The following is a 211,520-nucleotide window of genomic DNA, read 5'->3' as shown; positions in this document are numbered from 1 at the left end:
TTGGCTTACAAAAACCTGATTTGTTTTGTACTGTGAAACATTTTGCAAGTTCAAAGATTTTACCTGAATATATTTTATTACCTATACAATTTTTTTATTCTTTCTGTGAAGTCAAAACTGGGCAGAATATGTTATGTCTATTTCAGTATTTTGGGTGTTCCTCTGTTCTCTGCAGATTGCAGTACACTGTGAAAACTATACTAGTTTCAAATGGTGCTTTTTATGAAATTTTCTAATTTGAAATATTGCCTTGTTTTAAAAATACTGTTTAGATACTTGCCTCAGTTAATACTATATTGTAATATGTTTTAAGAGAACTTTACTGAAATAAATAAAATGATAAAGCTTCATGAGTGTTTTTGTTCTGTTCTGAGGAAAATTAATTGCAGCTATCATGATTTCTTACCACTGACTGTTTTGGAGTAATTATTTCACAGATGTTATCTGAATTAGTCACCTGAAGTGCTTCCTGAAGTGACACTGAACAGGAATAGTAGTAGTAGAGGATCATCTTGTCTGCCTGCCTTGTGTTCCCATGGTTGTAACTGTAACTGTAGATCTGAGGAGATAAATACTGTCAAAAGAGCAACACAGTTTATCCTGGTCATGGCTAACACCCTAGTAATACAAAGAAAGAAATTTGTCCTGCCTGGGTGCTTCATAGGCTCTCTGTCATATGTGTTGTGGGGGGTCCAGATCAGAGTGTTGTAGTAGCACAGCTATGCTTCTGTCAGGGTCTGGGCAAGTTAAAGCTCATGTGTCCTCAGCAGAAACTTTACAATTTCTTTAAATTGTACATCTGTTTCTTCTTTTTGGAGATGTTTTTGTTTATTAGATATGAATGAAAGAGAGGTACTGTCAAATGACCTCCATTTAGAAATAATTTTGAAAGATAGTTCACCAAAAATTTATTTCAGCCTTTTCCATTAAAAAGGCAAAAAATGAGATATTTTATGTGATCATTTCACCAATTGCATTTGTACTGATTTGAAGGACTGAAAGGAATAATTGCTATAACCAGGAGATTACAGACATTGCTAACATAGCCTAAATTAGCCAAGGATAAAATTAAGAGGAAGGAGAAAAGATGTAATTGTGAAATGCTGTTGAAAATAGAACCACCCTCCTCCAGGCTGGATCAAAACTGCCCCTTCTCTTCTGGCCTTCAGCAGCCAATACTGTTTATGCCCTTTCCCTAACAGCCCAAACCATCTTGATGTTTGTCCATTTTGCCCAATGACTCTCTCGATGCACCTTACATTTCTCTTCAGGGGCACAACGTTCGCTTGTACAGCATTGTAGTGGTTTGAGACCCTCAAAAATCCAATTTCCAAGTCCAAGCCCACCTCCCAGAATTCACTTCAGTGTGAGAGGGGTTTTCCAGACATAACACAAGACTCAATATGGGGGGAAGGGAATTATATTACAATTATTACACAAATAAATACTATAATACATTATATACACAATTCTAACTATCTCTCATATGGTAAAGCAATACTTACATTAGATCAAGTCCCTCTTTTCCCTCCAATAAAAGTTCAGAAGGGAAGGAGGAAAGATCCTTTCCACTTTCAGGGCAGCAGTGTCTCTCTTCAAAGCAGCAGTCATAGCTGGAGTTGTAGCTGGAATCTCTCTATTACACACCAGGGGGTCTCCTCTCACCCCTCTCGGCCCTTCGACTCCAACCGAAGGTCTCGCCCATGGACTGCCAGCAGGGACAAAATTCGCTTCACCACAGTCATATCACGGAATGCAAGACATCCCATGAAAGTCCCTTCCTCGAGGGGTCGAGTTCCCTCGAGTCAGAATGTTTAGGGTAGCTCTCAGTTCAGTCTTTGCCCCAAGCATCCTACCAGAGCTCCTTTGCTCTGTCTCAAACTGCCAGTGTGGCAGCAGGTGGGGGGGCAAGGCCACTTGCCCCGCATTCCGTCCGGCCGTCCCTGTCCAGCTTCCAGTACGTCTCTGAGCTTCTCAGCTCCTCTCTCCAGTGCTGCTGCATTTCAGGACGCCCTTCAAATGGAAGGCCACCCCCTCCTTTTAAGAGGGGTCTCCAAGAGTTTTTTGGAAAGTAATTCAGTCTTACCCCAAAAAACAGTCTCTGCTGAGTTTTCTCTGCTCTGTTGCCAGTTCTCCCTCCTGCAGGACATCTCTGTGTCTCTCAGCTGGCTACGTGCCATCTCTGCTGCTTGTTATCTTTTTTGGCTCTTGGCCACAGTTCTCTGTTCAGTGCTGCTCCACCACCACTTTCAGTGTCTTCTGCTGCCCACTCACAGCGGAGAAACTCCCCCAGCCTTTGACTATGGCACTCGATCCAGTTTTAACACTGTTCCAGGCTTCCGCAGCCGCAGCCAGGGGCTGGGGGGGCCTAGCCCCCAGCAGGGCTCCCTGGCCCCTCAGCTCCTCATGGTTTCACAACATGGCTACTTCTCTTCCAACTACCTCATCTTCTTCTTTTCCGGTCTGGTGTGATATGTTTTAATTTTGCAGGGGTGCTGATTGGGTCAACACCAAGAAACACCACCCCCCTGGAGTTAACCACTTTCCAGCTCCAGGGGAAAACCCTTTTTAACCCAGGACAAACATCCTTATGCACATAGCACACTGTGCGACCAAGCCTGGTGCCCCTTCTTCTGCTTGGAGGGTTTGCCTTAAAATAAGGCTCAGAAGATGTTAGCTGTATTAGTGGCAGTGCCTGTGCTGTGTGGCAGAAATAGGTAGCGAGTGGGCCTCAAAACACCTGAGTTCCCATATGCTGGACTTCATCATCTCTGTATCTTCATGTCTTTCACTTCTGGGTCTGGACACATAAAAGTCAAATGACCGCAAAAGAGGGATCCAAGAAACTCTTATTTGTGTTAAATAATTGACTTGTTATTACTAAACCAGAGTTTCTTGGCCAGCTGCAGTTTGTGTAGCTTCCTTCAGTCCTTCCTTGGAGCTCTACAGGCACATTGTGACCTGCAGGATTGCATCTTTTGTTCATAGGCTCTTCAAAGGGAAACTAACTGCTCTCCAGAGAGTCTAGTGCAATCCAGTTAAATGGCATCTCTTGAAAGTAGCCTCAAAAGGCTGGATGTAATTTCCTTGCTAGAAGGGTGTTAATGCCTGTTTTTAGCAGAACCTCGAAGTAAAAGCCTGTCATGTTTATATATATATATGTGTGTTTGTGTGTGTGTATAATCTCCTCGGTTAAATAGCATTTTCTCTAAAAGAAGAACTATAGAAAAAGGATTTAAAGAAGTTCCTGCATCTTTTCATAAAATCAATGTCTCCAACTTTCCCCTTTGCATTTTTCCACTGGAAAGGTAGAAGAAAGAAAGGGAAATAAGAGAGTGAAGGTAGGGGGAATGGAGAGAAGGGGAGAAAAGTGGGAGAAGGGAAAAGCAATCTCCAGTCTTTAGGTAATTTCATGTATAAGAATTTAAACTAGTTTTCATCAGAATTTTGTGAAAGAAATTCCTGGGTTTTTCAACCAGTTGTAACTGAAAATTTGTTCAGCTGAAAATTATGTTGATCACATTTGGCCTCATTTCTGTCTCTTCATTAAAGCACTTTCCATCCACCAACTTTTGTAAACTTCGGTAACATTAGAGTATCCTAAATATCCTCAAGTATTCTGCTCAGCTGGAACATTAAGTTGGGTAATTGGGTTAATTAAATGCCAACTTATACTGGGAAACCTCTGGATATACTTGTGAGTTTTGGCATGCAAACCTTAGTTTTCATCATTACCTCTTAACTATGTTTATATTGGGAACTGCTTCTCATTAGATAAATGAGCCTTTTCTGAGCTCCACGTTATCGTCACTTGACTGCTAATGGTACCTTTAATTCTCCTTTGAGTATTTTTCTGTTATATTGCAGTCAATAATGTAGACAAGTACTAAGTGTCTTCGGGACCTCTGTGCGTATGGAATGTCAACAGAGTGTTCTGGTCACAGTTGTCTTTCTCCTGATTTGCTTCATTGTTTTAAATCAGAAGTTGAATTCAGTTCAGGAGTCCATATGATAGATACGGGCTTTCAAAGCAAGTTTGGCCTGGTGAGTGATTTAGACTGGTAATCACATCTGAGTTGCATGATTGCGGCCTTCTCTTGCAGAGTATAAAAAACTTCTGAGAATATTCATAGATTAAATGCAGGTGTCTCGAGTAAAGAGCTGGAGATGCTTTGCATCAAACTCAAATAAAAGCCTCATACTTTACTCAGAAGGTCAAAAATGTAAAAGAGATTTAGTATACACTGTAAAATACACTGTTTGTTGAAGGAGAAGTACATTTGTTGGTTTTATTAGGAGAGGAGAATGAAAAAGTGTGCTTTATACCAAGTAAATAAGAAAAATTGCCTAAGATGCCTTAATGCCCGAAAATGCTCTGTATTTAATGTCTTCTTGAGCATGTACCTAGATTTGTTTAAACCTTTGCTTCAAACTACTGCCATATCAGTGTAATGGTTTGAGAGCCCCAAAAATCCAATTCTTGAGTCCAAGCCCCCCTCCCTCATCTCAACCCACTGTGAGATGGGTTTTCCAGACACCACATGAGACTCAAAATGGGGGGAAGGGATTATATTACAATGACTGTACAAATAAATATTATAATACATTACACACACAATCTCAACTATCTCTACCATAATAAAGCAGTATTTACAATGGATCAAATCTCTTCTTCCTCCAAATAAAAGTCCAGGAGGGAAGAAGGAAGAGATCCTTTCCACTCTCAGAGCACCAGTCTCTCTAGGGCAGTAGTCTCTCTCTCTCTCTCTTCCACGTAGCAGCTGTAGCTGGATCACTTTTCATTACACACGAGGGGGAATCTCCAAGCCCCTCTCGGCCCTTCAGCTCCAGGCAAGGGTCTTTCTCTTCTGTGGGCTGTGTTCACCAGGACAAAGGTCGCTTCACCACGTCATATCAACGAAGTGCAGAAGCCTTCGTGATGGTCCTTATCCTCAGGGGATCCAAACTCCCTTGTAGATCTTCTGTACTCTGCTTAACAGCTCTGCTAGTTTAGCAGCAGCAGGGGGGCGAAGCCCTCCTCCGCATTCATTTGGCCGTCCCTGTCCAGCTCCGGGAAGCCTGAGCTTCTCAGCTCCTCTCTTTTCGGTGCTGTAGCACTCCAAGACTCTTCTCAAGTAAGAGTCCAACTCCTCCTCCTTCCTAGGAGGTCTCAGAGGGGTCTGGGGAGTTTGTTTTCAGTTCTTACTCCAACTCTCTCTCTCGTTCAGACAACTCTGTGTCTCTCCTCCTTGGCTGCAATGCTGGCTTTGCTGCTTCTTCAGTTATCTTTTCTGGCTCTCTGCCACTTCTCTGGCCAGTGCTGTTCTGCCGCTGCTCCGTCTGCTGCTCACAGTAGAGAAAAAAACTCCCAGCTTCTCAGCTACAGATACTTAGCCCAGTCTAACACTGTTCCAAGTCCCTGTAGCCCCCCAGCCTGGGGCTGGGGGGGGGCCCAGCCCCCAGTGGTGCTCCTGCCCCTTCTCCTCGTGGCTTTCACATGGCCACTCTCTCCAACAACAACTACAACTACTACCTTCTTTTCTGGTCTGGTTGTTGATATGTTTATATTTTGCAGGAGTGCTCATTGGTTCAATCCTAAAGATCACCGCCCCCTGGGGTTTACCATTTCATAACTAGGGAGAAAATTTTTTTTTCCCCCACCACAATCAGTAACTTTAATACAGGCTTCATTCGTGCTAAAACCTTCAGGGATGATTTTCCCACCATATGCCAGACAAACATAATACATTTCAAACACATCTGATCAATCCTTGGAAAATAGTGTCCAATACCGCAAGACACCCAAGAGGTGAGAGCCCTGTGATTCTGTCTGAGGTAGCAGTTGTTATCCTCAGCTGCTTCGGTCTCCTGAAACCCTTGTATCGGGGTGGTCAAGCTTTCCCCTACCTTTTGGCCTTGCTAAAGGTGTGCAGTGACAGCTGTCTTGGCTGGGAATCTGCAAATACTTGGTTTTAATCAGCCATGAATGTTTTATTTCTTCTGATTTTGGCCATTCTGCCTTTCACCCTCCTTTCATGGTTAGGCATGAGGCCAAAAATCCACTGTTCCCACATCTCCACCCTTGATGTGCACCTTTACTTCTGCTCTCTCATGGATGTGATTGGGGTTTCACTTGGTTTGCTGGCGGTAAGCTTCCCACTCATACTTATCTGTGAAGCACCACATAAACATCACATACCTCTGAAAGCTTAGATATGTGCATAACCAAAGGTGGTTTGTCCTTTTTGGATCTGCCTACAGCCTTAGGAGACCAGGATAGTGGCATTTTCATACCCAAAGATGACTTGTTTCCATGACAGTACTCCTGCAGCATTTCACACCTCTTGGTACCACTCCTTGCTCTTGAAATGCTGATGTTCTTGAAAACTTCTTTCAGATTGTGTGTATGCACATGCACTTGGGAATTCACTTATTTCCTGGGAGAAGAGGTAATACCTCTCTTTTCTTAAATTTTCAATTGTTCCCAAAGTCAATTATATAGGGAAGATCTGTTTTCATCCAGTCTTCCTGGCACTCAGTTTCCAGGGGCCAGAACACAAAACTATGTTTCCTACCCTGCATATAAGATGATAGATACCTACAGTATTATTGGTGTGCTACTAATAAAATATATTTCAGAATTGATAATCTCTGAATTTGGTCAGCTCTGCAGGTATATTTAAATCACAATGTAGGTATCAAAGTCTTTGGACTTTTGTTTCTGTCCAAGCTGGGCACAATATTCTTTGATAAGGAACAGGTTAGAGAGCACGTGGGAACACTGATGGAACAGGCCAGGCTGGCCCTGTGAGAGGGACCCTTGCTGGAGCTCAGGAGTTGACATGACTGACAGTCCTGCCGCAGCCTGGCCCTTGCAGAAGCAGGAGTTTGTGGGATCTAACCAGTCCCCAGGACATGCTTAGCTTTAGGAATGGCTGGTGTGTGTTGAGGCTATTTTGCTGTTGTAGACTTTTTCTTGCTCATTGCTGTACTCCTAAGGGTGAGCAATGCTTTGCTTGGAAGGTTGCCTGTATTCTGTGTTGTATCTAACAGCAACTTAAGGGAAATTTGCTTCAGGAGCCCAACCTAGTTTGCATATTTGAACAAAATGCCTAGAAATTGCAGATTCTGTAGCATGGAGATTTTCCTGAAGTGGGATGAGTTTTCACAAGTCAGTAGAGGCACAGGACATGTCATTTGACAGCAGAGAGACATAGGCTGGAACTGTTACATACACCCTTAATTTTTGACTGTAAAAACACCACTCTGGTGTTTTCAACGTGGCATGCTAAAGCCAACGTAAGCATCCAGGCTAAGGTCTGTATTAGGGATGGAGGTATTCTTGTGTGTAGTCCTCGGCTGATAAATAAAAACTGTTTCCTACTGTGAGGAACTGAACTTTTCTAATTGCCTTAAAACATTGCTACTCTAGTGAACTGTGCAAGGAAGCCAGGAGAGTGAAGATATAGGCTAAGGGGAGGAGGCCATAGCCTACAACTGTGAACTTTGTGGAGGCCTGGGGGTGAGTCTCTATGTGCGTGATGCTAATCTAAAGGAGAACAGTGGCAACTCTCTGAGTGTGTGATGCTTATCTCCTATGAGCCAGCCACACTCACTACTACCCCGAGAAGGCCTCATTTGTAGCAGGGGTGCCTCCGAAGCACTCCTGTCTCCAAGCCTACATGGCTATACAAAAGCCATCACCTCCAGCCTCTGAAAAACAGGATGACTGTGCAAAAAACAGCACCTCCCCCCACACACGGGGGAGGCACCAGGAGGGTTTCTGAAAATATATAAACCCACTGGACTTCATGCTTCATGGGCTTCTTTTCCCCGCCGCTCTCCAATGGACCAAGACACCAGCAACGACAGCGACAACAACCAAGCACATTAGAGACCTCTGGGTGGTGACTATAAAATCTTACTTTTTCTCTCTCTTTCCTTCTGTCTTTTTTCTTACACATTTTAACTCTTATTCTTTTCTTTCTTTCTCTCTTTTCTCTTACACATTTTTTTGGGTGATATCTCTACGTATTACTATAGATAATAACACCCAAACTGCTACATACTTGTTTTCCTTTGCAACCAAATTGTTCTAAAATAAACCCTATATATGTATATCTGTAAACACTGATCATCTAAGTTTTGATTTGCTTTAATTCACCCCAAAGGATTTATTAGCAAAAAACAAAAGTTAGTTCTGCCTTGAAGGGCAGGTTGTAACACTGACATAAGTCAAAGAAGACTTCATTTTGTCTGTGCTGTAGTTCACCTCATCTGTAGCACGTGCAGCATACCACAGTGCCTCTCAAGAAACCAGCAGATACAAATTCACTGGACTTGACACTGATGGCAAAGTGTTGAGGGCTCTTAGCCACGTGCACTTAGATTTATGGAGTGAAATGTGAAATCTCTTCTGCAGTCATTCTTTCCAGCTATCTAAAAGATCCACATGGATCTGCTCTCTTCTAATAAATAACCACTTTGAAACGAATACAAAATATTTGTATCTGAATTACAATATTTTTGGTAAATTGAAACTCCTTACTGCAGTAGTGCTACTGTTATTGACAAGCCACATCACTGAGGTCTGGATCCTTGTTTCAAGGGACAGATACTCAATCTGTATTCAAGCTCTCAGTCCAGCTTTCAAAACTAAGATACTCTTACCCATCAACAAAGCAGCACTTTAGCCCTGCAAGCAGCAGTGTCTTCTGAGTTGGGCAGTGTCAGTGACTGTCTCTACATCAGGAGGATGGGTGTGGGATCCCATAAAAATTAACTCTCCCCCAGTCCCTGCGCCGAAACACCTGGTGCTCCCATTCAAAGGCAGAAACTCTCACCCGGCACTGATGTTTCCTCTGCCTCAGCAGCCCCAGCTCATGTACAGGAACATCTCCCCCAGACTTCTCATCCTTGCATCCTGCCAGGGGAGAGAAAAGTCAAGCCAGGCACTTGACACAGCGTGTGGCCAGGTAGTGGGGTTCCCTATAGTCAGGGAAGGCTGTGGATGTGGGGCTGCAGCAGCCTGTTGAGAAATAGAGCCAGGAAAAAGCTTTTCTGTTTTCAGAGCCACTAAATGCTGATGGTGTTCATGTTACTGCAGAGGTGTTTCTGCAACCATCAAGGCTCCCAGTAGCAGGTTTGTCTGCTAGAGAGGGCTTTTTTTTTTTTTCAGGGAAAAACTCTGAGCAGGGTAAGGTCTTATTTATCACTGCCTCGGCTGAGCAGTCGTAAAAGTGGCAATAATAGGTAGTTGATAAGGGCAGGAAAAAGGTAGGTCTCCAGCCCTGGGGAAAGTTTTGACAAATGGCTGCTCACCAGATTGGAGGTGTTGTTGGCTTGGAGATAGATGGGCTCATCAGTTGTATGCAGGTCATGCCATAGGTAAATGAGAGAAATTACTGTAGGCATAGTTGAGGTAGGTACAACAATCTCTTTATCTACTGTTGTCATCTTTTACCTTCATAGTTAACTCATTTTTCTTTGGAAAAAAAACAGGGAGGGAGGGGTGAGTGAGCTCTTTGGGCACAAAGAAAAGGATGTCTTTTGATTTTGGTGCTATGCATTAAACAGCTGTGTTTGTGACAAATCTTTGCCACAAATTGTTTTGTTACAAGTTACATGGGCTTCTGATTTGCAATCAGTTAATGATAGATTTTCATTTCAGTCCTTACTTTTACAAATTTTTGTCATTTCTATTCCTAAAGTGTATTACAATATCTATCAGCTGATATTCACTGTAACCTTTTGTTAGAAATTTCTGTCCAGATTTAGATAAGTGGTAACTGAATGTTAAACCCCCATACACTGCTTTTCAAAAGGAGAGAAACACACAGTCTGCAACTTGCCCTGTAAAATATTTTGAGCAATACAGATTTTTTGTATTTCTCCAGTCATATTTCTGAATAAGCAAATTATTGTAAACATGAATGTTATGTTTCAGATACATTTTTGGGGGGCTTCAGTCTACTTCATCCGTGTTGATATGCCTTATGTGCCCTGAGGTCGACACTGAAGTCTTCAAAGACTGAATTAATCTGACAAAAGAAAATACTCAGAGCAGAGGATGTAAGAACAAAACCAGAGAAGGTCACAGTCACTCCCTTCCCTCATTTTCTGCAGATTCCAGCTAAACCCTCAATTTTATTTTATACAACGGGATGTGCTGGTTGCTTCATTAGAAAGAAAAAGTGTGTGTGGGAAGAAATCTGGAAATTCCTACATCGTAGACCTCAAAAATGTTTTTGGGCTTCAACTTTATTGGCAGAAATATTTAAGAGTTTTTCTAAGGGCAAATTGGATAGGATTCTGTACTCTTGACACTTACTTATTTTGATTTGTCTTTTTGCAGCTTGTTTGTATTTTAAATTTGAGAAAAAAATGAGAAAAATATTTCTCATGAGCATATGAAGAAGTTCCTTAAACAAAAGCAGGCAGCAGAGATCTTTGGAATTTCCCTTTTTGAGGACTATTGAAGCCAGGTCTGTATTAATAATGACAGAAGTGTCATCTTCAACCATCTAGGTGAATCAATGCTCAGTTACCTGTTTTCCCAGACCAGACAGTCTAAAAGGAAGCAGTACCTTGCATAAACCAGCTACAGACCAGCAGGACAGCACACACCATTCCTCCTTGCCACAGCTCACCTTGTGCAATTGAGCCACAGCTTAGAGAACAACCCTGTTTTGAAGGAAAGCTGTTACCAAGCTTTTGGAGCGGGTTTTCAGAACAGGCTCTGACACTCAAAGCTCAGAACGAGCCATTGTACAGCCTGAAACCACTGTGGACTACTCTATCCACTGTGGATGATTATTTAGCTTTTTCTGGTGCTCTTTCTACTTATTTCCAGATTTCTTAAAAAGCCTATTACCATGGCATGTGTTTTCAGTGCATTTCCTATCATCCACAGAGTACCGTGAGAGCCCTGTGCTCTTTCCTCTTCACTAAGAATCTAAAAATTCATGTCTCAGCATAGCAATTTCTACTATAAGACTAATGAGAATTAATGATTGTTCTAATTCTTTCTTTGTTCTAAAGAGAACAAAGTTTGCTGGTCATGTGATAGACTAGAAAACAAAATTGAAATACAGAGCAAGGAAAATACCGCCTGAGCAATGGGTGACATATCAGATGGCCTGTTTCCCTATAATTGAGCCATTCCTTCATCTTTTCTAAATTGAGAAGACTATCCCCCTTTCTTCTCTTCTAAGCTTACAAGGACCTGTGCTGGTTTGAAGGCAGAAGTGAACAGAGCTTGATAAAATGTTGGATTATTATGGATTACGTACAGAGTCTCAGACTACATCAATGTTTCTGTGCTACATTCAGGGAAGAAAGTATCTCATATCCTTGGAAATGAACTTGGAACCATTCCCTGGCAATGGTCTGGTGGTCAGTATCAGAAGCTGGAGTTTTGTTATATTTACATGGCTCCCTAGTAGTTTATTGTTGACCCATATCAAAGTCACGGCACTGGCTGGATGATGGGTACAGATGCTGTGTTCTTGTTTAGATTTCAGGGTCTGACCGTGGAGTGCTGGTATGACTGGGCAGGTGGCTCAATCTATAAAGGGTCACTACGCTACAGGGGTGTTATGAGGGTAAAATTCATTACTAATGACTGTGAGGTATTCAGATGCAGTGGTAATGAGGCTATACGGATGTCTGGAGTATGTGCTTCACTGCGCATCTGAAGCAAAACACGTCTGTTTCCTTGACAACCCCTTTGCATCTGTACCATTGTGGCTGCTCTCCACCGGACGTGGAACCATCCAGCATCATTACTGAATCTTGCTCACATTTTACTCCATTCATATTCTGCTATTAAAAGAATTCTCTTTGTTACATTGAGAGTGTACTACTCTGAATGGTGCAGGACTGTTCCTCTCTCTTCCTCCCTGTCTCCCCAGAGGTGCAGTCCCTCTTTTTCTCAGCTTAGCCCTCTTCTCGCCTTACAGTAGAAGCCTCGAGGTCACTCCACCTTTGGTAGGAAGCAGCAACACTTCCCTAAGCAGTGCACAAATGTGGTAATATAGAAACACATCATGTCCATGCCCATGCACTGCCCTTGAGGAAATTAAAATGACGTGAACTTTCTGAACAACAATTAGTGCTGCCATCTGTTACTGTCAGCAGATGCATGTGATAACCTTGTGTTTACTTCCTTGGAAAGAGCTGTGTGTATTTCACTTCTGTTATCCATAAAATCTTTTCCTTTTAGCAATGTAGAGATATGTGATGCTATCTAACAGCTTTATCCTGACATGTGTCATGGTTGTATGAGTGCTTTTACATAAAACAAATATCAGAGATCTCCAGCTCTGAGCCATATGAGGTCGCTGTTTCTAGACTAGTAAGTTTATATCCCATGGAAGCCCAAGGACTGCTCATGTGACAAAGTGCTCACCACAGCCTGGAAACTTTGTGCAGCCTTGTCTTCCTAATGCAGCCAGTGTCTGTGCCTTCCTTTGAACTCCCATGTATTAAGAGGATTGATGGTTGCCAAAGATCCAATCCTACATATGGAGAAAGTAAATATGTCTTGTTTAAATAGTTGTCACCAATTCAAAATAAAAACTTCAGTTTTCAAGAGGTTAGTTCTTCTCATTGTCAGTCTAGCCCAACAACCGTTTAAAAATATAAGAGAAACACAGGCAAAAAAGAAGTGTTGTAAATGCACCTAAGTTCAAATGCTGATGCTCTCCTTATTTCCAGCACCTCTGTCTCTTCAGCTTGATTTCTCTGGTGTTTGTTGTACTGAGCACTACTTCATTTCTTACACCTCTGTTAATGAGGTTTGCAGCTCTGTGCATTTCCACTGGGTGATGTCCCAGGAAAAAGTGCCAAACAGAAGGGTTAAGGTATTGTAAAACAGAACATGAAAATCGATTTCTGGGTTAAGAAATGTTTTAAGATTAAAAGGAAAATGAAGCATGGAATGTGGGCCACATAGTCTGTTCTGTATATCTACCCAGTCGTTCAGTGCTTATCCGAGCATGATATTACCACAATTATATCTTTAGTGTGAGTGAGACCTTCATCTATTATCTAAAAGCTGGAATGTGAATAGATATAAAAGAAAGGAGAGCCTTGCTTATTTTCAGCAAGCAGGCAGGTCAAAGAGACTTCTCTGTGAGATCTAGGAAGATTATCCTAACAGTGCCTCCTTACACGATATGTTCTACCTCTTTCATGTTTATACATCTCCTTTTACCTGAAATAAGATGGTCCCTTCTAAAATCTGTTTCTTGGAGAAATATCTGTTACAAATTAAGACATAAAGAATTGTTCTACAGTATCCTGGGAGACCATTTTCCATTTTAAAATCAATGCTAATTAAATGTACTTACTTTAATGTTAACATAAATCAGTTCCAAATTTACAGGCTGCCAATACCTCACAAAACATCATTTGCTTGATTCTAATGAGATCTTCCCCCAGTGTATTTTGTGCAAGTTAATTAATTAAGTGCCTTGGTTTTTATATAAACATAAACATCCCCCACACCTCCCCTATAGTATTTACACATGAAGAAGGGGTAAAAAACAATGGGGATTTAGCTTTTTTGGCCAGATGTGGGTTGAAATTCCCCTTAGGTATAGAACCCCTCTGAAACCAAATCTTCTAAAACATTCTAAGTAGGCTGTTGGGAAAAAAAGAAGTGTGTTTGTGAGAAAGCACTGACACAGATGTCTAATTATAGCACAATAGTCACTTTCTGCAGCTTTCACGTTGGACTTAAAACTCCTGGAAGAAATGGAACTTCTCTTTGCTTCTTAATGACTATTTCATGCAATCAGGTGTACTGATTTTTGTTAGGATGTTCAATTTATCTGAAAATTGTTAAGGGACATGAGCATTTTCCCAGCAGATATTTTAAACAGCTGAGCGTGGACACAGCAGCAGAGCTGCACTATAGGAAGTGTTCAGAGAACAGCAGAATGTTCTTTGCATTTGACATAGGTACCGAGAAAGCTTTGGCTATGTGACAAAGAGAATTTATGGTACACATGTTTACTTTATGAGGGGCAGGGTAAGAGAACATATATATTTATATATCTACAGACAAAAATACACTCCAGAAATATGGGAGCCATATGGGGAAACACAGCTATTCCCTGTACTGGGAAAAGACTAAAGTGTGACGGAGACCTCAGTGAAAATAAACTTCTGGATTCAGTAGGCACTTCTGCAAGGGATTAACAAAGCAAATGTAGACTTGCCTCTAACAAGAAACAGAGCCCTACACACAGTACAAAGCAGTTCCTCCATTATATTTAGGTCATAGCAAAACTGCGAGAAGCAAAGACGCACACTCTTTCATATTATGGTTTGCTGTAGCTGTGCACCACATTTCACATTGACTGGACTTCTAGATTGCTTCCAATCAATAAAAAGCCCAGGACTCTCCATTGTAGAGTGCCTAATGGACTGCATTTCTGTAGGGAATCAAGTCAAGCCTATGTGCTGGCTTCAGTGGGAAAGCCGGTTTAAGGAGCTCCTTTCTTCATAACAGAGTTGCAATGAACAAGAGTTGCAATGCTAAAGTTTATCATCTCCAAGTTGTGAAGTTATGGCTGGCTTTGAGGCTGTTCTGTAAACCAGGTCACTGATACGTTTAAAATAGTCACCAGGGGCTCTGTGGCAGATACTTCTGAAAACAGCTTTGCCACCACTGCATAAGTGCACGGTAGATGTCATAGCTGAGTGCAAGTCCATGGAAACATGGAAATCCATGAAAGAACATGAAGAATGAAGACTCAAGAACGAAGAATGCGGTCTACCCTTGCCTTCCAGCTATATGGTAAACAGCTCCTGACCACAGCTGCAAAGAGGAAATGGAGCAGCATTCAGATCTTAGATTTAGGTTTAGATATATACAGCACATCTGTTCACGCCACGTTACTGTCAGCTACAGATTTGCTAACAACCTGCTGTTGTTTCAGAATTTCATCTTGACTTTTAGAGCTGTTGGTGGGGAAAAACCCTTATGTGATTATCCTCAGGATGTTCTTTCCTGGCTATTCCTGAATGAAATGATTACTTTTTATTAAATTGGCTTCTTTCAATTTATTTAAAATTGAGAAGAACCAGAAACCTTAAAATGCCCTTACATCTAAAGAGGTGTTTCATTTCATCCCAGCTCATCCTCACCCTATTGCTGATAGACTTTGGCAACTGTTTGGAGAAGGATGGGCATAAAAACAGATCTATAATCTTGTATGGAAACCAACGATCCTTCTTTCAGGAAACACCCTTCTTGCAAATCCAGCAGGGGTCTTTGATACATTGACTTATACTTCTGACCTATGATTTCAGCATCTTCTGAAATAGTCTGAAATAGCAACCTTTTTGTTGGCAGCCCTCAAATGCTTCTGTAGAATTAAGGAATGTAGTCATAGTGCCTAGACCTCTGATTTTGCAGGCAACTCTGCCGAGCTCCTAGAAATGTACACTGAAATCAGCTTTGGAACACTCTCACTTGAGTTTTTTCCCATACAAGCAGATCTGGAGCACAAAAGTAAAATATCTCTATCCTTCTTCAAAACAAAAATCACTTAGTACAAACCCAGTGGGTATATGCCATCAGACATGAGGTTGGATCTCTGTATATGGACATTACCTTGGACCAGAATGGGCTGCTTGATATGAAGAACACAGGAACTCTGTGCTGCTCACGAGCAGTCCACAGCACTCTACACCTCAGAGGACTCTTGGTCTGCTGTAATTTAAACAAACTATACAGTCCATGACAACTTTGTGTTAGAAGGCTGCAAAGGCGACTTGGATCTCACATCTATTGTGTTTCACAGTATTTTCCCCTTTCTTGCCTGCTGGGCTTGGTGGTTAATGATTATAATTACTTTTAATAGACGCAATCATGCAATGATAACACAAGTCATTTGCTGCTGGTGGGGCTGCAAATCACTTCATGTCTCAAAGAGATTTCAGTGGGTGTGATGGAGGCAAGATATGGGCTGTTTGGGTCTGTACTCTGTGAGTGTGCCCAATTACAATGTTGGGTCATCACAGGCAGATTGTGAATGGAAAATTAATGATGTACCATGAGGTATTGCCTTCATACTATGTTTTCCAGAAGTTTGTATTCTTTTTAAGTGACTGTCAAGAGTTATAGTCCATCAATTTGAAAAATATTACTCCTCTGAGTCTATCCTTAAAGAGGATTCATCCATTCCAGCGGGTTGAAAGAGCTTAAAATCATCAGCTGCTCTATTACTGGATCACTATGTGTGTGTAATTGCCTGGAATCCCAGGCTTTCTCATCTGCTTTCACTAAAGGACAGTTCTTTTCTGCCTTTAAAGATATTAAAAACAGACACTTTAGTTTTTTGAGCTGTGACCACCAGGCATCAGAGAGGACAGTAAAATTTTGTTTGAAACAAACTAAGTGTAACAGGAACTTTCTTGGGCAGAATTGCAGTGTCTGAATGTGTTTAACACATAAATGATGCTTTATGCTTCACCGGAGCCAAAACCCAAAAATATTCATAGTATTTGCACTGTTTGAAACTGTCTCTGAAGGGGTACCGTAAAAACTCAATGGGGACGGGCATAAATCTTCATTTCCTTACTTTAAAACTCAAGACTGAGCTTTCCTGTGGACAAGTCTAAAAATATACAGTTACGAAGAATTTCAGTTAGGGTATTTCTTCAATTAATTTGTCTAAATTTGGCATAGAGTGGTAAGGAGGGTAAATTTCCAGTCAGGTAGACTCCCTGCCAATACAGGACACAACATTTCACAGGTAAATACACAGAGCCCTTGAGTGGTAACAGGGGAGAAAGGAAAACATGCACAACAAATATTAGCTGTATCACTCAGTGCACCACTGGAAGATGTTCAGATTCTGTGGTATTACAGGAATACACAGAAAACAGAATACTATTGTAACTTTTTATTTACTTATTTATTTATTAATCAATCACAGAAGTTACTTTTTTTTTTTTTTGTTTTATGGATTTGTGCTTATGCTCTGTAATCTAATTCTTCTTGAATTCATATAGCAACAACAGTCTTCACTCGCCTAAAAAGCAACTGCTTTAGGGCACAGATGATACAAAAATGAACTATTGAATCTTTGAGTCTGAAGACTTGTATTGTGGACTAGTCTTGTGTTTCCATCTATCTTTGTTTCCAACTGATCCTTTTCAGTCAACCCTCCAGGAGATACACACATCTCAGAGACACAGCTGTGTGTTTACCTGCCATTCTCTTCACTCTTGCATTTTCTGCTTCCCAAAGCTTTCTCAGGGGATCTTTATAAAGTACTGATGATATTCAGGATGGTGATAGTTTCATAGACTTTTAAAATATCGTGATGAAAGATTTGTTTTCATAAAAAAAGATTTTAATTGTCTTCAATAAGCTTTGAAAGAGGTGCAAAAGCAAATTGATAATTAGTCATTAACGAACAAGGTAGAGCAACACATAAAAGTTTAATTCTGCTTCCAACTAAACCAATGGCAAAGTTCCCACTAACCCAACTGGAGTAGAATCTAGCATTGGATACTTGATCTTCTGTCTTCTAAAGGCAAGAAGTTTTGCAGTGAATATGATGAATGCACAAATAGCCGCTAAAATAGCTGTACAACATTCAGGAACTCAGAAACTCAATACTCCTTGTACTTAGATAAGAACCAACAAGAAAAAATTACATGTCATTTGCTCTCTCAAAATGGAATCAGATTTAATTGCATTTTCTCAAAGTTTTTTTGAAATAATGATTTAAATATTCAATGAAATTTTAAACATTAATGATCTGTATTTAATGCAAAACTTTTTTTTTTAATTAATTTTTAAATTTTTTTAATTTAATGCCTCCCCTTGGAGCACATCAACCCTGGAACAGCTTTGGAATTTGGCAGGAAGGCTTCTGATATCATGGTGTAGCAGCTGCCTCTCAGGTAACACTGTTCACACATAACATGTTTATATTGGTTAGAATCAAGTGTGTAGTACTGCTCTATAATCAATACTGCTACTATTTCTATTTGTTGTACTCCAAAGGTGACATGGGTACATGGGTATGCAAATGTGAGGAGGCTGTCAATACATGTGTATATTCATTACAGTGCAAGCTGTACATATGTAACAAGTGGTGTATGTGTGTATATACATATACATTAAAATAACATGTGAACGAAAAGACAAAGCCTTAGATTTATAAGCATTTGCTAATTATTTTTAGGAAATGTGCACAGTCATAGCAGTCACTTTGTGCTAGAAGAAAGCATATCTCCTTCTAGGATAAATATACTTTTCTGAAGTGAGCTCCACTAACCACCTTTTACTCAAAACCCCCCATATTTTTTTCAGGGAAAAAAAAAATAAAAGAAGCAGGATCCAACAACAAGCACCTAAAAATATTATAGTGCAAGGTGTTTTCCCTTGAGGTATGAGGTTAAATCCATTGAAGCAGAGGAGAGAATGAAGTGTCATTGCCCCATCTCTGCCTGTGAATGCCTGAATAGAAGACAGAGCAGTGTTTCCATGAGTATGTGCTGAATCCTGTCTGACTTTTGTATGTAAAGGAAATCTGTGGGAGGACTCTATGGAATGAGACAGTAAGAAATCCAGTTTGTTGTCCAGAAAGGACTACACTGAGCTAAAGACTCACCTGATTAGCAAAACCAATATGTGGGTCTTTCAAGGCATGCCCAGAACATCACCTAGTAGGCTCCTACAGACTGGCCATAGTGAGGACATGTGCCTCAAAATCTCTGGCATTTCAAGGTGGGGCTGCAGATTTTGCGGCTTTATTGGTGATTAGATCTAGTTGTTTCTGTCCCATGCTTCAGTCTAAAACAAGCCCCTAGCTTGCAATGCTGCACTGGCCACAGTAGTATTTCTGTTTCCCTATTGACACATCGAGAGTCATATCGGCATTTTGAGATACACAGATTTCAAATGCTAATTGTTTTTACAACCTTTAAGTGTACAAATATAACTGTCACTTTTTCACAAAAAACACTACTTAAGCTTCCTACCATGTCATAAATATCTGGATATGAGAGGTTTTTACATTATAAACCATAAGAACAATATAGTTTTGCAATGATTACCCAAGATATCTCCCTGAAGGAAAACATAGTTCAAGCAGCTGTTGCTGGCAGGCTTGTACCTACCTTGTGGACACACAGAGTCTCTGAAATAAGTTTAATACACTTTCTGGTGAGAAAGTGGAGTGTTTTATATTGCCCTTTGTCATAATTTCATGCCCTACATTCTTTTCACTGGTGAGAATTTCTTGGTGTCCCTCTGACTCCATCCTGCTGTTGAGGTAGCACAGGAACACAAGCAGTAATGTCCTTCTTACAGGCACAAATAACAACTTAGAGGAGGATAAATCTCAGCCCAAACATTTTCATAATAGTGTGATTAGGAAGGATTCACAGTGAATAATCACCTTGACTTTTTTTGCGTAGTTTTGGATTGACTTTTTTTAAGGAAACAATTACTTGCAAAATTTTCCAAAACAAAACCCATCAGTTTTTTCTCACGTAATTCTTTTTGTTGGTAGAAATGTATCATTACCTTTGGCAGAGTCTGTGTGTTCACACTTGCCTTTGCACAGCTACTTGAGCTTTCTGCAGCAGTAGCAGGTAGGATGAGGGTCAGTAACCAGAAATTGGGGTCAGTTTTCCAGATATGACGTTACATAGCTCAATCACTAGCTCTTTCTAGAATGTTTCATCTAAAGACATTAATAAGTTTAGCTACCTTTTAAAGCTAGGTCACTCAGTTTCTCCAGATTCAATCTCCATCCTGTGACATTTTACACAAAGACCCAAAAAAGATTTGCTCACAGCAGTTTCTTAGCACATGAGTGGGCTTAGTTTGTTGGGATGAAATTTGAATATCAACAGAAAGTGGAAACAATGCCAAATTAGTGCTCCAGTCCAGTGTCTTCTTAATTTCAAGAAGAGGGTATTGAACCTGAAAAAAAGCTACAATATCACAGGGCTATTTTTACCGTGGAAATTTTGCATATACGTTACAATAAATGTGTGTAATTCAGAAAGCATATTTTCCTGCTCTCAGGTGAGAGATTAATGCACAAAGTAATCCAATTACGAATAGAGCAATAGCAAAGAAACAGTTGTTTACAGTGTGTGAAGCTACCGGGAAAACAGAACCTTCCGTGCTGTACTGTAATGTTTGATTTTTCCCTTGGGGAAATCCCAAGCCCTGGGCTCTGGTCCTCGTGGAGGATCACAGAAGGCTGCATAGGGAGCTGCTGCACAGGGAGCTGCTGCAGCCAGTCAGGGTTGAAGGGCACAGGCAAAGACAGGGCTGAAATATCTGTGTGACGTGACTCAGAGGAAACCCTTGTAGCCAGCTCCTAACCTTCAAACTAGTCTGTATTTTTCACAAAAATTATTTAATGACAAAACCTTGAAATATAGTCATTTGGTGACATCACAGCAGTGAGATACAGCTGCTTGCCATTGCTGTCCAGATGATTTGTGCTTTTCATTACAGCAATATGATAATAAAATCAGAGTCCGGAGAAGGAAAATGACAGACAATAGCAGACACTTGCCAGTAGTGTGTTATCACAAAGTCTCTTTCTCTGTCTGGGAATACAAGCCTTTTACATCAGTAGAAAGATATTGAGTCCATTCTCATTAAATTTATTGGTAGGGTGACTTTATATAAGTCTGACAGAATGATTCGGTAAAGCTGGCCACTGCATTTTTCTAAGTGTCTTTTTTTCAAACACTGAAATGGCCCATCAGGCAGTAAATCTGGCTTTAGTGGTCAGCTTCAGCAATTAGTGGGAGAAAATAGCCTGAAGATGCTGAAGTCTGCAAAGCAATTCCTTTGTCGATTTTTAATCACACCTTTCTGGAAAGACACTGAAAATCTGAGAATGTGCTACTATGGGATTCAAGCTCCAGCACTTTTAAGGATCTATACAAGGGAAAAAAGAAACACAAGAAACAAATGTTGTATGGTTTGGGTAGAAAGTAGAGATTTGACCATTGTTTAAAACAGAATAATAAAATATTGAAACTAAAAAAGTGCAAATTTTTTTCAGTGGAAAAAAGCTGATGTCCAGTCACAGCAATTTGTCACATTGATTTGCAGGAAAGATACGTGAGAATCACAGTAGGGGTAAAACTGCAAGGAGGGGTCAGACAGTGCTTGAGAGGGATGTGTAATGAAAGGGGGTATTTCAGAGGCAGAAACAGAAGATAAGCCCCTTAGGTAAATATTTGTAATGAAATAATATAGTAACTCAGGAGCCAGGGGCAGAGTGCCCATGGTTTTATATTGCACATATGATGGAAACATATCTTATAGCTTGCCATGGGTACAAGTGATGGATGGTAGAACTGTCTCACTTTGTGCTGAATCTCTTGTGGCTTCTTAAGTGCACAGTAGCAGTTCATCCCTCCACAAGGCAATCCTCAGGAAATAGGGACCCAAACCTTCAGCATAGAGGATAAAACAAGGCAATGCCCTGCTGCATCATGGCAGGGACAACAGGACTGCTCAAACCCTGCAGCACTTCAGCCTCAGCAGGGTTGTATTCCAGGGAGGAGTGAGATGGTCCAGCCTGGCCTCAGTCCAGCCTTTGGCTGTTCTCACATATTGCTTTTCTTGCTCACTGACCCGCATCTTTGCCCAGACCTCCAGGGACTGAACCTCCAATACATCTCTGAGTGGGACCTGACTTTTCAGAAAGTTGTCAAACTGGTGTTTTGAGCTTCACATGTGTCACTGCACTGTGTTTTAGTTGACATGGCATTTTTCAGACAGATTTCAGTAGCTGCCTAATAGCTTTGAAATTATCAACATTTGTTTCAACAGGAAAGTCTGTTCGTGGGAGGAGAAATAGCTTCTCTGAATGGTATTCTGAAATGGGCAACAGTGCTGGTGACAGTGCCGGCTGAGAGAGGAAATGCACACCTGAGCCCAGACCACAACATCTTCTAGAGCATCCACAGATACTGCAGTACCCAGAATAAGCTCCAGGATACTCAGAAGTAATGAGTGAGCTGAGATAATGCTGGACAATTTCATGCCGCATATTAGAATGTCCCACTTAATTTAATGTTCAGTGTGTTGTCATTTTAGGGCTTGGCAAAGAAAAGCTGAGAAAAGCATCAACAGTGTTTTGCTGTAAGTTGGGGTATGTTACTGATGTCATTTAAACAGCCACTTGTACTGTGAGGAAAGCAGACTGCTTCCCATTTGTAAAAGAATATGAAAGATTACGAAGCACCAGATAGAAAATGAGGATTGGTGAGTGCTCCTAACACACTAAGCATTATCCAGCAAATTGCTATACATAATGTGTCACCATATTTTCTGTGGGTTTCAATTACATGCACAGAGTATTTATTCTCATTAGATAATTGTGGTTAATAAGTGTCCATCTGAATACTCTGATGGCCGCATGATTACTCATGTGTTGAGTTTAGCAAGCAGATTTTGCCTCTGGCACTTTATCCAAATAAGATGGAGGAAGAAAAATACAGTAGAGGATGTTGTAAAACAGGGCATGAATCTGAAAATAAATATTTTTCTTGCACCATTTCACAATAGTTTAGTTTACAAAGCAGATTAAACAAACTGAAATCCATTAAAAAATAACAAGCATATGTCTGAGAAAGTAATTTCCCATACTAGAATCACACTAACAAAATAGTTTCCTTTTACAACTACATATGCAGCCAAATCCTTGTAATTTTCATAGAATTCTGCAAACTAACTCATAACCACTCCACAAATATCCTTGTCTTCACTGGGTTTACAAAAAACTATGAGTTTAAAACCACTGTTTAAAAACTGAACCAGATGTTTTTGGTCTTTTTTCCAGAATTTTAGAACTAGGAGGTTGTTAAAACTACAGGTCTTGGCGTTTTTTCCCCCCCTTTTCATCTCTTTGTAGTAATGCCACTTGCTTACTAAACATTATGACTGAAGACAGCTGTGTTTATTTCAGTTTTTAAACTACAACTCTCACAGTAGCAGCTAGACAAAGAACATATACAATTCTTTCATTAGACAAAAAATCCTTGTTCTCTCTTAATTCACGCTTAGAAAATGTAGTGATTTCGTTGTAGTCTTAGCAGCTCATAAAGAGGAAGAAATCTATTGGATACTTTCAAGTATTTTTCAAGTTACTTCTATAAAGACGTAGAAAAGTAGCAGATCTGTCACTAGCCATGAAATGCAACTGACTTAATGGAGTTTATGTGAACGCTAACAATCATTAATGCCTGTTGAACAATAGGTACTACATGAATAATCCACTTTTTTCTATACAAAAAGGCACATGGACTAAAGTGTACTTCAAGGTTTTCATCATCCTAGATAATCTTATCTTGATCCCTGTCCTTCTGCTTAAAACATCTCAGGCACATTCCACCTAAAGCTCTTCTAAAAGAAAACATCAGCTTAGGATAGTGAATGAAAGACAATGCCTCTTGATCCTGCTAGAGTTACTTGACTTTCATTTACTCTCGACAAACACTTGATTCCATATATTTGTTGTGCATGTATATCTTAGGCTCTGAGCAGAGCCATTACCTAGTCATGGTATATTTTCAAAGCACTTTTGTTATCCTTGCATTATGGAATTTTGCAGGAATTAATTACTTAATTTCCCTGCAGAATTAACAGAGAATGTAATCTCTGTTACAGGGGCCTGTAGGATGCTTCAAAAAATACAGGCAGGACCCCATACTCTCCTTTGAATGCTCCAGTTTCTATTTATTTATATAGTAGTACAGTGCTTCTGTATACTCTATTTACTAAGTTTTCCAAATGTTCTTTAAAACATAATATAGTCATCATTTTATAAGTATTTTAAAGCCATTTAATTCATTCTGCTCATATTCAGAAATACAAGCTCTTTGTTTAATTTTTGGTGAAGAATTATTTTGCCACACTACAGTCCACCCAGAATAAGGGGCAATGGCTTGCTGTGCTGTCCAGGAGCTGGACAAACTTACACAGTTTAATTTCTTTCTCTCTGCCTTCCTTGTGGAGTAAATCAGCATCCATCTTTTTGTAGGGTGACTGGCAGTCCTCTCTTACCCCTAGCCCTAGGGGATGGACCTCCAATCTGTTCATTCCTCCAAGTTTCCCCCCATCACTCTGCCTTGGAGCAGCAGGTAGAAGCAGCTAATTTTACAGCCTCGGGTGATTTCTCTCTTCTGTGTGTGGTCAGGGTGGCTTTATGGTTTAGTTCTAAAGAGACCTAATTGTCAACCTGTGTCAAGCCTGTCCTCTTGAGAAGTCCAGGACCTGTGGAGATACTGTCTTACCCACTGCCAAAATGCAGCCCCCTCTGTCTCTGCGGCTTGTCAGGATGCAAAAACCCACCACCAAACCCAGTCAGCTTTGGTGGCAGCAAGCAGCAGAGATGGCCACTGGGATGTGGGGACTTCTGGAGTTCACAGCACTTTTATCTCTGACTTCGGCATGGTCAGGATTTCAGCCACCAAACGCATTAGACAAGTTGTAGGAACTGGAGTTAGCTTTGAAGCACCTCCAATACTTGTAACTTTTTGTTTTAACATCATCTTCTGACATACACTTACTTGATCTAGAGAATTACCCCAATAGCCAGCTCTCTGGTGTGCCAGGATGCTCAGATGGGCTGCAGCCCAGCCCCACTTCACTTCATGTGCTACTTGCAACAGAAGTCTCAGCTGGAGGTGGTGAGCCTGAAAGCAGACATCATCTTTTCAGCACAGCATCCTCACATCAGCTTGCCTTGACTTCTAAAAAGCCTTTTCACAGGCTTAATTTTTATTGGAGCGGGATTGAGAAATAAAAGCATCAGGAATCCCTCTGCTCTTTGTTGGTGCCCACCAAAATTAACTTTCCTCCTACGCTTCAGCCACTCCTTCTTAGCAGTCAATTAATTCCTGAAATGTGAAAGCTTGACTTCATGCCCTGCCATAATCTCTCTGACTCACTTTTCCCCAAACCAGTCCATGTACCTATGCTTTGAGCTTTTCTTTTTTAAGCTACATTATGTAAAATACCCTCTACAAAAAAGTAAATGTTTCTGGGCAGAAAGTGCAACTAAAGTGTCTTATATTAACAGCTTAGTAGGTTTAATTCCACATTGTTATTCACCTCTGTTGTGTACATCATTGATAAAAACATTATCTTTATAGACATATGGCAGTAAAATTTGGATGAAGATAAAGTATGATATAGGTATAAACATCAGAGGAAAAAATACAAGAAAATGAGGTACTGAGGAGAGACATATTTATGCATTAGAAACAAGAAAACAAGATGAAAGGAACAGTTTTATTTAATGAATATATAAATGTTGGTCATTAAAATGCTTAGATGAAAGTATATGACTAGGAAAAAAATAGGAATTACTGTAATCATATATAAAATGCTGTTTAATTTTATCGACAGCTTTCTCCAGATAGCTAGCAATGAAGGGTAGAGCATATCTCAACTGCTACCAATGTATTATTAGTCTGTTTACAAATGTAACAATTTAATTGCACAGTCCTGCATCAACTTCTCTCTTTTAAAAATGATGATATTGAAGATGAGAATAAAACAAAACATTTCATGTTGCTAAATGAGTCACCAGCACAAAAACTGTAAGGTCTTCCAACTATGACTGAAATACAGAGAAATTACAGGAAAGACTAACAAAGAAATCCATCTTCTAAATGATGGCACGTTAAGTGCCCCTCCTGCATGGGTATACCAATGTGTTAGGTAAATCCTTCAGGTCTTCTACGACAGTGGAGCTCTGTGTTATTGATGTCTGATGCTTATAGTAGCTTTCTGTCCCTTCCCCTGTCAAATTCTGGTTTCTATTAAGCAGTCAAACCTGCCACTTGCTGGAGGTATTCTTGTGAGAAGACGACCTTCTGTGTGATGTAGAAAACACCCACTACCTAGTCCAGAAACATCTTCCTTTTCATGAAGAAAAACCCATCAAGTTCAGAACACTGCAAGGGCATCGGTGAAATCCTGGGATCTGGTAGATGAGAGTTCTACTGCTGACTGCCGCAAGGCTGGGATTTCATCTAGCAGCTGGACTGCGGGATCCTTCCCCATGGCCAGGGAGGCAAATATGTGGGAAAAAAGAAGTACTCTGCTAGAAATGAAGTGAGGTATGGGAGAAGAAATGGGCCATGTGGGCTCCAATTGTAACTTGGGTCAAATGAGCTTTGATCGATCTCCTAACTATGCTGGACAGAAGTGTGGTTACAGTCTAAGCATGTTTGAGATATGTAATTTCTGCATTGCTAAGCTGAAGATGTGACATTAATTTTGGAATTACAGTTTCTTTTGAAAACCTTACCTGTATTAAAAAAAAATCAAGTTTAATAGACTAAGTAATTCCCAAAGAAAGCACAACATTAGTTTTGACATAATTTGGTTGACCAGACATTAAATTGTGGAGTGACACATATATATTTTTTGTTTTGTTGCCGTGGGATTTAGGTGCTGAAAAAAAACCATCTCCAGAGCAGTTAATTAGGGGTGAGATAAGAAAGGGTTTATTTGCCAAGGCTAAGATGTTACAAGATGCCTGCCGGCCCTGCCTGAGACGTTACATTTTATAATACCATCCATCCAAGCCCAGATGTGTCCACCCTGTGGCCTTTACTCTGGTCCGCCCCCTTAAAATGGGTCTGGGGTGTATTTTGGGACCCCCCATTCATCCCATCTTCACCATCATCAGAGCACAAAGGGTGCAGAGTAACCCAGTTTTTGACCGTGTTCTGTGGTTTAGGCCCTGATATGCTGTTCTGTCAACTGTCTAGGCCTTGCCTTGACAAAAGACTAAACATTTCTATTAGATTTGGGGCTATGAGTGATATAGGGAGGATAGAATGGGGTAAGAGGGTTAAGGAATGTATAAACAAGGGTGCTAGAGAGAGGGAAAGGAACAAGGGACAAGGGGGGGGAGGTTGCTGCTTTTAAAACTTACTTATAAAACTTATAAGTCTTACAAATATTAGAAAAATAAAAAAAACCATTAGGGGCTTAAGGCATCAGTTTCCTCAATACAAATTCATTTCAGTTCAACTTGGATAGATTTTTAGAAAAGCTTTCTCTTACCTGTTTCTTGAACTGAAAAAACATTATTCCTATTCAAAGTCTCTTAATTTTTATTTCTTAATTTTTTCCCTCTCATTTTTTAAGGTAAATAGGCTTTCTTATTTGGACTGCTAGAATATAGTAGCTGTTACTCAGTTTATGGTGCATCTTTTAATTCCCTCATGTATACAAACTGAATATTTACCTCAAAAAATATGTGCAGGTCAGGAACCCTTTTTTTCAGTCCTGTAGACATTTGTAATATCTTGGCTGCACCTTCCCTGTCTAGAAAGCAGAAACCCACACTGTCCACTGCCTGCCAAAGGGCATGAGGACCTGACAGGATGACATGAGGATGGGCAATCAGCTGCTTCCACCCACTCCAACTGACTCTAAAGAGACCCCTCTGCTTGGGAAACCACTTGGCTGGAAGGTGAAGAGTGAATACATGAGCACTGCTCCAGGGAAGGGTCCCTGAGAAATGGCCACATCTGAAGAGCTGCTTTGCAGTAGCAGTGACAGCCCAGGTTTCCATCTGGCATTTGCCTGTCAGTCCGTGCCTAGCCCACAGGATCAGCCAATTTTTTAGGTGTTGAAATGGCATTGAAACAGATGGACATTAGTTCAGGCAGCTGAGATATCCTTTAAATTATGTCACTCATAAACTCAGTCCAAGTCCATTTGCAGTCTGTGGGAATTTTACCACAGACTCGGGCAGGGCTTGATCAAACTCAGCTTGTGTGGGTGTAGAGAAGCAACATTACGGGCACCTTCCTTCAACACCTATCTGTCAGTAACTAAGGCTACAGGGATATTTTATCACTTGTTCACCACTGTGTGGGGTTAATTTTCAAGGCAAGTCAGGGTGAGAGATAATACAAAATCACCCAGCTGGAAAGATGACTTAAAGTAAGAGCCATCAAAGCCAGACCTGGCTTCTGTATTTCATCCAAGACTAGACCAGGACTGTCCTGTGATGCAGCATCAGTACCTGTCCCCTTTCTCTGAACCCAAGGGAAGTAGTAACCAGCTGTCCAGCTACCTTGGTCCTGCACCCATTCTTCCCTTCTGCCTCCCCATGCCCTGAGGGCACAGCCAGCACAGGAAGAGTGTCAGCTCTATGACCTGTTTTATCTACCTAAAATCTTGTAACATCTATGTAAAAAAACAATTAATGAGCCAGTGCATAATGTGGTGAGAACATGCAGGCAAAACAAAAGGATAAATTTGAAAGGAATGCAGAAGACTGAGTTTGTTTCCCTAGTCTTTGTTTTAAGGAGTCAAGATGAGCACTTGGGCTGCTCCTTCACCAAAGTCACCCCCTTCTCTCTCTCTTCCTTGTAACCTTCAAAACTCAGACACAAGTGTAATCCAGATTTCTGGTTCTGACCTATCTCATGGTATTTAGATTTAAGATTTTTTTTTTTTTTTTAGGAATTTTCATCTGCATTTTGGAATAGTTAATGATTTAGGAGACAACCAACTGCATGGTTAAGTCAGGGTAGCAACTGGCAGGTCAGAAGGCCTTTGCTGAAGGAGGGAAATCAGTACAGTTTATTAATCTGTTATGACACTGATTGCCTGAGATTTCTACAGCTTTCTTGCTACACTGGATTTCCTACAAATTAACTTCATGCTGATCCACAGCACTGACACGCTCTTGAAAAGAGTCACTGAAAGCAGTTACAGGTAGTCACAGATTAACCCAGAGCTGTTGCCTTGAGGCACAGAAAAATACAGAAAGAGGGACTTAAGGAGGGTTCCTGGTCCATCCCTCTGCTCAAAGTGGGATCAGCTGTTTCTTGCTTAACATTCATCCATTCTGTTCTGAAGATTTCCAGCATCCCATGGTCTTCCAAGGTAATCTATTTTGAGGCTTCATTACCTTTATCACTGGAAACTATTTGTAATATTGAATTGAATCTTTTCTGCTGGAGTTTGAAGACATTATTTCTTGTCTGAGCCTTCATGACCACAGGAAAAAAAATCCCTTTCTCTCTATAGCAAAATTCTAGATATTAGTGGACTTTCATCATAATTTTTTACATGGTTTTACACAGACAGTTCAACTTTTAGTATTTCCTTGAAGATTGTATGTTTTTAGATTGGTAATAATTATTGCTGTCTTCTTAATGTCTTCCTGGAAGTGTGATGCCTAAACCTGAGTATTATGTCCTCATGGAGGCTGCACCAATCATCTCCGGTGACTAGATCTGAAGGATGACTCAGTCTGTAGTGTAAGCCATTTTCCCACTCATATATTCCAAACTGACTACATAATTGTTCTCACTGGTAAAACATTTTTCAGCAGTAATTGAGACCCTTCTTTGAAAGGGTGTTACATAACGCACCTTCAGTCTGTGACTGTGGTTAGTGGCAAGGTTTTGGTAGCAGGGGGCTACAGGGGTGGCTTCTGTGAGAAGATAACCAGAAGCTTCCTCCACGTCTGGCAGAGCCAATATCAGCTGGCTTCAAGATGGACCCACTGCTGTCCAAGGCCAGGTTCGTCAGTGATGGTGGTAGAGCCTCTGGGATAACATATTTACAAAGGGGAAAAACAGCAGTGGAGAGAAGAATGAGAATATGTGAGAGCAAGAACTCTGCCAATACCGAGGTCAGTGCAGAAGGAGGTGGGAGAGGAACTCCAGGCCCCAGATAGAGATTTCCCTGCAGCCCACGGTGAAGACCATGGTGAAGAAGGCTGTGCCTTTGCAGCCCATGGAGGTCCACAGTGGAGCAGAGATCCATCTGCAGCCTCTGAAGAACTCCATTCCAGAGCAGGAGGATGCAACCAAAGGAGGCTCTGACCCTGTGGGAAACCTACACTGGATCAGGCTCCTGGCAGGACCTGTGACTGTGGGGCACCCATGCTGGAGTAGTCTATTCATGAAGGACTGCACCCCATGGAAGGGACCCACGTGGAGCAGTCAATGAAGAAATGTAGTGTGTGGGAAGGACTCATGTTGGAGAAGTTCATGGACAACTGTCTCCTGTGGGTGCAACCCCACACTGGAGCAGTGGAAGAGTGTGAGAAGTTAACCCCCTGAGGAGGAAGGAATGCCAGAGACAATGTGTGATGAACTGACCAAAGTTCCCCATCCTCCTGTGCTACTGCAGGGGCGTAGACAGAGAAAATCTGGAGTGAAGTTAAGCCCAGGAAGAAGGGAAGGGTGAGAGAAGGTGTATTAAGATTTAGATTTATTTTGTCATTATCCAACTATGATTTGATTGGTAATAAATTAAGATAATTTCCCCAAGGTGAGTCTGTTTTGCCCATGAAGGCAACTGGTGAGTGATCTCTCCCCATCTTTATCTAAACCCATGAGCCTTTTGTTATATTTTCTTATCCCTGCACTGCTGAGGAGGGCAGTGATAGGTGGGCACCTAGTGTCCAGCCCAGGTCTACCCACCACAGTCCTGCTTGAAGTAATGCCCTTCACTTGCGTTTACTGAACTTTAACCTATTTTTTCAGACTATTTTTCCAGGTTCTCCAGATTGATTTGAATTCAGCTGTTGCCCTTCCCCTGTTCTTCCCAGACTTCTGCCCCTCCTTGCACCACACCATCTAGGCACTTGATAGGCGTAGTCTGTATTTCACTGTCTGAGTCGTTAGTGAGAAGTTGAACAAAATTAAGTCTGGGACAGACTTATGCAGAGTCATTCTCTGTGCCACCTACAAAAAACTCTCTGGGCACATTTATTAACCAGTTTTGTACCAACCCTGTCACAGCTTCACCCAGACTACATGTCCACAGAAGGGATTTGAGAGCATTTCTTGCCCCTATACACACCAACAATCACTTTATTGCAGTGTGCTGGTGTGGATTCAGGTCTCATCAGACAAAATTAGAGTTTGGACCTGAGACCTCACAGTGTCATTTTTTAATGTCTCAACGACAAAACACTGAATGAGAGAGGAGAGCCTTTCTTGATCTTCAGCCTATTTTGTCTGCTGTTTGTTACTCTTCCTGTGGCAATCCTTCATGAGAGTCAGCTTTGAATTAGTTCATGTTCGATGATTATGTAGTAATACAGCAAAGGATGATGGACAACACAGTCAACAGTGGTGTAAATATGGCACTTAGGGTCGTGGTTTAGTAGTGGCCTTGGCAGTGTTAGGTTAACAGTAGGACTAAGTGATCTTCAGGGTCTTTTTCAACCAAAGCGATTGTATGATTCTATGAGTTCCGAGAGACTCTGCTGCAGTCTGCAGAATGATGTCTCTGTGCATGACACCAGCGTATTTTTTTGTGTACCCGAGAGAGAGCAAGAGTATTTTCTAAATTGCAACGTCCTGTGTGATGCAGAAGTCAACCTTGGTGCAGTCTGTATCTGTGCTGTCTGCTTGGATCAGACTCTGTGGTGACCTATCCTGTCAAATGTGTCCAGTTTCCCCTAGAAGTGGTTTAGTTGGTTCACTCTAAAAACAAGCCTGGGAGCAAGCGGGGCTGCCTACAATGTAAACAAAGAGGAGGCTTTCTGTGCAGAAAATATGAAGGCTAGTGATCAATAGCTACAATTTATTTAAGAGTTACTGCAAGAAAATTGCTTTCAAGCACTGTAATACATGAGTAATTTCAGCTGCATTGCAATTGAGGCATCTGCAATCAGCTCCAATCACTGGAAGGTTTTTTGAGTTCGATTATTTTTATCTCTTTTTTCATAATGACTGTAGCTGAACTAGCTGAAGAAAAGGACAAAAATGATTGCCAATTGTCATCTATGGATGAAAAAGTCTATCACAGCGGTAAATAAAAGGTGGGCTGTTTCAGAACCAATGGCAAAGTGGTGAGGTGATCTGTGCATACCTCTTGGGTTGCCATTGTCATGTCAACAACACATGATGCACTTGTAGATTTTTCTACAACACCAGCTCATAAAACCATGACACTGTGAATTAAGAGAAATGGCAAAGGGAGAAATGAATCAGTGCAAAATGAACTGTAATATGCACAAACAAGGCCCTAAGTAAAGTGAGCATATCAACTGACAATTTTGAGCACAACCATTAATCATTTGTATTTTGTATTTCACTTTAATGTGATTATTTCTTTCAACTACTGACATCTATTGAAATTTTAGTAAATGTGAGATGTAAATAGACGGATCTCTGTTTGTTTAAGCGGGGAAAACACTTTTGTAGTAAGCAGTATCACAGCTCATTTGTGTTGAAGGTAAAAGGACAGAGTGAGATATGGAGGAACTTATACTGCATCATAACCCTACCATTTATCATTTGCCTGTTGGATATGAATTCCTGAGGCAGCTTATTGGGTCTGTAGACTTAAAACAGGAAACAATTCTATTTTTATCCAAAGTTATTACAGAAAATAACACTGATAATCTTGCGGTCTAAAAATTTCATTCGGAACTGTCACGAATCTCACCGAGTAGTAGGGGCTTACCTAAGGAACTTTTCATTTTATTAATATGCTGCTTGCCAACTCTCATTAGTATCACTATTAATACAGCTTAATTCTCAATTTAATATAGACAGACTAATCTGGAGTAGCAGCCCAAACTGCCAGTGCAAGAGCAAATAGCCATAGGATAAGGGATGCAGATTCATAACTCATCAAAATGTGTTCTCCTAGATGGGACCTGGTGTTTGCTGTGGAAGGAAAGTGCACTATCCCATCTCCCTGAGGAAGGACAGCTTTATTGGTCCAATCTCCAGGAATCCTCTCTGCAGGCACTGTGCAGAGCTGTAGTCCTGGTTTCTTTGAGTTTTCTGCAGCCAGGAGGTTTTACCAAACATGCTGGTGGAAGTCATGCATCTGGGAATTCACGAAAGGAAACAGAGCAGCTCTGAACTCCCTGTGTTCCAAAGTCAAGTTCATTGAAAGCTGAATCCAAACAGAGAATTGCCTGGAAGCTTCATATTTTATTTCCACAGTCTCTTCTGATCAGAAGGAAACATTGGTGAAAGAAAAAAATCCCCATACGAGTTGAAGTCCTGTGCACCAAGGCTCTTCAATGCTTTTAGATCTGGAGCTGACAGTATTACAGCTTTTACTGCTACCAGGCTTGGGCTTTCACAGGCTGCCAATGCAATACACACAGCAGTGGTTCATCTGAACCGGGAAGTTAGCTGGTGTAGCTGTTTGGCAAGGACTATTGTGAAGTCACTTCCCATGGTGGGCATTGCCTCTCAGCACAGGAGCACCTGGGAAGCTCTGCTGGGCAGTCCCAGTGTGTGTGCAGTCACCAACCACACTGCCTGATCACTCTTTATAGACAGTCTTTAAAAAGCTGCAGTCTGCAGCTAACTATTTTATGATAAGCCATTTCTTTTTAGTTTCTCAGAGCAACAAAAATATGTTTACATCAAGTCCCAAACATCTGTTCTTTCTTCCAGAACCGCTTTCATTACCAGGACAGAGGAGGATGGGTAGGAAAATAGAAGTCCGTCATGCAGAGAGTGTAGAAGTGGGAGAAAATGGAAATTTACTGATACAAGATTATATAAAATGATAAAAGTTTCTAGGGTAATGGGGCAAATTAAGTATAGGTACTCTTAGGCTCCCTGTCCTGCATGTTAATTTAATGCTTGCTGTGCAGAACATATCTTTCTGCAGCTAAATAGTTAAAATAAATGTTATATGATTGTAGTGCCTAGTGCAGGCAGTAGTAGATGCCAGTCGTATGCTAGACCCTGTTACTTGTAATGCCAAATGAAGTGTTTTGGAAAGAAAGGTTGCCTAGTTGTGCGGTTTTCAAGACTTTTGAGTCATGAGCGTCTAAAATCTTTCTATGGAATATGAGGACTCCTTTAGAAATTTCACATACTGCAGAGCAGTACACTGAAGTTGCCATTCCTGATTATTGGCCACAGACCTCTGTGAAATTATCCATAGGGGATTAGAGGTCACAGACTGAAAGTTACTAAAGGACTGGGATTAAGCAATCTGGGTTCACATCATGGAAGTTAAGTCTCTGAATGCCTTTGGGATTCTCAGCATCAGGCATCAGCTGGAGTGAGAACATGCACAGGGGCAGCTGTTGCAGAGTAGTGGCAGAACTGGAAGTTTCCATCCTTGCTTGGCTTGTGACTTTTCTGTGCCTGGAGAAAACAGCCTTTGCTCTGTTCTTGCAATATGAACTTATAGAGCTTATTTTTTTTCATCTTTCTTTGTGAAGTGAGAATTTCAGCAGCAAGGCTTTTATTCTTATAAAAAAGAGTATTCCTTTTCTTCTGAGTCTAATCTCAGACCCAATGTCTTACTCCAAAGTACAGTGTAAAATCTATACACCTGCATCCTATAGTGCCATAACGAACAGTGCCACAACCTGCAGACCTTCTGTCTTGTCAGTGAAGAGCAAAGTCAGGGCTGTAATTCTTCCAGCTGCAGCACTTGGCTTTCCCTTAATGGCTGAATTACTCCCTTTAGTTGGGTTGGTCGGGTATAAAGTTGATGGTTCAGTCACTGTAAGTCTAAGACATTAACACATTAAAGACAGTGTTCTGTGGCTTTCTGTGGAGCTCACTTTCTATCTAGAATGATTTTCTACTTGGCAGTTAGCCTGGCTGAGTCAGAAAAAAGATACAGGTTTTCTTGAGCTCTGTCTTGCTTTGTTCCTTCCTTAACCATGCTGGAACATGTTCATTACAACTAACTTGATACTTAAACCTGCCTTACTTGGAGCTGTGGTCTTCAGGATAGACGAGGGATTCTCTCTGCGTCCCTCCTAGATGACACTGTCAGAAGAGCAAGCAGCATTCATGAGGTGCTAAAATCATTGAGACCCAATCACCATGTCAGCCATGTCTTTGTGTGGTCCATCTTGTCTTGTCAGACCAGCTGGGCTGAGAACTTCAGCTTCTTATCTCCCCTTCAGCCCCTCTCATGCTCTGACCAACATGGATCCTGGGCTGAGGATTTGCAGAAGCTGCAGGAGAGCCCACCTACACTGTTTTTTCTATATTAACCCCGCACCAGCTGTTAACTACTCAGTGTCAAGCAAATCAATCACTTCTACAGATAGTCTTGCTGTTCTTTACAGGTATGGACTTCAAAATCACGTGCCGATGTTCACACCTCTCTCTCTGCCTGTCTTAAGTGCAGAGAGGATTCTCTGCTAAACAGAGTTGGACAAATCTTTTCCAGCCCACTGTCTCTCAGGGAGGTTCCATATAGCTCTTGGGGGGAACGGGTTTAGAGCAAAGCCCAAGCTCACACACTCCTGTGAGTGTAGTGCTCCAAAAGGCTCCCTCTACCAGTGCCAGATGAAGAGCTTCATCGAGGTAAGGACAGTAACATTCCCACATGTTCTCCCATTCAGGCAAAAGCTTTCTGACTGCTGCTGCTTTGACAGGATAGTTTGGTTTTCTTTCTCTGCTGCTGGCATCACACTGGGCAACACTTCAGAGGGTGGAAGGAAAATACAGCAGACAGGCAACAGATTTTGAAGGAACAAGGCCCTGGGCCAGGGGAGACATCACTATTAAAATCTTAGTTTTTGTATTGGTTGTCTTTTTCACTTCATGGCCCTTTTAAATTGTTGCAATTGTATAGTCTGGGCTGTCCTGGCAAGTGCCCTGACTGCTTTCCCTGCTGTGCTGAAGGCTGATTTGAGTTCATGGTTAATTTAGGGATAAGTACTTGTGTAATGAAAAGACAAAACAAAACATAAAAAAATTGACCCTGAGGATTAAAAAGCAACTAAATCTGTCTTGTAAAGATAAGTTAAGGAATACCAGATGGCAGATTTACCCTGGTATGGTGGTGCTGAGTATTGCCTCAGAAAGAGTCTGGTGATGGAATTGGTATTTTTATGTTACAGTAGTTAACAGAACACATCTCATAATGAAAAAATCCAGCAGGAGACATAGCAAGTTCCAATTAAACATTCTCTTTATTGGGGCCTTGCTCTGTAATGGCACAAGTGATAAACTCTCGAGTGCCCATCAGTGCTGCTAATGAAAAGACCCAGAGTCACATTGTACACTTTTATTTGGATTTAGATCAACACCACAGATAAGATACTTTGGTCAAACACAAGAACAGATTGCTACGCCGCTCTTTCCTGGCTGCAATAAGTACAGTAATGTGTAAAAAAAAAAAATGCTGGTTCTCCTGGAACATCAAATGTAAATCTTGGATTGGCACATACATGTGATAAATACATTGTTTGCACTTAGCACTTTAAAACGGAATTGCACATGCAAGATGTAACCAGGCTACTGATCACCTTCATCATTGTCCCTGTTCTATTTTTACTTCACAAGTTCTTTGCTTGCCTTTTTCCCAGCAAGAAAAAAGAATGTAATTTGCTGCTCTATCCACTATTTCAGTGATTGGTCTGCTGATTTTGACACGTTTAGCAAAGGTCACATTGAAGATCTTCCTGATAGAATTGGTATCTCCTCTATAGCTTGAGTTGCAACATTATGCATCGCAGGTAGCAATGGAAGTCCACTAAAGTGAGGTGAGAGGCCTGCCCAAAAGCTGACAAGGAGAGGTTAACACCAAGCAAAGATATAGTAGAGGGACGGGTGTGAATGCAGTTCTTACAATATCAAGAGTCAATACTACTACCACACAAATAATAACATACCAATAATATATTGTACAAGCTCATACAGCAACACATGTTGATTTGCAACATTGTACAGTTAAATCTAAAGTGCACAGCCTCAATCTGAGGTGACAAAACAGTACTATCAATATAATAAAGGCAACACAATTACAGACACAATTTATTTCCTCTTTATGTCCTCATCATATTACATTGAATCAATACTCCATTTATCTATTTTAGATGAAATTAAAACCACATTGCACTTCTTTTTTTGTTTGTTTCAAGTATTTTAGAGACAGCAAAACAATATTGCTTTACAAACACAAGTTGGCTGTTTAGGCAAAGTTAAAACCAAAACTTTAGTAGGGTTATAAGTAGACAGGCCTAAGCCGCAGAAATCTTACCAACACTTCCAGACATTGGGGGGAAAAAGGATAAATTTCAGTTTCTATGCCAGAGACACCTCTAATTTTAAGGAATGATGCAGCAAATGAATTCTGCAAGAGTTATGCTTCTAAAAAAGTTGTGAGGATCTGTGTGGCTGTTTTTTGGCAGATATAGCCTTATCTCAATTTTTTCTGCAACTTCAAAAGCTGTTGTACACAAGGATGGAGTCCAGCCCTGTGAAAATCCTTCGACAAAACAGTTTGTTACTTAGATCTCATCCCTGTCACTCAGATTACAGTCATATTTAATTTAGGCCTTGTCTTACAAACGTGTACATCTGTAAGAAGTCTTTACCTTCTTAATGTAGCTGTGAGGTTGTATGCTATTTTTTTAGTAAGAATTTCAGAAAATTAAAATTTTCCATGTAGTTTTTGGACTGTGCATAGCAAAAATACTTTTGAGATAAGCATTTATTTAGACGTGACTTTTTTTTTAATAGGCTTTTTAAACACAGAAACAGAAACCATCTAAATACAACCTTATTTCAGTCTTGGTTAGCACTGTATACTGATTGTGCGTCTGCTTAGGCCAAGTGGGAAACATAATTAGGAATAATAGCATCCTATTGTTGTACTGTAATTGATCTTATTAAGTGGTTGTAAGAGCTGCAGTACTCTTGAGGTTTTTCAGTAATCAATCCTGGAGATGTACAATCCATATGACATGGAGAAAGAATTTATTATGTGGGTTTATATTTTAAAATAAGCACTAATAAATATTTGAGGCACCTCCATTAAAAGAAAAAGAATCCTAGTGAATTTTCAGCTTCTGTCCTTGCAGTTTTATAACCCATATAAAATAAAAATATATAGTTTACAAAATAGGATTTTTTATATATATATATATTTCCTTTTGTAAAACTATACCTATTTAAATACATTTGAAATGTTGCTATAGGTAAATTAGAAATTCTGTTCTAATACTACGAAAAAGGCAAAATCCTTTCACTTTCAAACATACAGTATGTATATTCTGCATCTCACCACCCCTGCCGCCTGCTTCTCCCAATTTGATTTTGTCATAATTTTGGGCAACTTTGGCATCATTCAGTCCAATTGCTTTTTAATTTAAAGAAATCACTGTGTTAAAACTTGGGATAATATTTAAGTATCTTCTGTTCTTCCTTATTTGTATCAATGCAGCTTTTTGTTCAGCTAATTATTAAGGAGACATTCTAAAACTCAGGAAAGGACTTTAAAGGAGCCATGTTTCTTGATTTGTACTCTACTCCAACGCCACAATATAGAAATAGATTTACTTTGGAACAAACTACAGATACATTCGCACAGTTTGTGACAACTTAATTGTCTACTTAGAGGTCCAGGAACAGACTTTCACACCCAGTTATTATAAATCTTGTCCCAGGCGTTCTATTTCATCAATCAGGAAATCAATGTCTTGGTGAGTTGCCGCAGGGTTTGAGATGACCATCCGGAAGAAGTTTGCTTTGTCTCCCAGGGGCTGATAACTCACCATGGTTGTGCCATACTCCATCATCCTGGCTTTTATCACTGGTGCCACCTGCAGAGTAACAAAAAGCAGAGGGTGATGATGATTATTATTATTGTAATTATTATAATTATTTTCATTATCATCCTCATCCTCATTATTACTAAAACAGAGTATGCTTTCTTTTTTTAAAAAATATGAAGAGCTACAAGAAGCAGCTGAAATGAAATCACGTTCAGTATCGATAAAAACATTAACTCCCACTAAGGAACAAATATCTCATTGAAAAGACATTGGGTTTACCCTGTTTCTTTGTCCTGCTCATAAAATCACTGGGGAAATTTCCCTCTGCTAACTTTCTCAATATTGCTGGTTTTTGTAGTGTTCTAAACATGGTTACAGTTGTTTACCATCTTCTTTTCATATGCCAAAGTGCTGTAGTATTATTGAACTTCTGCACTTGCTGGGTTTAGTGATTGCAGTTCACAGTAATTTCAGTAAATACACATGGAGGAAATAAATGTTCTAGAGATTAGGCAAACCTAAGGAATACAAACTTGGGGACCAGAGTAAGGTGGTGCCACACTAACCTGCAGTAAAATAATCATGGGGGTGTCATTTGCCAGAACATCATGAGGTGACCATGTCCTGGAGATCATTTTGGGGATTGTCTGCCTGAAAGGGTTTCACTGTTCCCTGTGTGATATCCCGGAGGACATTGCTTACCTTCATCAGGCGGCTCGTTCTTTCTTCGCTGTCTTCCATACCACGCAAGCTGGGAGGTAAGTACCAGAAGCAGACATTTGTGTGCTGAGGCTAAACACAGAATAATAATGGTTTACACCATAAGAAATGCTCGTAATATCTCAACTGCAATTAAGTTCATGCCTTCCTTCCCACTCATACATCATACTGTGACAGCAGTCAATGGTTTTCATTATTGTGGTCCACTGAGACTCATCATCATTATTAATGCAGAAAAGATAATTTTAAGCAATTTATTCTCAGGGTGTCAGATCACATCTGACGCAGAAAAACATCATCCAGCTGGGCAAATATATTTATGCCTTTCTGAGAAGCATCTAGATTTTGCAGATCCTGTCCCCTCCGGGGACTGGAGGGCTCATGTAGCTAAAGCAAGAGTCTATTACAGATAATTTAGAGGTGAAGACCGTGTCATTTACTTTTATTAGATGACAGAATAATATAGAATCTGATTCCATAAACAGGAGCCACAGGTGGTGCTAAGACAGTTTAAGATTTCTTACATTTAATGAAATTTATTACTTCCCAATTTCATTCAGCTAGCTGCTATATTAATATGCATGCACGACAGTGTCTTATCTCATTTAATGACTATGAGAGAAAGGAGAAAGGTATAAAGTAAGAACTAGTTGACATTTTGTGTATTTCTGCAATCTCCCAACAGTTGCCTGCTTTACTATGTTCATCTCTGCTGGATGCTGAATGTGTGAGTTACAGCAACTCCTACTGCTGCAGTTCCTTTACTCATCATCAGACCCAGTGGACCAAATTCAGTGATGATGGTGAGGTGGGGAAAATAGATTCCTAGTGGCATGCGGGTATGAGCTTGTAATCTCTGAAGAAACATAGTGATGTTTAAACCTTGTTCTCTTTACAGGCAAAACAACCACTTAACTTTATAACAAGGGTCCTCTACCAGGCCTGTCCCTGCCATCGCAGCTGGAGAGGGTTGCCACAAAGCGATGGTCAAACACCAGACATTCTGGTGCCGTTCAGAGGTCGGCCACCCAACCCAGGCTGCACTGCCTTGCCCTGGGCGCTGTGCTCCAGCTGAACACCTGACATCCAGGGGTCCCAATCTCAGCTGGACTCCCTCCAAAGAAATAACATGCCTAGAGACATTTTGCACTCTACACAGGTGTAACTTCTGCCCCATGAGCCAGCTGGGCTCCCCAAACAACACTAGACCCTGCCCTGCTGTGCCACACCACATCACAGCAGGATCACAGTGCAGATAACCCCCACGTTATCCCAGGTCCCCTGCACACTGCCCACCTGAGGATGCTGATAAAACCACTTTGCCAAACTGTACTTTTGAAGCTGTGTGGGGCACTGTAACCCCACTCCTAAGAGACCCTGCTATTAGGAAACTGCAACTTGTTTTTATACATAGGAGCTGGTTCTAATTTTGTGTGTGTGTGCTGTGTTAGGATGAGATACCAGTGGTTTAGTTTTCAGCAGGGTTAAACTGAGCAGACTGAACACTCATGTACAGCTGCCTCAACTTCCTTGTCCCTAGATCCCATGAGGAAGAGAGGTATTGGCACAACAACAGGTTTGTTACAAGGGTCCCTGCTTTCTGTCTCATGCTGTTTGATTTGACCTGTTGGTAGCATCCCAATAGGTGACCCAAGGCAAACAGTGTTGACCAACTGAGAAAAGAAGCTGCAATACATACCTTCCATCAAACACCAATTTCATACCTTCTCTGTTCTTTATTTTATTGTATAGGTATTCTGCAAGTTCCAAGCACTTATCAATTTGTGCTTCAAATCCTGTGGTTCCCTTTACAGAGAGATGAAGAAAAGAAGTTACCTAAATATCTGTTCTGTGAATCAAAATAACAGAAGGACCACACAGCACTTGCCCACACATCAGCACAATTCCCCTCTCAGAAGTGTCTGTGAGACCAATTAGGGACCTGATTCTACGTGATGAAGGGCACTTTGTGAAGCAGAGCTCATTTGTCTCTAGCTCTTGCCACTGACCCTCCTGTAGCCACTTCTGCAAAATAAGCATCAGGTACTTGTTGGTTCCCAAGAACATTTTGCTGAGAACCTGAATAACACCTCTGACAAAGGGTGCCCTTGGCAGATTTTCCAGAGAGGCTGAGGATCATTTTGGACAGCTTGGACTGGCACAGAGGAGGGTCCTTAGAAGGTGTTGCAGTTCCAGACATGGGAGTCTCCCATTTTCAGAATAAGGAATTTTTAATCTTCCAGGTGTGATATGCTTGGAGATTTTCCAATAATTTTTTTTCCTTTTTCAGTTAAGCACAGAATGGCAGATACACTTTTAGAGCCTGGTCTGAAGCCTGGAAAATGCACACTCTGTTTAGATACTGCCCTGCCTCTTTACTGTTTTTTTGTCTTCTTTTCTAACAGATACTATATAAACCCAGAAGATGTATTTTAAGAGCTGCAGAAAAACCTGCTTTTTTCTTCTCTGGCAGAAGTCATAATCCTCTCTGTGACATCATAATGGTCTGCAATCACCACTGTGATGCCTCAAACAAAGGATCAGCTTCAAGAGGAAGGAAGGGGAAATAAACAGCTGGAATAGATAAACTCTCTAAGAACACACATCCTATTTTGAAATGGTTAATATTACAGCATGGTGTGAGAAGAGAAAAAGCAGTACAAGGCATATTGAAAAAATGGGCGTTAGAAGAAATGTTTCGAGTAAGGATGCATGTCCCTGCTAAATCTGTTCTGGCGTGCAGAACTGACTTAAAAGCCCATGTCAGTATCCCTCGTGTATAGAGATTTCAAAACAGGATAGAGCTAGCACCGCCCGGAGAAAGCTCGGAGTAAAGAGAGACACGTGGCTAAATCTCCTATCACTCTGCAGTCCCAGTTAGCATAACAGCTATTGTCAACCACAGAAACGTCCATCCTCCCTTACAGACTCCCACAACTCCTAAGAGTTTTAATGAAGCACATGAGGATCTTTAAGGTTTCCTGGAAATGAAAACAGTGATGTCATATCCTCTGAACAAACCTGAGGCAAACTGACATAAAAGACTGGATAAATACACCCAAGAACTTATTTAACAATATTCTACAAATACAGATGAATTAATAATTAGAGCTAGTGTTTTACAGATTTCGCAATGAAGATCTTTTGATGAGTTTTCCTCTACTCCTTCAAAAGATGGAGGGAGTATCTTTGGAGTAGATTCATATCTACTGCATGCAACGAAACTAGGTATTCCAGTCTTGATTTGCCAGGTTTAATTTCTGAATGTCATTTAAACATCCTTTTATTTCCAGAAATCTTTGTAACAACATTCCTAGGTATATGATTTATGCTATTAGACTCCTATAGTTACACAAAGCAAATGCTATGCAAAGCCATAGAGTTCAAGTTTCAAAATCATTTGTGCTGCTTAGAAGCTCAATTGTTAAAAGTATAAAAACCACAGAAAATAACTGTGTTCTTTCTTTCATGTTATATATGTGAAATTCAGGTCAGATACTTTCTAAAATGATGATTACAATAAAAAAAAAGCCAACTGTTTCTGGTGTGCATTACTTTAAGGCAAACAAATCTATAGCAGGCAGTCCTACCTTTGCCCTCCACATCAGCCATAGCTTGAAGACATCCACATGCCGTCCACATTGCAAAGCTTTGTCTCCTGTGTCGTAAGACAGGTCGTAGTGCTTGTCTTGTTGAAAGAGGTAGGAAGCATGCATTTGATTGCAACTCTGCATCAATCCCTTACAGAAATAAAGACACAAACAAAGTGATGTCAGCACAGATATGACTATTGCTTTGAGGGTTGCTTCGGGTGAGAAATTACAAACACCCAAATTCAGTGGAATGTGTGTCCAAGCGCAAAAGGAAGATCAAAAAAAGGACAAAATTAGACTCAGTTCTCCATAGACTAAGTTTTTCACATCCCTTTCAGTGCCCAAGCCACCTTGGTACCTGACACAGCAATGTGTAATATACTCCTAGATCTAAGGCATTTTTTAAAAAAAGCTGGACATTGTGTTTCTTAGCATCATTATGCTTAAGTTCATTTTTGGATCTTGCTTTCTATTCTTTGTTCTGGTTCCTTTTCCTCCTTTCCTTGGAAGGCATCTTTTCTAGTCGAGTCAGACTGAGATAATTTGGTGACTAATCTAAATAATATCACAGAACTTTTCAATTGTTTCGTCTCTAAAATTCTGATTTTTAATGTTTTTTTTTTCTTTGTAGGAACAGTTCTTTTCTGCAAAGTCCTCAGCTGCAGATTGGATGCTTAAGTGGTATAGAAAGCTTTGAACAGACAGAAGAGCATATGGCCTTTAAAAAGTCAGCTAGAGCTATTTCTGGGTTGCAACATCCCATTCTGAGAGGCAGCTTTGTGGGAGGGACAGAAGCCAACAAGGTGAGGAAACCTGGCTCATGAAGGCATGAGGTTTCCTTTTTAGCTTTTAAAGTAAAATGCAGAGAGCCATATTCTGGCTCCAGTTTAGACCTCAACCAAGTTTATGGTATACCTTAGGGCTGTTGCCTAAAACAGCAATTTCCAGTCCAAGAAGAATAAAAACTTGGCTGTTTATCATCAAGTCTAATCTTTATGTGTAACTCAAAACTGAGATAGCAAAATGAGAGGGGGAAAAACCCCTGCCTTTCTCCTAATCTGAGCCATCTGTTCTCACTAGAGGTCAAGGATGGCACTGACTTCAGCCAGGTAGGATTTGTCTCAGAGAACTGACCCAGAGGGCAAATAAAAGCCAGTTTCTCTCTTCCTAAGTGCAATCACTTTGTATTACAATCTGTTGTACAGCTGCTAGCAAAACAGCAACCAGCTTTTTGATAGCTGGTCTATTAAGTGGTGGTTGTATAGCAGCTGTCCCAGTAACTGATGGTTATATGAAAATTACAGGTTTGAAGGGTAATTCTAATTCTACTGCTAAATGAAATGTCTACTGTTTAATACAAGTGAACTTAGTGCACCATTTTTACTTCCAGGTGCCCCAAAGTGGATATACAGATCAGAGCTGGGTAGGAATATCACCATGCCTCAATTCTGGACCAAATGTTGTACTGCATGTATACCATGTCATTCATCCCAAGAGAATGAGAGTTTGCCTAGAGTTACATCTTATGCTACACAGCAATTTATGGGGTTACACAGCTATGCACCCACAACTTAACTATGGACATTTTAAATGGAAAGTCAAAAAACTCTGTGAAGATATTGCCATTGACAGGCTCTATCATTTCTTCTAGACAGCTGCTTTAATTCTTTTCACAGTCACAGCCTGAGCATGTAACTAGAGGTCTATTTCTCAGCTTTTTTTTATAATCCTCATCACATTAGCAAATATTAGCTATGACGCATTTATGAAGACAGTATCCAGGATTTTCAGAAGCAAAACGCCAGAAAGTTGCAGAGAAGCACATATACTGTGACATACCTCTTCTCTTACTAGGAGGGCTGAACACTGCAGCGGGACGCCCATCATCTTGTGAGGGTTCCAGGTCACTGAATTAGCCCTAGGACAGCAAACCACATGAAACTCAAGACATTGTACTATGTGATGAAACCACAGAAGCATTTAGAAATAATTAGAATAATAATGAACATGTAGCAATGTGTACCTTTTTCTGTTTCTGAGCAAGCAAAGCTGAAAGAAATCAGGGTTGATATGAGGAAAACAATGCCTTCACAGGGGACTAATCTATGCTAGTTGGTTTTTGGATGACAATCCTGGCAACATATCACAGGATAATTGCTCTATCCACTAAACTTAATCAGTATTATACTTTCTGGGGAGTCATCTATACTTTATAAACATAGGGAAAACTTTCTAAAAACACCCACTTGACTGATGAACTTTCTAAAATTGCACAGCTGATTAAAGATGCAGATAGAAGCTGGCAAACTAGCAGATTCCCTCCCTCTGACTCCAGTTTCAGCAAGATTTTAGTAAGGAGCTGACAAAGGCATTTTTTTAAAATTCCTTTAAATGCTTCTGGGTATCACTAAGTAACTCTGAGTAACTTGGAAAACCTGGCTCAAAGTAATTTTTCCTGTTGCTGCAATGATGGCAAATTTTCATAGCTCCTCAATTTTAGCTTGGCTATGGCAATTCACATGACCACAGTAATAAGCACAGGATTGATCCATCTTGCCACAGAAGAGTCTGATCCCATCTCCCTTCAGGACACATTAACTGGAAAAATTACTGTCAGTCTAAACTTTGTGAATAAACAGGGTGCTGATACAATACAGCCTAGAGAAGAGGCATTTGGGACTGTGTTGAGGGCTGAATGGAAGATTGTCCAATTGTTTATTACTTTATTTTGTGTTATGCTTGACTGGTTATTTTTTTGATTACTATTATTACATATTATGATTAGCTGATAAATGTATATATTTGCATCCTATTTGGCAGGCTATCAATGATACACAGTATTTCACCTAGTACACTGATTTGCATTTTCATGGTATACATTGACATAAATCAGTCAACTGAGGCATGTGAAAACTTAAAGGACACAGACACATTTGCAGGTAACATTAACATGAACAGAGGCGAGTATGTTAGAATCTGGCAGTGTTCTCCTTTGTAGGACCTGGAGACAGGTTTATGCATGTCCTGCCAAATTGCTTCCACTCCTTCAAAGCAAGCAACTTCAAAATTCACATGGACATCAGGCAGTAGTTCTGTGCTTTCTTCTTTGCAATTTAAATGGAACTGTGCAAGTGCCTGATGCAAAATCTGTAGGGAACAGTCTTCCACAGGCAACATCTGGCCACTTGGCTTGGCTTTTTGAGTATTTGGCAGCTTTTAATCAGCTCAGTCAGTCATCTGATTACAACATCAAAGCTAATGATTCTGAACATGCATTCAGGTCTATGAATTTCCTTTGATATGATACTTTTTAATTTTTATTTGTGCCTATGCAAAATCAAGCAGAAATTCTTTAAGAGATCTCTAGGTAATAATGGTGGTATGGGTTTTCTCAAGGAAAAGGATTATTCACTGACAATAGCCAGATGTAAATTATCTGTCTAAAACATTTAATTTACCCTAAGGTCATTTATTTACTCAATGACATACCAATTGCATACAGAAAAAAATTAATTATGTGAAGTAAATCCACCATTTTTCATTTGTTATCAGTTATTTTGGGCTTTGGTCATCAGCATGTGCTTGTAGAAATTGCTGGCTGAGACAAACAGTGAAGTAAAAAAAGCTACATGAATCTGCAGATATTTTCTAAAAGCATCTCATGTTTGCCCAAATAACCGAGCACCAAGTATCTGTGGGGTTTTTTTGCTGTGGGTCAAAGATACAAAAAAAAAATTTCCTTTGGAGATTTTGAATTGATGACAGGAGAGATTCACAACTGTCAGAACTTGGTCCTCAGCCATCATTAAATAAAGACTGAGGTGCATTCACTGACCAGCCACAGCCCTGGAAAGGATGTCCAGACCCTGTATGGGAGCACTCATTCACTGCAAACATGTTTTTCTTATGTAGCTGTCACTTCCTGAGACTTTGGAGAAGGGAAACCAGGCTGAAACTCCTGATGGTGGCCAGACCTGTCTGCTCCAGACCTATCTGCTCCAGAGGGGCACATGCTTCCTCCAGGGTGCCTTCAAGCAGCTTGAAATCTGCCCTGTGGGGACTGGAGGGTACAGTAAGGATAGTCCTACAACTCCTGCTGTCTGTGATGGATATTTCTGCTGGACTGCCTGTTACCAGAAGGATGTGAATACTCAGAGCACAGTGTGCTCCAGTTAATGCTCCTTCCTTGTACCTTTCTTCCCTATCAAACATGAGTACAAGCTTTAGTTCTCTTCTATCCAGACCTGTAACAACTAAATTATCTACCATGAAACAGGAGTGTCCATAAAAGTTCAGTCTGCTCAAAATGTTCCCACATCTGAGATCTGAACAAACTGAAATGAGCTGCTGTGTCCATCAAGCAGAGGAACAGCACTGGAAAAAACAAGCTTCCTTAATTTACTGCCAAACATATGGAGATGGTGCTTATTAAAGAACTAAATAAAATCCAGTGGAGTTCTGGATCTAAAGCGTATTGTTTGGAAAATTCTCCAAAATAGATTTAACCTCAACTTTTCATTCCAGCATAATTTGGACAGCAATTTGGGAGGCAAATCCTTTGTTTCATACTCTGCCTTCATAGGCAACTAGGTGGATTTTTCTAACTTGCTGGATATTTGGATATATGTCCTTTTAATGCATGATATGTAATTTTGGAGTGCTGCAGGTAGTCTTAACTAAATCAAATTCATAGAATCATTGGCCAGTTTCCAAATTTTGCATGTGAGATGTATGAGAAAGGAACTGAATCATCAAGGTATCCTCCTAATCTCCAGGAACAGGATGAGAAAGTTGTTTGTAATTTTAATTGACAAGGAACAGCAATGTGATTTATCAACACAGAAGGCAGAAGGGAGTAACAATTTGCTCTCAAATACCATAAGCTTCAGGAAATATACTAATGTAAGAGTGACTCCATCTAGCCCAGTATACTGTCTCTAGAAAGTGGACTAAATAGGTGACTGGGAAGAATTCAAAATGGGGCAAACATATATGAACTTTCTCTAAATACCCTCTGAGCTCCCATTCAGTTGTGGCTCATGGAAATTCCAAATGCTTTTTATTTTTCTTTCCTTGAATGCAGGTAAATCTTAACATCCTAGGGAAAGGATTTCCACAGTTTAACTAAAAGGTTCTGAGTAAGCAGTTGTTTTTAAGCTCAGTCTTTTCAGGCTGGACTAGCATCACTTATGTTCATCTGTATGCATCTGCAATGTTCATGAACTCATGACTACGACTATGTGTATATATCCAGGCTCAGATATACTGAGAAGACATCACTAACACAGCCTTGGAGAGGGCTATTCTCTCCAGAAGTGACAGAGAAGGACATCTGCCCAAACTGCAGGTGCATCCACCTTTTATACTTAAGATTTCTGTACACAAGACCTCCAAGATTAATTTCTTAGAAAAATACAATGGTTAAATCCTGCTGGACACTGAATGCTGCAGAAACAACTCTGGACCTGAGAATGCATGGTGGAAGAACAAAAAAACAAATATAAAATGTCTGCTGGATGTAGTACAAAACAACATGCCACGTCACTGTAGCACTGAACAAAGGAAAGACAATTAGCAATGCTACTTCAACTGGAAGGACAGTTTGCATGATTTCTTCCTACTGTATCTTGGAGATAACATGGATCTTTAATTTCATTTATAGGCATTGCTATGGTAATCACAAGTGTGTTAAAATGCATTTAATAAATGACTTTTATTAATACTAATAAATCATACCTTTCAATGCCGTTTAACTTCCATTTGTGTTTTCTTGACATCAGGAGCCCACCACCCCATGCTCCCTGGAAGGCAAGAGACACATTATCTTAATGAGAACTCTGCTTTTCTCCATGATGACATCTATGTGTTCACATCTGTGTTTGGGACCCTTTCTTTTTTCTTGCTGATGTGGCACATTCCAAAATGACCAGGCAGATGGGGCCTGAGGCATTAGCTGAGCTAACAATTTTCTTCCAGTAGCTTGGAAGCAGCAGTTAATAGACCATAAACCAGGCATCCACTCTTATCATCTGCTAACCCCTCACTCGCCCCTCCTCTGACCTCCTCTGACAGGGCACATCGAGTTGCCCCATGCTATAATTAACGACTTGCAGAGCTGCTCCTGGGTAAGCTGCATTTTCTCTTGGTGCTAACAAACCAGGCTGAGATCTCAGCTGCTCTGGGGAGTTTTCATCATATTTTGGACCCACTATTGCTTGCCCTATACTCATTTGCTTTCTTCATGGAAATTTGGGACAAGCAGGCGTTTCATGCAACTGAGAAGTATTTAAGGTAAATACAAATTCTTCCTTTGAATTGGACTGATTTTGGCTGACACAGTAATCCAAAAGCAAGATATTCAGCCCTATGCAAAGTCAATTACCAAGCCTCTTTGGAGAAAAGATTTGCAAAAATGACACAGAAGTCATTCTAGGGCTGAAAGATGATCCTTCAGAAAGATTTCTTGGCAAGAGCCCAGATAAAGCTAAGTAGCCAATCTGATAAAATTCCCTAGCATTTGCATTAACCTGATCAGCAATTTGCAGTACTTTATTCCAGACAAACGTAGACTTTTCCTTATGTATTTATTTTGCAGCTGCTGCAGAAGCTGAGCCAGTGCTCAGTATGGTTCTTATGTATTTCTTTACTAATGGCATTTAGAGATAAAGCTGAAAGCCAAAAGCACTCAAACTAGGTCATCTTTAAATGTCCCAGTTGCTAGAAGTACAACTACAGTCACAGCTCCTAGAACATCCCTCTGACCTGAGTCTTTCAGAAGAGTGGAAAGTCAGTGTTTGGATGTTAGACTTAATTACAGAACCCAAACACAATGGATTTTGTACAAGATGACACTGTTCAAAATTAATGCTAATACACCGTGTAATCCAGCCCTCTATGAAAGATGGTACTTACATCCACATGCATCCAAATTTTGTATTTCTTGCAGATGTCTGCAATAGCTATGAGAGGATCGAATGCCCCGTACACTGTTGTCCCAGCTGTTGCACTCACCAGAAAAGGAACAAATCCCTGCAAGAAAGCAGAGAGGTTTGCATGGTCAGAGTGCTGCAGCCCCCTCAGCCTGCAGCAGCCCCAGCTCCCCTTGTGCTGCCCTCACAGTGAGCCCACAAGAGTCTCCCGGAGGGCATCCCTGCTATGTTAGGACTGGTTTTCTCCAAGTTCAGATGTCAGCGATATTTTAGTTTCTACCTTAAGGTGGCAGCAAACTTCCAAACCAGCATCCTCCATTTAGTAGGATGCATGAGACAGGTAAGGGCTCAACAGAACAATTCTGCTCTACGCCACCTGCCTGAAACAAAAAAGTCTGTGCTGCAGGGCACAGACAAACCTCACCCAGGCACCACAGTGAGAGAAACATTTTTAGTGGACTGTGCCCTGGGCTGCACTGGAATTATCCCAGCAAGTGCCTGGACATATGGTGTCCCAGTTTTGTCAGTGGGAACACTGTGCATGTGGGTGTCTCCTGGGGCAGTGGACAGGGGAGTTGTGGGGCTCACTTCCAGCCCCATCCCTCCTGCAGAGCAGGGAGACAGTATGAGGAAGGCAAAGACAGCAGCCTCCACAGAGGCCAGGGACCATCTCTTGGATTCCCTCTGCTACACGCTGTGCCTCACAGCAGAGCACTCACTGTCCATCACTTTTGCACTATGAGGTCTGGGGTCTGCCAAAATTTATACCAGTGTTTCATTTTAATTTCATCTGTAGTTGTGTTGATTTCATATGGAGTACTCGGAGGTCAAGAGTGGTTACCTTTTTTTTTTTGCATAACTGGAGCTTAAACCATCCAAAAGGTCTAACCTTCCTTCTACAATAGTCCATGGGTTTGGCTGGACATCTATTGTCATTTTTCCTTATTTTTTAATCTACTGTATTGCCTTTCTTGGAAAAAGTGAGCTTTTAATGAAGACCTGTGTTATTGATGAGCTTTGACTGCTGTGTGCCTAATGAGTATTTACATAAATGCTGAAAGCATAGGGCTGAGTTCATTGCATACTTTAATTTGATGTTTTAATTCTAGCTTCTGTTAACAAACACATACAAAAGTAGTGCATATTTAGAGATGTGTGGATTTTAATTTATTTTCAATTCATTTGGTGAGTCCATGAGGAGTATTTTCAATGCATTACAATATAACAAATTCCCCGAAATGATTACTCTGTTTTTGACAATATTCAGCTGAGAAACTACATCATAGGCTGATAATATAAAAAAAGGAGGATGTTAAGTAGAATGACATATAAAAAGAAAGCCAAATGGACATTATGATGTAGCTCTAAACCTATTTTCTCAGCAACTCTTGCCTCATTAATTGGCAGGCTACATTTCTGAGAAATAAATAAAAACTTAGTGGGCAAGCCTGTGTTGTTTTATAAAGGAAAGCAAAGCAACTAGCTGTACCATTCTTGGCTTTTTTTCTTCTTTGGAAGAAGAAAAGCAGGTAAACTTACTTTTTGTTTGGCTTCAACAATTCTTCTTTCAAGGTCTGATGGGATCATTTTCCCTCTGGAGCAAGAGAGAGTTGTATCAGTAATTCGATCTTGAAATCAGCTTCTGCTGTTACTTCTTCACTTAACAGGAAACCCAAAGAAGGAGCAAAGTGACTTTTTTGCCCAAGGGTTATGTAGCAATGAAGAGCACAGAAAGGCTCTGTCCACTAGTCTTAGTTTTTATCCTAATTATTTAGTCAATATATTTGCATAAATATGGTGATGGTAACTGAGAGAAGTTATCTCATGGCCACTGCCATTAAAGACTGATGCTGCTCCATGGAGCCTTCTGTTCCTGTCTGATGTTACAGTCCTGGGAATAAGCTCCAGGCTCCCAGGGACAGGTTCAGCCCAGCATCCCAAGAAGTCTGCCGGGTGCCAAATCCCACAGTCCCCTCTCAGCAGGCACAGAAAACGCCAGCTGAGCTGCATGGCCACGAGCAGTACAACTCAGCTGTGCTGTAAACAGTTGTCTCTGTGTTTCCATCCCAGGGGTGAACTTGTTTCAGGGTGATTATACTATGGTTTAGTGCATCACATGTTTGCATTTGCCTGAAGCAGGGTGTGAGAGAAGCTACCAGCCTAGACTCATTAAATGCACTGTCAGGCTCTTTGCATTGTCTGTATTTGTAACACCTCTAGTATGATCCATCTACCTCAAATTCAGACTCAGTGGTATAAGGCTTGAAGGCTAATTTAGGAAATCCTTCAAATGAATTAGGTATAATAAGACAAAAACAGTGTTGATACTGATATTGAGGTTAAAGTTTTCTTTGCTTTAGACACAAGAAAGACTATCAAAGAAGAGACAGTATGAATAACAGCAATACAAACACAATAGCTTTCCACAGTACAGAAATAGTCTTCACTGGCTTTGAGTGTCATACATTTAGATTAATATCAATTTTTAAAGACTTCTTCAGATTTTTTCTTTCATTAAGCCCTGATTTCCTTTTGCTATAAAAAAGGAACAACCTTTACTAAAGCTCAAAACAGTAGTTACAAGGAAACTAATGAAACCATTACTTTTAGTTTGATTTTGCACAAAAACCCTGAACTGTTTTCATTATATTTGGATGCATGTAAATTTTTTTTAATTATTAATTTATTATGATAAGATGCTGTTGGTTTTCTAAGTTTTCAGCCTTACACAGCCTACAATAAGATGATATTTAAGTAGAAATAGGTTTGTACTGCCGAGTTTTTTGCAAAATCTCTCCTGCTTATTCAAAGCACTAAAACATCGAAAGAATAACTGAAAATAAAAAGCTCTACAAACCTAAAAATTAGCCCTGATTTTTCTTGCAGAAATTCAAAGAAAGGTCTAAAGAGTACTCAACTCACTGTGAGTTCCCCCCAGACATGTGTACATGTTCAGAGAAAAGCAGTAGTTGCCTGGTGCTCAAAAACTGTTTTTGGGATCGTTAGTGGAATAAAGAAAATAAAACTATGCCAAAGGAAGGCAATGAGTTCCTCCTCAAAATATAATTCAGATGTTGTTGGTCTTTAATAGTTTCTAATTTAGTTAGCTTGTGCATAGAAACACACACAGAACTTGGCAGTTGCTTTCGTTACCCAAAATTTTTTTACCAAGACAAGTGATTATCCAGCCCCTGGTCTCACTGAGTACATGCAGGAATTCATAGACAAGACAGTGCAATGCTCAAGTAATGTCAGGCTTTACCAGTAAATCAGGCAAACTTGGCAGGTGTGGGTCGGGATGGGAAAGAGCCACCAGGAAGTATGTTTGTTCATGCTGGAAACATCAAAAAGATCTCATGCTGCTCCTTTGCCTGTCCACAGGTACACATCTTCACAGAGGGTCATCTCAACCACACCAGCCCACATCCTGTGCAAACAATCTGCTCTGTCCCTGTGGTATCTGCTGGGATTTGGTGACACATGCAATAATCCTGCTGTTTACTTCAGTGTGGGCAGGGTAAGTATTGTGGTTTTCACAGAAAACCTTCATGCTGAATTTGCACAAGAAGAAAAGGAAGACACGACTTCATTGATCCACGTTTGTCTTTAGTGAATAGAAATAACTGGAGGTTTATTTTGATGTGTGTTGGTTGTTTTGACGTTGTTATTAAATCCTCTTCAAGGTGTGCTCAGTCTTTTGTTAACAGAGATAACAAGTCCACAAGTCAATATGCAGGCACTGCGATTAGCATTATGAATTGCTTAGTTGGTGCTTTTTTTAATGTGGGAGCAGAGAATTTTGATAGCAGCAAAACCTTATGCTAGAGACATAAGCAATTCAGTACCTTATAACAATGATGGACTCAAATAGCATTTTCTATTGAAAAGACTCTCAGTAGAATCAATATGGATTGTTCTATTAATTTTTGTCCCATAGAAAATTTTTTCCTTAAAACTGAAAATCATCATCAGAAGATGCTGATTTTGTAAAGTGGATTTTCATAGAGAATTGAAACATTTTATTTGGGTGTGTTAAGAATGAAGTTATCTACCCCTGGTTTTTGGGAGCCTATGTGACACCTGTAGATTAGTTTCCTGCTCTGCTACTCCTTTCCAGGGTCCATCATCCTCCTTGGCTTATGCTGCCCACAATGCTCCCAAGACCCTTCTCTTCACATCTCATTGCAAGTGTGTCCCCATCAAGGGCACTGAGGGAAATGCAGTCCAGCTGTGAAAAATGGAGGGGGCATGAAGCAATAGAAATGAAGCATTGGCAAATCCTCCTAAATAATATACTCATAAAAAAGGCCCACTTCTCCTCATTTTAATGGATCAAAATGTGAGAGTCTCTAAATGCCCTGTTTTGACCAAAAAAAAGATTCCTCCTGGTATCTTAGCACAACATGTAAAGAAGGATGTTAGCTTGATATTGTTTCACCTCAGGATGAAATAAAAAGGAGTATCAGAGAGCCCTGAGGAAGGAACTTGTAACATTTTTGATGAACTCCAAAAACTAATTCATGAAGAAGCTACTGACAGAGTCAGTTCCTCCAACGGGAGAAATTAGTGTGAGGTTGCTGAAGATGACAAAGTTATAAAAAATTATACCAACTGCTGAGCACATCCTATATGCTCTCTGAGCTGAGCACCTGACGATCTTCTTCTATGTACTGACAAGAAGTACATAGTACTGACTGTATTTGACATCTTCACTTACCTTTCATCACATCTAATCAAAATCACACTATCTGTACCAATACCCAAGGCTGCAGCTCCTTTCTTCACAGAGAAGTGGCTCTGAAAAATACATTTATTATTTATTAATTTGATTATTATTTATCTAATTTAATATAAACCATGATCCTCTTGCAAGCCCTTCAGCAAGAAGTCCCACACAGGCAATAATTCCATTCATAGCCTTTTTGGAAACTGATCACTTTAATCTGAGGTTTTGTGTCAGCTCACTACTGTCAACTGAGAAACAGCAATCACTCTAATCTGAATTTACTCCTGGAACATTAAATACACAGTTGTGGCCAATGATGGACTCAAATTCTGTCCTTGACGCATAACTGCAGCTTCTACTGCTTGTATGGATTCAGCTGTGATTTTGATTTACTGATACAAAATATTCGTCCCCAGGGAACCCAGTTTGTGATGTCCAGAGTGATGTGTTATTATGTAACTTTATGCCAAACAATATACTGAGAGAAATTAAGATGGTAAGCCTAATTGTGATCTCATGCCAGCGAAAGCTAGTAATAACTCCTACTAATAAACACAGCTTTAAACTTCAGTTTAAAATCAGAACAGGTCTATTAATAAGACTATTAGTTAATCTGTATGTACAGAATACAACGTGGAAGTTACATACCAGAGTGCAAGTTAACCTAATTTTCTCTCACTCACAGGACTTAACTCCTGAGCCAATGTTGGTTTATAATTCTAATTTAAATGATAATGAAATAGTTTTACATCAAATTATACTCCCAAGAATCTGATTTTGTATTAACTCCAACCCAGCTGTTAACGATACTGTCCAAAGTAATTTTAACTACAGATTATTAAACTTTAAAAAATGGAAATTCTTCATGTACACTGCAGTACCATTAGCTTAGGACGTAACACTATAAAAAAGATCAAGAACATAAAAACCTAACAAGGTTTTTTAAGTGTCCACAATGTTAAAGAAGAAAGGAAGACCTAGTTTGTAGAAGACTACAAAGCAGAGAAGTAATCACTAATGCTTTGTCAAGGGAGTATTTGGCTTCAACAGTAATGCAAGTGGCAGAGCTGAAGGGAAAGAGATTAATACAATGGTTACATATGTGTGTTCCACTTAAAGGTCTTGAAGTCAGAGGGATTTCACTGCATACTAAAGGGCTCCATACATAATGAACACTTTGAGAATGAAAATAAATTCTAAGCCAACTTAATGAAAGAAGAAGAAGAGTAGAACCGCAACATGCACATTCAACTTAATAAGGAAAAACCTCTGTGTTTAAAAAATTGCTCAAGGAGCAATTTTGATTGAGTCTTGACTGCTATGGTTAAGGTTGCATAAGAGTTTCCACTCCAAATTCCTTTTTTCAGATTTCTCTTGAGCCAAGATTCACTGATGATGCATGGACAATTTGAAAATACTTTCTCAGGTAAATATTTTTCACACTACATTCATTTTTTAAATGCAGTGTGTTGGTACATGGGACATGGCTGCAGTTTAACCAACAATGTGTACTGAGCAGCCATTGAACGCGTTGCCTAGATGTAAAATCAGCTTTAAGGCCCTAGTACAGCAAACCACCCCAGTCCCTGAACTAAGCACATTCTGAAATGTAACATCCGCAGTTTGGACTGACTTCTGCCTAAATGATGACCGAGTGAAACGCATACTCATCACTCAGATGAGCTACAGGGGATTTAGGCTTGTGCTTAAGTGTTTTGCTGTATTCGACTGGGTTCATTGCAGCTAGCCTAACCAAGTTTACGTCATCAAGTAGGCTTCCTCTGCATTCTGGGGGAAAGAGGTACCTCCAGGTGAGGATTTATCCAGCATAAGGGTGGTTGGTTTCGAGTGGGTGCTGAATGACAACAGGTGAAGAGGTTTCTACCCTTTCTCTATGGACCAAGTCCTGTGCTGTCTGCTGTCTGTGAGAGTAAGAAGTGTACAGCATCTGCAGCCACCAGCACTCTCGACACTACACGTTTGATTTTAACACTATGGTATTGTCCAGCCTATTAAAACCACTGATCAGTGATATGTTCACATCAGAGAAGGAGTTTGCCCTGTTGTTTTTCTAGTTGTGAGTCACAAGATGCTAGGAAGTATTTATGCATTGAATATCACAGCTCAGCCATCACACTGGTATTTTTCATGGGACATTATTTATTTCATAAAATTGAATTTCTGGACAAACATATTTCCATGAGCTTCATCACCTTCACTAAATGCAGTGGACTTTTTCCCAGTACAAATGCACTGTAGACGAAGGCTTGGATTGTGATCAATTCACAAACCTCTAAATGTTGAAGGCTCTTCCCAGCCTTGGGAAGGCTCTTCCGAGCCCTATGGGGCAGCAGTGCAACTCTGTGAGAGCAGGGAGGAGGAGAGGCCATGAGAAGGCTACTGGCAGGAGAAGGCTCATGAAAAATTCCCAATTTTAGGAAGGTATCTTTGAACTTTGCAGAAACAGAAACAGAGCTAGAATATCACCAGTATAATGACAGTTCATAGATGTGCTATATGAAGTGAGAATTGAATTTATACACTTAAAAAAATTTAATCTGTTTTTAATTTATGTATTACACAAACTGATGTGCACATACTGGTTAGTGTAATACAAAAATGCAGGCACAGATTTAGGAGTGAAGAGTCACAGATATATTTCACTGGGTTTTGAGTCAATGACATTACATTAATTAATTTTGCTCCTTATTCCACACTAGTTAAAAAAGATTTACTATTGCAATTTTTTTTCTATTAGAAAACAGAACTATTCAAAGTGCCTTAAAAAGAAAATACAGATTTGAATGGTTTACTATGAGGAAGAAAATTAAGCCCATGCGCTCAAAGGCATCCACTGGAATATGGCCAAGCTCAGCTGCCGCTCTGAGAAGTCTCATGGCACTGCTAAAACAGCACAAGGGACAAAAAAAAAGAATGTAGTGTTGATAGCTCAGTTGCCTGAAGGCTTTTTACAGACTAAAGGGAATTCAGTGGTCAGGAACCAAATTGGTTTAGGGATAAATTGGGAAGAAATACAGAAGTCTGTGCACAGAAGGGCAAATGCAATTACAATTTCTAGACAAATTCTGAATACGAAATTACTTTATCTGTGTATACAGTCAAAGATATATGACTGCTGTTATGTTTTCATGTCTTAGAATAACACCAGAGGAATTACTCCAATTGCTTTAAAAGCTCTGAAAGAGCCAGGATGAAAGTAAAATAGAAAAAATATAGTTGTAAGAGCAAAGAAAACTTTCCTAACCATAGACATTAAACTTTGGTTTAATATTCCTATGATGATGCTGAAAATTTCGTTGCCTGTGTAATTATAATGGTAAACATAGAAAAAGATAAAGGTCAAAGAGAAGAAAAGGTTTGCCAAAATAAACCTGATTAGGCAGAACTACTGAGAGATGATTCAACTGGGCTAACAAGGAAGGACATTAAATGTGACCCCCTTTGAGGATACAGGGACTTCAGACTTTCCAGCCGTGCAAAGAAGTGAGCTTGAACACTATCTTTCACAACAGAGCCGTGTGAGAGTTACACAGGTATGAAGTCTTACAGTGGGAGAACCAGGGTAACAAAGGGCAGACAGGGGCATATGGCCTGACACCAGTCTTGAAGGAAAAATCAGGCTTGGAGAAGCTGGCAGGTCCAGAGTTTCAGCACTGTCCTGTGCCTACCAGAGAGAGGAGGACATGCAGGTGGAAACACGCTGTCACTTTGGTTTCCTGGCTTACTCCCTCCCTCCCCTCATGCACTGCAAAAGGGTGCATGGAAGACTACAAATATGTCCCCCATAGAGAGGAGCTTAACTTCTTTCTGAAAAGAAATGTGGCTGAAATTCAGCAGTGAAGGAGAAGATATAGAATATTAGCCAATATTAGTGACAAAAGCATATTATTCAACAGAAAAAAAAAATTGGTGATTCTCAGCCAGGGTAATTTTCCTTTTTTCTAAAATTTCAAATACTCTTAGGTATAGCCTTGTTTGCCTGATAGCCATTTTTTCATAGTTAGCTGTGAAGGGTAAAAATAGAGTGTAAATGTATTACAGGTGCAAGAATGAATAGACCTTTTGGAAAAAGGAGGAATTAGAATAATTAAAAATATTATGATACTGAAAAGTATGGCACTGTTATCTTAAATGAACAGTGCTTCAATATACAGATGCTTCTGTTTTTATACCTTGCAAAATTACCTTCTCATCATCTGGCATGGTTAAAGCTGTCAGGAAGAACCATCCTAATGCCATGAGCCCCAAAGGGCACAGCTGGTTTTTCAGACTGCTGTTACTCCTTGTTTATACAAATCCAGAGTGGTATGAGCTTTGTGGAGGTATCTTATCAGTTCCCAAATGCTGAGCAAGATGAGCCATCCCGCAGCTGAATCCCCTCCAAAGTCTGCAGGCTTGATTGCTGGCAGGCTGGTGCCCAGAAGACCTGGACCCCCAGCCTCATCCCATCATCTATTCACCAGCAAAGGAGGTGAACACACTTTCCTCTTCACATCTCCTCGGCTTTCAACAACGTGGAATTCCTGGATGTGCAGGCTGGGATACTTCTCTCTTAACTTTAATAATCTAAAAATGTGTGGCTGGTCCAAGCTCCCTCAAGAGTGGGGAAGAAAATGTCCCTCCAGAAGGCATTGCACTTTGGAGGCTTTAGCACCCATTTTAGACTTAGATGAGTTGTCTTCTGCAGATCTTGCTCTTTTTTTATTGGCTATTAAAAGTGTATAGACTAACTCAGATTAAATGTTTACACTTTGGGTGATTAACATTAAGTGACATGAATTCTATCTTTATTATCTAATTTTAAGCTACAGCTTCTCCTTCCATTACCTACAAAAAGGGTATACTGTGTCTTATCCCAATTGTAAACACACTCTAGTGAGACATATATTTGCTATTGTTTCCTTTAGCTACTGCTATTCACTTTTTAAAGTTATTTGTTAATATCAGGAGAGAAATTAGGATAATAATGCTTTTGAACATACTAGTATTTACATCTTTGGCATTTTTGAAATATATAACTTCAAACTGCTTTTCTAATCCAGGAAGACTCACTTGGTTTTTTTCCAGTGTGGACAGTTTTGCAGCATTATGTGTGGTAAGAAACGTTGCACTGAGTTCAGGATGATCCTGTGGCAGTGTAAAAGCCACGAGATGTTGAGCAGATGAAGGATTAGACCCAAATGACAAATTTCCCCTTTGGGATAGACTGCCCTAGAACACTACTTTTCTGGAAAATGGTTTACTTTTATTTGAATGGCGCTACTTGAATTAAGCTGTTCCTCAAATAAGAACAAATTTTCACTGTTTACCCCGGCTTCAAATACCATCAAAAATACTTTTCTAGTTATTATGCAATATGTAATGCAAAGAAAAAATGTGTGGATCTTTCAGTTTGATTTTTAGTTTCCTTAGGTGGAAACAAAACTAATTCCTGTTTACTCTGTATATTCATAAGTATAACTTACAGCTTCATAATCCATCTGCCAAATAGAAAACACGATCTCTAGGCTGCTCAGATCTTTCTCTGGAAGCCACACCACACGCAACACCCCCTGGACTGCTTCTGGCAGGTGGCAGTTCCGCAAACTGTCTCCTAAGTTGTCTGGCCAGAGGGTAACACTACGCACCATGGAAGTGGTAGGATTAGAGATCAAATTTTTGTTCCTTCTACAGAGAAACCAAATCAAAATCTTCCATAGCCTGTGTAAAATGGAGGTCTTCTAAGCTGTATCTTTAGGGACAGAAGTAATTTTTTAATTTCCTTCTGCATCAGCACAAAGAAGCTCCATAATAGTTTTCAGAAAACTGTTAAGGTAAAACCTTTGCCAAAGCCACTCTTCTCCCACAGATGGTGGTGTAGTTTGATGCATTCCCTGCAACTAACAGGGCTTATCCACAAGGGGAAATCAGCACGCAAGAAGCTGAAGAGGTTATTTATTGCGAACTGCCTCCTGTGATCTAGTTGCTGTGCGGATACTCAGTGCACTATTCCCAGGAGGGTGCTCCCCTACCTCCACAGACAAGTCACTTCTCCCAGAGGATGAGGTCCCTCCGAGTGTGTCCAGCTCTCTATGACACTGATACCTGAACAGCCAACAGACCCTCCCTTCAGTTGGTAGATGCCAGAGCTGCACTCCTAGCGAAGCCTCCAGCAGTAGCTAGATGACAAGAGCAATGCAGACGGGGAAATGCCAGAGGCAAGGAGAGCCTCTTCTGTATCCTCTTGGGTCTCTAACTCAGTGAAGAGACTCCTTATTGTCAGATGAGACTCAATTACCTGCCAGTTCTTACTCTGCATTTTCTTTTCCAAACCTATGATAGGAATTATGTTACTATTTCCCGAGCACCTGACAAGATGTTCCTACTTATGGGATTCCTAGAGGAGTGGGAAAGGAAGAAAGCTGATGTGAACTACATGGACATGGTCTTGCTGGGTTGGAGAACAGAGGAGACAAAAAAATTTCCATGTCTTTCCAATTATGCCCAGCCTTTTTTTCATTCTCTGAACTGTGGATTGAGCCCATACAGCCCCTAATTAATCATCAAGTTCACAGAAATGCTATAAGTCTCTTTAAGCTATTTTCCTCCTATCAATTAAAAAGGTCAAAGGCTGTTTTGTAACCTGAACCCACTTAGTTCTCTACAGCTAAACTTTCCCCCTCTGCACCCTTTTCCTCCTCAGGGTAGGGTGATTCTGTCCTTTTGCCCATTAGGTGTAATCCCTGCTCCATGCTGTTCCCAGCTACTGTTGGATACTGTGTAAGACAGTGCTAGTTGGACAGATCAAAATCACAACAGGTAATGGGCTAAAATTCAACAGGCCTTGCCTTTTAGACAAGGTGTCTGCTCCTCTGAACAATTAGAGTAGCCTAGAGCTGATATGCTGGGACACAGGAGGACACTTTCATTTTAGATTTTTCATCGTGTTTGAAATGATGGACTGAAATAGGTTTTTACAACTGGTATCCATCACTTTTTCCCCTCTGAGTCAAGGTCTCTTGTGTCATGTGCAGTCCAGAGCAGCTGCCCTGAAGGACATCACTGCTCCTGCCCCAGTGCAGATGAAAGAAGACTGATGATGCCCTAATGAATGTAGAGGACTGAATTAAATCCTGAGCGCAAGTGCATCTCAGTGAAATTAAACTTGTGCAAGACCGACCCAAGTAGCTGCAGTGTACTTCACCATCACTGGTGAAACAGAAACAAACAGAACTGGAGTGAGAGGCAAGTCACAGCTTGGGGAAGATCTGTTTACTGGGAACAAGCACAGTTGGAATAGTCACGTAACCTATTCTAGGCCTCGAATGTAGGCTGTGTATGTCAGGAGGTTCTTTATGGTCAGTGCATAGAAGTAGGTGAATCCCTCCCAAATGTAATTTAGAACATCTAAATTAAGGAATATTTAGGTTCCTAATTTGGATGCTCTGAGTTTCTCTCCAGAGGTGCTTCTCTTCACTGGTTGTGCAGAGCGTGAGGCTCCTAATTTAGGAACATGATGCACTCTTAAATTAGCAAGGCAATTACTTAAGAACTGCAAATTACTCCTCCCTTCCCTTTTCCCCCACTGGCAGCCGAACATACCATGGTATCAGATCGAGGCCAGATTCTGATTACAGTAGTATTGGTGGCAAATGTGACACAGCTTCATTCATTTATAGTTGTGGAAGCTCTAGACTGGTAGTAATGAAAATAGAGTCCTGTCTGGGATGCTGGAATTCCCGGCTGAAAATTTCTGATATTGAAACCTTTGGCCCTGACTGAAGAATTCAAGATGAAAATTCCCAAGTTTCTAAACATATACAGCACCTTTAAGCCGTGTTTACTATCATGTCACACTTGCAGAGCATGGGGAAACTATGGATCAGTATGGATCTGCTGCTCCAGCTGGATACCTACAAATCTGTGGGCCCTGATGAGATTAATCTGAAAATCCTCAAAGAGCTAGCTGATATCATTGCAAAGCCTCCCTTGATGATTTTTGAGCGGTCTTGGGAGTCCAGAGAGGTCCCAGCTCACTGGAAGCTGGCAAATGTTGTCCCAATTTTCAAGAAGGGCAATAAGGAGGACACTGGAAACTACAGGCCTGTCAGTCTCACTTCAGTGCCCATTAAAATCATGGAAAAGATTATTCTGGAAGTACAGAAAAACGCTTGGAGGAGAACACAGTCATTGGTCACAGCCAACACAGCTTCATGAGGGGAAAGTCATGCTTATCAAACCCACCTAGCTGATCAAGGGGAGCCAGAAGATACAATGTTTTTGGACTGCAGCAAAGCTTATGATACTGTCTCTCACAGGATTCTTCTGGACGAAATGTCCAGCACACAGCTGGATAACTGTGTTATGTGATGAGTGAGCAACTGGCTCACAGGTTGGACGCAAAGAGTTATAGCGAATGGGATAACATCAGGATGGTGTCCAGTCTCTAGTGGGGTTCTGCAGCACTCCACCCTCAGCCTAGTTCTCTTCAATGTCTTCATTAACACCTTGGATACAGAACTCGAAGGAATACTAAGTAAGTTTGTTGATGACACTAAATTGGGAGAGCTGTTGACTCCCTTGAGGGCAGAGAGGCCCTTCAGAGACACCTTGACAAATGAGAGAGGTGGACAAACACCAACCATATGAAGTTTAACGAGGACAATTCTCACAACTCTACATGTGAGGCAGGGCAATCCTGGTTATGTAAACAGACTGGAGAAAGAGAGGCTGGAAAGCAGTGCCACAGAAAGGGACCTGGGGGTCCTGGTTGATGGCAAATTGAATATGAGTCAGCAGTGCCCTGGTAGCCAGAAGGGCCAACCATGTCCTGGGGGGCATCAGGCAAAGCATCACCAGCCAGGCGAGGGAGGGGATTGTCCCGCTCTGCTCTGCACTGGTGCAGCCTCACCTTGAATATTGTGTGTAGTTTTGGGCACCACAATATCAAAAAGACATTAGGCTACCAGAGACTATCCAAAGGAAGGTAATAAAGATGGTAAAGGACCTTGACAGGAAGCTGTACGAGATGCGGCTGAGGTCACTCAGTCTGTTCAGCCCGGAGAAGAGGAGACTGAGGGGAGACCTCATTGCAGTCTACATGAGGGACAGAAGTCCTCTACATGACCTCATTCCCTCATGAGGGGAAGAGGAGGAGCAGGCACTGATCTCTGTGGTGACCAGTGACAGGATTTGAGGAAATGGCCTGAAGCTGAGTCAGGGGAGGTTTAGGTTGGATATTAGGAAAAGGTTTTTCACCCAGAGAGTGGTTGGCCACTGGCACAAGCTCCCCAGGGAAGTGGTCACAGCACCAGGCCTGTCTGAGTTCAAGAAGGGTTTGGACAAGGCTCTCAATCATCTGATGTGATTCTTGGGGTGTCCTGTGCAGGGCCAGGAGTTGGACTTGATGATCCTGATGGGTCCCTTCTAACTCAGCATATTCCATGATTCTTTAATTCTATAGTCTGCTTGTTCCATGGCCATTTTCTTACAAGAGCACCCAACTGTGGCAGAGAGAAACCACAAATAGGCCGAGGAGTCTAAAAGTGAGTAGATGGTCAACATGATGTGATAAATGACAGATGACATCTGCATATCTTAGTATCTGTTCAGGTCCTTCCTATCTTAAAAAGGATTATACTTCCAGGCCTCTGGAATTCCTGTAACAGCTTTGGCTGTTGTGAGGGTTAAACCATGATCCCATATCCTCTGGGAAATTAAGTGTTAAAGGCTCCTGTGTTCACACAGTATGGTTTCTTCACTTCTCTAGAAGATGTGCCATTACATACTTCATAAAAAACTTGACAAACCCTGAAATTTCAAGATACTTCTAAAATGTAATGGATTTCAGATGCTGTCCTATGAATCCTCTAGTATATTTGATTTTTAAATGTTTAATTTGCTAAGGGAACTGCTTCTTCCCTGGCATGAAAACACAATTATTAAAACGCACTTCATTATTTTGAGACTGATATCACACTTTGGGTCATTGTTTAACATTCCATCGCTATGAATACAATGAAATTCTCTAATGATTAATAGGATTTGTTACTTTAAATAATCATGCTGAACCTTATTTGCAAGACTTATTAGGCTTGTAACTTCCACATGAATAATGTATCTCTAGTGGGACAGCCAGCTTTGGAAAGTTGCTACTCATTTGTTGACTACCCTTCTCTTTAACTGCTATGGGGACAATTATTCTGCAATGCGGAGACCACAGTTGTGTATCACATTTCATCCCATCCTATTGCTGAACTTTTCTGATCAATTTTTAGGATATCTTGCTCTTCACACTTGCATAGAATGGAACACTTTCTATGGTAAGTCAAAAAACCTGCTGAGCCTCAGCCACGAATGAGTTCTGGATGAGCCAACACAGCTGGAGAGAAATTTAGAAGGGGACCATGAAGTTTGAAAACAGCTTATAGTCCCTCTAGGGGATAACCTTTCCTCTTCCCCTTCCTCCTGCATCTGTGTTCTCCACTTTAAGCTGCAAGGAGTTTTACATGGTCACAGAGCCAAATTATTCACCCCCACCCCAAAAGAGTCTTTTGTACGGTTGTTCAAACAGCAAAGAACTCTGTGTTTCTCCCACTAGGACCACTCTGGTTTCTCGTGTGCCCACCTCCCCTCATCTCTGGCACTGCCAGATTGTGGTGATGCCTGTGAATGAACTCACGTGTGCTGAAGTGTTTGCCCACAGGCAGAAACCTGCAGCAAAGCCCAACTGCCCACCAAATACCGCAGCTGCTCTGCTGCACACACACAGCATTACCATAGTAATGTCTTCATGTATGTTATCACCCTCCCATTAAATACCAGCAGGAGTGGTTTCAGCTGGAAACATTTTGACTCAAAGGGACTTTCAGTTGCCCCAGAGTGACCTAATAATATGTATTCATGGCAGAAAGTGCTGAAGCCCGATAATGAGTTCTCATCATTTGATGCGGTTCTTGCCACTCTCATCAACATTTATATGGACACAAGTGAGAGCAAAAAATTGGCAGTGGCTTGTAGAGCCTGCTCTCTCTGGATTTCAGCCACAGATAAGTGCCCAGATCATCCCTCTACATATCAAAAAGCTGTCCCCTTCCCACTGTTTTAATCCCAGTGAAAGAATAACAGAAATGAAGACAGTTGGCTACAAATTCCTGTTCATCTATTTTCTTCATCATAAATTCATACAAGCATATGTAACAGACAGGAAAAAACAGAAACACATACATGTTCTGATGTGAAGGCAACCAGTCTGGGAATAGCTGCCATTCCTTTTTCTTTAACTTCTGGAAACATCTTGAAACGTGCAATCAACATAGCATACATGTTAGATATGGCACCACCTGGAGTCCACAGTAATATACTGTTACTTTTTCTATGCATTGTAATACCATTTCAGAAAAAATGACAAGTCTTGCTACAGTTTATCTAACTCTAATGCTAATGTTTCTGCCTCATGGCAGAACCATGGATTCTTATTCCTGATGCTCCTCATAGCTGGGCTGTGTAATAATAGGATCTACTACACCCAAATAACAAATTATACAAAAAGTACTATGGCAAAAAATGACTGAGGCTTCCATTCGACCTCATTCTTGCTACCATCTCTCCTTTAGTTCCCAGTTTTAGCTTTCCATACCCCATCAACACATAACCCCACTCTATTCCACCTCCCACGCAGATGCCCCACAAGGCAACTTGCCCCAACAAGTGCAACCTAATCTGTGCTCTCCCCTCCCAAATCAGGGTGGTGTTTAATGCCCCAGCTTTGAATAAACCCACCCAGTGAGTCCCAACAGACACCATCTGCAGGATAACAGGAGTTGGGGGAAGGAAGAGAAAGGAAAAAGGGTCATTCTAACACTTATTTTTTCATTTTATATGTCCTCAGATAGGAGCAAGGGGAAAAGGTCACATGTCCCTAACACTTGCCTTAAAATCACTGGCATACACTGACTTAAAAACACCCATTTTGAGATGGATATTTTACCCACTTCAAAATGGTATTCTGCAGTGGTCTGTTCCCATATTTCAATTGTCAATGCATAAATTAAAACCAAGCACTTAATTTTTCCTTTTTTGAGATTTTTACTAACTGACTTTCTGTGTCTACAGTGGAACAATGTTTGGTTTTACATTAATGCTGCATGAGCACTATGGGAATATAATGCAGTACCTGAGGCAGAGGCTGAGTAGTTTTACGTATGTATGTACACAAGCACACACACACACAGACGTATGCATGAAATCCATCAGGTTTATCCTGTATATATATGTATATACAGAGATTGATTACATATTGATGTTTATGCATATATATTTATATAAAGCAAAGATTTGAAATGAACAGGTCGAAATGCTGCTAAGTTAGAGTTCAATTAATGTAACATTAATTCATCTAAAAATGGAGTGAAGTATACCTCCAGAGGACGGTTCAGCTCATCCTCTGGTAGCTGTATTGCAGTAGGTGGGATGACTTGCTCTGCAGACACATCCACCCCTCTCCCTTGAATATGTGGGAGCTGCTATAACTAGCCCATGGTAGACACCCAATGCTTGGACAGCCAAAGCGTGAAAAGCTAAAATCCACCCTTTAAGCAGATGAAGGAAGCACTGCCGGGTATCTGTGCTGGCAAATTTAACACTGTTTTGACTTTTGTAAGATTTGTTTTTATCTTACTGGAGATACATTCACTGTTCTACAGCCCACAGAAACTGTGCCCTTCATTTCTAATCAGTATCCTAGCTCTGCTCTTGCAGTGAGGCTGCCCCTACTCTGGGCTTTCCCTGACCTCACTGGCCCTCCTGTGAATCCAAGGGAAAATGCCACCGAAAGACAGCATCGCTGGCAGAGGGCTCAGTATAAATCGGGGGTTTTCCTCCCTTTTCAACTATCTTGAGAGATACGAACGTATTTCTACCCTTCTTTTCAGAAATGACAAAACGAGAAATGGAGAGATTAGGAGGAACTGCTCAGGTATCTGTCTCTAAAAAATGCAGATGTCATGTTGATGACTTACGTGACTGAACTAATGTGTCCAAGTCGAAGTAATTTGGCCTATCTTGTCAAAAGTCATTGGCTCGGTGTCAAAAGAATCAAGACTGAAATGTTAAATTTCTTCACTACCAGGCTTTCCTATTATTATTACTTCGTTGTTTAACCTTAAGCTTATTAATAAGCCTGCATTCTGCCTTTAATTTTGGAGCTATGTTTACATCCAGAGTTAAGTGCAGGCAACAAAACACACCTACGGAATTTGAAGAAAATAATCAGGCCTTTATGCTTTGCATGTATTGATACTGTTTATTTCATTCCAGAGAATGCAGAGAGCAAGAACTTTTTCTTTGCAATGGTAAGGTATTCAGCTGAAGCCATGACAGCTTGAAGCGAGAAGACAGCATAGAGATGATTTCTATTATTGTTTGAAAAAGCAGAACCTGCACACTGAGTATTGCTGCCTTAAGAGAGTGAATTAGAAAGATGCACTTTGCACAAAACAGAAGTTGCAGAGGAAGAAAGGATGAGAGGGGGCAGCCCTGCAAACGGCCAGTGCAGGTACACGCCTGCAGAGAGCTCGACCCCATGCCAGTGTCAGCACAAGGAAGTGAGCTCTGGCACCTGACACACCAGCAACACCCTGGCTCCAGGTCAGGCAGGAATCTGTCGCAGTCCCAGCAGGGCCAGCAGTTCCTCCTGAGGCCCTGGACACCTTTCCTGACTCACACTATCTCTAGCTGAGTTTGCCAGACGCGGGCAGATCTGGGACATGCACTGAGCCTTTCACCTCTGCTGCCATGCCCAGCCTGTGCCCATGAGGTCTGGCTGGGCAGTGTTGCTATTGCTCTTCTCTCCTCTCTCAGGTCCCTGACCAGCCCTGTGGGGTTATGCGTCTCAAGCCTGCAAGGTAAGGAACTAAAACCAGCTGTATCAAGTCAGGGACTGTTCAGTAACCAACCACTGTTCAGTTTCCAAAAGTTTTGACTTAGGTCCTGGGCTCGTGACACATGTTTAGATGCCTGATGCGATGGGGGCCAAGGTTTTCGGGGGGACTTCTAAGCACTACAGTAAAAGCTGCCAGAGCTTTTGCTCTCAGCGCTCTTTAAATAAGAACTCATCAAAAAGCAATGTCAATTCTTCCCATCCGTGGAAAGAGCAAGAACAAAAATCCCACACCACTTCCCACAGGTGCACTCAGATGTGAGAAGCTGAAGATGAGCCTTGCCTGACCTTGATGGCCTCGGAGAGCTGAATGTCCTATGCTGTTATCAGTGAGGCTTTTCCTTTGCTCAGTAGTGCGCTCTTTCCCTCTTCATTAGGTCAATGGACTTTCTTTTCAGAAAGGTTCCTTCCGCAACAGCTATCAGTCTGTTCTCTTTTGACAAGCCAAGACATTACGCCCAATGTAAATTCTTTCAATATTTTGCAATTTTGTGAGGTAGATAGGCCAAAGTTTTTTGCCATCATATTCCAGAGTAAGAGAGGAGGTGATGAAGAGTATAAATCAAAAGATTAAATGGAATGATTAAAAAAATAAAAAAGTCTTAACAATGTAGTGTTTGTCTGAGTCAATGATTACTCGACACTAATTTTTTTGCCTTATTGACTTGCCCTGAAAGAACCAGGTTTCTAAGCCTTTAAGCACTCAGATTAACAAGCCACCCAAATACCCCAGTGAGCAAAACAGGCCAGCTTTACATGGAAAGCTAACAGCATAATCTACTGTTGGCAGGGTCCTACTGACTTCACTAAAATTACTGGAAGGGATGCTACGTCTTTCCCTGTTTCCTTCAATTTCCCCTGTGATGATGGAGAGCTTTGTTGTGTTTCTTCCCTCCGTTATTAATACAATAGTCTTTCTATTTCATGTAAACCATAAGAAGTGGGGGCAAAGCGAAACTGCAAGGCAAATGTCTCTTCTGATTATGTTTCCCATGTGCCATTACAGCTGCTCATCATGCAGTGCAATTTGCTCAAACAGACCCTCATAATCACATCCCTGAAATTCATAAACATGCAATACTTTATCTCAAAGAGGCCACTGGTGGTTACTAGCAAGTGTCCTCTCAAACATACATATTTAATTATATTTACTCTTTAGCTATAGGGGATGTCATATACCGTAGTCTGAAAAATAAAGAAAGCTTGAAATGTTATGTACCAGGTGAAAATATCCCATCGCCACAGCCCCCTGGCCAGCCAACCATCTCTCTCATTTTCCTTAGTGTGACATATTCCAAAAGTACAAACACTGGAGCAATTTCATAGGTGAACCTGAAATGTAGTAATGTCCATATTTAATGCTTTCATCTACAACACTAGTACATCTTTTTGCAATATTACATTACACTGTAGCCACAATATACTCTATTTGGCACTGGGTAGAGTTCTGTTTGACAATACTTTCCACAATCTTCCTTCGGATTGGACATCAAATGTCTAGAAGGAGAAATGCAGAGAGTGCTTGAGAATCCATTTCCACCCGCTTCAGTGAAAAAAATCTTGCCCACCTCTTCCAGGCTCAAGGCTTTGCCCTAAATTCAAGAGATGCTGGGCAGAACCAGCCCTTCGCCTTGCATAAACCTGTGTGCACATCTAAAGCACACATGTCCTCAGTCCTATTCCTAATGACAAGACAGTGCATGAAGCTAACCAAGTACACAAAAATGCTTCCTAGTCCCAAAGTGAAAACTCCACACTTTAAATTCTGCATCTCTTTCTTACAGAAAGCTCTACATGCCCCGAGTATGGATTGTACACAACCCCTCTACATCAATGCAACTGTTCACTTAGCACACCTTTCATTTTACATATTTATGCATGCAAAATGCTAATCTATATATATCTTTCACATATTTTTGGGGGTAGCAAAACCAACATCGTATTAGTATGATGAAATTTTATAGAAGACAGCCTACAAGACAAAGTCGAAAGTCTTTGTGTAAATAACTGTAGCAACCATTTAAAAAGCAGATTAAGTTTTCCCCAGCAGTCTTAACATAAAATTATTCTTTCATTCAGATACAGCAATTAATATTTTAGAGTTTAACCGTTAAATTATATTAAATATTATGGAAAAAAAAATCTGCTACTTACATATTAGTATTTGCTGCTGATGTCAGCCAGTCTGCTGCCAATCCAACCATGTCCAATCCAGTTGAAAGTTGATTAAAATATCTAGGGTGCCCTGCACAAGATGGAAAATGTTATCAAAAGGCTGACGACTCTGAATGAAACTATTCAGTACTGAACATTGTATTTACCTCCGGACTTCTATAGAGAAGGAAGCACATTCAAGGTATGAAACAAAGCAAACAGCAGTAATACATTTCTTGGAAAAGGCAGGATGATTTCTCTTCTTTCTCATTCCAAATCAGTAAAATCAGAGTAATTACACTGAACACAGAATAATGAATTCCAACATTCCCTATTTCCTTTCACTATGCCTTGAAAATTAGCACATTGCTGCCTCACAAAAATTAGCTGCTTTGCTCCCGTTAGTGTGTCACATGTTGTCACCTGGATATGGTTTTGCCTGACTAGGTTGCAAGGCACGCACGAGGACACCATCTGAAGAGCTGCCAGTACATATAACATCAGTGATGAATGGCTAATGATTGTAATAGACAGGGCGAAATGAGAAAATGGAGTATTTTGGTGACTGCTTTGCACATGACTCAATGGCTGATGATTGTACGAAGATGGCAGGGAAGGTGGTGGTCCTTGTCATTTTTTCCCTGTCAAGAGTGCAATTACAAATAGCCTGGCTACCTGCTATTGTGATTTTAAACAAACCCCATGAAAACCAGCACTGCTGCCCCAGCAGACTGATGCACAAGAATATATTCAATGAGCTGATAGTCCACATACTTAGTTAATCTAATTGGCTCCTGATTTTTTTTCTAAAATCCTGCTAGAGATTTTTCTTAAAAATGTGCCCAGAGCCATTAAACTCAGAAACCATTAAAACTCCATTTTTAGTGGTCACTTCCCGCAAGCCCCTGATAAGTGGCATAATTACCGGTACAAATTATAGATGGTTCACAATTACTAAATGCCATCTGACTCAAAGGAAGGAGCCTCTGCTTGGAAAACACTGTCCTGACCTCTAGATCACGAACTGTTATTGCCATCAGAGAAAACAAAAGATAGAGCAAGATGATTGAGGAAATGCAGACCCAGCACTGAGAGAAAACTTATCTTCAGTCTCCTGTGGCCCCTTATCAGGCACAGACACATGGCTGGCAGAACAGCACAGGGGATTGCTCCCCAGCTCCCACGCTGCAGCACACAAAGGCAGAGTAATCAGGCTGAGCTGAGTGGGCAGACCAGAGCTGAGGATATGGGGCAGGGGACACGCACACATGCAAATTCCACTGTGCCCTTAACCTGAGACCAACCCTTTGCCACAGCCATTCAAGCCTGATCATGTTTTGCGCTGAGCTCTCCCCACCAGAGATAGGAACTACCACCTTCCCCTGGTCTGTGCTGCCAACAACAGGCAGCCAAAGTCCCTGAGGCACTGAGGAATGATGCTGAGATCCAGCAGAATGCACAAGATCTGGCCCTTACTCTTAAGTGGGGTTGATGGACCTAAGGCACCCATGCACCCCACCAACGCCACCACAGCCTCGGTGATCCCGTGACAGGGGCTTGGCCTGCAGAGAACCACATCTCCCCTGATGATGGGATTTTTCGAGATTTCTGTATTTATAACTCAAGTTCAGTGCCACAGCTGGCTCCAAGCTGGTTCCCAAATTTCACCAGAAAGCAACAAAAAATTAGAAGCTAAAAGCCTTTACTGGATCCGGGCTACAGGAAGGCTCAAAAAGGCTACAAAAACTCCTGCTTTGGAAATAAATCCACACTGAAAAGCTGGGGAATAGCAGAATTTGTATCTGCATCTGCAGTGTCTCAGCGGCTCTCTGTCAGCCCCATACCCACCCCCAGGCGACAGCCCTGTTGTCACTGCCTGTTTCTTCAAGTGAACCTCACAGCAACCCACCTGCTTTGGGAACCGCCGTAGGGACAGGGCCGGCTGCACGCGGAGGCCGGGCAGCGGTGCCCTGGAGCGAGCGGGGTGGGGGGAGCAGTGCTGTGTTGAGACATCAGTACAGAGAGAGCAGGAGCTGCTGCTGCTGGGCAAGCCCCCAGCACCCACACTTGTGACACAGCTCCCTCCGCTCGACGATGCCCTTCCCTTCTGCAGCACAACTGTAACACATAAGGGCACAGAATGTACTGCCCCAACTGCCCCCAGCCCCAGCTGCAATGGTTTGTCTGTCCATGTGACACCCATATATGTGAGTGAGCTCTCTTCCCTTTGCTTAAAATACAGGCTCCACTGGCAAGGTAAGAAGACTTTGTGAGAGATCCTCAAAAATCACTACCCGGGTGCTGTCTGCCTGAAATGCACATCTTTTGTTGCGGTTGTCACTGAACAAAGAGGTGACTGGGAAAGAGACCGATAGGGTGCGAGGGAGAGAGGTGAAAGTAGGAGATTACTGCTTGCTGTTTGGTTTAGCAGTACACAATGTGTTCACAGATATCCACGGTAAATCGGGACACGATTGCCAAGAACAAGGGCTAAGGCACAGGGACACCCAGGGCCGGTCTTTCCCTACTGAGGGCGGCCTTTGCCCTGCGCACCCTCTCAAACATACACCTGCCTGCACTTCGTCTGAGGCACGGGCATGCCAGCCCAGCACAGCCTCCACAAGGAAGGATGAGAAGGGCAGGCATGGCTGGACAGCACAGATAAGGCACGGCCAGCAGCACTGAGCCTGGCCTTGCTCACAGCCTCACTGCATGTGTGGCCAGCATCAGGGCCTGCCAGGGAGCAAAGCTGGGCCAGCACCAGCTTCTTGCACCCTTCCTGGGGTTTCCAAGCCATTTTTAAATGCTTGTATTTCAATTACTCTGTTCAATTTCAATTGCACTGCACAGTAACCGAATTCTGCATCCATCTTTCCTTGCTTTCGCAGTCATTTTCGTATTCTCTCAGCAAGAATTCTGTCTCTGCTAGTAAAGGGGCAGAAAGTGTGGTTCCCTGAGCACCCCAGCAAACAGTGGCATGCAGACAACACCTGGAGCAAACCGACCACCTGCCCCTTAGATAAAAAATCAGCCATCTGGCTTCTCGAATCCCTGGACCTGAGGATCCAGCTGTGAGGCTAATCTAACCGATACAATTTATTTTACAATCAGCATCCTGGGCCCCTGAAGCCAAACACAGCCCAGGAGGGGCTGTGTCCGAAGGGCTCCTGCGACAGGAGTGGAGACAGACTCTGCTGCCAAAAACTTCACCACACTATCCTTCCTCTGAGGGTAATTCCAGTGTTTTACTCTGAAGCACATGCCGAAGGGCTCCAGGTGTAAATCCCGTGCATTACATGAGGCCCCCCCCGGTTGGGGCTGTCACCCCAGGATGCTGATGAGCAGCAGCAGCCAAATGAGGTGGCTCTGCACCCCTTGGCTGAACTCCATTACGTCGCTGCATTTCACACAACCCCCCCAGCAACCATTCTCAGACCTCAAAAGCATTATCTTCGTTAAAAAAAAAATTAAAATGCCAAGAAGGGAAAGCCTCAGCTATTTAGGGTGAGGAAGAGAAACGGTAACATTGTTTTAAAGGGTATTTTTTGGATGCACAGAATTAAATAGGTCTATTACGTGAAAACAGGGTATGACAAAAAACAATTAACCAAAATCACCTAAGAAACTCTATTTTTTCATTTCCCAGAATCACAGATCCCACGTTTTACACCATTCTGCGCAAACATGTTTCCTAGATCTACCAGACACATAACATGGATCACTGACTGATCGACTTTGTTCCTGTGGACATCATCTATCTGTTTATTTCAACATTTTACAGGCGTTTTGACAGCACCCCAACACATGCATCAAAAAACATGCGGCTGGTCATTTCCACCTCTAAACGAGGATTACACAGATCCTCATAATCTTTACCTGTCTGTTCTGTTCTCAAAAGGTGACAAAACCGGTTTTTTGTCTTCCCCTCAACCTCTAGTCTCAAATCATCTTTTGTCTCTTTCAGTAACTGCTACAAATGTAGTTTAATCAATTTCTCAGTAATTCAAATTCCCACTAAGAGCTCCCCGGACCACATTATTTCCAATGACAGCCGTAATTGCGGCTCCGCTTTCTGCCCTCTCCGCCGCCGTTTATTTAAGGTCGCCCCACGCCGCCTCCCCGCCACGAAGCCCGCAGGGGGGGCACAACAAACCACTACGTGGGGTCCCAGGCAGGCAGAAGTCAACCTATCCCTGCTCTCCCCAGTGGAAAACAACAACAAATGGCTATTAAAACAATTCCGGCTTCGGTTTTATTGCTTGAGCCTAAAGTTGGGACAAACCTCTCAATATTCCTGTGCATGGTTCTGTTAAATTCTCCTATTTTTACGTCCTGCAGGTAAAGGGAGACACAGCAAATGGCTGCTCAGAGCTCCCATTTACAGCATATTTATTGCGATTTTGGCTGTTAAATGGGCTGCTCCCTGTTGCCCCCCATGCAGGGACGACCCCTCCTCGCCCTACTCCCGGCTGCGCCGAGCTCTGCGGCCGCCGCACCCCGGGTCTGCAGGGAACGAGAGGCGACTCCCGGGGCATCACACGTGAAATGGATGAGAAGGAACAGGGGAAAGTGGCGAGGGTGGTGCAAAGGCCGCTCAGCGGCACACTCGGCAACTCCGACGCACAGACACATTAATCTTAAATCGGAAAGGGTGTGCGAGGCTGCACTGACAGCTACAGAGATGGGGCTGCTGGAGTGTTTTATCATTTTGGAAAACGATTTCTGTCGCCGCCAGAAATTGCCTGGAAGTGACAAAATACAGTTGCTGCTTCAATCTTTAACATTTCAAGCTAAAATAAAATGGCGCCTTTAATCAACGGATGAGACCATACAGGGTAGAAAATGAGCGTGGCTATTACCTGTTTTAATTGCATATTTCAGTGTTGTTCTGCAGTTCAATAAAATTTCTTCCAAGGTCTGTGGCTGGTCTGCCAGTTCCCAGTTATATTCCTGGAGCAGCTCATTTGGGTAATGAAAATCAATAACTTTTGTCGATCTATCAAAACTTTTCACCACATACTGAAGTAAAATGTCCACAACGTCTTGTAGGAAAGACATAGTTGTTATTTCTCCGTTGCATGTCGGCAGAAGATCTGGGAATGGAGAAATTTAAAAGTTAACTTCGTTTTACAACCACATACACAGATTTTGGACAAAGGCTTCTCCCATTTATGTTTAGAAAATCTTTTCACTGTGTTGAATAGAAATAGTTTTTGTTTTCATTTAATAAATAAATTGCTAAGGCTGTATTTTAAGGAATGTTCTGAGAGATAACACTTAGGATTTAATAATTTATTTAAAATAACAAATTTTGGCCACAGTGTATAACGGACCAATTTTTAAGACAATGAGAGAGAGAAGATAAACAAAAAAAATGGAAAACGAACCTCAGGAAAAATAAAGATTGAGCAACAAACGCTACAAGAAGCACCCTAAAAACTGTCGTTTGCCTTGCAATAAAATACCTTCGTGGCGACTCTCCTATGTAAGTAACTTGTTGATAATTTAATGCCTTTTTCTGAGGCAATGATGAACAGTCTCTCGGTGCACACAAAGCTTTTGTTTAAGCGCGATGGCTCACTCAGAGCTGGACTGTAGTGGAAGCCCCTAATTTGGGGTGCCCCGGGGGCGGTCAGGCAAACAGCAGCACGAGCAGCTCTCCCCGGCGTGTCCCGGGCTGCCGAGCAAACGAAAGAGTTCCTGGCTAGCGCACGTCTGCGGGGAGCTGGAATCTACTCAGTAGCGGAGACGCTACCTCCAAGGTCACAAAAGATGAAGTACAAAAATACCTCGAATTGAAACAAGTGAGAGAGCGCTCTTTCTCCCTCCTCCCGTCAAATCTTAATTACATCGCAGGATCTTCAAAGGGAAGGTCGCTACTGTCAGTTCCCCTTAGAGAAAGCTGCAGGTTCCAGCGCGCGGGATTTTACTGCTTTGGGGGTCTTTTTCGGGATTTTTTTGTTATTTGGCTGTTTTTTGGCAGATCTGCGAAACGCCCGGCGCCAGAGGGGGCCGAGGCTGAGGGCGCGGAGCTCCGCCGCGCACCGCCGGGCTCCCCCGCCTCCGCGCAACGCGTGCGGAGACGATTTCCTGACCGAATCCCCGGTTTTTTTGGTTAGTTTTAGAGAAGCACCGTGGCCCGGGAGCGCCGTTACCTGTTGAGTGCAGAAAGGCGTAATTCACCTCCGCTTTTTGGCAGGCGCAGGGTTTTTTGTCGCGGTACAGGCCAGCCGCGGCTCCGCTACACCCGGGGGATGCTGCCCTGGCGCCGGTTTCCACGGGCTTCTCGGCATCTCCGTAGAGCAGGGCTTGACAGCGACACGGACAACACGGCCTCAGCACCGCGCGGCATCAACCCCGTCCCCTCGCCCCCCGCCCGGGGCAGGTCCCGCGGCGCTCCCAGGGAGCTGCCGTCGCCTCCCTGACCTTACCGGCAGAGTTTGTTTCCGATCCCTCCCGTGAACTTCTGGCAACCTGACACCAGGCTCTGGCTGCAAGAGAAACTGGAGCGGAGGGTCCGTGGGGCGGGCGCGGACCGGGGCATCTGGTCCGACACCGGGCACCGCTCCCCAGAAACCCCCTGCCCCGCCGAGCTCAGCCGCGCTGGCCCGGGCTGGAGCCGCCGTCGGTCCCCGCCGCCCGCACCGCTTCGTCCCGCCGCTCGAGCTGCCACAAAGGGGGCTTCCGACGACCGGGCAGCGCTGTCACGGCGGAACCGCGGGCCGGTCACGCCCGGCAGCCCGACGTCCCCTACCTGTGCCGGGGCTCTCGGCGGCGCGGAGCCCTCCTCGGTCCCGAAGGGCCAGAAGCCGGAGCCGGGGACTTGCCATGGCGGAGGCGAACCGGCGGGACGGGCGAGGTGGCGGCGAGAGCTTTCAGCCCAGGCGGCCTGAGCGAGTGTGCGTGAGTGTGAGTGTGCGGGTTGTGTACGTGCGCGCGGCTGCGCCAGGGCGGCGGCAGCGAAGGGGCGGGAGCGCCCCGGGCACGCGTGGTGGGAGCGTCCTCCGTGGGCGCCCCCTGGGGCGCGCTCCGCCGAGATGCCGCGGCCGCGCCCGCAGGCACCGCTGCCCGGACGGGGCGGGCGGCGCCGCGGGGGCCTGGGGAGGTGCCCGCCAAGGCGGGCGGCGGCGGAGGCGGCTGCTGTCAGGGGAGTCCGCGCCCCGCAACGGAGGATCGAGGGGCGGCAGTGGGGGCGTGATAGCGCTGGGGGCAGACCGAGCTGCAGGTCACCCTGCGCTGGCGCTGCAGCTGCATCGGGGGGATAAGGCGAGCGAGGTGGCCTGTTGTTGTCTTCACCCCACCGACGACCCCACGACCTCTGCGGCGGCAGCCCGACGGGGTGGGAGCAGGGGACCGAACTCTCCGGCGCCGCCGAGCGCTGAGCGGGACGGAAGGATAGTTTACGCGTCCTGGCGCGGGAGGCCGCGATGCGCCAGCCTTGTGCCCCGAGGGGGGGGCTGGGTCTACGGTGAAGCGTCCTCAGTCCTGTGAGGTGCAAAGTGACGGGAAATACACACACACCTCCACACCCACCCCGCCTCTCACCCTGTACCGGGGCACCCGCCGCACGTTCAGCAGGGCACACCCGGGCAGGGCGAGGCCGGGACAGCCCCTGCCGCCGGCGCCGAGCAGCGGGGCAGTCCCGGGGCGGGGAAAGGACAATCCTCCCGAGCCCACGCCGAGCCCACGCCGCCCCATCGGGCCGCCGCGGGAAGGCGCTGGTGGAAGGGCCCCGTGCGGGGATGGGCAGCTCCCGCTGCCCGCCCTGTTCCCGGGCTGGCAGAGGGGTCCTGGCTCCTACGGAGGTGCAGGAGGATTCTTCCCCGACGCCGCGGCTGCCCGGGGGCGGCCTTTGGCTCCCCCATCTGCTCCCGCGTCCCCGGGCCACTCCCGGGGTATCCTCACAAACTCCCGGGATGGAGACCCTGGTGGAGCTGCCCTTCTCGCTCCAGTCCCGTGGAGGCTGCCGGTCTCGGAAGCGAGACTGGAAGAGCAGGAAAACAGCCATAGCCTTTCCTTCCACGACGTCGTTTCTGAAGCCAAGCAGACCTCCCTCTCCACCCAGCCGGGTCTCCGCGGGAGCCCTTCCCTACCGCGGCTGCCTCTCCTCTGGCACAGGACGGATTTCAAGCCCTAACCTTGGACGGAGGCAGGCGGGAACACGCCAGGCCAGGATCTGGCTCTGCCGGAGAGCCCTGGTCACGCAGGGCCCCCACGCTCCTCGCAGCCAGGCCCTGGGGCTTCCACGCTGTGTTCTGGGAGGCTATCTCTTCACTTTCTGCAGGCACCCACATGGTTACAAGGACTGTCCCCCCGTGAGACCTCACAGAAATGTCTTGGTTTTTCAAAACACTGCCATGGTGGGAACCAGTCTAGGCACCTCTTCATGTGAAATTACAGGTCTGTTTCAGTTGCCGCATCACATTGCCTTTTACATAGACAATAACTCAGCTTTCCACGGCCAGAGGCTGCTGTGAGCCCTTCCCTGCCTTGCTTGTGCCCCACTCCACAGTATTTCATCAGTTCTGGGTGTAATTCAGACACAGCCAACTGTATCACTGCTTTGTGTATTTTTATTTACTTTACTGTTTTAATAATACATGAGAAAGCAACTTTAAACAGATTTCAAAATTTAACAATTTATAGCAAAATTTTACATTGCAGTAAATTTTAATCTGGTGCACAGCCTTATAACTATTTGTAGATCAGGAAGCAATAGTTACCTGTCTCTGGGAAAAGAGCCAAATGTGTGTGTCCATTCAGACAAAACCCAGCCCCTCCCTGTGGCTGGCTGCTGCCAATTGTCATGTTTAGGAGAGCTAAGGAAGGGAGCAGAATCAAGCCTTTATGCTGGCATCATGAAATTTGCCTTCTCTTGCTTTGCAGCTGGGAACATGCAATTACGAATCCTGAAAGGAAGTGCTGAAATTATCTGTGTGGTTTCTGTGAAAGAAGGTCTTCTGAATAGAGAATCAGGGGGAATTTGAACACGGTGGCTATTGCTTTTATTTCCACTAAACTTCTAGTGGAACTGATTAAGAATGATCATTACATTTCGGCAGCAATCAACCAGAGAGTGTAATTCTATTCCTTTCTTGGCACCCCAGAGATTAAGATTCCTAAAAATCTAATGCAAATGAGAACAAAGCAAACACGATATTAAAAGTTCATCACTTAGTCACAAAGCTGAGGCAGAGAAGAGGGCTGAATATACTTCCCATAAATGGACATCTCCAACCAAAGATTATACACACTATATTGACCTTTAAAACTGGCTACTAGTTTTACAGCAAGTCAATAATGAAATAAACTGCCATAGCATCCTATCCAATTAATCATTTGTGTTCATTTCTTTTTAGAGGGACACTTGGCCACAGACAAGTAATCCCAAAATTTAGGCATTGTAAACTAAAAGGAGCAGAAATTCCCCTATGGTGCTCTTGTAATCTTTTTTTTCATGTAAAACAATTTATTAGAAACAATAACTGTTTTCTGAAGGTGCTTATGGGAATTTTAAAGCTTATCTAGGGAACTATGAAGTAAATGATTATTTTAATTGGATGAGTGATGAAATGAAAAAAAGAAAATGCACTGACAAAAGTAAACTAGATTTAAGATACTTAATGTCTAATAATTTTAGGATGTAGCAATGGTACCCAAAAGAAAGCTGATTTTTATATTAGGGTTTTTTTAAGAATATGATATGTGACTGACAGTGTCCCTTTGCAATGGTGTTGGGCTGTAAACCACAGTAATTCAAATTCACATGAACACACACACTGTAAACTTGAAACATTGAAGATTTAAAAAAGAAAAAAAGGAAGCACATGGTATAAAACGATAAAAAAAATTATGCTAATAAAAGCCAAATGGCAGCAGGAACAGCAGCAGCAGCTAGAACTGCTGGATAAGGCGCCGGCGCTGTGAGGTCTTCCGCAGCAGTCGTCTGTAGTCATAGGGATTATCTTCAGCTTTACTCTCTTCCAGGGGTCTTTCTGCAATCCTCGACCTAGGGATTAAGCACAGAAGTGTTTTAGAAATTAAAGTCAAAACATTTACATTGGCAAACACTCCTAATCGACTGCTTAACCTCCAGCCTCGTGGGAGAAAAATAAAAGGAGAAAGAAAGAAATCAATTGACTTTGCTAGGCCTCTTCCTGTGCTGCACAGAGCAGGCACCTAGGAACAAACACATTATATGCTAAAAGCAGATGAACACTGAAGAACAACATGTTCTTCTATGAAGGGGACATAATAAAAGGACATAAAACCATTGAGAACTTGGGGATCCTTTGCAGTAGCGTCTGCCTGATGGTTACTGAAGCAGATTTGGTTGGCATAAATTTGTTTGCTCTGTTCTTAACCTGCCAGTGGAGCTCAGTGTAAGTGTCCATCTATTTTTTTTTCTTTTTTTTTTTTCACATGGCAAGATGCATTTTGGAAGTCCCTCTGACAGTCTGGAATGGTGACCTAGCACCAGCTGTTATAATGGAGCAAGATTAAAAATAAAACTCAGTTATTTAAAAAATGAAATAATCACAAAAAATTGTAGTGTTCTACACTAAAGATGCATTCCATCACTGGTCCTGTACCAGCGCCAAAGATAAACTGCCAAATAAAACTTCACTTCTGTAGATTGAAATGGCTGTAGTTTTTAGATCCAGATGACCCCATTCCAGAGATATTGAAGTCCAGAAATGTTTTAATTGCATTCATATGCCCTCTGAGACAACAGTTTAAATTTAAAAGTTACACAGGTTTTGTTTCACTATGGCTAATTAGGATGCAATCAGAGAAGCACACAGTAAAAGGTAAATTCCTTTTACTAAGCTCAGTAAAAAAACCTCTCATTCACCTAAACTAGACCTCAGGGTGACAGATTTGGTGTAATTAACCACCTTAGAAATGCAACATGTTCCAAGGAATGTAAACTATACGGTAATTCCCTGATGTTATTATTTTTAATTCCATGCCTTCACAACACCTTCCTAAAATTAATTTAGATCCTACCTAAAAAAAGGCCAGAAATAAAATATGTGAGGGGCACAAAATGAACATTCTACATTCTAAATGTTCTTACAAACATTTTCTCTATTATATAGATACATTTTCAAATCAGCAATCATCCCATACTTAGTGTTTCCCTTAAACCTTTGACCTAGATAATTTTCCAAGTTTTTCTTAACTTTATAAAGACACAAGAATATACAAATATATTAAGATATATAAATATGTGTTTGTGTGTGTAATGTGTGTCGGTGCATTGGCAAGAGTGAGAATTTCCTTCCACTCAGAAGTGGTCACCCTCTATGAAGTCTACATGGGAAGAGAGGAGGTTGAGTGAACCCTCCCTTTAGGGTTTTTCTCCTGACTGTCCACTTTGATGAGGTGCACCACAGGCACACATGCTTACAGGAGAGCAGGAAAAGGAGGCAGTCATGCTGGAGTCTTACCTGCAGAAAATGTACAGAATGTTTGGAGCACGACCACCCTATTTAAAACCTAACTGATCAGAAATAAATTTTTTAGGTTCTGCTTCAGTTTAATTTGATTTTAGATCAGAGATTTACAGCGTAATGTCTGTCCGTCTCATCTGGCCCTTGGGACACCAAAAACTAGCAAGCAGGCTGAACACCAATCACACTGGCATTTATCTCTCCTGTATGAAGATGGGAAATTTTCAGCTATACACTTTACAAGTTAATTTGGCAAGATTCCATGACTAAAAGAATAGATTTATGTCTAATTTAAAGTGTATCTTTTTTTTCTTTTTATTAATATTTTGAATATCTCAACAAGGGTATACAACATTTATTTTTTCCTATTACTATTTTGTATGAATTACCGCTCAGTAGTTCTTAAAATTGAAGTCCTGCGCTCACTTGGGTGTCTCTTCCTTCTTGTGGTAGAACTGCTGTCCTTTGAGGTGGAGTCAGCAGATGAAATTTCTTGGTAGTAGATATCTAAATCTAGCACTTTGCTCAGACTGTCAGTAAATAAGAACACTAAGTTAACAGTTTCACTTTTCAATTTTACATTCAACATTCAAAAACAAGGTAACCAAATACAATTATCAGTTCTATTTCTGTGTTGGGGATCTAAGGGAAAATATATATAGGCACAAAAAATCAGTTTCTGAAGCGTGACTGCTGTATAAAATGCAGATACTGAGAATTTTGAAATGCTAAATACTTTTATATATTCATAAACGAGACATATAGGACTGAAATTGTTTGGATTTGCCATTATACTCAGTGGAGAGGCATTTTTATGGTGTAATTCATCCGACCTATTTTAGATATCTCTTTGAGCAAGAGATGAATCATTTTCCTAAAGATTATTATTTTTTCTCTAACTACAAGAAGAGAGTCTAAAGCAACTAGTTCAGGTATAAATGTCAATAATGCAAATGTCTCTTATTTTGTTAGGTGAATGCTATCCAGGATATTATATATACAGAAAAAAATCAATCCTGACATCTAGTTTAGAATGGCTAGGGAAAAAAATAATATCCTAAAAGCAATCTGAAAAAAGAAGTCCAGAATTCAATTCTCAAATTGGTAGAAACCAGAAATAATTAATTCATTTCAATTGCTATGTTCCAATGATACAGAGTCAGCATATGAAGGAAGATGCCGTCAGGAAAGTGGTTAACTAGATTTGAGTGAAACCTAACTTAGGCCAAAAAGAGAAAACACTAGATTTTGGTGGGTCTTAATTTTGTTTTGTTTTTGTTTGTTTGTGGGTTTTGTTTTTGGTTTTTTTTTTTGCTAAACTGGAGCCAATAGGTGTGAAATTTTTTCAGGTTCCAAATGACATCAGAAAAAAAGCTGAAAGAGACCAGACATGGGGGACATGGACATAAGGTCAATCCCTTAAGCTGTGGCATGGTCAAGTGCAATTTAAACTGTGGTTGAACGAAGCTAGATGCCCTGAGCACATTTTATATGCATTTAATCATAGAATCATAGAATAGATTGGGTTGGAAAAGACCTCCAAGATCATCAAGTCCAACCCCTGATCCAACTCCAATTACTATATCATGGCACTAAGGGCCACGTCCAATCTCTTTTTGAAAACCTCCAGGGATGGTGAATCCACCACCTCTCTGGGTAGGCCGTTCCAATGCCTGATAACCCTCTCTGTAAAGAATTTCTTCCTAACATCTAACCTAAACCTCCCCTGGCAGAGCTTGAGCCCATGTCCCCTTGTCCTATTGTTGGTTGCCTGGGAGAAGAGACCAACCCCTACCTGGCTATAACCTCCCTTCAGGTAGTTGAAGAGAGTGATGAGGTCGCCTCTAAGCCTTCTCTTCTCCAGACTAAACAACCCCAGCTCCCTCAGCCTCTCCTCGTAGGACTTGTGCTCAAGTCCCTTCACCAGCCTTGTTGCTCTTCCCTGGACCCGCTCCAGCACCTCAATATCCTTCCTGAACTGAGGATGTCATGTAACATCCTTTAAGATACATATTTTAGCTATGGTGTTTGTATTCTGCAACCTCAGCCGAGGACAGCGCAAAGAGCCCTTTCATCTTGCATCTATGAGCAGGCTGCCATCCCATGCACGCTGTGGTGCCACAGCAGTGTCACTCAGGGGGCACCACAAAAGCTTAAGTATAGAAACAGAAATAAAATAAAGCTATGATGTACGTCAGGAGCTGTGAACCACATCTACAGGACACATAAGGATCCAAGATGCAGAAGGGCAGAATATACCTATCGCTTCCTTTTTCTGCAGAGATCCATGGAAATAGGTTAGTTACACTGTGAAGAAAACACCTATGTTTGAAATTTCAAGGGCTACTCTTCTTTACCCGTTATTAATAATTCTTGTTTTAATTTTATCATTATTTCCAAACAGTCATATATTTTTAGGAGAGAATTTTAACAGTCTTTGTATTTTTGCTAACACAAAAAACCTGGTTGCTCATTTGCTTTGACTGGAATTTTAAGCACCTTCAATTATTTTCTGTGTCAGAACTATCTTTGATGTGGACCTTAACTTATTAGAATGCTTGTGTTGCCATGGTAAAGGGCCATGTTTTACTAAAACTGAAGGACTGAATTCTATAATGGATTTTAGTAGTTGAAAATTGTGTATTTTAACTTTGTATACAATGTTCTTCCTGTGAATCACCAAATTACTGTTCTTTTTTCAATGCTTTGTTCTCCTGGTTGAAATACAGCTAAAAACTATCCTAGAGTATTAAAGGACAATAGTAAGATAATGAAAAAAATTACCTTTCTTTTCTTGGTTTCCGTTTTTCATCTTGTATTGATTTCTAAGAAAATAAAAATTAATTAAAAATACTAAAAGGAAAGCTTTTGCAAAGATACAATTCATCAGCATTAGGTAGGAGAGTGTTGTATATTTTTGATTAAAAGAAAATATAGAGAATCTAATATGCTGAGTAAGTGTCCCAGAAAAATCTCTTTTCAGAATGTTTGAGACTGAGAATGGGATTAGGTTTGTTTCTCCCAAAGTTCAGTTGCCATACTGTGAAAAAAAAAGCTAAATTAATCATGATCAGAACAGAAAAAGGAGATCTAAAACTTTCAAATAGCTATAGCTGTTTTAATGAAGCTGACAACACAATCTTCCTGAGGCAAATTTACTGTGATGCCAAGAGAATTTCCATGAATAGAGGCAACACAGTGGGAGTAGACATAATCCTATTCTTATTAATGCCAATGTAGTCTTGTCACAGGTTTTAGTAGAATAAAATAGACAAAGGCCCCATTTAAAAAATAGTATACTAGGTGGCAAAAGAACCCTTAGGACACAAGATATCTAGAAATACAGAGGAGAGAAGATTTATAGGGAGTGTGAATAATGTCTTATCTCTAATAGATTTCTGTCCCTACACCCAAAACAATAGTATGTTGCAGCACTTATCACACTTGAAAGGCAGTATTTTTAAGTGCAAGTGGTCTTAATTGTGTTTTTTGCAAATGAGTGAAAACTCATTAGAATTAGTGACTATAAAGTCACTGAGAATCAGAAATCCTGATGGACTTTCAGTATGCAAGCAAATGAACATGACATATAATTTCAAAATAATAGGGTAATTGAAAAAAATATATCCCAAAATAAACTTGTAGTGCCTTATACGAACAATGGGCTATTGTCAGGCTTCATTTATACCTGTGCACCCCTTTAGTTCATTTGATATGCAAGGACATGAGTGAGAATGGGAGGTGTCTAATTAATATCTGTAACATGATCTGAGAGAAATATCTGTTTTTGCAGAAGATAGAGAAAATTTTTCTAAAAATGTACTCATATTGTTTGCCTTCACTTTCAGGTGATCTGGGCTTGACAATAATCTGTGAATACCTGTAGGTGACAGAGATTTTTAATAAGGTAGAAAATCCATGATAGCTGGGAAAACTGACTACCCTCTAAAGCTGACCACCATCTAGAGCTCAATGACTTACCTAAGATCTAAGAATTTTAAGAACTGGTAGGTCTCCTTTCTAATCTTCAGTGTATAGATATTTATGTTGAACCTTTCCCTGACCAGTGAACTTAATGCCAGAAAGACAGGTTTCTCTTTTTCACATCCTCTTGAAAATACAACTAATTGAAGGTAATATTGATTAATATCTTGAAAAACTGCTGCTAAAAAGTGATAAAAAATTTCCTGGCATTACTGCAGTTTTTCTTTGCACTGATGTGATGGGCTGTTTCTGATATGAGCTGGCCATGTAACAAATTAGCTTTCAGAAAATACTATGTTCCTGGTTCTATGGTCTCGGCTTTCTAAACAGGCATTTACTTCAGAATTACCCTTTTCCTCAGAAATTTCCTAATATAGAATTCTCTGTCATGCCTTTCATTTCATTCCTTTATCTTACCAATCTTGCTTTAATAAAACAAATTTTATTCTTACACGTGAATTTATTTTTAAGAATGCAATTTCTTTTTAAACTATCACTGTTAGAAAGCTGTGTTATTTCAAAGCCTCCAGAATAAAACATAACCATATTTGTCTTTTTTCGTATGCCAGACACAACTGTCCCTGAAGGCCCTGGTGACACCTTCTGTTGAAAGGAGAAGCAATTGCTACGGTTAGTTTATTAGCTGGGTTCTCACTGGCTGCTAAAATAGGTCACTAAGATACAGGCACCTGGAGCAAATCAGTTTAATTGCTTTTTTGTTCGAAATGCTTTCTGAGCTGCTTTTACATTTTCTCTCTTTCTGCTTACTTTCTTGCCTTTTTTTGATATATTTAAGGGCACTGAAGTCAAGAGTAGAATGCAGCACTTCGTATCTGAACTTGGACCAAAGGCTATATATAGACACACTCAAATCCATTAGTCTCCTGAGCTGTTGGTATTTGCCAATTCCTTCATAATCACAATCTGACACATTTGTAAAGGAAGTTACAGTGTGCATACTAATACAGCTTATTTTAGTATTTGCTTTCTCTGCAAGATCAAGCACTAATTTAGATGCTCAAAATAGCTCTCCAAACGAACCTGTGACTCTCCTGTTTCTCTCCTGTGACTTACAAAGAAACTATGGAGACAGGGCACTGGATTTGGATATTGAAAATGCAAATGCTGCTTATGCATATAATGAAAATATGTTTAGGTACAAAAGTAGATATTGGTCTGACAAGGGTCCTCAGACAGAGTAACTCTGAACTTCAATTTCAAGCCTTGTTTGAAATGTGAAGTTTGTGGCCTGCCTCTTCTCAGCAGGACACAGCTTTTATGCTGCATTAGAAAAGAATATAGGGAATTGGACAATTAGAAAGAGGATTTAGGCAGGAAATATCTGGCAGTTTTAACCTACAAATGCTTCTTAAACTTACATGTATTAGAGTGTAGTAGGTGGAGTCTTCTGGATTATTTAATGTCTTGGGTTTCCGTGGCCTTCTTGGGGGTCTCTGCATTGGGCGAGAGTCTTCTACTTTGGCCACAACTGTAAAAAATCAGAAGATAGAAATGCTTATTTCTTCACAGAACTGGGAGGTTTTTGAAAGAACAGGAGAAAATTTCAACAGAGAGAAAAATAAATCCACATAGCCACTTTTACTGCTTGCAATAACTCAAGAAAGCAAATGATTTGGGCATTTCCATGAGCAGAGAACGGGTTTATCCATTTGTGTCCTGACTGCTCACAGGAACACACGCCACCTAATGAATGCCAGGCTGGAACAGCCCAGCAGTCTGCCTGGCACAGACCTCTCCTTCTGAATGGGCTGATGCTCCACATTCAGAAAAGGGCTCTGAAGGGTAATGGCTACTGGGAGACCCCTGCCTTGTAAGGGGGACAGATGGTAGGGATGATGTTTCTTTCAGATTCAAGTCAATCTTTAAGGAGGGAACTAGCATTAGGCCTCAGTTTCAGAGGTTGATCCTCTGTATTATCATGGTGTTGATTTTCCTTAAGGTCTCCTGCTGAGGCTTTTAATTTCAAGCCAAATCACATACCACTGGGCAACAGAGCGTGACCATGTCCATCGCATCCAGTGTAGTCTAGTTTAGTGTACTCAAATTCTGGTTTCTATTTCTACAAAAACTTTCTGCAAACATGCAAAAAATGCTTTCACTCTAATGGAAACAAAATCAGGATTTTAACACAAAATGGAACTAGCGTCCTCTGGCAGTCTCCCAGTTCAGAGTTAGACATTGACTTGTGGATTACATTGGCTGGCACATAGGGAACTATAAAAATGTCTTGGGCGTTTGCTTGTTAAAAATCTGTTTTGACAGTGCTAGGATAAAGGGCTACTAAGGGTTCATAGGCTGTTTGTCACAGAGCCAACACAGAGTGCAGGGTTCCTTGTGCCTATTCTCGGAGACCACAGAACTGGGTTTGTGGGCCGAGGGACCAGAAATGTACAGCATAGTGAGCATGGTCACCTTCCATTCACTTCAGCTATAGGAAAAGTTGACAGAGAGTGACAGCAATTCCTTCATGATGAAGGAGAAGGTGGTTGCATGGCAGCAGAACAATGATAGAGATGGGTCACAAGGACACATACAGGGTGATGAATGAAGTCACAGCACAAGGTTTAGGCACAGTGAACTGTGTGTCTAAGGTATATTGCATTATCCAGTGAGGTTTTATCTTGTCCTATCACAGAAATACTCAGGACAATCCATGAGAAAAAAACATCTCCTTACTCATAAATGAATATAGAGTGAGGTTAGAATGGGGATCTGGATCCCAATAAATTGCTCAAGTGTGTTTTGGTGATATTATCCTCTTTCACATGAAATGACTTTATAACCCAGATGTGCTAACTAAATGTGATTGAGTCTTAGAGGAAGAATGTATTTTGATCCCTAATGACCATCAGAAACCCTTTTACATGATAAAAACTCTCCCATGTACAGCAGAGATCTTTTTAATTAAGGAGATAGCACAATCATTTAAAATGAGAAGTGATCAGTAATACATCAGTGTTGACTCCTGCAAAATTAGCTGTTTAAGTTTTTTGTTATTTGTGATAAATAAAGGCTTGTAAAGGTCATGGATATACAGAGCAGCCAGAATGAATAACGTTAATTTAAATCGTAGTTGGATAATTGCATTTATTGTTTTAGTTTCTTATCTGAAATGCAGACTGCTTCTCGTGTAATAAACAAACAAGTTTTTTTTTAATATTTTGCACTTAAGAGAACAATGGTGTTTTTCTAAGCCAGGTTACAGATAACTCATGTTAAACAATGAATTTTAGATGCAATAAATTCATTCCAGTAAGCTGTAATAAATATAAATGACATTCCTTGATTTCAATAAGTATAGCAGGCCTGACTGTGCTTTTAATGTGGGCTGTTGTTACCTTGCTGCATTTCAAATGGGCCACCTTGAGTTATCTGACTTACCATTTGTGAAAGAGTAGAGGCATATCTTCCCTATTTTATTTTTAACACAACAGGAGTCTAAACTGAAAATGCTACCTTAAAAGAAATCCTTTAAAATTCAGTGCATTTGAATAGAAACACCTAACACCCTGTCTGTAGGACATTTTCAAAAATGGTGTCAAAGATGATGACTGCATGAAAATCTAAAAAAAGAAATGAAGCCAAATTGGGGGCTTTAGGAAAATTGTAATGAAAAGGCTCTCATAATACCTTAAGATTTTTTACTGTCCCCTAAGAATTCATCACTGTGTATGCTGTTATGTTATTTAATTCATCACTGTCAAACAGATAAAGCATTATTGTATTCTAGATTACAATTATTCCAACTGAAATTACTTGTATACTTTTTGTGTATGTGCTCTCCAAAGAAGACTAGTTTTTACATTCAAAAAATACTATTTTGACAATGTTAAAAAAGGGTTTTCATCTCGGCTCTTGTGTTGTACATATGTATGAGCTATGTAAAAGAGTTGAGGGGACAGAAACACCATGTTGGGCCAGGCAGCCTTCTAAGTTTGGACCTCCATTGTTCCTTTCTAAAATTAAATATAGACCTGAAAATGCAATTCTGAATTTTGTCTCCAAATTACACAGTAAGGTTAAGCTTTCTTTGTTTCACCAGCAAGCAAAACTGTGATTTCCTTCTGCACTTAGATTTGTGTGATCATTGCTACTGAAATTCAGCAGATGTGTAGTTCCTTGTATTGGATAATACAAAGTAAATTTTGCTTTTTTATTAGTTGCTGAGGATGTCAGAAATCATTTACGTAGTAGAATTGAAGGTGGAAGGCAAATTAAATACCCAAGCCTTATAAATGGTGAATTTGATGTTCTTGTTTTCCAGATGGCCTATACCTTTCTGTAGTAGGCAATGAAGCAGAAAGGAGGGGTGAAATAATTAATTTATGAACAGGGCAATTATGTTGTTTCTAGAGACCATTACAAAGAAAATATTTTTATTGAAGTCCAGTCTCTCCATAGTAAAATATCTTGTAGCCTGTTTTCCTTAAGACTTCAAATATGTCTAGGAAAATCTGGCTGTGTGCTTTATATGTAAAAGAAAAACTGATGCTTTCCCTCTAACAATCACTTAAATAGGTACTTTGCAACATTGATACAAAAACCATTCACACAGTAGCTATTGAAGCACTTTGGAAGCGTCAGGTTGGCGCTATCATCCCTATCCTACCTGCAGGGTAAATAAGATGCATACGGAGACTTACTTAACCTTATATCCCAGTTACTCATTAGCAGAGCTAAGGACCTGGACTGAAGGACTGTACTGAGACTCCTGTCCCTGCAGCCAGCCCACACCTTGGTGTTTTAGTACCTGAACAGGTGCTGTCAGTGTTGTCACGTGTGGTCTAGAAGCAGTGCATAGCTGAAACTGGAAACAACAACATTTGATGCAACACAGACATTCCTTTTTAAAGGTTTTACCAGGAGGAAGACAGGCTGAACAACAGATTGAAAGGGGGAGATTTTCCTCCTCAAACTGCCCAAGTGCATCTAATCAGTACTTGATTAGTCAAAAAAAAAAAAAAAAAAAAAAAAAAAAAGAGAGGTTTTGCTCTCCTGACCTGGATGCTTTGCTTTTGACAGCCAATGTCAGCCATGCCCTAACACAACCCCAGGAAGTTAAATCTCTCTCCTGCCCAAACCTGAAGCAGACTGTCAAAGCATACATTTAATCCAGTGATGATGGAAAATTTAATAAAAGTTAAAGTCATTCTCCATGAGAATGAATGAAATACAGAGTTAAGGGTCAGCAAAGGCATGTGAACAATGTGGCTGCCAGATAACATTAAAGAAGCTTTAGCAAATCTAAGGAAAATTCCTTATTCCTATCAGTATCTCAAGCTAGCTCATTTAGCACTACCTCAAAGGTTCCTATCTAAGTTACACACACAGTCAATTCTACAAATATTAATACTTTCACTCTCAGCCCTCACTGAAAACTCCAAATATGCTGAAATGCATACCATATGCATGTGTATCCTGAACAGCACTGCAAACTACAGGAACTGTGGAGAGCTGCATGTGTTTGAAATGTTCAAGGATGAGCAAGAAATGTTTGAATAAAGATGAGTCAGTATCAACAGCCCTTTAGGTTGAACTGTGTCTGCGCATTTGTACATACAATGATAAGCTTGGAAGACAGCAATCTCGAGGAATCAACATCCATGGATGCTAATGTAAATTAACTATGACTTACAACAGATTTTATACTGAAGACTGGAGAAATAGCATGATTACAGCTGTGATAAGCATCTATGTGATGAAAGGTCTCTATTTATTAGGCCACCTGGAGAAACAGATAAACCCATCTTCAGGTCATTTAAGTGAAATATTACATGTTTGATTTAGAGCCATTCCACAACTTATGGGGACAGAACTATAAAGCCAGCCTCAGAATAAAGCAGGAAATAAAACAAGAGTAAAAGCAATAACTGTATAGGATTTGTAGAGGGACTTGGAAGTAATCAGAAAAAAATGCAAATATAGTAACTGGAATTCCAGGACTTATAATGAGAAGATAACAGGTATTACTGTTTACAACATCTATGTGCATACCTTTTTACTGTTCTAATTGTACACAGTATGAGGATGTAATTACTCAAGGTTGGAATTTGCACTGTTGTTTAGCATTCTGGTTAGTAATTTTTAAGTATTGTTTATTCATGCAATGTTTAACAGAGCCAGATTTGGAAATTATGGTTGATGGCTGCAAATTCACAGTGATCTGGAAAAAACAGAGGGATTATTCTGTCACAACCTAGAAGGAGAAATTGCAAGAAACTGAGAACTTTCTGATTGCGTATAGAAGTTGAAAGTGTTTGATCTCTCATACCTAAGTCCTGCAGCCCCACTGAGGGAAGTTTCAGTCTCTGGCTGACACTAATACAGAATCACAGAATCATATACATTGGAAAAGACCTCCAAGATCATCTAGTCCAGCTTTTGACTGATCACCTTGTCAACTACAACATGGCACTAAGCACCATGTCTGGTCATTTCTTGAACACCTCCAAGGATGGTGACTCCGCCACTGCCTGGGCAGTCCATTCCTACGATTAACAACCCTTTCCATGGAGAAATTCCTCCTGATGCCAAACCCAAATCTCCCCTGTTACTGGTTACCTGGGAAAAGAGACTAGCTCCCACCTGGTACCACCTCCTTTCAGGTGGTTGTAGAGAGTGATAAGGTCATACCTGAGCCTCCTTCTCTTCCAGATTAAACAACCCCAGCTCCCTCAGCTGCTCCTCATAGGACTTACCCTCTAGACCCTTCATCAGCTTCATTGCCCTTCTCTGGACTTGCTCTCATTTCTGAGAGCCTGGTGACTTGAGATAACTACTTTTTAAGAGAGGATATTTAAGGAAAATGGCTGTACTCCACTTCCATGACCTCCTAAATCTTATGCTCTGCCATGGATCTGACCAACTCCCAACATATATCTTTTATGTCCTGGCCGTATGGTGCCCAAAGGGCCGCTCCAGTAGCTGAGAACAACCACATGGTAGAAGTGCTTGATTACCCTGTTTTTCTCCAGTCCCAGTGCTCCCTCCATACTCAGTGCTCCTGCCTCATCACTCACTTGCAAAGAAAAAAGTCTGGCCAGTGAATACTGCTCTGCTCACACAGTGTTATACAGACTCCCTTTTCCTTGCAAAGTCTGCCCATTAAACTCCCATAAATATTGCTTTGACAGCCTACAGCAGGAGGAATCCTGGATGAAAACCCTGCCTGTCTTGCTGCTTTGTCTAGCTGGAAAGGTTCTGAGCTGCACTGGAGTTCCTTATACTACGTAAATTTCATTCTAAGTACAGAAAATTCTCTTCCCAAGATTTTATCTTTGAACTGTCATTTAATAATTAGAAAGATGGGCACTATTATTCATCTGGAGAAAAAAAGAAAAAAAATTTGCTCCCATAATGATTTAATTCCCCTCACTTCAGGCTTTGACCTCAAAAAACTTGACAGCAGCTATTTGTGCCTCCATTCTGACACCAGAGTAACCCAAGGCTCACTAGCAGTCCAAAGGTGCAGTTCTGGGATGCAGCCACTACATTTAGCTTAAAGCATTTAAGCAAGTAAATATAACCTACTCAGAGATTCTAGCCACAGGGAATATTGTTTATTCCAGGAACCTTGCGCAGCTTGCTTTATGCATTTTATAAATACAAATAAATTCACTTAAGAACAACTTAACCTTGTGGATTTAAGATTCATTTAACCTTTTGCTCATATGCTCTTTGAACTGCAAGTTTTGCATTTTCATTAAAAAACCCCCAACCCAAACAGTTTCAAAAATCTGAACATTTGTCCCAGTACACCATTCAGCTGTCCCTCAGTTCCTCCTCTTCTGTGGGTAGCAATGTAATAAAATATTTTATCAGAGGAAGTGTTAAGTTCTCAAACTGTGCAATAGCCACCTACCCACAGACAAAGGCAGCCAAGCATTCCTATCTAGCACACAGCTATAAAATACAATTCACATGTTATGGCTGCAGAACAACATATAAAACCAGTGAAGCTGATGAAGCAGTGTATATAAATGTAAATGACCAACGTAATTACAAATAGGTAAATACCACATGATTTAAAGAACACCTAAAGCTCAACAATCCCTACCTTCATAAAGGTAGGACAGCAAATGTAGCCATAGAGGGAAAGCTCCAGTAAAAGTATATCCTTCTGTAATTGTGTGTATGTAAATCCTACTGTAACACATAATGTAGGCAAGACGATAGGAAGATCCCTCCCTGTTTAATAGGCAGTGGATCACCACTTCTATCTGCTTCAATTTAGCATGACTGTCTGCAGTATATTACCTCAAATATTTGGGGTTTCTTGGGGTTATTTTACTATATTGCATTCAGGAAGGAAGTATGATCCAGAATGTTGGTAAGTCCTGTGTTTTAGACAGTACAATCTAAATGAATTGAACACAGTCATATTGTTACTTAAATATTCTCTACATCTAGGTAGATCATGTTTGTTATAATAAACATCTACTTAAGACAAGGCAGCTTTGTGATAGAGCTCTCTAATGCTTGGGCTCCAGCTGGCTTGAAGGCAAGCTGGGGAATTACTGCAGTGTATTCTCTTACTTTATTATCTTGTGCATTGGTCATAGCTGGAAAGGAAAGTTTTCCTGTCACGTGAATTATATTCAAATGTAGAAAAAGAAAGTTCACATTCTACATCAAGAAGGGTTTTTCAGTGGAGTGGTTACCACACTTTACTGCTGGAAAATGTCTGCATTGTGACACCACAGAGGTTTACAGCAGCACACCTTTTTCAGAGATAAAGGGAAGTGGGTGACTGGTCACCCCTTTAGACAGGGTTGGAGACACAGGTGACAAACCCTGGTGTGCTTTTGTCTCCTATAGAGCTACTTAAATTATTAGCAGTGTGAAGCATAGACTTTGCTGCATTTTGCACATGGCATAAACATACTGTTACATTTTTCACCTGGTTCACTTGTGCAAGTGATGAGATCTTTGATAAAACAGGGATTTGTGTATTCCTTTTCCTTCTATCTAGCTCTTTTCTCTAACTTCTGCAGGAAAATGTGTGAGAATCAAGAGTTCTTTTCCCAAGCATGCATTTTTAATTCCTCAGGTTTATCTTGTCAAAAGTCAGCAATATTTAATAGAGAACTCAGTACAAACCCATTAATGACAACCACAAACATTGCTCTGTCCTTAATGAAAGCTCATGGCACTTAGTTTTCCATCTTCCCTTTCTTTTCTTTTGCAGAATTTGGTCTTGGAAACAGGCTGAACTACATAGATTATCTACCAGCAGCTGGTTTACAGAGAGGTTTAACATTTGTAAACATCAAGCCCCTATTTTAGCAGAGAGGACTCCAAAGTGGGATTGAAGTACTTTTAGGATCTTTTCAATGTATTCATGGGAACAGAAAGAAGTTTCATCACACTTGACAACTGAATCCACAATGGTATAATGAAAATAGCACAATTAGGTTTGGGCAGTAAGACACAGTCCTGGATCTTACTTGTTCCAGCTATGCAGAGGTGAGCAGAGATCTTCCCCAGAGGCAGTGCAGTGGGCTAGCACAAGCCCTACTGCAGAAATGGAGACCCACCCAGTTATCTGCCACATCTGCCTTCATCTTCCTCCACATCTGTGGTCCAAGACATGGGCTGAGGAAATTCCCTGTAGTGTCTGTTCCAACTGAAGAGGCTTGAGCAGCTTAATCAGCTCTTTCTGGTCCTCTCAGTGGGGCACAGGTCTTAATGATCTGCATGCTCAGAGTCCAATGTCTTCCACCTTTATTCTCCCAGTACTCCTCCCCAGTGCCACCTAAGCTGCTCCAAGTGTGCTCGCATTTTGGGAATCTTCACTGCCTGTGTTAACTGGAATATAAATAACTTTCAAGTGTATTTCCAAGGGTCATGGTCTCTTGAGTGTGTGAGTTAAATGAATGCTGAATATTAATAAAACTTTACTTGCAGTTTTAAAAACATACCCACCAGCATGGGTAGGAGTTACAAGTTTTGAATAACCTCAGTTGCATTTGTGGATAGCTAAACATTTATTCAGCATATATGTAACAAACTTCGGTTAATTGTTTGACACATTACCTAAAAAACTGTTTTGTTTTTAAGCATAGTCCCATATCCTACCAATAGCAAATACAGTTGAGCAACATGAGTTAAAAAGAGTCAATACGGAATTTTTACCAAATGAAAGTATTCCTAGAGATTCTATGTCTAGGTCTCAGAAGGATTCATTCACCAACCTTAAGCAGCACTGAAACAAAATGCCAAGAAAAGTTGTAAATACATAAATTCCAACCAGACTTGGATATTTCTCTGGAAACCGGGTTCCAGATGTGTACTGATATGGAGCATAATACAAAAATATACTAACTGAGTTATATGAGAAGCTGGAACTAACTCATTGCTAGTTCCCTGGCCTTTAAAAATATGACTAGGAGTTACTTCTTCACAGTCCTCTTCACAAATGAAAATTCTGCTAACAGAAAGGTTAAACATTACCTGGCTGACAAACATGAGAAGACAGACGGCCATTAGCTTGCTTATCTTTGGACAGCATCACAGGTCTCAGCTGATGGGACAATATCATTTCATTCAGTTTTTGCTGCAATGCTAAGTAGTCTTCGGATAATTTTGATATCTGAAAAATACACCACAGGTTTTTACATTATTGTAAAAATAAGTATAAATGTTCCTAGGTAATCAAAGGTAAAATAGTAGACTAGAGAATTAATTTAAAAGGTATTGCTCCACCTACTGCAGTGTAGGAAGATGGATGAGGGTATAATTAGAGGAGATTAAGAATTATGGGGTAAAATGCAGCTGATACTCGCTGGATGGAATGCAGTCAACATGCTCCACAAGGACTCTCCATACCATAAGGACCTGCTATGGGGGATGGGTGGAGCGGACTGGACACACCACAACCTCCCTCCATAGAAATCCCTGCAGGGAGGGGGACATGGTGGTACTTTGTAGTTTCCAAGACTGCATAGCACCTGTCAACCAAGGGAGATAGATGAAGATGTCCTCCTGCCGAGCCAACAACTATGTCAAAATCCCTCTCCTCAGATGAACTTGGTTCATTAAAGCCTAGTAGTAACATTAAAGCACACCTCCATCCCAAAATTACCCACCTCTGTGTGACCACCCCCCACTGAGCATGCACCCTGTATTCTTTTGATGGCATCTTTCAAAGTGAAGCAAGAGAATTTAACACCAATCAAAACCAAATGTATTTATGACTAAAATCACTCAAGCTCCACCTAAACATAAAGAAATAGTATAAAAGTCAGTTGAGAATAGGAAGAAAAGGGGAAGACTCCACTGAAACTGCTGGGATCAGTCAACAGGCTGCCCCTGCCTTCTCCCCCTATAGCGATGCCTACAGGGTAAGAACTATACTCTATGCTTGCTGAATATTGTTATTAGGATTAGAGCTTGCTTTATAGTATAGTATCTTGCTTCAAACACGTTTTTGCAGCCAGATACTATCCCTGGCAATCTTCAAACCTGATTACCCTGTTACTATTTGTATTAATAAAGAGTGCTATTCCAGAAACGGTTAGGGTGAGCCCCTTACAGGTGCTAGCAGTTGTCAGCTGTGGATAACATGTTCTAATAAAGTGAGAAGACCCACTGAGGGTCTTCTCCCAAAGAAAAGGAAGACAAAAAAAAAGACACATAGGAAACTCCACACCAGTCCTGCAGCTACTTCTTATTGGTTCACGCCTGTGAGCAGATTGTGCCTTGCTGATGCAAGACTGCTTCTACAGCTATAGGCACACTTCTCTGCACCTGAGTTCCTGACATTGACACAGTAACTTTTAGTTTCATTTGCATAGACATTTCACAAGTTTACTGAATTAAGGACTGAGATGGGTAAACAAACATTTCAACAAAGGCAAAGCTTTAACTTAAAAAATTTAACTTAAAACATTAAGTTAACTTTAAAACATTTAACTTAAAAACATTATTTTTGCCAGTGCTCTTCGTCTTTTCCTCCTTCCTGACAAGGCTATTTTCTCTTGCAGACCAAAATATGTATTCTTATAGAACACAAATGACAAAATATCTGTCTTATAGAGTAAAACCTAGGTGCCACTGAAGCCAGTAAAATACCTTTGATGTTCTGTCATCGCCAGAGTATCTTGCTCAACATACCTTGCTTACAAGCTTCTTACCTGTCGTGAAAAGGCTGCCAAATCACAAGCCTCTTTCTCTGAGTCTCCCTTCAGTGTCTTAGAGTCTTCAGCCTCTCTACTAGTGCTTTCCCTACGTTTTATTTTTTGGGGGTTGTTATTTTGAATGCATACTGCTTCTGTTGGATTCTTTGTAGTTTTCTCTTGACTTTTGCAGGGTAGTTTCCCTTCTTTTCTGAGTTGTCCCCTCCTTCTGTAACCCCGGTAACTGCTCTGAATAACCACTGCCGCCTTCTCTTTGTCTTCTGAACCTTGTTTTTCTGCCTCAGCTTGCTTTCCTGAGCCTCTTCTTAGTGACTCTTTTCTTATAATTCCTTTACACCCTGTAGGCATCACTGCTTCATGCTTCAGGTTGTTTCCTTCCACATCCCTGTTGGTCCTGGGCTGGACCACAGCAGATTCCTGATTTTGCTGATCTGCACTGAGTGTGTCTTGATTATCTTGATCTTGCTGGGGACTAGGTTTGGCTGTGATTTTGAAAGAAGATTTGATGGGTAACTCTTCCAAAGAGTCCTGTTCTTCACCCTCACTACTATGTTCTTCTGCAGGGTTCTGCTTCACAGAAGCTGCCTCTTCTTCAGTAGATGTTTTCTGTTGCTCCTGTATATTCCCCGTGTCACTGTACTCAGAGCACCGGCTGTCAGTGACTGCATCAGTTTTATCTTGAGTCTCCTCGGTTGCCACTTCTTCCAGTGCATCATTTTGAGCTGGCTGCAGTTGTGCTTCAAGGAATTCCACAGCAGATAATTCATCCTCTGCTATGATAGCTGCTGCTTCTTCTGTTTTAGGAAGGGCACTCTTCACTCCAGTTGGACTTTCCTCATTATCTTGAAGTCCTTTATCATTTTCCTTCTTGCTAATGGATGCTGCGTTTTCAGTTTGTTGCTTTCTAAGTGATTCCCTGAATGGAACAGAGTTTTGGGTAAAAATTATAGCTGAAGGAAATGAAGAATAGCGATAACTTTACAACTACCTTTGGTGGTCTTTGTGTACTAAATGGCAATTTGATACATTGCAACATGGGAAAGATTTAGTGCATATAGCTGGAATTAAAGATTGTTGTTGTTATTATTATCTCTTAAAGTGAAAAGGGACATTATATTTTTATTATTATTGTTGTTATCATCATCATCATCGTTATTATCTCTTAAAGTGAAAAGGGACATCCCTGTTAAATTTCACAGAAAATTGCTAGGGAGACAATCTAGGCTGTGTGAGGGCTGATAAAGCAGTAAAGAATTAATTTAAATGTTAAGAAAAACATAAGGCATAAACTTTTTAGCATCTCAAGAATATATAAATACACACAATCCTAAACGTATTCATTCTTGACTGTCTCAAGTCACACTAGGAATGCAAGAAGAGCGATCCTGGGCGTAGGTCCAGGTCATATTTAAAAGATATATTCCTTAAACTGTCTTTGTTACTATCAATAAAACTTCAGTGCCAGATGAAATCTGTCACCCTGTTCCTTCCCGCTGAAGACTCTGAGGTCCTTCACAGCTGTTTTCCACTTCTATGGACTAGTTTCAACCTATTTAAATCCTATCACTGAAAAAACGATGGAGAAGAGCAAAGTGCTACTGGCTCCATTTCAGAGATTCAGACATTGCAGAGATATTTAGAATGTGATTCACTTCACCTAATTTGCAGCTGTTTGATCTGAGCAACACAACGGGGTTCACCTCTGTCATCACCTATGCTGATCTCAAACAGTTGCTTAAGATGAGGAATAGTTCCTTGTAGACATCCATCTCACTCTTGTCTGAAAATTTTTATGATGAGCTAGTTCCAAAAAGAGACTCATCAACAGATTCCATTAACATTACAGGTAAGCACAATATTGTTGACCTTTTCCCTAAATATGCCTTTATTCCCTGGGCTTGAAAAGATGATAAAAATGGTTACTGACATTAAAAACCTCCACATAAATGTACATTACCTCTGCCTACATATCTAGAATAACCCTAGTTTGTTTCACTCTTAGCTTACAATGTTGTTATTCAGCAATGTAATTACTGGAAAGGGACACATTTGAGTGACATAAGAGAAAATAACATTACCTTCTGCTTTTGAAGATCTTCCTCTCCTTATATCCTCTGTAGTGAGACTGAATTATTATTGCTGATTTGTTTCTTGTCTCAGTTAGTTCTTTTCTCTTCTTCCTGAGTAAGTATCCTCTGGCAACTGATACAAATTGTAATGCAAAACAACAAGCAATGCGTGTCACACACATTTCAGACAGTCAAATGATAACAGCATTAAACAAAAGCCAATAAGGAAATACAGACCAGAGTGCCCATTATGATTATGTTTCATCTGAAATTATTATGTCCCACAAAGCTTTTCTGAGATTTTAGAAAGCTGTACCCATTCTACACGAGAATAAAAACAAGGTCTTTCCTCATATTTTATCGTGCTAGAGAAAATACAGGAAGATGCAGAATGAAGCAGAAGCATAGTGCTATAGAAGTGCCTCTAGAACACAGTACTCTGAGCTTCTTGTACCTGCTTTGCCTGATTCAGGCAATTGATCTGACCCTGTCTTTTATTTCCCTAGGAAATGCCTGATTATCAGCCTATAGAGATTATCAGGCTGTCAACTGGCAGAGGCTTGGAATTAGATGAACATTCAACAGATCAGAGAAAAATTGAAAATTTTATAGCCCAGTAGTTACAGAAGACTTAGCTCATGCTCCTTCTGCAAAGACTCAGTATTCAAAACGAAAAAGCTCACCATGAAAGATGTGCTAAGCTCCACAGTAACCAGGTGCACTGTGGCATAGGAACTCGCTACTTGTGCTTTGTGGGAGGCACAGGTTAAAGTCTCTGGTCTGAACCAGAAATAAGAACTCAGACATGGCCCTTCCCTGAGACAGGTAGGTGCTAACTAGTCACTAGGGCCTTGATGCAGTTGCTGGCACATTGGTATCTAGTGCCATATGAAGTGCTCCAGGATAGCCAAGGCATCTACATGGAGCTGGCGGAAAGAACAAGACAGATGGGACTTTCTGGAGAGGGAAAGTTGGGTGAACAATGTGAAATAAAGCTGGAGGCCAGGCAGGATAACCAGGGCACCTCAAATGACACTAGATATCACTATGGGGTCAAATGAGCTGAACATTTGATGGTTTTGAATAAAATGAATCAAACTCTAGGCTCTACTGACTCTTAAGAGCATTTTAGACACCTAGGTCACATTTAGACATCTACACTGAAGTGTCTTAGTCAGAAACTGAATTGCTTTCAGAATGTTGCTTCAAAAAATCTCTGAACTTGCAAATAATTTCCTAATGGGAGCTGGCACAGTCTCCGCAGTGCTGTGATTTGGGCAAGTCTGCAATTCCAGGGATTCAGCACAAATCCACTAATCCCTGGCAAAATAGAAAGGACATAGTGTTTTGTCAAAGTATTTCTCTTGAACTCTTAATTCCAAATGCAGTACCAAGAGTATGGGGATATAGTATTTAGTGGTGCTTTAGATACCCTGCAGACATGGTAGATATGGGAGCTCTTATTCCAACTGTGCTGAGAGTCTTTTGCATCACAGGAAAGGTCAAGCTCACTTGAGAATGGAGCATAAGGAGTCTATTTTAACACATTCATATAACTTGGTGACAGGGCCTTAGGAGAGTGCAAATTGTAAAGCACTTGGAATACTTTTAGAGTTTCTTGAACTTATGAGCCAAGTCTTATCCCATTTTCATACAAAACCAACCCAACAGGGGTTATTTTGAAACAAATCAAGTTATACTGTCAATGGACATGCCAATATAAGCTATGTCTGGTCTTTATAGACGTATTTTGGTTCATCTTTGAAGTTTTCTGAGAACTTCGCTATGAGATAGTAGCTGTCTAAGCTTTGTTTTCAAACTGAAAGAGGAGTTTTGCATTGCTTTAGAAATAAATGGGGGGGGGAAGAACCAAAAGAGCTAAGTAAAAATGGACTTCCATTTTGTCCTGGCTTCTCATGCACTGAAAAAAAGTTGAAATGAAACTGCAGACGGGACAAAGAAGGTGAGCAAGAAGAAACATTGGGGATATCAACAGAGCAAAATGGTAAATTCATACTTTTGCATTTGCTAAATATCGTAATATAATTGACAACTTTCAGATGTCGAATTATTCTTGGTGCTTTATTGGATTTTATACAGGTTTTAGATCGTTTTCTACACTGATGAAGTTCTACCAACTGCAGTGAAGTGATCTTCAGTACACACTAGCACTGGCTCAGTGCAATTAACAGATGCATCTGAAAATGATTAAAACCAACACTGGTGGTGGTATATACTCATGAAGGCATATCTGAGGTAGTTAAAATCTAGATAACCTGGGTACTTGCAGCACTAGTTCATATTTGGGTTGTCACCTTTGTAATTATTGAAAAAACTGTGCAGATTTGTGCCAGCGGTTTTTATAGAATCATGAAATCATACAATGCTTTGGGTTGGAAGGGACCTTAAAAGATCATCTGGTTCCAACCCCCTGCCATGGGCAGGAACACCTTCCACTAGACCAGATCTCCCCAGGCCTCATCCAACCTGGCCTTCAAACCTGCGTCTCTCGAGCTGTACAGCTCCTGATTTCAGAGCTGCCTAGGGTATATCTGGCTTGGGGACATCTCTGCAGGGACAGGGGAGACCAAAGTACAGGAAGGAAAAAGGGATGTCTCATAGCATACATCTGGGCCCAAGGTCATTATCACTGCAAAAGAGAAACAAAGTGATGGGCAAAAAAGAATAAGAGACATGAGTGAAATTACAGATTGCAGTCTTCTCAAATATAGCTGTTACTGATACATGGCAAAACCTAGTCCTAATTGAACAGCATGAATACACACATTATACAGACGGTGTCATATGGGTTTCAACAATACCCGCTGTAATACTTGAACATCTTAGACTAGCAGTGAAAAGGTTTGCTGTGGCATTTGAGCATCCCACTCCACAGCTGTGGAAAGTGCCTCTAAACCACTCTGAGGTACAGATAACAGAATACAGTCATCCATTTCAACCACTGTATATAGATAGATAATAGATAAATTATACTCAGAACATGTAAATGAGCATAGTCAGCATAGTTAGAATCTGGATCAACATATTGTGTATGTATACAACAATATAAGCTACGAAAGCAAACAATTCTTACTTGCTTGAAATCTAGTAATGTCTTCTTCCACTTTTTTATTATGTTTTGCATTTTTGTATTCTTTACGAGCAACAAACCCCCTGTAAGCTGAAAAGAGATGTCAAAAGTTAAATAATTCATTAGGTACTAAAAAGCCTCTAAGAATAGAAAAAAGTCTGGAATTACAGACCTCTATTAAAATATTCATAAATATTTTGCAGCATTTGTCTTTCAATAAACATGGCAAATGAGCATGAATAGTAAATCTATATAAAAACTACATTTCTGGTGAGTAAAGTTATTATGAATTAGATGAATACAAAACACAGGAGAATCAGAATGTAAAACAAGATGATGTTTGAAAGTATTAAAAAATTCAGTTGATGCCTCCATCAACAGGGTAATTGGCCTTATTATCTAGGACAGTTAATACATTTTATTTTCATTATTATATTATACAACCTTGTCAATGCATGCCAGAATATTATTAATAACAGTATCATCTGGGCAATCACACCCTTCCATTCTTAAAATTGCCTTTTAAATGTAACATTGAGAAATGTAATTTCAGTAAAGCGATTGTCATAACCTGGTTAAAAGAAATTTTTCTTCATAAGAACAGATATCACCAAATACAAGATACTTTGTCAAATGTAACAGCAGGAAAAGAGCAAAATCCACATCCAGCATACACATTCATCTATCAACCGTACACATGCAGTAGCTTTAAGCAAAATGTTAAATGTTTTAAAGCTGTTACCTGACTGTATTTTAATAGCACTTTGTTCCCTTTGTTCCTTTATCTTTTTGTATCTCCTTGAACCGAGCCACCCTCTGACATAAGCTTGAATCAAAATAATCATGTCAACTGTCTCCTTCCGCATTAAATTTAGCTGCTCCACATGATAGTATTTGAGGAATACCTTGAAAAGAGTAGGCAAACAAGCAAAAGTTTTAGTTACCCTCCCAGGCCCTGTATTCACTCAATCCCTTTAACATCAACAAGAGTTACAAGTTGGTTTCAAATGATGAACAGACACTTCAGCTGCAGTACCTAAAGGATCATTCTTGTTAGAGATAGCATTTTCATTGCTCAGGATATTGGTTTACCTTACTCCCCCTTTCAGCATCTCTAGTGAGTCCCTTCTTAATCATGTTTTCATGGGAAGATGTTTTTGAGTTCCAGTGCAAAACTTCAGTCTGTAACTAACTGTAAATCTGTTTTCAAAATCACGAGGCTGATAGTTTTGCTAACCTCACAAATCTAATGTATGTTACATAAATATGATCCAAACCTGGAACCTGCAATCTCTCCACTTTCCAATTTTAAATCTAAAGCATTGTTTATTTACTAAACTGCTTTTATCAAGAATGACACTCATATAAGCCCTGACAAACTAGTCTAGCACAAAGGATACCAAAACATTCCTGGTGTGTATTAGGATATAATAAAATGTGCAGAAAGACTTGTTCAATTAAGACAATAACTATGCTTATTTTGCAGAATTCCCCCAATCATGACCATTTGTTGGTACAGATACAGGTTAACCCTAATTAAAGTAAACATAAGCTATAGATCTCACATCCCAAGATATGATTCTTTTGACTGCATGTTGTCCATTAACCTCACTAAGACAGCAGAGGGAAATAAAGGCTGAGGGGGAGGCAACTTCATGGCTTCTGTCCCACGTATCCAGGAAGATGTCTCAGAAAAACAGTTTTTCTTTTTCACTCAGGTGATTTCAAACCGTTTAGGATCCATCTCCCTATTAATATCTTCCTAGTACTTCTGTTACAGTAGCAAATAAAGAGACTTAATGCAGTACTTGTCTGATGCTTCTATTTCTCTGTCAGACCTCCTGAGATCTATCAGCTAGGAGTGGGTGGGTGTCCCTCTCTGGCACACTGGGAAGATTAGTGAGCTAGAACCGAAAGCAAGTGTATGGGAACAGATGTGTGTTTCTCTCAAAATAAAGTCTTCCTTCCACTTGACATAAATGGGATCATCCTGCTGTCTCTTCTCGTAGTGCTCAGCAAAGTCTGCCACAGCAGCCTCAAACTGGAAAGCCAAAACCTCTTCCTTACCCTTTGTGAGTCTGTTTGCTACAGGGAAGAAGTATAACTTCTTTTCCTTAAGAAAAGAAGCTTGGATTAAGCTTACTGGGATCCATACTAAAACATTTTTTGAAAGGAAATGCAAGAATTGTTGTCACATACTGTTTTGCATTGTGGTCTCACTAAAGCTGATGAGAATTTTAACCCTTTATAGGTTGAAGATATCAGCCAAGAATCAGGGAACTATACCCAGAAAAAAGGAGTTTGTTTTTTAAAAATAATAGAGACCAAGAGCTACTCCAACAATATGAGTGAGAAAACAAATTGCTTAATAAGTTAACAATGGCATATTGCAATGATGCAGATACAGTATATTAAAAAATTACTTTAGTTTTTCCAAGAACCCAGTTGTCAAGGCGGGCTTTTTCCAAGATAGCAGCACAGGTTTCCGGGCTGACTGGAGGATCATCATTTGTTTTATAACAGATGAGGTAATACCTAAAGACAAATGCATGATTTTTTATTTGATCAATAAAGAGCAATATATGCAAATACATTTAAATAATAAAAACAGTTGCATGAAAGAAAACATAGCACCGAAAACACTGAAAGAACATATGAGAGAAATTGCTGTGATTTATATGCAGTACTGAGAAACTCAATCCAAAGTGGATGAGTGACATATTGCATGCCCTGGAGGGTTGTTTAATTCTATATAAACACCAGAAGGTTTTAAAAAGTGTGCAACCAAAGTGCAGTACTGCACCAGTTCTTTCCTGCTCTCTGCATTCTGTGAAGGTGACTTCAGTGGCAAAATAAATATATTTTAAAAGCTTTTCTGCCTAAATTATATTATTTAATATTCAGAAATATAATGAAAATTTCATATCTTATGTCATGTGCTAGACCATCTACCTTTGAGATAGTTAACATGATGTGAGATGCATCGCAGCTCTTTTTATCTCCTCAGATTCAGCTTTGCAGATCCTTTCAGAACTGTTATGTTCCATATATGTTATGTCCAAATAACAAATGTTATGTCCAAAAGTGCTGTTATCTGTAAGCATTCAATCTGCCAGACTCATTACTCAGAATTAATTTTGATTAGGAAAAGAGGTCAGGATGCTCATGCATAAAAATTACCTGTAAGACGTCAGTTCAGCTGCTGGGTAGGAAAGTTCTTGTTTGTTCCAAGACTTTCCAATATGCTCCATAACAAAATTAACCATATCTATCTTGTTTTTTTTAATTCAAGAAAATTACATGAATTATGTGTGCATTCTGACAGCACATTCTGCTTTTTTTCTTGTTATTCAGCCTTTATAAATAAAGGCTGAAAACCTTGGGTTTATCAGCTTTACATAATGGCAACAGTTTGCTCATGGAATAATAAAACGGAAACAATGTCGATTATCACCTACAGTTCCCTTTTTTTTTTTGTAAAACACAATGAATTAGCTTATTTTTATTCTAACAAATAATGTCACCACTATCTCAGATCTACCTGTAACTCTCAACTATTAAAAAAACCAAGCCCAAAATAAGAAGACAAATACTTAATAAAAATCCCTTTTTGTTTGAAGGCCATGTCCTCAGTGCCAGAGATCTGCACAGCCTCACTGCAATCAAGGGCACACTCTCCGGAGAGCTACCTCGTTATGTTTACTGCTTTCCTCTCTTTTACCTAAACAGTAAATTTTTTTTTTTTTATAAAGAGCAGTCACCAAAAGCCATAGCAGATCTTGATGTGGTGATAACTATCTTTTCCCATACTGCACTCTTCCAAAACAGCAACAGTCCTAGGATTATTTTCCAGAAACAGTGCTATGAAAACATCCCTTTGTTATTCCCCTCTCTTCTCATGCACCTGCAGCACTCTGCTACTAGCTCTCTGCTTCTAGTGCTCTGTTACTTTTAAGTGCTTCTGTCTGAATGGGTATTGCTTGATTCTTCCCAGTTTTGACCTCCATTCACACATCTCTCAGGGTCTTGTAATAGAGAAGTGCAGATTTTTGGAGCGGAGGAAGAGATAGTTAAAGAAATTATAAAATCACACTGAGTTCATTACTCTTTTTTTTAACAAGTGATTAAAAAAAAACCTTAGGAATTATATTTTAAACAGAACTATGCACTTAATGAACTTTTCAGCCCTAGACTAGCAATACCAAGTTATCATCTACCCTACACAAGCAGATGCTGCACAGTGCTAAAGGCCAGGAGCTAGAGAAATTGTGGTGCTCTTTGGATGCTGTAGCTTCAAATTCTTGGCTTTAATTTGAAGTATAACACTTCTAAACCTGAAGTCTTTGAAAAAAACATGAGATTATAAGCAAGTAAATCCTACAGAAATGCACAGGGAGCCTGAAAAATCATGCTGAGATGCATCATCTTCCCCTACACATCCAAAACAGGACACTAATCTTGTGCCTGAACTAGTCTTTGTCATCCAGACTACAATCTTCTTCGTCACAGGAAATGTCTTCGTATTTTTTCTTGAAAGATCATGCTAAAAACACTGCTGATGCTTAAAAAATACTGGACAGCAATGGTAGGAGAGAAAAGAGCTTCTTCACATCAATGTTACCTTTTTATGAAGTTAGCAAATAGTATACGGTGTGAATAACCCTGTCTTCGAATTCTTGCTGTCTCCAGAATTCCTGTGTAACGCAGCTGAACCAACACTTTTTCTTTGTCAAACTTGTTTGCCTGCCGGTCATTGTTTGGCTTGATGCACCTGACAAAATGAGGCTGTCCGACGACCATTTTGGATAACAAATCCATCAGAGAATACTGAAAAAAAAAACAAAACCAAAAGATCTGCCACCAGGATATTTATAAAACTTGTATATAGGTCCATGTGTAGTTGAAATTTTATATCATAGGATCAGAATCATGTCCATTTATATTTCATTAAGCTGGTACTTAAAGAGTAGATGAAGTAAATTACCCAACAACAATTCTAGCTTTGATAAGATCTCTAATTTTCTACTTGAGAGAAACACTGATTCCAAATAAATGTACCACATTTCACTCAGGACATTCTCACAAACTTCCATAATGTCCAATATATGACAGAAACTCTCCTTACGCTTATTTGCTTACCTTGGAGCTTTGTTAGGTAATTACAGCCCATTTCTTCTTTTTCTTGTTGTCACCTATTTGAGGACCCTTCTTCACCCAGGATGTAAATCATCCATCTATGGATGGGAAGTGGAACAGCAGCAAGCCAGTAAATATTTAAATCCCTTCATCAGACTGGAGGAAACGAAGGCCACCCCAGAAGGGCTGCTTAAACTGCTCTGATCTTGGCACACCCTGTTCATTGTATAGACTGATGCTGATACTATAGCTGCCCTGCTAAGAGGAAACTTTTGAGGAGGGCAAAACTAGAAGTACAAAAAATCACAATTTTGCATTTTTTTTGCAAATCACAAAATTGCATTTTTCCCACCTCACCAGGGTACCAGGTTAGCAGAGGAGATGCAGCTTGTAGCTCTCCATGCCAACTGAGGGGAATCTGGCTGTAAACAACCTTGACTGGTGTTGTGCGAAATTGCTTCATGGGAGGATCTTATTCGAACACAAATGAATAGACTCATTCCTCAAGATTCAACCTGACTCAACAGAAAGAAGTAGCCAGGAGGTAATGCTGTTCAGCAGTGGGTTGGGTACATGAAACCAGTGTAGGACGTCAAGAGCCATATGCTTCCTATTAAAATGTGCAATTCCATTCTGGACAGAAGCTGCATCGTGCAGCAAAGTGCTTAATTAGCTTCATCACTAGTGTGCCAATTGAACACAAACAAGTAGGACACGCTAATGGATAATTTTTTTCCCTCGCAGTCTGAGGTGGCATATGCTTTTCTCAATCACCGATAGGTTTCTGTGTGTGAGTAAACCAGTGGGGCTGAAGCTAAATCTTCATTTAAGAGCATTAGCTAGCATGATCTGAGCAAGGATTTTCGCAACAGAAAATAGTACCAGAAAAGTGTAAATATAATTAACTCATTTGCAGCCTATGATGCTCGATGTGCTGATAATGCACTGAATCACAGACATTAGGTTTGAATGAGATTCAGTATTTTTTCCATCTAGAACTTTAGAACTCCTTGCAGCTTTGGACTGCCATGATACCTAGGCTGAAACTATCCTTCATAGTCCACAAAGCTGGACAATTGTATCTACTAAACAGAGATATGGCTCCTTACTATTCTGTCATAGATGTAAATGAACTCTTATAAGCCACAGAATCATAGAATATGCTGAGTTGGAAGGGACCCACAAGGATCATCAAGTCCAACTCCTGGCCCTGCCCAGGATGCCTCAAGAATCACACCCTGTGCCTGAGAGTATTGTCCAAACCCTTCTTGAACTCTGTTAAAGATGGTCCTGTGACCACTTCACTGGGGAGCCTGTGCCAGTGCCCAACCACCCTCTGGGTGAAAAACCTTTTCCTGATATCCAGCCTAAACCTCTCCTGACTCAGCTTCAGGCCATTTCCTCAAATCCTGTCACTGGTCGCAAGAGTGAAGAGATCAGAATCTGTCCCTCCTCTTCTCCTCCTGAGGATGTTGAAGACTACAGTGAGGTCTCCCCTCAGTCTCCTCCAGGCCTAACAGACCAAGTGACCTCAGCTGCTACTTGTACAGCTTCCCCTCCAGACCCTTCACCATCCTCGTGGCCTTCCTTTGGACACTAATAGCTTAAAGTCTTTTTGATATTGTGGTGCCCAAAACTGCACACAGTATTCAAGGTGAGGCCACCCCAGTACAGAGCAGAGCGGGACAATCCTCTCCCTTGCCCGGCTGGCGATGCTTTGCCTGATGCCCTCTAGGACACAGTTTGGCCCTCCTGGCTGCCAGAGCACTGCTGACTCATATTCAACTTGCCATCGACCAGATGGTCAACCAGAAGGTCCCTTTCTGTGGCATGGCTCTCCAGCTTCTTGTTCCCCAGTCTATACACACAACCAGGGTTGCCCCTTTAAGGTGAAGAATCCAGCACTTGCCCTTTTTAAACTTCATATTGTTAGTGATTGCCCATCTCTCTAATCTGTTGAGGTCTCTCTGCAGGGCCTCTCTGCCCTTGAGGGGGTTGACAGCTCCTCCTAGTTTAGCATCGCTGGCAAACCTAGTATTTCGCTGAGTCCTGCATCCAATTCCTCATGAACACTGCCTCAGTCACTTTATGGTTTACTGAGAGAGATGACTAAATAAGAGTTGGAAATTCAGAGCTGAACCCAAGTGAACCAACTGTGTGCACCACTTTGGAGGAAAGAATGCTCTTCACAGCTACTTTCTACTGCAAGACCAGCATCACAGCCAGTGCTTGGGAAGGTCCAGAGAGCTGCTGAAGGAGCCACAAGGATTGACTCACAACAGCCTCTGAGCAGTGACTATCAAGAACAATAAGCGTTTATTGTACTCTAGAAATCTATTTTAAAAAGTTTTGATATCTTACTCTAAAATAAGAAGCGACTGTCTGTGTTTTCATGCTGGTTGTCTCTCTAGGATGATGTCCAGTATCTCCTGCTTCATTCTACAGAGATGAAGAAAGAAATTACACTTTTTAGTGTAGTGCCCTTCCAATGCCACAAGAAAGCACCCCTCAGAGAACATAAATAATTAAAAAAATATTCTAAGCAGCAAAAGTTACAGCATGATCACAGCACAAATCAATTACACCAGTACGTTACATTACTTTGCTACACAATACACAAACGTTCACACACAGAGGGCACAATTTGATAACAGAGCATCTAATAACTGCCACAAATAACCTGACAATGTCTGAGGTCCTTTTAGTTATTCCATCATCGCTGTTATTTTGGTAGTTCCCTATGGAACATGGCTATACTCCACAGCGATATTTTAATTTCTCTTTTTGCTACAATACAGCTAGGAAATAATAATTTTTTCTCCTGAAGTTTTTATAAAACTATAGCCAGAAAGAAGGGAAATGTTAGGTTTTTACCTCACGGAAGGAATATGAATTGCACAACACAAAGATATCCAGCTAAACAGAAAAGAAAATAGGAGAGGGAGAAAAACCAAGGAAGGTTTTAAGGTTTTAATACCAAAACTAGTATTGCCTTTCTAGTTTAAATTAATGTTCAATGTAGAATCACAAAATCATTTTCTTACCTTTGTATGACTTATTGTTTTCTGGGAGGTCCACATTTGGTAACTGATTGTAGTTTTGCTTTTAGTGTGTGCCAGATTACCTACAGGAAGATGGAAAAAAGCAACTTAGCAAAGTGTTTACATCTCATCTAAACTAAAACTGATGCTGAACCACCTTATTCTTGTCCCCAGTGTAACCATATGATTAGAAAGGTTGCTGAATTTTTCAGAGTATGTCCTTGTTTCCCCTTTCACTCTTGGGATGGAACAAGCTTTGAAGAAGTTGCATGAAGATGAAAAGGGATGATTTTTCTCCTTCATCTCCTATGTCATCTACTAGATCACAAAAAAACCCCAGATTGCTGCAGAAGGTAAGAAAGACACCTCTTAGAGTACCCGTGTGGTTTTACTCTAAGAATGCTATTGTACTACTATAGTTCCAATGCTACATATATATTAGTTTAAAAAATAAAGTGCTAGCACCCTTCTCTGGACCTGAGGGCAAGTGACATAGCAGGACTCAAAGAGCTAAACTCTATACTTCACTACTCTTTTAACCCCCTGCTAAAAATAATGTTGTCTCTTTCCACAGAGCTTGCTGGAAACCATTGCTGGCCTGCACTTTCTCTTGATGTGTGCCTAGGTATTCCTGGGAGGCTAGTAACTGAGATGATCCAAACCTGTCCCATTCATCAGAATGGGCAGTCCTTTGGGAGTGTTTCAGCTACTGTTCACTAGCTCTGTTTGGTTTCACTAGCACAGGCATAGTCTTAAGACTCTGACCTTGAAATACTTAATCAAGCAATACCTTCATTATGACCTTGAAGGACTAGGTGCACTGGCATGGTTTACACACACATTCGTCTTTTAAACAAATAATGAAAATTCTGCTGAGCTTTCCATCATGTCTCTCTGTGTTGATAAACCCTAACCAGTGCTGCACACTGCCACTGCTTCTGCTAATAACAAAACACCTCTGGGATCTCACTCTCCACTGGGAGAGCCTATATCTCTCTGTGCTCAGCTGCTATCAGTAAAAGGTGGGTAAGAGTTGGAATAACAGCTGCAAATATATGGCATGGTGAGCTAATGCATCACGTATTATGTGTTGATATCAAGAGCTAAACCTCCCTCGGGTTCAGCTGAATATCACAGGGTGGGAAGGAAAAAGAGAGGATTGCTCACACCTAACTAGCTATCTGAAAGTGAGGTGTCTACAGGATCCCTGCTGTATTCAGTGCAGAGCAGCACATTCAGAGGAGATTTTTCCTGTCCTAAGAGAAACACCTGAGATAGGCAAGATAGGCTGAACTCTAGGTAAACCTCTACAATTTCACTGCTTCTAGATGAATAACAGATCAGAAAACTTTTAGTTTTTAGCCAACTTTTAGTTGGCTACGGCTGGATGGTTTTGGTCAGTTTCAGAAGGCTACACACAGTGTTTTACAATATTTAACAAGAAGACCAAAACAGCCTTCAGAACTATCTTGCAAAGCATTATAACTTGGGATCAGTTCTTGGGATCATGTGGACCCTTACTTTGCTTCTACAGAAATTATTAGTATCTTAGCAAATATCAACAAGTCAAAAAGTTCAAGCAAGGGCATTGAGCTCTGTACTTTCCCAGGAACACTCACTTAAAATAGAACTTCAAGACCAAATTTTGCATTCCATGAGCAAAGCTCCCTTTGTGAAGAATAGAAGCCTTGCCAAAACCTTAGTTTCTGTAAGCTATGATAACATTTTAGGGAAATTTCCATTAGACTCTTCCAGTTTAGCTTCTCTGATCTGCTAGAAATACATCTCCCATGTAATTGTACAAGGAAGTAAAGTTGTAAAGTACTTACTGTGTGGCATCAATGCCATTACACAGGAAGTCCTACAATACAATACAAACTGGTTGTAAGGAGACTTACCCATCACCCTAAAATGGCAGGTAGGACAATGTGCAAGAACACAGCCAACTAAGATGCAGCTTAGGAGTAATTTCTGTAGAGCCAATCTTATTTCTCCACCTCAACTTATGAACTCCTCGAGAAGGGGCTTACTACTTGGACCCCATCAGTCACCTACTGTAAAGGACTAAAAGACTGAATAAATTGAGAAGTGTCTCCTCGCTCTTTGCAGCAGATGTTAAGAGCCCCAACCTTCATTCTCTAGTACTTTAGAGATAAACTGCACTGAGACAAGACAGGCAATTTATATATGCCATGCCCAAAAAAAGGCCAGTAACTTACCTGATCTTTTCTGTTCAGTCCTCAACTCAAGAGATGCACTCCACTCCCTGTATTGCTCCCCTACCCTGAAGAGAGGACCCTGAAAGAAGTCTCTACCACTTCCTTGGCACTTGACCAGACCAATCCCTCCCCTGCAGCTTGAGATGGCTGGGGCTCCATTCTGTATGGATTCTAGGGTTGGAAAGTTAAGCCACAAAGTGTGTAATGTCATCAGTGAGTAGTCATATGAAACCTAGCAGTGTTCATCATGAAGGCTAGAGAAGACTAAGAAGATTACCACAACACAATACCTGTTTTTGTAAGAGGATGGGTTACCAGCTGTCGTGTCAGGTTGTTTTCAGATGATCGCAGTAGCAGTACTATATCAGCTGGCAGAGTATCTCTGTTTTTGGCTAGGAATCCACTTGCATTATATAGAACCTGTTTAAAAAATGCATTTACGCATCTTCTTGGTTTTTGAAAAGCAATTGTAAATTTAAGCATTCTGGCATATGGCTTTTAATATATGAAGATACACAAATAGTTTTTCAGCTATCAGGTTCACTCTTGCTTGCAGTCTTTCTTTTGATCACTGAAAGTTCTGACTTTTCAATACTGAGATATGATGCAGATCACTAAAGGCAAATCCATCATTCCAAAGTAGCTTGAGACATTTATTTTTCCTAATGTAGATATGTTAACAGTAGTCTTAGCCAGCATGGATTTATCAGTAGGACAAGTATAGTGTAGTCTTCCTTTACACCAGTACATGTGCAAATGCACAATTAACAATGCACTAGATTTCAACCATATCAGACAGGATTACCCACATTACTGTACAATCTTTCTGTGCTATTCATACTGTGCTGTACTGGACGCAGGACTTACCACTCTTCTTAGGGATCTCTGAATTAATTGTAGAGGAAATTTGCAAAATCACAAACTGCATATTGGCAATTGAAATCTCTCTAAAAATCCCAGTAGTGGCATACCTAATTCAAAATGTAACTCCAGGACTCTATCTCAATGATGCCGTAAAGGATCCACAAGAAAACCTGACCTGTCACGAAGGGTAGAAGATACTGGTATGCTTAATTTAGGAAAATCCCTCACAAAACAACTCAGTAAGAATCTTAAATTAGGAAAAAGGCTTGTAAAGGAAGAGGAAATAAATAGTTTTCCAGCTCCACAGCAAACAGGACTAGGAGTAAAGAACTTACATTACAGCAATGGAGACATAAGTTAGGAGAAACTTCCTAATGAAAAAGCTTGTTGAACACTGGAAAGGGCTGATGGGGCACTGGCGTAATCCCCATCTTCAGTGGCTGGTAAACAGGAATGGTACAGGGAGACCTGACTCTCCACTCTTCAGCAGTGAGATATGCCACACTGGTGAAGTGCAATTCAGCTGGAGATGAGCTTCAGAGGAGTTACTGCAGGCTCTTTGTAGCTGACTGTCTTACATAAGGCTTAAATTATCTTCCATCAGCTGATGGGCAGTATTTGCCTCTCCTCAGGCCAGCTGCTCCAGCACTGCACAGATCCAACATGGTTTCCTATGTGAGGCACCAGTGCTCACTCTGTACCCTTTAAAAGAGCTCAAAAGGAGGTAGGAGCTCCTGCTTTCACAAGGCAAGGTTCATGTGACCAGCATCATCATGCAACAGTGCGACAGCAACTCCTCCTGAGTTTGAAGGGCACGTGCAGGAAGTCACCTTGTACAGGAAGGCAAGACACTGCTCATCAAATGAAGCAGAAAGCAGGGCCTGCACTACCTATCTGGGTGATAATGAAGTACAGAACTAAGTAAGGCTGATGGGGTGTAGGACGAAGTAGAAAGAAAGGAGTGGGATTCTGATTAGAAGCAGTGGCAACAAGCATGGTACAGGCCTTTCAGGAACTAAGAGGAAGAGCGCCAAGTAGCATTACACAACAGTTGTGTTTTGGATCTTCTATACCAGTTTATTTACCTGTTGACATTTAAGAAAAATACACTCCTGCTATTGCTTTTTTTTTTTTTTTTTAATGAGGGATAATAACTTTTCAATTTACTTTTGATATGTAAGGCACCACCAACATTCCCATGTCAGGCCTGAATAGATGACAGTTGAGAACCAACCCAGCTGACCTCTTCTATTTCTTTCCAGCCCTACCACTCAACAATCCCCAACTAATATCATCAGGTCTCTTACCTTTCCTGCATAATGATAAATTCCAAAGGTTAGATCTACTCTTTTGGGTCTCCAAAAATATTTTGACTTCAAATTATCTTCAAATTTTTCTGAAAGGAAACACATAACTCATCTTACTGGAGTTACTGCACAATAATTTTCTTCCGAAGCTGTATCCCTCTAAGGATATTGCCTGACTTCTCTGGCAATGCAGAGGCATAAAACAGACACTGATGTTTTCAAGGACATAATGGTCTTGTAACAAAAGGCACTGGATAGAGAATATGGAAGCTCTCGGACAAGTTACTTACTTACTTTGTACCAATTTTTTTCTGTGTGACCTCAGAAAATCATAGAACCATGAAGGTGGGAAAAGACCTCTAAGATCGAGTCCAACCATTAACCCAACACCACTGTGTTCACCACTGAACCATGTCCCCAGGGACACATCCATGTATTTTTTGAACACTTCTAGGGCTTGCCTTTCCAAGGTTTAGATCTTCATATATGAAACGATGTAGTAATCCTTCCTATGAATTCCTTGAGGAACTGTGAGAAAACACTTACTGATTGATTGAGGGCCTCTGTACTCTAGACTAAAAAGTATGAGAATAGAAAGACAACAAGTTCATGGAATTCCTTTAACATGGGCATTGTTACTGGATGTTATTAGGTTTTGTGACTGGGTGTTTTCTAAGAGGACATTTTGCACATTCAAAAATGAGCAAAACAAGGATTTATCTGCACAGAAATATGACTAAACTAAATCAATGGGAAATGCAACTCCTCAGCAGCACTGAAATATTCAGGATCTGAATTACAACACATTTAGGTGTTTTATTTTTAATTTCTGAATAGAACAAAAATCAGGAAGCATAATTGGCCGAAATGCACTGAAGCATGTTTGCAGCCATTACTCTTAAAAAAGTATGAAACTTCTTGTTCAGATATGGCTTATCAAAAATCTCAGAGCTGAACATGACTCAATTTGCAAACTGTGTTCTTGGCATATGAACTTAAGAGTTTTAACTCAGTCTGATCTTTACCTTTCAAACCCTGCAGCTAAAAATTCCTGAAGGCAGGAGAATTTGAAACCTCGATCAGCAAAATCAGGTTCATTTGTAATCTTGATGTTTCTCTATGAACTTCAAGGACACAACCATCCCTACATGCATGTCTCCCTCAAACGTACTGTGACACCGGAATGAGGGCTCACTAAAAACATAACTAGCATGTAGTCTGAACTGTACATGTCAAACAGAAATCTAACAGAAGACATGCTGCAAGACTGTGAAATAAACCATATACTTACCTACAAGTGTCTGATCTGTTGCTTGTGGGAATCGACTTTCCTCATCCAGCAGAGACAATAAACCCATTGGTTTTTGCAGGAACATATCTAAGAGGGGCCTGTTGTCCTCATATTCTATAACTCTTGCATCGACACCTTCATAAAGGTATTCATTCTGTAGAAGCAACAGAAGGCATGTTTTGTCTGTGTATACAGAACCACTTCAGGACATAATTCACAAACTGCTGATTGTAGCAAATTAAAACTACATTGAAAAAGTATGCCTCGGGACTAAAGACATCAAGGTTTTGCAGAAACAAATGTCAGTTGGGATATTTGCTTTTGAATACATAAGTTCAGTATTCCTGTGGCATATTTGGTAAAGAAAGATACTTTTCGTAAATAGCAAGAATTAAAGAAACAGAGTTGAAGAAGATAAAGTATAGTGTTTGCAGATGGAGACCTCAGGGCCTAGTTACTTCCCTGGTCTGTAATGTAGAAAAAATTTCTTAACCATTTAGAGCTAGATTTACATTTCCAATTCATTGCTCACATCTATGTGATGTACAGTGGCCAAGATTTACAAAAGTGACTGCAGATTACAATAGCCTTACTTGTTTGATCACGCTCCTCAAAATGGAAAAAAGAGAAGAAAGGTGCACATACTTTCTAATAATTAAAGAATTGTATACATACTTTCTAAAAATTAAAAAAATTGGCTCACATTTGCCATTACCTCATTTTCACTCCTTTTAAGGAACTAGGGAAAGGTAATGCCCAAGATTTAAAAACAACAGAAAAGCTGGAAGGGTAGGGTTTTTTTGTTTGTTTGTTTGGTTTGGTCTGGTTGGTTTTCCCCTGAAGACTGCAAATATCTTTGGATTCCCACCAGACTGAAAAAAAAAAAAGGATAACAAATGTTGTGCCCACAATGTGTTGTGATGGTTTTATCTTGAATATAATTTAGATTATAGCTGAAGAATACAAGAATGACCTTCCTTAATCGTTTAGCAAGGCAGAGGACAGGCATAGATTTACCAAGAGAAGGATGCCCTAGGGACTGCCATGCCTCCATTATTTTTGCCTGCATTACATATCAAAAATAGCAGTTATCCACTGCTAAGCCTTTTGATTGACTGTAAAAATCATTCCTCTGCCAAAGGATAGGACTTCATAAAAGTGTTGTGTTCATGTATGGTGTTAATATTACAGATTTGAATTCATTGTAAGGAGAGTGTCATAAACATGAATGATGGCTAATATTAATGAGTTCAAAGGCCTCTAACCCTGAAAGACCTCTCCTTATGTGTCATTCACTTGAGTCTGAATGAGTGAAGAAGGCATTTGAAAAAGAAGTTAACTGCCATATACAACAGAAAAGCACGTTATTAGATTTCATACCTCTAAATCTCTAAGCCAGAGAAAAACAGCAAAAGGGATAAAAATCAATAACACTGTCCTGGATATACAGGCACAAATAAACAAATCTGCTGATTCATTTGAAAAACATGAAATATATACCTAAACTCTTCCAGTATCTAGATTGATCTAGTTTCCCAGGACACTCTTCACTCTAAGGATAGGTTATGGCTCAGTTTTTATGCTGTACAAGGGTGTAATCAGTAAGAATCTCTCCTACAGTGCCCCATGAGGGCTCCTCATCTGAGACACCTAACGTTAATTTCATTCATGTCTGATCTGAAGCAGTGGACAGGTAGAGTTTTGCTTTTTATTTTAATCAATGACCTGAGTAGCAAGACACGACAGGACAGTAATAAATGTATCACTGATATAGGCAAAAAGTTAATTATATACCTGTGGGAGCTGGTGGCAGAAAGGGAATGAGTCTCTGTTATCTCCCAAAGATAACACTGGAGTAGGGGCAGCTTAACTAAGGGCTACAGCTGTACTGACACACAGATGTTACATTCATGGAGCCAACTGTTACTGCTTAGGATTATCAAGAGTACACTTATCAGTTGGGCAAGGGAAAGAGATTGCTCAGGATGAATCTATTAGAAGAGAAGAGTGTTTCTGTGACACTCGGATATCGTCCAACAAGCTCTCACAACCAACTTATCTAATGATTAACTTTTTCCAACTTCAAATGCTTGTGAGAGAGGCTGGTTTAAAGAGCTGATAAAAGTGTTCTCCTTGAAAAAGAAAGGAGCTCTGTAGTAGCTGTACTACTATGCTGTAACAGCAACATCTGCTCCCACCACTGCCTGGCCAGCATGCAGGGCCTGACCTCCATGCCTGCTGCATATGTGACCATTCAGTCTTTTGTGTCTGCACCTCGACAACTGAATGAGTGTCAGCCAGTGCTGACAGTTTTGGCAATGCTGCCATATGCCCAGTAGGATATGGAAAGAGTTCACTCCATCACTTCCCATGGGCTCCTGGAGGATGGCTGATAACCCAGTCTCCCAAGCACTAGTGTGACAAATGACTCAGAAATGATACTGTATTACATTTTTTTATGCAATGCTGTTTTCAACCATGTTATTAGGATACAAGCAGCAAGAATAAAAGCCTTAAAGACGCACATCATAAAACTGTAATGAAGTAGATCTTATTTGAATTAATAAGATGAATCAGTTACAGGATTTTATAATACCCCATGATGTTTTGTGACAAGAAAGCTCTGTAAAATAGCTGCTTATTGAAATTCTAAAATATAACCCATTGGAAAGTATTCCTGTGGATGGGAGGTCAAATGGAATAACAGTTACACTATTAATTGGGCTCCTATCTCATCTCAGTATTGCATGGTATTTTTTCCTGTGATCAAAACTAGTTAACATTAGCTTGTGCAACCTGATTTCACTTAATAACAATGAATTATTAAATGCATTAGGAAATGGTCTTAATGTTTAATAATATAACGGCATTTTGCTGAGAACATGTTATGATGACACTTTGGTTTAAATGGGAACACCAGAGACTTACTCAGAATTAACCATTTCCAGCTTATAGCAGAAGATTAAATTGTCATAAGAACATAAAGGCTGCATACATTTAATGCAGAAAGTATCATCCTTCCAACTGACTGCAAATTTGCCATTTTCCAAAATGTTTTAGTTAGCTGCTATTACACCTTTTACTTTCTATGGGGGATTCACAAATGAGAAAGAAATGGGAAGGTTGTCTTGCTGGACAATGTGACCTGCAGATCATGGAACTGACAGAAATTTACTTACATTAGTACCTAATATGTAAGGGAAACACCTTGAAAAATGGCACTGAAGGTCCAAAAGTTCTGCTTTACTTAATATTAACTAAAAAACCCCTTGTGCCAGCAAGATTGCGATCAGGCCTAAAAGCCTTTATTCTTAAATGCAAACATTAAGTCAACAATAAAGAATAAATTCCCTTAATTTTGACTTCACAGACACTCTGCACTAGCAGACACCCTGATTCTCAGGCTGTGATAGTATCATTGTTCCTTCCTACTATTCCTGTCACTACTGAGGCCATATTTTCTCACGCCACACTTCCATGGAAAGCAAAACTGTGAACATTTTTCAGATTCAGATACAGAAAAGAAACCACTAACAACTGTAAAACCATATCACCTGCAAAATTGAAAGTAAAGTTCAACCCTATGAGTTCATTTACCCTATGGCTTCATTGCTCAAATTGCCCAAACTTTTTCACCTTCTCCAGTGACATAATCACTACTTATTAGGTCAACATGGGTTAACTATGAACTAAACTATATTTAACTGATTTAGGCCTTGACTTCCCACTAGATGTGTCAGATTTCCTCCAATTGTATAAGGAATTGAAAAGGGCAAAGCAGAGAAAAGAAGGAAGAAACAATGTACCTATACATTTTACTTCTCTTGAGGGAAGTGTGAAATAATTTAAATTTTTCAGTCTTCCTTGAGTAGATCTACAGGGTGCAGTGCAGTGTCATGTTACAGATTTCTGAGGCAGCACAGAACAATCTGACATGTCTGTCTGGCATTGCACAGGGCTGTGAAGAGATACTATCCTGGGTCCCCAGTGACAGGGTTGCTCCATCAGTACAACCATCAGCTTGGGCTAATGAAAAGTCAACACAAAGGTCTTGGTGACTGCTGGCATCAGCCTTCCCATAAACTTAACTAGTATCTTTTAGTGATGGAGACACAAACCCTTGCATGCAAAGTCATTTGTAAAGTCAGGCAGATACATCAGCAAAGGGCAGGGGTCATCCTAATGTTTGGCTTTTACATAAGTGATATCTTGTATCATTAAGAAGAACAAATTCAGTGATATGATTTTGAAAATATTTCCTTTTTTTCCATGTATAGAACATTTAGCAATTATATTTTCTTTCAAATTGCTTTCTCTTATTTGTCTGCAGGGAGGGGAGGGCTTGTATTTACAATTAAAGTATATTACTGGTGTTAACACAGGAGAGTCCTTACAGTGAACAGAAAAGATTCTGAAGCCACCTGCTTTCTTGAAGGCTGTTTTTGTGATGCAAAACTGGAAAAACCATGTCATAAGTAAGTGAAAAGTGATGTCTTATAATGACTGTGAATCATACTGCAAATCAATCTGTGCCATTGGATTGTAACACAAAATAATTTCTCATTTCCTGTCTCTGAAAGGGGGAGATTTACACCCACACTTGCACAAACCTAATCTATATAGCTCATTCTGCACTGATGTACTAGTATCTTCAGAGACTGCTACAAGATAATGTAATGAAGTTTGATATAATCTGTAGTGGTGTGATATAAATTAAAGTAGACATGCACTTGGTTGGTATTAGAGGTAGGATGTGGACACTTGTAATAGAAATATTAGAACTGGTATAAATGAAATATGAATAGAAATGTGTGTATAAGCACCAGAAAAAAGAGTCTTAGAAGAATAACCCGTGATTTGAATGCAGAACGTTTGTTCATAGCAATAAAACTGAGGAAAGTGTTGCTTACATCAAGAACAGAAGGCCTTCACTTACTTACATAAAAACACACTGCAGACAGGTAGCTAGTGGAACATCCTTTAAATCTGACCACAGGAGGATGACTGCAAGGTTATAGCACGTCATATACGATTTTCCTACTAGCCCACCAAGGAAATGGACTGTAGGCATAAACATGTATATACTTCAAACAAGCAAAGTTAGATAATGACCTTGCCTGAAGATTATGGAGGCTGAAGTAAATAAGGTTCTGAGGCAAAGAACTGCCCTGTAACAACTGACAACTGCTAAAGGCTGTAAAAGATCTGTCCAAAAACTACTGCAGCAAGAAGAACTTAAGAGACACGACGAAGACTTGCCAGCTGGTGTCCCTTATTCAATGAGTCACTCACAAATTATCCTTGGCACACCACTTGAACACATTGTGGTGCATTCTATGTGGCCATGAGTCAATGACATCTATGAGAGAATGACTGGAAATGGGTAAAGTTGACGTACTTAGAGATTCTGTAAATAAAGACCACCTTCCCCTTCCATAGGGTCAGTAACTGTTGTACTAATTTCCTACAGGAAGAACTGGGTAAGCCACATATTGTCAAAATAAGAAGTTAATTTTTTTCCTTCATCTCATCATCCCTTGCTCAGTAGCAAAATAACCACCTTGACCTTACTGCAGCAGGGCACATGCAAGAGGGCAAACTGCTACTACTAGATGGTGACACCACAAACCTCTGCAATAATATAGGTCTGGCCAAAAAGTTCTGCACCAGAATACTTAGAAACAAGTAAAGGCAGATTACACTGAACAAGACTTGACTCTAATTAAAAAAGAGAAGGAATATTAAGACAACATTTGGTGTACAGGGATAGGAAAGCCAAGGCAGGTCCATCAGCAGCAAAAGGCAGCTAGGGAGAATGTGGTCCTGCTGCTGAACAAGTGTGGATGATATGGAAAAAGCTGAGATATTCGATGCCTTCTTTTCATCGGTCTTGACCGATAATCCCAGATCCCTGGGACCAGAGGGAAAGTCTGGAACAAGGACAACTTGACTTCAGTGCGTGAGGATCGAGTTAGGGAACATTTGAGCCAAGTGGACATATGCAAGTCCAAGAGACCTGGTCAGTGCTTGAATTTACAGGAATAAATAATGGTGCTCCAGTCTGTGCTATTTCCATCTTCCAACTGTTAGAAACAGCAGTAGCCAAGTGACCTTCTTGCGTGAATTTGTGCACTTTGGAAAGAAGGCACCTAAGTAATTACAGCAGTTCAGGTTAAATTTTGTCTGAATTTTAGATGGTATTAAAACCAAGAAAATACTTGTGTCTGAGAATCTCGTACATAAATCTATAAAAACAACTACAAGGTCTAAGACTGCCAGACAGCATTTCCTAAAATAACTGGAAAGAGGATAAAGCATTGATCCATATAAAAAACCCCTCTCTTTTACACATAGATATGTAGAGCTGTAGATTGACATGAGTGTACACACCTGCATACAGAAACACATTCCAAACTCATATCTGTTTTATCCTTAAAGCAATCAGTGATTAAAACTGACAAAATATTCTGTTTCTACTAATAATTAAAATTAGTATTCAGGAGGATTTTAATTTGTGTATCATAAACCCCAATAACTTTAGTAAAACAGCTAAAGTATTATTTTACCTACAATTTGACTTTTGACTGTTCTGCCATACAGAATTCTGGAATATTTCTATTTTCACCAAGTTTAATATTTTTTCTTAATGTTATTTCTTCAAATAACAATAGTGGATAATGATTTACAAATGGTTAATTTAATTTATCATGTAATTATTTTCAAAGCTGAGATGATATTTTTAAAGGTTTTTTACTCTCCTCTTCAGTTGCATAAACTTTTATATTTACAACGCTATTCCTTTTCTCTGTTTTAAATTATTTTGATTAAATACATCATTATTTACTTGAAATGATCTAGTTTCTGAATAAGAACAAAATAATTGTGAGATTTGCAGTTTTTAATAATGGAATTTCAGTGTTCATTAAGCTAATTAGTAAGCTATTATGAACAGTGCACTTTCAAAATTTTGTTACCACTCATTTATTTTTTTACTACAGAATCTTACATTACAACTCATTATTTCTCAAGAAAACAACATTGCATTTGCATCAAACAGATTATCACTGTGTTATGTTGCTTAGATACTGTAAATTTCAAGTTTAATGCATTTTTTGTAGGCATTTTACTTGCAAATAGCAAGCACCGCTTCACAGAATACATACTCAAAAAATATTTGTTATAATCTGCAATTTACAACCTATTATGGAGAAGGAACAATGTAGTTTCTTGAGACAAGGTTTTATATGTTCAACAATATTAAAGCTTTATCAAAATAATCCACACATACCTGTTCCCAGGCAAAGACATGTTGATTGAAGTAGAACTGAATTTGTTCATTGGCGATGTTGATGCAGAGTTGTTCAAAAGAATTTTTTTTGAAATTCTCAAAGCCAAAGATATCAAGAATTCCAATGTTCAAACCATCATCATTTTCACTGCAACCATGAAATAAACTTTCCATTGTTGTATCTTTATTTTACACTGACTAGCTTAATTACTATTTCACAAAGGAAAATCATGGGCCAAATCTGTACACCAGTTACACAGGGTAGTTTTTGCTAAACCAGATATCTCTTAAAATGACAATAATTTTTTTGTTTGAAATACAATAAAGGCAGATAAATTCAAAGATTACTGTATTTGCAGACTAGATATACGGAATCACATAATGACCAAGTCAATTGGTAAGTGAATGAGACAGTTCCAATTTCATTGTTAAACTAATATTTGCTAGTAATCATTCTATTGTAAACAGCTGACCACAGTATAGGAAGAACATGCAGTTCTTTTTGGTTCTCTTGTAATAACACGGGCTTTACTCAATAGCATTAAATTAAAGACTGTTGTCATGAAATAAAATTTCTTCAAATTATTTACTCACAACAATTAACATTGCTTATTTTAACATCAAAGTCAAAAGAATGAATAGCTAGACTTTTTATGCATCTAAATAACTAGTTTAAGTACTGAAATGTGGTATGAATTTAAATTACCAATTAAATTCCAGAGAAGTACTACCAGTAAAAACTTTGGTTTGATATTTTAGCAAAGGCAAACTGAAGATACATGATCATTTCTGCAACTTGAAAAAAGCTCTAATGTTTATTTGCTGAAGCAAAAAATTAAGAGGATATAATTTTATAACAAACTGAAGCTGATATTACTGTCTTCTCTGAGGAAAGTAAAAAATAAAGCACATTCTATCTATAAAATTCCTTTGACGGGCTATCTGTAACCAATTTTTTTAATAAAGATTTAGGAAATCAGAAACTAAGAATCGGCCTCAATACACTCCTTCATACACTCATGAATAGCACTTGAACCTCTTTGTGAAGTCCATCTCAAAAGAGAAGCATTTCATTGTGGAGAGATCAAATGTATTTGTTGGTTTTGACCTGAACTCGGTGACTATATTATCTATCTGAAAATTATGCTTTTTATGCATACACTGCTAAAATTTGTCTGCCTCATTCGTTCTCAGAGCTAATCACATAAAAATAGCAAACGCAAATTATTTTACTACCACAAAATCAAAGCAAAGTTCTGGTTGGTTCTTTTTGTATAGTGAAAATTTCAGGTCAAATTTTACTTCCTCTTCACCGGTATAATAAGTATTCAGTTTGAAAAGGGCTCTATAACAGACAAGTGAGAGAGGCATACAGGCTGGCAGTGCTGCCCTATCTATCATGAATTTTATCCTTTCACTTACTTACTGATTAAAGTTCTGTTTATTGTTGCTCTTCTGTAATCAAATACTCAAAAGTTTAGACAAATTTTAGGATTGCAACCTTGATTCCCCTCTGAGGTTTAAAAAAAAAAAAATCCAGAAAATCCAGATTTTCAAAACAAAACTATTTGTTATTGCTGTTCGTCTTAAGGTAGTCATAAGTTTGCTCCTTTTTACCACCATAGAGAGCCCTGACATATAGGATCTACGATGCAAACCACATAATCTCTTCTTTGATTAATTTGCAAAATGTCTCAAATCCTCATTCCCAATATCTTTTCTGTCTCTGTGTTTAAAATGTCACTTGTGTAGAGTGGACATTAACTTCAATAAATGTGAAAGCTATTCTCACACATATGAAACCACGCTCATAACCACAGTGACAAAAGCAACAGCATCAGAATTTGACCTATATAATCAACAAACGAATGTCAAAAGTTGATCCTGAAAAATACAAAAGGAAAAGTGGCTAGTATGTAATTTACAAATAGTTGAATGTGTAAAGGTCAAAGAGTAAAACACCAGATGCCTGTGCTCTCCATAGCTACTGTATTTTCATTATATACTAGGAACAGGACAAAACATTTTTTGAGGTGGTGGTGTCATAAACAAGAAGGTAGCGGAGAAAAAGAATATGAGTACACTAAATGCCCTAGTGTAGACAATAATATTCCCACTGAAAAAAAATTTCTCTTTATTTTGGAAAAACTTCTTTTACCTTAAATGTTTGTCAGGTTTGAGTAAAGTGTTGATGCGATTGACTATCCAGCTAAAGAGGCGTCCGTACAGTGCTTTGGCCATGGCATCTCTGACATCAGTGGCTTTTTCCACAGTGTTGGGACGAATAATTGTCTCTCCTCGAGTCACTACACAGTGAGAGGTGAGGGCCTCTTGCAGTTCATCTGCCTGAATACACAGCAAGGATGCACCTAGGAAGGAAGGTCACCAGCGTAGCTCAGAGGCAGATTTTGGAAGGTGAAATAGGCATTTTTGCAACCAAAGCTGCAAGTGCAATGTATTATGAATAGGGGCCAAGTCAGTCTTGAACTATGACTGAGGAATTTCACACCAAACAACTGTCAGTATCTAATTTAGTAACCAACCTTCCTAGCTTCTACTGCAGTCAATGAATAGATTCTAAACTCCTTTATCAAGGAGGCTGTTTCTCCAAACAGTCTATGGAGAAATGCTAGGGAATCTAGGTGACTCTATCAGAAGTATTGAAATTGTGAGGTGTGAATACCCCTCTCAGTTATAATCCACTCATACAAGCCACTGCTGTCCTCCTTTTGCTCCAATAAGGGGAGCTTCTTTCCCAGTTCCACAATATTTTTCTATCTATGGCAGGAAAACACGTAAGAAGATCGCGTGAATACTCCAACTCCAATATCTCTCCAACTGTAATTACTGAGAAAGTGTAGCAAATTTCTTGAGAATCTTTGTCCCTTTGCCTCCTCTACCTCCCAGCAGCCCATAATGTAAGGCATCCCTTCCAAAGAATTAGTGAGCTGTATTTCAACAGGCGCATGTGGAGAACAAGTAATGAGCAGCTGAGAAAGAAACTGGGAAAAAACCATTCAATGTGTTAATGAGGTTCTCCATCAAATGTTCAAATAACCTTGGAAAAATTCCAAAGATTTTCTTTTCAGGTATCTGCAGTATTAGTCATGTTTCCTGTATACCAGTGAACTGGTTAGTCAAATAAGATGCATAACATGGAAATCTTTTTCTTTTTCTGCATTTGAATTTAGGTGGGCTTAGAATTAATTGACCTTCAGCTTTTAATTATGTCTGCAAAATTTCCACATGAATACAGGTTCATTGATAACTCTCTTGTAATAAAATAAATTCCCTAACTAAACAGTAAGAAAAACAATCTTAAATCAAGAAAAAAAATCACTCACAATTCTCAAGGGCTACTGGGTTGGAAATGTTGCTCTTGTCAATCATATGTTCAGATACTACTGCTGAAAATTCAATGTTACCCACATTTAAAATGGCAGCCAGGACACTGTACACACTTCCAAGTTCCTGAAAAATATATTAAAAAAGACACAATACTTAATAGCCAGGTAGATTTGTCTCTGAGGTTTATGCGATGGGCATGTCTATGTGTGCTGTTTCTTGTTGTCTGCCACGTGCCCACTACTTTTAGGAACACTTTTCTCAGCAATTATTCCTGTTCTGTACTCAGTAAAGTCTCTCAAGAGTAAGACAGCCAAAGAGGGCAAGACAAACTATAGCCTAATCTGTTTTCCATACTTGTTGACAGGACAGGATTGACATGGAGTAGGGACAGCACAAAACACTGTGTACATACCCTCTTACACAGAAAGAATTCAGAGGTTATTTATATCTATCCTTCACTGTGTCTGCAGGCACAACTGTGTCTAAAAATTTAATACCTATATCAACAAAGATACAAAAAAAATCTGCATCTATGTTTCTTGGATCATGGAAACAAAGGTACTCCAAATAATAGGCCTGTATCATCCCCACCAATGTCATCAGAAGTAGTTTCACTGAGAGAAGAGTGAGGTCTCACATCTCTGATTCAGTAAAGCGCTACACCCTTCAAAACGTCAGTTGCAAACTCACTAAAGCACCTTAATATGGACACATATCTAAATTTCAAATTATTCAGTAGGTTTTGTAGGGGGACTCTGCCTTGAAAATGGCTGTTATTACTCTGGACAGTGAAGTCATATGTACAGTAAATTATTTTAAGAACTTATATAAGACAAAATTATATTTAGAATTAGTAAAATAATGCTTTCATTGCAGGTTTGACTTAGATTTGAACTGCAAATTTTCATCTGAACTGTGAATGTTTATCGGTATACCTGATGATCTGAGCATTTTTTATTCAGAAATGCTGAGGTGTTCCTGCAAAGCAGACTAGGAATCTTTGACACTGTATATTTTGAGGGATACAGTAATAGCGTGTTTTATAAATAGCAGGTTGGAAACTTTTATAGTAGTTTTATAAGAAGCAGTTTTGCAAATGTGATTGGTATTTTATAACAATGAACTTTTCACAATTGTAAAATATCTATAATATTCAATAGCTTGCTGGTACCATGTCAGGCATCATTTAGTCAGATAAAATCCCTAATTGCTCTAGAGTACTTGATCTTGTTTTTAACACTTTCAGAAGTTAATCTAGCAGTTAATAAATTAATGATTCCAGTGACAGCAAGACAAACTAGATAAGCTCACTCTAAAAAATTACGCTGAGGATAATTGGCACACAGTTTACCTAGGATTAAGCAATCATTTTCATTTTAAGCTTAGGGACACAGCTAAAATGCAAAGAAATGAATAGCTTAACTTCTGCCATTATGCTGTACAGTATGTATAGCTGCTGACATTTTTCTGCCCTTTTCCAGTGTGCTTGAAATCTGTCTTGATCTGTCACATGCAGCGTGATTATTGTTCCCCTAGGCAGTCCTTTTTCCTATTAATTTTGCTATGCAGCCTGAAATAAAACAGTTTGATTTTAAGACAGGGAGTACTGACAGTAGTTACTATTAAAGCCTGCCAATAAGTTAAAATCAAATTTCAAAGAAAAAGAAGTCTTGTTTAGGTCTCAGTTTTAACTGGAACGGAGAATTTTTTCTGTTCATGGCTTTCTGGTAATAAAACATTGAACATGTTTATACGAAAGTTCTCTGTGCACTGGGATGAATGCCCTTAGCAAAGGAATTCATTGTCTTGTAGGATCTTTTTCTTGCTGAAAAAAATTTGTCTTTGCACATGTATCTGATATCAGAACCTCAGTGGGGGAAGAAGATTGTTCCTTCACTCTTGCAAACACAGCTTCAGACAGGCTAATTCACCCTGTGGAGGATGTGAGACAGGCTAGCATGGATGGGGCTCACATGTAACCACAAGCAGGTTGCCTCCAGCACTCAACCTGCTTCTGAAACTGCGGGGATTCTACTGGTAAATAATTCCTTTACAGCTTCAGCTCATGGTGGTTTGCCGAGTTAATCAAGCGAAGATCCATCCTAGAACTGCACAATGCAGCCAGTGACATACTTCTAACTGGATCTTCAATATGTATGGAAGATTTCTTTTGGATGATCAAGATTATTGTTTCCATCCATCCAAGTGAACAAAAGAACTGGTAACAAAAACAGACTTGCTGCTTTTCATGGTTTAAATTAGGACTTATCAAGGTCTCTGGTGCTGTGATAAAACTGCTATTGGTGCTGAACCGTGCATGTCCTTTTAGGCTGCTTCTGGAAAGGTGAAAGCATAGGTGAAAGGATGTGATAGTACAGGTGTGATATTACTAAGTGCAGTTGTGAATAACATGTAGAGGAGAAAGAGACTGTGAATGCCACTGCTAATATGACTTAATGCAAAATTATTATGGAGGACTAGAATAGGTGAATAAATCTGTTTTGTTATCTATTTCTAATATTTACATTGAGGAAAGCCAGAAATAGTCCACTTCAGTAAGTAATTTTCTGTGAAAAGGTCCTTACCACACGCAGTTTTGTCAGATAAATTAAAACATACATCCATTCTGCAGCACTAGTGCTGTATGTCACAGATACTATATTGATCATCCCCCTACTATTGTTTATGATAAACTAAGTCAGCAGTAAATGACAGCTGTGATGCACCACTTCTCCTAAGACAGAACTAAGGCACAGGATGGGATTTCCTTCTCTTGCATGCTAATTTACCAAAGACAGACTGAGAAGAGGGGTTTAATGGCCAGCAAAATGATACAACATCATAAAAAAAGAATGGGTTCAGTTAATGTTTAGTGATGAGATTCAATCCAAAGGGATGTAAGAGCTTTAACTTTATTTCTGAAGCTGTGAAAATGTACTGAATTCATCAATACTCACATCAATGCAATGAATTTTTAGAACTCCCACCACGGACTTCCTCTTAAAACAGAGATGAGTCTCATATTCACAGGCCTAGAATTATTGGCTGATAAACAGTTATAATATCATTTTCTATGCATTTAATTTGCAAAAATCTTTTTTTCCCGAATTACTCGGCTGTGCTGTGTTCACTGATTTCAAAGTCTTGTTGACTAATACCATTTTATTGGTTTATCAATGCCTTGAAACCTTAAAAAATTAAATTTTATAATATAAAAGTAAGTTGACTTTGCAGCATCCTAAAACATAAACACAGTACTGCTTAAGGAAGAAAATAACAAGGCAGATTATTTGAATGCTTTATGTAAGTTTTTCCTGATTAAGGTAGCTGGTAAAGTTCACAAAAGAAAAGGGTTAGCAGCACTCACCTCCAGTGTAAAACCTATGACTTTGAAGCACTGTTCAATTAATTCAAACTGAGACTTATAAAAGCTATTGTTCATGAAATCTTGCACTATTCTGAAATGATCATTTTGCAGATATCTGAAAGAGTTGATGGATACCGAGTTAGAATACAAACGAGGCTGAGAATTCAACACTGCACTTCTTAGTAATCAATTTATGTAAAAATAAACTGCATTACCTGGGAGGTCTATATTCTGGTAGTTTATAATGTGCCAGTTTTTTCTTTTCTGCGAGACCAGCATAAATATAATAAAAAATATGGAAATTTTTCTCTCCTCTGAAACAAAAGAAACAACAAACTGTTTATTAATATAAGGATGCTACATTTACTGATGACATACATATGATTATTAAATGTTATTTTAATAATCGGCAAGACTCACACAAACTGACAAAAGAGTCTGAAAGAAACTATTACAGAAGTTCCTGTGAACACCCTTTCTGTGCCATTGTGTGTTTGTCCTGGCTGCCAGGGTGGCTGCTTGGTGCTACAAGCAGCTAAATGCTGCTTTGCCTTTGATGCAATTGGCAGATGCTGTGTAAGACCTTGCAGATTTCTCACTCTCCTGCATTAAATGGGCTGCTTAACTCCAGTTACTGTAAAACATCTTCTGACCATGGGAGAGCTGTACACTCCTTGTTCAATGATTCCAGTATGTGTGCTGTGTCCTTTAGCCTGAACTAAGAAAGCACGTAAGCAGACAATCAGCAAAGGGCCTTATGACTTGGCCCTAGGTGCCCAAACCCAGGGCAGAGGTTTATTGCACATTCAAGCTTCCTGTGCACCTTATGAAGAAGAATGGGATGCTTAGGTGAAAATTTGCAGCCATCACTGAGCCCCGAGATGCACAAGTCAGTCACTACTGAATTGTGTTCAAACCCCTGCTTTCTGCATAAGCTGAGGTATGTGCCTCAGGAGCATCCTTAAATCATAAAATCATAGAGTGGCTTGGAAAAGGACCTTAAGGATGATTTAGTTCCAAGCCCTCTGGCATGGGCAGGGACACCTTCCACTAAGACCAGGAGCTCAAAGCCCCATCCAATCTGGCCTTCAACACTTCAGGGATGGGGCACCCACAGTTTCTCTGGACAACCTGTTCCAGTGCCTCACCACCCTCACAGTACAGAATTCGTTTCTAATATCTAATCTAAACCTACTCTCAGTTTAAAGCCATTGCCCCCACTATATGCCCTTGCAAAAAAGTCTCTCCATCTTTCTTGCAGACTCTCTTTAGGTACTGGAAAGCTGCAATTAGGTCACCTGAAGCCTTCTCCTTTCCAGGCTGAACAAACGCTATTCTCTCAGCCTTTCCTTATAGGAGAGGTGCTCCATCCCTCTAACCATCTTGGTGGCCCTCATTGTCTTTTTCCAACAGGTCTGTGTCCTCCCTGTGCTGGGGACCCCAGAGCTGGATGCAGCACTGCAGGTGGGGTCTCACCAGAGTGGAGTAGAGAGGCAGAATCAACCTCCCTCGACCTGCTGGCCACACTGCTTTTGATGGAGTGCAGGATATGACTGGCTTTTTGGGCTGCATGTGCATATTGCTGGCTCATGTTCTGCCTCTCATCCACCCGCACTCCCAAGTCATTCTCTGCAAGGCTGCTCTTGATCAGTTCATCCCCCAGCCTGTATTGGTACCTGGGTGCAGCACCTTGTACTTGGTCTTGTTAAACCTCATGAGATTCCCATGGGCCCAATTCTCAAGCTTCTGTGAAACAGGATCAGAGCCCAGTGCACTCCTCTCTGCATAGAGGGTACCTAGGTCAGAGTCCAGTGCCAACTCAGTTTGCATATTTTACTGTGGACAGTCAGTAGTAGAAAACAAGACCCATTTAAAGAGTAGGAGCAGATTAGAACTCTTATCTTTCCCCTCAGTGTCTTAACCTTTAGATTGCATAGCACTGCTTTGCACACTCTCTGAAACCTCACTGTGTCCTGAAGGTTTGTGTATTTTCTTGGAAAGGGAGGGGAAACTGTATTTTCAAAGTCTTTTGGCTTGAAGTGGGTCTGGAACATGGGTCTCCCATTTTCCAGGTAATGAATGACTGGTTTTCTGTGAAAAGTCATTCCCAGCTCTTCATGCGAGTTTGGGAGTCATGGTCTCCCAGAAGAGCAAGACTTCCTCACAGTGCAGGTCCCTAAATGCCAGTTCCCTGCCCTGACAAGCCGTATGGACCAGCCACACAGAGACCTGAGTGAAGAGGACACACTCAACACGAAGAGCTTCAGTTGCCCTTGGAAGTTCATTCCTCAAAATTTAACCTCCTACAGTGGCTCTCATGCTAAACACTTTGGTAGCATTTTCTTGTGAATCCAGACACCTAAACACCTACCTAAATAACACTTGAGGCACATAAATGCATTGTCAACTGCCTGTCTCAGTATGTGACTAAATATAAATATAAATTGACAGCCTCAGAACAAACACATTAAAAGTTATGAAAAAATTGGTATTTTAAGGAAAAAGCTGATTTTATTCTGAAAAAGCAGTTTCTGTGCTTATGTTCAACTAAGGAAATAAACAACATTTAATAAAATTGCCACTAACTTTTAATTGTTTATTGAAACAATTCAAGTGGTACTTTCATGTTCTACATTTCACAAACCTACAACAGACAACAAGGTCATGCAGAAATACAAAAAGAGTGAAAAATGAATTAGACATCACCAAGGGGAAAAATTTAAATCAGTGACAACACTCCTTGTCTAAAACTCTGTTGTTCCAATTGTTATTATGGCAGAAATAGAGTTGCCAAAATATTTGTTATTTGGACATGCTATATATTAGGACATAAAATGCATATCAATAAATTTAATTGGAAAATCAATTACATTTTTCTATCATTTTATATTATGAGATACACACATGACGGAGATGGATCTGTTCTACTTTTGACCCATAACCCTTTATAAACAAGCCTTACCAGATATTCCAAAATGGAAAACAAGCAAACAAACAAAGAAATAAGCTACAGTACTAGAGGAAATGTAGTGGAATTAAATCCAAGTGATATATTTAACACAATATTTCAAAATTCCACAAAGGAATGTATAACTGAACTATTAGAAAGTTTTTAATTCTTTGCACATTCTGATATATTTTATATATCATGTGCATTTTTATGAGATTTGATTAAACAACCCAGGAAATAAAAAAAAAAAAGAAAAAAAAGAAGAAAAAATGAGATCAGGAGTAGTTTTCAGCTAGCTTACAGATTTAGAAGCTATTCATACATAATTTATAAGAAAAAAAAATCCAGGTACCTTATTCATCTTTGTGTTTTGAACCAAGATGATTTTTTCCATTGTAGGCCTACTCTGTAACCTCCAAATAAGGTCAAATATAATTTTTGTACTTACACTGCCTGGTGGACAACTCTGGATTTTTCAAGGAGATACTCTGAAATCTGAGCTCCTACTACAGTGCCACCACAAGTGAATTTCATTTCCAAATATTTTCCAAATCTGCTTGAGTTATCATTGATGATAGTGCCTGCATTCCCAAATGCTTCTACGAGGTTGTTCACCTGGAGAATCTTCTCCTGTAGAGTCCTGTTATTAGCCTGGATACGAAAAAGATATTGCTTCAGATTATCAGTAATTATTCAAATACATTCATTTTTAGGTGTTTCTATACTCTTCTTGTTGGTATTGTGAAGTGTGACATTTTAGGGGCAGCCATTCCCATGGGAATTATATGGAAAGAAAGGCACATATATATATATATATATGCGCATACAGTGAAACCCATCAGAATATAGCAATATAACACACATAATGACAACACCACCACCAGAACTGATAAATTTCTGTGGTTCATCACTCTGAGGTGGCTGATCTGCTTTTAGGATCCTTCTTAGCACCTCCTTACTGCTCCAGTGCCCCATGCTGATCCATCTGTTTGATTGCATCTCACCTGGGACATGCAAAAAATGGCATTTTATTTAGACAATTATGGTGGCCACTTCCCAGAATGACTGTGTCCCACTGAGAGTGATCTGGTTGTAGAAGGAGGTAAAAAGCTAAAAGAGGAATTTCCTTAGTACAGTTTGGGTGACTTGAAGACACTCAAAAAGGGAACTAAGTCACAGCCTGCACTGCAGTAGGTACTTCCTTGTGGAAACCCAACATATTTTCAAGTGACCCTAGTTCAGAAGGGAGGGGGGAGTAGATGGATCAGCATCATGTTCCAGTTTTCTTCTGAAAATGTGTAGCGGTCTTGCCCAAAACCAATGCCCTGAACATAGGTTCAGTTGTTTAGGTGCAAAACAGCAAAGCCTTACAGAAGCATCCCCTCTGACATACCTTGCCCAGGACGGTGAGCTGCTGAACCAGCAGATGGGCACTTTGTGTTTTGCCAGCTCCACTTTCTCCAGAAATAACGATGCACTGCAGAGAACAAGAGCAAGACTCTGAGCTCATTACACATCTCTTGGCCTAGCAAAGGATATAATTAAGACACCTCATCTATACCTGATCGGAGTTGTACGTCACCATGGACTGATAGCCTATGTCAGCAACAGCAAAAATGTGAGGAGGGTTGGCAGTCCGTTTGGCTCCAATATACAGTTTGGAATGCTAAGTGTAAGAAAAATGAAAACATTACTGGTGTCCCTTAACAACTTTTTTTTTTTTAATCAGAGTTTAGTTTTATTTTTAGATTAGTGTACAGCATGCTGAGGTTACCAGAAGTGATGTTTTCTGAGTGACCTGCTACTGCAGTCACTATACCATGAATCTGTATGTATTTAGCACTATAAGAACTGCTAAACAGAATGAAGTGCAATTTTTTATAATTTGAGCCCTGATTATGCTGTGAAACTAATTATTTAGGAGAAAATTTAATATTGCCAGACATCAAGGACTAACTGATAATTTCATTTTATTTGTGCTTCACTTCCTCCTAGTATTTATGCATGATATCGATGTCAAAACTTTAGATCTTTTCTGTACCTGTAGTACCTGATAATTAATAATGCCAAATTATTGTATGACCAGACTTTCATACTTGTCCCCTTTTGTATAATGAGAAGACAAATTCACAGAAGTTAACATTGTATAGGGTTGTTTTGTGCATGATCTACACTACAGACATAAAGATATCAGAAATTATAGACATAAAGATATCAGAAATTAGAGGTTTTTTAATTTCTCATTTCTGTGCTCAAATTCAGCATGTTAAGGGTGTGTGTCAATATGCACTTGAAGGAGCAACTCTGTTGCTAATTCTGTTTTTCAGAGTGAACTGAAGTAAGTATCAAGAATGATCTTACTTTATACTTAACACAAATATTTATATTTTAGTGGAAATTGGTGGTAGTTTAAAATAACCAAACCTAGATTTTCACACCTGTGAAGAATAAATATCTATGTTCCGAAATGGATTGACAGCGATGAGAATGTCCCCAACATAAGTGTAGATCTGATCCTTGGCATAACCCTTCTGCAACTGTTCTGTTACTGTATTCTGATGGAGAAAGAACAGGAACATTGAATTATATGGGGGAAAAAAAGAATATTAGGAAAACTTATAAAATATTCAAATTGTTACAATGAGTGAGAATAGGAAGGGAAAAAAAATTAATAGTCAGGAATACAAGTAATTGTGATCAAAAGTAATACTTTCAAAAGCACTGGCATTTCTAATTTCTTGTGTCCAAGCTCACTTTGAACAGTATATACTTACAGATCCCTTGAAGAAAAGTTTACAAAGCCATTGTGCTGTCTACTCTTTTACATGGTTCCGAATCATGGGTCATCTACCGCCACCACCTGCGTCTCCTAGAACGCTTCCATCAATGCTGTCTCTGTACAATCCTAAACATCCACTGGTCAGATTATGTGACCAAGACATCTGTTCTAGAACAAGCAGCAGTCACAACTATTGAGACCAGGTTGCTGAGAACACAGCTGCGTTGGGCAGGGCACGTCTCAAGGATGAAGGACCACCGCTTCCCTAAGATCTTGCTTTATGGTGAATTTGCCACTGGCTGCTGCAAGAGAGGAGCCCCAAAGAAAAGATACAAGGACTCCCTGAAACAACATCTCAGCCTCAGCCATAGTGATCATCATAACTGGTCTACTCTGGCCTCCAATCGGGAGGTCTGGAGACACACTATCTATAATGCAGCTGTCTCCTTTGAGAAAGCACGCAGGATCACTCTCGAGGAGAAAAGACAGTGCAGAAAGAACCCTGTCTTGCAGAATATACCACCTAAGGAGTCCTTCTGCTGTGCTTTTTGCAATCGGATATGTCTGTCACGTATTGGCCTTATTAGCCACCAGTGTGCTTGTAACAAATGTGGATAGAGCCTTTCCCAAATCTTCGTTCGCGAAGCCGAGCCATGATGACTTACAGATCTCCAAGTGGCTGTAGAAAAATGAGTTAATTGGAAGTTTCCATGAGACAGTCCTGCCTACATTTCTAACACTACAGTTTAATGTAACTTATCAAGTAAGAGCCATATGATTGAATTCATAACTTCCATTACACCTTCTCTAACAGTACTCTCAGTTATGATACGACACAGATGTTCAACTGTTTGGATCCTATTAATGTAAATAATCAGGCATCTTTCTGTATTAACAACCAGTCTCTGTTGTGATGGTTCTTTCTGTTGCAGAGCCAGTTCTCCCTGAACCAAGAAAAAAGAAGGACCCATCAGTGGCATTCAAATTCCTTGATGTAATTTCCCTCAGCTTCTTCTGCATATAGAGCCAGGTATGTAAAGTGCCTGGTTAGGTTTCCAATCAAAACAGGCCATAGAGCTGGATGAAGAAATTCAAACCAGCCTTGAGACTATTCTGTGCACAGCCTGGTAGAGGAATAATGACAGTTTGTTTACAACCACTGATGGCCTTCAAGACCTGCAGATAATGTGCTGTGGCCTGATTCTTCTCTCTGGTTTTGATGCTGAAAGCATAAACACAGCAGACTTCCCCCCTCCCTTATCCATGTTCCCCTGCTTCTAGTAGATTCATTTTTGAACTTTGACAAACCAGTGAGATTCGTATCAGTAATTTTGTCAAAATTTCACCAGCCGGCATTGACAGGTCACAGGCTCAGCTGACATAAATTGATCCCAATGCATCTCCACACCAAAATAAGACAGGGAGAACCCAGCCTGGGAGCAGAATGGTAAACTAGTTTAAGACAACTCAAGATGTTTAAGCAACAGGGAAGAAGGTGCTGGTTCTTGGACCTGGATCAATTTCAGGTTAACACACCATTGCAAACTGCATATTTAGCTCTAAGAAAATCCAGTGATATAAATTCTGTTAAGCCAATGGTGTTACAATACTGTTCAGTCTATGACTGTAAATGCAGAGATTGTTTTAGCTTTGAGTTGGAACCATTCTGACGCAGTAAATCTTATCTAAAATATTTGGTATAAAAAGGTAAAATGTCATTGTACATTTACACAGTGTGACAATACAGCTGAATTTGAAAATCAACAGCACACCATTGTGTTTTAATATGTGATTAGTCCTCTTCAGGAAAACATGAAAAAGGAGGTTCTTACCTCATCCAGTACCTCCAAGGTTGCTAAATCATCTACTTCTTCTTGGCTTGAAACTAGTGACTTACTGTAGTTCCCTTTCTTTGTATGAATACGTTCAAATCTAGAAAAGAAAGACATACAATTTCCTGATGTAAGGAAACACAGAGCAGATCTTGCATCTGTAACTGTCTTGAAGGCAATTCAGCTGAAACATTCCAGCTTTCCACTGTTCTGAATTTAACCACATAAATGTCTGAATAACAGGACAGGCGTTTACTTCTTAGTGCAGCACACTTGTACTTGACAATTCAAAATCTATTATTTGACCCCACAACTGCTGCCACGAAGAACTTTGTCACTGTATAGATCCCTCCTTGATTACATCCCCACATCAGCTGCAACACCGGAGCGATGCAATACAGGTAAAAAAAGGAACATATTTATAAAGCACGTAACAGCCAAACTTTGGCACCAACCTGCAGAAAGAAAAATGATCCAGATAACAATTATGGATAGGACAAAGCCAGGGGTGTGTGATGAAATAGTATGGCAAGGATGATGCAGACAAAGCACTCAGGATAGAAACTTTCCTAGCTTAGTAATGACAATGCTCTAAAGCCTGGCTGAGATGACCACACTGTAGAGTGAAGTGCTACAGAAACACTGGGATAAGTGAAATACATCCTGACCAAGAATTATTTTCTTGAGCTCTACAGGAAAGATACATACAAGAGAAGGAAACAAAACCTCAAATATTTTTCTTATCTGTGTTAAACTTCAATTAAGTTTATCTTGAAGTTAGATTTCTTTTGTCTTTTAATCAAACCGAAGAAAATTTTATGCAGTCTAATTTTAATTAGCAAGAAAATTCCCAGAGACTAGGATCCTTTTTTATCCAAGAGTAAAGGCATTGCTAAACAGAGCAAAGGCAGCAGAAAATGGAAGGTTTAAAATTCGCATTAGTTATACTTGCTTTATGAGATGAGGGAAAATCAGGGAAAGGGAAACTGCATAAGTAACAGCAGAGTTCACAAACTAAATCAAACTCGGATGTGCAGTAATGCACAAGCACAGAAAAACTATCAAGTAAATCTGATCTCCTGATATGACCTCACTCCGTTTGATGCTATAGGTAGGAAGGCACCTCTCAAACACCAGGAACACATACGTTGGTAATCTCAGACAGCCAGGAACCTGTGTTATGTGAAGTATTCACTCTTTACCTTAATTCCAGACAAGACCAGGGAAACTTCTTATTTAATTTTGATATTTGAATGTATGACATGAATAAAAGCAGACAGGTGTTTTCTGCCCAGGCAAGAACTTTAGTATACAGTGAACAGAGGACAGGAGAAAGAGGGTAGTTGCACCAAGATGGAAAGCTAGAACGAGTGCACATCACACTGATGGAGAAAGCTAAGAGACTTCTGAACACCCAAATTAAGATTTACTGCAGAGTTAAATGGGCTGTACCCGTTTTGTGAATATCACCTACTTCATGAGTGCTACTTCAGGTTGTGCTGGCTGTGCACTGATGAGGGATGCAGGTGCAGAAAGTCAAGCAGGCACTGACTTGGCATCAGTAACTGACTGCCAGGACTGAAGAGGGACTGGAAGAAATGGGCAAATGATGCCCTGCTAAACTGTGAGTGCAATCAAGATCCATACGATGGGAATGCTGACAGGAGTCCGCTTCATCTAGCACTTCTTTCAGTTTCTCTTGTCTCTAACAGTCATTCCCTGAGGATGACAGATTGGCCTGCCCTCACCCTGGCGCCAGTAATGGCAGTTTCTTACTCCTTTACATAGGTGCCAGCTGCCACTGGAATCTTTCAGTTGTCCACAGAGCAAAGGCAGGATTTTCACTCCCATAGATGACTTATTCTGCAACCTTAATATCAAGACACAAACATGCAAGTCTTTGTTGTAAGTGCTAACGGAGTTCCACAGTCTCTGTGGCAATATTGCAGCATGATACCCAGTGTGGAGGCTAAGTGAGCAGGAAGCATAATGAACCATATGGGTCAAGAGGATCTACATTACCCTGACGGAGGAGAGGGACCAAGTCTTGCCTGTTTTACACCCAGCTTTGAAAACTACTTTCAAACTGTTAGAACCTTGGAGCTGCATGGGAAAGCAACCCGCTTCCAAAGGTTTCATTTCAGTATTTACTACCGCCAAAAAAGACTGTCATAAATACCCCTTTAAGGATGATGGCGAGGCTGAACTATGGACGTGAAAAGCAATGGGGATGCTACACAGCACAGTACCAGAGCCATGCCATGTATCACCATGCTGCACAGAATATGCAACACATGGGCCTATGCCAACAATAGCAGTGTAAATAGATAAAAAGACATGCAGAAGGAGTATATGTCTTTGTGTGAGAAGAAAGGCAGCTTTTGCTGCAATAAATCCATAACTGGGCTGTAATTTGGTATGTATTTAAATATGCTGAAGCAGAAAACACACACGGGAACAGAAGCAGGTAGCATCAAAAGGGATGGGTCTGGTGTAAAGCAACTGCAGCTCTCCTAGGTTTGACCTCTTCTCCCTTTCCTTTGGAACCCATTTGTACCACAAAAGCTGTTCTGATAGTACCGTCCTTGCAATAACACTGTGAGACAATTTTTGGTACTATGTACCCCAGGTTGTATTAAAGAGGATGTGGAAACATTAAGATTTAAATTAACTCTTCAGCCTTGCATGATCTGCTGCTTTTTGATTTGCATTTTCCAAGCTAAAAGCCATTACTGCATTCAAAGTCAGAGGTGCAGATAATATCCTAGCCCCTCAATAGAAACCTATCCCCTCTATAAACAACACTCCTATTTAAACCTCTTTTTAAGAGTTTCATTTGAAAATTTCAATTTGGAGACTTGAAACAATTTCTCCTTTATTCCTCTATGAAGGTCATTTTGTGTCCAGAGGATGCACCTAATATCAGTATGTCTTTGAGAAAGACCTATCAATATGTACATGAGGGAAAGATGCAGGACTGCAGGACTGTGCCAAGCTGTGTTATTCTATTTTTTCCATTGCCACAGGAAGACCCAAAACAAGGCATCTGTCAAGCTTTGCTTTCCATTTCCAGTGGAATTGTTACACACTGAACACATTTTTTTTTTAAATGTTAAATTCTTATATGTTACTGCATATCAGCAAGAGAGTGATATTTCCCAACATTAGTTTCAATTACCATTTTTTAATTTAATGTAGGAAGCTAGTAACTGCCTTGCAGGAAGGGAGGAGAATGCTCCAGTCATGGACACTTCTCTTTTTCTATTTTTTTTCCTTTTAACGAAACAATCTCTATTTATACCAGGGAAGTTTAATTACATAAAATCAATTCTCCTGTAATCCTCTTCAGCTGACATTATGAGAACACTAGTGCTTGTTGGACCAGATTATATTCTCTGTTTTCCAGAGTACAGAAGAGTGGCAGATTTGCAGAACACAATATTTTTCCACTTTGCCCTCGAAGGGCACAGACCCCTCAAGGGCAGTTATACTGCTTCACTTGCTAAAACTCCAACCACTTAAAACCCCTACATCAGCGCTGTTGACATCAGTGCTGAAATTTCATTAAGATCATTCACACAGACATTGTGAACTGAAATAACCATGTTTCTCTGTTCTGCTCAGAAATTTGTTGGAGGCATTAGATCTTAGAGCCATGCTCGACAAGCAATTCAGGCAGCTAAAGGCCAGAAACATCAACACAGTATGGACAAGAAAATTAGTCAAGGCAGCATTGTTTCTGTGCATTCTCCTTCACACCAACATCCCCCCCGCTTATCTTTCAAGATTCAGTTAAATCAAAATGAGGCAACTGCAGCTTTTTCTTCTTCAATTTGTCAGAACGTATTTAAAAGATTTCTGATAGTTCCAAAAATACCATGAAGAGGAAAGTGTGACTCATAACGCCCTGTTGAACTCTCTGCCTAAACCAGTTGAAGAATCATCTATAGACTAAAAGGTGACAGGAAAAGGGCTGGGTGTAAAGAAGAAACTAAAAATAATGAAGTTTTTGTAAGGTGAAGGTGGGAACAACTGTATACCTCCCAGCAGTTACAAAGAGCAGTAAAAGTGATGAAGAAGCGCCACACAGAAACCTGTAAAAGATCTGTCATAGCTGGTGACTCTGTTTCTCTGGAGGCTATAGAGAGCAATATTAATTCACACTTAAAATCAAAATTTTGTCTTCAAAAGATAAATCTTGTGAAATATGCTTAAATAAAACTACTGTCTGATATCTATGAAAAATCTGTACCTGAATTTAGAAAGTGTAAGACTCCATTGAAAAGACTCCAGCTGCATCTGCACAATGTTTTGCAGACAACCTCCGTATTTAAATGATTCATGGCACCAGCTGCAGTCTCAGGGAGCTGTGCTGCAGCTTATGCAGTGTTGCTGAGAGCACAGTGCTGCCCTGAAGAGCTATGGGGCTTTTGACTCAGAAGTGCCCTGTGTCCAGTCACTTGGGATATGTCCTGCTCTGCACAATCTGTTTGACAAAGTTTGTGCTGCTTTACCATGACCTGCAAAAAAATGGAGGTGAGTGGTCCTTCACAATAGCCTCAAGGTGATGTATCCCTGATAAATATCAGGGGAAAAATGTGTTCTTAACTGAGCAAATAGGAGATCTCTAAAAGGACTCTTTGAGATTAGTTCCTTATTACTCTCATGAGTCGGGCCCACGCATTATGGTCAGAACCGTACCGAGAAGATAAAGGAGAAGCTCCAAAAGTAAGCAGTGCCTGCTGAGGTATCCCACCTTCAGGAAAAATGAGTTGCTGAGCAAGTGGTCTGACACAACAGTGAAGTACCACTTCCAGAGCATTACTCCCAGGGAGTTCTGAATGCAGGAGGAAATTCTTCCTCCTGTTTTCTTCAGAAGATAAACTATTCTTCATCCAGGTAGTGCTGCTGTCCACTGTATTGTACAGAAGAATATTATTCTGACACAGAGATGTGTATTAGCTAGAAGCACATGGACTGGAGATCTACTTGTTGCCAGAAACTCTCTATTGCTTCTACAGCCTGAGAGAAGTTTGCAGCATAGCCATCCTACACAGGAGTGTCCTCGGTGCAGGAGTACACACTTCTCCTTGGTACAACAAAGCCCACACTGAGTTCCAGTACAGGAAGAAGTGCTTTGAAGGACTCAAAGATTAGACTGGAACTCCAACACCTCTCATTTAAGCCACTACTCCAATCCAGATATCATCTGCAGACCCTGACCAAGACAGCACTGGACTATCTTATTCTGTGCTATCTTATTCTGTTCCTTATACTATCTTTGTCAAGCCAGCATGGTGACCTACCCTCTGCTAAAGCCTGCCCTGCAAAGCTGAGCTTCAAGGATTGCTGTCAGCTGCCTTCCACTGGCAAGATGAGTCAGAGAGACTGGGAGAGAGTGAACACCCAGAAAATAAGTGACACAAGTCTGTGCAATGAGGGAAGGTCATGAAAGGAAACTATATGGTACTCCCTGCTTTTAATAGGGGTCAATAAATTGACATCAACATTTGTGCATGTTGTACATGAATTTCTATGAAATTACTTCCCTGACCTTTCCAAGTAGTTAAGCAGAGCAATTGTTTAGCATCCTTGATCCAAGTGCTATCCCTACGTGGCCAATACAGAAGGACAAACTCTTGAAAAAATAATTCAGCTCACGCAAAACTTTGCATCACTTTGCAGTAGAATGGGTCTTTTTCCCATAATTATTAAGAGAGGATATAAAAATGATGCTCTTAATTTGGGGACCAGAGTCATTCCCTGAAATCTAGGTGCAGTGAATATCCCTTGTATATACAGCTCATTCTGGAATGAGTCACAAATCCCAGGAAATACACTTTGTACTAATCATTGCATATTTCTGAAGAGATTATTGTAAAAGCAGTCAAGAATAAGACAGCCAAACAACTCAAGATAAAAGTCTTACAAGCCTGACTGTCAGGTGTAGATGCGACAGTTCTGAAGGTCATTTCAAAGACAGCTATTTTTGCTGCAAAGTAAAACTCTTTACAATGCAGGGTTTTTTCCCCTCTTTTGGCCTCGCAAGAAGCGTATTTTTAGAATGGTTTTGGGGAATATGCTGCAGTGCTCATTTTTAATAATTATTTTCATCAGTAATTATACATTTTAACAGCTATACCGTGAAGACCCTTGTCAAGCTCAAGGACCCTGTCCTGTAAGTGACTCTCCTCACAAACCACTCCCCCCAAATTAATTGCACTTACTCTGCAACTTTGCCTGCTTCACCTCTTCTCTAACATGAATTTATCTCATATAGCTTACTTCATCATTCCAAGCAGCAGATTTTGGAGACTTTTCAGTGAAGATGATATGGGAAAGCGTTAATGTATCAAGGGGTATTTTCTCATGCTATTCTCATTGTAATTTCAGCCTGAGTTCTGAGCTAGGAAAGGTTAAGTTGCAAACAGGTATTTTTAGCACTAAGAAGTGACGATTTTAGAGTAAAATGTACTGCATTTGCTCAAAGTAAAAAAGTGGAATTTCTAATGAAACTCAATGCTAGCATTCATGCTTTTTTGAGCCTCGAGTAGCACAAGCAGTTCTGTTTAATATCTTTACAGTTCTGTTTAATACCTTTACAGTTCTGTTTAATATCTTTATCGATGGTTTAGATGAGGGGTTTGAGTCTACCATCAGCAAATTTGCAGATGACACTAAGTTGGTGGGGGAGTGTTAATCAGCTGGAAGGAAGGAGGGCTCTGCAGAGAGACCTGGACAGGCTGGAGAGTTGGGCTGATTCTAAAAGGATGAGGTTCAAACAAGGCCAAGTGCCGGATCCTGCACTTTGGCCACAACAACCCCCTGCAGCACTACAGGCTGGGGACAGAGTGGCTGGAGAGCAGCCAGGCAGAAAGGGACCTGGGAGTTTGGATTGACAGGAAGCTGAACATGAGCCAGCAGTGTGCCCAGGTGGCCAAGAAGGCCAATGGCATCCTGGCCTGGATCAGGAACAGTGTGGCCAGCAGGACCAAGGAAGTGATTCTTCCCCTGTACTCAGTGCTGATGAGGCCACACCTCAAGTGTTGTGTCCAGTTCTGGGCCCCTCAATTCAGGAAGGATATTGAGGTGCTGGAGCAGGTCCAGAGAAGAGCAACAAGGCGGGTGAAGGGACTGGAGCACAAGTCCTGTGAGGAGAGGCTGAGGGAGATGGGGCTGTTCAGCCTGGAGAAGAGGAGGCTCAGGGGAGACCTCATCACTCTCTACAACTCCCTGAAAGGAGGTTGTAGCCAGGTGGGGGTTGATCTCTTCTCTTAGGCAGCCAGCAGTAGGACAAGAGGGCATGGTCTTAAGCTCTGCCAGGGGAGGTTTAGGTTAGATATTAGGAATTAATTCTTTACAGAGAGGGTAATCAGGCATTGGAATGGGCTGCCCAGGGAAGTGGTGGATTCGCTGTCCCTGGAGGTTTTTAAGATGGGGCTGGATGTGGCACTTAGTGCCATGGTCTAGTAACCATGGTGGTGTTGGATCAAGGGTTGGACTTGACGATCTCGGAGGTCCCTTTCAACCCAGCTGATTCTATGATTCTATGAAGATATGCTAGTGCTATAACACTGCTCAAAGGCTACTGAAAAACCAGTACTATCTTCCATCATCTTCCCTGGAGCAGGACTATGGCATATTACCATTTTAAGTTTTATCAGCATAAATCGAGATTTGTTCAGTTACTCAGGAGGTTGGTGGACTCTCTTCCTCTTGTTGTTTCTCTTATTCCCATCTCTTAAAAGCATGGAGTACAATGTAGAACCTAAATCTAGGTTCCTCTTCACTAGAATAACAATAGTGGAAAGGTTCTGAGGGTGCAGTTGACTGGGCCCCAACGAATCAGTGACTCCTCAGTGTTAGAAAATACCTGAGGAACAATGGTGCTAATAGGAGTGACTGTAAGGTGACTCCGCTCTGCGCCTTTCTGAGCACAAAGATTGGACCAGAGGATTTGGTCTTCTGCAAAAAAAAACAACCCTGAGAATGTGACATAATGTAATATGAGCTCTTCTTTTTGAACTGTATCAACTGCTTCAGTAAACAACAAGATAAGATCACAAGCACATCAAGAGACTACCACTGCAGAAGGCAGTCAGAACCAAATTACACCTCAGCACAATGTGCAAAGAAGATGACTTGATTTTGAGTGAAAACAGGACTAGTGCACATAGGAAGACCCAGTGGCTGGACCTCAGCTATTAATTTCCAAGTATTTTTCTTTTTTCTTTTGAAATACAAAACTTTTATTAATAAAGTCAAATTTGATGAGGAGAGTAAACACATACTGAGAAAATAACTGGATTCTTTACTTTCAGCTTTAATTCAACATTACCAAATTTATTGACTTTATATGCCATGCCCATTTATATACCACAACATAGGTACCAGGATTTCTTCCCTTGGTGGAGGGGAGAGATCTTTAATCCCTTAAACTACCCGCCTCCCAGTGCCAAGAAAGAGGAGAGTTATGCCTTCAAATTATGGACTTAGAGAGCGTGACCTGGAGATCAGGAGGAAGGTTTACAAGGAACATTGCCAGCAACTGGTGAAAGTTCAGAAATTCCATAGTAGGGCCCTCACATGCCAGTGTAAAAACAGTCCCAGAACACCATAAGCAAGAAAAGAAAGCAAACAGATTTTAAGATGCAGCCCTTCCAGGTGACTTGTCACTATATAGCCCATGTCTAAATCTAAATCAGATTTACATGGTACTTCTGTGCAGATGCTGCTTTTAACACCTTTTTTGCTCTGTGCAGATTGAAGGTCAGAAGATACATATGATTAGTATTTAAAGTCTTTTTAAAAAGTATGGCTACTGAATTCAAAGATCTTTGTATAATCTTTTATCTTTCACAGCAGAACCCCCCCCAAATGCTATTCTATAGTCAGTCTTACAGCATATTTCACAAAATTACAGAATCACAGAATCATTTAGGTTGGAAATACTACTTTTTAGAATTTTAAACTGCTAAACTGAAATATGGACTAATCTATCAGTTTAACCATGTCATCTGAATTACACACTTAGCTAAATAAGTAATTTTTTGCATGGTTTCAGATAAGAAATTATTATTATTATTATGAAAGTGAAAATTCTGTTTTACTTTGGGAAAATTTATGTAGAAGCTACACTTGAACAACTGTAAAAGCATAGGTAACTTCACCACATATTAATACATTCCCTTAAACTCTAGTTTGCATGAAGAGCCATAAGTTTATAAAACACAGTCTAAACAGAACAGAGGAAGTACCAGTAGATCATCCTGTTCTTGTGCCACTTGACTTCTTTATGCACATGCAAATTGGGCCATTTTATGTTTGTATTGTACAGGAAAAAAAGTTTGTGTAGTTTGCTTTATGCAGCATTTACATGAAAAAAAAGGAATAAAAAAAAAAGATGATATAAACCAAACATGAGTTCTATAAAATGGGTAAAAAAGGTCACAGTATCTAATTGACTTTGAAGCTTGACTTTTAAAAATTATTTAGGTTTTAAAATGACCAATATCACAAGTGTTATCAGGATTTTAATTAATATAATTTAGTGGTTTGGATTTATTTTACCACATATCATTTCCCTGTGTTTTACAAATAACTACTTTTTAAAGTTTGGATTATGTTGCTGGTTTAGTGCTCAGCACTGACATCTGATAAGTTTATTTCAATTTGAGAATCTTTCTGGATTAAGCAAATGTCAAGTCTGCAATACAGAGAGCATACAAACCCAGCCTGAGGCTCAAATTTAAGCCAACTGCATATTTTTCTACTGCAATGCCAGAAAAGAGAAAGTACTACTCATCCCACATTCATTTAAAGTTGAAGAAAACTTGAATATAATAAATTATTTAGAAATAGATTCTTATTATTATCCTCAAAGCATAGAGAATAGAAATATTATAATATATATATAAAAGAAAATTCTCCAGAATTAAAACTGAAGACTGCTGTATATGTTATTACTATAAATGTGTGAAAAGAAGTGTGGCAGATTTTAATAAGCTTTTTCCATACAGATGATAATGACAAAATGTCTTTTAAAACTCATGTTCTATTTAAAAAAAAAGAAAAATCATCATGCTTTACCTTGAAGCATAGGAGCAGCATAAGGCTGCATTTTGAGTCACAGGTGAAAGGGGAGGTACTTGTAAAGATTGTTTCATTCCACATGCAAATCATGATGCTGCTGTCTTTCCATTGGCTGTACTGGGACCCCAAATATTAAGCTTTCTATCTTTTGGCCAGCTAAAGCCATAAAAGTTGAATATTTCTCTGAGCATTCTGAAACAGTGAAGGTATCAACACTTTTTAGCTACTTTTACCTTGCCTTTTCAGTGACTCCCATTTGTTGATGAACATCAATAAATTCCATGAGTTGCCTTTGTAGCACGTTTTCTTTTCCTTCAATTTGCTTAATAAAATCATGCTGCAAAAGAGTAGATACTGTTGGACGCTTCTCATAATCTTTAGTCAAGCACCTGTGCTGGCAGAAAAACACATATGATCACAGAGGGTTCAAAGTTAAGTTTTGAAATTCTTGTCTGGAGTTCTTTCGTGCCTCCATAATAATAATAAATACATCCATCTTAATCAAAACAGCTCTGCACTGAAAATTCATATGATTTCACAAAATTGATGAGTCCGAGAAGGTAAGTTGTTGCATTTTAAAACTAAATATTCTTTACATTAAGAAACGTCAAGTGTGTTCAAAATGTTATTTCATGTTTTAAATCTAGAGCCTCACTTGGAAGTCAAATTGGATTTACAAATTAGGCTTTTAAGGAAGAGTATTTGTTGCAACAGATTTCCACAAAGAATACAGAGATATTTTACACATGACATTTACACATGTTTCATATTAAATCAGAGTGGTCTCAGTTGTTACTCACTTGTTAATGAAGTCATTGAATTCAGGTGACCACAGTTCAGGCTGTTGTAGTGTTGGAGGAGGATTCCTGCAAAGATCAGTATGATAAGTTAATAAACTACTCACTTCACAAAAACAGTGTGTGAAGGCAGGCTGAGTAATGGGTTTTAGAAGGCCACCAAAAAAAGATACTGATTTCCACTGGTAAAAGGAGCATGGGTAGATGATGCAATGCCTCACTGGTTCTCCTACTTTATGTAACTAATAAGGAGAAATAGCACTGAGATGATCTACCAAGTGTAGCTGAGAACCACTATAATTTTTTCAATCAAATCAATAAACGGAAATTAAACTAACAACCCATTAATCACTATTCACTTATAATGGCAAGTTTCTTTTTTCAAGCCTGAAACAATATACTTTCTTAAGAGAATTTTCAAAAAGAAATTCTATTTTAAGTTTCCCCAGAAAGATTGAGTTAATCAACTTGCTGAATGAAGTGTCTGAAGGAACTGACTTGTTATTAATTATTTCTCATTCATCAGAAGATAATCAGAAATGAAGGTCTAAACACAGACCTATTGTAAATAGATATCACTTCTTTCTTTTCTATTGTTGGAGCTGTTTATTCTAGGTGTAATTTGGTTGAAATGGTCTTGACAGTCTTCTTCCATTCAGAGGTGGTATTTTAAGAGTATGGTCATGAAGACAAATGAACGACCAATAGACGAAGTGACTTGCTGTCTCTTTTCAATCCATTGAGGTTACTTGCTGTCTTTTTTCAATCAATTGTCATAACTGCTTTTCTTTAAGTGCTGCTTAACGTTCAGTCTATCACTTTCAGGTTTTACCTAATGTGATGAAAGGATATTGATCTTGTATTTGCTCCAGAGCAGAAAGGTGCCCAGTACTTGTAAGGGTATAAGCCAGAAGTATTTTTGAAGACCTAGCTGCAATGACTGACCACAGTGGTTTGCTTTTCCCATAGGAAGCAAGGGTTAGAAGAGCATTCATACTCTTCTTCAGTGCCAAGTCAGCCAAGATTTCTTAAACCTAAAGTTAATTTAAACTAATTTGGGTGTCTTGGCTGAAAAGGACTCAAAGCACTTATGAATACTATGTGGTCTCAGCAGTTGCTGTGGTACTGCTCCAGCTGTTAGAGTGAAATCCACAAACTACAGTATGATCATTCCGTACAGACTTGGAGATTGATGTTCTTTGAAATGCTGTTAAGTGGCACTTTGGGTACTTTTATCTCCAGCTTCAAAGAAATCACAAAAGAATTTGTTATTTGCACTGCCCAAGGACAGCAATGGTGGAACTGCCAGAAACAGCACAAGCTAATGAAAAGCTGAAGCCTAAATGTATGTGAGTGGCGGAACAACCTTTGCTTCAAAGGACAGAAGATAACTCCTAAAAACAGGTTTGGGACCTGTTCGGCAGAGCGGCATATTAAGACTATTTCCATCATAAGTCATTCTTTGTAAAAGAATATACTGTACTCAGCTAAGTCCTGCACTCATGTGGCCCCAGGAGAAGGCCTCACGGTTTTTTCTCAAATGTAGTTTCAGTCAGCTCTGAACTTCTCAACGTGCACAAACAGCTGAAGCAGAGCCTGCAGAAAATGCAGCCAGACAAAGTATTTCTAACCTCCTCCTAGTATAAATAATTCGAAGAAAGTCCACAAACTTATACAGTTTAAGTTTGAAGAAAAGTAGCACTTAAGAAAAAAGTTCAGTCTAACCTGCCAACAAACAAACAGATGAAGATGTTACCTTGGTATTTTGAAGAGTGCCCTCATGGGGTGCAAATCAGCAAGGGGTGGATCTCCATCTCCCAACTCTATTGCAGTAATACCCAGTGACCATGCATCACATCTGGCATCATAGGAGCTATCTAGCTGCTGCTCACAGGCAATCACCTGTTGGAGTAAAAGATTGGGACAGCCATTGGATGGTCAAACGTCCGAATGTAAGAGCATTCCCAGAGCTGGGGGAATCTCTTACAGGATGGAGATATTCAGTGAAATAAACAGACATGCACACATTTAGAAAGCCGAAAAAAAGCAATGTTTAAACTAGAGAAAGCAAGTGTCTGTGAACACCGGATTCTCTGACCAGATGTTCCTTGATTGGACAAAAGGCTGCAAATTCTTGACTTTTTCAGGTGAAGGTGTTAAACTGCATCCCATGGCTGAGGAAGTAGAAGGAAACTAAGCAACCTTACAACTCTGTTAAATGGATTATTCCTGCAAAGTAATTAATGGAGCTATACTGCTCTCTCTATGAAGTGAAACAAGCTAGAAAGTAGAAGCTGAATTCACTATCTCTTATTGGGTCCTTATTCAGCCAAATCAGCCAATTTCCAGATCAAGTAGGTCTGGACAAAGCGTTTGCCATTGGATCACAGTAAAGGTATTTCACAGAATCATAGAATCAACCGGGTTGGAAAAGACCTCTGAGATCATCAAGTCCAACCCTTGATCCAACACTGCCATGGTTACTAGACCACAGCACTTTATATACATTTCAACTCATCCACAATGCTCAATGAATCTACATTTTTTCATCCCGTTAGCTGCAGATCTAAGTCAACATGTATGCCATTAGTTACATGGCTAGACTAATGTGTATAAACAGAGTGTGTTGATAAAAACACATGTGTATAAACAGAGTAGTTTCATGCACTATAAACAGATGTACTTGCATGTGCTTGTGTGGACACAAATAGTTTAAGTAGATAAGTTTATTTATAAGGAAATATTTTCACCGCCTCAGTTTAAAATATATCTTTATATGCTTCAATTTCAGGCTGGAAAAATCTCCAGAGTCTAAACTTCATTCGTAATAACCTCTTCCATTTCTTGCTGTCAGCTATGGCTATACAGTATTAAAAGCTTTCCAGGTGTAGAAGTCAAAAAATAGAAGCTGTAATGCATCACAGTACCACCATGGGCTCGCTCCTTCCATCCAGGGGGAAACGAGACACCCATAGTTTCAGAGCTTAGAAGGCTGGAAAGTATCAATAGTAGTACTCTATACTCTTTAACATTTTAGTAAGCAATTCAGTGTCTTGCTCCCTGGCTCTAAGCTTGTAATTTCAAAAGTAAACCCCATTTTAACTTGCAAACATGTAAGAAAAACATTTTTAAACCCTTCTTAAAAAAAAATTGCATTGCTGTTTCATTTGGTGAAAAGACCAGTGGTCAGGAAGAAAGACAACAGAATACAGCAGCTCGGATAGCAGTGACAAAATGTTCTGAAACATGAATCTAACCTCTGGAGCCATCCAGAACGGGGTGCCCACGGAGGTGTTCCGACGGAGACGAGTGCTGGTCAGCTGAGCAGACACACCTGGAAGAACGAAGGGAAGCTATAATCAGAGTAATGGCTATTTCCATCCAAGACAGCGCTTCTGAATGGCGATGTCCTCGTCTTGCCATGCTACAATTTCCTCCACAGGCAAATTTCAAATACATCTTTTCCAGTTTTCTGGAAAGAGAGGCCCACTCCTCAGAAGTACACAGAACTTCTTCAGCTGATGTTCTCCACATAGGTTGTTTCCAGTGACTTCAGTAGGACCAGGACTTGGTCCTAAATGAGTGTTTGATTAGTAATCTGACTCCATATATTTTGACTGGTTAATTAGAGTTTTTCCTGTATTAGGAGACCAGTAAAGCACTTTAGTGAGGGTGGAAAAGTACGGTACCTTCCACAGCTTTTAATGCTCAGTACTGACACTAAACTCCTGTTTCATTTTATATCTGTATCTATATCTACATTTCAGGTTAACACTACAAAAGACACTTATCCTCATCTCTTAACTACTCTGCCATAAAGAAGAAACAACAAAACAGTGAAATCTCAAAAATTCTTACAAAAGCAGGAGTCTCTCCATGCTCAAAGCACATTCTCAAAGCAACAAGCCTGCAAATCAGCTTTGCAACATGAGCTGTAGTTTAATAGATTAACTATTTCAGGCCAAGAGCTGGAAAGTGAACTCAGAAGTTTAAAGATTCCTTGCAGTTTTAAATTAAAAAACACTGAAATACTAGGAATTCAAGTGGGCTGCAGCACACTTCTGACTAGCCTGCCACCAATTTCCTTCCTTACAAAACCAGGGTATATCCTTAAAAAACCAGGGTATATCAGTTGGAAATCACTCTACTGCATGCAAAGGGAAGAGTACAACACATGGAGAAAAACAGCCCCTCAGCAAGCATGTCCTGAACTATTACAGATTTATGAGTCACAAATAACTGTGAGGTCCACACATGGAGAGAAACAGCCCCTCAGCCAGCAAGTCCTAAACTATTATGGATTTGAGTAATAGCCAACACCGAGGTCCACCAGAGGCATATTCTAACGTGCTGATATCGTGGATGGCCAGAAAGGTCCTGTGCTCTACATGTACACGCTCCAACCTCCATCTGCCTGACACTGAAGCTCACTTATTTTGTCTTCATACATACATCTGCTTTCTCTTTAAAAGGGACAACTCCATTTCACTCTGTGAATGCCATTTCATTATTGTGAAACACATGAAGCTTCAGTGAGCACCACCAGCAGCCAGTTTCAACTCTATCTGGTTCGAACATGCTTGACCTTATCTTCCTGAAAACCCTGCAATGGTTCATAACAGGAGCAATTCACATTAACTGCCCAGTGGAAATATTAAGGAAACCTCTGTCTAGGTAGAATTTGATTGGTTTGGGTTTTTTCAGTGTAGTCAGGAAACCACGGAGAGCTTAATCTGTTTTTTCACTCTAAAGCTATGTGTTCAGCTCTGATTCATAAAATATCTGCATTTGTCCATCACAGAAATGAATGTAACATCTGAAAATAAGGGCAGCAAGAAAGACCCGGCCTGTTCCTTTGAGACAAGTGCAACCACTGCTTCTGTGGCTGCCTCCCTCTTGTCTTGAGGAAGTTGGATCTTTCTCTCCACAGAAATTCCAATACACAGTGTTATGCACCATGGAAAGCAGGACAATGTGAGTCTTAGCACAAAGTCCATCAATCCTGCTTCAGCTCAGCTAAGCAGGGGCTTTGTTTTTGCCACCTCAAGGAGTTGTCTGAAGTCCAGCTTCCGGCTCACAGAGTCTATGGCTGTTCTGAGCCCTCAGAAAAACGTGTCCTTTAGTAAGCACACATCACCACAGGTCTGAAACCATTGCAGTGATGCCAGCAGACATCATTACAGGAGATCCTCAGGTTTGGAGGGAGCTGAGGTTACTCTCCCCTCTCCCTTCCTATGTGTTGTGGGAGTCCCCTGTGCAAAGCTCTTTTTTGCAGTCTTGGACAAGGAAATGTGATTCAGATCTGCGGGCAAAGAAAGGCACTAGCTGAATTTTTATGATTCCAGTGTCAGATTTTATAAATAATCATAACTTTCTGTAGAGATAAGGAACATTCACGTATTCAATCTTGTCTGTCTATGCACTGTTGTTTTTTTTCTCTTTGAACTGTAATTATTAAATAAACGAAAGAATTTTTTCCTCCTCACCCTTCTTTTATTTCTGTAAAAAACTGATTTGATTTGAATTGCTCACCACTACTTTCTGTAGGCTCTTGGGGTTTTTGTGTGCTTTTTGTTTGGTTGGGTTTTTTAATCCTTCTGCTCTTAGCATTAAAGTGGCATTTCAGATTATGCAGTGTAGGTCTTATGACAAATGATATTTCCTTGGGCTTTTTCTGTGTATAGAGGAAAGATGATGTAATTCCATTCTTAGTAACATTTCTTCCAGCATTTCAGTAACCAGTCAACCATATAGCTCGCCAGCTTTTTTAAACTTATATATTTTTATATTTTCAAACAAAAACATCTTGCTCCTCCCTTTCCCAATTACTACTGCTTTTTTGCAAAAAATTATTGTCCTAAGAAAACCTAAAATATGTCACAAAATGGTGTTTTATTACAAGCAAATTATAAATCTTATGGAAGTTAAGAGCTTTATAAATGCATTAATAGTACCAATGCACACCGAAAAGAAGATATTGTGGATATATAGCTGCTTTTTCTTTTTTCTTTTTTTTTCAGACATAATTTTACTAATAAAAACTGGAAAGCAGGACACTTATACTATAAGTATTATTCAAGCTTTTCATTGCAAAAACTGGCACATTGGAATAACATTGCAAATAAAGCCACCTACTTCTGACCTTAGCACTCAATAAAAGAAAAACAGTGCAGAAATTAACTCCTTATTATTGGGAAAGATTTGTCTCATAGTGTCCAGTCTGAGCAGACACTAAATTGGGAGGCTGTACAACATCACTTTATGATTATGTCCTGTGACAGAAATATTCACATTTTAAGTGGTTGATTCTAGTGAGGGAAGGGCAAGCCCTAATAAATTGTACTAAATTCACATTCCACACATGGCAGGGAGACACATCGCAACATGTTAGCCACTGTATTTATACATAATGACCTTACCCCAAAGGGAAAGGTCCTTACACTCCTTAGGCTAGCTCTTCCTTACCCCTTCTTTATTTGTGCCCTCAGTGTAAACTTCACTACCAAAGCACCCTCTTTGTGACCTTCTTTAGAATAAGAACATGTAACTCCATCACTCCTCAAGCTAGTCTCTGGACCAAAAACTGCTCACGCTGATAACCTTGCAGATCTAAACAGGCTGAAATGCTTTCAATTATTACCCAACCTTTCTTTAATCTCCTAGAGAAATAGATGTAAAACAGCAACAGATTTTTACACTACATTCCTCTTAAGCCTGTTGGCAGGTATATTTTGCCATTCCTGTTTCATGTTGTTCAATGCAAAAAGTGGCCTCTCCTTCCTTGCCTCTTTGCCCAAAGGTGTGAAGGCAGCCCCTAATAAATCACTCAACTCCACCTTTTTACTAGATCTGGAGGCAACAGGTCCTAATGGTTTCAGGTTTTCCTTTAGCACCTGAAGCTTCGCTATGAGAAGAAGCCACCATCCTTGTCAGGATGCAGACAGGAAAGTAGCTACTTTCCCCCACAACAGTGGTGGAGTTATAAATCAATTCCTCTGTAATTGCTTCTATCTTTGACACTCATTTCTTTGTTTTGTTCTTCCGGGTTGTATTGGAGTAATGGTACATATCCAGACAAAATATTTCAGATAGATCAGCTGAAATGAAGAAAAAAAGCTAAAAAAACCCTCAACCAATGCAATACCTTCATATTCCATATGACAAAAGACAATAGGGAAAGAACAAGCAGTTCTGATAGTCCAAATGGCAAACATCACAACACACCACATTATCTGTCTTTATGTCTTATTTTAATGCACATAGTGTTTTAATGGTGAAAACTAGAGTTTCCCAAACCCTCTGGAAAACACACACTGCAGATGCAATTTTTTAACTGAAATAGGCATATCCAAAAGATAACCAAATGGCCCTTTACAACTCTAGAAAAATCAAAAGCTTAGTATCCAAGAAGATCATGTATATGAACTGCCTGAGAGATGAAAAATCCATGGTGTTTACTACAAAACCAAGAGGTGTGGAGTAAAAGGGAGATAAAAAAGTTAATCTGTACTACCAAATACAGGGTGATATAAATGGAAGCTAAAGAAATCAAAGTCCAGTATCTTTCACACTAAACTCACCACAAAGATCAAAGACAAAAAAAAGACATTTTTAAACATACAGGGAAAAAAATTAAAATCCTAAATCAGATACAGAATCATTACAAGGTACATACTGATAATAAAATGGCAAACGATGACCTAAAAAAAGGCAGGATGTTCACTACATTTCTGAGATATTTAATCTTTTTAAAACAAAAGGGTTTAATACAGTTTCTTTCTCTAAGAAATCCAGACTGTATTACAGACTAGGTGGGATGGTGTGGCAGCATACTTCAGCTTCCCTTAGTCTGTGATTCTGATTGAGCCCTCTCACCATGGCCTCCAGGAGAACAGGTGACCACAGACTCCCCTCCACATGCTCCTGACAGGTCAGTGCGTCACAACACCAATGATTCTAATCAAATCTCATGCTTCGGGGCTTCAGCTGGTTTCCTGAAAGGGATGCACAGGAACATTTGTTTTCCTGATGCACAATTGGCCAGATGCATTTAGATAGGAGAACTAGTCTTCCCTAGAGCCTCAGGGATTTGTACTACATGCAGTCTAGTGCAGTATGACAGTGAGGAAAGTCCTCCTCCTCAGATGCTGCCTTCCTTATAAATTAGATTTCAAACTGACTGCCATTTTGAGACCCCAAAAGGATTTTTTTTCCCTGTATGACTGGGAAAGCCCTGGAGATTTTTCTCATCATTCTATTACATGGTTTTCCTGTTATGATAATCAGGGACAATGGCAACACCTATGCTAATAGAATAGAATATTTAAAAACCTCAGGACTGGAATACTTCAGTACAAAAGAGTCATTGGGATCAACTTTCAGGTAAAAAATGAATGGTCTTTAGTATACACAGATGAGACCAGAGGGTTTCTAATAACCTCAAGAGATTGCTATTTTGTGACCCATGAGAAAATCAAGAGGAAGCCATTGGTGGCCAGAAAGGGTTATTTTCTCGCTTCATGTGTCTCTGGCATATGATACCAGCTTTCAGCATCAAGCTTCTTTAATGCTTAAGCCATCAGTGACATCTTTCTGTGAATTAATAGAAGAAAATATTTGAAAGACCAAATGAACAGCTTATCCTGGATATAGCATTTGGCCACATGATTTCTGTTTTTTGGTACTGAACAGCACAAAGGTTTTCATTCAAACGTGGCCCACAAAATAAGTTTTTAAGGACTAAGCCCTCAACAAAGAATTAAACATTCAACAATGAAAAGGCTCCACAGATCAAGTCAATGCAATCCATCTTATCCCCGCTAACCATGGGTTGAAAAATTTGGAATTATTACTTTGATTGGGTTCAAAGCAGTTTGACAAGCTGCTCATGAGGAAAGCTTTCTTCAAAGTCTTTTACTTTTATTGGCTTCTGCCATACTCTCCTAGTAAATGCTTTTTAGCAGCAACATGTGAATGCCATGCTATATGGTATGCAGAAATGACAACACAATAACAGTCTGGTTCTGATCTGAATCAGTGAAGCAGACAGCTTTATTATGGATGCATGCTAGAATGACTAAGGCAAATATAAGCCTTGCTATGACTCATTGCTTAAAGTAAGCTAGAGGCAGAAAGAAAATTATTTTATTTTTGAATACTTTCAAATTAAATTATTTTAATTAATTGTTTCATTTTTGCAGAATGATTCTGACAGCATTTATAGCTAATGCAGGGCAAGCAGAAAAGGATGAAATGGGATATTCTGACTACTCCAGAATAAGTAATCTACAAAAGTTTGGAAAAACACTACTCAAGGTCATGCTAAGCTCCTCTTCAATCTCAGCTGGACGTGATGCATATTAAAAGGGACAGAGATTAAAATGCCCCAGCACTGAAACTTGAATCACAACTGACTTCTCAGCCTACTCACTGAGCACAAGGTGGCTCTAGACTCCCTGTTCATTGCAGCCCAACCTGCACCACGTGCGTTCTCCGCACAGTCCTGGGAGCCTTCCCTCCCTCTGCAATGCCACATGCCACAGACACTTGCCAGGCTGATCTGTGATCAGCCAACAAACTGCATCTATCAAGGCTATTCGTGGTAGGGAGAGGCCTCAGCACTGTGTCACAGCAAGAGAACACGAGGGCTGGTGAGGTGTCACAGGGAAAGGATGAAGCTCAGTGCTATGGTTCCCCACCAATCTCTGACCCAAGATTCCAGATACTTTTTTCCCCACAAGATCAGCAGAAAGCTCCCTCATGCATCACAAAACCAGGAAAGGTGAACAACTAAGCAGATGGAACTATTAAGAAGGAGTCTTACCACCGACTCATTAATTACATTGAGATTGACCCCATTGTTTGGGACATGCTGTACAGAGTAACTGATTTTACTTCTCTTGCGTTATCATTATAGAAGCTCCTGGCTCATCTACACTTCAAAAACTCGACGAGTTTAGTACGGTCACAGAATTTTAAATATTTTGGCCTGTATTTCTGTATCAGAATAGGCATAAATATCAGGCAACAAAACAAAAACACCTGTGTATTCTAACTTACATTGATCAGTTGCTACTGATCACTAGTAGTGGTAAAGCACCAGTAATGGTCCATAATTTGTAAACAAGAAGTAGAGAAACAATAGAATGCTGGCAGAATTACTCTTTCTAGGGGAAAAAATTTATTTTAATAACTCAATTGAATTATGAAATTATTACTTTCATTTAGTATTGCACAAATGAAATTATGTATGCATTTTAAACATAGAGATAATATAAAAATACACTACCAAAGAAGTGTCTTACCATTGACCATTGACTAGTTTCACCAAATTGCAACTTTGAATAAAGATAAGGCCATCTGAAGAAGGCCAATATTAAGATTTCCGTGGCTCTTTACTTTGGAAGACTTCAAATAGCTTTAAAAAAAGAATAATCATTCTCTCCATAGCAAAATAATAATTGAATTACACTCCAAACACAAAAGCTGACCTCTGTCTACTTGCAGTTTCCAAGTTAGACAAAAGAAATAGTTAAAGTATTAAACAAAGTAATGTCAGTTTTCAGAGTCTAAATAAAGCAATACCGTATTCTCCCCCAACCCATTTTTTCCCCAATGAGTAATACTCAGGTTAAATTTCTAATTGACTCAGGCTACTATCCATGATAAAACTATGCTAATTGCATGCAAACTGGGATACCTGAAACTGCATTTGGAATGGTAAGACAATATTCAAACAAAACTTTTAAATCCAACACTGAAACAAAAGCAAAAAAATGCAAACTAAGCGTGTTTGAAGTACAAAAATCACCTTACTTTCACTATATATTTCATTAATATTACAATACATGTTTAATTATGCAATCTATTTATCCACAGTACTAAAGGAACCCTTGAAGTCATTATTCTATTAATTGCATGCAGCAGAGCTTGTAATTTTCCACCATCTGCCAGCAGCAGTGAGATTGCGTTACCTTTTTTCTATGTCTTTCACTGGAACCTGCTTTACCTATTAAAAGCTAAGATGTTTCTTATGCACTGTTTATCCAGAGTCTCTAATGATGGAGAGTTTTATGTACCACTAAGAAAATGCTTGAGAAACAACTGAGAACGGACAGTGCCAATCCTTTTCAATATTCCCTTTCCCACAGTTACAGTACAGAGCAAACTATGGGGAATCATGGGATCTCACATAGTTAGTTAGAAATAGGTTTGAATTCTAAAGTTTTAATGAGTCCTCTCACATTTTCCTTATGGGAACTTGAATATTTCTAAAATCCATCTAACTGTCTTACTTCTTCTTTTTCCCAATGATCTTTCATAGTAATAACATCAGAAGTCTAACTACATGTTTTTGTTTGATGCATAGAAAGGCATGGCCTTCAGCAAGAAAGTGCTTCTGGAAAACTATGCATTTCCAAAGTAGTGGAGTTTAATTTACACTTATATTTTTTCTGGACATTTCCAAGGCAACAGCTGCTCATCCTGAGATATTTCTAGTCTCTGACAGCAGGCTTCAGTAGGCCCAAAGAAGTATGAGCTACCTGTGCTCTTGGTCAAGATGATCAGCCCACAAGGTCAACCCTCAAAAACATAGCTGAAAACAAATTTTCCATCAGTGTTACAGTCTCCTCATCGTAGCTAAAAGAATCACTTGCCATGTGACTGTAGGGTTTCAAAACTTTTGGTGGAAAAATGTTTCTTTCTTCCATGACTCCTGACACATCAGCTACTTGGTCCAGTTTGCTGATAGGAAGTTGTGTCCTCTAGGATTCTCTTCATTCAATAACATATAAGTACGAAAAGCTCTGACTTTCAAACTCTCAGACTCGCTGTAATGGCAGGGGATTTCAGAAATAACTTCAAATCTTTCAAAATGAAATGTCACTTGGACTTTCTCAGACCAAAGTTAAAATAATAATAATAATAATACAGCTAAGTTTCTTTTCTCCCATTTTGGAAGAGCACATTATAGAACTGTCTTACACGAACATTAATACACGAAAGGCCCTGTGCAGCATCCTGATTTTAAGAAAAGAAACTGAATTGAGAGGGACTATTCAAAGAAGCAAATATCTGTCAGCAGAAGCAGATGTTAAACCCTCAGCTTCCTATGAAATTGGTTACACACTATAAGACGCAGATGAATATATGAATTTTTATTACAGATGAGGTGTGCAAGTGACTTCAGGTCAGCTTTTTAACTGATGAAAAACATCAGACACTGACAGATATTTAGGCAGCAAATTCGTCACATGACTTTCAAAAGGTATATAGCAATTATTTCGATTTACATGCCAAAAGTTTTTTAAAATTTCATAAGGTGCTTTTCTGCACCTTTAGAGGCTAAAATTTCATTTGAAACCTGTGTCTTTAACAGCAACCCACTGCATACAACCAGAGTTCTGTGAAATGGATGTAAAAGAGTTCCTTCCCAGAACACTAATAAGCCACTGTGAATATAATTAAGAATATTTATCAAAAAGGAATTTAATTCACACCTTGCTTGCCTCCAGTTCTTTTTATACAATAGATTATACAGCAGTCACTCTTGAAAGTGCTGCAGGGAATTTAATTTAAATGTATATTTTTCTATCAAATCCCTATCTTGTACTGAAAACATAGCAGCTACACTTGAATATAATGCTAGTATATGATGTGATAGAGGATGCTCCTTGCTTGGAGTATAATTGCTGTGATTTGTAGGCATAAGATTCTATCTCAAAGGTTTTCTATCAGAACAGTTTAACAGCTAATTCCCACAAATGTTCAGGTAGTGAGACTGCTTTCAGTCAGCCTTCTTCTCTTACAAAGAAAATATGGACTATTAATGCATTTAGAAGTTTAATGAATTTAGGGACCGAATCTGTGATCAGGGGATGTACTTATAGCAGATCCCTTTGGCTGCTACTCATTATCTGTAGAAAATAAAACTTATTTTGTTTCTCTCTGCTGGATGGATGTGAGGAGAGAGAATGCATCACTGGTAACAGTATTTCAAAATTCTTGTGGCTTGGACAGTTTAAACTAAAACTTTATCTGGCAGCTCCTTGATAAGCAATTAAGCTGCAGAAGCTTTGATGTGGAGATGTTATAGAATCATAGAATGGCCTGGTTTGGAAGGGACCTTAAAGGTCATCTAGTTCCAAACCCTCTGCCATGGGCAGGGACACCTTTCACTAGAGCAGGTTGCTCAGAGCTCCATCCAACCTGGCCTTGGACACTTCCAGGGATGGGGCACCCACAGCTCTCTGGGCAACCTGCTCCTGCCTCACCACCATTCCCTCTTATCCTGTTACTATATGCTATTGTAAATAGCCTCTCTCTGACTTTCTTGTGGGTTCCCTCCAGGTATTGGACTTGAATTCATCATTAATCTATACTGGTATTGGGTGTTTCTTAGACACGAGAATATTACTGGGGTGATTAAGTAATGATACAGCAGAATTCTAAGGAAAGCAAAAATTTCACTCTTCAAAACAGTCTGGGTGAGGCACAGCCACGGTATTCTTTCAAAGTCTTTCTCATTTCTTTAACTATCAGTACCTCTAGAAAAGTGAGCAGTTCAGACTGTTAGCCTGGACTTTGGGAGAGCTTTTCCACACACCTGATGTGTCACCTCAAGCAACTCAGTCTCTCGAAGTTTCAGATCCCCATCTGTTAACTGGAAATCAAAGTAATTCAGTTCTCCATAAAGGTGTTGTGAAGGTTATGCATTTCAAAAAATATGGTCCTAGCACACATAAATACTTATGGTACAATGGCTGTAAGGCAATGTGTATAAACTGTGACAAAATAAAGCTTCTGAAAATTTGGTACTGCTGTGCAAGGAAGGTCTCACAATGGCGGTACACCACACACCAAATTCAAAGAGCGCAAAAACAATGAAGGAAAGAAAAGCCATTTTCAGAAGTGATTTAATTAATGTGGTTTTTTTTCAATTATGACTCTTAAAAATTTCCTAAATATACTTAAAGAAAAGACAAAGGCGCAAGTTCAAGTTAAATGATTGCACAACACACACAGACTGAGAACAGGTCCTTTCCTAGTTTCGTGTTCCATAAGACACTTCACAGGCCCATCTTTCAGATACAGGTTTTATGTCCCTATTCAGAAGAAAACCACCATAAAAAGAATCAGGGGAAAACAGCAAAGGCTTCTTCAGGAACATCTCAGCAGCATCCAGCATGCAGGAGAATGGCACAGACAAAATTATCTTTGGAAGGGCTCACTTCCTTGGTCACGTGTGTTTAGTGGTTGAAGGAATCTTTGGTTCACTGCCTCTGCTCCCCTCTCCACAACAGAAAACCTGTGTGCACACTAGAAAGGATGATGTGATTATTTGGGTTGGTTTTGTTTGTTTGGCCCCATGTAATAATTTGTTCATTCTAAACTAAAAATTTTTCTTCCTCTGAGTATTTACTGGGTAAAAAGGAGACTGTGCCCGTGCATCTATCTTATTCTGAAGCCAATTCACAGGCTTGTACAATAAAAGATGGCTATGAGTTTCAATCCCTGATCCAATAAATGTTTATGTACAACAGTCTGTAGTGGTGCCAACATGAGAGATTTTGATCAACTCACATTCCTGGCTAAAAAATGATCTCGGAATCTGATTAATGTGGGTTGAAATCCTCTTAAGTAGAAGACACAAATCCCCCAAATCCCAGCTGAATACCTTAAACAGCAGCTTGAAGGGTGACTGGTATAGCTTCCATGGTGATTTTGTGAAGACTGTATAAATTTTTTCCACTTGAAACTACTAACTATTGTCTTAAGATTGGGGTGGGGTTTTTTTGAGAAAGACAAAAAAAAAAGCCAGGGAAAATGTCAATCCATTCCTAAGTTAAGGTGCCATTTTCATATTCCTTTGAGAGAAAGGATTGCTGCAGGTATTGCAGGCCCCTTTTGAACCCACATAAATGTGTGTGTAAATATCTTTGTTTCTTGTACACAGTCTAATCTGTGTTTTGGCATGGCAATTTTCCCACAAGAATTTAAGATTATTTTTCAATTACAGCCTTATCAGCAGATTGCAGTACCTGGGGAATAAAGAATTCAGGTCCTCATCCCTACAGCTTGTATGTTTTGACATCTGCATAAGTGAATTAGTTTTCAGAAGCATTGATCCTATGCAGCTCTAATTGCCTTCAACACCTTAAAAAATTAGTATCCACAACACATTAAAAGCCTGTGGGCAAAAATATTGATTTTTGCCTCACATTAAACTTCCAGACTTTCCAATGAAAGATTTTATCTGAGAAATGTAACAGAAATACATGACATTTCAGAAGAATTACTAATCCTAACAGCTGTGGGGATTCTGTGTGTGAAGTAATGAGAGTTGCATAAATACTATCTACTGTCAGGAAGATACTACACTAAAGGTAGTTAAAATTATTAGTTTAAACAATTGTTATGTATCAATTGAATCAATCTCATTAAAAAAATAGGAGGGCAAAGGAAAAATAAAGATTTTCCATCTCCTGAATGGAATATTATATTTACTGAGTCTGCTGTGCTGTAAAATAGTGACCAATAAAGTAAATTTAAACATAAGAAGACAGTGTGCTATCAGAAGATAATAGTTCATAACAACAGGCATTGCAAATTTTTATACCCCTCACATAAAATGGAAGTCAATACACTTTTAAGGTAAATCACTGTAGCATGGTTGATAACAGGTTCCATCCACTTACCTGTGACTCCTTTTCCCTTTTGGTGGTGACAGCATTCAAGAATCACTGTAGGCCTAAGAGACTTGAACAGACCCTTTTAATGCCAATTCGTAGATTTAGATTTGCCAAAATCTGTTAGTCTTCCCAGACTTTGGAAAGTGGGGATTACCTATATAATATTCCTCCCTCTACTGCTTTCAACTATCTCATTTTGTTTGAAATCAAACTAATGAAATACATGCATCTGAGTATATGTATTTAAAAAGTTCTAAGTGTTCTCTTATACAACATGAAGCTTTTTCCTATCAGCTCCTAATTTCAATGAGTCCCAGTGCATGGTCCTGGAGGAACTAAACATCAACCTCATTTGGAATCCTATTAACTCACTTTGCCACCTCACTTACAGTGTGCCCCAAAGCACTGGGCACTTACCACTACTATATTATAATTTCTATTTGTTAGCCATACTACTGAAACAGCATTACTAAAATTATTAACATGTCTATCAGGTTAAAAAAAGGAACTTCGGTTATCCAAGTGGTTTTTAATGAAGAACTCAGAACCTCAACAAAAAATTAACATAGTTAATCTTTTCTGGTTTGTTTACTCTATTTTACTTCCCATACTTCAGATGTAAAACATTGTTTGTATATATAAGTAAACATAACATACCAAAATCTACAAGCTTGACTCCTCCTTCGGTGGTCAAAAGGATATTATTTCCCTTAATATCACGGTGGATAGTTTTGTTTTCATGCAAATGTTGAAGTCCCTGGATGGTGAGATGCAAACATGAACTTTTTAATAACAGCTCTGTCCTCTGTAATACATTTGCAGAAACAATAAAGTGGCAGAAAAGTATGAAAAAAATTAAAACATTTTTTAATGCAAAACCACAGAGATGTCATTCTTACTGGAAAACTATTTGGCACACCACAGGGAACAGATATTTTTTTAATTGCTCCACTTTATGTCAAACAGAAATTTTAAGATGAAAACAAAAAAACAGCACTATAAACCTACATTATACCTTTAGAACATAAAGAAAGCTGCTAAGGCCTAAATTTCATTGGCAAAAGTAAAGTTTCAGTTACAAGAAAATGATAAATAAAGACACTTGATCCTGATGAGCAAAAAAAATTCTTGCAGTAGTGTTTGAATTCACTAGATTTGTGGATATTTTACTATAAAATACTTTGGATCCAGACACAAGAAGTTGGACAGTATTTTAATTATGTTTCTGCTACTTCTCAAAAGAGAAGCAATTTTGATGCTTAACGGTATTTACTACGAAAACTGATCAACAGTCAGAAATGGTTCATTCTCTTAATAATGAAAAAAACAGATTAGCTGTTCTTTACCTTGCCTGCTCAAAAAGAACCATTTGAACTACACATCACCTTGATTTCAATAAACACTGCTATAACAGAAGATAGTGATCTGTATTAGGGGGGAAATGATCTTCATTCATTTAAGGAAAAAAATATGAGCTGAATGTTGACTTTCACTGAAAGTTTATCTTACCATCAGAGCTTCACGTAAAATGTAAGCAATTATAAGTTCATTCATCCTTTCGCCTCTCTTCAGAAATCCCTTCACAAGATCAGTCACGGATCCACCATTGCACAGCTACAAAACATCAAGGAAATACAGAAAGGAATTAGAGAGTGTTGGAGTAGCCACCTGGTTTTCAGTAGTTTTTGTATCTGCAGCCAAATGATCTCCTAGTAAACTGGCAATCCACAAATTTGTCCTTATGTCTACCATTTATACAAACAACATACACAGCAACTTTTGCCAATTCTTGTTTGCTACTTTCTACATTTAATTCTTCTTGTCCAAACACAAGTACAGCAGTCTATCTCTTTTTTTTCTTGCATACACGGTTGCTTTTCACTGAGACAGAAACAGCTTACAGTGCAATAAATTTTTTGTGAAGGCATGTTTTGTGGGGCACACTAATTGCTTCTGATATTCATCAGGTGCATCTCACCAGCAACGCAGATTATTACAGCATCAATTCTCAGGTACAAAAGCTACATACAACATAAAATGGATTTAAGGCATCAGAATGCAGGCAGCAGAGAAATGTCCCTGCCAAGGGGAAAGATGCCCTTTTGCCCAGCAGCACTTAACTCCTAGTGTAGAAAGATGTGATACACAAGGGATGGGCATCACAGAAGATGATGAAGCACTGTGGAAAGAAAGGTCTCATCTCCCACTGAAACAAAGTGTGCCATTGGTGTAAGACTATAGCTCTTGTAGCATCAACCCTATCAGCTTCTTGTTCCAGACGCAGAGCCACAAACTACTCAGGACAATCCTCTCTCCTGTCTAAGGTCCAGCTAGACTCCTGCAAACCCTCATCCTGTCCTGTACATGCAGAAAGAACAGGTCTGGCCTTGCTCTCTGAAAAGGACAGTGAGTGCACATTGCCAGCTGATTAGTTTAGACCTGCAGTACTTCGTATGTTTATTTTTATCATTTAAAATTTTTCCACAGAAAGAAGCAACAACGAAACTTTAGTGACTAACTCTATAGCTGTTACATACCTGCAAAGATGGAATTGGTACTTAAGCCCATAAACTATCCATAATGCACCTGACAATACTCATTGATTGAAGAGCCATTGCCTCTGTAAAGGCATAGCTGTTTCTGATAAAACAGTAAAACAAATTGTAAGTTTTATATTGTATCATCCAGTAGATTTTCACATGAAACTAAATACCCATGTAAGACACTTTAAAAATGCAGCACAAAACAGTAATTCCTTTTCACTACTTTTGAAGTATATTTAAATTGGGGCATAATTTATCCATAAAACCTTTCAACTGCAGAATTCCAGACATCAGAATCTTTTGTATATTTTTAATATGTTCTTCTATACCTCTACATTTTTTTTCTGTGCTGCAATTACAAAAAGACTTGCACCTTACAGTATAAAGGATTTTATATCCCTTTGTACCCAAACATAACAATAATTCTCTGATTACCTTTGGAACCCCTGGGTTGCACTGAACTTGCACCACATGAATGCCTACACAAATACCATTCAATACATAACTCTTGCTGCAAGATGGGTTCCCTCATCAGGTCAGCCAGGGCTCTGGTCTGACAGATGCTGAGCTCTATGGCAACAATCTTGGAACTCACTTAACCTCACCCTTACCTAAGTGGGACAATGTGCATGCTTAGAGAGAGAAGAACTCGTATGTTTAAATGAGAGATTAAGGGCTTTGCTGGATAAGGATCAGATTCCCAAGCAGGATTCCATTTACTGTCATTAGCCATGCTGGTCTGCCTTCTCCACTGACTTTATCAAGTTAGTTATTTTTTTACAATGACATTATCTTTTCAGGGTCTCTATTGTTTTAATTTTGCCACATCACCAAAATATTTAATCAAACTAAATGGATTATAACAATTCTGGTTAATTTAATGCACTTTAATTCAGGGCACTGAAACTGTCAAGACTAGTAACAAATCAACTGTGAATTAAATTACACATATGATATTCTTCAAATAATTTTTCCCCATTATCTAATATTTAAATTTTGCTTCTTACAGATGGATTCTCTTTTTTCTTTACAGAACTGGACACCTATTAGCCTTTCTGTTCAAGGTAAAAAAACCAACACAGAAAGAAATATATTCTTTTTGTAGGCAGATGAAGGGAGAAACTGTATCTCAGAAACCACCTTCTTTAATGTTTAGGCAGTAAAGCCAATACTGAATTTATTTGCCTCGGTCAGCAATGTTAATTTTTACATTCTTAAACATGTTGCTTTAACTAATTTTTCTACTACTCTCATAATATATAAATCCCTATTATGAGATAAATATCAGCATTATGAGATAACAGTTATCTAAAATATCAGGTAATGTAAGATACTAAAACTCTGATTATTTTAAACCGAACCAAAACTGAAGCTGGTATGTAAAAGGTCAGCTAAACAGGTCTTGAAATAAAGAACGCAGAAGTCAGCCATATCACCGTGGAAATCCTCCACCAACTCCCAAGGCAGAGTGGCTGCTTAGATAGAGTTCAGCTGAGGATGTCACAGACATACATTCTTGCATACACACAGGGCAACTTTTCCTATTTCTGTGCTAAAGAGTTGTACTTCTACTTATATCAGACAATTAGTACTTTTCTGAGACCACCAGTATACGAGGAAGAGAGAAAAAAAGGCTAGGTATTAGAATGCAAGCAGCTATAAGGAGGAAAAGGGATTATTGAAATACAACTACAATTAGAAAAGCAGATTATGGCAGACACTGTATGTGCGTGCTCTACGCTGTGTGGGTGAGAGGGGGGAACGATGACGACAAGGATGACACAGGCTAGTATTAACCTTGTTCTATTTTTATCTTCATGGGTAAAATGTTGTATCTGGTCCAATTTCCTACTTCTACCATCTATTTTTTGCAGGTGAAGCTGCCACATGTCCCTATAACCATGCACATAATTGAAGCTGAAACGGTGATTCTTTCTCCTGACTCAGGGTATCAAATTACATGTGTATTCAATGGAAATGTATCACAAACACCTCAGAAAGTCCCTCTCATAATGAGTCAGGCTCTTCTCTTCCCTCTCAAAAGAAGAAGCTACAGAAAGTTACAATACTGCAGTGCTGGACCACGCTTACTTGGGAATCTGAATAGAGGGGGAGATAAATTACTATTGGGGATGTTGACTAGGATCTAGCCCATGACATAGAAACTTAAAGGAGTAAAAAACCTAAATCATTAAAAAAATCACATTACCTTAACTTATACAATCCTTTAATGAGAGATTATGGGATAAACATTATTTAGCAGTACTGTCAGACTGAAAGTTTCCCAGGGTATTGTTAAATATTGCAGCTTATAATTATGATCTCTGCTGCTTCTTAGTAGCATGCTGCCCACATTAAAAAAACTGTGTAGCCTCTTACCAAAATCACTGTGTTTGAGTTAAGCTACCTGTAATGCTTAGATCCCAAGAAATCATGAAGGCAGAGATAACTTTTAAAAAAGATCTTCCTAGTTTTCAATGAGCATCTAGAGAAGGGAGATGCTTATAGCTATTATTTTGTTGCAAGGACTGTGAACTCACATGACCAAATAGCTAATCAGTCTGTGTCACTACTCTGTATCATTTGGTAAAGTCTCCTCAGAATACCTTGATAAAGGGCACTATAAGCAGAGACCAACAAATGAACAGAGAACTCAGGACACAGACATACAGCAGAAGCTACATGTCTATCTGAGCTCTGCTACAGGGCTGCTTCCTACTCTAAAGGTCAAAGTAACTCACCAAATCAAATGATCTTTCACCTCTCATGAGACAGGGGCTCTTCTGGAAGGAGAGAGTAATAATTCTATTTCTCTCTCCCACACTAAAAAAACCCCACACATTCACACACATTCTCTATTGCATACACAGACGCATTTCTTGTGGCTTGTATTAGATAGAAACCCTCTTTTAAGCTTTGAATATACTTAATTTAAAAGGACAGATTCTTATGATGTCCAGACTATCAGACACAGGAAGGGAAGATAACAGTGATCCTCCCACGAGGCAGCTATTTAGAAATGTCATCTTGATTAACTTTGTACATGAGCAATTTTCATCAATGTAATGTTAGTCACTTCTTCTATTGTTCTCTTTCGATTTACAGGTATTTTCTTTACCAGCAGTATTTTCCATGCCTGCACTAATAGAACGCAAAGATTACCTGCAACAACAAGCAACTAAAAGGAGGGTAAACTGAACCCTTGAGGCTACCTAAGAGAGGGTGGAGAAGACAGAGACATCTTCCCAGTGGAAGACAGCGAAGAATGAGAGGCAACAATTCCTAACTGCAAGACAGTAGATTCCTATTGGACATAAAGGAAAAAAATTCCCACTGAGTTAAGCACTGGAACAGATCACACAGTAAGTCTGTGTAATGTCCATCCTTGGAGATACTCAAACTTCAATTGAAAAGGCAATCTGTAACATTGCAATTAATAATCTTTGAGCAGGGGGCTGGACCAAATAACTTCCAAAGGTCCCTTCCATGATGTACTTCTATATGATTCAGAATACTTGAATTTTAAAATATTCAGTTCCTGGATATTCAGACAGAAGAAAGAGTGGCAAAGAACTAAGGAAATATTGCATGTCTAAACCAATGGAAAGAGTAATTTCACAGAAGGTTTGATCCATGTGAAAACCTCCCTTAGAGAGCTGTAGCTCTGATGGCCATATATAGCTGTATCAAAACAGGTGACTCTTCTACAGTAGTAGTAAAGGGCTCCTCCCTTATGATTTTCTGGCACTCAAAAAGGCAAAGATTCATACTGGGGTGACATGCAGTCCTCCACCCACCCATCTGCCACAACCCTGTGCTACTTTAACTGAGCTATTAGTATGCTAAGCTAACTTCAGGAAAAAAAATATAAAATTATCCTAACACATGAAATGTCAGTTAAAATTGCTATCACATCACAATCATGCTGGTGTTCTTTTTAGGTCTTCATCTGACCCAGTTGATACATTTCTCCTCTTCAGCTCTTCTTGATTCTGATGCCCATTGAATAAGGATTCAGTATGAGCTTCCCTTTCAAGAAAACTCTCAATTGCACTTTTGTTGGGGCCATTACAGCCTTTAATCATCCAGCTGCTCTGGACTTATACATCTGTACTAAGCTGTCAGGTAATGTTTGCTTGCATCCTGCATTTGTTAAGGTGCTTTCATCTTACTTCAGTAGCTTGAATGCAAAGAGTGGCTCAATTACAATTACTCCCTTCCCTATCTTTACAGGTTGCACAGACATAAATGACTGGGCAGCACATCACATATGCACAACTTATGGCATGCATGAATCATACTTATGAAAAAGTTCAACATTGCTTTAATATTATCACACAAGAATGCTAAAATTAGTGCCATGTCAGGCACTAATCTCTAATTTTTTTCCTGTTAGAATAGATCAATAATCTGACCTGTTCCCCTAAGCATGCAGTGCAGCAGCACTGCCAATCTCTGAGCTGACTGTACTTTCCTTGTAGTACTGACTGCTGTAAGAACAGAAGATTCTTATTTGTTGCTGTTTCATCATAAAACTACAGAAGCAGAGGAATAAAAGGGACCTCAAGAAATTACTTAGTCCACTGCATATGTAATGTATAGAGACCTGGTACTTTCAGACATGTTAGATATTTGTCTAACTCACTCCTAAAAGTCTCCCACTGAGGGAGATTCCAGTCTTTCTAAGTAGCCTGTTTCTGTGTTTCATTAGCCTGACAGAGCATTTTTCCTACTATCTAACCTGAATATTTTTGCTTCCAACAAAATTGCATTATTTTTGCCCTTCCCTCCAGTAGTATTTGATAATAAATTACCATAATTTTCTCTTTAACATCATCTCCGTCAGACTACTGTCATGATAAATCATTTTTCCTCCTTTTTTTTAGGCTGTACAAACTCAGTTGATGTAATATTTTGAAATTAGGCACGTTTTCTCAAGTTAGATTGCCTCCAATTTGCTACTGACGTTTGTGACACGTTTTGCCCCCAGATTCCAGAGAGAATTCCTTTGGAAGTCTTGTATTCACTGGGAAAAGCTGAACAGAACAATCTCCACTTTGCAGAGAATCTCTTTCTGTATAAACACAGCATGGTCAGATATGTCCCATTTATTCTTCCTATGGATAGCAGTACTTTGTATGAATCACCTTTCTGTGATTCAAAAAAATTCCTCTGGTATTCACAACTGTGAATCTGATGCTATTCTCTAATGTGCCTGTAATTAAACTAGGTGTCCACTTCAACTTTTTGTGGACTTTTTTCATTACTCAAGTTACTGCTAAGGAAACAGACCAAAAGCAGATGTCCACACTGAGATTCTCCCAGCCCCAAAGTAAACTAAGTCCAGTTTTATGAGAAAGAGGTTATTCGCTTTATTGTTTATGTGAAATTTCTGTATTTCCACATTTTCCTCACAAGAATGTCACATGGGACCATATAAAATCCTTACAAAAGACACACCTCGTCTATTGCTTTCTCCTTGTTACAGCAGTTATCCTGTTAAACAAAGAGATTTTATTAATACCATTTGTTATGACCCAGTCCAAACCAACCACTTATCATGTTACTGGGTTCTGGGTATTTCTTCAGTGGTTTCTATTAAATTGTTGTGGGTATTAAAGTTAAGCAGATTGGTCTGTATTTCCCTAGATCATTATTTTTCCTCACTTTGTAAAGGCATACACTAAATATTCATGTATCTCATTTCTCTAGTAACCTTTTCTTTACCACTCTCCACATTAGCCCCTAAGAGGTTATCCTTAAATGCCTTAGCTGAGCATTTTTGTTTCTCCTCTTTGAAGGCATTCTGAAATATTAAAAGAAGCAGACTCTGATGCATTCTCACTTGCCTCTTACTGCGCTTCTATTTTTTTCTCTGCATCAGCTAATTTGATATTGTGTTTTTAATGTCTTTCAATAACTGCCAGCTATCCTGGCACTTTTCCTTCATTTTTACATTATTTCTCCTAAATACAGGTACCTACCAGAACCCCAAGCCAGGTAAAGCATACTCTCCTAAGCCCATTATCCTTACCCTGCTGCTCCATCGTCCTTTCTATTCTCAGGAAAGTGAATGCAATGATTTTGGGGCTTTTTCACTCAAATTCCCTTCCATCTTCAACTTTTCAAAAGAGATCTTCTCTGTTAGAACAGAATCTACCTGATACAGCCATTTCCAGAGTCACTTTCTCTACCTTCTGTCTCCAAGAAAGAACTCCATAGACTGACTATCTCTCAGGATCAGCTGTGACCATATTAACTCCTATTCTCTGCTATTCTCTGCCTACAGTGTGATGTATCTTCACAACTATTACTGCCAGAGAGCACATCCAACTGGGAGCACCTAAGACCTACCAGAAATACTTGAAGGTCCTTGTAAAGACTTACAGGTTACTCAATTATTTTCTTCAATGGGTCAAATGCTTTAATATGCAGCTCCTGTCTGCACACCGCAGTTTTAATTTCATCTCAAATGGAAGAAAGATGTGCACTGTGGCTCCTATTTTTCCTAACAACTGGACAAGGCAATCCATAACCATAAGAAACTGTAGCAATGCTCCATGCTTTTAGGTAAAGTTGATTGCTTTCGATTTAGTGTGAACAAAATGTATCACTGAAACAGATATCATTCCTGAGTTATTTAGCTTCAGTGATGACAAACCATGTGGTATTTATGATTTTGCTCTCTTGTATCATCTAGCACCTCCAGGGCTGCATTAGTCACAGCCTCACGGGTGTTTATTTGTTGCTTCTGACTTCTCCCCTTTCAGTTTGGCTTTTAACTTCCCATTTTCTTTGCCACGCACAAGCACTGACAAGACAGACAGCCAGAGGAAAAGTTTCCTGTTTCATCTTATGCAATGCCAGCCTTCACAAACTCTTATCTTTCTCAGTCAGAATAAACATATCCCCACCTCATATTGTGGCCAAAATGGAAAAGCCACAAGTCTGCCATTATTGCCTTTTTCTAAATTTCTTTTTTCAAACTCAGCATAATTGAATGAAGCTACCAAGGCTTTACATACACAAGAACAAAGAGAACTAATCCCTCAAAGAAGGATTTTTTCTGTTCTAAAACATTTGTAATACTGTTTTGTCTCCAGCAGAATGAAAAAAAGCAAGTAGGTGACGGTGCTGTTAAAAAGGTTTACTGGGCATAGCACAACTGAATTCCCCTGCTAGCTCATCCTGAAGTAAACTTCATATTGCACCATCCCATAATTCACGTTCTTTATGTTATAATAGATTCACCTCCCCATGAAGTTGCTAATGAAGAAATTAATGTATCACCTGTCCACATCTCCTCCTCAAAAGGTTATACAGCTGAAGCGGAACCAAGCCATGACTTCAAACAGTGCTCTGTAAAGCAACTGAGATCTAGATATATTTAAAAAAGAAATTCTAAAGGAGCTTCAACTATAGCTTCATGGCCTGGCAACACCATAACACAGCTTTAATTTTTAAAAAATCAAACAAATGGAAGGATCCTTTTGGAAAATCGAAGCTAATCTACATACAAAACTTTAAGGCGCTGGTCAGTAAAGAGCCCAGGACTCTTGGAGCAAATGCAAGAGGCAGCTTACCAAGACAGAACATTTTGATAGGGAAAACTTAGTTGCAATTCATTGCTTTATTATACACAAGGAGCAGTGGTAAACATAACATTTAGAGATCAGAAACATTCACTCAGCTAGTGAGAAAAACCAGGGCCTAAGTTTGGGATCAATAATATCAACAGAAGAATTTCTACTGACTGCTGCAAACTTAGCTGAGGCTCTAGAAAACACAGAATCTCATAAGTAAATAGGGCAGTCTGTGGTAACAGCAGGCACCTCACAGCTTTTTTTGCCTGCTCAGAACCTCACTGCTTTTGTTCTGTCTTCACCAATTAAGAAACATTTCAAAGCACCTTCCTCTTTTGTAGCACCATTTCTCTGTGATTCAGGGTTCAGACAGTAATTCCAAGTACTACCGTGTCCACAATACACATAATTCATTTTATGTGTGTGTTTCTACATGAAGATAATAATTTAGTATAATTCACTGTAATTTAAATTACTGCAACAGAAATCTTCCCTATAGAGTTTAAAAGGATGACTGGGGAAGTGCAAATCCAATCAATGGGGCTTGTCTAAAGGCTGGTTTTACAAAAGGAGTGAAGCTGAAATGCACTCATCCAAAAGGCAGTTCCTCTCCTTGTAGGACTTAGCTTAACCACTCTAGGACATGCCTGCCTTTCTCTGGTGACTACAAAAGGAGCTACAGACTCTGTCATGGGGCCCTAATGAGCAAGAAAATTCTGAAGGATATTTTTAAAGGTAATTTTATAAGAACCAAAATTATGCTAAATTTTTTTTTCTTTTCTTTTTTCCCCCCTTCTTTTAATAAACTACTGGAATTGTTAACTCAGAAAGACTAGATCAGATAGAATTGAAATTAAAGTGTTTTGTAAACCAATCTCTCTCTGCTCACTGTGTCTGTGCAAGGCAGTTCCATACTTCCGGGGTTTGGTTTCAGCAAAGTCAGCACCTTTCTGAACTGCAACAAATGCCAACATTCTTTCTGGAGCCCAGGAAACTTTTCATCACCACTGACACCCGCCTGTCTCCTTTCTGCACATCCCACCTCCTTGTTCCTTACTATAGTACTCGTCTCCCAAAGTCTGCAGCCTCCAGCCCTTTCTGCCCAACAGAGAATGAGAAGATCCCTCTTCCTACTGCTGTAGTGCCTTCAGTCACTCTCTTTCATAAAGAGACCCAACATGTAAACTGAGCAAATCCAGCAAAATTACATTGTCTGTCACACTTGAAGTGTTTAATCCCCAAGTGTCTGAAGCAAAGATCCACAAGTCTTAGCTCAAGCACTCCTATGTTGACTGATGCTACTCCTCACAAAAGCTAAAGGACATTTGGTTACCTCGGATTTAACCCAAACCTATGCAAATGTGGGTTTTCGTGGTTTGTTTTATTTTGTTTTTAAATAACCTCACTTTTTAGTAAAACTGTGATAAAAAGTAAAATGTACAGAAAGCAAAATGATGTTAAATATTAGAATTTGAAAGGCAAAGTATTCACATGCTATTTAATTACATAGCAGAATGGCAAAACTCAGGATATTTTTTCTGGACTTCTGCTTTACTGCATGGTGGCAAAAATCATTAGAGGTTATTCAGAACCAGCTTTTTGTATGTAAGTATTCTTCAGCAAGGTGGGTCATAACATATGCTCACCAGTTGTTTAAAAAATGTGAACTGTGCAAACCACAATGTAATATGAAATACTCCTCATGCAGAGAAATAATGAGTGTTTAGTAAAACTTCGAATCATCAAATGATAGTTGTAGCCACACATCTCTGGTCTTGAGAAAATAGGATATGATTCAAGTATGAAAAATTGTTGTAATTGGAGAGCAAAGAGGGATACTTTAGAAATGGAGAAATCAAGACTGGTTCAGACACGTAATGGATCAAAATATTCAGTGTTGGTCTGAATGGAGCAATTATAACCATACACATTACTGAAAAATGACCCATGTTGAGAAATATGCAAAAGCAATTTTCAATTGTTTAATTTTTCTTCTATATATGTCAATTGGAAATACCTAATAATTTTTAGGCAAATTACAGCTTTCCTCCCCCCACCCTCACCCCGACATAAAACCCAAATAGACTAGTTATTTTCCACTATGTCAGTGGAATTTGGATTTTTCCACTCCTGCTAAAACTATCACAGCAACAAGAACAACTCCAGTTTTCATACTTCTACTCATTCCTTACAGAATCATAGAATATCCTAACTAGGATCACTGAGTCCAACTCCTGGCCCTGCAAAGGACAACGCCAAGACTCACACTGTGTGCCTGAGCACGTTGTCCAAATGCTTCTTGATTTAGTACAACAGTATTATTTTTTTTTAATACAAAATCTTCAGCCAAATGGAATTCTACAATCGAAGTCCCAACAGCTGCAATGACATGAATTTGTTCACTAAATTTTAGATGTACTAGTCTGCATGATCAGCAACTCCTCAGGCTCTGTGCCTTCTTTGCAGGCTGCAGATATTTTCAGCCAAACGTCTTTGCTCATCAAGAACAAGCATTGGCTGCCTTGAAACACTGACTGCAGCTCCTCTCTCCCTCTTCCATGCACAGAGAGGTGTCATGAAGAGCGACACCACCATTAGCTGAGAGAGGAAAGAGATCAAGCTAATGGAGAGAAAACTGCTTTACTGCCAGCCATCAGGACTCATACATGGTGCTGGAAATCTCAGCAAGAGACAAGGGGAGAACTACCCATCTTGCTCTAAGCTTTGCTTTTTTGTGCCCAGTCTGCTTTGGTAGGTTTGGGGGTTTTTGTTTGGTTTTTGGGTTTTGTTTGCGTTTTTTTGTTTGGTTGGGTTTTTTGGGGGGGGAGGGGGGAGGGAGCAGGGTGATATTTGTTTCTTCTGGAGTTTCTTGTCTCTCTCTTCATATTTTACATCACCCAGAGTCACAGCTCTCAAACAGTTGAAGCCTCATTCAAGTTAAGCTACACAACAGCAGTGAAATATTTTAGCCTTTTTTTTTTTTTTTCAAAAACAAAAGGAAAATAACAATACCTGGATCTTTGGACAGCGGTTGCTCCTTTTTTGTAGAAACCACACTGCAACCTAGAATTGCACTATTAGCATCTCAATTCCACAGTAGAAAAGAATCTCCCTTCCTCAAGGCAACTGGACATGCTGAGACTGGTATTTCTTTAGATAAATACACTCCATAGATTGGACATTATATAACAAAGCAGAGAATTTTGCTTTTGTTGTTTAAAAAGAAGGATGCACTTTAGTGAGTTTCACCATTTATTAGAATTACATGCAATGTTGAAAAGGCAACATCATCAGAAACTCTTCCACACGTAGTAGGTCAGTGAAGGATCCAAGACTATTAAGCCACACAAGATTTGGGCATTAATTATACTCATTATTCTCTGACACATATGTAAATTGTGTTGTCACTGTTCATTTATGAATCTGTGAGGAAAATTTATACATATTTCATGAATTCTAAGGCTCTCCTTGTGACCACAGTTAGATTTGCAAACATCTGGAAGTATCTAATTTTTTAAACTTCTCTCTCCAAAGAGCAGATACAACAGTGCAACAGCACAGCAGATTCACTCCAGGCCAGATGCAGCAGTGTACATGTATTGTTCAGCATTCTTAATTTTACCCAGGATTTAATGCAACACCTTCTTCTTTCAGCCTTAATTAAACACTTAATTTGGCCTCCATTATCCCTAACCAACCATCTTTGAATATGCCATTATTCCCTTGAACCCACACACTGACTGCCCCTTCTCAATCACATCAAACATATGCTAGTTGCTTTTACTGTCAAGACCCACGGCAGTCCTAATACTATTTCTTATGCAGCAAGAGATCTACTTCTAATCCTGATCAGCTCACAGGGCTGGCATCCATTACTGGGTACCTGTAGGCATAACATGTTTTCCTCTCTGCTTTGAAGGCGCAGCCAAAAAACCCCAGAAAACTGTAGCACTATCCTCCTTCAATTCCTCCTTAATAACACTCCTGTACTATAATGCTGACAAATGCTAGCAGCTGCCTGAGATCACAGCTGACTTCTGTTACCCCCTCAGTTCCCCTTTTCCAAAGCCATTTGCTCTACTGCTTAAACCTTCGATGAAAGCTCTCTGTTATGAAGGGTCACTTTTAGCATTGGAAAGGAGTGAGTAATTGATACTCTCCACATTGTGCTGGGCTCTCCATCTTGAAGCAAATTCAAGAATCATAGTTCTTCTAAATGATCTCCACAAACCCAGAAAGGAGTTTTATCAGGGGATTTCAGCTTGTTACACACTCATCATATTTAAGTGACTCACCAGATGAACACAACTGCCCTTGTAATTGGCAACTGAGTAGGAACTACACTGGTGGGCTATTCTGTGCCTGTTACACAGCAACAGTCTGTTAGGTTCTCTCTCGGTTCTTACCCTATTACAAGCGTTTTGGCATCCTAGATGCACAAGCTTCCCCAGGCCAGGCAAGCCACTAGAAGTAAACTAGTAGCAATGGACCGACACTACCCTGGTATAACAGGCTGGCAATTTGATATATTGGCACTTTTTTCCTTTTTTTTTCCCCGTATGGGGCTACCTTTACAATTACCCATAGGAGTTACTGTGTCCTTACTCTGATTAACTATGGGTTTGTATTTTGTCTATGCAGAAAAAGTAGCAGGTGAACTGACACACTACAGTTTTCTGTATCCTAGTTTAATTCAAACTCCTGAGAGCTTCTATTTACTGGGTTTAAGACTTTTTCTTTCTGAAAAAAAAAAAAAGGTATCACAAATAGAAGCATCCCAAGGACTTAAAAAGAGAATTTAGATATTTGTACATTTAAAATTTCTTCTCTTAGTGTTAACTTTAAAAGATCAAAAGTAAGTAACAAATTTGAATTGCTCCAGGCAAATTTTAAGTTAGTAAACATAGCTGCTAACTGAATCGCAATAATTCATCATGATAATATTTCTGTAATTCTTTTGAGTTATCAGTGTCTGGTTAGCAGGTTCAGTTAACACAAAGAAACATCCGGAAGATGAAACTCAGAGTATACCACTTTGCCTGCAATAATGCACAATTATTAAGTTATCAATTTATTTAATGATTTTTTCCATGCTAAAAGGTTGAGGGAAAAGGAAAGGTTAAAATGGTACCTCTTCAGAGAAGCAGGTTCCAAGCATAAGCTACTCTACACTTGCACGATTTCTCTGATGAAGATTACACTAGATCAAGAAATGGTTCTACATGACAACTAAGATGAATCAGGTTGACTCAATCTGAACTGTGCATAACCAGCACCTGCACAGATTGCACTAGCTACTGAAACATTTGTGAAGGTACTTTCTAACAACAGAGCTTGTCAGAAAATAGAGCCTGCAGTCCACTGGAAACTGTAACATATTCCTCCTTCTCATATGAACAGGATTCTAAATTTCTTCACACTGAAAAATAACTAGATTTAGAAATGTTTACATAATGTTGGAAACATTATATTCTATGATGTGGAATATTATATAAATATAATATATTATAGATTATAAAAAAAATTAAACTTGCATGCTCTAAGAGGAGACTGTATAGCATGGCAGTATCATCATCAGGTTTAGTGCATCCATAAGTGGATACTAAATGGAATAGTCTGGGACATCCATAATACAGCATTCATGGTTGCTGGAAAGCATTAAGGAAATGGACTGCAAAAACTGGACAACAGACCCTTCCTAAACATCTTCTAGTGCTACCACAGGAGACAGAACGTTGTGCTACATGGACCATTGGTCTAACTCAGCAGGGCATTGCAAATGTTCTTGAAATGTTCACACTACAGGAAGAAAAACACCTGGAAAGAATATTTTGTCAGTCTTCTTGACATTCAGCAGTGAAAGGAATCTATTTGTGTTACACTTCTTGGCAATTACCTCTACCTCTCCAGAGGTTGCTACAAAATACTTTGGCATTACAAAACTGTATTTTTGGGTGGAAAGTCTCTCCTTACGAAATTTTTTCCCTACCAAGGTAAGTTTTAACTAATTAAATAATAATTAAAAAGTTGCTATAAAAATAATGCATGTTTCCTCTATTTCTTATAAAAATATATCGAGAACAATAAAATATACTACTTTAATTATGTGACTCATAAATCCAAATTCATCTCAAATATGGCATGCATAACTGTGTGTCTCTGGAAAATGGACCAAGATGCTTCTTAAAGTTCTACCTGATCTCAGTAGGAAACAACCTATGGAAACATGTTGCATTATGATTCTGGCTTCTGGCTTACAGTAGCAAATAAAAGCTATGTAACACCTACCACTTACTTTGCTGGGGTATTTTCAGCCTTCACTCTTTCTTGACTAGGTTGTTCTTTGCAACAAATCTCAGGCAACGGCTGTACCACTTGTTCTCCCCACTTGCCCTTGACCTACGTGCTCACCTGTGGGGCCTGATATGATTTACCTCTCTGCTCCATCTTCCATCATTTAATTTCCAACTATCTCAGACATTTTCCCTTCTGAACTAACATCCAGAGCAGAAAGAAATGGGCTATAGCCCACTCTGCCTTAGCTGTGTCATCATGCTGATGTCTGCTGACATGAAGCTGCTAAGCTGATTCATCCCAAGCATAATACTCATGGGATTTCTTTTAAACACAGTCTCAATAGGCCAGTTTCTTCTGCCTGCATCTCTGGATGCACGTGATGAAGCTTAATGCACCTGGTGGGAATCCTCTCTCCAGCAGTATTCTTTATTATAAACGTGATTAGAACAGCCCAGAGAGGAACAGATGTTCAGTCTATCTGAGTGCAGCCTACAGAGATAAGGGCATTTCTGAACTGAGAGTCAAGAGTACTGTTCTTCTGTACAGATGTATTCCTGTTTCACTTTCATTCCTAAAGGTATTTTCCTTAAAAATATTGAACTGAGAAAGTTTAGTTCCTTTATTACAAAAAACAATGCTAATGACGCTAAAAGGTCTCACACTATTATTTCCTCTAGTTTTGAATTATTAGTTAAAATTCATATTTTATACTAGTCTCAGATTTAGGTCCTCACATGTGTTAATATGAGTACAACATGGTAACTTTACAATTCTCCTACAAATACTGTTCTAGCATGTAACATGAACTGTGTTATGCAAAAAGGTTGTTTATTTTCCTCAGTAATCATTATGCACATTTTCAACCAAGTAGACCTACACTGAAAGGCTAAATCAAAGTATGAGACTGGTTACTTATCTCTTGATACTTTATTTTATATATATATATATAAAATCGTTTCTTTTAAAAGAAAAAAAAAACCTGAACAACAGCTCCTACCCTCTCAGAAGCATATTTCCAGCTCACAGAACAGCAACTTCAAAATGCTTAACAAGATCAGTTAGAAGCACATAACCACAGAGACAGAAACACAGCAAACAAAATTAAATTCAAATGTTCAGTAGAAAATGAGGAATTTCACTTAAAATTGGAAAAAATATTTTCTATTAAGGCATATGCTATTAGGTAATTATTTACGTGAGGAGATTCAGAAGAAATGTCACGTTTATCCAGGATTATTCTGTAGAAGATAATTTCCATCATTCTGAAGCAATTGGTTTTCGTTCTATAGACAGAGTAATAACTGTCAGATGACCCGCACCAATAAGTCAGCTCTAAATTCCATTTAGTTTCAGGTAACTATTTCTTGATAGTCACCTGCTTTAATCATTTCTAGTCAGAGGACAATACCTTCAGCCTGGACTGTGAATATCCACTACCTCATTGTCGACGTATGCCTCAGAACAAGAAGCACAATTTTAGTTAAAAAATTAGTTAAATTTAGTCAAATTTTAGTTAAAAATTGAACGTCCAACTATCTCGTCCCAGAGACCACAGGTTCAACAGGTACCAAATCATGTAAGAACAGATTCATTTTGGGGAACAGAGATGGAAGGTGGGGTAGAATATTTCACACCAAGACTGCAGTAATTTCATCATAAACCCATCCAAGGTCTTTTCCAGTATTCAGAATAGGTGGTAACTTAAGAGGTATGACAACTTTATGATAACTCCAATACTGGGACTAAAACCTCTCAAGAACCCTTAACAGTATAATAGGGCAGTCTTTTTAGCTACTTGGTCCCTTTTGGCCTCCAAACTGTATCTCAGCCACTTACTTTAGCCTAGTTCAAACCTGATTAGCCTCTTTTCCCTAAAATCCAAATATGACCAAGTGCAATACAAAAGAGCTACCAAAATTTACGAGATATGTCAAAAATCACCACACTGTATATACTGAGAACGACATAAGAAATGAACACTGCAGTTCATATAACCAGTGCTGAAGATGGAATTAGGAGAAAAGAAACCTGGCAATAATCTTTCTTTCCAGGCTAGTTTGCCATTGATACATTGCATGGGACACATCTTAAGGAGGTGAGCACTTTTTCCCCTAGGAAAAAAAATTGATAACACCTAGATATATGGATTTAAACACCCAAGAGAATAACTCTGTTGGTAAACTACAGTGGTGGTTCTAAATCCATTACTAAATGCTGAGTTTTGCCATGTATCAGAATCCATTCCTGGTGGAATTTGTGACACTTTCTCCAAAATCTCCTGCCCATGGATCCCATCACAGAACACAAAAGGGTGATGATGAAAAGATATACATTCTTATAAACTGTAGGACACCTTAATAGCTGCTGTGAAAAGCAGACAGGCAACAGCCCTGTAAAGCTGAATGCAAGCTGACAAGAAGGTGCCACTTCAACAGAGAAATCTGTTTCATGACAGTTTTCTTTCACATATACTATTATTAAAAGGAAAGCTTCACCAAAGTCAATATTGAAATTTATTTTTCTACTTATGCATATCTACCATCAACTGAAATCCACTGCATTCATGGGTCTACATGTGCAGTGACAGAAAGTATCCGAGATTATTCCACACATTCTATACTAGCACTTTAATATGTACAGCTTGGCGTGAAAAGAGCAGATATAAAACATACTCCACATGTAGGCTTTTGTTTTTCACAATAAGAACACATTTCCATGGGAAATAGAATTTAAAATGTAAACACTTGACTTTCCTCACAGTCTGTTCCATCCTGGCTGTTCAGCATCCAGCCCTTACAGGCCAGAAGTTTCACAGATGGGAGTTTCAAATGCCCAGCAGATACAATGGAAGCTGGTTTTCCTAAGATGGTCACTGCACAAAGAGCTGACATCTTTTGATGTCAGTCTAACTTAATAATTTGTTATGATTTCCAATGCAAGCTATTTTAAAAAACATCTTCCCATGGAACTCAGAAGATTTTGGAATAAATTTTTTTAGAACTGAAGCATTATTGATAGCTTGTTTCCAGGATTAGATACCACTGTATCATTGAGATATTTGGCAGGAGATTTGTATTTAATAAGCTAACAAATCATAAAATACAACCAATTCTTCAATCTCAACCTTATCAAACACCGATCAAATTACACCAAAAGCCTTGATTGTTGTGAAAAGCTCACTATTCCTGTCAGAGATATTCTTCTTCATTTTCCTCAGGGTACAAGAGGAAGTTTTTGCAGAACAGGCTGTGAATCTATGAAAACCATAATGATCAAGCTCTTTGTTCATAGATTAGTCAAAACCAAAGACTAAAACACACAAATTAGAGGTCTTACCTTGCTCTGACTTCATTTGAGGAAATCCTGCTATTTTCAACAGCATTTGGGCAGTAGCCTGCTTTTATTGGCTTATTTATCAATTTGTGCATTTACTTGCATCAAAAAAAAAGGAATTCAGTTAAATAATTTCTATGCTTTCATTTAGGAAAAAAATCTCCATACTGTATTCTTTAACTGTTATGTGTTAGTCATACTTAAAGAAATGCTACCAGAAGAAGATTCCCATGGCAAGCCTTTCAACAAAGAAAGATTTAAGGTAGCAAATCCTATGAGTCCCATTAGAATTTGTATCTTAATTCTGAAGGCACAGCACTATCTGTATAATATCAAAATAAGAATGCTGAACTCATAGCACACCTTTAAAATCAGAACACGGAAAACACTAAACAACAGCACTTATCACTTTACACATAACCACTCTAAAAAAACCCACTGAACAAATTACTTGCATCTCATTCATTGGGTTTATACTCAACATTGGAATGCCAACCGGAATAAAACTCTCATTTTTCTGTATTATTTACCTCAAGAACTAGCCAAAGCTGGTCTCCATTTTTCACATCTTTCTTATAGTACATGCCGTAGAATTTGACTACATTGGGATGATCAGAGAGAGCTTTCAAGATGTTGTACTCAGCTTCAATTTCTTCATCAATATCCTAGCGTCACAAATGAGAAATACATAGCAGTTAATAAATTAATAATGATAGCCATTTAAAAAAAAAACCAAAAACCAACACATAGCATTTTCTGGCAATTTAAACGTAGCTTGAAATGATACAAAGGAAAAAACAAACAGAACACGAATGTACCATTTAGAGGGCTACAAAGCTTGGTTCTGTTTACTCAGTACAAAACAGTAATCCTTTTTTTGTCTTTATCAATTTCAACTAACAAACATACAGGGTATGACAGAGCAGCCCTCAGGAGAATGGGGAAGGAGCAAGAGTCATGTGGACAACAAGCTGTCCAGGAGCCAGCAGTGTGCCCTTGTGACCAAGAAGGCCAATGACATCCTGGGGTGCATTAGGAAGAGCATTGCCAGCAGATGAAGGGAGATGATCCTGTCCCTCTACTCAGCCCTGGTGAGGCCACATCTGGAGTGCTGTGTCCAGATCTGGGCTCCTCAGTACAAGAGAGACATGGAGCTCCTGAAGCAGGTCCAGCAGAGGGTGACAAAGACCATTAAGAGACTGGAGCATCTCTTACAAGGAAAGGCTGAGGGAGCTGGGCCTGTTCAGCCTCGAGAAGAGATGACTGAGAAGGGACCTCATCAATGTCTATAAGTATCTGAAGAGAGGGTGTCAAGAAGATGGAGTCAGGTTCTTCTTGGTGGTGCCAAGCAATAGAATGAGAGGTAACAGGCAGAAACTGATGCACAGGAAGCTCCACCTGAACATGAGGAAGAACTCTACTGTGGTGAGCCGAAGTGACTGAAAACTGGAACAGTTTGCCCAGAGAGGTTGTGGAGTCTCCCTCACTGAAGATATTCAAGAACCATCTGGACACAATCCTGTGCAATGTGCTCTAGGATGACCTTACATGGGTGGGGAGGTTGGACCAGATGACCCACAGTTGGTCCCTTCCAACCTGACCCACTCTGTGATTTCAAGGCAAAGACAGTGGAATCCTTAAGTAGGTAGATAGGCAGATGCCTTGGGAAGTTACTTGTTACTGCATTAGTCTTAAGGGTATCCCCAGCTAGAGATGGTAGTTGGAATTACCTCTCTACCTCTCTGTGCACAAAGAAGTATGATTGCAGTCACAAATCTTACTCATTTACCATCCCACTTTCTAGAATTATCTGCAAGTTTTTTTCATTTTCTACTGTCATAGAAGTTGGTGACATCCATTATTTCTCTGAGGTTTCCTACAGAACTATAAAGGTTGTGGCTTTTTGTCACTCTTTCCTTACAGACCTCAGGTTTCTTAGAGAGTGAGGGAAATCCATTTGGAGGTGAGAGATGAGGACAAGTTTTGCCAACACATGCCAAGAGCTGTGCAAACCCCTTCAGATCAAATATGGATGCCAGCAATGGAAGGCACTGGATGACTCAGGTAAACCCTTTTCACCTATGTGCTGGAGTTGCTCATTGAGGGACATGATTAGATGGTATTTCAGTCCTGCTGAGAAAATACTCAATCCCTCCTGACCACAGGAGGCAGAATACCTGCAGTTGTTTTCCTTATTGGTTAGATCTCAAGAAATGTTAATATACTTGTTTCCAGATTTAAAATATTTTTAATACAATTTGCTATTTACAACTACACAAAAAGAAATGAAAAATCCATTCTAGACGGGAGTTACCTTGTGAATTCCACTATCCATATGAGTGGATTTTGTATCGATGAAAAGCATCTACTCAGTGCCAAAAACCTGTCTCACCATTGCCAAGTAGAAATGACCATGGCAGAGAAAGGGGATGGTTTGTTTTTCCAGTGAATGATGCTCCTCATTCTGTTCAACCCATCTGCCCCAAGAGGACTTTGCTCACTTGCTTCTTACACGTCTCTTCAATATCCAACTCAAGTTCCTCATACCAGCCCTTTGTCTTGAGACCAGCTTGATTGGCCTCCAAGAAATTTGTCACTCACCAGTATCTTCAGGAAACAGGCCATTAAGCTTTCATATTGAGACTACAAGAAGTCTCAATAGAACCCTCACAAGGAAGGGTTTTAGCTATCTTGTTATTGAATTAACTGAAAAACAGTAGAAATTTTCATCTTTCAAAAAAAGGAAGTACTCACTTTAAGTTAATTTTTTCCATAAGCACAACACAGAAGAAGAAATACAAGGAAGGAAGGAAGAACCAAGGTACTGAAGATGGCAGAGGACAGAGAGAAAAAGAGTGGAAGCAGGGATGAAGAGAGAAAACTCATCTGGCAAAAATAAAAGAAAGAAAAAAAGGAAAAAAAATACAGTCAAAAGCAAAGAAACTAAACACAAAACCTACAATATTTCTGACTGCCTTGGGGAAATAGGAAGAAAATTAGCCCACTGTCCTACTCTGATTTAATAGAGGTTTCTGTCTCCTGAGGGGTACTCAGAATTTATAAGACTTTTACAATTATAAGGAGAAATGACATGAATATCCATTCTGTGCCTACTAAAAATAAAAATCTTCCTCTGTATTTTCTGAAGGAAGAAAACTTGAAATGTTTGGTTGAATTTAATATGTTTACCTGCATAAAAGTATCTCTATTAGAAATGGTAGAGCGAATATTTTCATCCTATTTGTAGGATAATCTGGCTAAGAGTTCTAAAGTACAATGGTATTTACTTATAGTCCTGAGGACAAGACTGAGAGTTTCTCAGTTCCATCTTCATATATTCTTAGTTCAACACCTTCACTTTCCTGTTTCAGTTTCAAAAAGCTGAGCTGTTATTCAACAAAAGAATCTGAGCTCTAAAGGATTAAATATGAAATGCTAATTTTAGTCTTATGTCCCCTATGACAATGCAGGTTCCCAGTTTAATTTGGAAATATCAGTTAAACCAAGTTCTATAAAACCACATTTCCTCTGCTTTGTTTCCAGCCCACCTCTCAAGTGGCACAATTCTGAAATCATCTTCAAAGAAAAAAAATGTAAAATGTAAAGAAAATACATAAAGTATCTTTTTCTTCACTGCAATGGCTCCCTCTGCAGCCGTTAATAATACTTTCAGTTTAAACAAAAATAACCTGTTTATTGCTTTCACCCTATTTCTAACATAGGATTGCCATTTTAGCAGTAAAATGGAGGTACAGCAGCTACTCCAGACATCCTGTAAATAGAAGGTAGAAAAGAATAGCATTCTTAGAATAAAAAGAGTAATACATTCAGTTAAGAGTCAAGTCTTGGAGTGTGACATTGACTGTATTACTTTCATTTTTTCATTAAAATAAGGAATCTGTTTTCATCAGTTTTACTTTTGTCCTTCTTCAATTTCTTATTGCATCTTTATCCATTCTACTTCTTCCATTTTCTTTACATTCCATTCCTTTTTTTTCTTCTTAATCTATTTCTCTTTCCTCTAGCATCAGCCTTACTACCTCTTCTTTCTTCCCATCATCATCCTTTAATCTTTTCCTACAACCTCGAAAGTGTACACAACATTGAAATTTTCTTTGATTCCTTCAGTAATTCCTGCCATAGCCAGCTGTCACTTAAGAATCATTTCTGAACACTTGTGAAACACATGAAAGCAGAAGCATTTCCTGCTAAACAGGCATTTAGTAAGCACTAGTGGCAAGAAAGTCCTGCCTATTCATTGTAAGCACAAGAACCTTGTTTACAGAAAGCAACAGAGTCAGAAGTAGTTTCCAATGCATTTGAATTCATTAAGATCCTTATTGCTTGGCTGCAAATTATGTTTACTCTGGGAGAGTATGTGGTATTGAATTGAGAGGAGCATCCTTTTGCTGCTTTGAAAGCATGCTGAAATAAAGAGCAGATCAACAAAATACGCAGCAAAGATAATGCAAGACACTATGTTTTCACCAACACGTTTCATGGACTTTCAGGCCATGGGATCATAATTTGACACTCCACGTGTTATGCAGAGGTAGACAGAGCCCTGTGTGGCTGTGCAACTCCAGAACTGCAGGGTTCCACATGGCATGACATGCTCTTCCCTTCCTGCCCAGAGGTCATGCAACTGAAGCACAAGCCTCACAGCCCTATACTGGGAATGCAAAAGATGAACTCAAATGGGTCACTGAAACAGGAACAGCTGCTCATCCATGTTTTGTGGGTTACTGTTCTTGAGAAAAATCCCAAGCCACATGCAGCACCACTGAAGTCAGTGGGGTATGTATGCCTTTACAAACCAGACTAATGTTCTTCCTTACCCTTTGAACATTAATCTGCCACCCAACAAATGTCAGTTATTGAGAAAAAAACATATTCTACAACATAATAAATAATTCCACCTTCCAGTCACCTGGTGCTTTGTGTGTAGGAGCTACTACCTTTGCATTCTTACAACAGTAAGAACAGAATATGCTAGGACTTCTAGTACTTAGAAGGAAAATAATCAGTTCTGCTTCTGAAAATAAGAGATAAACAAGGATAAACCAAAGTAAAAGTAACACAGTTTAGGTATACTTCTGACTTCTACCAATGCAACCACTTCAAAGATCGCTTATGATAAGACAAATGCATTGACAGTTAGCCTGATACTTAGCAGGCTGAAGCAGTTTATTTCACTGTCACTTCTGATGCAAATGATCTACAAAGAGAAAAAAAGACTACATAAACTCACAAATAAATAAGCACAAACCAAATAATTTAAGTAGCTTACGTGAACAGGATCCAAAATTTTGACTGCTGCTTTGCTGCCATTTTTCTTATTTAACACTTTGAAAACTTTTCCATATGTTCCTTTGCCAATAGTCTCAATTATTTCCCAGGTATCTGAAGGATCAGGAAAGCTATCAAATATTATTGTTTTCCCAGTCAACGGAAGCATCTCAAACGAGGGCTCCTAGGAAAAAGAGATCTCAATGTTCACTCAACAAATGGTTAATAGCAATTTCCTATGAATGTGAAGAGAAATACACATTCTAGTCTCAAACACTAGAAATGTTTTTGCATATAGTGTGCATGCACAGCAAGCATAATGAACAAGAACATAATACAGGTATATGCAGTCAAGATAATATTAAATGAAAGGAAATTCAAATGAAAATTTGAACCCATTTCAGGCTTGAGTAAAGCCATTGGAAGTTCTCCCATACACTTCAAGGAAAATATAATGTCACCCTAGGATTTTAGGAGGGCAGGGAAATCAGAGTCAAATTCATAAAATCCCAAAGAATTTGGCTCCATTACCAAGAAGGGCAAGAAGGGGAAGAAAACCCACACAAAATAAAACATCTTAAACAGTAGCATTAGATTAATTCTAATTTTTTCAGCAAATAATCAGTTTTATAATCCTTCTCTTAAGCATTTGAACTATTATATACATCTCATAAGGCCAAGCAGATCAAAGTGGCAGATCTCTTCACAATTCCATGGTCTTCTGACAGTCAAGAATTCACAGCCATGAAAAACATGTTTACCAATGTACATACATTAGCAACTGGTTTACGTACAGTAAAGGAAACACCTTTTACAATGATGGAATTTTATCCATCACTGACCAGGTTACACCCATGCCCTAGTCAATGAGGGATACAATTCACTTACACTGGGAAACCTAGAACAGTTTGTTGTGTACTTGGTACTGCACCCAGTCCTGGCCCACCACCTTGATTTCAAGTACTGTGGGAACAAAATGACCCAATTTTACCTGAAACAATGAAATCTCCCTCAACTCTACTCCAGGCTAAAGTCAAAGACAGAGGATCAAGATCCAGAGACACATAGCTGTAATGACTAAATCCTCGGTTTTCCATTCCAGATTAAAAATTTGCTTCTTTCTTCTGTCTAACCCTCCCCCTGGGATTCACATAGACTCAACTCAGTCAGGGCAGTGACTTCACTCTCTTCCTAAGGCATTACCTTTCCACCTCATGCCTAGTCTTTATCCATGCCTTGGGAACTTCAACACTTTCAGGAAAACCATTTCTTCCCCCAAAAAGAACACAAATGAGTTACAACATTTTTTAAAATTTCTTTTTCTTTTGCCTTTAAAGTACTGCTCAAATGCAATCATTTTGTTGGGGTTTTTAATCACTTCATCTATAAATGCTTTGTTATTAGCTCATATTTGGGAATACACAAAACAATAACCAAATTTGGGTTGATTAAGGGGATGATAAAGGGATCAGGATTCATAATCCCAAACCCTTGCTTCAAGGCATTCAATACTAATGGAATTTCAAAATTTCTCTATCTGAACTTTGGGTTTTAGAATTGAGGCTATTCGTTTAAGGTTCTACTGTACATGAAATCCGTAACTAGTGATTTTTTCAAGAGAAAAAAAGTAAAAAGCTATGAATAGGTGCCTTCATAAGAATGGAGGCATCCAAATCATATTGAAACCTGTCAGCATACAGGCTATTTTCTACAGAAAAGGTAATTGTCCATCAAAATCTAGGGCCTGCTATGCCTCTCATTACAAGAAAACACAGGAGCTTCTGATGCAGTTTACAGTAGAAGATATGCAGAGCTGAAGAAAGGAAGATTTATCTTCTCCTCTTCAAAGATGAGCATTTAGGATGCAGGAACTCAAAGAACAGTTTCATATATTTAGCCTATGCCAGAGCCAAGCAGGAAACTCTGATGCCTTCAATCTCCAAGTACACCCCTAAACAAAGGTCCACCTCTCTGCACAGATGTTTTATATCAAGCAGAACATTCTAAGAAAAAACAGGTACCAAACCTGCAGTTTCAGACAGGCTTCATTAACTCCCTATATTACGACAGTATACATCTGAAATCCATTGACTTGCAGTATCAATTGCTTATTTGTCTGCAGAGACTGGTACAATGAGAACTGTTAAAGGGCTGAGGAAATATGATCCTACAGATGCTATTTGGCTATCAGAAAAAAGTGCTAGAGAAACTGCCATATGCTTGCATTTTCCTCTGAAAATCATACCAGTTGCACATCATCTTGTCTCAAGAAAAGTCACCACATATCTCACAAAACATGCATTCAATAGCTGTCATACTTAGTTCAATAATTTAAGAGTGCTATTCCAGAAAGAATTAGTGTGAATAATTCTTGCTTTCGATTTAACAGCTTCAAAATCATAACTTGAATAAATTATACTGAACACTGTGTTTCCTCACTTTCACCAAGTTTAAGAACAAGCCCCTGCAGATAAATTGTTTAGCTTCCACTTCTATTATTAAAAATATATTAAATAGAATGATTTAAAGTGTTCTGTTCTGGGTGATGAATAATGTTTTATTACATCTCACTGAAGTTGAGAAAGCTGATAATGATTTAGCCTCATATTTCACCAATAAATTGGACTGTCTCTGGAATATGTCTGGATGCCCAACCACCTAGATATTTTATCATACCCCTCACCATTAAAAATTGACTTAAAAAACACCACAGCTTACAACTTGATCCAAACCTCTAAGTTGGGAATGTACCCCTGAACCACTAGGAAAACCCTTTGAAATACTTCTGTTGTGCTCAGCGTGACAGTTCACTCCACTTCTGCTCAGATTTTGGCTAACCTGCCTCCTGGTAAGACCTTATGCATGCTGGGAGCACTGTCAGTACTTCAAAGCAAGAGGACCAAGTAGACTGACAGGTGGCCTGAAAATGCTCAAGACCAATTATGCACCATCATCACTGGCAAATCTGTCTACTATTAGCTTTCCTACTGTAGTTTCCCCAGAATCTGCTAACTTATAAAAATGTATAGGACCTCCAAGCTGGAGATGTGAAAAACCGTGTCCAAGCAGGAAGGTATAAAACACCAGCTTACCCCAAAAGCTTTTGAAGCCAATCCAACAGCAGCTGGACTGCTGAGGCTCTCCTGCTCCTTGGTGTGATACAGGGGACACCCGCACTGTGATTGAGGAGCAGGGATAAGCAGTCTCTTACCCCCAGCTAGGTTTTGTTCTTTTGTGTTTGCTCATAAGTTCATGAGTTAAGTTATGGGTTATAAGTTATGAATACTTATGGCTTGAACGGTGAATAAATTAATTCACGTGATAGACTGACCTGCTCAAAAGGGGATTGAGCCCTGTTTGTTGTGTTTGTTACAGTTCTCATGAAATAAAGTTTAAATCACAGAGTACACTGTCCTGTAAATTTGAGAGAGCCAAACAGACTGTGACACAGTGATCAAATTCAGGGTATTTGGGGCAGGGAAAAAACAGATTTGGAGTTCCAAGACAATAAGCCAATGTGGTTGGGGTTTTTTTTGTTTTGTTTTGTTTTCTTTTGTTTGTTTGGTTGGTTGGTATTTTTGTTTTTTATTTTTTTTTCTCTGAAACAGGGATCTAGTATCAGTCATAAAAAGAAATTGGGTGAGAATTCTTATGAGCCAGTCCTATATAATTTTTTGCTTCACATCAAACATACACACCCTATGCAGCAGACCTCAAGCCACGTATTAGAGATACCCAGAGATGCCCTGTTCAGCATCCATGCTGGCAGACCACTGCATTCTCCATCATTTTCAGTATCTAGTGAGTTAGGAAAGGGAAGGGAAAGGCTCATGAAGAATGCAGTATATCTCCTGTGGACTATCTGATTGCTGCAAAGGCAATTCAGTTAAGTACATTTATCACACCTAAAGCTTCAGACACAAACCAATTGTCCTGTGGAAGCTTTACAGTAAAGGCCACAGAACATTACAGACAACACCATCAAGTGGGAATAAGCTTATAAGTTTGCATTGAAAGCACAATGGAGCCTGAATTTCACATAGAATATTACATGTTAATCCAATATTTTTACTACTGTTTCATACCACCTAAGTGTGCAACTTCTCTCTAAACCTTTCCTCCCAATAGTTTCTGAATGGACCTTCATCCCACTTGGATGAAAAGATATCCATTTCCTCCATAAGCAGCTAATGAAACAAGAGAGGCACCTTGCCTCATATTACTCATCTTTCTCCACAAAGGGAGACTACATGATTAGCAAAGCAGACACATATTCATATATAACTACAATGAATCCAGCATCTTGTCTCCTGACTACCACAATCTTAAAGTTTTGAAAACTGGAACCAGTTCAAAACAGACCTACTGAGGTCATCTTTTGTTTTATTCATCCACATCACTCCTTCACATTGCAAACATCACTCGTGTCTAAACAGACAGTTCCTGCACATATCCTACCCTGTAATTTGCCAGACATCTTCACATTTGCCATGACTGGTAGATGTCAGGTGCCAGGAACACTAGCTCACATTGCCTGTCAGGTCTGTTACCTCTCTGCATGTGACACTTGCACTCCCTCAGGTTGTGAAATTTAAGTCTCTTGCCTAACAGATGCCAGAAAAAATAATCACCCTAACAGAAAAAAACTCAAACAAAAAAAAACCCACCCAAACCCCAAACAAACAGAAAAAAGACTGATAAGGTTTGTTATATCCAACAAAAAAAACCCCTCACCTCCCTTTTTCACCACCTTTATCACCTTTATCCAGTATCTAATTTAGAAGTTCTTTGGTCTGGTACTGATGACAAAGGAGAGTGAGGCCCTGAAATGCTTAACGTAACAGCACAATAAAATCCAAATCCACATTTCTTCTTATTTCATGAGTTTATGCCACACTGGCAAATACTTAATAAGAAAGTTAAAGGTATGGAATTCTCAAAACAAGCCAAGAGCATGAGGCTACAATATGCCCTTCATCATACTAGCACCTAGAAATTTCTGGCTAAATGTCCAAATAATTTGATCATTCAACTTAGAACGTGGATTGCAGCTCAGATTCACAGCTTGTATAAATGCAGCTGTAATGAGTAATTTATGCAGTATATTATCTTATCCATCATTCAAAGAGTAAGTTTTGCTCTGGAAATTCCAATATCACTCCCAATTAATTCTGGGGGAATATCTGGCCTCCGATTTCAATGATGATACAACCTATATCTGAATGGGAACTATACTCAAATCTAAGCTCAATGTGAGCAGATTATCTAGTTTGGCAACTAGTTAAAGACAAGTGTTTGGAACACAACAGGGTGGGGTTTTTACTGAATTTGTCAATAGCTCAATGCGCTTAGCATTATAATGTCATGCATGTGTCTATCTGAATTACCCTCTTTGACTGCACATCAGTTAGCTTACTACTTTCCACTCTATATATTCCCCAGTGTGTTCCCAGAACTAAACAACTGTCCTTCCCATCTGCAAGAAACCTTCCATAGGGGGGAAAAAAAAATCTCTTTAGTCCCAGCTGTGGTAGATGAACAGCAAAAATCAACAAGCTTTTCTAATAGTCAGTCCATTTCTTTCACTGTTGTGTGCTTACATGAGTAAGAAAGACACAAATCACATCAGCTTCCGTGGGCTTCACCTAAGTTGGTGTGTAGAATACACTTACTGGAACCTAAGCTAGATGCTATGATTTCATTTTAGTCAGTCAAAGCAATCAAAATGATTCACCTGACCTGCTTAGTATCTGTCTTAGGACAAAACACTTGGTCTTCAGACTCTGTTGATTCTACTGGCTAAGTTTCCATTGACTATGAAAGGAACCCAGCTATACATCTTCAGTTGCAGACATGTTCAATGCAATTAATTCTATCCTACTTATATGCTGGAAACAAAGAGTTATAGCTTGACAACTGACAAAATGAATATCAGCCCTATGCTACAGCTGGGAAAACTGCAAGCCAGCCACATCTTATGACCTGAAAGCTGTCAGGCAACTTGGATGTTTTCTGATGATACACAGAAAAGGCAATAACCATGCAATGACATTGTCAAGCAAACTTTGAATTCAACAACAAAACCCTAAAATAATGTGAATGCAGAAATAAATGGTTACTTAAAGCATTTGGTGGCAAGGAGTGGTGATAAATTTAACCTAGTATCAGACAATATATTTCCTGGGCACAATTCAAAGTATGTATTTCAAACTTAGGGCTGTTCAAGGAAGAAAATGTCCAATTTTGAGGCCACTTTTTAGTGTTTACGCTCTGAAAGGCTGGGTAACTGCTTCTTCTGTAGACACTTTTTCTCTTTGCTGACATCCAGAACAACTTTCCCAACAAGGCAAGACAGTTTTCAGAGACACTTGATGCCTCTGGACTCCATGACCTTTGTAAAACTTCTACATGCAGTAGAGAAACAGTACTGTGTGGTATTGGTACCTGATCTCCTTCTACTGATAAATGCATATTGGGTGTCCACACTGACATTTCATCTGCTGATTATTATTCAGCTGATCATGACATTTTGACTTGCTGCAGACTGAACTGGGCAGCCCTGCTCATGGGAGGCTCCAGCTCTTCACTCTGAATATTTTCAGGGGGCATGGATGCAAGAGATCTACTTCAGTGTTAGGTTCCACCTTGGTTTTCTTGCATTCCCTGCCATGCACCACAACAGTCAAAGTCTCACTGCATGCTGAGGTTTGCAGTTCTCAGGAAATTCCATTGGAGGCGGCTTTTTTTAAGAAATGGGTTAAACGATCAGCAAGGGCTGTAAGCATTCAATCTAATCTTGCACATAGGGGCTACCCACTGGATGACAATCCTTCAGAGTTTAAACGTGACACCCATACAGCACCCCAGCTTTTCTTAAGACAACTTTTAGTTAAAGGAAGAGGGTATGAAAAGAACAAAGAAACAAAATACTAAATTTAATTACTGTAGTCAATTCTAAAAGCTCTGATATTTTGAAAACAAATGAGAGCTAAAGATTTTTTTGACAATTGTCATCCAACAGATAATATTTATGCAGGGGAATTACAATCATGAAAACAAGATTAATAACAGAAGGGGGAATGGTTCATTATCAAATTGTATTTGGACTTTGTGCCACCAGAAGTAATGAACTGACACTAGTAATCCATGAACTGAATAATATCCAGCTCATTTTGTGGCTCCCAGAAGAGAGGCAATGCAAGTGATGAGAATAACTTTTCAATTACTAAACACTAGATCAATATATTAGCAAATAATTTAGCTTTCAAAGCTAAAGCATCACTCAATTTTCCTATTTTAACACAGTAAAACTTTATAAGGCCATAAAAATCAATATGCGCGACCTCACTCACTCCTTATTTTTCAGAACTTCTAACCATAGCGAAGTGGCAACTCAAAATTAATTTAGCAGCTGTATCAATGAGTTTTGGCAGGGCTTGATATTAACGTGATATAGTCATCTGATAGCAAGATAAGGAAGGCATTATAGACAACAAGAAAATTTGCTAGCACTTAGCATTATCCAGTAAGAAGTTACGGGGTGTGGGTGTACACCGGGCACGGTAAGAGTTCACACGTGTCCTGCCGAGGCCACGGTCATGCCACAGTCCCGCGCGTCTCTCGGGCGGGCACGGCTTTGCCCTGCTCCGGGAGCGCCCGGCTGGTCCCACCGCGGGCACGACGCACTCCAGGCATCGCTCCCGACTACTCCGTACGCGTTCCTTACCCAGAAACTCACTCACAAGAAAAGAAAAAAAAAAAAAAAAAAAAAAAAAAAAAAGAAAGAAAAAAAAGTAGAAACAAGCAGGATTCACCTGAACGAAAGAGCTCAAGGGCCAACCCGCACCCTCACATATCCAGTGCCGGGACCTCCCGGCTCCGAGGAGCCCCCGCCCGCCCGTCCCGTCCCGACACCGCGGCTGCGGCGGGAGGCACCGGCCAGTCCTGGGGCCACGCCACCCCGGGGGGCCGGGCCACCATCCCGGGGGGGCCGGGCCGTCCCGAATCCTCGGCGAGGCGTGGCTCCGTGGGGAGACCCTGCTCAGTCGCCGGCCCTGGGTGTACCCCGCGTGCCCTGCCCGCCGCTCCCCGGCCGGGGATTACCCGCAGCGAAACCTCCGGTCCCCGCAGAGCCAGCCCCGCAGAGGGGGCCGGGGCCGCGCCACCGCCGGCGGCCGTGCCTCGGGTTCACCCTCCTCCTTCTGCGGAAGGCCCCGGCCCGGCTGCGGTCCTGCCTCGGGGTCAGCGGCGGATGAGCGCTTTGCCCCGCTAATCCCCCGCAGGCGCCGGCAAAGCCGGGAGGGCTCGGCCCGCCCAGGGCAGGGCGCGGCGGGGGCGCCGGGGCGGCCCGGGCTCCCCTCCCGGCGGGGGAGCGGCGGCTGCGGAGCCGCCCCGGGCCACAGGCACCGGGAATCCCGGGACACGGCCACCGGGGATCCCGGGCCGGCCGCCTTCGGAGCCAGGTCACAGCCCTCGCACTCTGATCGCCCCACGGGGATTACACGGCACCGGGCGGCCCGGAGAGGCCGCGGTCCTGGCACGGGAGAGCTGGGGCTCGTGGCCCTGGGGCTGCCCATGGCTGCGCTGCCCTGAGGAAACCTAATGGACCTACCTGGACCGCTAAATATAATTCAGATCTGGTGCATGCCCCGAGCTCACGTTATTGCCCGTTTCAGGGGGGTGACTACACAGCAGCAACGCAACATAGGTGTAATAATAGCAAGGTGAAGTTGCAAGACAAAGTATTCAAAAGTTGGGAATTGGATGAATTTTATTAGTGCAGCTCCTTTGTGGTACAAGAGGACTTTAATTATGCTGCTTTTCTTTGGAAGATCCTTGCACATTCACTGCAAAGAGGCAGCCAAACTCAGTCAGCACCAGGGATCATGTACCTTCGTTGGAGACTTCTGCTATTGCGTTGTTTGTCTCTCTCTATTTTTCCAATAGTATTTAAATCTTGTTTTTGCTTTCAGACAGGTCTGACATTAGGGGAGCTGTTTCAGAGCTATCTATGTTCTATGTCTTTCACAAAAGCAGAGTAGACACCAGGTAGGTAGTTCATGGATGGCCTTTCCATGTGAATGTGTCTGTAACAGGAAAGGCTGCTTATTCCATCCCAGACATCAAAGAATTCACATGGACAAGAAACCTTATAAAATTCCTCACTGTGGGAAAATCATCAATAGAAACTTCTTAAACCCCAAAGCTAAACAGCTAGGAGCCATACATATATATAAGGATGAGAAGCCTCTTTAATTTCCTTCATCAAAGCATTACTACTTTATTGTATGAAAAGATTTTTAGACAGTGTGCTGCATTGTGCACATAGACATTTATGAGGGAGAAGTTAAGGTCCCATATAGCCTTTATTAACTCCTTTTGTTGCTGGCTGTTCTGTCCTTTCATAACTGTTCCTCCTCTCCTGGAGGAGACCCTATAAAAATACAAAATGAGCTTCCTAGTTTTAGAATCCCATTTTACTAGTTGGAGTTGGAAGCACTGGCAAAACAGGGCCTCAGTTGTATAAATATCCATATCTTTTAGGCTTGAATAACACTCTGCAAAGCTTCCCCCTCCCTGAGGAAAATTTTTACTGCTTTTTCCTGTGCTCAGGAGTGCCTGGCACCCCACTGTCTTCTGGCTTCGTGTCTGATGGATGGCAAATCACATGCAGAAGCATGACAGTCTAATTCTCTGATCATGCAGAAGTTTGACTCGAGTTTGATCAAAAAAAGGCTGAAAGCCTCTCAGTGGAAACCCAGGTACAAAAAGGGGATGGTGGGCACTCATACCTCTCCTCCCAGGCAGACACTGAGCAAGGAGCTGAGAAGTGCTTAGACACAGTCATAGGAACCAGAAAAGACAATAACTTCAGTGATTGGTTGATATGTCCCCTTCTGCTTCTAGCGGTGCTGTCTTAAAACCACTGCTGTCCACCTTGTCTATATCTCAATATCTGTGTGCCAAAGTCACTGTCCCTTAGCTCTGAAAACCTGAAATTCCCTGTGAGTATTCCCTCTTCCATCGAAAGGGCCTCAAAGGCAAAACCCTGTGATAGTACTCAAGAAACTAAGTCAATTTGGAGTGTTGTACATGCTTGTCTTTTATATTAATTAATTATTCAGGTGACCTGGTCTGTGAAACTTAAAAAACTTCAATTAGATGATCCTGAATGATGTGTAAGTAATGGCAGCCTGCTGCTGCAGAAAGGGTCTTAGTTTAAACAAATAGAAGTCACAACCAGCCTCTAAGGCCTATGAAGGTAGGCACTATTTGAACAATCAAGGAGTTTCAGTCCTTAGGGAATGACAATTTTCATGTCAAATAGACACTGATTGTGCTGAAAAACTTAGGCATGAAATGATTAAGTCACATTTGGTGTCATGCAGCCTAGCCACACTCCTCTTTTCTGTTTATTTTCTCTGCTTTGTGTCCTTTTTCCATCTCAACATGTCCTGGCTTTCACTCCTCATTTTCCCCAAAATTATTGTTTTGCTTTTATCTAGGAAGCCTTTCAGATGAGATTTTAAAATTCCTGAGTAAGTACTAGTATATTCTTTCTCTCCCCCCAAATGAATTTGAAATAATTAAAGACAAATATTAGGTATTGACAACATCCATATATGTATTAAAAGATGCATGAAGTGTCATCATCTCCGGCTGTACCTGGTATGAGGATAAATTGCTCTTAATGCCATAAGACAGCATCTACACTACGCTGTCTTTTTAACAGACTGTGATTAGATTAGTTTCAGACTCTCTCCTTGCTTTACAACATAGTTTTTAACTTCATTAGAAGTATTGTGGGTGCAAGTCCAAAACCTATTTTTAAATTACTGCGTGAGAAATATGAAAGCAGTACAGACACCCTTTCAAAGCATCTTCAGTATTAGATCACGCTAGACAATTGCTTTACTCTTCATTGAAATATAATGAACCAGAAACATACATCAGTAGAATGGACCTCTTTTACTTCAGAACTGATACATTCAGACTTCTATATTCTTAGAAGCTTCTAATGACAAAAAGGGGGAAGATGCTCTTGTGATTAAGGCACCAAATTAAGACTATAATTTACTTATTAAAGTATTTTCTATATTGTGAAAAACCATACTACATCTGAACAAATTTAGGATCCAGCTGTGCAGGATACCATGGAACTCCTTACAAAAAGAGGTCCTCAGCTGCTAGGCTCCAAATTCTGGGCAGAGCTGAGCCACAGAGGGTTTGTGGGACCTAAGGCACATGTTCCCTCTTTTCATCTATTTTATTTTCTTTGTAATTGATCTTTTAATAGTATTATACCCATAAGGAGGTGTTCTGTACGTATGCAAATAACAAGTGATGCACAAAAAGATCAGCAGATATATAAAGGATAACTCAAGAAAATAAACAAGCATGTTTAACTACCAGAAGAGAGACCACCACTATAAGAATCAAAGAACTTACCTCTCTGGGGAACTGCTTTTTGACCTCTCTGGCTGCTTAAGAGCACAGAGCACAGCCTGTAGCAAATATAAGGAACTCCTCCCCTTTTGGTGTTTATTACAGAGAAGCAATACTTCCTGCAACACCTGAGTAAATATCCTCTAGGAAAATCACCACAGAATTTGTCTACAGCTAGCTTAGTATTCTTTTGATCATAAATACCAACCACCATAATGAATTACCAAGCATGTCCAAAAGCATTGTTATTTATTGAATGCATAAGTTTCTCTGGAGCAACCCTGAGCTTTGCCAGATATTTTCTTCAGTTGATCAAAAGAGCTCCATAACCCCTTTGGAAGGTCTTAGATGCGTGATCCTTGTAATCACATTTAAGGGGCTGGTTAGCTCAGGAGATTGTTAATAGGATACAAAACCTTTCACATCCAACCCAGATCAGTGCAGATAAAAAGCTGTGACTATTTACCAGCTTCTTCATGACCTAACCCAGTTCCTAAAAGAGAAATATTTGTATTACTTTAACTTCACAGAATGTGGTTTTCAGATTCTTAACTGCATATGTAGTACAGAACATTTGACAAACAGGAAAATAATTAAAAAACTCAATGGTAATTAATAAATCCAATTAAAACTGCAGTCAAAAGAAGTTTGAAATTTCCCTCTCCAAAACTGACTTCACAGTCTCAACAAACCCATAAGCACAGGTGAGCATTTAGTAATCAAAAAGCAGAAATTGCAGGAAAGTAGAGTGATTTAGAAAACTGACAGTTTTTCACTAAGGTGTTCCTGTATCAGGTACTGTCATTAGACCCAGGAGCTGCAGATCTAGCACAAAACTATTGCCTTTGAATGGTGATAGCCTAACTCATGCTTATTGATTCATACTCAGTAGGGAAAAAAATTACAAGCAAACATGTGCAAAGCATTGTGTTGAAATTTCACATCTGTTTTTATTTCACAGGGTTTGAGGTACCAAAGTTTCAGGGGTTTGCAGGTGTCGTTTTCCATGTAAGAAAGTTCAAAGTCAGACCCACTTTGAACTGTTGTCTCAAACTAAATTTTTCAAAAGTGCTCTTAATGTATTTTTTTTTAATATTAGGACAAGACGTATTGGAAAATTTGGGATAGAAAACCTTCCACAGTTCTAAAAAAATTGCAGTAGAGAAGTTCAGGGACCAAGTGATAACTATAGAGAAGATCTATGCTGCAAAATGTCTTCTAGTGTCAGCAGTTACTTGGAGAGTATCCTTATCCTTTTCTTGGAACACACTGATCACTAAAATAACCTTAAAGGATTTTGCTTACGTGCAGTGATGTCAACTAGTAAGAAGGTGTTGGGACATCTGAGGATTGTTGCTTTCTGCATACCTGGGGGCAACATAAAGTGCCAGTATTGAAAGTGTGCTGGTAAAGATCGGGGGTTGTAGGACTGCCATTTGCAAGTGTGCACAACAGATCCCTCAGTCATGGCTTGAAAATTGTGGGATTACAAAACTAAACTAAGCAATAAACAACACCAGTCACGTGGTGTTGGGTCATTTGGGTCATCTTGATCGTTATCTTGTTAATACAGATGTTCCCAAACTAACTGCTTAGAGATTTCAGATTTGACACTTTATAGTTTTTCACAACGTATCTTTTAATCAGTTGTACAGAAGGTCTCACATCCTGGAGTAGAAGCACTCGTGTTATGCTATGCTATATATATTTCTTTACAGTTGTATTTCTTCATAGCCCCTGAAGGTTTAGGTAATCAGCAGTCTGGCATTAAGCAAAATACCCATTAAACAAATATCACTATTGACAGTACTAAACACAAATGTACTTTGTTATATAAATAGGATTGTGAAGTAGTGAAGTATGATCAGCATCACTGTATTGATAATTGAAGCAGTTAAATTTATGTTTGATATGTGCATGTATTTATCATGTATACTGTTCTTCTTTGTGCTTACAGAAGAGTTGAAAAAAAACCCAAACAAAACAAAAAATCCCAACCGAGCAGCTTCTTTCCATCAGATTATTTATACTTTTTTTTTCCACCACGAATTAAAGACCTAAACCCAGAAGCTGTTCAGTAGAGCTCTTGCATAATACCTGTACAGCATCTAGCACCCAGTTTCTGAGTTCATTGCATTCCAGGTCCTGCCATTTAACCATGTTTATTAATGAAGCAAATAGGGGTCTTTTCATATCAGGTGATAAAAGAAGACTCAGTGTTGAACAAGTATGTCTTTTCTTCTGCCTCTGAAGGGGTCACAGTGCACAAATGGAACTGTCAGCTAGCAATGATAGATGTCATTTTGTATGAGTGAAAAGGAGAGGGAATCTATCTTGATCAGCAGCCAGAGCACATAAATTTTTGTACAGAAAGTTACACATAGGTTGGACCTGAGCAGTGGGCCTCCAAAACACTTGCTCACTTTTCTTCTACCTGGCATGACTTTTTCAATCAGTGTTAGCTAGTGCAGAAGATTCTCCATTTTCACAGTTCCCACAAACACCAATCACAATTCTTCAGTTAAATTTCAGGCACTAAAAATGTTATGGTTTACATAAGACCAACTTCTCTCAAGACTGTATCAGTTCCAGGAGCCTTGCCAAGAGTCACAGGGCACCAGCTCCTTAATCTGTGGATTAACTGGATGTTGAGGTTACGATTTGGAAAAATTAAGTTTCTAATCCTCATAATATATAAGGGACTGTAAAATTTTATCTAAATACTCAGCAACAATATGGAAAATAATGATAACCTAAGAAATTTCATGAGTTGCATTGGGCTATGTCTTTTTTTTAATAACATTTTTTTTGTAAAGCCAATACTATGGTTTTGAATGGAAATTACTCATGACAATTTAAAGTTTGGAATATCACATAATGTCCAGAATACTTCCAATAGATACACAGAATGTGTCAAATATTCTTTGTTCTACTCATTTTTTTTCCCTATTTTACACTGTTTCAGACATACTGGGAACTTGCTGTCAGTCTAGATCATCCTTTCCGTGGAGCCAGAGGTAACAAGCATGTTGCCAGACTTCACACACTTCACAAATCCACACTTCATTAATCCCAAACAGTTGCAAAATAACAAACAAACAAAGAAAACCTGGAAAATTCTTTTTCTTTCAGACAAAAGAGGAGACAGATTGGTTGTATCGCACTAGCCCCAAAAAGAGAATGACGAAGTAATCGGAAAATAACCTGAAAAGCTTGTTTTGGAGTTTTTCTCCATTATTCTGCCGGTATTATTATAAATTCCTCAGCCTCTTAATCCGGAGGCACACCACAAATGAGTTTTATAAACAGTTTCCTATTTGTGGGCCTGTCATTAATCTCTGAGGATGTTCCAAAGATAGCCCTGGAAGGATTTGGATTTGTCTTCTTCTTTTTCTTTTTAATCCAGTTAGGGAGTATAGCAAACAGTGACACAAACAGGATTACGTTTTGAAGGGGTCTATGGCTGGTTATGTGAGCAGTACCGACACAGACGTGCTGAGCTCTGGTTTCCTGCTCTGCAGTTTGCTGTCTTCCCAGCTGCTCCTCCTCCTCTTTTCTGCTTGATTGTAAACACATTTGAAAAAGCATATTTATCTTGAAAAAACCCCACAAACAACCTGATATAAAGAAAGAAAGAAGGAAGGAGGAGGGAAACTATGTGCCATCTTGATTTTAAACTTCTTATTTTTCTTTGTTTCCATGCTTGTGTCCCAGAGCTCTACCAGTTAGCTGGATGTATAATTTCCAACACTTCATTCTCCTGAATGATGAGACAGCTTTGTCATCTCATCTGTTAGCAGGAGCAGAAGCAATTCTCCTCTGCTATCACAGAGTACTCCCAGCATTTCTGTGGTGACAGTTTTTTAGAGGCAAATTATCATTAGGACTTCTCTAGGTAACAAACACTTTCTGAAATAAAACCATGGATTTTTTAAACACGGAAGGTAACTTAAAACACTGAAGTGAAATACAAAAAGTACCAGTTTATTGTCCATCTCAGAATACCTTCAAATCAAGACAAAGAATTTAAAACAATGAAAGGCTGTTAAAGTATCGATAATTCTGCATTCCTGGAAGTATTAATTGCATATTGATTATTGCAGCTGGTGTGCTCAATGGTCCCAATTGCTCTATCCATGATGATCTCGCTCCATTATTTGTACTCCCTCAGTTTCTCCCACCGGCTACAACTTTATCAGAAAATATTTTTGCTTCCCAGCTATTGTCAGGAAAAAAATTCTTTTGGGACCAAGACAGATTGATACAGACTTCCATTAGAAACATGCCTGGTTTTAATTTCATGTTTAATTTTGAGACCTACAAGTAGCCAGTTTCCAATCTGTCAAATGGTGGTGGACTAGTTTTATAGGTTCTTAGGACTAATATATGTTATCTGGGGTGATTGGCTTTGGTATTTCATATAAACTGTTATACTCAGCAAGGATCCACATTTAAGAAGATATCTGATAATATATTCTGTCAGAAACACTCATAAGACAATCAAGACCAACTTAATAACCCCCTTATGTTTTACTGACTAGTGTCCTAGTTCTCAAATGCATCTTATCTGTATTATGCTATGATCTGTATTATAAAAAAATTAAAATAAATGTCACAGAATGCATTTTATAAGTTTATATATAATTTCTACATTAGGTAGTACGGGCTTTGTTGCTCACATACACTTATGCCTCAGATGGTATCTGACATGGTTTAATATGAACTGTAAGTCACAACATTATGGCAAGATAAATCATTTGGAGTAAAGAAAATTACTCAATGAGCTCTGAAAGTTTCAATAAGCGGGATTTAAATTAAATGAAAAAGCCAACATTCAAAGCCCCAAAACCAGCAGTCAAAAAAAGCCAAGCCAAAAGTTTTCTCCTTTACATTATCTAGATAGGAAAGACGACTGTACTGTGTGTGTTTGTTAAATAATACACCTTTGCAAAGCTGAGGTAAACTTATCTGGCTGTTCTTTAAAACATTTAAGTTGCAATTAGTATAATGGTCCAGCAGTTGCTATGTCTAGCTGCTTTTCACTGCCAGAGTTAGATCTTTAGCTTGTCTTTTAAAGGGTTTGCTAAGGAAACCTGCAGAGGAGCCGTAATGGATCTAACCCTGTGGAATTTTTCAGTCCTGAAGATGAAAATGGTCTTTATGAAGGCTGAGTGGCATAAACTTTGCTTCTCAAATTGAGCAGCTTTTGCAGCTGCTAATTCTGAACAGTGTCAGAGGAATGGATCATGCAAAGTGAAATTTAATTTAAATCCACCCTAAATTCTGAGCATCATGTGGGGCATGGGTTTTCCACTACAGAGACTTGTGTGAACTGGACTTTGAAGTAGTTTTCACACCAGAGTACAGTGTCTCACGGGCTCAAAGTGTGTTGCTGGAAGTAGTGTAGGGCTGTATCACCCACTACTACAAAGGTAGCACTGCAAGGAACAGCTTTTTCGAATGTGATCTGGCCTAACTCTCAGGCAGTCTTAAGCATAGCCTGTCTTAATGACTGTTCTAGACTTTCCGACCATAATGATGGTCTCTTCCTCTAAAGCTGTTTGTACTATATATAACAATTTATAACTATCGCTGTTTCCACCTCTCTCATCTATCCATACACAATTGTGAACCCACAAACACACTATTTGTAAAGACCAGACAAATTCTCATTTCAGATGTCAAACCAGACCCAAATTAAGAATTAGGATGAGGCATTTTATAAGATGTTCTCTTATTTGACCTTTGCCAGTGCTTCATGTACCTTTCTTTGATGGAGCTGAAATTGTTCACTGCTGGAGACCTGGTGCTGGACTGGATAGCCACAGGTTTGGTTCATAGCTATGAAAATTTGGTGTTCCTGCTGCAGCCTGTTGTCCGCAGGATTAGGATGTTTTCCTACCATGTTGTTGCCTGACACGGTCTCCTGTGGAGAATATCAGCACAAGCCAAGACTATCTCCTCTCCCTCCCCCTTTTTGCTAAAACACGTTATTTAATCATTACTTTCACACACAGTTGAGACAACAATGTGATTTTGTTTGTTTTGCTAAACCATGCGGAGGTCAGGGCTGCTGCAACTATCCTGTATGCACTGCCATCCTCAGTCAGCCTGTCTAGCGCAACGCAAAAGAGGTTTTTCCCGGAGATGGTTTTGTGTCCTGAGGTTCGGGCTTTGATTGTGGCAGCTGCCTTACTTAGCAGGCACGGCAGGATGCAGAGGGAAAGCGAAATCAGAACAGCAGGGGAGGCTGGTGCTCACCACCGAGGCACAGCAAAGAGCAGGGCCACCCACTGCTCCCCTGCTGCCATCTAACAATTGAGCTCGGATTTCTACCTTCAGGTCTGCTTGAACCCAAAAAGGAGCTGTGTGTTGCAAGCAGAAAATTGCTTACGAACTTCCCGCAAATGCAAACTTTTTTTTTTGTTAAAAAGGGGCTGCGGCTTAGGAGAGATTCAAAATCTCTCCTAAAAGAGGTTTGTGTGCATTTGCCACGCTGTACAAACCTCCTTCTTGCTCTATGACTGCTGGAAGAAAGCAAGCCTGATTCTGTGCTCACTGGACCTGTCTGACTCAAGAAGAAACTCTTAAATTTGCTGTGTGAAAGCTACGTCAACTGTCTTAACGTTCAGAATGCTACTGCATGCAAGTAATGAAGAGCTAATTACTAGAGTTGTATGAGGGAGTACACTATGGCCCTTCTTTCTGGTTGGGGGACCATATGTGGGTTTCTGATTATCAGGTGCACCTGTTAAAATTTACATTCCTAACCCCAATGTCATTCAAGGGAGCAGTAAAACTTATGTTCGTTTGGAATGGGCTAGGGACTGACCCTTGACAAGCAATACTTTTAAATTATTATCAGTTATTTCCCTTACTGTCATTTTAGATATAGGACAACAATAAGAAGCAATGTTTTACGTTTTCTGGCACTGTTTATTCCTAGGATTTAAGAATATGCTGCTGTCTACATGCACATCATCAGCCTATTGCCAAAGGTGTTGCAGTAGGCAGTAGAGATCTCCATGCTCACAGAGAGCAGGCAAGATTTCAGTTTTGAAACCTGGTACACAAGACCTACTGCACAGAAAGCAACAGTGCACATCGATGGATGTCTCAGAAGGAGCACAGCGCAGGATATGATGTGTTTTGCACCTGTTATGCAACAGAGAACAATTTGCCAATTAATTCAGGTAGTGTTAGAGAGGAGATAACATGTCTTGGATTTCCTGCTCTTAATTTATTGAACAGCCAGGCCCTTGGGACTAATAAAAAGTATTTCATCAGCCTACAGGAGGTCTACGGTTTCTGATATAATAGGAAAATACTAGCTTTCAGAATGGCAAGGTATCATTAACTAATGCAGACCTTGCATAAGGAGGGTCTCTGGTGGACTATTCAAATAAGTGTTCTACCTTACCTTCTAACTGTAGTCCCTGATGGGCAAAATGGTAAACAACAAGGTACATGGGTGAATATTTACTAATTTCTTACCACTCTGTTTCTTAACCAACTATGAGAAAATAAGGTAGGAAATAACTTATCCATCATTTTTTTCCTGACACATAGATGACAGAAGACTTTCATTTCCTAGGCACTTCTTACAAAGGATTGTGTCCTAGAACCTAGGTGACAAGCTGAAGTGTCTTGGGTCCTAAACCACAACTGAGAGAATATGAATACAGAGGACTCCATTACGCTATGTGTTTACTTAGGAAATAACTGGAAAAAACTCATAAAAGGCTAAGTTGTTAGTTTCTTCTTCTCTGCAGCTTCATTAATACAAATTGGAAGAATAGGTAATACAATAGAAAGTCTTCTTGCATGACAGCAAATTCCAAGAATCTTCTCAGTTTCAAGCTAATAAATAAATCAAATGTTCTTTATTCATGAAGATGGCAGTACCATCTTACAATGCTTGCTGTGATACCAAGTGCAGTTTAACTAAAACATAGGGTCTTTTTTTTTTTTTCACTTGGGGACAGAGGGCTTACTGAGGTACCAGCTGCTCTAAAAGTGATAACATTTTTCTCTGAAAGACCATTTAAAAAAGAAAACCAAAGTTGAGTTAATATTCTTCAAAGAACTCTTTTTTGTTTTTTTTTTAGTTAATTCTAGTTTGTACCATATTTACTGAGTTTCTCAGTTAGAGGGGCTGTACCTAAGCTCAGATGATTATCCATCTCCTGATTTGCAGTCTTCTTGCGCGGGTATGGTAAGATGGATTTATCAAGGCGCCGGTTGAGTTATGATCAGATAGACCAATGAACCACTATCCTACCTTGTCTGACTACGTGCATCATCTCTTTCCCCCTCTTTTCAAAACTGGCATCTCTGTCTTCAGTAGTTTTAGCTGAAGTAGTCCTGCTTTCTTCCACAGGCAGGAGTCTGTACCTCTGAGATGTGTCACACATGAGATTCATCTTACAGAAAAAAATGAGAACTAAACAAAACCTGTTTAGTTTGCAAAGTAGCCGATGTTTCAGTCTGTAAAAATCTCCAGTGCTGAAACACCTGGCGGTGAAGCCCCTACAACACAGAACGAAGTGCTGACAGCCAAAGACATGGTGGCAAATCAGACCTATATCCAACCTCCAGCCTTCAAACAGCTTCTGAGAAGTCAAGAGAAGTCAATGTGATTCATGTGGCTTCCAGGCAAACCTCACTAGCAGCAGCTTTCTTAAGACTCTGGCTGGAGCTACTCAAAAAATTAATTTCCACTTCTATTAGTCTTTTCTCAGTCTCCTTCACATTTGTTACCTTGGGTCAGAATCTCAGGTTTGTAATCCAGATCGGTTGCTTTTGATTTCTTTGCCAGCACCTCACAGACTGCTAGTAGGGTAAGGGCTCTGTTTTGTTCTCTAGATAGCTCTAAATACTTTTTCTTCTCATGTATAATATGTTCTGAAATTTATAAATCCAACTAGGTAAAGTGGGATGATCAGTCACATTGATTATAGCTTATAGTTTTGCCTCTGCAACTTACCTTGAGCAGTTTCTTATTCAAGAAGAGAAACAAGGAACAGCAACAACCAACAGAACAATAATTCTGTCTAGGTAGTACCATGCAGGCTAAAATCAGTACAGGTACAAAGATAATGCAGTGTGTTCCTCCACCCTTCCACCTCTGCTGGGACTTTTTTCTGTTCTGTCATATTGGTAAATCACAACAGCATTATTTCAGCTTCTAAGAAAACCTGGAAATGAGTAATGTAAATACTTAGCTCGTAAGGGCAGAACTGAAAAGAAGGAAATGTAAAAACAAACACAAAAGCAAGGAAAAAAAGGCATTGATTACCTTTGCTTTGGTAAAACAAGTAAGTTCTGTATTCTTTTGTATAAGATGCTATTTCTGTCATATATTCATACATGCTTATCTGTAGTACTCAACAAGTTACTCTTCAGCTATTTTCTGGTTTTATAGTGTGATTTCATAGCTTCTTCCCATAACTTGTTTACAGTTGTGCTCCTGTCTAAATAAAGCAAAGATTCTTCTAAAATCCTGCATCTTTACTTTTATCCAGGAACTAGTCTTACCAGTATGTCTTTCAGATTTCTAGCTCCACTGTTTAAAAGTGGTAACACTAAAAGGGAACATTATAGTGACAACTGTGAGGAAAATTCAAATCTCTTAACTGATTAGTACAGGACATGAAGGTATCAAAACGAGAAAAGACAGTAAAATCAAATGT

At 39.8% G+C, this 211,520-nt stretch overlaps 2 protein-coding genes across 7 annotated transcripts; both read right to left on the bottom strand.

Annotated features, from left to right (window-relative positions):
* Positions 1 to 35,911: 35,911 nt before the first annotated feature.
* GAD2 (glutamate decarboxylase 2) lies at positions 35,912 to 77,592 on the bottom strand. Of its 2 annotated transcripts, XM_032691593.1 has the most exons (16): positions 77,332 to 77,592; positions 77,011 to 77,068; positions 76,733 to 76,886; positions 75,437 to 75,670; positions 70,578 to 70,668; positions 69,643 to 69,755; positions 65,711 to 65,826; positions 54,476 to 54,555; positions 51,298 to 51,352; positions 49,742 to 49,858; positions 48,566 to 48,630; positions 44,669 to 44,747; positions 42,827 to 42,976; positions 40,937 to 41,042; positions 39,219 to 39,310; positions 35,912 to 38,564 (listed from the first exon to the last, which is right to left on the bottom strand). In XM_032691593.1, exons 4-16 carry the CDS (start codon positions 75,633 to 75,635, stop codon positions 38,391 to 38,393), a joined length of 1,437 nt encoding a protein of 478 aa, XP_032547484.1. In that variant the 5' UTR covers positions 75,636 to 75,670; positions 76,733 to 76,886; positions 77,011 to 77,068; positions 77,332 to 77,592; the 3' UTR covers positions 35,912 to 38,390. The 2 variants fall into 2 exon arrangements, with proteins under 2 accessions (XP_032547484.1, XP_032547475.1); XM_032691584.1 differs by lacking the exons at positions 76,733 to 76,886; positions 77,011 to 77,068; positions 77,332 to 77,592 and adding an exon at positions 76,043 to 76,150.
* A 2,343-nt stretch (positions 77,593 to 79,935) lies between these two features.
* On the bottom strand, positions 79,936 to 197,074 carry MYO3A (myosin IIIA). 5 transcript variants are annotated; one of them, XM_032709229.1, is made up of 37 exons: positions 196,828 to 197,074; positions 190,385 to 190,567; positions 185,625 to 185,759; positions 166,848 to 166,952; positions 165,996 to 166,095; positions 152,904 to 152,980; positions 151,403 to 151,548; positions 149,650 to 149,715; positions 149,083 to 149,238; positions 138,758 to 138,857; positions 136,585 to 136,701; positions 135,708 to 135,812; positions 135,540 to 135,623; positions 134,595 to 134,797; positions 131,412 to 131,510; positions 131,197 to 131,311; positions 127,826 to 127,952; positions 126,640 to 126,850; positions 124,482 to 124,629; positions 117,194 to 117,347; positions 115,903 to 115,991; positions 114,022 to 114,151; positions 113,732 to 113,902; positions 111,516 to 111,595; positions 111,346 to 111,387; positions 110,833 to 110,910; positions 107,957 to 108,162; positions 105,759 to 105,870; positions 104,078 to 104,240; positions 103,339 to 103,425; positions 100,254 to 100,377; positions 98,173 to 99,091; positions 96,491 to 96,629; positions 87,397 to 87,506; positions 84,818 to 84,858; positions 82,423 to 82,563; positions 80,377 to 80,586 (listed from the first exon to the last, which is right to left on the bottom strand). In XM_032709229.1, exons 1-37 carry the CDS (start codon positions 196,873 to 196,875, stop codon positions 80,472 to 80,474), a joined length of 5,226 nt encoding a protein of 1,741 aa, XP_032565120.1. In that variant the 5' UTR covers positions 196,876 to 197,074; the 3' UTR covers positions 80,377 to 80,471. The 5 variants fall into 5 exon arrangements, with proteins under 5 accessions (XP_032565113.1, XP_032565137.1, XP_032565120.1 ...); XM_032709222.1 differs by lacking the exon at positions 111,346 to 111,387 and having other exon boundaries at positions 79,936 to 80,586; positions 82,460 to 82,563; XM_032709237.1 differs by lacking the exon at positions 111,346 to 111,387.
* Between the last annotated feature and the right edge of the window lie 14,446 nt (positions 197,075 to 211,520).

Source organism: Chiroxiphia lanceolata, chromosome 1, assembly GCF_009829145.1.
Source record: "Chiroxiphia lanceolata isolate bChiLan1 chromosome 1, bChiLan1.pri, whole genome shotgun sequence".
NCBI lineage: Eukaryota > Metazoa > Chordata > Aves > Passeriformes > Pipridae > Chiroxiphia > Chiroxiphia lanceolata.
The sequence above is the reverse complement of the archived record's forward strand: the minus strand, read 5'-3'. Positions and strand labels throughout refer to the sequence as shown.

Coding starts and splice junctions, on each gene's coding strand:
- GAD2 (XM_032691593.1), bottom strand. CDS start 75,635: ATGTCTTTCCTACAAGACGTTGTGGACATTTTACTTCAGTATGTGGTG. Junction 69,756..70,577: donor TCAGCAGCAAATACTAATAT/GTAAGTAGCAGA, acceptor ACTACATTTCAG/GTTCACCTATGAAATTGCTC. Junction 42,977..44,668: donor CCCTCCTAGTAAGAGAAGAG/GTATGTCACAGT, acceptor TATTTCTGTAAG/GGATTGATGCAGAGTTGCAA.
- MYO3A (XM_032709222.1), bottom strand. CDS start 196,875: ATGTCAGTGTGGACACCCAATATGCATTTATCAGTAGAAGGAGATCAG. Junction 138,858..149,082: donor GGAGTCACTGAAAAGGCAAG/GTAAAAGTAGCT, acceptor TTTCTTTTCTAG/ATTTGAACGTATTCATACAA. Junction 117,348..124,481: donor ATGTCTTTGCCTGGGAACAG/GTATGTGTGGAT, acceptor TTGCTTCTACAG/AATGAATACCTTTATGAAGG.